Below are 288,358 nucleotides of genomic sequence, written 5' to 3'. Positions count from 1 at the left end.
CATTCACTGTTGCCAGGTAAAACTCTATAGGTCAAAAAATAAGCCATATCTAAACATGATCCAGAAGTGCAGGTGTTTCTCTCTGGGCCAAGGCTCATTTAAAATGGAGTGTGGCAAAATGTAAAACTGTTCTGTGGTCAGACGAATCAAAATTTGAAGTTCTTTTTGGAAAACTGGGACACCATGTCATCCGGACTAAAGAGGACAAGGACAACCCAAGTTGTTATCAGCGCTCAGTTCAGAAGCCTGCATCTCTGATGGTTTGGGGTTGCATGAGTGCGTGTAGCATGGGCAGCTTACACATCTGGAAAGGCACCATCAATGCTGAAAGGTATATCCTTCTAGAACAACATATGCTCCCATCCAGACGTCGTCTCAGTTAAACATTTGATATGTCATCTATGTTGTATTCTGAATAAAATATTGAAATTTTAAACTTCCACATCATTGCATTCTGTTTTTATTCACAATTTGTACAGTGTCCCAACTTCTTTGGAATCGGGTTTGTAATTTTAATGATTAAAGATGAGTTTCAAAAGATAAAATTGGCTTTAATGAATGCTTTGGAATACAGACCTAATGCTGGACTCTTTTTAAAGAAGACGATCTGCATTTTACAGTAGACTTAGAATCATTTCAAGATATGAAAGTATCAAAACATAATAGAAGTTTAAGTTTACTGTTAAGAAAATGCACTGTACAATTTTTTTATTGTAAATATTTTTCATAACAGGTTTTACTCTAAAACTGATATAAAATTAAAGCTTTATGTCTAAATAAATTATGTTCCAAATTTGAAGTTGAAAAAAAAAATATTAATGGAGGTTCCTGTGAGATTTTAATTATGGCGTTATACCACAAGCAGCCACCAGGTGACACACAAACTCCATTTAAATATTTTTTAATGAATTTGTTTTTCTATCACAAATATCTAAATTTCACTTTCAATATTACTTCTACCACCAAATATGGAATCTTGAGACCTTTCCAACGATATAAGTTTTTTGTCAATATTATAAAAAGTTTTGATTCTAAAATACCTTGATACATTTTATAATCTGACACTTGACACCACCCACTTAGGGGGAGGAGACCGTCAAAAGATTTTAAAGTTATATCTGATTTCAAAATGGTTATTGTAGGATGAATTTTGAGTTTTTAAGCTTTCAAATAAAATCTAATTTAGGGTGATTACTAATGTATTTGATAGAGTTAAAGGGCAATAAAATATGTAATAACTGTGGACCCACTGGTGGGCCAGTGACATTTATGAGGTTTTTAAGCATTTGCACAACTTTTGGAGTAATAATTATCTAGCAATATGCTAAATTAAAGCACAAACATCACCGAGGAAAACAGTAAAGAATATAAAGCATATTGAGTAAAAAAAAGTAATCTTTTGGAAAACATGCAGTGGCCTTGCCACACATAGTTTTATTCAAAGATACAGACTTTTTACAAAGTTTGATACAAAGATACAAAGTTTTTCTATAGACGACAAAATGTGACCTGCTCCATTATTTTGAGTCAATTTTTACCCAGAAACACATTATTGATGTTTATTCACTGAAGTAAAAAAGTTTCATAAGTTTCATAAATGAAGATGACGTTTTTGTAAGTGATTACTGAATAGGCAAAAATGACTGCTTTTTTAAAATTAATTCTTTTAAAGACATAAGAAAAAAAAACAAACAAACATAGAACTCGATATAACTGAAACTGAGCACACATGCATGTTCAGAGATGGTTGAGTGAATTTGTGTCCTCGTTTGCAGCATCAGTGGTGCAAATCTTTCAATGTTTCTATCAAATGCTATTTTTATTCTTTCCACCAATCACTAAACCACACACAGAGGATTGAGGGATATCATAGACAGAAAGGGATATACTGTATGGTTAAAGCTGCTGCAAAATGGATTTTTAAACATTCTCAGGGGGAAAAAAGCAGCCAGACAATACAGTTGTTGGTTCATCATTAACAAAACAACCCTCAAACAACCCCAAGATACACAGCTAAAACATTCATATTTTAATCTGTTTATTACTTACAACTGAAATGAGAATTCTAAATAATTGTGCAGCATTCATTTAAAAGTGTGAACTTTTAGAACTTAGAATGAAAAATCATTTATTTTAAACAGTTACTACTGCGGGCATATATATAATTTGCATTTGTTGGACATCAACTAAGACTAAAGTGAAATATTTAAAAAATGAAAATAAAAAATAAATAAATAAAATAATAATGAAAGCAGTCTTTTGAGTTTGTAGGATGTAACAGTTTTTTGATCTAGAGGACTCTGTTTTCCATCTTTGGTTCATATTGAGGTCATCAACTCAGTTTGGTTTCATAATGAAAACGGGGTAACTGAATCAAGATAAAAGTACAGTTCTGAGACTCACAAGTTATACTAAGTCAGCAAACAGCATGTCTGTGTGCTGGACTCCGGAAAGCAGAAAGAGTTAGAGAGAAGTAAGCAGATACTGGAACTATTCTTTATTTAGACTCTTACAGGGTTATTTCAGGTAATAATGAACAAATTTTGCAATTATGGTGTAAAGTCCCCTTGTACTCCAGCTCATGTCATGTCACCATGAAACCCATTATCAAAGTCGTCTACAGGAATAATTGGAAAATGACCCAATGACATCCTCCGCATGAAACACACATTTCATCTCATCAAATGTGTGAAGTCTGGCCGTAATCAACCTGTCATGTCTTTTCAAGTGGTCATATGCTCCCATGTCATGGTTACACTGAGCATGCACTGCATTGATATTACTTTTTTGGATGAACAATGGCCCATGGTGGCCCTCGCTGAAACATCAGTCTAGTTGTTCATAATGAGCATCTCTCTGTCCTTTATCATCTTCCTCTTATTTATTCATAAAACTGCACTTAATCCACCAGGACACCAATGACGCTCTTCAGAGAGGTCAACAACAGATCAGCATGAAGATTATTTATTTATTTGGTATTTTATAGAGAGGGACCGTCAGTAGACAGGAAAGAATGGGACCAGGAAATGGCATGAGCCAAAGTCAAATTTCAGAGTTTGAGGGCTGCCAACCCAATTGCTAGCGAATTTACTTTAAAATTTATTAGGGGTGGTGTTGGCGCAGTGGATAAGACACATGCCATTGGCGTGAGAGACCCGGGTTCGAATCCACTGTGAGACACCAATGTGTCCCTGAGCAAGACACTTAACCCCTAGTTGCTCCAGAGGCGTGTGACCTCTGACATATATAGCAATTGTAAGTCGCTTTGGATAAAAGCGTCAGCTAAATATGTAAATTTCTACTTTTTTTTTCTTTCTAAAAAAAGTGCTTCTTTGAAAGATTCTTTCCACAAAGTAACACTTATATTCAGAACTATATTGTCCTGAAGAACCATTATATGCTTTTTAAATCTGACACTGTCCAAAAAAATCCTTTCAAAGTGACCTCCTAACTGACTTTCAGGACCTCAGACTGTGAGGGTAAAAAAAATAAAGGTGCGAAGGCATGTTATAATGGCTCCCAGTAGCCAGGTCCCACATTAATAAGGATATATGACTGCACTGAACTCAATGATCTGCTGTCATTTGGCAGGTAATTGGGCAACACATAAAGGAGGAAAATATACTTAACTCTAATAAACAAACAACTAGCAATTGTAATGTGCTATTACACAAACAATGGCTTGGTTTTCACACAATACTCTACATCAGCAAACACATTACTCTGTCAGCAAACTATTGCAACCATGCAGCGATTAATGCTGAAAGAGCAACATTAAAACCCTCCAGCTTCTAGACATGAGATGGTTAGCTGTCAGTGTGTGTCTCAACAGTGTGCTCAACTAATATGACGAGATGAGATTACAATTCCAGCTAAGTCATGACTCATAAGCATTGAAACTACAGCGGCAGAGATCCTATTTCAGATGTACCCAGATCAAATCAACAAGCTGGAGCCCATTGTTCAAGTGGCATATAGAGTAACATAAATGCTGGGAAAGGATCATGCAAGCTTTTACATGAACTGAGCCAGTTGCAAAGAATTGCAAAAATGTACCTAGCAATGATTGCCACAGATTAATAACTTTAACAAACCATCATTGGTTATTTCTGAATGAGTACTGTATGGCTATCCATTCCTGCTACAGATAATGCAAATTTCCCTATATCAGCTCCAGAGATTGTCAAACCTGCTTGAATTTTTAGGCAAATATCAAACATCTTCCCACCAATAACACTGAGCCCATCCATGGAGCTCAAGAAAGAAAAAAAAAAATTACATTATGTATTTACATATACAGAGGATTCCTTAGAAAGCTTTATCAGCAGTGAAGAGCCCTGCACAACACATTTTTACTCCCATCTTATGTATGGATGCTTGGTCAGGACCCTTTAGCGTCACTTTAAAATACTGGGACTACAGCATATTTTTTTCAATGTGCAGACTAATTACTTTTCAGTTTGTTGCGTCAGATTCAGATGCAATTAATTCTTTGTATTCATTTGTAAAAAGTAGAAATTATTTTTATATACAGTACTGTGCAAAAGTCTTAGGCCGTTAGTATTTTCACCAACAAAAATGGTTTTAAGTCATTTATTTCTATATTTTTCTGTAGTGTGTCAGTAGTAAATATCAGTTTACATTTCCAAACATTAATTGTAATAATCCAGTGAGATTTTTGTTTGCACAAGGAGTCTGACAGCAGCCAGTGCTCCACACAGAGATCTGATCTCACCATCATCCAGGCTGTCTGGAATAACATGAAGAAACAGAACAAACTGAGACAGACTAAATCCAGAAGAACTGTGGTAATGTCTCCAAGAAACCTACCTGCAAAGCTACCTGAAAAGTTTTTTTTAACACATTGTGTGGTCACACCAAATGTTGATTTAATTTAGTTAAGTTAACAGAAGTTAATAAATAAAATCTATTTATGGCATTATTTTTAACAGCATCCTCACGTTACAGCATTTTTGCACAAGTTCCTGAAACTTTGCACAGAACTGTAGCTTTGCAGGTTTCTTGAAGTGTCTTGGAGACATTGCCACAGTTCTTCTTTATTTAGTCTGTCTCAGTTTGTTCTGTTTCTTCATGTTATTCCAGACAGACTGGATGATGGTGAGATCAGATCTCTGTGTGGAGCACTGGCTGCTGTCAGACTCCTTGTGCAAACAAAAATCTCACCTAATTATTACAATTAATGACAAAGAATGTTTGAAAATGTAAACTGATATTTCCTACTGACACACAACAGCAAAAGATAAAAAATAGCATTTTTTGTTGGTGGCAATACTAGCAGCCTAAGACTTTTGCACAGTACTGTATATTTGTACTTTCATATATATTTGTAGTACCTAACCTGTTACGATCCCCTTTCCCAGTCTAGGGTTGGGAGTGGGAGTAACAGGTTAACTAAAACTTATAAAGGAATAAATTAAAGAAAAACGTGGAGGAATCACCTCAGTCCTCTGCTCCAGAAAATGCAACCACCACTTAGTTTGACCATTTAAGTAATTTATTTATAAAGGGAAGCAATAAATGTCTTCAGGAGAGGGCCTGGCCAAAACAACAAACAAAACAGCAGCTGACTAGCAGGAGGAGTATTAAATAATCTATCCAAGTAAAAGAAAAAACAACAAAAACTTTCCTCAACTCCCTGACTAACCAAAAACAGGGATAAACAGGAGTACAAAATAAAATGGCACCCTCTCCCTACAGCTTCCAATACGAACCATAAATAAAGTGAGTTACAATACCTCTTAATACCTTAACAAAAAATAAAAATAGAAAATAAATGTGATACACTCTGTGGCTTCAACACACCACTTGTGCACAGGAATACAATTCACTTTCAGTTCTGATCACTTAACTATTTTAACCTTACACCATCAACAAGGAACACAATGCAGGTCTGGAGCAGGGGAGAAGTGAGCCTCTCCCAAGCAGTGTTCCCTCTGCTCTTTTGTAGCAGCACCGTCTGCAGCACATACTCGGATGAGTACCACCTGTGGGCAATTTGAACTGTCTATCAATCAGAGAGCGGTAGAGAGTGAGAGATAACACACAGGCAGAGGTGGAAAGTAACGAATTACATTTACTCGCGTTACTGTAATTGAGTAGCTTTTTTGTGTACTAATACTTTTTAAAGTAATTTTTTAAATCTGTAATTTTACTTTTACTTAAGTATATTTTGTTTGAATCATTGTACTTCGCTACATTTTAAAACGCATTAATTACTGAGTAAAAAAAAAATAAAAATAAAAAAAATAAATCGCTCCCTGGAAACTACGGCAGTAATGGGCAGGAGGGCAAACTGGCGCTAAAATCACAAGAAAGATGCAGACGGTCAAAACAGGCGTTAGTGGTGCAGACACCGCTGAAAACGAAACCCCGTCATATTCTGAAGTTGAACTTGAAGGAAATGAAGTGAACCCCGGGCCATATGTATGCTCTATTATGCAGTGTAAGCTGTACTTGCCTAGGAAGACCAAACTAGCAGCTTATAAAATCTCGACAAGACATCAACCCTTCGCAAGAATGTAGGTAAGCTAAATAATTGCATCGTTGCATTGGTGGTTAAAATGAAGCTTTGACATTTTAGCAAAAGGTTTTGCACAAATTAGCCAAAAAGACAGTGGTGAGGAGTGTGCTATTTTTGTTTTAATGATGTGCGCGCGCATTTATAGTGCGTTCTTTCACTGCGTGATTCAGTCTCCTAAAATGCATTTAGAATGATCACAAAATTGAAGATATAGGGGCAGAAAATTCACATATTTATATAATTTCATACATTAAATCAAAATCACACAAAGAATGCCGTCTTTTCCTCCAAAAATCATCATGAATATATACATACATATATATAACAGTTCAGTAAACAAGTTAATTAAGAGACTTGCGTTTTAGACACCATATTGCCTTTTTTAGCTCTATTTCTACAACAGAAAATAATTCCAAACACAGCCACCAAAGCACAGTTTTGCGTCTCTGAGCAACGTGACAGTGTTTAGTTCCTGAATGAATCAACCGTTTAAATGATTCGGTTCAATCGCAATGACTCACTTATTAACAGTGACTTGCTGACACATACTGGCCATTTTAATTTCACATTTAAAGTATCTTTTGATTGTTTTAAATAATTAATTTCTTATCATTTCAAATGAGTATTCAACATTTTATGTCTTGTATATCAAAACATTATTCATGCATTTGTAACTGCAGGTTAAATGCATTCTTGTCCTGCAATAAACAGTGTAATACATCTAAATGCCACTTCCAATGAATATTCTGCATTTCCTCTGCATTAAAAGATGAGTTTGTTGATACTGATTTGCCTGGTAACAGCCCAAATGTTTTATTATTCTAAATAACTGATTCCTTTAATTAAAAACAACTAGTTTGAGATTAATAGGCCTATCCCAGGGGTGTCAAACTCAGTTCCTGGAGGGCCGTAGCCCTGCAGAGTTTAGTTCTAACCCTGCTCCAGCACACATATCATGTAGTTTTCAAATAAACCTAAATGATTAGATTAGCTGGATCAGGTGTTTTTAATTAGGGTTATATCTAAACTGTGCAGGACTGTGGCCCTCCAGGAACTGAGTTTGACACCCTTGGCCTGTCCCATTTTTGACTCCCTCCCACTGTTAAAATGTAACTAAGTAATTTTTACTCTGAGTAAATTTTAAATGAGCTACTTTTTACTTTTACTTGAGTAGATTTTTAGACTGGTACTTTTACTTGTACATAAGTAAAATTTCATTATTGTAATAGTACTTTTACTTGAGTAGAATATTTTTGTACTCTTTCCACCTCTGCACACAGGATACATAACCACACCCCAAAGGGTGGGGAAACATACCTTAACAATTAATTAAAAAACATACATCCTAGGGATGTAACATAACCCCACTCTTATTCTAAAAATAACAACTTCTCAACAATATAAAACACTAAACAGTATAGTCACAGAGAATTATTGCAAAAAATAACCAGACAAATATAAAATTATATAAAAAAAACTTGTTTTGGATTCCATTTATTCTGAAGCTATATTATATCCCAATATGAGGACCAAAGTGAAAATAAAAGGTTTTATTGCTTAAAATTATCTGTTAACACATTCATATCTCATTCAAAAGATAAACATTAGCATGACGCAATTGATAACGAGACGCACAAGATCCAAATGTATTTCACAATCAAACTTGATGTAATGATTATTCATGCAGCAATTTTTGACTGAAGACTTGGAATGTTAATGCTTTTAGATAAAATTTTAACTGTAGTTCTACATGTCTGTCATATCCTTTGTTTGATAAATGGTTAGGTGTAGAGGTTAGGTTATGTGCTCGAAAATGTCTAAATAGTGTAATGTTGGTTCCCTTTCAGTCGGTCACGTGCGACGTTACGAATGGGATCTCGCCCGAGAACCCAGTCACCTTCAAGTGGTACAAAACGAGCCAATGGTACACAAAGTACCTTGGTCTGCGGGATTTGCATCGCGAGCTCCGCCCCGCAGAGCGGGTATAAAAGGAGCAATGCGAGCAACTCGCATTCAAGCTTTCACTTCGGAGCCGAGCACATCGCGTGCTGCTTTCACCGGAGTGCTACAAGCAAAGTCACTGGTGTTGGTGTGACAGCGCGATTCAGCGGATCGTCTGGGTTTCCTGCGACAGCTCTCCCGTTTTCCTGAGCGCTTCAACACCTCTGAAAGAGCAAATTTCTTTCACAAAAGAGATTGCGTCTATGCCATTTCGCCCGTGCGTTTCTGGGTGCGGTCGATACATCGCTCCTCGTGACGCCAACGATCGCTGTGTCACATGTCTGGGCATCAAGCACGCTGAGACTGCATTCGTGGATGGCTCATGTTCTAATTGCGGGGACATGACCATCTCAGCGTTGAGATTGAGACTCAATTACCTTAAAAGGTTTATAGTCCCCTCTGCCACACCCCGTTCTAGCTCTTCTCGTAAGAGGGCTACTTCGGCTGGTGGCCAGGGTGATCTGAGGGTTACTGTGTGGGCTTCCCCGACGAGCCAACCTCCTCGGGCCACACCCCCTCACATACGCCGCAGCCGGTTGAGTTTCCGGATGAGTTTGTTGGACCCTCTCAGGCTCCTGACATCTCATTCGGGGTTTGCGAAAAGGACCGTATGTCGATCGCCGCATTACAAGGTGGGCTTCAGTCCTCGGGAAATGAGGATTCGGCTGCGTTGCCTCCCTCGGGAATGCCAGCGTTGTCCGAGTCCTATTCCGAGCTGATGGCCGTGCTTTCCCGGACAGCAGAGAGCATCAGGCTCTAGTGGAATCCTCCGCCCTGTCCTGAGCGCTCGAGGCTGGATGATTGGTTCCTTTCTTCCTGGAAGTGCACCAGGAAGTAACCAGTTCATGGAAGGCACCTTTAACACCCCCCTGCGGCCTCCTCCACTCCCACTCGGCCACAGCAGCAGCCTTCACCCCGGCCACAGCGAGGAGATGGCCGCAGAAGGGTGGTGCAACCCGTCTCTGCCCCTAAGCCTGCCAAACGCCAGGCCAAGGCGTTCCTGAGACGGGCGTCATGGAGTTGGAGACGTCAGCTCATCAAGAGATGGTAGCAGGACCACTCCTTCCCCTGGAGGAGGGCCGGGGGAGAATCCTTTGTTCTCATTTTCTTTTTGTTCCGCCACTGGCCCTGCGGCCGGTGGTACCCAAACCTTCACTAAAAGAGCTGTTTCCTCTACCTCCGGGTCCCAAGAGGCCACGAACGATGGCGATGTGCTTCCTCACGGCTCTCGTTCTCCTCTCCCCTTGCCAGTTTCCATGCAAAGCCGGCTCGAGAACGCTTCGCCTTCTCATGCCCTCTTTGCTACTTGGAGTCAGACGAGTGCCCGCACTCCGCGCCCGCTAAGGGACTCTATGCCTCCCATGCCGGGGCTGTCTGCTCCACCACGCTGCGCCACCTGCTGGCGCGATAGAGCCGGTCCCTCCAGCCGACATTTACAGCCCTTACTTCATAGTACCCAAGAAGACAGGTGGGTTACGGCCAATCTTGACTTGCGTGCCTTGAACCGAGCTCTGCACAGACTCCCGTTCAAGATGTTAACGCCCAAGTGCATTTTCGAATGCATTTGTCCGATGGATTGGTTTGCAGCGATGGACCTGAAGGACGCATACTTTCATGTCTCCATTCTTCCTCGACACAGACCGTTTCTTCAGTTTGCTTTTGAGGGGCAGGCATATCAGTACAAGGTTCTCCCAGTCATGTTGGCCCTGTCTCCCTGCATCTTTACAAAGGTTGCGGAGGGAGCCCTGGCTCCTCTCAGGGAACAAGGTGTCCATATCTTCAACTACCTCGACGACTGGCTGATCCTAGCTCACTCTCGAGAGCGGTTGTGCAAGCACAGGGATCTGGTGCTCAGACACCTCCCCCGACTGGGTACTCCTCGCGACAGCCCCAACCTGGCCAATTCCTCTGAGGAAGGACATTCTTTCTCAGAGACGGGGAACCCTCTGGCACCCACGTCCCGATCTGTGGAACCTACATGTGTGGGTTCTGGATGGGTCATGGAAGGTTTAGGTACCTTCCAACCACAGGTGGTAGCTACCATCACTTCAGCTAGAGCCATGTCCACCAGACACGCCTATGCTTTGAAATGGAACCTCGTCGTCACTTGGTGTTCTTCACGGCGTGAGGACCCCTGGAAATGTCCGATTGGGTCAGTGCTTTCCTTTCTTCAGGAGGGGTTGGAACGAAGGCCGTCTCTTTCCACCCTCAAGGTCTATGTGGCCGCCATTTCGGCTCACCATGACCCTGTTGAAGGTAAGTCTCTTGGGAGGCACGATCTGATCATCAGGTTCCTGAGAGGAGCAAGGAGGCTCAATCCGCCTTGCCCTCAGCAAGTCCCCTCTTGGGACCTTGCAGTGGTTCTATCGAAACTGCAGAGAGCTCCCTTCGAACCCTTGTTCTAAGTAGAGCTAAAATTTTTATCTTTGAAAACTGCGCTCCTGACGGCTTTGGCTTAGGTGAAGAGGGTCGGGTACCTGCAGGCATTTTCAGTTGACGAAGCGTGCCTGGAATTCAGGCCGGCTAACTCTCACATTATCTTGGGTACGTGCCCAAAGTTCCCACCACTCCTTTTAGGGATCAGGTGGTGAACTTGCAAGCGCTGCCCCTGGAGAAGGCAAACCCAGCCCTGGCGCTGCTCTGTCCAGTACGTGCGCTCCGCACCTACGTGGACAGAACTCAGTGCCTTAGGACCTCAGACCAGCTCTTTGTCTCTTACGGAGGTCAGCAGAAGGGAAAGGTTGTCTCCAAGCAGAGGTTATCCCACTGGATAGTGGATGCTATTGTCCTGGCTTATCAGGCTCAAGACCTGCCATGCTCCCTAGGGGTGAGAGCTCACTCAACTAGGAGTGCAGCTTCCTCCTGGGCGCTGGCGCATGGCGCCTCGCTAACAGACATCTGTAGAGCTGCTGGCTGGGCGACACCTAACACATTCGCAAGATTTTATAATCTCTGTGTAGAGCCCGTGTCCTCCCGTGTATTCACACCTTCGGGCCAGTAAGGACCTGCTCGGTGTCAATCCGCTTGCTACGCCATTCCACTTCGCGGACTGGATGCGTGCGCTATTCCCCTCAGGTGAGTTCCTCAGTCAGAACCCTGGGTTCCTCCAGCACTGTTAATGTCCAACACTTGCGTACATGCCCTTTGGTCAGCCCTGTGTGGGACTAGGTGCCTCCATGTGTTGTGATTCCCCTTTTCTGGGCAATCCCACGTGTGTATGTCCACAGTAAGTCTCTCCGCAGCATGTGTCTTTCCCTTGGCAAGCCCCTTGCCAGCTCTGTCATTGAAACTTCCACCCTGCGGGCTGGGTACCTCAGAGTTCTTATGTATCACCATCTTGGTGTATACCTGCCTTCTGTAAGTCGTCCCACGGGCAGGCAGCCTGCTAGCATACGTCCAGTTGGAATATGCTACCCAGTGTATTCTGTGTGAGCTATAGGCCCTCACTCGTGCTGGCCTTACGACAGGGTGCTATCACTCACATGGGTCGCTGGACAGCCATGTGGTGTTTTGTAAGGGACCCCATTCGTAATGTCGAACGTGACCGACTGAAAGGGAACGTCTTGGTTACTTATGTAACCCTTGTTCCCTGAAGGAGGGAACGGAGACGTTAAATCCCCTTTCCACATTGCTGTTCCACTGAATGGCCGGGTCACTGGCTCGGCTCCTCAGCAAAGACTTGAATGCGAGTTGCTCACGTTGCTTCTTTTATACCCGCACTGCGGGCCGGAGCTCTCGATGCAAATCCCGCGGATCAAGGTACTTTGTGTACCATTGGCTTGTTTTGTACCACTCGAAGGTGATTTGGGCTCTCCATTCGTAACGTCTCCGTTCCCTCCTTCAGGGAACGAGGGTTACATATGTAACCAAGAAGTTTCGTACATGTAACTAAAATCATACTATATGTCATAATTTCAGTCACCATATATAACAAATCTTAACAAATCAATTTTTCATGGCAAAAGTTTCTCATTAAAGGCAATGGAATACCCTAAAGGTGTACACTAAAGGTTTGTCTAGTGATCCCTTGTGGCTCAACAATAAGGATGGCCATAGCAGCAGTTTTGTTGAAATCATAAATGGTAAAAACTGGCCTGACTGGGCAGCAGAAAAAAAGCCTTATTGGTGATCCTGGATACACTTTAAAGAGAAATCATAGCTGAGGATTTATGGACTGAAGTCATGTGAATTTGAATTTTATTATGGTTTTATATTCTGTTCTTTCACTTTTGGTGCTGCCATTTGGCAATCAGTGGTTGGTGAAATGCACTTTTTCAGAGATGAATTTGATAAAGCACAAACTGTGCTGAAGGATGAATGACATCCATCTGGACAATATCCTTTGCATTTGAACCAGTCAAAGGCATGAAATCTGCCATCATCATTTCAGGCTGGTCTTGGGCAATATATACTTGTTTAGACTTTGAAAATGTTAATTGTTCCATTAAAAGGATTACTGCCTGTGGAACGTTGCTTGACCAATCAAATTAGAGCTCCGGAACTAACTGCTAAGTAAATCATTATGTATCACTTCTCTTCCAATTCGATCTGCAATGGAGAGATGTGATATCTAAACTGTCATTTTCCATTTTTGAAAACAACTCTGATATTATTAATAATAAGTATGTTTCATTCTGTGGCTATTACTGTTTCAGAATTGTGCAATTCCCTGAAGAAAGGTTCCCACAAAGTGTGCTGTTTCTCAAAAATGTAATGTTTTTTAATGATGTCTGGACTCTACCTGCAGGGGTATGAGATTATACGTACAAATGGTTCAGTATACTGGTATCGAGTACTTTCTCTGAGGAGTAACATTTCATGTTTTCACTTCAAATGTCTCATTCTGAACTCTGGAATTGCTCTAATATCTTCTGCTGTGGTTCATAAGAGAAATAAGACAAAGGCTATTTCTTAATTTCTTATTTCCTTTTCGGACGCATGTGTATAAAAATATGCTTGACTTAATTATGTGCTATGCATTTTAAATACAATACAATGAAGTGCTCTCAGCTGTTTGAATGTAAAACAGTAATTCACTAGGATTTGAAATGCTATGCCAGACTGTTTTGGTGCCTCAAATATATGCATACATTTTGAAATCATTGGCTTGTTGGTTTTAAAAAATATTGTGATTTCAAAATATGTTATTAAAATATGTTATTAACATATATAGCACAAATGCGAATGTCATGATTATGTTTAATTAAGTAACTTGCACTGTGCTAGTTTAGCAGATTTCTTTTTTTTCCAGTAGAGCATTAATAAAGGGGTGAATTCAAGTTGGCTGGGGAGGATTTTTGCCTTGAATTTACACTATCGAACATACATAATTCTCGTATAACCTTTATCACTCATATGATCAGCTGTTATGAGTATTTGCTTTTAATTAATATCAAGATGAGAGAAAATGCAGAGGTTATTTTGTGACAATAACTGCCTCATAGTGCCAACAGCACTATTATTCATTGATATTCATATCATATATTTACTTAAAGCAGTTGTTTGCAAAGCATTTGAAATTCATTCAGGCCCAGTTACTGCCTGTCCATTGTTCAGTGGAACAGTAATTGAACCTGACACCGGTGACAAACTAAGCAATATCAGAGCCTCTGTCCCTTCTGAACTCCTCTCATAAGATCATAAAACTGCCTACAAACTCATTTAATGCTTGGGTTTGATATTTTATGACTTGCTGGTATAGCTTTATGTTAACAATAAAGTTTTGTTCTGAGATAAAATATGAAATGGTAGTGCTTGCAAGGCAGCGGTCTGTTGATATTCCTCAAATATTCTGGTTTAAAATTCATAGCCATTAAAGTCGATGTGAAATGCTGTTTGTGATCATTTTTACCTATGATGTATGTATATCCAATATTAATGCAAAGAAAATGTAGGGTAAAATTGGAATTTATCGGAAATAGAGTGGATTGAAAAGTGTGACTTTACTTTTGAAAATGGAGGCAGGTAGTTGTGGTGACTATCCTGAGCTGTGGCATGAAAGAAAGCAGACTGGTGCAAGTTAATTTCATGCTTCTACAAGAATATGGCAGTGGTGAATCATACATTGCAATATAATTAAATATTATATATATCTTGTTTGCAAAACAATGCTTTTTTTCAGAAAACACAGTTCATTTTGAGTGGTTGCCAATGAAGAAAGAAGAATTTTATAACCAGATGCTATAGACCTTATGTACCTCCGCCCCTTTGCAGCACTTGGTTTGTTGTCTTTCGTTTTCTATTTCCACAGTGCAAAGGTATAAATTTACGAACAAATCATTGTACAAATTTATGAATGATTCGATCATTTTAAAACCTTCCTGGTCTACTGACATTTCTTATGACCAAACATTACAATGCACATGATAACTTTTGTTAACTCTACAATAAGTAAATCCCCTTTACTAGCTAGTTACTCTTCATAAGTGATGTTATGTCACATTGCATCTAGCTGCAGTGTTTATGAGCAGGGTAACTTTCCACCAGTTAAGTATCATTTAGAAAGTATTACATTTTTAGATATAAAACAAATATGTTTGGGTGTAAAAAGACTGTAAAATGAAAATTGATTCTTGATTTATTACATTTTTTCTTTCTTTCATTCTTTAAAGATTGACTCCCACTGACAAGAACAAAATGAACATTTAAATGTATTTATTTTTCTCAATTCTAAATTTCAAAATAATCTGATAGTAGTTTTAAGTAAATCTGGCAAAATATACCCTTTAAATGAATTGTTTTCCACAAAATGAACATTGTAATTATTTTCTCATCTCCTTGCCATTTCAAGCAACCATAATTGTCCTTCCTCTGCCAAGTGCTATACATACAGGCACTTGCTACACAAAATGCGCAATTATCTAGCACATGGCTTTGAGAATGACTCAGCGCTGAGTTGATTTCACCAGCCTGCCTAATGTAAGATCTATTAGGCCAAACAGATCCATGATGATAACTCAACAATGGTTATACAACAAGCAGTGAATATGTTTGCCAAGAAGCACATTTGAAAAGGAGGTTGCAACACCTATGTACTGAACTATTTTTTATATTATTGCACCACAATCGGTGCCAATTCATCTTTCCATGTAATTTTGATAAATAACCAGCAAATTAATTTCATTAAGTCTTCAGTTAAATCTTACTGACCTTGAATTATGAGCACTTATTCCTTTAATTCCAATGTCAAAGGAATTTTGGACTCATAAAGCCTGCATTGAGCACTGTGGAAAATACCATTCGGCACCTCAATTTTCCCTGATGTAACATCCCATCTTGTGTAATGAGTCTTGAGTCTCCACTTTGGCATGCCATTAACTCTGTAATCAGACCACATATTGAGCTGGAGAGAGGGCAGAGATTGACAGTCAAGTCCTCACTGAACATGCTCAGTCTGGAAAGCTCTGCAGTAGTTGGAACCTTTTGTGTCCTTAAGCAGAATATGCTTGTCTGCATCTGCTTGCACACTAAAAAGCCCTCCAAACTCTAGTTTGCAAACAGTGGACTTGATCTTGTCATAGTTGTAGTAGCGTCAGCACAATTATTTTGCTGCAGGTAAGACAATGTGAGTGTGATTTGAAGCATAACTTGCATTGTTTGACACAAGTTACCTTTGCTTTAAAAAAAATCACATTGAACATTGTGTGTCTCAGAGCAACACAGAGTAATAGTGTCTCTTTCTTGAATCAGTCAGTGTTTCTGAATGAGTCAGCTGAGTGAATGATTCAGTCGCTGCATCCATAATTTCATACTTTCCCCTTTATATAGCAGTTGAAAAACAGTGTGACCATAGTAGTTTGTCCAAATTTGTTGTATTTGTAAAACAGTAGGTAAAAATGTCCTACTATTTCCAGTGAGATAGTGAAGTGCACATCCAGTGGATGAGGTGATGAGAAAAGGTTTGTGAATGGCAGTGAAGCAATGCAACTAATCCCTGTAGACCACATGACAATGGAGACATGACTAATGTTGTATGTCTGGATTACATTTATATTACACACATACAGAAAATGCTTTTTTAACAGCCATTAAATAATTACTTTTACAAACAAAGTACCTATTCAGACGATATGCAATTTTTTAGATGCAGCCATTGATCACTCACAAAAGACAATCTACAATCTACTGTACATTATTGATTACAAATAATTATTGCAGGTATCATTGTAGACTTCCTGTAATGCATGCGTTAAAAAAAACGTCTATATTTGGTTTAATGCACAGATTGTGTAAAGTTGTGTTTGAACTATAAATCAGCAGTTTGTCAATAAAAATACCCTATAAGTTTCTAAAGTTTCACCCAAATTGTTATTTAATTTAAATAGCTTGTATTTTAAAAAATACCAGTAGAACTTTCTTCTAGGAGCCAAGGAAAGAAAAAAAAGAGAGAGAGAGAAACTGACCAACAGTACAGACATTAAAAAAAAAAATACAGTATTACAAAATAAGAGACAATGAAGCAACACTATCAGATGGGGACACACAGTCTTTTGCCTATCTAGAACCCAATGAATTCTAATAGGGTTCTAGGATGTGCTTGTGTTTGATGAGGTGTAAAAGTTACACTAGAAGAGGTGCACATTTAGCCGGCTGATTTCATTGTCAGTGCTATAAAACCCATCTCTAATATTATATAAGTCCTCTGCAAATTGGTCAACCTTGTGAAAATGTATAAAATACTTACAAAGTAAAAACACATTCAGTCATATATTGATGCGTCCGAACCTAAATGAACAGGAAATGATGATTGAGGCGGTGTTTAGTGAGCACTCAGCAGGGTGAGATGAATTGCACAGCCATGCTGAGACCTTCCTGACACCTGCAGTGTTTACCAAGAACTTGATGACTAATGATCTGGAAAGGAAAAGGCAACTATTTATATTAACATTTGAAAAATATAGAAGACAATTTACTGATTTATTGTAGTTATTATATTAAGAAATTGTTTTAAAATTAGATTCATAGTTAGATTTGTTACTTTATTTTAATTCATAGTTTTTGTGTGTTTTTTTTTTTTTTTTGGAACATATATACACACAACAATAACATTATTGGAGTATATGTTTCTTGTTCATAAATTAAAAAATGACTCCTCATTTGCCAAAATAAGTGTGGAGTGTTCCATCTGCAAAGCCAAAGACATACATGTATACAGTATACAGTAAATGGCTTATTTTCACACAAGTGCTGATTTTACATTCAGGATCTGAATATTGATTCTGGCTGCTGCTTCTGGTATAATCAGTCATTGACTATTGGCAGTGCGAGCTCAGGCTAATGATGCCTTCCTCAAGCTTTTCTTGTATAGTCTGCTTAAAACGAAGCAGTAGACAGAAACATCTGTTGTACCAAATATGAAAACATTGAAAAGTGAGGTTTCTAAAAGCAGAAGTGAGGTTTCTAAAAGCAGAAAATCAATTCTCCAACAACTTCTTATATTTCTTCTGTGGAACACAACAGAAGGTATTTTAAAGAATGTTTTACATGTTTGTCAAAAAAACCTGAAAGATTTTTCACAAATATCTTGTGTGTGTGTGTGTGTGTGTGTGTGTGTGTGTGTGTGTGTGTGTGTGTGTGTGTGTGTGTGTGTGTGTGTGTGTGTACACCACAAGATAGTCTAAGGAAAGACATGAAGGTGAGTAAATAATTTTGAACTTTGCATTTAATTTGATTTAGAAAAAGTGTAGTTTAAATTCTGCCACATATTCACAATTCTTTTTTTATTTATTTTTTATTGTTGATTACCCGAAAGGGTTGGAAGCTGAATCTACCGTTCACATTTGGGGGTAGAAGAGTGTTTCATGAGTTTATTGTAGTAATCAGTTTTTTTAAAACAATTATTTTGCCATCACCATCACCTACCCATTTTAATCCAGAATGGTAAACATATTAATTAACAACAGCACATCAAAACAAATTATAGCCCAGACATGAAAATACACTTTCTTACCTAAAAACGGAAAGTATTTGATATGCCTTTTTAAATGTTTGAAATAATAGGTACACAGCAGTACAACCCACTGAACACATACACTGTATCCACCACAGTCTGGTTTTCATTCATGTCAAACTGAATATGCCATCTACCCTGAGGTTGCTTGCAGATCATAAGATCCAGTTCCTGTTCTGACAGTGCTGCGACCCTGGACTAACCTCTATTTGGAAGCTCACTGGATACCTCAGCTGATCGGTTTTGTCAGCTCAATCAGAGATCTGCCCTGGAAAACCCTCCCTGAGTCCAGTTTAGCCTGGAGCTAAGTGTCTCTCAGCAGGTGTGGACTGTGACAGCAACATGAGGCATGTCACACTCCTCTCAGCTGGTCTGGATAGATGGCTACATTGACAACACCAGAGGGCTGCTTTGTGACCAGTCTAACCAGCACATCCCTCACAGTGAATAAATAGAATTGATTTAATATGGTAAAAATTAAGCTCTTCTTTTAAAATGAACATTGTTAAAATTTGATTGAGTTATCGACAATCGAGTTAAATATCTCCCTTTTGTTGCCTTTCCTATCTTTTAGATGCTAATTACAGTAGATGCTTACACAGAGTGTGCTTTTGTTTTCCACATGAAACTTTAATTTATTCACTCTTAGGAAAAAAAGGTACAGAGCTGTCTCTGGGTTGGTACCCTTAGGTAAAAAAAAATTAAAGGTACATCTTCATTTTATATTTTCCTTTTTTTCCTGATAAGCACTACATTTTTGGAACTCTGAAAGCAAATAAATAAACAAATAGAACTAAATGTAATATGAAACTGATCCAGCTGTATATTCTAACAACAACAGAGAAAGAAAAACAAGTTCTGCGTAACAGGAATGACCAATCGTAAACCTCTGAACCTAAAAACATGTATTCTGCATTACTGTCTCCACTTCATGATTGCAAATTAGTCGCCTAAAACTCTGTTACCATGATGGGTCCAGAAGGGAATTAAATCTACTGCGGACCATCGGCTTCACAGAGGTATCTGCAGCCAGCAAGAGCCAATGACCATGAAATGGTTACACGGTAACAGCCTGACCCCAATTTTAGCTGTAAGGACTAAATTGCAGAGAGGGCTTAGAGGGTTTTAATTGGTCTATTACATGAGCAGAGGAATAGTGCAAGATAATGAACAGAGCTGCTGCACTTTCAAACCTTTTCATAACAGAGAAAAATGAGGCTGTGTGGATTATTATATTCAGGGAAGGCAATACAATTTTAAAACTCAGGCCTCACTTGATAAAAAGTTTTTCTGTGGTGCATCCTGAAATACTGAAGCACTGAAACCCAAAGTGAAACAAACAAACAGAGTCATCCTTAACTGACGTGGGGGGTCCCACTCGGTCAGCACCAGTTTCACTTCCCTAAGGACGGCCTTGCAAACAAACAAATAATAAAAGTCTCAGACCTCAGATGCCCATGATGAACCATCCAGAGTCCGATCACTGACCGTCTGATGCATATTGAACACATAATTAGCAAAAACAGAAGTACACTTTCCCATAAGCTACTTATTACATAAATAATTTAAGTGCAAACTAAAATTAAAATGCATTATAGTTAAATTAATATAGGCTAATTAGTTATAACCATAAGTGTAGGTTACAACACGGCACGGCAAAACAATATTTTAAATGTATCAAAGATTTTTTTCATAGACATTATATTATCTGCTAGAGATATGAAGTACACCACAAGAACACATTCAATACAAATAAAGATTTTTGTTTTTTGACTGACAGTGCAACTTCCTGTGTGTCGATCCATTTGTCAGTCCATCGCGAAAGGAAATAAACACTGGATTTGCCAAGTTTCCCAGGTTAGTGGTTTCTTTAAATATCTTTAAAAGAGATTAGTTGGAGAGAACTATTGGTGGGATATTTCTGTTATCAACCTTATTTTTCAACACGGAAATATTCTGCTTGTGAACATGCGAGACTTACGTTTCATTAGTCGCTGTATAGGGAAGTACGAGAAGAATATAAATTGTGCAGAAATCGGTAAAACTGTATACGTTACAAACCAGTGTGTATATGCAGACAGTACATTAAAATGATATGGTAAAAATACCAGTTTGTAGTTTCAAGCAGCATAACGAGTAGTTTTGCACAGCTAAAATAACTGGAATGACACATTACATTTTCACCTTATTAAAAATAAGGTGGATACAGCATTATGATAAACAAGATGAGAAACAAGAAGGTAATATTGAGTAACTTTCAGGGACAATATTGTCTGGTAATTTAGTCCAATATTGTCCAAAAATAGTTCCAAAGGAAGCTACACCAATATAGAAACCGGTGATTGTTTTGTTCCTGAATGAATAAGATCTTAATGAATTGTTTGGGGGAATGATTCATTAGCTGTGTTTTCATCACCCTGTTTTTTAGGCACGTTTTGAAGTACAGTATGCACTGTCAAAACGGTTATGTTCAAAACTGCAGCTTTTTGCGGTTTGGCCGTTCGTCCACAAGCAAACGCAGCACCAGGGTGCTTATTTCATCCTAAAAGTGTATGTAGGCAAAAAAGCTAGATTTTGCATATGCACAAAAGTTTTACAATTAATAAAACCATACATATGCCAGAACCTGCACAAAAATCTCTTTATAAATTCCAGTCTGGGGAAGATGTGCGTATGTCGAGTGGCAACCTCCCGCTGTCTCTCGTGAAGCCAACAAGGAAGTGACTAAAACTGTAATTCATCATCTGGCCGCTTGAGGCTGGCTGAAAAAGAGAGTCAGTCCCATAGACTCCCCATGTTAAAATGCCCAACTTTACAGCAGAAAAAAAAACATGTTTACAGCCTGGTTCATAAAATGATTTTGGTCTATATAGCTAATTTAGCCTATTTTCGATTGTCCGGGAGAGCCGTGCGGTGACGTGCTGCCAAGATGGCTACGCCGTGCCGGATCAAGAGATTTTTTCCTGTGGTTGCAAAGGGGTGGCATTAGGGTTCCAGGAGAGGGGCCATGGACAATTTTTCTCTAAACTCACTGCTAACTGCTTATCAACCTCTCTTCTCCGAGACACTGCGTACTTAAGACAGATGCACTGTGCAGCCTGCCCAGGTTGCCCTGCTGCCACTGACTGGTGAAATTTCTCGGGGGTCACTGCCATGCTGGTGATGGTTGAAACCATTGTGACTGTGAGGGGGAGGGGATTCTAAATCGGCGATTTCTGTTTGAGAGGAGTTTGGTGCGGGCCTCCTTGGCCTTCAACGTGTACGCTATGAACATAATATGTACTTAAAAAATATTATCTGATTTATAAATGGGGTGGCAACAGAGGTGGGACCCCATAGATCCGCCTCTGTGGCTACGGCCCGCTCTGCACACCTTAAGCTTCAAAAACGCTATTCAGGAGTCTACAGGTGACGTCACGGACACTACGTCCATGTTTTTATACAGTCTATGGCGTATGTGCATCTCCCCATCGACTCCTCCCCGAAATCACCATATATGGAGCGTACAACACCTAGTTTTACTGTGCATAATCTCATCTGTATATCATTTCCATGCAAATCCTCATGCATGTGACACCTTTTTAAACACAGACACATTAAGGAAATATGAGATATGGATTATAATGCCATTTGTGCCAGTATCCTTGTTATGTTTTATAATAAATATTTGAAAATATCCATAAAAATTAAATAGTTTAAATTAGTTCTCAGATATGTTTTAGTTGATGTCATTCTTTTACATTGGCCAAATAGTATTTAAATTTTTTTAAACAATTCAAAACAAATTACATTTATGCGGTTTTGCTGATAAGATGAACATCTATTTTTAGCTTTTTTTTTTTTGAGGACACATATATAGGCTCATATTTATTGCAGTGTATTGTCTGAATCAGCACGTCACTGGCAAAGTATTTTAAAAAGGAAACATGTCAATCTTATCCTTTTCTCCTAGTCATATTCGTCAAATATTGTGGTATTTTCCATAATGTTGTAGAGATGACTTCACACAACATTAACACCTCCGTGCAGCTGTGGTTTTACAGTAAGTTATTATCATTGCTCATATTCAAACCAGACAATGGAACGTTCAACCACCGAATCCAGCAGTGTCTGCCATAATATTGCAGTAAGTGCGCATCATCAATCATTGTTCCCGATAAAATATTGCTCTTATAACAGGTGATCATAGATTAATTATTGTGCACATATAGCACTCCTCAGTGTCATTAAAACATAACATGTCACAGGAAAATTATGTTTATTGTTAATGAAATTATGTAATTATGTTGTTTGTAAAATTATGTAATATCAGTGTTTATCTCCTTTTAAAGCAAGAGGAATGTTTAATGTAATTGTGTATCATGAAAACAGTTTAAAATCGTAGTTTACTTCAGAACTTTTCTCTCTCCATGAAAAATAGTTTTTTATGCATACACAACATTCATAACTGAACATTTTTGAAAACCCCTGCCAGGGTGAAGATTTTCAAAAACTCTGGTTGCAGTGTTGTCGTGTAGACAGCGAAACTGGAGTTTCTGGCTTGTGATGTTGGAGCATTAACTGTCCCAACTTGTTTGCCGGCGAGAGCTTCCGACGTCACTACCGGCGCAACTATAAACAAGCACCGGGAGAGCACATCATTCACTTCTTCATCTGAAGCTTGCATCCGAAGCATGGCAGGGAGCTAGAGGATGCAGTGTCTCGTTCCCTACTCAGGGAACTATGGTTACATTCGTGACCTGAGATAGTTCTCTTTCGAGGGAACCTTGAACTGCGTCCTCTAGGGGTCGCTTTGGGGAACAGTATACCCACGCCGCCATGCTGAGGGGAGTGCAGGCCAGAATCATGGTGAGCACTAAGTACCAACTCTACCATTTTCATGGGAGTTGCCCCTGGGACATTTAGACGGCTGTCTGTGACAGTACCCCTTATGGCCAAAAGGCCTAAGCTATATACCAAACTTAATTGTTAGGGCCTCGGCCCAGGGTAGAGCTGAAGGCTTGGAATCAGGAAAGATTCCTTTAAAGGGATACGGCTAAGAACCTAGCATTTCTACCAAGTCTTGACTGTCACACAGGGGCTACCACTAGCTTACACATAAGCTTGCTAAAAGAGCTGTCTCAACAGTTCTCTAGTAGCAACACCCTGTTTAGATAGGTATCCGAGGTATCCGTGTGTACTTAAATTTTCCTAAGCATCGCAGAGGAGCTGAATCGCACGGGAGAGGCAAGCTCAATTTTACAAACCTCGGGCGGGGGGAGCATCACCTGAGGCAGCATATACAAGATGACTTCTGTAACTGCCACCTCCATATCCCGCTAGATGCGACAGCACCACTAGGCGACCAGGAGACCCCTCAGGGTGACCTGGCCGGACATCCATGAAATTCCCTGCAGTGCTGTGCCAGGCCTGATGATCAAGGAGGCTCCCTCAGAAACCTGTGATCTCAGCCGCCTAATACCGGAACATGAAGTTGGATGGCTGGTGCTGGTGAGTGTTTTGTAAACACTGTAACTGAGCACTGCAAAGGAAACTCACAGAGTTTATTAGTAGACACGTAACCACCAGCAATTTAATACACATAAGTATAGAGAGGGTTACATTTACTCACCCACCCTCCTGAGCTGGAGCCCCGCTCAAGGGGTGCCTCCTTTTAGTCTGGACCATCAGTAGGGTGGTTACTATGAACATAGAACCATAAAAAACATATAGGTCCAGCATAGGAGACTGTTATGCGAGAGGTTTCCACCTAACCACGATCAGGTGAAGAGCTGGTGGTTACAGGGGAATTAGGAAGGGGAGGATAAAAGCAGAAGTTAACCCTCGTAAGTCGATTAATACGTATACACGTTATGAGGCATTTTCTCCTGATAACCTCTTAGACTCCAGAGGGTTAAAAGTCCCCAAAGGGAACGAGTAGATACCTTGGTATCACTCCGATTCAGACCAGAACGCTGCCTCATCTAGATCACACCCCTTAGGTTCTGCTTACCTCCCCATGACCCACGATTCCTCTAACCCCTGCCCGCAGGTGGGGGAGGAGCGTGAGTTGCGACACTAGCCTTCTATGCCCGTCTTTGATCCTCAGATCGAGACAGGCCAGGACCCCTATGTTGTTCGGGCTCAGACCTGGCCCTTCGTGGAACGAAGGATCTGAAAACAGCAGAGCGCACCTTCGTCTCCCCTGAACTTCTCAAATCGCCGTCTTAACGGAAGCATAGAGAAGAAAGCCTTTTCTTTCCTCCCCATGTCTGCCAGGTTCATCCACAGATGTCTCTCCGCTGCCACCATGGTCGCCCTAGTCCTGCCCATCGCGGAGGCGGCCTGCTTGCTAGCACTGAGAAAGATCCGTGGTTCAGCGCAGCTCAGCTACCTGATCAGAAAAAGGCCCCTGCCTTTATCCAGGTCTCTTAGCAGATCAGTCTGATATGCTTGAAGCACCAGCATCGTGTGTAATAAAGCCACAGCCTGACCTGCTACTGCATATGCCTTGCCATTTAAGCGATTTTCTGAAGGGGCTTAGATGGCAAGGATCGAGATTAAGAGAGGAAATAATTTTATTTTTAGCTCTTTCTACAGGGGGCATCCCCTCATAGCCACTTTCACACATCACCTCGATGTCGGCAGATTACTTTCATGCCGAAACCAATGGATGCCAGAAGAAAACGGCATCTTTCATTTCTTTTTGATCTCTGTATGGAGATCATGCAGAAATGGAAGGCTCACCTGAGCTGGAGGGCTATGATCAAAAAGCTAGATAACCTCCAACAGCTCTACATATGCAGGGCAGGAGGATTGAGAAGGCTAAGCCTCAGCTTCTTCACCACCCTCAAATATCTCCTGCTTTTTCTGGGTAAAAACCCAGCAGAACACTAACCTCAGTCTCAGAAAGTGTTAAAGATATAACATCATCCTCCTGAGGCTCTCTCTCGTCCGCCGCCATTACGAGCGTGAAAGGGAAAGTCCCTCTTTAAACCATTCAGACAGATCCACCTGTATTCTCACGAGCTCATTCTCCTCCGTGCCTCAGTAGCGACAGGTCCTGAACCGCGGGAAGCAGATGGCTGCCTTTTTTTTTTTCAGAAGAGAGACGAACGAGAGTGGAGCTTTTTCTATAGAAAAAACGCTCATAATGCACGCAGATTGCCTCCTCAAAGACATCGCGTGCGTGCTCTTCACCCAAACAGATGACGCATAGATCGCATGTGTAATCGGTTGTCAAATAACGCCGACACGGATGCACACATTGTCTAAACGCTTGCTAGTTGTCGCCATGATAAACAGAGAAAGATCGCTCTTACCGGTTTTTTCAGATGCACGCTTCAAACAAAACAGTTAGTGAAGATGAAGAAGATGAATTCCCAGAAAGGGAACTGTTATAAACGCCTATTGGAAACTTTTTCAGGCTTCTGATTGGCCAACATGGCTTTATGGTTGAGATTATATTGCCACCTGTTGGTTTGGCATGCTCTTGACATGCATTTGCGTTTTCATGTGGACAGAGATTTTTTTTAACTGAAGAAGGAAAAAATGATGGAAATGCACAATTTAGAAAGTAAATTTCTTAATTCGCAAAAAAACGTTTTTAGGTTCATTTGAGGTGCTTTTTGACCTGGTTAAAAAGGTTTAATGCTAATAATGGGAAATGGAAACACATTTTGTGAATAAATTCCACCATGTGCATCCAAAAAAGTCGTGACTTTGCACTATGGGACCGCATAACCTGACCAACCAGTGGACCAATCTCATTGCACAGCATCTGAAATGTTGATATGGTCATTCTTAAATGCCAGGGCAAAGTTTACCGACAAAGTGCTTGTATAATTGCCTCCCGGAACTGACGTACATGACTGTTTTCCCATCCACCTCTAAAAGCAATGGACGCATATATTGTGTTTTGTCTGCTTGTTTGATGCTCTTCTTTTCTTAGTGATATTTAGTGCCGGTTTATCAGGAAGTGGCTGTTTCTCTTTGACTTGTTGGATGGAAATGGTGTTTATTCACACATGTTTTATGCAATATTTCAATTTTGTGCACAAGTTAAACTCGCAACTTTAGATGGAAACCCGGCTAGTGACGCAGACAGTAATTTGCTGCCACCTATGTATGGGATTTAAATCCTGCCATGATTCAAAACTGAAAATAAAGTTCTGAAAGGTTGAAACTAATTGTTCGAAAACTCAAAATCTTACAAAAAAAGTTTTGCAAGATTGAAAAATATGATTTGCAAGCTTGCAAAATGTAAAAAAATTAAAAATATCTCTGCAAACATTATGTTGTTTTTGAGATTTCCTTCTTCAGAACTGTAAATTTTTTTTCAAATTTGTCAGTGTTCTCCCAGTGTATAGTTTGTTTTCAAGATTTGAAACCTTGTAAATAGTGATCTGAAAACTGGTGTGCGAATAGGTGAAAAAAAGTTTAGAAATTCTGAAAACTGAGGTTTGAAAGGGCGAAACTTATTACATTACATTACATTTGCACTCCTATTGCAGACAATTTTTTCAGAGCCGAGTTTACAACACCCACTTTGCGGAGATACGCGCTCACAGTTGCGTCATGTCTGTATTACATTTATTATATAAATGTATTTGCTTGTTTGCTATTATCAATATTAACGTGCAGTAATAACCCCTCTCACGCAGTTTACTCAGGTGCTCTCTCACAAACTTATTCTCTGCGCTCCTGTCAAGTCCCTCTCTCTCCCTCTCAACCTCTTAATTCTGTGCACGCTCAACTCTTGACACAAGCTCGCTCAACTTACAACAGCGTTACAAGTCTGCCACAAAATCAACCAATCTGAAAATTAAAGGTCAATTGTGATTGGCTGTTGGTCTCCAATCAAATCGCTAGTAGAACCAAAGCCCTATCATTTCCTATTTAGAATTCAATAACAAGAAATGAAAAAATGGCTCATTTATTTGTTTTTCTGTTTAGTTTAACAAACGGAAAATTCGTTTTTGGCTCTATATCTCACTTTGTCTTTTGGGGTTTACAAATCGGTTTATGGCTTCAATATTTCATGCGCACTTGTGCTGAAACGCTGCTTTCATCTGATTGGTCGAGTCGCTCCGCCTTCAGCACGTCTTTTCACTCTTTCGGCAGAATAAGAGTTAGTAGGAGTGTGGCACTGTAATGTCTGAAACCACCACTCACTGTTAATTAGAATGATATTTGAAACAGTTGTGGCTGGGCACATAATTCGTGCTGCTATGACTTGCAAGGGACCCCTTTAAATAATTTCTAGGTTATAGTATTGTATGAATATTGTCCCACTGTAAATACAGTGCAAATAGTTCTGTCTCCTTGGATAAAAGTGAAGTGGAAATCAAAATCAATAATAGACTGAACAGTTCCATGATAATATGTCTGTAACATTTATTACTTTCGTCTTTTAAGTCTAAAGGCACTAGGTTTGTGTGTGTGACATTAATAAATAATTGTGAAAATTAATATAGTTAAATTTATGAAATAAATTAGTAATATTAGTTTTATTACATGCTAAATTGAATGATGTTTCTCTTCTTAGTATTCTTTGTTGGGCTTGAGAAAGCCAACATATATTTAAACATTATTATTATTATTTATTATAAGAGTAATTGACACCGACTCTTCAGACTCGTCTGACTCGCGTTGCTGTATAACTGGTCAGACTTAACTTCCCAAAAAATCCTAGTGACTTTTGTTACCCGAGCAATGAAGGCCTTAACACTTAATGTCCACTATAGGGGACGACAGGCTTTCTGTTTACAATAGTTTAAGTGACAAATATATACATAAATTTCATGTGTACTGCCATGAATATTCCATATCTGTGTACAAGAATAAACTTCACACTTCAAGCTGTACAACTTTTTAAAACTTCCCAATCTGGCTTTTTCAACCTACCTCCAAATTTATTTTAAGATATAGTTTATTCACACTGGTTTCTGCATTTAATGTTTGTCCATCTGGAACTTTTATTTTTCATGAGCTGTATATTTTAAGATGTACTAGATGTTGATAAATTACATGCAAAGAATGTAAAGAGCTTTGAAATTAAAAAAAAAAAAAAAAAAAAAAATTCGTTATTGAATTCTAAATAGGAAATTAAATGATCAAAACGTATACGGACCAGACGGGCTTTGGTTCTACTAGCGATTTGATTGGAGACCAACAGCCAATCACAATTGACCTTTAATTTTCCGATTGGTTGATTTTGTGGCAGACTTGTAACGCTGTTGTAAGTTGAGCGAGCGTGTGTCAGGAGTTGAGCGCGCACAGAATTAAGAGGTTGAGAGAGAGAGAGGGACTTGACAGGAGCGCAGAGAATACGTTTGTGAGAGAGCACCTGAGTAAACTGCGTGAGAGGGATTATTACTGCACGTTAATATGGATAATAGCAAACAAGCAAATACATTTATTGAGCACGGAATAGTTTTTTCTTTGCTCAAGCTAATTTTTTTATTTTGCGATTGTTAATTTCTGTTCAAAATATAATGTAAAATATAATGTAATGTGCTTGCAAAATATAGTTCTCTGTGCTCAAAACGTACAATTACTTGCTCAGGATTGTGGCACAAAAATAACGCCAAAAAAAAGAAACTGAGTTGAGGAAAGTGAGTCATTCACTGTGAGGTGAGGTGAGTGTGTATACTGATGCACCGATGAAAGCTTCATTTTCACTCAGTCTGAGTTTCAGAGTTTCAGAGCAGAGTTGCATGTCAGCGCTGCCACAAATCACGTGAGTCGCAAGCTCGCAACTGTGTGGGCGTATCTCCGCAAAGTGGGTGTTGTAAACTCGGCTCTGAAAAAATTGTCTGCAATAGGAGTGCAAATGTAATGTAATGTAATAAGTTTCGCCCTTTTGAACCTCAGTTTTCAGAGTTTCAAAAAAAATTTCACACTTTCGCACACCAGTTTTCAGATCACCATTTACAAGGTTTCAAACCTGGAAAACAATCTAATACAGTGGGAGAACACTGACAAATTTGAAACTCTGAAAAATTCTTTGCGCAACATCGTAAAAAAATGTTGCAGTTCTGAAGAAGGAAATCTCAAAAACAACATAATGTTTGCAGAGATATTTTTATTTTTTTACATTTTGCAAGCTTGCAAATCTTATTTTTCGATCTTGCAAAACTTTTTTTTTTGTAAGATTTTGAATTTTTGAACACTTAGTTTCAACCTTTCAGAACTTTATTTTCAGTTTTGAATCATGGCAGGATTTAAATCCCATACCTATGGGCTTGTTTATTGAAATCAAAGCCATTTCAAGTCATGTTGAGGAAATTACTTCTGTTGTGCAGTCAAATGTGCATATGGCATGACACCATTGAAGAAAAAAATGAAAACTATATATTTTTTAAAAACTGATCAGAAGCTAACACAGACGTAGTGAATTACTTCATGCAAATCCACCTTGAACCTTGATATTCAAATCGCATAATTTCTTTTGTCCCTGTAAACCTTCAGCATGTTCACATGGTTGTTCATGTAATAATTCCCCTGGGTGTTATTTCTCGACTTGCTTGCTTGCCTGATCTTGGTCTTGAGAGGGCGGGGTTTTAAATAAGGTGTCGAGGTTGTTTTCCCAGACTGCAAATGTCACAGGAAAATGGAAAAGACAGATCTGCTCTTGGCTCAAGGGCTTAAGCTGCGGCTGTCAGATGAGAGTGACTGCTCTCTGATTCATTGGTAATGTTGTTTTATTTATGTCCAGCCAAGAAGCATGAATGATGAACATGGCCCGTAATGCTGGAAAGCAGTGACTTAATTTGGTATTCTGTGTTAACATTGTGTTCCTTGATGAAGCATGGTTTCCTGAAAACAAGTTATTAACCTGTCTGAACATCATTCATTCTGTGACAATCCCCAAACAACATGCGCTACATTGATCCAGACCTTTAATGGCTCAGAACTCATGACATTACTTTGATGAATGAAGACATCGGTTTCGGGGAACAAACAACAGCAAGGTGCCTGTGCATCCTCAACCCTGAAGACACAAAAACAAACACAACTGCTTTGGGTCTGTAAGAAGAAGAAGAAGAGAGAGAGAAAAAAATTGAATGTCCATTTTAGAATTAGAGTTAGAATTTACAAATGCTCATAATTTTCACATAAGGTATAGTGATTATTCTTAGTATTGTCGGTATGCCTTATATACTGTATTCCAGCTACCCTATATGAAAGCTTTAAATGACAAACTGAATAGTTTCTACAGAATATCTTGACCTTTCAGATTGGGGGTGTGGGGGCGGGGGTGGCCTTAGTTCCCAATACATGATAGCTTCTATAAAAAAGTTCTAAAAGCCAGTTGTCTGTGTGCTGGTTAAGGAAACAGGCTTTACTTTAAAACTATCGTAACGAGTGTTAATTGCAATGTTATCGGAAATCCATTTGGAAAAGCTTCTATTGGTAGATGTTACTGGGAGAATAGTTCTCTCCATGAGTGTAGATTGCTGCATTGAACTGTTTTATATTCACTGCCCAAAGAGGTATACAAACTCATCAATTTATCGCCACAATCCTTAATGAGTGAAGTTCCAGATGCCCAACTGCATATGCCTCTGTGCCCAACAGGCTATGGTTGCATGGAAAGGCTTTTCATTCCAATTGATTTCACCCTTTTCTTCTGTTTTAATTAAATAAGATCCCAGTCTGGGAGATTCTCTGCCTCCTTCTCTCATTTACTTTCCCTGGTGCTTTGAAGTGCAAATCACATCTTAGTGATGTATAATAGAATCTCTCAGATCAGGCTTAGGAGACCTTTAAAGCACAAAGGGCACTCACGAGGTTTGAAAAGTCAGGTGATGCTGTATTTTATTGAACTCGGAAGTCTGAAGGACTAATATAAGCCAAGAGGAAATTGACAGTACAGTAGATACTTTGACATGTTTTAGATATGTAAAATAATGCTTTTTTAAAGATTTAATTTGTGTGAGTGTATTATGCCCACCAAGGCTGCGTTGATTAACAGCAAAACAGTAATGTTGTGAAATATTACAATTTAAAATAACTGTTTTCTATTTTAATATAATTTAAAACATACTTTATTTCTGTGATGTAAAGCTGAATTTTCTTTCTGAATTGTCTTCAGTGTCACATGATTGTCACGTTCGGTGTTATGGAAAACACAGGAGAGAGAACCAATTGCGAGTATGTCTTTAATAAGGGGTAATCCAAAGAGAATACACAGTCCAGGCAGGGTCAAAACCGGTAAATCCAAACATAACATAAACAAGGCAAGGCAAGGCAAGGCAAGGCAAGGCAAGGCATTGACGGACATGAATTAACATTTAACATTAAACAAGGACTCCGTGACTAAGACTCAGACAGACCAGGTATAAATACACAAAAGGATGATGGGGAAACAGGAGACAGGTGGGAAACAATCAATTAACTAAACAAGGAGGAAGGTGACCAAATAAGGAGACAGGAAGTGATAAATGATAAACACTGTGGGAACTGAGGACACCTAGTGGAAACCCAGGGAACACAACCCAGACACTGTGACAGTACCCCCTTACTAAGGAGCGGCTCCCAGACGCTCCAAGACAGACACAAAACAGAGACCAGGAGGGAGGCGGACAGGTGGAGGCTCAGGGGGAGGGACGGAGGGCCAGACTAACAGAAAGGAACAGGGACCGACATTAACACAAAAACAAAAGGAGAAAAAAAAACAACATGAAGCCCCCCAGGGCGGAGCAGAAGACCACCACACCCTTGTGGTCAAGGCCAGAGTCCTCCAGGGCGGAGCGGAAGACCACCACGTCCGTGTGGTCAGAGCGGAAGCCCCCCTGGGCGGAGCGGAAGACCACCACACCCTTGTGGTCAAGGCCAGAGTCCTCCAGGGTGGAGCAGATGACCACCACGCCCCTGTGGTCGATGCCGGAGTCCAACAGGGCGGAGCAGCAGACCACCCAGTGACTTGACTTAACTCTAAAAGTTCAACGGTGACTGGCCCTGACTCTGGAGAGGTCACTGGCACCTGACTCGACTCTGGAGAGTTCACTGGCCCCTGACTCGCCTCTGGAGGGTCAACTGGAACCTGACTCGACTCTGGACTGCCTGTGGAGACTTGAGACGCCTCGGCTTCGGGCACCGCCTCTGGAACGGACTCGGGCACTGCCTCGGTCACGGCTTCGGGAGCGGCCTCGGGCACCGCATCGGGAGCGGCCTCCACCTCGGCATCGGGCACCGCCTCGGCCTCCGGAACAGCATCGGGCACCGCCTCGGCATCGGGTACCGCCTCGGCCTCCGGAACAGCATCGGGCACCGCCTCGGCCTCCGGAACAGCATCGGGCCCCGCCTCGGCCTCCGGAACAGCATCGGGCCCCGCCTCGGCCTCCGGAACAGCATCGGGCACCGCCTCGGCCTCCGGAACAGCATCGGGCACCGCCTCGGCCTCCGGAACAGCATCGGGCACCGCCTCGGCATCGGGTACCGCCTCGGCCTCCGGAACCGCATCGGGCACCGCCTCGGCCTCCGGAACAGCATCGGGCCCCGCCTCGGCCTCCGGAACAGCATCGGGCACCGCCTCGGCCTCCGGAACAGCATCGGGCCCCGCCTCGGCCTCCGGAACAGCATCGGGCCCCGCCTCGGCCTCCGGAACAGCATCGGGCACCGCCTCGGCCTCCGGAACAGCATCGGGCCCCGCCTCGGCCTCCGGAACAGCATCGGGCCCCGCCTCGGCCTCCGGAACAGCATCGGGCCCCGCCTCGGCCTCCGGAACAGCATCGGGCCCCGCCTCGGCCTCCGGAACAGCATCGGGTCCCGCCTCGGCATCGGGCCCCGCCTCGGCCTCCGGAACAGCATCGGGCCCCGCCTCGGCCTCCGGAACAGCATCGGGCACCGCCTCGGCCTCCGGAACCGCATCGGGCACCGCCTCGGCCTCCGGAACAGCATCGGGCCCCGCCTCGGCCTCCGGAACAGCATCGGGCACCGCCTCGGCCTCCGGAACCGCATCGGGCACCGCCTCGGCCTCCGGAACAGCATCGGGCCCCGCCTCGGCCTCCGGAACAGCATCGGGCACCGCCTCGGCCTCCGGAACAGCATCGGGCACCGCCTCGGCCTCCGGAACAGCATCGGGCCCCGCCTCGGCCTCCGGAACAGCATCGGGCCCCGCCTCGGCCTCCGGAACAGCATCGGGTCCCGCCTCGGCATCGGGCACCGCCTCGGCCTCCGGAACAGCATCGGGCACCGCCTCGGCCTCCGGAACAGCATCGGGCACCGCCTCGGCCTCCGGAACAGCATCGGGCACCGCCTCGGCATCGTGCGCCGCCTCGGCCTCCGGAACAGCATCGTGCACCGCCTCGGCCTCCGGAACAGCATCGTGCACCGCCTCGGCCTCCGGAACAGCATCGGGCACCGCCTCGGCCTCCGGAACAGCATCGGGCACCGCCTCGGCATCGGGCACCGCCTCGGCCTCCGGAACAGCATCGGGCACCGCCTCGGCCTCCGGAACAGCATCGGGCACCGCCTCGGCCTCCGGAACCGCATCGGGCACCGCCTCGGCCTCCGGAACCGCATCGGGCACCGCCTCGGCCTCCGGAACCGCATCGGGCACCGCCTCGGCTTCCGGAACAGCATCGGGCACCGCCTCGGCCTCCGGAACAGCATCGGGCACCGCCTCGGCCTCCGGAACAGCATCGGGCACCGCCTCGGGAACGTCCTCTGGGCTTTGAGGAACGGTAGACGCCTGTCTCCTCCTCCTCCGCCCTCTATTTTGGCGGGTCGGTGACACCTTGTCTGGAGACTCAGGCGTTGAGTCGGCCATCTTGTGCTGTGGTTGCAAGCTGGCGGCCATCTTGTGCTGTGGCGCTGGGCTGGCGGCCATCTTGTGCTGTGGCGCTGGGCTGGCGGCCATCTTGTGCTGTGGCGCTGGGCTGGCGGCCATCCTGTGCTGTGGCGCTGGGCTGGCGGCCATCCTGTGCTGTGGCGCTGGGCTGGCGGCCATCTTGTGCTGTGGCTCTGGGCTGGCGGCCATCTTGTGCTGTGGCTCTGGGCTGGCGGCCATCTTGTGCTGTGGCGCTGGCTCAGCAGCCATGACGTCAACCGTCTTGGGAATCTCTAGGATCTTGGACAGCGTAGCGAAATAGTCCAAGAATGAGTCAGCGGCCTTCTTGGGCGTTGGCGCTGAGCTGGCGGCCATCTTGCACCGTGGCGCTGGACTCGTGATCGCCTTGGGTTGTGGTGCTGTGTTGGCGTCCATCCTGCCTCGTGGCGCTGGACTAGCGGCCATCATGGGCAGTAACGCCACTGTGGCGGACGTGCGCTTCCTCTCTCCTCTCCGTCCGCCATGGTGAGACGGTGGCTCTACTCCATCCCACACGAGCCCCGGGTCGAAGGGCGGCCCTGGTTGAGAGCGGTGCTGAGTATCCTATCGACCACTCCCTCCTCGGCAACCTCCTCTGGTTCCCCGGAAAACCACCAGGCGAGTTCCTTCAAATCCACTCCTCTCCTGCACTGTGGCTGGGGAGGAGACATAAGCCGACATACCGCTGGCTCTTGCAGTGACGGAGTCCTTCTGTCACGTTCGGTGTTATGGAAAACACAGGAGAGAGAACCAATTGCGAGTATGTCTTTAATAAGGGGTAATCCAAAGAGAATACACAGTCCAGGCAGGGTCAAAACCGGTAAATCCAAACATAACATAAACAAGGCAAGGCAAGGCAAGGCAAGGCAAGGCAAGGCAAGGCAAGGCAAGGCAAGGCAAGGCAAGGCAAGGCAAGGCAAGGCAAGGCAAGGCATTGACGGACATGAATTAACATTTAACATTAAACAAGGACTCCGTGACTAAGACTCAGACAGACCAGGTATAAATACACAAAAGGATGATGGGGAAACAGGAGACAGGTGGGAAACAATCAATTAACTAAACAAGGAGGAAGGTGACCAAATAAGGAGACAGGAAGTGATAAATGATAAACACTGTGGGAACTGAGGACACCTAGTGGAAACCCAGGGAAAACAACCCAGACACTGTGACAATGATTCTTCAGAAATCAGTCTAATTTGATGAATTGGAGCTAGTTGTTTAATTATTAGTAATGTTTTTCATTACTATCAGTGTTGAAAACTTTTAACTGCTTGTTTTTCTTGCTTAATATTTTTTTTTTGTGGAAATTATAATTTTTTTTTTTCGGGATTCTTTGAGGAATAGAAAGTTAAAAAGAACAAAATTTATTAGAAACAGAAATCTTGTAGAACATTATAAATGTCTTTACTTCCAATTTAATGCATCCTTGATTAATAAAAGTAGGCTTAAAATTTTACCCAAAATGTGATTTATATATATATATATATATATATATATATATATATATATATATATATATATATATTTACCATTTCCAAAGTGATATTAAGCAGATACAACATTTCCAACATTGATGTTTATAAGAAAATTATTGAGTAGCAAATCAGAATAACAGACTGATTTCTGAAAATTCAGCTTTGCATCACAGGAATAAATTGCATTAGCAAGAAGGTCTTATTCACCTACACTGAAAAAAAGGCAATGGGCAGATTGTTCAATTTGCACAAATGCATTTCGTATTTCCTTCATGATTATTTTATGTTTCTCATCTAAACATATTTTAGTCTTGTGCCATTCATTTAATGCTGACGAATGTTCAACCTGTTAGAAATAATCGTGTTTAAATGATATAAATTAGTTGTGTTTTCTCTGGAAACTCCACCCCCTGCGAATACGCAAAGGAAAAACAGTTAACTTAACTGCTCCAGTTCGCCATTTTCTCTCTCGCTTTGGTGGAAGATGCAAGTTATCGTGGAACACTAAAGCCTGAAGGTAATTAATTTTACCTTCAATTTGAACTGAAATGCTATTGAGAATCAGTTAGTGGTCCATTTGAATGTATTTTCACTGAGGTAAACGTCTTTATGTAAGTTACCTTAACGTTACTGATTTTTAAGAAAAGGCAAAAGTTAGTGCGAATGTTTAACAGTAGTTAACGGTAACAGTTACCTGTTTAACATTATGACTTTTATTAACATTTTTCAAATTGTGTACATTCCTTAAGGCATATGTATTCGTATTTTATTCTGTGTATGACAACTAATTCTCTTTAGGGAGGGATGGCGCCAAATACTTTTGGGTGGGGGAGGGGATATACTTACAGAACGTTAGGGCCGTCTGGCTGTACTACTCAACTCAAATTTACTGTCATATTTCAAATCCGCACTAAAAATCTGATATGGTCTTGTGTTTTATGCCGGAAAATAGTGATTTCCGGTTCGCGAACAAATCATTACTTGATTCACCAAATCGAACTGAATCGTTTGAAACGGTTCGCATCTCCAGTAAGCATTAATCCACAAATTAATTAAGCTGTTAACTTTTTTAAGGTGGCTGACACTCACTCTGAGTCAAAATAAAAGAATATCCCAGAGTAATTCATTTACTCAAACAGTACACTGACTGAACTGCTGTGAAGAGAGAACTGAAGATGTACACGAGCTGAACCAGATGACAAACGAACACGCCCACTGCTGGAGCAGTTCTCTTTCTCAAGTCAAGAACCGGTTGCATTGGTTGTCGGATCACCAGTTAACTGAGCTGAGAATCAATTCTGTGAGACAAATGCTCTATAGAAGTGGTGAGTATTTCTGTAAATCTACTGCAAGTGTATTTGATTGCTTTTTTTCTATTTTCAGTATTCCTCTCTATTAGGGCTGGGTAAAAAAATATTGATTTCTCGATTTTAATCAATTCTCATTTTTATGAACCAATATTGATTCTTAAATACCAGGAATTGATTAGTCATCCTGTTTTCAGTTGATGAATGAATGGAACATTGTAGTGCACATCCCATCTAATACAACCCGAATTCCGGAAAAGTTGGGACGTTTATTAAATTTTAATAAAATGAAAACTAAAGGAATTTCAAATCACATGAGCCAATATTTTATTCACAATAGAACATAGATAACATAGCAAATGTTTAAACTGAGAAATTTTACACTTTTATCCACTTAATTAGCTCATTTAAAATGTAATGCCTGCTACAGGTCTCAAAAAAGTTGGCACGGGGGCAACAAATGGCTAAAAAAGCAAGCAGTTTTGAAAAGATTCAGCTGGGAGAACATCTAGTGATTAATTAAGTTAACTGATATCAGGTCTGTAACATGATTAGCTATAAAAGCTTTGTCTTAGAGAAGCAGAGTCTCTCAGAAGTAAAGATGGGCAGAGGCTCTCCAATCTGTGAAAGACTGCGTAAAAAATTTGTGGAAAACTTTAAAAACAATGTTCCTCAACGTCAAATTGCAAAGGCTTTGCAAATCTCATCATCTACAGTGCATAACATCATCAAAAGATTCAGAGAAACTGGAGAAATCTCTGTGCGTAAGGGACAAGGCCGGAGACCTTTATTGGATGCCCGTGGTCTTCGGGCTCTCAGACGACACTGCATCCCTCATCGGCATGATTGTGTCAATGACATTACTAAATGGGCCCAGGAATACTTTCAGAAACCACTGTCGGTAAACACAATCCGCCGTGCCATCAGCAGATGCCAACTAAAGCTCTATCATGCAAAAAGGAAGCCATATGTGAACATGGTCCAGAAGCGCCGTCGTGTCCTGTGGGCCAAGGCTCATTTGGTGGAATAGTGTTTTATGGTCAGACGAGTCCAAATTTGACATTCTTGTTGGAAATCATGGACGCCGTGTCCTCCGGGCTAAAGAGGAGGGAGACCTTCCAGCATGTTATCAGCGTTCAGTTCAAAAGCCAGCATCTGGTATGGTATGGGGGTGCATAAGTGCATACGGTATGGGCAGCTTGCATGTTTTGGAAGGCTCTGTGAATGCTGAAAGGTATATAAAGGTTTTAGAGCAACATATGCTTCCCTCCAAACAACGTCTATTTCAGGGAAGGGCCTTGTTTATTTCAGCAGGACAATGCAAAACCACATACTGCAGCTATAACAACAGCATGGCTTCGTCGTAGAAGAGTCCGGGTGCTAACCTGGCCTGCCTGCAGTCCAGATCTTTCACCTATAGAGAACATTTGGCGCATCATTAAACGAAAAATACGTCAAAGACGACCACGAACTCTTCAGCAGCTGGAAATCTATATAAGGCAAGAATGGGACCAAATTCCAACAGCAAAACTCCAGCAACTCATAGCCTCAATGCCCAGACGTCTTCAAACTGTTTTGAAAAGAAAAGGAGATGCTACACCATGGTAAACATGCCCGTCCCAACTATTTTGAGACCTGTAGCAGAAATCAAAATTGAAATGAGCTCATTTTGTGCATAAAATTGTAAACTTTCTCAGTTTAAACATTTGCTATGTTATATATGTTCTATTGTGAATAAAATATTGGCTCATGTGATTTGAAAGTCTTTTAGTTTTCATTTTATTACAATTTAAAAAACGTCCCAACTTTTCCGGAATTCGGGTTGTAACTCACAATATTCTTTGTGCTTTGTTATTATTGATATGAAACAAAGTCTCAGATTTCAAATTACGTCTGTTTTCTTATGAAATTCAAAAACATAAATACCATTTTATAGATGCACACAAAGCTTGCATTTCCAGATATGTCCCTCTTTGGCTGATTTATTTTCAAGATGGAGACTCAACATGGCTTCGGCCATTAGAACGATTCACTTGTATGTATTTTAAATGGCAACTTATACACTTACGAGAATACTTAATTAGTTGTTTGAAGTGTATAAACATTGATAACATATAATTTTGAAAGAACAAAGTGTTTTTGGCTTAAAAAATCAACTTGAACTATTACACAGTGTAGCTTTAATTACTCTCGTCTCGACTCCCTCTGCTATCGTATGCTACCACGACAAAGCACGTCGGTACATTATTATTGGTTTTAGTCTATTACTGAACTGATACCAAATCGTTCTTGTCTGCATCGCGATTCAACGTACAAACAATTAATTTTGACACCCCTATTGCATATGGACATATATTTTGAGATAATCATTCCACATCGTCACATACCATGTTTTAAGTTAGGTGAAAAAAATACTAATAAAGTTTCAGAAAGCACAGATCCAACAAATCATTCTTTAATTATCCATCTGCCTGCCGTAAGGTTGCTGACCACTATCTTTGATCTAAACTTGTAGGACTACCATCTACAATCCTAGAACTGAGGTCTAACAGTAATCTATAATCAATCATCTGTCTTTCTTGGTCTTGTCGGGTTCTCATTATATACAAGTTCACATTTTTCATGATATCTACATTATTACATGATTGAAATTGCATTTGTTTGATTATTCCCAGAGCAGTGTTCTGTCGAATCTCATTTTGTTTGTGCATTCTGCAGGATGATGACGAAGCCTTCATCCAAAAATCCAAAGAGGAGACCACAGTGGGAATCTACATTCTCAAATTCCGTGACAGATCAGATGACATCGGGATTGTTCTGGAAGGCCAGAACATCTTGCAAGGCTTGGACAACTTTGTGTTAGCTACGGCAATGCTTTTTGGTCTTATGTATGCCTTAAATCTCAACTACCCACCTGAAATGAAAAGTACATTAGAGGTACTGCAGAAGATAGTCATGGAGCTGGATGGCTCCACTCTGTCCAAGAAAGCACAAGTTCTCAGAAACAGACTCTATGAGTGAAAGGAAAGGACACTCTGATAGGAGCCAAGGTATGCTTTTGACTAATTGATACTGTTCATTTACTTCTGTAGCACATACATAAAAATTAGTTGTACTGTTAAGAAAAATGCATGAATTTGACTTCATATGATTTTAAAATTGAAAACAAAAATGTCAAGGTATGCTTTTGACAACTTGATACTGTTCACCTTTTCCTCTACACCTGTTTGACGGTGTATTTGTCTTAATGTTTGTTTTGTTGCAGTTACTGTATGAATGGTTATTACTGTTCACCTTTTCCACGACATGTTTGACTGTGCCTTGTCTTTTGCTTGAAGTGATGAGTAAATGAAATGAGTAAAGTGATATGAGTACTGATGTGCTGTCATTGTTCATTGACATTTGTTCATGGAATCTAAGATATTTTTAACTTCAAATATCCACACAGAAAGCTTACTTCTAATAGCACAAAATTTATTGTAACTTTAAAAAAGAATACCGCGATTTGATTCAAGAAATGTGTTTGCTTGTCTTACTGCTTTTAAAATGCAGTAATGTTGTTAATGTACTCAAAACTAGTGGATATAAAAAACATATATATTTTTTTATTAGTCAGCTTATAGTATTCTATCAGGTTGTATTTATTGAAACCTCAGCATATATGAATGCAAAATATAAAAATGTAATGTTAGTTTAACGAGCACAAATTATGTATCTTGAACATATATAAATCATGTTTATTTAACAAACAAATTATGTATTTTTAACATAAAAATCATTTTCGTTTAACAAGCAAAAATTATGTAGCTTTAACATGTGTAAATCATGTTGCGTATACCTAACTTTATTATGTGCAACCGTATTTTTTACATATTTTTATTTATGTTAATCCAACAGGTTTTTTTTTTCAGTGTAGTCAATGAATGAAATTCATTATGCTGAGGGACAACATAAATTATGCAAGACAAAACATGGCTCTTCATTGATGGCTGTGTATTCTGGGGAAAAAAAAAATATATATATATATATTCCAGACTGCATACTTCCAGGGCTGTATGTGTAATCTAAGCAAGTGACATTGAGATGAAAGGAAACACTATCGGATAGCTTTCTGCAAAATCAGATCTCCTTGATTTTTTTTGCGTAAAAAGACCACATTAGTATTGCTAATGGACGGAGACAAAGCAGATCATTCTCTAAAAAGAATTAAAAGCCATACTTGAGCATGACTTCACTTCCCATCACACATTTGTGTGGACTGAAACAAATTAAATATTCATGGTCACTTAACCTTTTCTAAAGACATATGCACTCATGCTTTCACTGGTAGAGCACTCTTTTGATTGACAGCAGAAACATGAAGATGTCATTGTCACAAATCAGTCGCACACCAAGCAGGAGAACTTTTTTTATTCCCTTTTTTTTTAGGATGACATGCCAGTACTCTTAAAATGTCATACCATAATAATTTCCAATAAAACACACACCTGCTGCTTTCCATCACTCACTGATTTGTTCTAGCTACAAATTAGCTAGCTTGTCCATTCTACCCACAGCAGGGGATTTACAGACCCCCTAAGAACAAAAATATTTTTTTAGCTTCAGTTTTGTTAATTAAGCCTTTTCTGCCTGAGTAGTGTCTCAATTTATGATCATTTTTATACTTAAATTACTATAATTATCTTAGAGTTAACCTTTGTGCTAAACAGTCACATTTACACCATAGCAGCAGGTATTTAGGTACATTAACAGTACCAAGTGCATAATTAGGTACAAGTGAAAATATCACAGAAAATGACGAGTCAATCGCTGCTTTGAGGTCAAGTTCATCCAGTCAGAGAAATCACTATGAAAAACTAGATTAAATTCCTGTAAAAAGACCTACACCCAAACAAGATTGCAAGTCATTTTGTGTACCACTGGAAAAAAAAAATCTGTATAACAACAGATAATGTCCTGCCAGAAAATTACCAGCATGTTTACAGACATTTACAAACTAAAACACAACACAATGCAATGTAATTTATAATTCATGTAAACTACCTGTGGAAAACAATACAGAAAATGCCTTTATATGAACATGGTACGTTGGGCAGTATTTTTACAGATTTTCTTAACAGTGGTTGTCATCTGGTTTTGCTAAGACCCAGAAGTGGCTGACTACAACACAATACCACAATTATTTATTGTGAAAATCTCTAGAAAATCAATTCAAATCAATTCTGAATTAGCGTGTTAGAGTGGCCCTGTTCTCCCGTCTCATATTAACTGCCTCTTTGACATCACTTCGTGACACCATAAGTGCCATAAAGAAGTCTTCTCCATTTAGGACTCAATTTCCTCTCCCCCAGGAGGATCATGACTTTCTTCTGAGCTATATTGTTTGGTGACCTCAGTTTTCACTGTTAATGTCAGATGTGCTCTCATCCTTTCATCACTGGTGCAGGTTTGGTCTTGGATACCAAATTAAACTGAACAATGTGAGGCAATAGGTTTGCTTGTACATCTATGAAACAATGATTTCTGTTTGTAGAATTTAGAATTTAGTAATGAGAAAAAAAATATCCCTTGTATTTCAGTTACATATTCAGCACATAGTTTTGAGATCTTTTAATTAAGATCATTCAAAATTTAAAGGGGTCATATAATGCAATGTCAGGTTTTCATTTCTCTTTGGAATGTTATAAGCTCTTGGTGTATAAAGAAGATCTGTAAAGCTGCAAAGACTAAAGTCTCAAACCCAAAGAGATATTCTTTATAAAAGTTAAGACTTGTCCATGCCCTCCTAAAACTCCTCATTCAAACACGCCCCCAGAACAGTTCAACCCAAATATTCGAGTGTGTGCAGCACATTTTATGGTGGACTGTTTCCTGTTCCTGGGAGTTGTTCTGACTCACAGTCTGTAAGTACGTTTACATATGTAAAGGATTTGCCACTGATGATTCAAACGCGAGTTATGAGCAGTGTAGAGCAGTGGTTCACAATTCCAGTCCTCGCACCCCCTGCTCTGCACATTTTGTATGTTTCACTAATGGCTTCAGACATTTGTTCTAGTCGAACGTATGTGCCCTGCAAAGTGGACATCACAAGATATTCTGTCATTATTCCAGTTTGAATCGAACATATATGTTCCATACAAAGTGCATAGAATTTTGCAGGTATATGAGGTATATGATTTCACACTTGTTCGTGTGTGAAGACGTTGTGCACGACAAATCCGTGTATGAATATTTGAAAGTGAAGTAAAGATTTCAACAGATTTCCCCTGCTCAGGGAGTAGGGAGCAATGAACACTGCGTAGGGTCCATTCATGCACGGATCTCACTTCTAATGAGCTGATTATCTGAATTAGGTGTATTAACAAAAAGAGACATGCAAAATATGCAGAGCTGGGGGGCGCGAGAGCTGACATGGTTTTATGTTTATGTGGAACGATGCAACGCAATGTAAAAACACAGTATAAGTCATTATAAAGCATAATTATGTGCCCACTGGATGCAACAAATGCCCTGTTTGTAAAGGGTTTTATTGTTATTGCCATATCTTAACTTTTATTGTTATTCTTATCAGACCAGTGTTCTGACCGGGACACACATCACAGTACGGCAACGGGCGTAACATTTCCGTCACACGCTTGAAACATTTGGCCAATCACAATGCACTGGATAGCTGGCCAATCAGAGCACACCTCGCTTTTCAGACCGATGAGCTTTGTACAGTATAATGTACAGTATGTGGATTTTTTTATTTTTTTTTTACCTTAAACGGCATAAACACATTTCATTACACCAAATACACAGAATAATGTTCTTTTTAGCAACATCATATGATTCCTATAAAGTGCTCCTATTATACCATTTTTAAGTTTCCCAATATTGGATATTTAAGTTTCCTCAACATATTTTCAAAAAATTCTCAAATGATTTGTTCAAGACATTTCCAAGATTCAGTCTCTCTAAACCCCTCCATTCTGTGAGCCTACTGTGTTCTGAATGGTCAGATGGACCAGTTTGTTGTGATTAGTCTACCATGTACAACACAAGTCAGAAACAATTCACCCATAACCATAGTTCCGTATTTTGAATGCTCTATAGAAAATATAAACATCAATTATTTATCATACTTATTTATCATCTTTCAAGAGCAAGCAGTTTGAGAATCCCACATTGAACTTCGAGATTAGAGAAGCAGTTGTCAGTAAAATTACCGGAACACAAAGAAGATTGGGGTTGTACTGCTGTGGTACAGTGGATTTTTTTTTTTTTTTTTTTTTTTTTATCAACCACTTTTGCATCCTTGTCTTTCGGAAGTGAAAATAAAACAAATTTGCTTTCACAGTGTAGGACACAGTGTCTTCTCAACATAATGTTTACCATACAAACAAGCTGCAGTGTCTGAGGGTTGTTCGCAGCTGGTCAACGTGGAACACAGGCAGGCATTATGCAAATGTGTTACCCAGTGACGTGTAGCTGTCATTGGGATTCGAATTACTGACAACTCGTTTACGCTGTTCAGAGTCGATTCTTTCTTTCGGGAGACAATAACTTAATTTATTGCGTACTTTAGACTTTACAACTTTGCAGATAGTTTACGTACACATACAGCTACATTACACACATTGTAATATAATGGCATAATAGGGGCACTTTAAACTACACAGTTTGACTTGTGGATGATAAAATCCCGCAGACTAATGTTGTAGCAGTGCCAAAGCCTTATCTTAGAAATCAAATATCCAAGATGAATTGGGCCAGTAAGCAGCGCAGAAATCATCTACCGCTGTGCTAATACCAATCAGAACACCTTAGCAACCCCATAACAGTGTCCTAGCAGCCACCCACAACACACTTGTTACACACATGTGCACACACATCACTTTGTATATTCAGATAATGTAAAAATGTAGTACCCTGAAATATTTCTGTTGCAAATGGGAACATTATATTCCATAGCTAGTGATGGAAACACTCTTGGTCAAAGAAAAAACAATATTCAAGCCTTTGGAAGGTCATTCTTCAGATGTTAATAATTCAGGGTGTCGCAGGAGTAGCAGGACTGCATTATTAAAGTATAGAGAGTCAGAACTGTAGTACCTGCCATTTGATTTTCTTTTTGTAACCTACAACAGCTACTTCTGGGCTTTGCTGCTCAGATCCTATTACATAATCTTAGAGCATCACGGTGTACTGTTCCATCCCACGACTTAAGGAAGTCATCATTAAGTCATTAAGTCATTATTTGATAGCTTTTGCCTTTAATTTGATTCACCTTAGCCTGCTAAAGCTAAAAAGAGATCTGCTTGTCGAGCGATCAGGGTTCTATCGCTCTGTGTTGTCTCTTTATTGGGTCAGGGAAGGATCCGGTTACCAAGACACATTAGTCAGCATGAACAGAAGGATCATTTACAGGTCAAACTATACAGCATGAGGTACAGTATCTGGAGACTCTGGACTTGTCAACAAATTCTAAAACTCATTAAAGGAGTAGTTGACACAAATGTTCTGTCATTATTTACTCACCCCCTAATGATGTATGAGTTTCTTTATGTCAGCTGTTGCTAACAATTCTTTCATTATATGGAATACAACTGTGCAAACATTCTCAAAACGGCTCCTTTTGTGGCCTTGAGTGCAGCAGCTGAGTTCCCAAACTTAAAAATCCCATTCATTTTCTACATAGGAAAACTGATTTGTAACAATAACTTAAAAACCTTTTACAAGGTTGTTAGTAAATGGTATGTACTTTAGTCAAAGACATCAGCCAGCATTATTTTAACTTATTTTTAATTAATCATGTTTAACAGAAATCCTGATGAGAAAAGTTGTATTTTTCTGTCTTGTTTTTAATTTTATGGTCATTTGAAATTATTCATTGGACTGTTGTTCTTTCCCTCATTGTAGCCTTTGTCTTTTTGTGAGGAAAAAAAAAAACTTTGTGCTTCAAATCAAAATTTGTTGTCTTGTGATTTATCTCATAGCTGGTAGGTTTGGTTCATGGCTTTTAAAGGCCCACTCACACCAATAAGGATATTTATAATGATAAAAATAAATATAAAAGTTTTAATAACTGTTTTAATTCCATGTGAATGGGAAAGTTCACATCACAGCTATACTGATAATCTCGTAGAGGAATGATATCACTGGAGTCATGTTCAAAGCAAATTTTTCCCAGATGATGAATGGTAAAAACATTGATGGTCGATCAGAATCCACCTGACTTGCATTTAAACATTTAAAATTGCAGATGAAATCTACATGGCAAAAACTACAGAAGGCATTTATAATAAACAGATTGTTATTTTGCATTGGTGTGCACACTAATATATCATTACAGCTATTGTTCTTGGTGAGATTGGGCCTTAATTGTTTAATGAAGACTTTTAAAAAATCCCTATGAATCGGAAAAATGCTTTTGGAAAAAGTGAACAAATACTAATGAGCTCCAATGCAATGCAATGCAATGCAAAAAAAGAAGAAGATTTGTTTGTTAAAAATCTCTGTATTTTTGCCACACTGTGTCATGTGCGAGATGCTGAAAATGACGAGATGCAAGCACAAGTCAACACTTGAACACGTCGCATTAATTTTCATCCCAGTAAGTATTCATAATTTTCATTTTATATCATGAATGAAATCCACAGCCTTTTCACATCTTTGTCTTCATATGGGAAATTATGGAGAAAAATATCTCTCATAAAGCAGCACTGAATATTGAAGAGCTCTCATAAATTAATAAAAGATATATAGCATTTTACAATGATGATATATGGACATTTCAATACACCTTTTCAAACTGAAATATGTTGTTTCATTTCTCTTTTCCCACATGATGTTTCTATTAACTGTGCCACTAGTTTTGCTACTTGATATTTACATTATCCATGGAAAGTGTGGAAAGAAAGCTAAATTTTGCTGCCAAAATATTATTTTGGACTCTTTTTTTTTCCCCATGGCAACTCATCGTTGTTCGGGGGCAGCATTTGCAAACTGAAATATAATCTAGCAATCAGTCACAGTTGCTTTTAGTCTCATGAATAAGTAGCAACATTTGATGAGTACCTGAAAAGAAACCAGAATAAATAATCCGTTCTGTTCTCCCTTGAGTATCCAGACAACGCCCCTGCTTCAAACAACCTCCAGAATCTCATTAATCCTGTTACATACCAAATTTCCTCTGACATCACAGATCATTCTGCTTAAATATTCATGTCGAGACATCAAAACTGTGAAGTTATTTCGTACGGATCTGCCTTCCAGAATAATTTATTGTAAATCCTTGCAATCACCACATCTGTTTGTTTGTGATCTCCCAAGAAGTGTAACAAGAGGATGCTAATGTACGACTCACTGATTTTCTCATAAGATCATTTCAGGGTTTCCACAGAAACAGAGGTTACAGAGCAGTATGACAGGTGCGCTGATTATTAAAGTGGCTCACAAATCCTCCTTAACCATGAAAATATGTAAATGCCAGTACGTTTTTAGACTCGGGGCATTTAATATGCATCACTCTACTGTAAGTATAGCCCATTTTTAACTGTATGCATTTTATATGGTTAGACATATAAAATCATTTGATTATCAATGCATAAATAATTGTTATTGTTATAATTGTAGGTTTATCTCTATGATAATATAGTTATGTTTAATATTATGTTTTATTGTGCACTTGCAGAGTTCACATATTCGTATAATCCCTCAGTGAGATGAAGGTAAATAAATTTGGGTCATTCTCCATGGTGAAGCGATTCAGCATGTGCTTTTGCTCAAGCTTTGAATTCCCCCCAGACTGCTTAATTAATAAAGTGATTAATATTATATATAATAGGATGCCAGAGGAATAGGATGTCACAGAAATGGAGATCAGTGGTCTTTATATTTTCCTGAATTGTGATACAATTAGAAGAGTATGTTACCTATTCCCAAACATTTATCTTTAACGCTCCTTATTACACGTTTTATTACATAATAATAATAATAAAAATAAATATATACATACTACATATATTTAAGATATATTCAATGGAGAAGGAAGCTTTTGGCGGCCAGACCATGTACACTATTAATAAGAAACGTTCCAAATGTATTCCAATGCATCCATTTTAATAATCTAAGGTTCTTCATGGAACCATATCTGCCAATAAAGAACATTGATTTTTAAGAGTGTGGTTACAACATCTACCATCATGGGCTAACAGGGCCATGCTAAACAGCCAACTACTAGTTAAATCCTGATCCTACGAGCAAAACCAGCTGAACAAAATATTTATATTTATATGCAGTCAAGGTTTTCATGGTCAGGACAGGAAGAAACAGCCCCAACTGTTTCAGCTTTTTCCATTGTATCTGTGTGTCCTCCAAAGACCAACAGGAAACATGCATGAAGCTTCTTAGCCTTACGGCTGCCTCGCAAATCTCTTTAAAGGTGTTAGGAAGGATTTGAAATGAATTTGTAACGTCTGCCTCATGCCTGTTCTGTAATCCCGCAACATACAGTCAGAGTAAACACAGCATCTGTTTCTGCCCTGCTAAGATCCTCCAGACAGTGATCCTCCATGATGCCATTAGCATGAAATGTTTATCACGACCTCTGATCTTGTGCTCTTGTGAGGATTTCCTGTAATGCAGACAAGGTTTGCAGAATATTGAATTTGATAAGGTATTGTTACTGTATTATTGTATTCATAATCCTTGTTTTAAATAATTTAATAAAACTCATAATATCTGTAATGCCACCAGATATTCCATTAATATATTTATCTAATTTGATGTTATAATGGTAAATAAATTACCGTTCATTTAGGGGATTCCAAATCAGTTTTGACAAGTTGCCATTGGATATGTATGTGAAGTATTTCTTTAACTTCACACACTTTTATATTCCAGGGGTTGATTTAAAATGGAAGATTTTTTTCCTCCCTTTATGTTATTTCTTAGAAACATTTTACAATGGCATCAACATTTATATTTGCTACTTTCCCATATACCCCATGTATACGTTTAATTATTTAACCCTTGACCTAGACTTTCAATCTTAAAGGTATAATTCATCCAAAAATATTCATTATAGTTCATTCATCCTCCAGTGAAAAAGTAATCCTGTCTGAATCAGGAGAGAAATGTGCACAGATCGAGCACTGTTTACAATAATAATAATAATAATAATAATAAAAACAGTACAAAACAGTTCTAAACAAATATATCAGTGTATTTTGATGTGAGAGAACAACAGGGGATGTACCGTTTCACTGGAGGAAGCATGGATTATAGACTCATATTTTGGCCATAAGCAATTTTTTAAGTTAAAACACCTTAATGATGGATTTTTTTATTTCTTACAAACACACAGCTTTTAACTTCACAATACATTAATTGATGGACTGTAGTTGTTTGAATTATTGTGATGTTTTTATCAACTGTTTGGACTCTCATTCTTACAGCACCCATTCACTGATCCATTGGTGAACAAGTGATAGTGATGGAGAAAATTTCTCCAAATTTGTTTGGATGGCCTGGGAATAAGTTAATTTTCAGCAAATTTCCATTTCTTATATTTATTTTTTTATTATATTAAGTGTACATTATTAGGATAATCTAACTATGATAGTCTAAACTGAATGAGTGTAATAATTGTTTTTATATTTACTTTGCGATAAAAAATACATAAAACTTTTTTTAAATGTGTTTTTTTTTTAGTTTAGTGCACTTGTATACCAAGGAGACAACAGTGTCAGTGATGAGCAAGTTTGATATGAAATATGACATGTCATGTGATGTTGGTAAATATCACGTGTAAACAGAATGCTACGTCTGTTGTAAATGCTGTTGTCCAGGTTGGTAGGTGGGAGCTTGGCGACGATGAGCATCAGCAGATAGCCGGTGGCGGGTTATTGCCTGTTGAAGGTGGTGGCATGCCTGATTCCAAACCCTTTCGCTGTCTTGCATCCAGGTATTTACGGCGGGGACTTCGGAGGGTTCACCGGACCAGAGGAACAGTGGGGTCTGATAGCCTAAGATACACTGGAACAGAGTCATGTTTGTGGATGCTTGCCGGAGGGAGTTCTGAGCGTATTCTGCCCAGACGAAGTAGCGGCTCCAGAGATTTTGCAGAACGTTCTGAGTAACTGGCTGACATCCTGATTCTTTCGCTCTGTTTGTCCGTTTGCCTGTTGGTGGTAACCAGAAGTTAAGCTAATTGTGACATTAAAGAGGGAGAAGGATGCCCGCCATACCTGAGAGATAAACTGGGGTCCTCTATCAGACACAATGTCTTCAGCGATGCCAAAATTGTGGAATACATCTTCAAAGCGAAACTTATCTGTGTCAAAGGCTGTAGGCAGGGCTTTCAGATGGATCAGTTTGCAGGCTTTGGAGAATCGGCTTGATGGCTACGAGTATACATGTGTTTCTATCTGAAACTGGAAGGTCAGTGACAAAGTCGATTCCGATGTGGGACCAGGGGCGGTGAGGGATGATTAAAGGGACTAGTTTTCCAGAGGGTAATTGGCGTGTTATCTTGCTTATGGCACAGAGTGTGCACCCCTGAATAAACATCTTGATATCGTTCAGCATTCCTGGCCACCAGTATTTTTGTTGAATTGTGGAGCATGTTTTGTTGACGCCGGGGTGACCTGTTCCAATGAAGGAGTGAGCGGAGGAGATGAGAGAAGTGTGGAGATCTTCAGGTACAAAGATCTTATTTGTGGGACATCTTGGAGAAATGGGCAAGTATTGTGATAGCTCACAGATCTGTTTGTCGAGGTCCCACTGGATGGAATTGACAAATAACTTGGTGGGTAAAATGGGCTCGGGTCTTTCCTTGGGAGCGTGGACAGAGTATCTCCTCTCGTGTTCTTTGATCCTGGATGGTAGGCTATCTGGAAATGAAATCAGGTGAAAAAAAGAGCCCATCGTGCTTGTCGAGGGTTAAGTCTCTTGGCTTCTTTCAAGTACTGGAGCTTCTTATGGTCAGTAAGGACGAGAAATGGATGTCTGGCCCCTTCCAACCAGTGTCTCCAATCTTCCAGGGTGAGTTTCACCGCTAAGAGTTCCCGATTGCCAATGTCGTAGTTTCTTTCAACGGGTGATAACTTTCGGGAAAAGAAGGCACAAGGCATGGGTTTGGATGAATTTTCAGGGTACTGTGACAGGATAGCCCCAACGCCTGTCGTTGAAGCTTCCACTTCTACAATGATTTTTTTCTCAGGATCTGGATGCTGAAGTAGCGGAGCAGTGATCAAGGCAGTTTTTGCATTTGGAAAGCATGTTCAGCTTCAGTTCCAGTGGAGGGTCTTCGGTTTCCCTTTCAGGAGTGATGTTAACGGGGCTGTTATCATGCTGTACTTGTTTATGAATCGACGGTAAAAGTTTTCAAAACCCAGGAATCTCTGTAAGTCTTTGATTGACTTGGGAGTGGGCCAGGAGGTAATGGCTTGGGTCTTATGGTCATCCATCCTGACTCCTTCCACACTGGGGTGGTAGCCTAAGAACTCGATGGAAGTATGGTGAAACACGCACTTTTCTGCTGCAGGAACAGGGAACATTTTCAGAGCCATTGGAGCACTTGCGAGACATGATGTTGATGTTCTGTTTGGTTATTGGAGAAGATGAGAATGTAATCACTGTATACAAGAACGAAGCGATTTAGGAACTCTCGTAGGACTTCATCCATGAAACTCTGGAATACAGCGGGGGTGTTTACTAGGCCGTACGGCATTACAAAGTATTCATAGTGACCTGCGGGGGTCATGAACGCCGTCTTCCATTCATCTCCTTCCTGTATTCTGATTAGATTGTATGCACTTCTGAGGTCCAGTTTGGTGAATATACGGGCTTTATGGAGTTGTTCACGGGAGGATGGAACTAGTGGGAGTGGGTAACTAAATTTTACAGTGATTTTATTTAGGGCTCTATAGTCTATGCAGGGTCGTAAACCCCCATCGTTCTTTGGAACAAAGAAAAAACTTGCGGCAGCTGGGGAGGTGGAAGTTCGGATGTACCCCTGTCTCAGTGCCTCTTTGATGTATTCTCGCATGGCAGTTTGTTCTGGTATGGACAACGAATAGATCCGACCCTTCAGAATGGTTTCACCTGGGACCAAGTCAATTGTACAATCCCAAGGTCGGTGTGGTGGTAACTTGGAGGCTACCGTAGGACTGAATACGTCTGCATAGGAAGAATAACATGGGGCAATGTTAATGGATAGATTTTCTTTGGGGCTTTCAATGGATGTGGAACTTACGGACACAGGTTCAGGTTGGGTGGAGGGTGTTAGGCTAGTGGTAAAGCAGTTGCAAGCCCCAGTTCAAAATTTTCCCAGTTTCCCAGCTTATCGTGGGTTGGTGTTGAATGAGCCAGGGACGGCCCAGAATTGCCTCGTCTTGGCTATTTTCAAGAATGAACGGGGCGAACAACTCTTTATGAATACTTTCAACACAGAGGGTGGTTGGTGTTATTTGAAAGGTTACATACCCCTTGTTGATGATTTCACCAGTCACTGCATGGCTTGGAGGTACGGGTTCTTTGTAGCCTGAGTGTTCTGACAAGGTTTCCTGAGATAAAGTTGCCTGCTGAACTGGAATCCATGATGGCCGTGGCTGCAACATTCAATTATCGAGACTTCAGATTTACTTTTACGGTTAAGAGGGTTGAAACAGAAGGGTGATGATGGACTGAACTCACCATTAATTGGGGAGGATGAGACAGGCAGATTTGTAAAAAATGGCCCTCGTTTCTGCAGTAGAGGCATAGGTTCAGAGGAATCACCTACAGGGCGTCCAAACACTTCCTTGAAATGACTTATGAAACTTTGTACGGATGAGGTCATTTCTGTTTCCTGGAACCACAGCACCTCGGCCCATAGTAACGCTGCCCCAGAAAGCTGCTGGATTATGAATGAGATCTTGGATCTTTCCGTGGGATATTGATGAGCGTGTTGTTCGAGGATGAGCGTGCATTGCAGAAGAAACCCGTTGCAGTCCTCCACCCGGCCAGAGAAGGGCGCTGGTCGAGAGACGGTGTTCGTGACATACACCAGCATGGGAGCAGGGTTTGCGGAAGCACTGTCTTCATACTGTGCCGGATTCATTGCTGTGTAGGTCAAGCCTTCTGTCAGGGCATAGACGAGAGCCAGAGGTAAGTGAATCAAATTCACAGTATTTTATTTACAAGATTGGAAGTGCAGGGTAAGTAGTCAGTGTTTTAGGTGCAGGTTCGGTGCAGATCACTTAGTGCGGGGTGAAAGCAGGTGAGTAAGTCTTTTGCAGATATGTCAAAGCCACTGTTAGGGGTTAGTGTTTCAAAGGTGAGTATATGTTACGTCATAGAATCTGCGGTGCATTGGTTGATCAAGCGACAGCATTCGATGGTCCGTTCCTGTTGGAGGCGTGACGCTGAACTGGGGCTGTGGTGAGTGATTTATACTGTTCTGTGATGAGGTTTCTGATGGTGAATAGGTGCGGGTGATTAGTATTCAGGTGAACGTGATCAGTGTGTGATGGATGGGACCGGACTTGTCTGGTCCCTGACAGCACAATACATTGATATTATTAAGTATCCATACCATACATGATCACTTTACATAACTTAAAATACAAATGAGATAACTGTGGCGGATGACACGCATTATTCTGCCTGCAATCTCTCTCTCTCTCTCTCTCTCTCTCTCTCTCTCTCTCTTACATCCTCTCCTAAGCATCAGGCAAATTCAATGAGAAGAAGGAAAAGCAAACTCCTTCCTGTAATACACCCTTCACTGCGGTTTACCCCATCCTGTCACAATTTTTATTCTTATGGGTCTGTGGGAACTTGGAGCACAGCCATAAAAATATCAATGTTACAGACACAGATAGTGGCAGAGGCAGATAGTGGCCAGATCAAAAATTCATTTGCATTTATTCTCATTAGACAAGAGAGGACATGCAATCTGTGTAATGTTTGTCAACTCATGAATTCAAACATGGGGCCCTGTTTTCATATAGTTTCATAAATTAATTAGTGTGTACAAGTTGTACACATTTTCTAATATTTAGCCATTAAGCTGGTGTGTGTTTTTGTGTAGATTAGTACTGCAGGCAGTAACATACTTTCTTCTATCCCTCCTAAAACTCTGCAGTTAAGTTAGTTGTCAAATTTTAAGTAAAACAAAACTCAAACTTGCAACTTGCAGTGATTGCCACATCTGTCATAAATGACATACATTGACTCTTTGTGAAATCTACAAACTATACTATAAACTAATCTAAAGTCACTAAACAAGCATCCAAAACACATAACATACTCATCCAGAATATTGCACTGTATAGCCTATCAAATAACAATGATCATGTGGCTCACAGGGGTTTCTGACTTTTTATGCACACAGCCATGAGGCATTAGGAAGTAATGGCCATCTGGCTTAGCATTTTAAGAAAAGAGCATGACAGAGAAAGATATTGGACACAATTTCAATTTCAGTCCACAAAATGAACGGCAGGGGCCTTTGACTATGCCATCTGTTCTTGTTTTGTTCTACTGCTTTCTGATAAAGATACATATGTCTTTGAGAAAGTAGTAGCTAACTGAAGCAAATTTTTATATTTTTAACAATAGCCCAAAAAACAGTATGGTTCAAAATTATCGATTTTTATTTTATGCCAAAAATCATTAGAATATTAGGAAAGATCATATTCCATGAAGATATTTTGTAAATTTCCTATATATATCATATATAATATATCAAAACTTAATATTTAATTTGTAATATGCATTGCTAAGAATTTATTTGGACAACTTTAAAGATGATTTTCTCAGTATTTCGATTTTTTTTGCACCCTCAGATTTCAGATCTCGGCCAAATATGGTCCTATCCTAATAAACCATACATCAATGGATTGGAAAACATATTTATTCATCTTTCAGATGATTTATAAATCTCAATGTTGAAAAATGGACACTTACTACTGGTTTTGTGGTCAATGGTCACAAATATATTTAATTTAGAACTCTGGATTTCATAAAGCAGTAGGATAATTTTAGCAAAGTTTAAAAAATAAAGTTTTTCCAAAGATTTGGGTTTAAACTGCACAGTACGTCTTAATTCCTCATGAAGAATCATAAGCCGACAGATACCAAAAATGCTTAAGGTTTGTTTCTTTTTTTCCCCCTGTGGTGTAAAATTTGACTTTCACATATTCACTGAAGTGCACTTGAGCAAAAACCTGATTATTTTAAAATCAATCTCTGGACATGAATCATTTGGCAGCCACTAGTAGCAATAATCTCTGTAAATTTGTAAAAGTCTGTCATGACTGGCATCCCCCACATATATCTTAATCAGAATAATAATAATAATAATAATAATAATAATAGCAATAATAAATAAATAAAAACCCCAAGGGTTATATAAGCCTCATCCTGAGGTTGTATGAAATTAACCAGAACATCCTCAGATTTCATTAAATCGATGTCCTAATTTAATAAAATCAGCTAAAACCCATATACACAGTAACTGTTACACATTTATCATTATATAAGACCTTCAAGTAATTTTACTTAAAATAAACTGCTGTTTGGAATCATATCTCTGCTGTGCCCCAGTTGTCACCCCCGCAGTGTAAATCAGTGAGCCATTGCAGTGGATGAGCCATCTTGCCACAAGGATTGAACTGACCCAGCTCGCATCGATCAACTAGTGTGAGTCATTCTCCCACACACTGCTGAGAGAGAAATCGAGATGGATGGACTGATAAGGCTGGTGGACATTTGTCTTCCTGAAAGTGGAGGTTGTGTTGAGAGGAGGGCTGGAGAGCGGTGATGGACACTTTATTTCACTTCAATAACCACCACCATAGATTTTCTCGTAATTCCAAGAACTGAAGTCGTTAGTTCATATACTTTGGTATACCAAAGTTTCATTACTGTAGCGATTTGTTATATTTGGGTAGTCGACGGCCATGGGTTAAAATCAATATTATGACTTTAAGTTCTAATTAAAATTATATGAATGAATAATATAATATTTATCACTATTAGATTTAAAAAAATATTAAACATTAAAAGCATTTTTGCAAAACCTAAAATACATACCTGCAGGTACTATTTACTTGGTGGATTTTGATGTGGAAGGACAACAGGAGATGGACTCTTTTCACTGGAGGAAGCGTTATTACAGTTTATGGACTGGTGTTTTGGCCAGAAGTTAAAAAGCTTTAATGGTGGATTTGTTTATAACACAAGACATTAATTGATGGACTGGAGTCGTGTGCATTACTTGTGGATTATTGTGATGTTTTTGTCAGCTGTTTGGTCTCTCATTTTGATGGCACCCATTCACTGCAGATCATACATTGCTGAGCAAGTGATGTGATAAATTTCTCAAAATCTGTTCCATTGAAATAAACAAACTCCCCTACGTCTTTGATGGCTTGAGGGTGAATACATTTTCAGCAAATTTAAATTTTTGGATAAAATTTAAGTAGCTCCTTTAAGTAGCTATTTCTACTCAATGAGGGGTTTTGTGGTGCATCCTGATGTATTTTTATTGATTCACTGGTGTTAAATAATATTTTGACTTATCTAGATAAATTAAAATTGATTAATCAATTAGCTTTTTCAATGTGTTTTTTTTTTTTTTTTACAGTGCATGCTCCACTGTCAGATCTATAAGAACACTTTAACAAAATGTTTGTATTGTGATATGATAGCTCACAAAAAAATAAAAAAAATAAAAATAAACCTGTCATCACACTCTATACACTATATTCCAAGTTGAAACCTATCATTACATACAAGGGAATACAGGTTATAGGCCACTAGTGGTCATTTCAGTTTGTACCTGCAGTAATGTATATCATATTTTGTGAAAATTTACATATCGTCAGGTTGCTAGTAGTGCATCTCTTTATTGTCCTTTATTTATTACAATTATATTGTAAAGGACAAAAACACAATCATTACAACTTCTGTGTTCCATAAAATAAAGCAACTTGTGTGGGTTTGAAAAAACACGAGGATGAAATAAAATTGTCATGTTTAGGTGGCCTGTTCCTTAATTCAGTGAGGTTTGTAGGATGAGGGCTTGTGGACACCCTGGAGAGAAATACAGTAAGAGGCCAGTCATGCTATAAATACATATGTTCATAATTCTTAAGCACAGCGGCAGAGAAAAGATTTCTCTTAATTAGGCTTATTTAATTCCGCACTGAGAATTTAACCAGCCTGCTGGGGCAACTCTTTCTTTTTACGTCTCTTCTTTTCCCCTCTGTAGCTCCACATTTTTCATTTTACTTTGGCATTCATCATATTTCTGGCCTCGCTGCTGTTACCTTTGTCTGAGGGTTTTGATGAAGAAGGGCCCATAAACCTCCCAGTGTCTCTCAAATGAGATTAGAAAGGCTTGGCTCACAGGGGAAACCCTCCGCTGCACATTGTGCTCGAGTTTCAATTTCTGCCCTACAGGAGATTGTGATGACAGGAAGCTGGAACTGTAAAAACAGATATTATGCTTGGAGTTGAATTAAACAAAAGGAGACACTGTATATAATAGGAATGACAAGTGATCCTGTCCATCTTTAAATAAGGGTGTGGTATAATGCTTGCTTGAATGGGCTTCTCGTGCTCAGGTTTCAGGTGTTTCTAAATAAGAAATAAAAAATGTCAAAATAGCTGCTATTTGGACCTCCTTCTGAATAAAATAGAAGAAAAAGTAATGTTCTGTTTCAATACAAGATCAAACAATGTGTGTACTGTAATACATTTGCATTGGAAGTCAATTTGCCTTAGTGCGGTCACATTTACTATTAAGTGAGTTTTTTTATGTCATAGGAATCCACATGATCTGAAGTTTCATGCAGCGATTAGATTCAAATTCTAATTCACTGCTTTGAGCAACAGAGATACGGAAAATCTGCTTTGTATGAACACAGTTCCTATGTGAACTTACTACATCACTACACAATTGACAATTTACATTTTTGTCTACAAATTTTCACAGAAATTACCTATAGTTTCAGAACACAATTTGTTCATCTGTGCGTTTGTGTTACTAACCGGTGAAGTTTTCAGGAATCAATCATTGAATCATTCACTTAACCAATTCTTTTAAAATCAGTGATTCAATCAAAAAAGTAATTTCTGCATGTTACTCGGCTAACAGCTAAACGACTAACAGCTAAAAGGGAATGTTCTCAGAACATTGGCAATTATTCTCTTTAAGCTATAAATAAATGTTCTTCCAGTAACATTAATAGAACGTTAAGTTATCTAGTCTTTAACAATGTTCTCAAAATACATCAGTCATGGAGCGTTTATTTTTACGTTTTATTTTTTTTTATGTTACTAGCTACTACTTGTTTTGGAACATTAAGGGAACATACAAAGGTTGCCATAATGTTTGCAAAATAATAAAATAGAATGTTTCCTTAATATTTTCTCTTAAAAAAATAAAAGATGTTTTGAACATTTTAAAAATAAAGTTTTCTTAACTTAATAGAAATGTTAGCAAAGCATTCTTAGAAAATTTGCTCGCTAGAAATCTGCTGCAAAATAGAGACATGTTAATATCAAACCTTAGTGGTTCTTGTGTGTCATACTAGATTTAATTTGGGCATGAATCATGATTCAATAAATGTTTTTTCTATTTTTTTTTTTTCATTTGATTAATATTCGCCCTGTCCATCATACAAAGTGATTATATTGCCACTAAAGTTGTATGGATTCTTTTTATGGTAACTCTATGTTCTCTGTGGAGCTTGAAATTCACACTGACCATTAATATACAGTATGGACAAAACCGCTTTCTCCATGAAACAATATGGGTGAGTAAATGATGAAACTGCACACCATCTACACTTGCAGCATGATCCCTCAAGCTGTGACAGACACGAGTTTAATCCTATTCAGCTATTTGAATATATTTTAAAATGCAACCTATTTATTTATGATATCAGCCAAGGGCATGATCTTCAGTAACAGTAAGCTGAATTCGTATAAGATCATGTTACAAAGTTAGCCTCATATGAATATTGTTTTTGGCTCATAACTACATGGTGGGTGTATATTTTTGAACACAACCAAGAAAAAAATGTTTTGTATTCCATACTCCATACATTTTTCATATAAGATCACAGAACTGACATGTTGATTTACCAGTCATGTAAATGGAGGCAGAGTTAAAGATTATAAATAGTGACACTGCTGAGTCTCTGACCCCCTTTAGGGCTTCTTGCATTAGAACATATATTTCAGGAGTGTTCTGTACATCACAGCACATTTACTGGCATCAGTCTTTTGTGTCACCCAATTCAAGGCTGTAGACAAGGCATGATGCTTGTTCTGCTCTAGTGGGGGAAACGCCAACACACATTAAACTGCTGCAGAATGTCACATATCAGCTGCAACACAAAGAAGGGGGAGATCAGTGTCACTCTGAATCAGACTGCAATGTTTCTGCCATAGAAAAAGCAATAATGAGCTTTTATGAAGACACTGTTCTCTGTGGCTTTCCTTTGTGAAAATAAAATGTGCTTAATAGTTAAATGTGCACTTGTTGTGTACTTGTAGTGTACTTCAAATCTTAAAAGTATATACAAACATACATATGCGCACACACACACACACACACACACACACACGTTTGTTTTTGTGAAAAGTGGGGACATCCCATAGGCGTAATGGCTTTTTATACTGTACAAACTGTATATTCTATCTCCCTTCACCAACCCTACACCTAACCCTAGTTGTAGAGTTGTGTCCTGATATGTCACAAAAACAAGAGCACACACACACACACACACACACACACACACACACACACACACACACACATACACACATATATATATATATATATATATATATATATATATATAATTATTTTGTCATTACATTTAAAGTTAATATATGTCAGTTGTACTAAACTGTAGGTTCATCTTTACAAATATGTAATAACAAAATCATGCACATTTTAGATTGCCGGACAAAAAAAAATTGTGTATGTGTTTGTGGTAGCCGTAATTTTGCCAAGTTAGACATATTCCTGGATCAACATCTTTTGTTGCTCCTGGATCATCATTAATGTCTAAAAATATAGACCTAATCCAATCCTTACCCCTAAACCTACCCATGATTTATTCATAACATCAGAGGGAAATAATAGGTGAATAACAAGGGTGTAGAAGCATGTAACCCTGATTGAAAGCCTAAAACTGAAATTTCTTGAAAATGTATCCCTCAGTTCTGATTGGTTGATTGGAATGTTGTTCCAGGATCAACAAGGATGTTGATCCAGGAACATGTTGTTCCAGGAACAAATCATGTTCACCTTGTACTTCACAGTTTGTTTCAATCTATTGTCCTTGTGAGAACTGACGAGCTCTAAGTGCTTAGGGATGAGCTTCTCAGTGTTGGTGTGATGGCACTGCAGCGGTGGTACCCCTGTGCCCTCCGGCACTAAAAAAAGCTATTTTCTCTAAAAGAGCAAATATGGTTGTGACATTGCGTCTTGCGTCTATAGATAAACAATAGTATTATGCAGTAAGCACTGAAACAAATTGCATGGAAAATGTAATTCTCAAATCTAAATAAGAGGCTACTGATATTAGCTTTTCTTTATTCAACTACATATACTGTTGCTTACAATCATGCATTGTATGTACTTGAGCTTGGCTTTTTGTATAAATAATGATTTCCTCCACCCCACTTCCTAAGAGCCAGAATCCTGTTTGTCACACAAGCAAGGACCCTCTGTTGTGCAATGTTGAGGTAAGTAACACTGTTTGTAATTATTTATTTGTGAAATATATAATCCCTTAGTACTGTTATTTAATTCCTGAACAAATCAGTGATTTATTTTAATGAACTGATGATGAGTGAACAATTGAGTGAGTTAGTCGTGATAAACTGGAGTAGTAAGGATGTAACCTGCAGAAAAAATCACTGAAAAATACAGTCGTGGCCAAAAGTTTTGAGAATTACATAAATATTAGTTTTCAAAATGTTTGCTGCTAAACTGATTTTAGATCTTTGTTTCAGTTGTTTCTGTGATGTACTGAAATATAATTACAAGCACTTCATACGTTTCAAGGGCTTTTATCGACAATTACATGACATTTATGCAAAGAGTCAGTATTTGCAGTGTTGGCCCTTCTTTTTCAGGACCTCTGCAATTCGACTGGGCATGCTCTCAATCAACTTCTGGGCCAAATCCTGACTGATAGCAACCCATTCTTTCATAATCACTTTTTGGAGTTTGTCAGAATTAGTGGGTTTTTGTTTGTCCACCCGCCTCTTGAGGATTGACCACAAGTTCTCAATGGGATTAAGATCTGGGGAGTTTCCAGGCCATGGACCCAAAATTTCAACATTCTGGTCCTCGAGCCACTTAGTTATCACTTTTGCCTTATGGCACGGTGCTCCATCGTGCTGGAAAATGCATTGTTCTTCACCAAACTGTTGTTGGATTGTTGGAAGAAGTTGCTGTTGGAGGGTGTTTTGGTACCATTCTTTATTCATGGCTGTGTTTTTGGGCAGAATTGTGAGTGAGCCCACTCCCTTGGATGAGAAGCAACCCAACACATGAATGGTGTCAGGATGCTTTACTGTTGGCATGACACAGAACTGATGGAGCATCACCCTCCTTTTAACATGTCAAGTCTGCCATTATAACCCAATCAGCCTGACATATTGATCTCCAGCCTTGTGCTCGTCAACATTCTCACCTGAGTTAACAAGACGATCACTGAAATGATCTCAGCAGGTCCTTTAATGACAGCAATGAAATGCAGTGGAAAGGTTTTTTTGGGATTAAGTTCATTTTCATGGCAAAGAAGGACTATGCAATTCATCTGATCACTCTTCATAACATTCTTGAGTATATGCAAATTGCTATTATAAAAACTTAAGCAGCAACTTTTCCAATTTCCAATATTTATGTAATTCTCAAAACTTTTGGCCACGACTGTACTCAACAATGCACAGACTGCAGGCCTGTTGACACCACCAGTGATTATGTGGCATGAAAATTAGTTTTGATCTTTGCATGTGATTTGTTTGTTCTGATCACTGCATAAAAATGGCCTTTACAGCATTCGTTCAAATGAAAATGTTTCCAAATTTACCAAATGATATGGTTAAAAGTGCTGCTGTACTAAATATCAGCCCTTATGAAAGGCCTGTTGTATGTAAATTTATATTCCATGCAATATTATAAATTATTAAAAAGTCTAATAAAACAAAAGATTCCAGGGCTTTACTGTTCACAGATACCAAACCTGAATTCTAGCACAATGCTACACTTTTTAAAAGGATAATTTACCCAAAAATGAAAATTCTGTCATTGGTAGCCATAGACATTTTTTTTTTCTCTTTCCATACTATGGGAATCAGTGGTTACTGTAAATATTTGGTTTCCAACATTCTTCAAAATATCTTCTAAAGAGTGCAAGGTAGGATGTAAGTATACTTGACAACTTTTATTTAATGACCATTATCTAGGGAGTGTATAGTAGTTTACATCACTATCTAATGATGCAGACTACTCTATTTTATGTATTTCACAAGTAACTGAATGTGACGAGACAACAAACATTTTGCCGTTTTGCATTGTCAACACATTAGGCAAATGAATAAGAATGAATGTGTGCATGTTTCAAAATAATAATAAACACTATTTGCAAATAATTAAAATTGCTTTACAAAAGTTCATATTCCTGTGTTTTGCCTGTACTTCTTTCTTTTCACGCATTCCATTAAATGCTTTAATCAGGCTATTTAATTCCTAAATAATAAAAGACCACCCGAAAAATACCTATGCAAATGATTGAACGTTATTATGAATGTTATAATTTACATTCAGTCTCATGAGGTCATTAATAAGGCACACAGTGATTTCCCTGGTCATTTCCAACTGGTTAAATCGACACTCTTCAATCTGCTCTGTTTAGCCTATTATTTGTATTAGAGTTTAGAATGCAATGATCTCTTTTATTTTGCTCGCTCAAGTCATGTTTGTTTTTATGAAAGTTATATATTTTTTATGAAACAATAGGAGTCTCTGGCATTATAAAGCACCTCCTTACTGTTACTGGATCATTGTGCAATTGGTCCTATAGATTCCAGCTCATCTCATTGGTCAGCAGGCTCAGGATCAAACCACACACATACTCGCGCACCTTCGCTCTCCTTCCGATAGCGCTGCTTGCCGCTGTAGATGGAGGACGAGGCAATTCGTGTTGGAACAAGACGATAGTTGCCCATTTCAAGTCGCTGGACTCTTTCAGAGCTGAACAGCCCATTAGCAGAATGAAGCGCGTACTGTAGTGTTTGCGTCAGGCGCGAGGACTGAACAAGCGCGCGATTCTCCATAGGAGCACATACAGAGTTTAGGACAGGCGCACTTGTCCGCTGTGGATCGTACTCTATATGGAGGGATGTCGGAATGGCTTGCACCAGGAGAACCAAAACTTTGGTGTCAACGTGTGTGATACTAAGTGGCATGACCAACATAGTGTGTCTTTTGTACGTCGGATGGGTCACTAATTACATCGCTAATGTGTACATCAAAGTGCCGATGCCTGTCCCAGCCAAAAAGTTGGAGGGCGACAGGAAAGGAGAAACTCTGCGGATTATAGAGCGACTGGATCGGCTGGAGAATGTAGTTAATCAGCACATACAAGGTAAGAAGAATGTCTGTTTAATAACTGTGCATACAACTGTGAAGTTTACTTTATAAAACTAAGATGAAAGAGCTGAAAACCAAAATCAGTTGTTATTCCAGTTTTCGCTAACATAATACAAAATGGACCATAAACGTATTTTTTTAAACTATGTTGAGTGGAAGGGGTGCTTAAATAAACATTAACATTAGAATGTACTAGATAGAAATTATAAATATTTTTTTATAGCCCTGGCTAGATAGTTGTGGAACATATAATAAATAGCCTAAATAGTAAACAAACAAACAAACAAAACGTTATTTTTTTACAATAACCTGGGTAACAGGGTTACATTTTTTGGTTTATTAGTGGAGTAAATAAATAAAATAAATAAATAAAATAAAAAATAAAAACTGGTCCAATAATTCAAGACCTCAGTGAGACAGGCCAACATGCTCATTGATTTTAAATTATTTTCATACTATTAAACACTATATGCCTTTTGTGAATTATTTTCTAAGAGAATGAAATACAGCCGAGAAACTCAGCAAACAATCACATTATGTAAGTCATGATATTTTATTGCTAATGCAGAGGCACACATTTCTGCATTTATATAGATGAAATTGTACATGCAACTAAATTACCACATTTACAACGACTTGCCATGGTAACCACAGTTACCTGGCAAATATATTTCAATTATTGGAGTAAAAAAGCAGCATTGATGTTTTAAACTATTTACTAGTGGGTTCGAGTCTCGGGCCGGCAATACCACGACTGAGGGGCCCTTGAGCAAGGCACCAAACCCCCAACTGCTCCCCGGGTGCCGCAGCATAAACAGCTGCCCACTGCTCTGGGAGTGTGTTCACGGTTTGTGTGTGTTCACTGCTGTGTGTGTGCACTTTGGATGGGTTAAATGCAGAGCACAAATTCTGAGTATGGGTCACCATACTTGGTTGTATGTCACTTTCACTTCACTTTTTAACCATAGTTTTCAACAAAATACTGTAGAAATGTTGTATTAACAGGAACTCCCATCACAAAAATAAACAAAATATTACAAATATAAGTACTGTATGTAGACATATACAGTAGTGAGTTATACTATGTTTATACTATGTTTACTATGGGATCTGTTGGTGCCCTAGGCGAGATTTTTTATAAATACTGATAATTATCAACATAAATGAGTAGTAAATAAATTGTGATAATAAATAAATGGAGATGTTGAAGCACCTTGAAGATATTTTATGAGTGAATCTTTTTGAAATCATAGTTTAAGAGCACATAAATGGCAAAACTATTTTAAATGCATGTGCCATGCATAATTAATGCATTATGATGACTTTATGTTTTGATCATAGATGGTTATGATGCAGAAAGTATTTAAATTAGTCTAACATGAAATATTGTCAAATCTTATGATTTTTCGTTGATGTCAATTTTGTTTTATTCTAACATAATTTTAATCAGTTTGATGATAGATCAGTACTGAAATCATGTTAACTGTCAGAAATTATTTTGCTTAATATGTCTTCTATGTGGTGACAATGGTCCATTTTTGTCTGCACTGTGAACAGACTTGACCTGGGGTGAGAGAAATAGCACTCCATTGTGAAGACTATATCTTCCACTCGGGTGCAAAACAGAAAAAGCTATAGAGTTTCATCATCATGACCTAAATACCATCTGTACATTTGTCATGTCGTGTTTAAATCAGGTTGATTGCACCTTGCCTAATTGTTAATGACACTTTTATGCATGTATGACCTCCACTTTGCGATCTGGCAGCTTCACAAACACCATTGATGATTGCTAACTCCTCTTCTTCTCTCTTTGGAGGCTCTTGTTTAATGAACTTTTCATTGGCTGACCTAATTATGAGAAGTCACTGATTGCCTTTGTCTGTACATGTAGTTTTTATCTTTCAGCACTTCTCAGCACACACCATTTCTGTTTTTTGTTGTTGTTTTTTTCCATCATAATTTATGCATTTGTTTGTTTGATACACTCTTTAAAAAAAATCATAATGATCATCAAACCTCCATGGAAACTTTCCATTGCACCAAAGTTTCTTTACATTATTTACATGTTCCTGGCCCTTATGAAATCCATTTTATGTTTTCCCAAATTCAGTTTGATTTTTTTCACAATTCTTTTTTTTGCTTGACTGTATTTTAATGGTTAAATTAAATTGTATTAATCAAAAATAGTCTAATTAATTGAAATTATGAAACTTACAGTATTTAACAGCAATTCATTAAAACTATTTTTATGGCCCTTTAAATTATTAAAACATTTTTCTCAAATAAAATTTTATTTAATTTTTTTTTACAAACTTCTGCACTTTCATGAATAATTAAATGTTTATAATAAAGAGCATCTATAATGAATTGATTATATTTAATATATATTATTAAATAACCTTCTCATTCAAAGAGTTTTCTTTATTTTCATGACTATGAAAATTGTAGAGTCACACTGAAGGCATCAAGGGCTATTTGACCAAGAAGGAGAGTGATGGGGTGCTGCGCCAGATGACCTGGCCTTCACTTCACATAAATAATTGTTCTGGTAAATATTCCTTTGAAAATAGTATTTTAATGATAATTTTAATATTAGTAGTAGTACTATCATTACATTAAGTAATATATTTCTGTCACAGTTTCTTCAAGTTAAACCAAACTTTTATTTTGATGGGTCGCTGTGAAGACCTTAGGTTTCTGTTTGTATATGATATGATGATAGTATTTCTCAAAATAAATGGTAAAATGCTCTCAGAGTAGTTCTAGAGATTATGTTTGTGTGTTCATGTACTCATATATTGAGTTAACAGAGTCTAAAAATGCTTCAGTATGTTTGTAGTAACCTGTGTTCCACAATTCAGTCTGCATTTTAATAGGGTCAATTAATAGTTTTTTTTTTTTATAACTTTATATAGAAATGCTTCTTCTGTGGCATTGCTGCCAAACCCCCCTTTGCGAACCTTTATTTATATTTAATGCATTTCAGTTATGTTTTTGAGGTCAGAATTTGGTTGATCGTGAATATACTGATTAATCTTTAAAATATTCATGTAAAAACTGAATGGTGGATTTTACCCCTTGTAATTAGTACAGCCTAGTCAACCTTCCCTGAATAGCATCTGCCAAACAGTATGCAGCCATGAAGCATTTGTGGTTTCTCACTGTTGTGCAAGCTTTATTCCGGGTTCGTTTTCAGCTTCTACGAAAAGCACTAATTTGTTGCAGAACTGAAAACACGAGCAATTTGCTGTTCTCTTTCTGGTTTATTAGTCTACAACAGCTTGCACAGCATGATTTGTCTGCTTCACTTAATATTTTAGGAATACAAATTTGGTGTTGCCCAAAAAAGTCTGTAATGCAATTTTATTAATGGACTCCTTTTGTGCTTTGTTTTAAAAGAAACACTTCATTGTAAGAGATATGATTCTGTCGTAGTTAATAACTGGATGTATGTTGATGTTGGGTTGCAGATAGCCAGTGTGGTGTTCAAACCAAATCCAGGGCACAAACAAACCTCACTGAGCTGAGAGGCAGCTACAGATGATTACTTGAGCAAACATTCCTGAGTTACAGCCGCAGACACGTTGTGCTGTTTGGCACCTTCTGTGGGGCTTCAGGAATGGGTTTGGAGAGTATGATAGGGAGCATGTTTTAGTAACAAAACATGACTTTTTTTATTGCATGGCAGGGATTGTTAAGGTCTGAAATTCCGTGATCTTTGTAGTTAATGATTTTTAATGAAATATTGTGGTTGAATACAATTTAATCTCAATTGACAGCATTTGCAATGTTGATTAGCTCAAAAGTAATTTTGATCTTTACTGGATCTTTACTGTACTTGAAAAACAGTTCTATGTAAATTGATATCCTATTTTCATTGCTACAACAACAGAACACCTAAAACCATAAAATTACTGTAAAAAAATGGTGCGGCTTTATAGCTCAAACAATAGATACATTTTAACAGAAGAATTAATGTTAATTTAATTAATGACCTCATTGGATTCCATTGTAAGTGCCTTGCTGTTTTCTTGAGTTTTAAAATTAATTCTGCTGGCACCCATTCACTGCAGAGGATCCATTGGCGAAATTTTTGGTGATCTGTTCCTTTAAATACATTCATTTTCACTTTTGAGTGGCAAAACTGTATCTTATGATACAGTGCTGACCACAAGGTTGTTCTTCATCATCGCAGACTTTACACTGCCTCTCTCTCTGTAGCATACAAGTGTTTTCCAGAATGAATGATTTATGTGGAAGAGGTACATGCCAGCTGTGGCTCTACCACCTGGTACAAACAGCCTGGAGGATGACCTGCCTGATCTCCCTGTCATCTTCAACTTGATGAAAATGCTACACTCCTCAGCAGCTCTTTAGCGCAGTAGTGGATTTTATGTTGAAAGCCAAAGAGAAAGAACAACAGAATCACTTAGTCCCTTTTTCAGTCGTGTAGTTACATTGTGTAGAGGAGCGAAGTGAAACAAACAGCTCATAACATTCTGTTCATCTGCTCGCATACCATTTGCATTTAGCTTTTATGCAAAGTGCTGCACTGTGTGGAAAAACAAATCAAGAAAATAGCATTTGATGGGAGCTCAAGAATAAGATTCAGCAGCAGAAGAAGCAGGAATAGGAATTTCTGTTGTGGAATAAGAATAAAAAAAAAATATTTTGATTCCACTACTGATTATGACAAACACTATTTTCTTTGAAATAGAGCAGAGAAGGATTTGTTTTCGAACTGTAATGTTGAAGTCAATATGTAATTTCATAATGCGTCATGCTTTGTGTAAACTGGATTTTCAATGAGGAAAAATGCAGAGCAAGACATGGATTTTATCTATTGGGAAATGATTAGATCGTAGATCACAGGTATTTTTTTATGTAATAAAATGATAATGATAGTAATAGTAATAATAATAATAATAATAATAATAATAATAATAATAATAATAATAATAATAATAATAAATAATTCCTTAAATTATACAATAATATTTGGGATTTAACTGGTTAATTCATGTGCTACAACATCAATAAATTTTTTGGGTCACTTGACATAACGTCATGTATTTACATTTCCAGCTTTTGTTCACATTGGGATGTAATAAAATATTTATATTATTAGTATTTATGACAGCACGCTTTATTAGTAATTATAACAATATCAACACCAAGAAAAATTCCTAGCATATTTGTACTTGGTGATCAAATGAACTTTTAAAGAAACTGAGGAAACATATACTATTATTTTGACATTTTGCTGATAAAAAAAATTACTTTGTTGCAACTGACACAAGTTCCAGCAGAAAAGCTGCAGGTCTCGATGGAACTTATTTGAGAAGTTGAGAAGTGCTGGTAATGGCAAGCAGCCTAGTGCTAGTCTTTATTCAAATTTGAAATATGAATATTTATGCAGCATGTATTACTATTCACGTTAATATAAACATGTGCTATAGAAATCTATAGATGCTTGGAATTTGACATTGCTCTCTATTGTTTATTATAGGGATGCATTCTATATCGGCCACCATATTGATATCGGCTGATATATGTAAATTTTTCTGTTATCGTTATTCAACCGATAAGAGAATTTGGCCGATATCTTAGAGCCGCTAAATAATGACACACTGCACTGTTCACCATGATGGTTTTTAATTGCTTGAAATATCTTTCCAAGGAAAAGTGCACTGCAACATGTGCAGGGCAAGTCTGTCATATTATAATGAGATTATTAACTACTGTAAAAATATGGAATGGAATCTTTGTTCACCCGTGTATTAGCGCATTGTTAAGGCAAGAGCGCATCCAAAAGGATCCATATGGCACAGTTAAGTTCGCTTGTGCATTTATAGTCTTTTGTGCAATTGTACATTGTAATATTCTGTTTATTTTATGCATATAAATCAGATTTTTCTTATATAGAATGTGTTTGGTTAAGCTATAGCCTATAGAGGGTTAATAGAGCGCTTCAGTTTGCCGGTGATCATCTTTAGCTTAGCGCACGCAGCTCAAACAGCAGCTTACAACATTAATAACTATGATTGAGATTGTCATATATATAACATTATAATGAGAACACTATTATAATAAAATGTTATGAATTAGTTTGGTTTGGTTTCCGCGTTTCAGGGTGTTGTTGCAGGAAGAGCCAAGAGCGCATCCACAATAGAAGGTACACATTATGATTAGCATGTAACTTAGTTCGAGTTCACTTTTTTGTATGTATATAAGTTATAATATTATATTTATGTTGTATAAATATCTGAATATATGATGTGTTTCCCTATGTTGAATAATCTGGCAGCACTTCGCTTTATCAGTGGTGTTCATTCAGCTCTTCAGCTTCACTGACGACGCACACATTAACAGCACGTATTCTCTCAGAGACAACAAGAGACCAATCTCCTAATATGTGGTATAAATAACTGTTTTAATTTATTTCTTTAATGTTTCTCTTGTGGCCCGAACACATTTAAAACAATGAGAAGAAACATTATTTGTGTTGAAGATTGTTTTTGAAAGTCGGTGCATAAAATAAGCTGCTCTTTTGCTTAATTGATTAAGTGTTACTGAAGTGTAACAATTTTATATAGGCTATAGACCTATGATTCATTGTAGGCTATAATAAACCTGTTTTAAAAGAGATTTTTAAAACATTTTCATTGAGGAGTAGCCTAAGCTAATAGCATAATTTTTTATTTTCCTCACAGGCTGCGAGTGAAGCAAATTTATTGTAATATTAATGTAATAATAAAAGTAACCTAATAATAACAGCCAAAAAATAACAGGTCTACATTAATTGGAAATGCCAAATACTCTTAATAATGACAATATTTAATGATTTTGACAATATCTCTGGCCATAGTCCTTACATGCTGGACCTCTTTCAACACACTCCATCGTCTTATCGCCTTATAGTTTTACACGTTAGTAATTTTGTCCAGTAACTTGTTTCCATTATTTAAGCATTATTTTATTTATTTGTAAGGCTGCTTTATGTTTGATTTATGTTGAAGTGTTTCATGCCTTTTAATGGTGAGACTCTTTTGCTAATCAGGCTCTCAAAAATTATGTAAAAATGTGGATTTAAATTTATTGTCCAACATATCGGTTATCGGCTTTCATATTTGAAGAATTATCGGCCAAAATGTATTATATTTTAGAGAATTACCTATTTATGAACATTACCTTACTGGTATGTAGGAATGTATGTTATGGAATATTTGGTTTGATGGCAGCATGATCTGATAAGAGTCAAACAGATGACACCGTCTCCGAGGACTGTCTTTTTGAGAAGCTCATTTCCTCTCATCCTCCGCTCCCTATGAGTCTCCTCTAATAAGCAGTGGGTTGGGGTTAATTACCTCAACAGAAAGGCATGGAATCACAGCCGAGATGTTGTACTTGGCACCCCTCTGAAGAGATTAGAACTTTTCAAGTTGCCCTTAACTGCCCTTTTGACTGACAGATGGCTGTGCGAGTGAGGAGCCTAGGCAGGGCTGATTTATGGCTGTGCTGGAGGGTTTATCCTGTGATGATCACAATGAGCTCTGTTAAACTAAGACACGGCAAAGCCTCTGATCCAGAAAGACAGGCTATTAATCAGTTCAGCTCACACACAACACCTAGGTGGAATTTGTAGTGCTTTAAATAACTTGGTATTTGAAAAAAACAGTAAAGGTAGTAACTGGATTTTAGATTATGGTCTCACAGGGTGTTTTGTATAAGTCGATGTCTTGTAACTTAGCATGAATACGTACCATGGTCTTATTTAGACTAATAATGTTGCTGTCCCTCAAGTTCAAGTCAAATTGTCATTCCTCTACATGTGTGGACATACATTGGAATGAAATGTTGTGCCTCACAGGACCACGGTGCTACATAAATACAGACATACAAAAATGAAGTAAAAAACTAACCTACTGACAGATTTTGACTATAAATATACTTTATATAAATGTTTATCTATACATAAGCTAACAAATACAGACTACACAAATGCTTTACACAATGGTAATACTAGACAAAACGTTCCCGGTTACTTAACTGTAACCTTGTTCCCTGACGAAGCGGAACGAGATGCTGCGCTGCTCAGCGCATTGGGAAACATCTTATTCATGACCAGCTGTGAATAATGTGTGTAACACGTCGATAGAATTGACCCGGTGGTAATATAGCCTCGGTTGATGACGTCATCGGGGCACGCGCCCACAACACGGGGTTATAAATAGATACGCCACAGGTGCATCAACAGGAATTTTTGTCTGAAGAGCAGTCCTGGGACATATTCAGTACAGCACAGCATCTCGTTCCACTTTCTCAGGGAACAAGGTTACAGTTAAGTAACCGGGAACGTTCCCTTTCGAAAGCTTCAGTCGATGCTGCGCTGCTCAGTGCATTGGGAACGAGAATACCTACGCCGCTATGCTTGAAAAATGTCTGGACCCCTAAGGTTGTGCAGGTGTGCTATCAAACCACAAGAAGGCCTCAGACATTAGCTTGTGATGTTGACTCAAGGACATGAGAGCCCAGAGTAGCATGGACATCCAAACTATAAAATTATGAATGTGTGCGGAAAGGACCAACCTGCCGCATCACAAACCTGTTGTAAGGGGGCACCCCTTATTGAAAAAACATTTTAGAGTCAGAAGTCTTATCAGACGCTGATTCTAAAGTTTCAAAGGGGGTTTCCAGCAGAACCTGACTCAGAGAGAAGTAGAGGGGACATTGCGCTGTCTGATGGGAGGTAAAGAGGTCCACCTCTGCTTCATAAATTTTTTTCCAAATCTGTTCCACTACCTCTGGATGGAATTTCCATTCCCCCATCGGTAGTGTCTTTTCAAACACCCTGGAATGTTACCTGGTGTTGTCCACCCGTACTAGGACATGACAGCCCCTCAAATGATGGAGGAACTATTTCAGAGCCAGAAATACGGCCATCACCTCGAGGCAATTGATGTGCCAATCGAGCTGATGACCCCCCCATTCCCCTCGAGCTGGGTGGCCTTCCAAGACCGCTCCCCAGCCCATCAGGGAGGCATCTGTCATTAGCAGTCTGCGACGACATGGTGCCCCTCGATGCCGAATTTGGGACACGACAGTCTTGATGGTTAACATATTTCACTTGAACGCTTTGACTGTATGGTTTAAGCCTCGAAGACCCAAGATTGGGCCCCCCCCCCACCCTTTTTGGGAACCAATAAGTATCTGCTGTTATAGCCCGACTCTCTCATTGGACGAGGAACATGTTCTATGGCCTCTTTGCCCAGAAGAGTCTGTAGCTCTCGAGACAGTACCTGCATCAGCTCCGGTTTCACGGAAGTGGAGACCACGCTGTTGAAATGTGGAGGCTGATGAATAAATTGGATCCTGTATCCTATCCGTACTGTGCTCAATACCCATGCAGAAATGCCTGCCAGAAGTTCCACGCTTCCAGATTCTCTGAGAGTGGTACCAATTTTAACACTTCCTTTTAAGGTGATGTTAGATATTCCGTGTCCTAAACGACGGCAGGAAACACTGGAACATCTAACATCTTGCTGGAAATCCACCGTCCCCCAAAGCACAAGAAGTGGCGGGGATGGAGGGGTTTTGTGAGGTTAACGGGAAGGGGTGAATGCTCCCTTGTGCGCCTAGAGCCACTAGCTCGGTGCCCTGAATCGGCAGACCAGCAGGGGAAGACCATACTAGCTGCTCTATAGACCTCCGTAGAGGTAGCTAGCCTCTAACTGACAGGGTTGGCAGAGCGATCTCCTGAAGGCACTGAGAAGAAACGAGCACTGTGTAATGCGGTGCTGATGGCCCCTCCCCTTGAGTGCGGCAAGGGAGGAAATGACGAATGCCTCTTCAATGCCCATCAAATTAAGCCACAGATGCCTCCCCATGTTGACTAAAGCTGACATAGAACAGCCGAAAGCACGGGCCGTTTGCCTAGTCGCACAGGGAGACAAATCTGTGGCTCGACGAAGCTCAGTGCGCCTACAGCCACTAGTTCGGTGCCCTGAAGCGGCAGACTGGCAGGGGACGACCGTACTTGCTGCTCTAGAGACGTCCGTAGAGGTATCGAGCCTCTTAGCACCGCTAGTTTCCAAACTGAGAGAAGCGCTTGCTGGAGATTGCTGCGCCCTGAAACACCAACAGGGTTGGCAGAACGATCTCCTGATTTTATCTAATACCTCGCTGGAAACCACCTCCCTCCGAATCACACAAAGTGGCGGGGATGGAGGAGTTTTGTGAGGGTAACGGGGCGGGGCGGGGCGGGGCGAAAAGCTCTCAAGCGCGCACCATCCCGTGTGGGACTACCCCCACCAGCAAGGGCACCAGAGCATCAGGACTTCCTCTTCTTATCAAGGACAATCCTGATGTCTTTCCTGGGAGGTTGCTGAGCACGGTGAACCTTTCCCCAATCCCTACGAGGGGGGGCATTGTTCGCCACGCTCTGTTTCTTAACCTCCCTGGACCAGGGCGAGGCTGGGTGGCTGACGGCCCCTCCCTTTGAGTGCGACGAGGAAGGAACTGAACGAATGCTTCTTCATGTTTCTTCACCTCCCTAAACCGGTTGACAACCGTATTAACCGAATCGCCAAACAGTCTAAAAGAAACAAATGTTCCCTCTCCTTAATGCCTGTCAAATTAAGCCACAGATGCCTCTCTGTGCTGACTAAAGCTGACATCGATCAGCCAATGGCACGAGCCGTCTGCTTGGTTTGGACTATCTGATTGTACCGCCCACACTCAAGTCCTTCAACAGGTCAGCCTGGTACACCTGTAACACTGCCATAGTGTGCAGCGCAGCACCAGCCTGAACTGCAGCTTGGTAAGCTTTATCCACTAGCGAGGATGTTATTTTACAAGGCTTAGTGGGTAGAGTAGGTTTCGTAACCAAGGATGCAGACTCGGGCGAGAGATATCTCGCAAGCGTCTCTTCAACCTGCGGCATCTCCGAATACCCCCGCGACTTCGCATCCACGATAGTTGAAAAAGTCAACGTTGATGGCACAAAGACACAGGAAGTATACGGTTTGCTCCATGACTTCGATAGCTCAGCATGGAGGTGCTCGAATAAGGGGAGAGACTGATGTTGTGGTCTCTCTCTCCTACCACCCGACAGAAACCTATCCTCCAGCTTACTACGTTTGGGGGTCTCTTGTTCACGTGGCCAGTCAAATTGCAACCTGTCCACCACGCGAGCAACCACCTCGAGCAGTTCCTCGACCAATTTCCTCTCGCAACAGGAACGATCAGAGGCGGACTGCTCATGGCCGGAACACCCAAGAGATATATCATCCTCCTCGTCAACCGAAGAAAGACCGGATCGCGCTTCGAGATCACGAGAGAGGATGCGTGGATCCGGTGACACCCGGTGATCCCGTCGTTCGTCCCTTTCCCAAATCCGCATGAGAGCCCTCCGATGAAAAGGTGGGTGCACTCTGAAAATAGTTCAGATGAGCACAAAGCATTTTCACTGAGAGCAGTACACAATGCTCGCACTCGCCCGTTTCTAAAGCCAGAACTGCGTGCTCTTCCCCCAAACAAACAAAACAGTAAACATGTGTATCCAGCTCATACATAAGATGAGAGCATGGAGTAACACAACACTTACCATTTCGTTGACTCATCCTAAGAAGGTCTGTAGCTGACGAGAAGAATCTTCCTGATGCACACATGCACAGAATGATCTGAAGACAAAAAACCTGTTGATGCACCTTTGGCATTTCTATTTATAGCCCCGTGTTGCAGGCGCATGCCCCGATGACATCATCAACCGAGGCTATATTACCACCCAGTCAATTCTATCAACATGTTACACACATTATTCACAGCTGGTCACGAATAAGACATTTCCCAATGCGCTGAGCAGCGCAGCATTGACTGAAGCTTTCTCAGGGAACTAACCTACTGACAGATTTTGACTTTAAATACATATATATATATATATATATATATATGTTAACCTATGCATAAACTAAAAACAAAATAAATACAAACTAACCTACATATTTTGAATATGAATATACTATATATAAATGTTTACCTATACATAGACTGAAAAGGAAAAATAAATAGACTATATGAATGCTTCCTATAATAATGTACATGTGCAAAGAGAATTATTCTAAGCCAAGCAGCTGGCTTGGGAATAGTGCAAGATGATTTGTAGTGTACAAGAATGTAAACACATATTTGAGTCTTTTGTGGGATTATGTACACACAGCTGTGTGTGTGAAAAGTGTCTACTGCGCATAGAGGAGAATTGCACAAGAAAAAGAAAAAAGTCATAATGGTTTGGTATACACAGCTGGCAATATCTTTGGCCTTTGTGCGTTATCTCATGCTATTTGAAAACAACATGTTTTGGCCCTACATGTTCCCCCTTGGATGTGGTGCCATTGGATGCATGTCCAAATGCCCTTATAGTAAATGATGCAAAATAGTTTCTTCTGAAATAACACCAAGTAGCATTATATTTTTTTAACTGAGGCTTATTGGTAGATATTGGATATTTAATTGTGCTGCTTTTCTCCTTATTATAAAGTTTTATTGTTATGTAATGTTGACTGAAAGTTAATCTTTAAAATTTAAAATAATTTATCAACACTCTTTACATCATGACATTGTAATCGGCCAGAAATAATATCAGTTCATTACTAATAAATAACACCTTAAGGCAAAACCATTTTTTTTTCATGCATTGGTCAATTTTTAGATTTTATTTTTGTAATAACATAAAAACTCCATAATCATCTGGAAGAAGGAGGCGGGAACCGGCGGACAATCAAATAAGACTTTAATGATAAAATAAATACAAAACAGCGCGACAGCCCCTCGCGAATAAAAAAACCAAACACTAACAGTAGCGTAGCCAGGAATCACAAAGTAGGTGGGCCCAGAGAAAATCAGGTGGGCACAGCCTAAAATGCATCTGTTATCAAAATAGGCCAACACAACTACAGTACACCTGCTTCTTGAATACACCACAGTTTAATGAGAGCACAAGCATGTATCATGTCATCATAAGCAGTGTTAAGAACATAACGATAAGCATTTCCACTGCACGCGGCCACACCACACACACACGCGCATCTGACAGATGCAAAAAACACCATCATTAAATCAGCAGGACAGTAGTGGACAGTGTGTAAAAACAATGCTTGGTCTGGCTCAGCGGCCACATAAACCACGTTATATAACAACATTAACTAGGCAACTAGTGTACATAGTAAACGTAGATTGGCTTACCTTTGATGCGCTTATAACAGGAGACGACGGGGCTTTGAGTTGAACACTGCAATGACTTCGTTATAGTCCAAGGATTCAGTCAATTCTCTCTCAAATGAGAGAAGGGACAAAGAGTTCAGTCTATGTGTCAACATTGTTGCTCTGATACTAGTTTTTATCCGATTTACAGTGGAAAAGAAACTTTAATAAGTTGCTCTGTTTCATTTTTCATACTTAGCTAAACTTCAGTGTCCCTCTGTGAAATGTGCACCATGTCGTTGTGAAGGGGGGATGGGCTGTTCGCAATATGTCGCGGGCATTTCATAATCACCATGACAACCAATCAAGAATCAAGAAACATTAAGATTTATTTTTATAGGTCAAGTATTGTGATAATTGCAACATAATTTACTCCTTCTGTTGCGATTATCACAATACTTGACCTATAAAAATAAATCTTAATGTTTCTTGATTCTTGTTTGGTTGTCATGGTGATGATGAAATGCCCGCATAGCGCATTTCGCAGTCAGATTGCGAACAGCCCATCCCCCCTTCACAACGACGAGCACATTTCACAGAGGGACACTGAAGTTTAGCTAAGTATGTTAAACTAAAATGAAACAGAGCAACTTACTAATGTTCGTGTCAAAAATACATTATTGTTGAATATTGTTAGGCTACATTGTGAGGCCAATGACTGGATGGGCCTGACTGACAGGTGGGTGGGCCCAGGCCCACCCAGGCCCACCCGTAGCTACGCGAGTGAACACTAAATAAAACCCAGGCCTGGTCCTCTCTCGTCCTTCACTGTCATCGCTCCTCTTTTGTATCCTTCCAATCTCCTCCGTGGGACTCGAGACAGGTGAGTGTCGCAGGTTTCGTTCATTTCCAATCACTCAACCGGCCTTGCTCCATTCCCACGGCTCTCGGCCCCGCCCCACTCGTCACAATTTTGCTTTCATAACTGGTGGGTAAAAAAATATTTTTAATTATTTTTTTTTCCAATTATTTATTTATATATTAACTATTATTATTTATTATTTATTTATATATTTTACTGCATCTATATGTTTCAATTAAAATAATTATTTTTAAAACTATATTAAAAATAATAATTATATTAAAAATATCTTTTAAAATCCTTAATTAATTAATTAATTAATTCAATCATATAATTTTATCATTCATTCTTACTTTATTTCTGAGTCAGAAATTTTGAATATTTAATTCTATAGTGCCTCAATTTGAATATTTAAACTTCAGAAATTTCAGAAATCAAAATAATTATCTTAATTTACTGTTATTAATCAGCTGTGGAAAGTATACTGATATGTAGTAGTTAAAATTGTACCCTATTCCATCTGTTGTGTTTTCCCTTTTATTATTTATTTCTATAAATTATAAATTGACTTGTATAAACTGTAACCTTTTTACATTTACATATATTGTTTGTTTGAAAAATGTAAATAATTTATGAATGTTGATGAAAAACAACAATAGCTGGTACTGTACATCGAATTTAATCAGAAATCATTCTTGAGTGTAATTGAGTGTTAGAGTGACACATTAAGACTTCATTAATGGAAATCTTCACTTCATTTCCTCTGCAAGTGTTGGTTGTCTTGAACTTTGCAGTAAAACAATTCAAACCAACCATTTTGTCTGGCTTATCTGTTCCCCTTTTAAAACAGGTCATTCAAGGCTATAAGCCTTACATGGGTTTCAATGCCTTAAATGTTGAGTATTGATTGTAAAATAAATCCTTTTAGCCTGTTGGTCTTCTTGATTGAGTTCTTTAAAGACACACTACAGTATATTCCTGGTATATTCGTACTGAGTGCACACTCATGCACAATGAAGGTTATGCTACAGTATCTTAAAAGTTTTTATGCTGAGATGATTTTAATAGGTTCGAATTTAAGCTGCATAATGCAAATACCTACTTGTTTTGTGCCGTGCATGTGATTTTCTTGGAATAAACAATTTGACCTAACTACAAAAAATAGGACAAGGTAATACCTTGATGTAACCAAATAAAAATTTGCATTAATTATAGCACTCTAAAGCAAGTGGATTTGCATGTCTGTTTAGCCCGACTGTTCAGTCGTGTGGACTAAAAAAATACCAGTTCATTAAATATTTATCCATGTGCAAAGACGGTATGCTTGAAAGGTTTAAAGAGGGTAAAAACTTAGTATCACCGAAGTCAACCTTATATTGCAATGTTGACTGAATCTCTAATAGAGAAAGTAACCTGCTGATATCAGGGTCTGTCACACTGTGAAAAGATGCAAATTTTCTCATTTAGGAATTTGTATCTGAACTCCCAAAGGAACAGGAGGAACATTTTGGCATGCTGGTGCAAATTGAGGTCATGTTTCACTGTATAGGACAGTCACCGCCTGCCATTGAGAGGGCTTTGAGGAAACAAATCATAACTATAAATATTTAGCTTGTCATGGCACTGGGACAAATTACTAAAGTTGGTTTATCAGAATCAAGCAGGCATAGTTTCGGTTCACTTGTCCCCTTAAAAGGAAGGTCACTGCAATTCGAGTTGTTCTGAGTGAAGTCTGCACTCTAAAAAAGTATTTGTTGAATATAAGCAGGGGATAAAAAAAAAAAAAAAAACAATAATAATAAATTAGTCTTCTTCAGTGTAAAAAAAGGACTGAATTAAAAAGAGACTCTTTTTACATTTCTTTTAAATAATTCTGAAAAAAAGTTGTTAATAAAGTAAAAAGTTAAAATTGTAATAATATTTTAGAATATTTAAATCAAATAAATGTAGCCATTTATGTAATAAGTGTCATATTTTAATGATTATATATATATATATATATATATATATATATATATATATATAAAATGCTGTTGTTGCTATTAGAAGTTGTGTATAGCTGTGACTTTACCAGGGCTTAGGGGTGTTCTCTTACGAGAGCTCTCTCGTACTGCGTCTTAGCTAAGACGCTACGGGAAAAGTCTCTTTTCACGAAATACTGAAGCAAAAAATTATCCTTAATTTTGTTTTTTTGTAAAGCGCATTTGCAGCAGTACACAGCAATAGGCGAGACGGCTCGTTCGCTCATTGGCTTGTTCTGCGGCAACTGCACAGCCTATCGAGCGCGGGCTGATGCAACATCAGACCAATAAGGGCGCTTCGCGCCCTTCTTGCCACTTCCCGCCGAAACGGGTGTGGCCCAACCTATAAAAGGAGCTCGAAAAGGCTGACTCACCTGATTTTTCATCTCTTCAGCGAAGCTCACGCATCGCTGGATCACGGAGGAAGCAAGCGCCGTCTGAGAAAGCACATCAGCAGGACGAGCCATTCTGAAGCTGCTGGCATCGCCGCCTTCCATTGCCGTTCCTGCTGCGCTATCCGGCGCCTATATCCTTTCAATCCTGTTATATACAAGCTGTTCTTTATGTGTGTGTGTGTGTTCGCCCTGCGACACACACTCGTAAAAGAGCTCGCGTCTTTTTTAAGATGCCTTCCTGCGGCTCGTCAGAACCCCACTCAGCGAGGGAGACCGGTACGTCATCTGTGTCTCCTGCCTGGGTGAAGATCATGCAGCGCTCGCTCGCTGACGGCGGATGCCCCCACTGCGAGCTGTTGCCATGGTGACTCTGAGGACTCGCCTGGCCTTTTTCTCTGAGCCTGCATTCTCCGCTGCGCTGAGGCGCCGTAAAAGCATCGCTTCCAGCGGATTCTGGAACCGTCTTCAGCTCAACCGAGCTCGCCGGTTCGCCCTGCTTCACCGGCCCCCCCTGCATCGCTTCCAGGTGGGCAGCGCCCGCTGTTTGCCGGCGCGTCGTCCGAGGAAGTCGATCTCAGGGCCGCGTCGGGGGAAGAGGACACGCGCTCTCTGCTAGCTTCGGGCAGTGAGGGCTGGGCGAGCTCCGAGGATCTCGCGCCTTCTGCTCAGAAGCCCAGCAGACGAGCTGACATCGAGAAGGAGCCGGGGCGAAGGCTCGTGTTGGCCGCGATGAGTCTCGGCCGCGAGTGGTTTGCACCAGCGCCCCCCCCCCTCTCGTTCCCGGCTGGATGGTATTTCCCTTTCGGATGAGCGTACTTCTCAAAGCCCGCCTCATTTCTTCCTGAGCTTCACGAAGAGGTGGCGAAGGCTTGGAACGCTCCATATTCAGCACGAACTCGTTCGTCTGTCTCACTAGCATTCTCCACACTGATGATGCTAAAAACAGGAACTACCACTCACTTCCGCCGGTGGAACAGGCGATAGCGACGCACCTTTGTCCGCCCTCTGCTGGACGGCGGCAAAAGCGGTGTTGCCATCTAAAGCCTCCTGTGTGACGCTGCGTCGGCACTACTAACGATGGCTGCTTCATCGAAGCGCAGGTGTACGAGTTCCGCTGTGGCCGAGCTCTCACCCAAGCGCACCGCTGTTTCAGTTCCAGGAATTGTGACTGTCTCAGCGTTTTCTGCAATGCGCAAGCCTGCACAGTTGCCCGCTTGCCTGCACACAAAAGCCGTTATCACAACAGCTTCAGCAACGCAGCTCGAGACCCCCGTTCTCGCTCTACTGGCCGTCGCCCCGCGCCGCGGGGACCGCGGCAGAGGATAACGGTGAGGCCGGGAGCCCCGAAGCCATCCTGGGAAAGCCATCTACGCATGCTGCATCACGCTGCGTCGGCACTACACACGATGGCTGCTTCATCGAAGCGCCGGTGTACGAGTTCCGCTGCGGCCGGGCTCTCACCTAAGCGCGCCGCTGTTTCAGTTTCCAGAGATTGTGACTGTTTCAGCGTTGTTTGCAATGCGCAAGCCTGTACGGTTGCCCGCTTGCCTGCACACGAAAACCATTATCACGGCTACCCAGATGTTTCCCGAAAAAGGTGTAATTCCTGGTGTCCCGGCCACGGCCGAAGGTGCTATAAATGTAGTGACGATGCCCACTGCTCAGTGCCCATCTCCGCATATAAGCACAGCCCTTCACACAGGGCTCACGCCTATAAAAGCGACTCAAGTCGATCACGCGCACTACATAGTAGACGTGCCCACTCCTCAGTGCCCACAATCACTATGTCACACGCGTCATGTGGTTTCTGTAAAAACGAAACCCGTGCACGTTCGTCCGGCCACGGCCGATGGTGCTATAAATGTAGTGACGATGCCCACTCCTCAGTGCCCATCTCCACATGTAAGCACAGCCCTGCACACAGGGCCTGCGCCCATAATGTCGACTCAAGTCGGTCGCGCACACTGCATAGTAAACGTGCCCACCCCTCAGTGCCCACAATTACTATGTCACACGCGTCATGTGGTTTCTGTAAAAACGAAACCCGTGCATGCTCGTCCGGCCACGGCCGATGGTGCTATAAATGCAGTGACGATGCCCACTACCCAGTGCCCATCTCCACATGTAAGCACAGCCCTGCACACAGGGCTAGCGCACATAAGATCGACACAGACCGGTCGAGCGCGCCGCATAGTAAACGTGCCCACTTCCCAGTGCCCACATACACTATGTCACATACGGCGCGGGGCTTCTGTAAAAACGAGGCCCGTGCACGTACATTCTGCACAGGCAGACAGCGAGTTGAAAGTGGTAAAAGTGCACACATGCAGCCCACGGTTACTCGCAGATATATCGAGTCCCACGGGACCCGCTCAGCCTCCCTCCAGTCGGTTAAGCGCCGGAACGGGGTCGAGGAAGAGCGATCTGCCCGCTGTGATCAGCGCGCTCCCCGCCTCAGATGCGCAGCACACTCGAGCGCCGCCGTTGCCCAGTCAACAGAGCGCGTTTCGCATCCAGCCCTTAGCCATTCATGCAGATGCATGGTCAGTGCTTCCAGGGGTTTCGGATTGGGTGCTAGGCATTATAAAGAGAGGCTACTCGCTACAGTTTTCTCGACGCCCACCGTGCTTTTCAGCGCGCGTCGAAACTACGGTCAAAACAGAAGTAGCACACATACTTCGGGCCGAAATATCAAAACTGTTGAGCAAAGGGGCTGTAGGGCCTGTGTCTCAAAGCGAGGGGGGGCTGTACAGCAGATACTTTCTGGTGCCCAAGAGAGACGGGGGTCTCCGGCCCATACTGGATCTAAGACAGCTGAACAGGCATTGATGAAACGCAGTTTCAAAATGCTCACGACCAGGAAGCTCCTCGCGCAGATTCGCAGAGGGGACTGGTTCATGTCAATAGATCTGAAGGACGCGTATTTTCAAATACAGATAGCGTCAAACCACAGGCGATATTTGAGATTCGCCTTCGAGGGCCAGGCATACCAGTTTGCAGTCCTGCCATTCGGCTTGTCCGTAGCTCCTCGTACGTTTACGAGGTGCATGGATGCAGCGCTCGCTCCTCTTAGACTCAGAGGCACACGAGTGCTGAATTATTTGGACGACTGGCTGGTTCTGGCCCGATCATGAGCGGAGCTCATGGACCGCAGAGCCGTTTTACTCGATCACCTCGAGAAGCTCGGCCTCAGTGTCAATTGGGTGAAGAGTTCGCTGAACCCCAGTCAGACGATCCTGTTTCTGGGTATAGTTCTGAACTCGTGTTCCATGACGGCGCGGCTGTCACCACAGCGCGCGATGGGCATTCAGCGTGCAGCGAGTTCTTTCTGCTGTGGCGCGACTGTGGCGCTCAAACACTGTCAAAAGATGCTGGGTTTCATGGCCTCAGCATCTCCGGTTCTGCGGCTGGGCCTGCTCCGCATGCGCCCCCTGCAGTTCTGGCTGAAGGCTCGGGTGCCGCGCAGAGCGTGGGCGTCTGGCCGGCTGCATTTCAAGGTCGATCAGAGCTGTGTTGCGGCTCTAGCACCTTGGACAGCGAACGGCTGGTACCGATCAGGTGTAAGCCTGGGGACTTCCCCGAGTGTGAAAATGGTGTCGACGGACGCCTCCACTTCGGGACGGGGAGCGCTGCTCGAAGGCAGACCGTCCTTTGGCCTATGGTCAGAACGGGAAAAGCTCCATCATATCAACTGCCTGGAAATGCTGGCAGTGGAGAACGCGCTGACGCGCTTTTGTCCCCATATCAAGGATCACCACGTCATAGTCCGTTCGGACAACATGTCCGTGGTGTCCTACATAAATCGCCAGGTCGGTCTCGGGTCCCGAAACCTGTGCAGGCTGACGGAACGCCTCCTGATTTGGGCTCAGCGCAACGTGCGCTCGCTGAGAGCAGTGCATGTGCCTGGACTGCAGAATCTGGGTCCAGACAGGCTGTCCAGAGGCAATGTTCCTACGGGCGAATGGTCTCTACACCCGCAAACAGTCCGGCTGTTGTGGGAGAGATTTGGCATGGCGGAGGTGGACCTCTTTGTGTGCCACGAAAACGCTCACTGCCCCGCGTTCTTTTCCAAGAACGAAAGCGCGCTGTCACGGAGATGGCCGTGCTGCCCGCTTTATGCGTTCCCTCCCGTCTCCCTCCTTCCGCAGGTGATAGAACGGGTGAGAGAAACGAGATGTTCAATACTGCTTGTAGCACCTCTTTGGAAGAACCAACCATGGTTCCCAGATTTGATGCAGTTAGCAGATGTCGCCCCGTGGCCGGTACCGTTGAGGAGAGACCTCCTCTCGCAGGCCAGGGGCTCGATTTGGCACCCTCAACCGGAGTTGTGGTCCCTCTATGTATGGGCACTCAATGGTTACCCGCTGATCTCGCAGTGGGAGTGCTAAATACCATCACTCAGGCTAGAGCTCCGTCGACACGACGTCTGTATGCCTCGAAGTGGTCGGTGTTCTCCAGCTGGTGCACAGCTCGAGGTTATTCACCCCTTAGTTGTGAGGTGACGGAGGTCCTCTCCTTCCTTCAGGAGCTGTTGGATAAGGGCAGAGCCCCATCCACGCTCAAAGTTTATGTGGCTGCCATCGCGGCGTTTTCTGAAACGGCGTCCGGTCAGTCAATAGGAAGGAATGATTTAGCCATCCGGTTCCTCAGAGGAGCTAGGAGGCTGAATCCTCCCAGACCTCCGTCAGTCCCTATGTGGGACCTCGCGGCGGTTTTGGAGGCCTTGAAAGGTCCCCCTTTCAAGCCTATCCAATCGATTAGCCTTCAGCATTTGTCGTTCAAGACAGTAATCTTGTTGGCTCTCGCTTCTGTGAAGCGTGTGGGTGATTTGCACGCGCTCTCGGTGAGCCAGTCGTGCTTGGAGTTTGGGCCCAATGACTTAAGAGTCATACTCAAACCTAGGCACGGTTATGTGCCGAAATCCCTCAACACACCGTTTCGGGCTCAGGTTATTGCCCTGTCTGCCCTGCCGGTGTCAGGGGAGGATGGAGACTCGAGTCTTCTTTGCCCTGTCAGGGTTTTAAGAGCTTATGTGTCTCGTTCGGTGGGCGTTCCAAGGGAATGGGTGTTTCGAGACAGACTCTATCCAGATGGATAGTTGACGCCATAGCGTTAGCTTACGCTTCCAGGGGCCTTCAGTGCCCGTTGGGCGTCAGAGCACACTCCACAAGAGGCATCGCCTCGTCGTGGGCGTGGTCTACTGGGATCTCCTTGCAGGATATATGTATGGCGGCAGGTTGGGCCTCGCCGTCTACATTTATCAGGTTCTATAACCTGGAGGTTCCCACCTTGCAAGCAAGGCTGCTGTCGGTATAGGCGAATCAGGGCCCTGAGGGGAATTCTGAGTTCACGAGCGCTATGCGCTGCCGACTGTTATATGGGCAGTATTGCGTAAGACCCGCATTGCCACATTGGTCAGGCCTTGCCTCGGCTGTGTGACGTCATATTGCCGCATCTACGGATGCTGCTAGATATGGGACGGAGGGCTTTTTCCCTTTTCTGTCCTGGACTCTCTGTGAGTCCCTCAGGTGGCTGTGCACTGTAAATCCTGGGCATTGCTTCAGGTTTATTGGTGTGTGATCCCTGCGCGCACGGCGTTTTACATTGGGTTCCCGTAGCGTCTTAGCTAAGACGCAGTACGAGAGAGCTCTCGTAAGAGAACGTACTCGGTTACTAAACGTAACCTCGGTTCTCTCTAGAAGAGCGAACGAGTACTGCGTTCTCTGCCGTGCGCACGATTCACTCTGGTTCGCTTCGGCGATGAAATAAATCAGGTGAGTCAGCCTTTTCGAGCTCCTTTTATAGGTTGGGCCACACCCGTTTCGGCGGGAAGTGGCAAGAAGGGCGCGAAGCGCACTTATTGGTCTGATGTTGCATCAGCCCGCGCTCGATAGGCTGTGCAGTTGCCGCAGAACAAGCCAATGAGCGAACGAGCCGTCTCGCCTATGGCTGTGTACTGCTGCAAATGCGCTTTACAAAAATACAAAATTAAGGATAATTTTTTGCTTCAGTATTTCGTGAAAAGAGACTTTTCCCGTAGCGTCTTAGCTAAGACGCAGTACTCGTTCGCTCTTCTAGAGAGAACCGAGGTTACGTTTAGTAACCGAGTACGTTTTTAGACATGACGCACGGTGGCTAAAACCGCCTTAACCTAAAAAAATATTGTAACATTTGGCCTTAAATGGCTTATTCCTTTATTTTATAATGTAAATAAACATATTAATTTCCAGTTCTATTATAATACCTTTGTATTGTTTTGTTTTTAATACATTTGTAGATCTACATTTGTGTTATGGGATTGTCAAAACAAGAAAAAGAAGATTAGCATGGAACATGTTTTATTATGATTTCTGTTTCTTAATTTAGCAAGAAATAATAAGAAAAGCGGCAGATTATTCCTGTGATGCAGACAGCCACAGACTTTCCGTCCTCACCACTCTTGAATTTGTGATTCTAATTAGAAGCAATGGGATGCAATTAGTCATTAATTAAGACAGAGCCAAGCGGAGCGCAGTATCTCTGAGTAAGCATAGCTAAAGGAAGTCAGTCACTCTCTGAACTTAAGAGACATACGGTTGGAATGAGCTCACTGTCTTTTCCACGGGCTCATGTGGCGCTATTCACCACTGTGCAGCTGGAAGGAAAGAAATGCACTTGATGCAGATATGCTTAATTATCAGCTTGTCTCATCTTTTTATTTTTAGTCAGGGATTTATGGATAATAGCTGATTACCACTGATCCATATGCCACCCAAATGCATTTTTTATCGCCTGCATATGCTCTGAAGTTTTATTATCACATTGCTAAAATAATACTGATGAATGCAGATAAGGGAGTCATCTTTATTCTATCTATCATCTATCTATGTATCTGTCTGTCTGATAATATTGATTATCAAAGATGAGTGGGACTTTAAGGGTCTTTAATAGTTTTTTCAGGGTTACCATACATAGACTGATATTCACAGAAGCCCTTGTTCATAGGACACTGTATAAAGTAATCATTAAGTCATCATTTACTCACACACATGATGTTTCACCTGTATTACTTTTTTTCTTATTTGTAAAACACAAGGAGAATGTACTGGCCTCTCTTTTCCATTTAAAAGCCAAGCTCTAAAATGACAACAAATGCATGTCTTTTACCATACTTTGCCTTTCTGTGTGGAACAGAAGGAAATACAAGTTATTGGCACAAATTCTTGCATTATCCCTTTCAAGCTCTCAATTCTTTCATTTATAGCTTTTGTGCTTTAACATTTACAACTGTATCTTGCATATTCCTCAGAGGCATATCACTTTATGGCTGTTTGACTTCATTTAAATGCCTTTAAATGAAAGTGAAGAGCAGTGCTGTCTTGTCTTTCTTCAAGAGGAAATATTATGAAAGCTGTAAATAGGCGTGATGATCACCCACAGGTTTACACTGTTTGATGACAATTGACCTGCTTGTTTTGAAATCATGGTGAAGGCGTTTAACTTCCTGAAGCATGAAATATACTCAAGTAGTCATTTCCAAAAGCCCACAGTACAGGATTTTGTGTTGCTTTTTTCTCCTGTTTGATTTAGTTCATGAAACAATAGAGGAATACTAAGTGCATTCATTTAAAAACAAATGTATTTCTCTCATTTAAAATCAACCTCTCATTCAGAATCTGTTGAATGATATTTGTGGATGATAACAGTTCCTCTATGAGTAAGGACTGGACAGACACCTGTACCTCTTAATGCTTTGCTGAATCTTGAATTTCCAGTCAAGCATCTAAAAAGACAAACAACCATTTTAAGCATGGGGACATTTACCTAAAGAGAATACAACATAATCACTTGAGATGTCTTATCTGGTTTTCCACAAGAATGATGCCAATCTCTCTTGAGCATCTCTTGTTTTGAGTCCAGGTGGGAATTGCTTCATGGAACGTTTTCCAACCTCATTATAGCTGTTTGTGATTAGATATCTAGGATGCTGTTGGTGCTGTGTTTTGGCCTAGAATCCCCACAACTGTTCTCATAGACTTCCATACAAATACTTTTTTTTTTTCAAACGGCAGGCACTGCAGTGCAATCTCTATGAGTTTTGGGAGGGTGAGCACTAATGTGCTTTCGTTATCATGCATAACCTTAACTTTTGCAGTGATTGGTGAGAACAAACACACCTCTATTATTAAGAAATATGAAGTCAAGACTAGTTTGTATGGGCTGAATAAAGGGAACCAGTATCTCACCAGTGAAATTTTAATGGCTGAAGATTGTGATGGAGGTAAAGTTGATTACAGTGGGTCCATTATTATTAGTGTGCAAATAAACACACCGTGTATGTGCACTCTGCGATAGTTGCTTGCACAAGCACATTTTAGTATGGTTGCATGTCTGGCAAGTGTTTTATAATGGACATGCTGAAGAAGTGTGTTTTTTTTCATAGGCGTTTGCAATGGTCAGTGCTGTTTATGTAGTCACTCAAATACAGACACGAATACTCATTCTGACAGAGAATCTGTTCACTGGTGATGTCAAGCCGCCTTCAGATTGCCATGCACATTTGACAAATTCAGAATGTTTTTATTTTTATGTTTTAATTTGTGTTTTTCTCTGTTTAATAATTCTGAATGGATCCGTATATACAGTCAGGTTAAGGCAACTGGTATAAAAATGCTCTAAACAAATGTAACATTTATTTTTTTCCTCACAGTTTTTGCTGTTGCACTGTAAACATAAATTGTGAATTATGGAAAAAAAAAAGTTTTAATTTATCTCGAAGAAAAAAAAAGCTTAACAATATAGTCAGACCGTTCTCATCCTAAGGCGTCATATACTGACCCTTTTGACATTTCGTCAACATCCTACGCACATGGCACCCTCTAGCGTCAATATTAGACGCAGATAAATATGGGCCAGAAGGCGCCTCCTAGCGGTCTAACCCTAACCCTAACCCTAACCCTAACCCTAACCCATAATCTGTGTCTCTTATTGACGCTAGAGGGTGCCATGTGCGTAGGATGTTGACGAAATGTCAAAAGGGTCAGTATATGACGCCTTGGGATGAGAATGCATTAATATAGTTTAGTGGGTATCATACTCAATCATGAACTTGGTAAAACAATTATCTTTATTTAAAATGTTTCAAGACAATAATTTTCTTTTTGTTATACTGGGATTAATCATATCGGGATGTATGCTAAATTGCTCTCTTTAACAGCAGACACAGAAATGAAGCAAATGACAACACTTAAAGTACTTAATACATAAAAAAGAGAAAAAAATGATTAGAATATAACTTTTTATTAAGTTGACACATCTTAAGAAATCAATCTTCCCAGTACTGTAATTGTTACATTGATGGCATATTTTAAAATACTGTACTTCTGTACTTATGCAGATTTCTTTATTCATTTACTTAATTTTAAATTTTTCCCCCCTGATTTGGAAGTGATTTTCATATGAAAACATTCTGTTATTCAGCAATGCAGAGGATTTGTCCAGCCTGGACACACTCAGAGTTAAGTGACAGATGTTGGCTTTGCAGGGAATGTTATCAAAAAAGGCAATTATTTAATACGCTTATAAGTATTAACCAAACTATTTAGAGAGGAGCTGATAAACAGCCCTTTGAAGCTACAACGTTTCACTTTAGTTGCATCAGTTCCACTTGGATTGCGAGCATGTTTGCATAATCACATTTAGAAGTGTAAAATATTGCACAATTGTTAAAGAGTCTTTCTGAAACTATTTGCTGAGAGCAGCTGAAAATACAACTCATGCCTATCAGATTTTAATTTCAACATATTTGGGTTGTATGATTCATTTCTCATATTATGATTGTGAATGAAATAGTGTTTACTATTAACTGTCTCCACATAGTGAGGGGTCAGTATATATCTTCCACTTCTGATGCTCTGTACTCCGTCATTTGAAACCACGTTGTTAATGATGTCATGTGCAAATGGGGGAGTAAAAAACTTCTGCAAATTAATCGATTTGAGATCTCCGAGATGCTGCTGTAACAAGCATGGCACCTGATGACCTGATGATGTACTTTACTGATATTTGTTCCATGTTCTTTTGCTTTATGGATGTTTGATTCATCTCAGGTTCCCTTTAACATTATTCGTCAGTGTTCTCTTGTGCATTTGAGCACATGCACACTCTTCAAAAACAGCACTAATTGTGGATAAACTGAAATATATAGATTGGAATGTATATTTAAATTGAGCTAACAATGTACTGCATGTTATCATGCTTATTGTTCCAAAATGCACAATCTATTTAGGTCCACATGGACAGCTAACAGCTAACAAGAAGCTATGCTTCTCACCACAGGTTGTGAGCTGTAGTTCTGCCCACATAAATTTGCAATGCTGTTTGCCAATGTTAGTTTAACAACTGAACTTGCGACTAGTGGTGCTTTTGGGAAATGCACCCCAGACCAGCTGAAATGTGCCTAAAACCCTTCTAAAATCAGTCTGGCTAGGGTTGCATTTCCAAAAGCATTGTTAGCCAACTACTGGATAGTTACAAGTTTCATCATTACCAACATAGCTCAGTGATTCTGTTTTTTCTCTAAACCATAGTTCCAGTTAACATTTGAAAACAAAGCATTGCAAACAAATTGCAAACTACAGCCCTCAACCTGTGTTTTGAATAAATGTTTTTTGTTAGTATTACATGTTAACTTTTACATGTAACTATTACGTTACATGCTCTTGATCTTGGGCACAATAAACAAGATAACATGGAGCACATTCTATATCTTTTACCATACTTATGTATGTATGTATGTATATATATATATATATATATATATATATATATATATATATATATATATTAGTGGTGGGCATAGATAAATTTTTTTAATCTAATCTCACTCTGATCTTGAAATTAATCTAGATTAATCTAGATTAAAATGGCTCATTCGAATTCTGCCGAAGGCATTCAGAATATGTGTGTTACCCAAATAAAATTGACAAACAGTAAGTATTTTATCAAGCTAGGTGGTGCATTAGAAAAGGGGCTCATCTCCTGTTTCCAAAATGCATCACAAAGTGCTTGAAAAAGCTGTAAACTAATTCCACATTGCACAAGGTGCAAACAACCTTACGCCTGTTTCACACATACTCCGTCTGCAGTGCGTATGCGTAGCATATTTTTTTACGCACCCATGTTAACGGATTCCAGTTGCGTTCCAGGAGCGTTGCGTCTGTCGCACTGCAGCGATCGTTTACGTACCGAGTAGCGAACTGCAAACGCATCCTGTGTGAAAGCACATCGAGTCCGTGCTGCACCACATACGTAACGCACACAGACTGCATACGCACTGCAGATGGAGTATGTGTGAAACAGGCGTGAGCAGCGCCGTAGCTGGGGTCAGCGGGGCCCCGGTGAAGGTTGTACCAGTGGGCCCTGTTTGAAATTGTTTAATTTTTATGTTCGTTTATTTTTATTTATTTGTGCTATTTACACAATGTTTAATTTTTTTTCAAGTTTGTAGGTGTCAAGGTACAGAAACCAAATAATTAAATGTAAAATAGCACTGGATAGTCTTCAATGTAAAAATTAAATATACAATCAAACTTACATTTATTCAGACACCTTCAACATTTCTCACATTATTACAGTTTTGCTATATATATCAAAAGTTATATCTGGTGTCTGAATCCTTTTTGGTTTGACTGTTAAAACTAAGTAATTCAGTCAAGAGCAGTGAGTGATTTTCATTTTCATTTTCTTTGATTAACATTACAGCAGCCAGTAGCTAAATAAGGCGCGGTCACTTTAAGAGACGATGAACACATCCAATATAATACACATCCAATTTTTTTCCTCAACTGTTTACTTTCACTTAAGGAATAACTGACAGTTTTTTCGAGCATAATTTCCAAGGTGGATATTTTGACATATTTTGTATGTATTTGTTGGCACAAGAGCAAAAATAAGCAAATTCGATGTTCAAGTGTTTTGAGAGACGCCTCTCTCTGCGTGAGCCCTGAACACCAGAACACCGCGAGTACTGAATTGAGTTTTTTCACATCATGTTCGTTCAGGTGCAGGAGGGACTTCGAGGAGAACTTCGCAGAAGAAAGCTCGGTTCAGTGTCGCTGTCCGTGATACGCGGCTCTCGATCTCTCTCGTGCGCACCGAACACAGCGCGCGAGTAACCGGCTACTCTGTTCAGCTTTTTTTCCGCTTCTTGTTTTTGGATGCTTTAATGTTTAAATCGACAAGCAGTGGCCTGTCAACTGTCCTGAGCTTTAGGCTGGCCTCAGCCAGTCGGTTATATGAAATATCAAGGTGAAAGTCATCATAGCTTGCGTAGTATAGACCCAGCTCCCAACCCAACTTTGAGAATAGATTAACGGCAATATTTTTTTTATCGCCCGATAAGAGTCTCACGCCGATAACGGCCCACCACTAATATATATATATATATATATATATATATATATATATATATATATATATATACACAGTACAGACCAAAAGTTTGGAAACATTACTATTTTTAAGGTTTTTGAAAGAAGATTCTTCTGCTCATCAAGCCTGCATTTATTTGATTAAAAATACAGAAAAAAATGTAATATTGTGATATATTATTACAATTTAAAATAATTGTTTTTAAATTTATTTTACTTTAAATTATCATTTATTTCTGTGATGCAAAGCTGAATTTTTTGGATCATTATCACATGATCCTTTTCAGAACATACTTTTTAGGATACTTTGATGAATAAAAAAAAAAAGAAGCTTTTAAGTTTTTAAAATATAAATATTTTGTAATAACAATATACACTACTGGTCAGTAATTTGGGGTCAGTAATTAGATTTTTTTCTTTCTTTTTTTAATAAAATCAATACTTTTATTCAGCAAGGATGTGTTAAATTGATAAAAAGTGATAGTAAAGAAAATATATTATTAGAGTATATATTATTAGATTTTTTTTTTTAAAATAAATGCAGTTCTTTTTAACCTTTTATTCATCAAATATATTAGACAGCAGAACTGTTTCCAACACTCATAATAAATCAGAATATTAGAATGATTCCTAAATGATCATGTGATAGACTGGATGTTACATGTAACACTGAAGGCTGGAGTAATGATGCTGAAAATTCAGCTTTGCATCACAGGAATAAATTAATTTTTTTAAGTATAATCAAATAGAAAACTATTATTTTAAGTTGTAATAATATTTCACAATATTACTGTTTTTTCTGTATTTTTGATCAAATAAATGCAGGCTTGATGAACAGAAGAAACTTCTTTCAAAAACATTAAAATAGTAATGTTTCCAAACTTTTGGTCTGTACATACATATATATATATATATATATATATGTTTGTCAACACTCGTTGATAACACTCGTTGTCATTTATGAAGAGTGTGCATAAACATGTAAGGGAACCTTAAAGATTGATGTAAGAGGAACCTGCAATGAATCAAACATTGGATAATACAAAGCATCAGGGAACAAAAACCTTAAAAGGCTGCAAAGTTCAGACCAAGTCTAAGCATGTAAATTGCATTTAAGTATTTCTTGTAACATTTGTATCGTTAGATGTTCGAGTTGAAACCTAATATGTACATTTAAAAGTGTAATCTGGCATTTTCTCTCAAAAAATAATCCTGTCATTGCCAGAGTGTAATGATTATTGGGATTGTTTAGGCCAGAAAATATCTATCTAGTGGCCTGGGAAATTAAGGACAGATATTTGAGGCCACATTTGCAGGAGCCTTTGAAATGTGTCAGCATTCGTTGCACTTGTGGTCTTCTGATGCAGCCCTTGAAGTATGCATCCTCTTTATTGGGACACAGCTCTTGTATTGCATTGTTAGCTTAGAAACATATGCTAACCGCAAACTAGCTATAAGTGTTGATTTTCTAATGAATATCATGTGAGTGTGTTGTTGAAAGCTTTTTAGATCAGTTTCTAATGAGGTTTTATTTCGTCTGAATGCTGCTTTGGTAAGCTGCCTGTGTAGACAGTAGATAGTGAGGCTGCTCATTTTTCAACAGTTTTGAAACACAGCCTAAATGTGTTTATGCAGCATAACATTTTGTAGGCAAACCGATACGCCCACAACATCATAGTCTTTTCTTACAATGTCCATTTTCTTTTTCTTTTCTTTTTTTTCCTCCCTCCTCTTTACTTTACTTTTGCATAGCCGATAGCTCTACTTTACACTCTGAATTGCCTTTGACTGCAGTAGAAGGCAGGCAGCAGCAGGTCCATGTGGAATCAGCGCCTCCACCAACACTCTCTGTCCTTAGAATGCAAATCTAAACATAAAAATAAACGTAATTTCATGTTTTCTGAAGCTGTGACTGGAGTTCATTAGATATTCATCCAAAAAATGCTTAAATGCTATTTGTTTTTGCACCACAGCACCTCCGCTGAAACACTGAGACCTCTAAAATAAACTGTTTTAGCATTGGGGATACTTTCAGTGCTTGCGTTTCTGTTGAAAAAATTGCCCTCATTTTTCATGCTATCAAATTTGAAGAAACAGCTGACATATCTTTACAGGAGTGACATGTGTGATGTATCTTTCATGCTTAATTACATCTGAACTCTGAACATCTAAACACTGAAGCCACCACCTCTATTCTTCAACAAAGCCATAAATCACCAGCGTACCTCACACAAAACTCTGCCTCGTAGCTGTAGCACTTGTCATTTATTTAGCTGGGGATTTATGAATATAATTGAAACATTACTGAAGAACTACAACATAAAACAAACTAGTATCGGATCTGACATGCTTATGTGATTTAACAAAGTATGACGTTTCTGGAAAAACATCCTTATTGGTTCCGGAAGCCCTATTATCCAGTTTTTATCTACAGGTTTAGGATTGGTCGGCCGGTAATTTTTTAAAATGGAGCAAAATTACCAATATACTGCTTTTTATGTGTGGCCTTACCCTAGATGATTACATAACAACAAATTTTTTCTTTTTTAAAAATCATGTTAATGTGAGTACAAATATTACATAAGGCTTTTGAGCAGTGTTTCTAAAATGTTTTCTGCCATTCCCCACTTTGGAGGCAGGGAAAAGTTCCGAGCCCCATCTGTCCCCAATCGCCTCGACAAAATGATAATAAACTAGGCCTTAAGTTTAACCATTCAAATCTATTCAAATTTATTTTATTAACATCACATTTTAAAAACATAACATCAAATAACAGCATTGAAAACTTTCAAATAGAGCATATAATTGCAATTATATTGTCACATATATATTTCATATAAAAATAAAATAAAATAAAGTCTGATAATTATTTCTTCAGGCTTTACAGGGATAAAATGTAAAGTTAATAAATACAGTTGCACAATGGTTACAATAGTGAATATAAAATCATGAATATCATGTATTTAAATGTAGCAAACTGGGCTTTGATTTAAAGTTGTTCTCTTGTGTGGATTCAATGAGACCAAAACCAGTTGTAGTTCATATGCCTAGATCTGCTGCTGTCAGTCTCACCCTTGGACATCACAAAATATTTAAGAAAACACAGGTTTTCTTCAGGCTAAGAGAGTGTGCTCTTCAGAGGAAGACCTCACTAGATGTGTACAAGTTTTATGGAATTAAATATTTGATAGATATTTAGGGTTTTTATTTAAATAAATTAAATCAGACACATTCTCATTTCTGATATTTTTTTTTAAAGACCATGTACAATAACTTTAATGGGCTAAATTTGAAAATACATGTTGATGATTTGAAAATCCCAAATATTGGTCAATTTATCAGCCCCACCAACATATCAGTTGATAATTTTCTAGGATATGGCTTACTTTACACTCCAGGTCGGGAACAGGGCTGGGTTGTGATTATTCAATAGGGTTGTTGTCTCTGGAATAACAAATGATGTTGTTATAGGAACACGTCCTACTTGGCTAAATCAAATTGTGCACAAAGCAGAGCGCATAGCAGAGCAAAAACAAGCTGGTAATTATGTTAAGGGAAGGACTTGCTTAAATGAATAGCTCTAGGCAGCCTGATCTCAAAATCAAAACGTACATATTTAGACGTAAATTAAAACTGTCCAATACATATGTACCTTTACGTATTTACAGTGTCATTTACGTATTATCTGGATGTAATTACAGGTTCGATACATATCTAAATTTACGTAAAAACAACCACAAATACGTACAGATAGAAAGTGTTCTCTGACCAGTCAGTTATCCATAGAAATTTGCTCATGAAGCATCTTTTCAAAGCGATTGAAAATCTGATTAATTTGTTTAATACTTATGTATATTTTCCCTTTTTATATATTTTTTGGAAAATGTTAGATCCCTAAACCCCAACCGAACCTAAACCTACCCATTTTATACAGAAAGTTAAAAGAATAAAACATAATGGACAGAAATTTGTAGGAAAATTACAATTTTAGTAAAAATATAACATTAAAACATTATTTTGAGCCACTAACGTTAATCCTACCCCTACCCATAACCATTTCTTAAAACTACATAATGTTACTGTTATAAATAAACAAATAACAGACAAACAAACATAACGTTAATCATTTATTTTTTGCGAAAATATCAAAAGTGGTACCAGAAGTAGTTCAAATGATAATGAGTTCCAGTCACAGTGCTCTCTGGAGGAAATAGTTTTTATAGCGTACAGAGCAGAATTTAATTTATTAATCCGTGAAATTATGAATCTGTCTTCTCTCCAAGAAGGCGCACTGGTGCAGTCTGATTTCAAATGTCAACTGAAACACGGCATGTCGCAATCTGTGACGAATTAGGTGAGAACCAATGAGCGTTCGATATCAGTGCCGTAAACCATGTAGTAACGTTTCTCGAGGGTGGCGCACTGGCGCTATTTTCAAATTCGAATCATAACGAACGCGGGCTTTGACTTTGACGGTCGCTGTTGCTGAGAATGAAGATGAAGATCGATTGAAAAAGGGCTGAATTTGGATATGTTCCTTGCAAGCATCTGGATTCTAAAGATATGGAGTACAGCAAACAAATAAAATGGATGTTATTTGTAATTTTATGCTGTTCTTTTGTGTATCTATGGTTGTATTGTCAGTCATTGGATAGGAGAAAATCGCACAGCAAAATATTACAAAATGGTTAAACAATTACATAAATTGTATTCATTTTAAGGTTTCAAAGTGTAGTCTTGTTTAACATTATATTATCCCCCGAAATGAGTTTGCAGCATGCACAGAAATTTTATTTCCTATTAAGTAGATGAGTAAACTGCTTTCAATAAATTCAATAAAAACATGTATTGATATGATATGAAATACAACAGATTTAAATCATTAAAGCCACAATTTTAATATGAATACATGGGAATTCATATACATTCATACACACTTTACGTTAGAATATTAAAGTTTTTTTAGCTGCTAACAGGTAAGTATTTGTACGTTTTACTGCTATAAATACGTCAATGTTGTACGTTTTTATGTGCATGAAAACGTAAGTAAATATACGTGTGGTAGAACCACGTTTAACGTAAAAATACACACGTAATCTCATGTGATCACAATGCTCTAGGACAAGCAGCACATTATTTTTCAAAGTACTAAAAGGATTCTCTCAGGATTTCATTCATAGAAACATAATGTATTGAGTCTGTGAGGCAATAGCGTGTGAGAAAGCAGAGCTTTGTAGGTGTGCAGTCACCAAGCAGGGTTTTTCTAACCTGGCAGTGCCTGGAAAGCAGTAGGATTATGGCTGTGTTACATGTGCTTTGTGATTGGCTGAATACCTCAAGTGTACGATGGAAATTTTACACCCCTTAACACACTGTGATGGCATCTCCCGGCATGACCAGACAAAACCAATAAAAACCCATTACAAACGAGGCATTTGTTGCATCCAGTGGGGAGATAATTACTGAGTATAATGACTTTTACTGTGTTTTTATGCGTTGCTTTGTGTATTGCACCACTTAAAAATAAAACCACATCTGCGTTTGTGATTGGAGAAATGACAAACAAGCGCTATCCTACACTGCTCAAAACTCGCATTTGAATCATCAGTGGCAAATTCTTTAAATATAAGAAACTTACTTACAGGCTGTGAGTCAGAAGCGGCAGACTGTCCTTGCAAAGTTGGAACTGAGGAACGGCCAGCAGAATGATTGAGAGGCGGCTGGTGGGCTTGAGAACAGCGCAGCTGGCAGATTCGACGAAGGAGTGGCCAGCGGGCAACCACATGTGAACCCGGGCTGGACTCTGCTTTTTCCATGGTGAAAGCCGGTCTGGTGATTCACAGTGCAAAGTTTATGCATTTCCTCAGTGACCAGCACAGATCCGCTCTAGGCAAGATGAAGTGGATATCGTCCTCTTTCGAATCTCTGAGAAAAGTTGATTGCTACTGTAGTTGGAAAATTATTTTATACTACCAATTAACAAAAGTAAAAAGTAAAAGTGCCTTGCTCCTGATTTTCTTTGCAGAACAAACAGAAAACAGGACAACTTCTTAATCTACTCTAACTTATTTTAGCCATATTTCTGTGAGTGTAAAACTTTTTTTAATCTGTGAACATTTACTATTATTTAGCCTTGTCAGCCGTGACACAAGGATACGTCTTCTACTTGTATTTATGCTTTTATTTAAGTGCATCATAGCAGCGTGGCTGACACATAAGAGAGTACGCTGCTTGCGTTAAGTGTATATTCTTTAAAATGGTGCTATGGTGATTCAGAGAGACAGAAAGGAGACAAATTGTTGAATAAAGTTGTTATTTTTGTTTACTAAGCATCCAAAAAGTATTCTTGTCGCTTCATAATGTTACGGTTGAGCCACAGATGGCAGATGGACTATTCTGATGATTTCTTTCATACTTTTGTGTATTTTACTTGGCAGTTAATGGAACAGTCACAAGCCTCACGGTTTTCATAAAAAATTTCTTAAATTGTGTTCTGAAGACGAACAAAACTTTTACATGTTTGTAACAACATGGGGGTACGTGATTAATGACACAATTTTCATTTTGGGGTGGAGTACCCCTTTAAGATTAATAATGACAGACAGCAGCAGGCAAATTAGACTGCCGTCCCTTTAAGGCCAATTACACAGCTCCAAATACATATCCGGTTTTCACCCAGCTATTTAAGTTTATTTATCACATAACTGACTGTGTTTGCTTGAATACTCCACACAACAGGCATTTTGACATTTGACCATTCAAGCATCACATGCTGTCTGAGAGAGGCACTTTCAGTGTGCACGCTTTACTGTGTGTCACTGCTTATTGCACTTAATAATTCTATCAAGTGCATACCACTGTTTATTTTTTCTTTCATGCATGTTTCTTTATCACTCAAAGGTGTATATAACTTTTTAATAGTACTGTTACGCAGATTTGCATACTGCGGAATACAAAATATAGCAAAATCTCTAACGTTTGACATTTTATTCCGACATTATTTATTCCCAGCCCTACTCTCAGGCCATTACAGATGTAGAAGAGTTTGTTTCTTCATTAAAACAGATTTGGAAAAATTCAGCATTGCATTACTTGCTCACCAATGGATCCCCTGCAGTGAATGGGTGTAATCAGAATAAGAGTCCAAACAACTGATAAAACCATCACAATAATCCACAAGTAATCCATAATCCATAATATTGCTTTTTCCAGTGAAAAAGTAATCTCATCTGAATAAAGAAAGACATATGCACAGATCAAGCACCCTTTACAAGTGAAAACAGGCAAGAAAATAATTGATGGGCTGGAGTGGTGTGATTTTTTTGATATTTTTATTAGCTGATTGGACTCTCATCCTTATGACACCCATTCACTGCAGAGGATCCATTGGTGATTAAGTGACATAATGCTAAATTACTTTACATCTGTTCCAATGAAAAAAAAAACACATCTTAGATGGCCTGTTGGTAATTCATTTTTCAGCAAAATTTCATTTTTGGTGAACTGTTCTTTATTTATTTGTATATTTTAAAACATCTCTCTTTTTTTGCTAAGATGCATGCTGCAGTTTGCTGATGCTAAATCTGTGAGCCATGTAATGGTTATGGTTTGGTGTGTGTGTGTGTGTGTGTGTGTGTGTGTGTGTGTGTGTGTGTGTGTGTGTGTGTGTGTGTGTGTGTGTGTGTGTGTGTGTGTGTGTGTGTGTGTGTGTGTATGTGTGTGTGTGTATGTGTGGACATCTCCTGACTGTTCAAGCAAGGAAAAGCATATGAGGTTCTGCCACATAGCGCATGCTTGGTGAGGTCTGCATTATGCTTTGGTAATGCCCATCTTTAACAACTCTTCATCCCACTGTCACTGGCCACTGAGTTAATGGCCTCTCAGAGTTCAGATACTGGACTCATTGAGGAAAGCAGGAGGCTTCATCTGGGAAAATGGAAGTGCTCATGGGCCCTCCCAGGGGAGCATTCACAGCCACCCAAGTGTTTCCTTCAAACTCAATGTGACATTGGGAGGAGGGTAGAAAGCTCATTTATAGGGCTAAGATTTCCCACTCCCTTCAAGAACCATTTGGTAGACTTAGATAGCCATTCAGGTCTCAAGCCGAGGAATTAGATTTACTCGATTGCAAATTTCTTACCTATTCAAGGTTATTTTGTTCCTGTACTTTGGAAAAGGAAGCACAAATATTCAACATGAGTGGATTTTTCATTCTTGTGGTAAATACGGTTAATCAGTGAAATTCATCCATATAAAATGGCCTTCTAGTTGTCATCAGTGTTCAATTCTAAAGAGGAATTAATGCAAAACCCTTAGATAAAGAAATAAAAAGCTGGTTTTGCTGCAACCTTCTGCAGGAAAAGGTTCAACAGTATGTCATCTCCACTGCTCACCAATGGATCCTCTGCAGTGAATGGGTGCCATCAGAATGAGAGGCTAAACAGCTGATAAAATCATCACAAGTAATCCACAATTAATCTACACCACACTAGTCCATCAGCTGACATCATGTGAAGCAAAAAGCTGCTTGTTTGTAAGAAACAAAAAAACAAAAAGGCGTTTTTAACTTAAAACCATTGCTTTTCGGTAAATACGAGTCCTCTATATATAATACTGCTTTCTTCAGTGAACAATCATCTTGTCTGAATCAGGATAGAAATATGTGTTTTATTATTATTATTTGTTATTATTTTTTTAAGTAGGGAGTGATCTAAGATTTCCCATTTGCTTTAAGATCCAACTGGTAGACTTAGAAAAGGTTATTTTAGAGGGCCTCTTTGTTCCTTTACTTTGGAAAAAGGAAGCTCAAAGATTAAATGAGTGGATTTTTTGTGGTAAATACGGTTAATCAGTGCAATTCATCCATATAAAATTGTTTTCCAAGTGGCATCAGTGCTCAATTCTAAGGACGAAATAAAGCAAAACCCTTAAGTAGATAAAGAAATAGATGGTTTTGCTGCAACCTTCTACAGGAGGTCATTCAAGAGTATGGCATGCCATCTCCTCATTTAATGCATTTGAGGTAATTCATGTCTAAGGGCCCATTGCACAGTGAGAGGCTTATTTCATACATGTGACACTCGCTTCTTGAGCTGCGCCCGACCTGCAGAATTTCACCAGCTCTCTGCCTCATAAAGGTTGAAACTGTCTCTACTCGTGAATTATTTATGGGAAGCAGTACCAGTTGAAATAACTTCTCAGTGATGATCTTTCACATTCTTTCCACATCCATCCAGTTTTTCAGTTCTGAAGGACACTGGATGTCCACATACAGTTCAACAGGTTTATACTATATGAATGAAAAAAGAAAAAAAAAAAACTACAGGTATTTAAATCGACTTGTCTGTGGTTTGTAGTCTTCTGTTGTCAGACTGCTTGTGTATTCAACAATCTCACTAGATTATTATTAAAATAAATGGCAAAGTGAATGTTTGGAAATGTAAACTGTTATTTCCTACTGACACAGTACAGCAAAATATATAAATGACTGGCTTAAAACCCTTTTTTGGGGTGAAAATACTAATGTGCCTAAGACTGTACTTTACAAACGACATTGATGCTACTTTATAAAGAATGAGCATACAGTCATTCACAGAACTGATGAAAGACAGTGACAGACAGCACTAATTTTAACTAAATATCAGAGTGATTGACAGAAATACAGTAGAAACATTATGTGTGGTTTTGTATTAAATAATGACCCAGATCGTGGAATACATTTTTTTTAGCCTTAGAGTAAGGGAATCTTGGGAAATGAGAGCATCAAAAGAGTGTGTGAATGCTATGGATTTATTTTAAATCTTTTTAATGTTCTTTAATTTTATTCTTTTTGGGCTTTTTTATTTATTTATTTATTTATTATTATAGAAGTATCGATTCAGGCACCGTTTAGGCACCAGTACCGTTTTAAAAGTATCGAAATGGCACCAGTATCGGATAAAACCCAATCGATACTCAACCCTAACATCTGTGTGTGGTGGATCTTGATGCCTTGACCCAAGCCTCAGTCCATTCCTTGTGAAGTTCACTCATATTCTTGAATCAATTTTGCTTGACAATCCTCATAAGGCTGTGGTTCTCTCAGTTGGTTTTTCAAACTTTTTCTTCCACACTTTTTCCTTCCACTCAAATTTCTGTTAACGTGCTTGGATACAGCACTCTGTGAACAGCCAGCCAGCTTTTTTGGCAATGAATGTTTGTGGCTTACCCTCCTTGTGAAGGGTGTCAATGATTGTCTTCTGGACAACTGTCAGATCAGCAGTCTTCCCCATGATTGTGTAGCCTAGTGAACCAAACTGAGAGACCATTTTGAAGGCTCAGGAAACCTTTGCAGGTGTTTTGAGTTGATTAGCTGATTGGCATGTCACCATATTCTAATTTGATGAGATAGTGAATTGGTGGGTTTTTGTTAAATGTGAGCCAAAATCATCACAATTAAAAGGACCAAAGACTTAAACTACTTCAGTCTGTGTGCACTGAATTTATTTAATACACAAGTTTCACAATTTGAGTTGAATTACTGAAATAAATGAACTTTTCCAAGACATTCTAATTTATTAAGATGCACCTGCATTTACTACTGAATTTATTTTCTAATTATTTCCAAGACTTTTTAATGGAGGTAGTCTGTGACTATGACAGTGGATGTGTCAAAGATGAGTAGGCTTGATGAAAGCTGAACTCAGTCAATATGAATTAGTTCGCCTAAAATTAAAAATGTGTCATCATTTACTAATGTAACCAAACCATCATTGTTCAGAATAACTTATTTTGTGATCATCAAAAGAAATAAACTTATACTGTAGTTTGGAACAACTTCAGGGTGAACAATCAAAAAACAGGCCTTAGACAGTCAAAACATATGTGACCATGGACCACAAAACCAGTCTTATGTGTCAAATTGTTTTTTAATTTAAGATTTATACATCATCTAAAAAGCTGAATAAACATGCTTTCCATTGATAGGATTTGACAATATTTGGCCAAGATACAGCTATTTTAACATCTGGAATCTGAGGGTGAAAAAAAATCTAAATACTACGCCTATAAAATCGCCTATAGACGGTTTCATCAGGCGCACGCGCCTAGCCTAAGTTAACTTCTGGTCTGTCTTGTGTATATCGGTCTGGCTGCGGTGCCTTCTACAAACACAGTTAAAGTCAAGGTGATGAGTAAACTGAAGTTAGGCTCAGGTGGTTGTGTTGTGGGATGTGTTTCCAATACATTTATTTATTTTTGGAGACTCGCCATGATTTTAAAACTGATTGATTTTCAAAAAGGCTTCGTTGAATAAACATGAGTAACGTTACGTACTGCACGTTTAATAATAATAATAATAATAATAATAATTCCTTACATTTATATGTTTAAATATCAAAACGAGGCACGGGTGTTTTTATATCACTATTTCTGAAGGAAGACTTGCATGTTTTATGCCTGATAACGCAGCGTTTGTGAGCGTAGCTCTGCTTTGTTTACAGCTTTTGCTTTGTTAATTAATTTGCATTTTCATTAAGTCCACCTGATTTACACAGCAAACATATTTTGTTTGTCATCAAAAAATATATCTACTCTAGAGGGACTTGGCTGTTGTTATTGATTCTATTTGGAAGTCTACTGGAAGTTAAGTTAGGGCCACAAAAGCGCGCATGTGCAGTTGGGCTGTAGCTATCGAATATTTTAGTTATCGAGTATTCTACCAAAAATTCCATCGAGTAATCGGATAAAATGTGTTTTTGCTTAAAGAGCCAGTAAGATGAAAATTCTAAGCTTCCTATCACTGTTTATAAGTCCTGTACAACAGGTTTAAATCCATGCAAGGTTAAAAAACATTGTCATTTTGTCAAAATATCATTTTAAAATTACCTTAGTTCTCAGAGATCCCCAAATGGTTCGCGCAAAGCTGTTCAAAAGATTCAGGTCCTTAAACCCCACCTTTCGGTAGCATACTGTGTTCTGATTGGTCAACTGACATAGTCAGTTTTGATTGGTTGTTCCTCATGTACGTGTTGTAAAACGAAACGTAAGGGAAAAACATCATATCTACACGTCTTTTATCATTCATCCTAGTAATAAAAACGATGACACACACTAACATTTTCATACTCATGTAAGCACGTACATAACCAAACTGAGCACACAACTTCACGGTAAACAATGCGTTAGCATTAACATATAGTGCTAGCGCGACATACTGATAAGATGCTTGGGAGAAAACAAACACCTTACTTCATAATCATACTTACAGGTTGTGATTTGGAGATGCTTGTTGGTCCAAATAAAGTTGGTAATGAACCCTCTTTTATGGCCAAACGCTTTGAAAATCCCGCCTTGAACTCACCGAGATTAGAAAAGTAGTCATCAGTGAAATGTTGTGGACACAACAAAAGGGATTTGTTGTACTGCTCTGGTATTGTGGTAAAAATGAATTTTAGCCACTGGTTCTTCTGATCTTCATTCTTTGGCAGTGAAAATAAAACAAACTTGCCTTTGCAATTAAAAACACACTGTCTCCTCGACATGATGCTATCACACCAACTACTAACCAGAGCGTCTGTGTGGGGGGTAGGGCAGGTCAGAGTTTTGTTTCTCCCAAGACGGTAGGCGGAGATTATTATGCAAAGTGTTCTCGTTACGTACAAAGAGATGGGCAAAAGATTTGAAATCTATAACGACTCGTTTCAGCGATTCAGAGTCGACTCCTTACTTTAGAAGCCAATAACTTTATAAATCGTGTACTTTTTGGTTTAATTACTTTGCACATTGTTTACACTGATAGACAGCTACATCATACACTGTAATACAGGTAATTTTTTATTTCCCATCTGTGTGGCTCTTTAATTAAAGTGCAATATTAATTATGCAAGAGAAAATAAGACTCCTGGGTCTTGTGACGGTCACGGAGGGACCACACGTTCAACATGGACGTTAATACGCACACATACATTTACATTTATTCATTTAGCTGACGCTTTTATCCAAAGCGACTTACAATTGCTATATATGTAAGAGGTCGCACACCTCTGGAGCAACTAGGGGTTAAGTGTCTTGCTCAGGGACACACTGGCATTTCACAGTGGATTCGAACCCAGGTCTCTCACACCACAGGTATGCGTCTTATCCACTGCGCTAACACCACCCCATACGCACAAACACACACCGAGACTGTTTGCTGATACAAGAGTTTATTGTAATTATTGTTCCCGTGTAGCATTTGTCCAGTGATTTTTAGAGTCCTGGTAAGAAACAATGGCAGGAATTATTGGTTCCGCTTAGGGTGGGAATCTACCATGTATTAATTGAGCGTGGGGGATTCAGGGGCAACGTGGCCGAGTTGTTGCTGTTATTTCCTGTTTAATGTGAACAAATTAATAACATCAAAGTAGATTTATTAAGTAGAACATCATGCCAATATGTTTCTTTCAGACTCTGTATATTTAAGGGTACATGTGTAAAGTGTTTTCTGTGAGTTTTTGTAATGGAAGGTAGTCTGTGTTTGTTTCTGCAGTGGAGAGTGTTGCCTGAGGGTTGCAGGTATTTTATTCACTCTCTGATCAATAATTACAATAAACTCTTGTATCACCAAACAGTCTCGGTGTGTGTTTGTGCGTATTAACGTCTATGTTGAACGTGCGTTCCCTCCATGACCGTCACAGGTCTCTTAAAATGAGCTAAGTTTCCTTTTTTAGAAAAAAAATATTTTTATTTTTTTAAATACATAGAATGCAATGCATACATCAAAAATAAACATTTAATTATTACCCATTGTTTCTCTGTATGTACTTGTACTGTGAACACTGACAAGAAAGTTGACAGATGAATTAAGTGCATTTACGTGCCATTCAGTTGGGGTTTAAAATAAAGCATTTTCTGAGATGCACATTAAACTTTAAACACATAAAACATTCATTTAATTTATCTTTTAATTATTGATTATTAACTTAACTTTTTGGTAAGCAAAGGGGATTTACTATTAAATATAAAACATGGAAGAAATGTTGTGTGAATAAACCTTAAAAAAAGTTATGTTTGATTTTTTTTTTTTTTGTAGTAGGATATGTACATTCTGCTGAACAATAGTCTTTAACCGGACTTTTATTTTGACGGGTTGACGTACCTTTACAGTTCTATGTATGTGATGTGACGCTAGTTTTACTCAAATCAAACTGTCAAATGCTCATGAAGTGACTGTCAGAGCAGTTGTTCATGTGTTCACGTCTTATTTAGTGAGACAGCAGACTCTGAAATTACCGCGAGCGTCACGCGCGCTTCAGTGTGTGTAATAAAGGAAGATGCGCTTCTGCTCCATTCATGGAGGATTCATATTTATGATATGGAGGATTCATATTTGGAGGATTCATATTTAAATAGACTGTTCCGGCTTAATATTTGCAGATATTAGTCCATATCGTGATTTGATGTAAGTGCAATGACCTATTTTTGATTAATTCATTCAAAATTTGGCAAATCCCGTGCCATTCCGTGTTTAACTGTAAATTCCGTTTTTATGACTGGTTTCCACGATTCCCTCCGCGTTTTCTGCATCGCGGAAATCATAAGGCCCTAGTTGTGGTATGCCAGCTCTATCTTGCAATGGACACACGCCACTACGTTCTCTTTACGTTTGCCCGTGCCCTCAAATCAAAACACTGCTGACTCCTTGCAGTATGCGATTTCGGACGCAGCGCTTGTGTCTCCTTCCGCTTTGTGGGTGACATAAATGCGTTGTGTCACATTAAAAAAATCATTGCGAAAGAACCTGACGTGAGATTTAAAATAAATTAAAAGAGGCTTCGAGGCAGAGGAATTTGCCTCGATCATTTTTTGTAATCGAGGTACTCGAGGAATCGTTTCAGCCCTAATGCGCAGTAACGTTTGTTTATGTTGTTGCCGTTGAAACCGTCTATAACGTTGTCCAAACAAATTCTTAGCAATACATAATCTATTACTAATCAAAAATTACGTTTTGATATATTTAATGTTGGAAATTTACAAAATATTTTCATGGAACATGATCTTTACTTAATATCCTAATGATTTTTGGCATTGTTGTTTACCATCTACATAAATGATATTTGTACAAATGTAGATGTAGCTGCACATCTCTAAGCGGATGATACTATTATATACAGTACTGCTAGATCTCCGTATGAGGCATTAAATAAATTGCAGGATGCTTTTACAGTTTTACAAAAAAAACTACTTAAACTAAAATTGGTACTAAACTCTAAAAAGACCAAATTTATGTTATTTACTCATTCTAGGAATGTACAGGATTTGCCTCAAATTATTACTCTATATGACCAGAAAATTGAAAGGGTGTCGTGTTATAATTACCTGGGTTTTTTATTAGATGAAAAGCTCACTTTTAATCCCCATGTAGATAAATTGGTAAAAAAGCTGAGAGTTAAATTAAGATTTTATTATGGAAATAAGGCTTGTTTTAATTTAAAGGCAAGAAAGGAACTTGTTGCTGCTACCTTTTTATCTGTTGTAGACTATGGAGATATTCTGTACATGCATGCAGCAAAGTCTGTTTTACATGCATTGGATTCTGTATAGATATATACCTTGAACTGTCACCTTATCGTGGTGGAGAGGTTTGAGTACCCGAATGATCCTGGGAGCTATGTTGTCTGGGGCTATATGCTCCTGGTAGGGTCTCCCAAGGCAAACAGGTCCTTGGTGATGGGCCAGACTAAAAACAGTTCACAAACCCCTTATGTCAGCATTTAAATCAAGGACCGTGACGTCGCCAGGCATGGCGCAGCCGGGGCCCCACCCTGGAGCCAGGCCCGGGGTTGGGGCTCGTATGCGAGCGCCTGGTGGCCAGGCCTTCCCCCATGGGGTCCGGCCGGGCTCAGCCCGAAGGAGTGACGTGGGGCCGCCCTCCTGTGGGCTCACCACCTGCAGGAGGGAGTGTAAGGGGCCGGTGCATAGTGGATCGGGCGACAGTCGTATGCGAGATCCCCGACGACCCGATCTCTGGACACGGAATCTGGCTTTAGGGACGTGGAATGTCACCTCGTTGGCGGGGAAGGAGCCTGAGCTTGTGCGGGAGGTCGAGAGGTACCGACTAGAGATAGTCGGGCTCACCTCCACGCACAGCTTGGGCTCTGGAACCACACTTCTTGAGAGAGGCTGGACTCTCTACCACTCTGGAGTTGCCCATGGTGAGAGGCGGAGGGCTGGAGTGGGTTTGTTAATAGCCCCCCAGCTCAGCCGTCATGTGTTGGAGTTCACCCCGGTGAACGAGAGGGTCGCTTCCCTGCGCCTTCGAGTCGGGGGTAGGTCTCTCACTGTCGATTGTGCCTACGGGCCGAACGGCAGTGCGGACTACCCGGCCCTCTTGGAGTCTCTGGGAGGGGTGCTGGAAAGTGCTCCGACTGGAGACTCCGTCGTTCTACTGGGGGACTTCAACGCTCACGTGGGCAGTGACAGGTACACCTGGAGGGGCGTGATTGGGAGGAACGGCCCTCCTGACCTGAACCCGAGCGGTGTTCTGTTATTGGATTTCTGTGCTAACCACGGTTTGTCCATAACGAACACCATGTTCAAGCATAAGGGTGTCCATCAGTGCACGTGGCACCAGGACACCCTAGGCCGGAGGTCGATGATCGACTTTGTGGTCGTGTCATCAGACCTTCGGCCATATGTCTTGGACACTCGGGTGAAGAGAGGGGCAGAGCTGTCAACTGATCACCACCTGGTGGTGAGTTGGATCCGATGGCGGGGGAGGAAGCTGGACAGACTCGGCAGACCCAAACGTACTGTGAGGGTCTGTTGGGAACGTTTGGCCGAGCCCCCTGTCAGAGAGATCTTCAACTCCATCCTCCGGCAGAGCTTCGACCGGATCCTGAGGGAGTCTGGAGATATTGAGTCCGAGTGGACCATGTTCTCCACCTCCATTGTCGCTGCGGCTGCTCGGAGCTGTGGCCGTAAGGTCTCCGGTGCCTGTCGAGGCGGCAATCCCCGAACACGGTGGTGTACACCGGAAGTTAGGGATGCTGTCAAGCTGAAGAAGGAGTCCTATCAGTCCTGGATGGCTTGTGGGACTCCGGAGGCAGCTGACAGGTACCAACAGGCCAAGCGGACTGCAGCCCGGGTAGTCGTGGAGGCAAAAAATCGGGCCTGGGAGGAGTTCGGTGAGGCCATGGAGAAAGACTATCGGTTGGCCTCGAAGAGATTCTAGCAAACTGTTCGACGCCTCAGGATGGGGAAGCAGTGCCCTACCAACACTGTTTACAGTAGAGATGGGCACCTGTTGACCTCAACTGGGGATATCGTCGGGCGGTGGAAGGAATACTTCGAGGATCTCCTCAATCCCACCGACTTGTGTTCCGTTGAGGAAGCAGTGGCTGGGGACTCGGAGGAGCACTCGTCCATCACCCGGGCTGAAGTCATCGAGGTAGTTAAAAAGCTCCTCGGTGGCAAGGCACCGGGGGTGGATGAGATCCGCCCCAAGTACCTCAAGTCTCTGGATGTTGTGGGGCTGTCTTGGCTGACACGCCTCTGCAACATCGCATGACGGTTGGGGACAGTACCTCTGGACTGGCAGACCGAGGTGGTGGTCCCTCTTTTCAAGAAGGGGGACCGGAGAGTGTGTTCCAACTATAGGGGGATCACACTTCTCAGCCTCCCCGGGGAAAGTCTATGCCAGGGTACTGGAGAGGAGAATTCGGCCGATAATGGAACCTCGGAGGAACAGTGTGGTTTTCGTCCCGGTCGTGGAACACTGGACAAGCTCTATACCCTTTCCAGGGTGCTGGAGGGTTCATGGGAGTTTGCCCAACCAGTCCACATGTGTTTTGTGGATTTGGAGAAGGCATTCGACCATGTTCCTCGCGACATCCTGTGGAGGGTGCTCTGGGAGTATGGGGTCGGCGGCCCCCTACTTAGGGCTGTTCGATCCCTGTACGACCGGAGCAAGAGCTTGGTTCGCATTGCCGGCAGTAAGTCAGACCTGCTCCCGGTGCATGTTGGACTCCGGCAGGGCTTCCCTTTGTCACCGGTTCTGTTCATAACTTTTATGGACAGAATTTCTAGGCGCAGCCAAGGGCTGGAGAGTGTCCGGTTAGGGGACCATACGATTTCGTCGCTGCTTATTGCGGATGATGTTGTCGTGTTGGCCTCCTCAGACCAGGACCTTCAGCGTGCACTGAGACGGTTTGCAGCCGAGTGTGAATCGGCTGGGATGAGAATCAGCACTTCCAAGTCCGAGGCCATGGTTCTCAGTCGGAAAAGGGTGGATTGCCCACTTCAGGTTGGTGGAGAGTTCCTGCCTCAAGTGGAGGAGTTCAGGTATCTTGGGGTCTTGTTCACGAGTGAGGGAAGGATGGAACGTGAGATTGACAGACGGATCTGTGCAGCTTCTGCAGTAATGCGGTCGCTGTACCGGTCTGTCGTGGTGAAGAAGGAGCTGAGCTGTAAGGCAAAGCTCTCGATTTACCGGTCAATCTACGTACCTACTCTCACCTATGGTCATGAGCTGTGGGTTATGACCTAAAGGACAAGATCCCGGATACAGGCGGCCGAAATGAGCTTTCTCCGTCGGGTGGCTGGGCGCTCCTTTAGAGATAGGGTGAGAAGCACAGTCACTCGGGAGGAGCTCAGAGTAGAGCCGTTGCTCCTCCACATCGAGAGGAGCCAGCTGAGGTGGCTCGGGCATCTATTTCGGATGCCTCCTGGACGCCTTCCCAGGGAGGTGTTCCAGGCACGTCTCACCGGGAGGAGGCCCCGGGGAAGACCTAGGACACGCTGGAGGGACTATGTCTCCCGGCTGGCCTGGGAACGCCTCGGGCTGGAAGAAGTGGCTAGGGAGAGGGAAGTCTGGGCATCTCTGCTTAGACTGTTGCCCCCGCGACCCGGCCCCGGATAAGCGGAAGATGATGGATGGATGGATGGATGGATTCTGTATACCATTCTGCTCTACGCTTTGTCACTAAAGCAGGCTATTTTACACATCATTGTAGTTTGTATAGCTTATCAGGTTGACCTCCACTCTCAATTCGTAGACAGCATCACTGGCTTATTTTTATTTATAAGGCGGTGTTAGGACTGTTGCCTTCTTATTTATCAGTTTTCTCTTTTGTAGAAAACAATAAATACAATCTTAGGTCTAATAATAGCATTCTTTTTACTACACCTGCTGTAAAATCTGAATTTGGTAAAATCGCCTTCCGTTACAATGCTCCTTCAACATGGAATGCTTTGCAGAAACAGTTGAAGATAAGCACTATTATCCCACTTAATGATTTTAAATTATATGTCACAGAAACCTTCAGCTATAAGTGTGATTGTATATAGGCTGCTGTCCTGTTTTGATTCTTGTATGGAGCTTCATGTAGCTGTCATACTGCGTGTAGTAGGATGTCTTGGTTATTTTGTTATTGTGTTATATTTTGTTTGTTGTTGTGTCTGACCTTTGTCTTTGTTATGTGTTGTGGTATGGTTTATGTGGTGTTGATATGTTATTGTGTAATTTGGTATAATTTGTTTGATGTAGATGAGGTTTATATATTTTTTTTATTTTATTTTATTTTCTTCTTCTTTTTACATCTTTCGTCTGCCTTTGCTAAGCAACCATGACGTGCTCTCTCCTTGAAGACGCGGAAATTTCAGCAAAATGGATTTGCAGCTCTAAAAATCGCTTGTAGCTCTGCTACTAAATTTATTTCAAAATGCAAATCCATATACAGCTATGATCAGCTGTTCCTTCATCTTGGCTGAGCTTTTAACGTTGTTACGGGAAAGGATGAAGCTGATTATTTAGTTCTTGTCACATGACACGCGGAGCGCTTGCGGCATTCTGAAAAGTTGAAATGTTTTAACTCGATGCGGTGCGGTGTTGGAAATAACGAACTTGAGCGCGCAAAAGTCGCGATATGTGAACGGCCCATTAAACAGTTCAGTAGTGCAGAGTTTACAGGTTACTCTTCTTTTTTGAAGGCTCAAAGTAAAGTACTCCCACATCCCGCTGACTGCTGCAGAGACGCTGTTCGGGAAGCACGTGACATAAAACGAGGCCAGCTATTGGCTATTCGCTACTTCTCCTGCTGTACTGGCTGAGTAAAACCTCCGGTGGCTCATTACTGCCACACTTTGGTCACCGCAGATTTGAAATATGCCCGAAATGAGCCGCTTACAGCAAATAAGTTATTTAGCAACGAATCGATGACTAAATTAGTTGACAACTATTTTAATAATCGATTTTAATCGATTAAATCGATTCGTTGTTTCAGCTCTACTGAACAGGCTACAATAGTGCAAAAATAATCACTTATTCTAAATGAACCATAGTAATTTGGGATAAGACAAAAAGGTGGTCTGGTACAGTAGATGAATTTATGACGTACACACTCATTATATACATTTTGCAAATTTTTAACACAGAAAAAGCTACATAATGTTGCTTTAAACTTTATCTCAAAATTATATTTTTTGATTGTTTTTGTTTTTTACACTGAGAAGAGCTGCAAAATTATTATTATTATTATTATTATTATTATTATTAATTTTTTCAAATGATTCACATTTCTGAAAAAATGTGATATGTGCCACTTTGCATATGCATAATGAAGATTGGCATTTGAGATCTTATGCAATATTACATTTTCAGTATTAAAGAAACTAAAAAAAGCTAAAGAGACCTAAAGCTCACTCAAAGCTACTTCAGAAGATAAACTAGTCATAAAGACTGTTTATAATGTTTATTTGTCCTCTTCGGAGCTCGACAACCATGGTCACTATGAACAAAGAATGCAATTAAACTGAAAAGAGCATGAAGATTTTTCAAAAGAGGAAAAAATTAAGGAAAACTGCATTTGGGATTGGAACAATATAAAGGTGAAGTTATAATGACATAAATGTAATTTTTGGTGAACTTACCTTTTGCAAATGACATACTCTCAGTAGAAGCAGGAAATGCTTTTGAAAATAGAGAAACAGGGATGGACCTCAAGTCTCATATTTTCAGAGAAAGAAAATCAGAAGTGGATACATTTGGGTGTAACACTCCATCTTCCTCTTTAAAAGAATAAAATCGGTGTCTTCAAAGGTAAGATCTCACAATGCAATTCCTTTGCTCTCTATATATAGTTCGGTCAGTTTGGGCAAAAAGAAAAAAAAATAGTGCAAAGCAAAGCAAAGGTGCGGATATGGGTGGTTTTCAAGGTCTATTTTCCCTCTGTCCAGAGGCAAACCACCTACTTCAATTCAGGTTTTGTTCTGATACTCAGTTACAGATTTTCTTCACCATGGACAATTGTTTTTCAAAGAACCTTTAAAGCCGAGTTCCCTTTAAATGCTGTAATCGCTTACAGCTCATGTAAGGGGCAAACTCTGTGGTAGATTCTTAAAAGGTTGCCGTTTTCAGAATTTTTTCTTTCTTTCCAATGTATGCATTTTCATTTGGGGCTTCTGATGTCTTTGTAAGCAGGGCCAAAGATATGGTCAGTTTATGAGTGAGAGATAAATCAAAACATTGAAGCAGCACCCTGGAGGGAAACTTTCCTCTCTTTCCTCTCAGTTTCGCTGACAAGACATCACACGATCACCTCATTAGCTCAGAGAGAAACTTTACAGAGAGAAAATCTCTCATCTCATCTGCATGGTCAAAATCTGACAAACATGATCATAATGCTATTAAACCCATTCATTAGAACAGTTCGAATGAAAGCAATGAGCCAGATCAAAAGAGTAATATTAAACAGCATACAGTATTTTACTGCACTTGCCTAGCATGGTAGTTTTTAATAATTTAATGTCATTCCGGGATGGGCTGTATGCAATGGAACAGAACGGAGTGGTATTGAGTTGCATCTTAAAAGACGACACTCTCGGTGGGATGTTTGAAAAACAGCGCATTATGTGACGGCTACTAGCTACAGACATCTGTCTCAGTAGAGCATACTGTATGACAGTGGTGCTTCAAAGTTGCTGAATTTAAAGATGCAACTTTTCTGAGAGTATTGTTAACTGAATAATGTACTGAATAATGTCTAACACAGTCAGAATCTCCCGTTACTCAAGGCACTTGAGGATGCTGCAGATTCCAAAAAGATTGGAAACTTAAAGACATTAGATTCACTTCAGTCAATCTTCAAATATTTGTATCCACAATTTTGGATGGAAAAGCTAATATGTGACCCTGGACCACAAAGCCAGTCTTAAGTCACTGGGGTATATTTAAGTAATAGCCAAAAAAACATTGTATGGGTCAAAATTATCGATTTTTCTTTTATTATTATTATTATTATTCCTTTATTTAACCAGGGGAAATCATATTGAGACGATAGTCTCTTTTTCAAATGGTCCCTGGCCAAGAAAGGCAGCACTTAAAAAGTGAGCTTTATAAAATACTCCTTTCATTTTCTTTGCTCTTTAGTAAAGATAATGCTGCACTAGAAGGGCATATAGACAGTTGTACAAATGAGTTTCTGGGTAACTATACACTAATTCCACCAGGGGGTGGTAAAAGTTTAAAAGAGTTAAAGATTCTCAGCCAGTTTGGTTACATCACTTAATTAGACTGTTACGAACCTATATTTAAAGTTTGATACATAAACATAAATCACTGGAGTGGTTGCATAACCTGTGAAGTCATTGTCTCAATGTCTCCAAAATTTCTACATCGATCTTAATTGACTCTTCTGATCTGTTTTTTTTTTCTGCTGTAATTCCATCTAGAGATGCAGTTGTCATGGTAACAGTGGCTGCAATTACTATTTTAGAGGTTTTCATTAACTTTACTGGCAGTCTGTCATATAGAGGAGAAACAACACATGGAAAACATCTTAGTGATATTATTAGAATTTCATTTTATGTCTATAGTTTTTCCCCCCAACCATTTTATAGTTCACCTGCCAAAAATTCCTAATCTGTCCACAACAAGCCACACAATCTATAGCCTCAGTGGCGCTTCTGCCCGAGCGCTTTGGAAAGAAGGAGAAAGCGGCGCGCCTAGCGTTTTCCACGCGTTTTTAGGCGCGATTTGTGAACGGCCCCTAAGACTTTCATTTGTGCAGTTTCTCCAGTACAATGTTGTTTGCAAATGTTTAGTTGTAAAAGCTGATAACATTGCTTTTTAACAGTTAACATTTAAAGCTTTACAAACATGTTCTGAGATCAGTTTGTCGTTTACCAGTTCATAATTCAGTCTTGCAGCTTAATTATGACTGAATGAGAGAGGTAAATGTTTAAAGATATTTAAAATGCACTTTTTTTTCTAAGTATTCACTGCTCTTTTTCACAAAGCAGGTTTTTTTGTGTGTCCAATTTTTTTTTTTCTGGACAACCTTCTGATGGATTTTAATTTAAATTGTGAGTTCCATTCAGGTTTCATGCCATTGGCACTTTATTCGAAGGATTGTTTACAATTTCACAGCATAAGCTATAAAGCTGTTTCCCAGAAATTTGCTAGAGTATGGGTCAGTGTTCTGATTGCAGAAGAGTTCGACAAAGGATTACTAACACAATAAAACAACTCCAGGTATATTTTTGATGAGGATATGACAATGCAAAATGGTTAAAATCTCTTAAAAATCTATGGTGAATGATAAAGACCCTTTATTTATAATTTACTTGGGGGGGAAAAATTAAAAAAACTAAAATATAAGTACATAAACCGATTAATCGATTAATCGTAAAAATAATCGGCAGATTAATCGATTATCAAAATAATCGTTAGTTGCAGCCCTACTGTTCAGGTCATCACAGCTGCGGACTAACACATACCTGCGTGAATCGCCATAGACATAAACTTGGAGAAGTAGCTCCGGTTAGAAGGTTCTTCCCCGGGATGCATGCAGTTCTGTTTATTAATTGCTATAGTGTTGCTTTAAGAAATAAATAATATCATGTTTTAAGACATAAAAGACACATTTTCAAAAATTCACAATTGTGAACATTTTTATGTTATCATAACTTACTGGGAATGTTAGCAAAACGTTTTTTAGAATATATTCTTGTGGAGACAGTCAAAATGTGAGACATATTCACACTGTGAGTTATGAAGTCGCAATTAAAAAACAAAAACAAAAACAAAAACGCTTATATAGTCACAAATGCTGGATGGAAAAGCTAAGGTGCATATAAATTTGAAACGTGCATAAAAATGTATGCGCTCAATTCAGTTGGATTTATTTATTTATTTATTATCTGGTAAGAAGATGTGCATACTGTACAATGGAAACATGCCATTTGCCAGAAAAAAAGTGCAAGTTTCATAGTCAGAAAGAAATTTCTGAAACAACTTACATGTTTCAGTGACATAAGGGTGATTAAATAACTGAATTACATTTTTGGGTGAACTGTTCCTTTAAAAAATGCACTAGCACTATCTCTAAGTGCTTGGCCTCTAAGTAAATGAATGCATACCGTCAGTCCTTGCAACACACTAATTACCTCTTTACTGTTACATAGCGTTAGCTGCCATGTATATGTTTGCAGTCACGCAGCAACCCCATACTTAGAAATGATAAGTAATGATCAGCCGCTATGGGTATGTAACCAAGAATAACAATGTGCAGTAAATGGTGAAACTACTTGCACAGCAAACAGTGTGTTTAGGATTAAGATAAAACATTTATATAATAGGATAACAAATACTAAATTGTAACATCAAGCAGCATAACAGACTGTTGTTTTACAACCAAAATAACTTGAAATGACTGAGTCCTGAAGGTTCACATGTTCAAGATAAAAAAGGTTTGATATCAGATGGGTATATATTGGGCATCACAAGAGTGAGAGCAAGGGAAGGACATTTAGAAAGGCGGATAGAGTCAGAGAGAGTTAGGGGTGGGCTTGGATTCTTCTCATTCACCTCTGTGAGCAGGTCTGATAAACGTGTTGAAACACAGACGAATGCCTTTGATTTGCAGCGCATTAAAAAATGCTCTCTGCACAACAGATGTTATTAATATGCCTGTGTGGGAAGTGATCTGGCAGAATGCTTTGTGTGCACTCATTGGTTACATGCAGCTGGTCACATGTTCTTGCAGTGTACACGGTTCAATAAGACCTGCAGTCATGATATGCATCTGCCTGTAACATCCCTGTAACAACCTAGAAACTGCATGTCCAGAGCTGTCTGCTTCTGTGAAACATTCATAATGCCACAGGCAGAACTAAAAGTCCATGCACTTTCCATGCACTGGTACAAATGTTCATTCTCTAATTGTATTTTTCTTTCCCACTGGTAGTTTAATGCTTTAGAGTGATGCATTTGCACTGTTCACTGATACATTGGAGAGGGAAAAGTAACAATTATTAGTAATGCCCTGATATGAACATTTTGGCTCATACGATATGCCAATAAGCTTATAATTCATCACAAAATGGCTGATATTAAAATTATATACTATTGCTCTATAATGAGCCAGTCACACTACACTTTTCATTCCATTGACTTCCATTGATATGCATGTGAATGCTAAAGACCATGAACGTAAGCTCATGTGAAGATGTTTCACATTTCACTGTGTTCCAGATAGGCATGGGCTAAATGGCAAAAAAAAAAAAAAAAAAAAAAAAAAAAATTATATATATATATATATATATATATATATATATATATATATATATATATATATATATATATATATATATATATATATATATATATATATATATATATATAACCATTTTTTCAGAAAATTCACGATTTTATCGGGATTCTTTTTTAAACACGCCTCCTTACAAGGTAACACAATATAAAATAAAAAATGATATTTAGGCCGAAGTGGGTGAAGATAAAAATCGTATTCAACAAATGCAAATTACAAATACGCATAATGTACAAAGAAAACAAACAGTGCTTTATTTTTCGTGTACAGTAGGTGTAGCAGTAGCATTCAAGAAATGAATTAACAAATAAAAAATAAAACACTATATAGATGTCAATTTATAAGTTATACATAGATTTGTATTAAAGCAATTGTATTCAGCTTTTTTTAGTCAAGTGCAATGAGTGATTTGTCTCTTTGTGTTTTATTTTTTATTAACATTAAAGGTATAGTTCAACCAAAAATTCTGTTAGCATTTACTCACTTTTAAGTTGTTTTAAACCTGAATGAGTTTCTTTCTTCTGTTGAACATAAAATTTAATTTGAAGAATGTGGGTAACCTAACAGTTGCTGGTCTTCTTTTGTGTTCAGCACAATAAAGAAATGATTACAGGTTTGGGACGACATGAGAGTAAATAAATAGTAAATTATTGGGTGAACCATCCTTTTAAAGGGATACTCCACCCCAAAATTAAATTCTAGTCAGTAATCACTTACCCCCTTGCAGTTCCAAACCCGTAAAAGATTTGTTCGTCTTCGGAACACAATTAAAGATATTTTGGCTGAAATCAGGGAGGCTTGTGACTTTTCCATTAACTGCCAAGTTAATTAAACTGTCAAGAAAAGTATGAAAATCATTGTCAGAATAGTCCATCTACCATCAGTGGTTCAACCGTAAATTAATGAAGTGACGAGAATACTTTTTGTACGTAAAGAAATAAAAAATAATGACTTTATTCAATAATTTGTCTCCTCTGTGTCTCTCCACATCAGCGTAGCGCTGATTTTGGAGAATATCCACTAAACGCAAGCAGCGTACACTCTTCTGTGTTGGCCGCGACATAAGGAAACGTTTTTTTAACGTGTATTTATGTTTTAATTTGAATGAAAAAAGCGCATCTGTGCAGCACAGCTGAAACAGAAGAGGATATCCGTTTAGTGGATATTCTCCAAAATGGCGCTATGGTTATTGTTATTTTGGCCCGCCTAAGGCACACCTTTGCAATAATCATGCTGTCTAATCAGCATCTTGATATGCCACACCTGTGAGGTGGATGGATTATCTCAGCAAAGGAGAAGTCAAGTCAAGTCATCTTTATTTATATAGCGCTTTAAACCAAATACATTGCGTTAAAGCAACTGAACAACATTCATTAGGAAAACAGTGTGTCAATAATGCAAAATGATAGTTAAAGGCAGTTCATCATTGAATTCAGTGATGTCATCTCTGTTCAGTTAAATAGTGTCTGTGCATTTATTTGCAATCAAGTCAGTGAAATCGCTGTAGATGAAGTGACCCCAACTAAGCAAGCCAGAGGCGACAGCGGCAAGGAACCGAAACTCCATCGGTGACAGAATGGAGAAAAAAAACCTTGGGAGAAACCAGGATCAGTTAGGGGGCCAGTTCTCCTCTGACCAGACGAAACCAGTCGTTCAATTCCAGGCTGCAGCAAAGTCAGATTGTGCAGAAGAATCATCTGTTTCCTGTGGTCTTGTCCTGGTGGTCCTCTGAGACAAGGTCTTTAAAGGGGATCTGTATCTGGGGCTCTAGTTGTCCTGGTCTCCGCTGTCTTTCAGGGATGTAGAGGTCCTTTCTGGGTGCTGATCCACCATCTTGTCTGGATACGTACTGGATACGGGTGACTGCAGTGACCCTCTGATCTGGACACAGACTGGATCTGGTGGCTACGGTGACCTCGGAATAAAAGAGACACAGACAAATATTAGCGTAGATGCCATTCTTCTAATGATGTAGCAAGTACATAGGGTGTTATGGGAAGTGTTCCCGGTTCCGGTTTACCTAATTAATGCAGCCTAAAAATCCTTTAACGGATTTGGATAATAAAAGCATATTAGTATGTTATGTGTATGCCAGGTTAAAGAGATGGGTCTTTAATCTAGATTTAAACTGCAAGAGTGTGTCAGCCTCCCGAACAATGTTAGGTAGGTTATTCCAGAGTTTAGGCGCCAAATAGGAAAAGGATCTGCCGCCTGCAGTTGATTTTGATATTCTAGATATTATCAAATTGCCTGAGTTTTGAGAACGTAGCGGACGTAGAGGATTATAATGTAAAAGGAGCTCATTCAAATACTGAGGTGCTAAACCATTCAGGGCTTTATAAGTAATAAGCAATATTTTAAAATCTATATCATGTTTGATAGGGAGCCAGTGCAGTGTTGACAGGACCGGTCTAATATGGTCATACTTCCTGGTTCTAGTAAGAACTCTTGCTGCTGCATTTTGGACTAGCTGTAGTATGTTTACTAAGTGTGTAGAACAACCACCCAATAAAGCATTACAATAATTTAACCTTGAGGTCATAAATGCATGGATTAACATTTCTGCATTTGACATTGAGAGCATAGGCTGTAATTTAGATATATTTTTTTGAGATGGAAAAATGCAGTTTTACAAATGCTAGAAACGTGCCTTTCTAAGGAAAGATTGCGATCGAATAGCACACCTAGGTTCCTAACTGATGACGAAGAATTGACAGAGCAACCATCAAGTCTTAAACAGTTTTCTAGGTTATTACAAGCAGAGTTTTTAGGTCCTATAATTAACACCTCTGTTTTTTCAAAATTTAGCAGTAAGAAATTAGAAATTACTCGTCATCCAGTTTTTTATATCGACTATGCATTCCATTAGTGAGAAGTGCTCACTAACACAGATTTAGACAGATTTGTTAACAATATTTGAGAGAAATAAGCCTTTAGTGTACATAGAAACAGTCTTAGATCTTTGAGTTCAGCTTGTGAAAAATGGGGGCAAAAAAAGCGTTGCGTTTATAATTTTGTTCGGTGTAGTTATTAAAGAAAAAAAAAATGCACGGAGCACACACACATTTTCTATATGTATATATATATATATATATATATTTTTTTTTTTAAGACTTATTTTTTAAACATAAAACATATATAATATGTTTTAGTGATTTACTTGAAGATGCTCTCTATAACTTATAAGAAAGTCCATAAATCTTGTTTTGCAACTATGTCAGAGCTGTATGAATCCAATCAGTTCTTGTCAATATGAAATCATATCCAACATTTATGTTCAGGTTTTCAAAAAGTCACATTATTGAAATAAAATTAATGTGAATGTTGTTTCATGTTGATTTCAGGATTACTATGAAGTAAAAATCTCTAAATACACACAGTGTTTAATACAGTTCATGTATGATTTATTATATTTAGGTGTGGAAAATGATTTTTTGTTGTTTTATGTGATTACATTAGCTGTGTGCATTGCCAAATCAGTGTGGACACCTCATTTATCAGACTCGTCTCTTAATGCAGTTGGCCTTTTGTAGAAGTCCATCCTGTTTCAGCCCACCTGACTGTGTTTGATAATGTTCCTCACAGAGAGCATGTGATTAGAGCCGCCAGGGTTTAACAACCTGCTAGAACAAGTCGAGTCATCAGCCTGGAAGTCTGATTGACACAGCAGAGTCACAGGAGCTCAGATGAAATATGAACTGCTTCTTCAGTGTGCTGTAATTTCATCCTGTAGCAATTATCCACAATCTACAATATCTATAAATCCTGTTTATTTAGTCATTTTCCCTGTCCCTTTTTTTATGTCTTACACAGTTTCTTCCTGGTTCTGTGGAACTGTTCTCATTGTATCCATATGAAGTCACTTTAATTTCTTTCAATGCCTGTGTTTGCCAGCCCACCAACTTCAGAAAGGGCTGGGCTCTGTTTATGTGAGTGCAAGTATGTTTTTGGTGGGTGGTACATGGCATGACCAAAATCTTATATAGCTGTATGAGTAATTTTTGAGCCACTTTTTATAAAGTATCTTGAAATAATAAATACTAAATAAAGACAAATAATAGAAAGTTACAGTAATTTTATCAGCATATATAAAGATATCTTCATATTTTAGGATTATTGTCACAACATTATATACAGTACTTTTGTTGCGTTGGGAATAGACTGAAATATATGCTATGTATCTTATTCACTAATAATCTTCATTCAGTCAGTGAGTTTTTTAAGGAATAGTTCACCCATTAATGAAATTAATGTCATTACTCACCTTCATATTGTTTCAAACCCATAAGACTTTTTTCCATGCAATTCAAATTTAAATGCTTTAGAAAGTTCATAAAGGCATGTAAATGTTGTCCTTAAGATGTAATCTTCTAAGCAGGAACAATATCTGTTTATGATAAAAAGATTTTATTTAAGCTTTTATTTACCATATTTGATGTGCTATATGCATGTGCATTAATCAGTGTTTTAGTGTGAATAAAAGACTTGGATTAGACTTGAACTGTTTGATTCATATGGTTTTTACAAGCTCTTTATGAAAGTTTTTAAAGCGTAACAGTTTTGGTTCTGGGGACTTTCAATGGAGGGACAAAAATCTCTCAGGTGATCTATTCCTTTAGGGAAATTATATACACTGGCCAAGACTGCATTTATTTGAACAAAAATACAGTAAAAACTGTAATATTGCAAAATATTAAAACAATAGTTTTCTATTTTAATTCAGTGTCACATGTCCCTTCAGAAATCATTTAAATATGCTAATTTGGTGCTCAAGAAATATTTCTTATTAATTCTTAACAGTTGGGCTGCTTCATATTACACAATAGTATTCAGTTGTTTAATAGTGTACAATACTATTCATAAAAAATACTTTTGTTCACCAGGGAAACATATTGATAAAAAGTGTCAGTAAAGACATTTATAATGTTACAAAATATTTAAGTTTTAAATAATTGCTGTTCTTCTGAACTTCCCATTCATCAAAGAATCGTTAAAAAATACAATGGTTTCCTCAAACATATTAAGCATCAAAAATGTTTTATATAACTATTATTAATAGTTAAGCACTAATGTTAACTGATAATAACTGAACACCAAATCAGCATAGAATGATTATTGAAGGATCATGTGACACTGAAGACTGGAGTATTGATGCTGAAAATTCAGTTTTTCCACCACAGGAAAAATTACATTTCGTCCCCTTGGAATTATAAGGTTCTATATGCATTCTGAGTAGTTTTGAGATATTGAAACTACTTTAAAGTTTTTGTGTTCCATTCGACTGTGTAGATATAACCTTATTGTTTTTTTAAATAAAAAGTCCCATAATGTACAAAACATTAAAAAAAAAAAAATCTATCACATAATATAAATACATTGAGACAGAATAAGAAAATGTGAATAACTCAATTTTGACAAAAATGTCAGATAGAACCTTATAATTCCAAGGGGACAATTTGAAATATATTTAAGTAGAAAACAATTCTTTGAAATTGTAATATGTCAAAATATTAGTGTTTTTACTGTTTTTACAGCCTTTGTGGTCAGAAGAGACTTCTTATTACATTTTGACCGGTAATGTAGGTTGATTTTAGCTTGTAGAATAAATGCCAATAGTGACCTCAGTAATAAGTTTCACTTATTAAAATAGCAGATGGTTGCTGCTGGGACATACTCTGAAAACAACATGTGTCATTTGGGTTAAAAACGTATAAATATTCAGTACATATCAAACGGTCTGGAACAGACATTGCAATATTGGTAAAAGCACATTTAATCACACTTATGTGTTGTGACATTACTATATCGATCCACTCTAATGTTAGTCAGACTCAATGTTTGGTCTCTCTGAAAAGCCTGCAAATCATACTGGCTTGTTTAAAAATGAATCTGTAGCAAAGTAAAGCAAACAAACAAACAGCGTTTCACTGACAACGTTCAAGAAAGACTATTTTTCACAATTTATAATCTTGTAATGTCATCTGTATGGTTCTGTTGATGGAGTAATCCTGTGTTTGCGTCTTTCTAGCATTTCCTCGCCTCCTACTACAAGCGCTTATCAGAGGGTGGGGCTAAAGAGGCAGTGATGTAGAAATCAGGCACTGATCTTCTCCTGTGGAGGCGGTGCTTAGCCACACTATTACGTCATAAAGCGGCACATTACAAAACTAGTTGTTTTCTGAACTTGTTTTCAATAGAAGCTGTTTTTAAACTAACGAGAAAGTTTTGAATTTTAAAACTTGAAGGGTGTTTTTATAGTATGTTGACCTGTTATATGTCAAAAAAGGGATTTGATTTCTCGGTTCATGACCCCTTTGATGCTAGTTAATATTAATGTAATCAATTTTGTGGCAATATAAGCAAGTAATGAACATAAACCCTAACCCACAGCCTGTCCCATATCAGTAAAAGATCCAGTTACACACAGAAATACATCATATCTTAAAGTAAAATGGCTTGTCAAAGCCATTTAATGTTGATTTTATCCTAAAGAGAGCATCGCTGTCATGCAGCATATTGGCCACGGTAGAGCTCCTGAACTTTCATGTATACTTGCTGTGATGCACTCAGCACACACTGATGTGGGGTCATTCTCTAACTGCTTATGAAATTCTGCTATTTCTCATAGCTGTGTTTAATGGCTGTGAAAGGACCTCTATTACTTGAAGCCCTGTGTCTCTTTTGTTGAGTTGAAAGGCTCTGATAGCTGGCCTGTATGCTTGCGGAATGAATTCCTCAGTCAACAAAGATCCTTTGGGACAACATGCTGAGCAGACCGAGCCACTAGATGTTGCCTAGGTTACCAAGTCTACAAAAGCCACCCCTGGCCGCACCAGCGTGGTTTCTTATCTCTTCTGAAGGAGGAGACTAATTAATAGGCAGACATACTGTCACATCACTGACCCTCAAGCATATATAATGGGGTTTTAGGATGTGTGCACTTATGATCATGTCAGAATTAAAATAATGTGTGATGCATTCATGTTGTGTCTTTAGAAAAATTCTCTATGCAACATGATTTGATGTGGCAGTATCATATATTTGTAGATTTGTAGTTTACCTAGACTATTTTAACACCATGCCAGTTTATTTTGGTTTAGTATTGCAAATGTCACTGCCTTATGACATGAAAAGCAGAAAAAAGTGATCATTTTATGCTTTTAGGAGTTTTCAGAAAGAACCAGGCATTGGTGAAACATACACTATGCAATGAAATAGCAGTGGTATACTATGTGTTGCCTGCAAAAACAACGTAAAGTCAACTGAAGGCACCTTTTTATATAGCGCTTGATATAATAGTGAGCAGCTTCACAGTGAAGTAACAGAATCAATGATGCAAACATAATGAAATATGAAGCAAATCCAAATTCTGCTGTACAATCGTGTCATTATTCAGCTCAAGTCAGTTGAGTGTTGATTCAGTTCAGTTCATAACTGTGTAAAGATAATCTATTATGAAACATATTCAGCGATAAGCAGCTCAACTGAAGACAGTAGTGTCGTTATTCGGTATAATTATAAACTGTGTTAATTTTGAATGGATGTCAATGGAGAAAGATTTTTAGCAGCAGGGCTAACTAGTACATGGTAATCAGTTAAAGTTACCAAGAGAAGTCATACTTAGCTGGTCATTTGATCTCAACATGGGTGGCCCATGAGGTGACGCTCTCTATGTGGAATAAAACATCTTTTATTAGACTACTGATTTGATTTGACATATAAAAATATTTTTATTTAATATTGATATGTTTTTTGAATTTATAATACTTTACTAAACTGGTTAATTTGCATGAGACTGAAATCCCATAAAAAGCAGGTGAGAGTGGAAAGTTCTATGGCTGATTTACTGACAGTGTGCAAATGAAAGAACACAGATATAGCTGAATCATTTCCACAATGACCTTATCAATGGGTTAAGACACGTTTTTATTTTTTTGGTGGTGGTGGTGGGGGGGGGGGTATTAAATATTTGTGCAAAAATAAGTAAATTGACTTCTGCAAGTCTTAGTAAATCACATTGCATAATTATTTAAATACTCTCTTTAAATACATATGCAATAAAGTCATGTGCAAAAATAACTGTCCATGACTTTTCATCACTTGTTTCACTGCATGCCATAATTAAATCCTGACAGTAATTTTTAACGCCAAAAGAGGGTTTGCGCAGGCCAGACTGTAAATGTGAATGTGTAATTTTGCACAAATTACAGAATTCAATTTGTATTACCGGATGGGTTATATCTTGCATTAAGGCAAGTGCTATCTATCTCATGTATTAAACCCTACAGATTAAGCATATTTCTTTAAACAAGGACAGTCATGTATTATTTTGGTTGTCAAAGTAATTACTCCACTGTGAGTATAATGCATAAATAGCCATACAATTGTACATTTGCCAAATGACATATAATCATAAATCAGATATTTAGCTATTTGTCTCCTATTGAGCAAATATGTTGATGTATACACTACTTCTTTATTATTCCCTAATGGATTTACCAATCTGATTTGTTGACACACACATCATGTCTTACAAAGCAGTTATAGTAGTATTGTGGAAAAGGTCTGTTGATGATAGGGTTATTGTAAAATAAACAGTCAAACTAATAAAAAACCACAACAAAATTAATTTTTAAAAAGTATGTAAAACTACAGTGCTTCTCAAAAGTCTGAGACTACACTGAAATTCAGATTTCCAATGTTTTTAAAAAGCACATACTAAAAGTAGTATGACTGTCCAAATCACAACTTTAGCAATGTTATTTCCTAGGTGCATGCAGGAGATTTTTAAGCGGGGTCAATAAGTCAATAAAAAATAAAATAAAAAATAACTTAAAAAATGAACGAATGAAAGATTGAATGAATGAATAAATGAATGAGTGAGTGAATAACTGAAATAAGAACAAAAAATCAAAAAAAAAAAAAAAGGTTTAATAATCAAAATATTAATACAAACTTTAGCCTAATACCATCTTAGTAGTACTAAAATAACACTGGTTCATGCATCAATAACTTCAACTCCACCGATAACTTTATGTAGTTCATGTAATTCATGGTTGTAAAACCAGTTGTATTTGTTCAGAACACAGCAGCCCCAGGTCATTTGATTTTGGGAAGTTTTTTGCAATGTCTTAAGAGATTTTTATCAGAAGGCTGTAATATGGGAAACTATAAAAGTGAAGTACAAAAAGCATTCACATAAAATAGAATTCGTTTTCTACTAGCAAGTAGAAATACAGTATATTGATGTTTAATCTCTGCAGTCAGATGTTGTGTGTTTGTGAACTGGGTCCAATAAATTACTTTTCTGCGCCAGTGCTTAAAGCACGCTTGTTAGCAGCATGGCTCCAGTGTTTATTCAGAGCTGCCATTTGGGTGGGTGTTCGTGCTCTCTGTAGCCAGTATCCAACAGAGCCGTATTTGATTCCGTCAGTGATCCAGACTGACCCCCTCAGTATCAGTTTTCTGACTGAGCACTCTGTAGTCATGTTTTCACACAGGTCCAGGTTGCAATACTCTGGCTCACAACAATGCAACTTCCTTATTCTGTGTATTCGGTTCCCATAGCCTGAAATATTGTAGATATCAAGGGTACAGCTATAAAAATTACTGTTTTGAAAGGAATAGTTCCCCAGACATGAAAATTATCTGAAAATGTACTCAGCTTTGGGCCATTCAAGATGTAGACAAGTTAGTTTTTTCGTCAGAACAGATTTGGAAAAGATTTAGCATTACATCACTTGCTCACCAATGTATACTCTGCAGTGAATGGGTGCCATACATTTGAATGGCCTGAATGTGAGGATATATTGATTGAATGATTGATTGATTAATTGATTGATTGCAGAATACCAATGGGAAAATATATTACTGTTTAAGGGTAGCTTTTTGAGTTCTCAGGAGATGTTGAAAGAGGCTATTTACACTAACTCCGCCCACCAAAGTGTAATTAGGCTAGACAACATTACAAACGACAGTTGACAGACATCAGCTCCAGTGATGCAGATGGTAAAACGTGTCATACTCATTCTGACGCAATCGACCCAGGTTTGAATCTGACTTTTGGCTAACTTTTTTCACCCTTTTCAAATTACAAATCACATCAGAAAAGCATTTATTTTCGAGTACATTTGTGCTTTTCTACTGTATTTTAGTCGACACTTAAAAAAGAAGTGTACTTCTTAAAAAGCACTCCAGAAGATTATTAAAACTTACTTTGATGTACTTTTAAGGTAAAATGTAGTTTTAAGGAAAACATTTAAATTGACATTATTAGAAAGTGTTTTAAGAAACAATCATGAAAGGATAATGTTGTTCAGTACAGTTTTATAAAATATTTCAATACAATTAAGCACAGATCTTTTTCACAAGTGTTTACCTGATAATAGAACACCAGAGAAGGCATTTAATCATGAGTTGTAGCATCAAGTTCAATCAAACAGATGAAAATTTGCCTGAATGACTAAATCTGGCACATTTACATAGTAGACTTGTTTACTCATGTTAATTAATGTTTATTGTCCCTTTAAAAAAAACAAAATACTAATACAATTGGTGTAAGATTGTGCATTTAAATGCATTCAGTGTCATTTTCCTTTTGTAGACTTTGTCCTTTGACACGTTTCATCATCAGGGGAATGCCAACATCTCTCTGTTTGACCCTCATAGAGTCCCCGCTGAAAGGAGATGACAATCAGCTAGATCGATCTTTTTCTGACTCGTCCTTGTTCAACCACTGGGGCCAGGATCTGGGGCCAGAGAGCCGTAGAGCGGCCCTCAAGATGTTTCAGTATTATGGTTACAACGGTTACCTCAGCGACCGCCTCTCCATGGACAGACCCATCCCAGACTACAGACCTGAAGGGTGAGTGGCTGGCAGTCTAGCCCTAAGATTGTCTGTCTGTCTGTCTGTCTGTCCTTTATTCACTGTCACAGTGATGCCTGAGTGAACTAATGTGATGATTGAGCACAAATCCATGTTAGCAGTCAGCAGATGCACTGTGTTCATTTCTCACTGAAATATGATGGTACAAAGGAGTTCCTTTCAAAAAGGTACTGCCCCATTGACAACTTCTGTACCTTTTTTTCTGAAAGTGTAAAATGATTACCATATTCATGTACAATGGAATAATATATTCTACCACAAAGTACACTACTTTGTTTACATGTTGAAAGACATTTCTTATGCTTAACAAGGCTACATTTATTTGATGAAAAATACAGTCAAATAGTATTACAAATGAACATTTTCTATTTTAATATATGTAAAATGTAATTTATTGCTGATTTGGTGCTCAAGAAACATTTCTTTTTCTTCTTCTTCTTCATCTTATTATTATTATTATCAATATTGAAAAAGTTTCTGCTGCTTAATGTCCACTTACCGTCAAATGATTTCTGAAGGATCATGTGACACTGAAGACTGGAGTAATGATGTTGAAAATTCATCTTTGTCATCACTGAAATAAATAGCATTTTAAAATATATTCAAATAGAAAAAAGTTATTTTAATTTTTACAAATATTTGACAACATTACCATATTTCATGTATTTTTTTAATCAGATAAACGAAGTGTGAGTGAGAATAACAAACATATTTCCCAAACAAACAAGCAAACAAACAAACAAGCAAAACATGTAATTATTAAAAAAGATATATATATTGACCAGTATACTGCTGAAAATTTGTGTAATGTAAACCCCAGTACTGCTTCAGTAAGTGAACTGTAAATTAAAAAGTTTAGTTTTTTTTTTTGTCTGTTATGGGTTGAAAGCATGGCATTTTACACCATCCATCTCTATTTTGACAGGCTTTGAAAGAGGTGTGTGTGTGGAGAAACATAATTACTCCATAGCCTGTAATCACTGGATGTGTTTTACTGGCAGCAACAAAAAGAACTCCTTCACATCTGATCACATGTTCTTTTCTCACCGTGAAGCCAAATTGCTATTGAGAACCTGGGTCTGAAAACTTTCAAAACCCACTTGTTATAAACTCCAGTCTGCCAAGAACATCAAGACATTACCTGTCATTGTAAAGACCCCCATATTTCCCAAAAAGATCCTGTTTGTCAAATTGCCATTTTGTCTTTTGTTAGATTTCTCAGTGATTTCCAAATAAAGGAAACAGAATAGGGCCTGAAACTTAAGATGAAGTCATTTTATAATAAATTATCAAAAGAAGTTGGCTAACCTTATGAAAATGCTGATTGTAAACCTCAGGAGGTCAAACTAAATATATGAGCTGTTTTATTTACTATAAATTCTGCATGAGGTTTGCAGTTTTGCAACTCTGTTACAAAAATTTAGGACAATTTTGGGTCTAAATAAAGTCTAAAACTCAGATTTGTGGGATCTTATGTTATGTTAACAACAATTATTCAATGAACATTAATTAAATAGAAAACATTTATCAAATTTAAGAAGTACCACCACCTCGGGTGAAGTATCCATTCTCCGGGCCTCGGCCCCTGTCTCGACAGCATGTCTGCTCCCACATTCAATCTCCCAGGAATATATACTGCTCTTAACGAGAGGAGTTTGCCCTGGGACCACAGGAGGATCTGGTATACCAGCTTGTATAAGGGGCGTGAACGCAGACCTCCCTGGTGATTGATATAAGAGACCACCGATGTGTTGTCGGTGCGCACCAACACATGACGGCCTCTCAGGTCTCGGAGGAAATATTTCAATGCTCGATACACTGCTAGCATTTCTAGACAATTGATGTGCCATGTCAGATGGCGACCACTCCACAGACCGCGGGCAGGGTGGCCACTCATGACGGCACCCCAACCAGTGAGAGACGCGTCTGTCGCTAGCGTTACACGGCGACCAAGAGCTCCCAACAACGACTGTCGGTGTAACCCCATTGAACCTCGGCGGTGGACGGCCCAACTGAATACAATATCCTCTTTCTACTGTGTGCAGGACCCATTGAGATACATTTGGCAGTAGTTTCCACACTGCTAAATAATGTACTAAGGGAATCAGTCTCTCTGATCTTTGGTGTAAGAGGCCCCCGAAGGGGTGGCGAGCTTCCCAGCTCTGCTACGCTCGCGGGCGGACATAACTGGGAGTGACACTCGCGGGAGACCGCTGAGCCCTGAAACACTGGCAGGGTTGGCAGACCGGCCTCCAGAGGGCACTGGGGTGAGACGGGCACCGTATAATGAGGTGGACACCGCTCTACTCCAGTAGGGGCTACCCTCAGGGTCACTGCGCCTCTGGCGTCAGGACCTCTTTGTCGAGGACTTCCTAGCTTCGATAATTGTACGAAGATCTGATTTCACTTTGGAAGTCCCCGACTCAGAGTTTGTGAGCCTCGCAGGTCAGCAGGTCAGCTTGATATGCCTGGAGGACGGCCATAGTGTGAACGCACGCCCCCACCTGACCTGCTGCCACATAGCCCTTGCCCATTAACATAGATGTTGTTTTTAACGGTTTTGTGGGCAAGGCCGGAGCCTTCAGAGACTACGCCGAACCAGGTGACAGATAGCTCAGACAGATGCGTCTGCTCTACCCAGGGCATCGCTCTGTACCCTCGCTCATTGTGCCCCGCGACATTGCCGTAATATTGAGAGTCTGGGCCGAAGAGACGGGTCGAGTGAGGAAGGAGATAAGGACTGGCCCGTCTCCATACCCTCCGCCAGATCCACCTGTGAACCCCACGAGTGCAGCAGCCGCTCTGCCTCGGCAGAAGCGGGGCCAGCACCGCGGGGAATGCTGGTGAAGGCTCCCTCGAGAGCCGACTCAGCGTGCTTCGATCCCAGGCAAACCACGCATAAATCGTGTGTATCCCCACCCGTGATGTAGCGTGGGCAGGGAGGAACACACAATTTATAGCGCGATCTGGATTCGCCCTTCATATGTCCGGTCTTAGCTTTGCTCTTAGGCATTATGTTGCTTTATTGGGACAGACAACAATAAATAAGACTCACAAGACAGACTTTTTGACATGTACACACAGAGCGCTTGCTGAAAGACGCGAAGCTGAAGCCAGCTGCGTTGCACGTGCCCCGCCTGTGACGTCACGCTCTTCCATTGGACAGATTGCACACGATATTCAGAGTTGATCTTGCCAAAGGCGTTTCCCCAAAGGGCTCGACGCAGCGTCTCGTTCCTGAAGAGAAATAACAGTTCTCAGCCCTCCTCGCTGTTAATCTATGAATTTATAATATTATTAATATTAATCAGAATTCCTTCAAATAAGTTGGTTAACAGTTTTGAATGGTTAAGCATTTATGATTAAACTAGATTATTTAATTGATTTTGAAACCAACATAATCTCAAAATTCTGATTATAATTTATTTTAGTTGTTGTATACATTCAAGAAAGTCAAGACCTCATTGTAAGCTGATGTGTTAAAAACGAGCTACTTTGCATACTTGAATTTAGTAATGCTTTAACAAATCATACATGGGTTTTGTGTGTTAGAAAGTAAAAGGACATCAATTTGTACTCTATTCTTGGAAATCCATCTACACATTAACATGTGTGTTCCTTTGTTTCATCTGTCTCTGCAGGTGCAAAAACATGTCTTACCCGTCCAACCTTCCGCAGGTTAGTATAGTCTTCATCTTTGTGAACGAGGCGCTCTCAGTCATTCTGCGCTCCATCCATTCGGTCATGAACAGAACCCCGCGCCACCTGCTCAAAGAGATCATACTTGTAGATGACAACAGCAATAACGGTAGGTTTACAAACAGCGCAATGTACTTAATATGTTTGTTTCGATTGTGAAATGTTTGTCTCACAAGCTCTAAGTAGTGAGTGCCATTAATGTGAAGCATTGGCGTAACTACTTCCTGAGAGACTCAAAAAAAGCAACAGCAACCTCATGCATTTCTTTTTATGCTCTCTTGTGTTGGACTTGCTAATTCTCAGTGTGAGGCTTATAGTCTTAATAATTACTGCTGTTTGGCTTCTCAATATTCTGTCTTCTGTCGAACCCTTCAGTCTGCTTAATTAGCTGCTCTGCTCATAAGTGACTAGTGATGGAATACCAATCAGCTGAAAACTGAGAAATATTTACCCCAGAAAGCTTAAACCTAAGAAACATGATGAATTACTCTGTTTCTCCAACATCATGCACCTCATGTTCTGGACTATTGTTGCATGTAGTGAGTTTGTCTGCTGGCCTTTTTGCTCATTATTACTTTAATTTCCAACAATTTGGTGCTGCAATAAGTGCATTAATTTGACAGACTGATGAATCTCCTGTTATATCTATTTATTTTAAGAAATGATAGAACAAAAGGTTGGGATGGTACATTATCTTGGATTTCAGCTATTTTGTGATTATTGCATTTATTATCAAATTGTCTACATTGAGAACAAAAAGAAGTTGATTATTTTTTTTCTGAATTATTCTGTTACTATTTTGTGAAACAAATGTTAATTTAATTCTAGTGTACACGTAATTTCCCAATTTATAAATAAATGTATTATTATATTGCATTTTATATATTTAAATTATATTGACCTTATCTTCCAGACATTTCTGAATGTTGGTAACAGCAGTTGGTAGCCATTGAACTTGAATTTTTATTTATTTTTTATATTGTGGAAGTCATACTTTTAATTTGATATTATTACAAAATGCACATTTTAAAATTTTACTTAATTGTCAAGGAACAGTTGTGAAAGTATAGTCTTAGTACACATAAGTGTCCTTTTATTTTATTTATTATCTACAAGAACAGATATTGTTTTTATATACTTTTAAGATTTGGAGACTACAATTAAGCACACTTAATTTTTTTACTAGGGATCACAGGATCCCAACAATTATAAAGATTAATGTAGAAGACGCCTAAACATTTCATCTTGAAAAATACCACAAAACCTAATAAGCTTCACAGAATCATCTGCAAAGATGTTAAAACTGCTCTGCAGAAATGTCATGGTTGTGCATAGACAAATGCTGCTGAGTCATGCAAAGTTTCTTCTAGATTTTTATCATATTTTTTTTTGAATGAATGTCTTACCCCCGTCCCCCCCCAAACATAAATAAATAAATAAATAAACAAACAACAACAACAATAAACACAAAAACATGCCGTCTTTGACATTTTGCTAGTGTCATTCCATCCTTTGTGTCAGTGCATAGTGTGTCATCTGACGCTGATTTACTTTTGTCATTACGGCTAGAATTATTAGTTAATGAATTAGATTCATCAGCACTAACTGTTGTCAACCCGTGGCTCTATGGAAGCTGACAGGTCCTTTCAATTGTGAGTATTATCTCTCGACATCAATCCTGAGAGCCACTTCTGGGTTCAGCTTACACTTTATTCTACTGCGGCAGACACCATGACCAACATGAAGAGAAAGAGGGTGAAGTGACCCAGATGATTCCGCACTAATTGGACCATTTCAAGGACCAGCGGCCCGCAGCTGGCATAATCTTGTGATTCCTGACAACTTTATCTTTACATTCATAGATGAAGGTTGTGAAGCGGCCACTCAACATGAGACTTTATGTCAACAGTGGGACCGATAGAGAATCTGTCAACCTTCAGTGAAGGCCAAAGAAAATTAAATCTCGCTCTCCTCAAAATCTGAGAATGAACTGGCAATTTTTTATTAATGTTTTTCGCTGCAGTGGACAAATGATGAATAATCACCTTATCATCAGAGAGAGAGGGAGAGAGAGAGAGAGAGAGAGATGACTTGAATTGCAAAAAAATAAATAAAATGTATATATATATATATATATATATATATATATATATATACATATATATATATATATATATATATACATATATATATATATATATATATATATATATATATATATATATATATATATATACATATATATATATATACATATATATATATATATATATATACATATATATACATATATATATATATATATATATATATATACATATATATATATTCCCTAGCATTTTTGTCAGCAGAAATATCTAAACAGAAAAATTGCAAAAGAAAAATAGCTTAAATTGGACTTATTTTCAGAAAATATATCTTCAGTTAATAAAAACAAATAAAAAATAAAAACAAAAAAAACAACAACCTTAGAAGCAGAATTGCATGCAATATAACACTTGTTTTCAGATAATCCATAATGACCAGTTACTCAAACATGAAAATGTGCTGTAAATTATTCACCCATAGGCCATCCAAGATACACATGATTTTTTTTTTCTTACTTGGAAACTATTTTGAGAAATATAGCATCACATCACTTGAACGAATCCTCTGCAGTAAATGGGTGCCATCAGAATGAGAGTTCAAACATGCAGCCAAAGGAGCCACAGTACTTTTTGTAGAGCTGTCTTGGCTGGCCATTGTAGGTTTTGAGCTGTTAGATGGAGTGATTAATTATATTGGATGATATTGGTTGAGAGCTTCACATTCAGATCAATACAGCTTAGCTGTCCCAGCTCCTGGAGTCCATATTGATGTACACAAAGATTGAATTACTGTCTTTTTTTTATAACCAGGGATAATAAGGACATCTTCCAGCAGGCAAACCAGGCTTCCTCACAGAACTTGAGCAAACTTCATTGGGTCTCTATAAGATTGACAGAGAAGACAGAGAAGGCAGATTGTCTACAAATCATCGGGCCTCTATAAGATAAACTGAGAAGACTGATTGTCCTAAGACATGATGGAATTACATTTGGTTCAATAATAATGAACGTATCTTTATAAAACTGAACGTAACTTTTTCAGAAACTATCAAAAATATGCCATTACAAAAGAAGAAAAACAAAATGAAAATGAAAAAAATGTACTCAGTCACACAAATTTAACAGGCTCTTCAAATATGCTTCATTCTTTTTTTCGTTTTCGCTGATCATGGATTCTTCTCGTGGGGGCGGGCTAAACAGTGATCTACTCTGATTGGATAGTGAGCTTTTGATGGACAGGTGCTCTCTGACCGCGAAGTACAGACGCCACTCAGTGGCGCGCAAATTGGAAAGTTCTCGCGCTGATTTGTTTTACTAAATATGTAAATAATATTTGACCTTCGATCGTCTCAGTCTGTAAAGATGAGCTCTTGTCCTTTAAGGCATGTTGAAGTAAGCTTCGGTTACTGAATGACAATAATAACCTGCAACAAACTGTTGCAAACTGTAACATAATAAAACTTGTATCGATGTTATTGGTTGCTTCAGTAACACAAGCTTACTTCAAGCTGCCTTGAAGGACAAGCGGAGGAGGAAGATATCCTAGTTTAAGTCTAAGTTTAACATCATGGACTTAATCAGAATGTCTCCTGAAATGCTTTGACACCCAGTAAGATTGCTTAGAGACCTTCAGCTTGTCAGTCTTCTTTTATATTATAATATTATAATGGCTAACAGTAGATTCAGTCAAGCTTAATGTTTGGTTTTGAGCAAGACAAGTAAACAAGAAAAAAGAAGTGCACTTCTGATAATGGTGATGAAAGATTGATGCTTTCAGTCATAAGCAGCTCTGAGATAATGGACCTGCTATCCTTTGTTTTATTATGATAGTATCTTCACTAGTTCTTCCAATCAATTGCTATTTGTTCCCGTATGTTAATCAGATTTTGGTGAGGTTGAGGATAGAGGGATTTTCGCTGTCAAATAAAATCAGAAGACAGATTTCATTTAGTGTCTCCCGGTTCAATCATAAAACTCATATTTGCAGGTGGGGGTAAAGCATTAGAGCAATTTGTAGAGCCACAAGCTGTTCATATCCAATGTTCTCTGACTTTTGAAAGTCATACTCTTCACGTTCACTTGTGCAATTCCACAATCTCAGTGATCGATGAGAGACGCAGTTCGCTCAAGGATAAACTCAAAAGGCATAAGCCTGGCTAAGCACAACATCTCACTCAATGGCAAGGTGAATTACAAAGTGACCTTTAGCTTCTGTCATACCTGTGACCAGTGTCAGGATCATTAACGGCAGGGAAATAGAGAAAAACAACTGTCAGATAACAATCGCTGTGATTGGTCCATATTACAAGTTCAGTCAATCATCACTGGAATAATTCTCTCTGAAGAATATACTTCATATCATCATTTCTTTCTAATAGAGATTTCTTTTTTCACATACATTGAAATCTTGTTTTTTTTTTCAAAATTGTCAGATAAACACTATTGTAGTATGTTTTACAAGATAAAACTATTGTGAACTTTTAGAGGAATGTGGAAACCATTGTTTACTGGTTGGTAAAATCCACCCGTGTAAACCCTGGTTTTGTATATGTGTTATTTGTGTTGGTTTTGGCAAAGAATCAAAAACATATGATTGCATATGTAAGCAGATGCATATATAAATAATGCAATCATAAAACATTAAACAGCATATAAATCAAAACTGCCTAATGGAGAGTTTCAGGTATTACGTGTTGGCATACTGGTGCCCCCCAATCTCAGAAATTGCTAGTAAATTTCACAAAAAATTACTTAGTCACTAATAATTACAAACCAACAGCAAGTAACACATGGAATTTATAGAATTTAAAGAATAGAAAGACTGCAGCATACTCCAATCCATAACTGGAAAACTTGAAAAGTCATATTTGCAGTGTAAAACTCGTTTGAAACTCAGATGCTGGTAAACAGGCACAGCAGGAGTGATGGTACAACTTGAAATACTCACAAATGAAGGGTTTGAAGGACTGCACCAAGAAAAAAAAATCCTTCAATTGTGCACAAAATAATTTGCGGTTCAAAGAGTTGATGAGCCATTTCACTATATTACGCTGTTAAGTGGTTTTTAAAAACCTTTGTGTACCGCTGGGCCTTGTCTGGATGAGTTTTATTTTTTTATTCATTATGATCATTTATTTGTTTTAACAGCAACAGATAATTGAGTTGGCGGAATTAATTCTCTCCCTGTCCCTCGGCTACACCATCTGCGAAATCATCAAACATGTTTGTAATGCAAACCTAATAGAAAATCAATTTAGTCCCAGCAAACAGGGAATAAGACGATTAGGCCCTCAATTGAGTAAACTGCACAAACGCTTACCAAAAAAAAAAATAACATGGTGTTACCATGATTCAGTCATGCTTTCAGAAGAATTATCATGCTTTTTTGACATATAGCACGATACTAAATGATAACCATATCCACATATTCATCCATTTTTCCACAAACATGGCATAACCACTGTAGCAGTCCCCCACAAAAAAATTAATAAATACAAATAATGATAATAAAAATTAGTTTGAGATCTCAAGAATGTTCTAAAAGAATACATGTTGATCCATTTCAGTCTTTACACCAGCCTTTTATGAAATATACTAATGAATATGTTGTATGGATGATGGAATCATGTCTGTCTTTATCCTTTTCACATCAACATCCACTGTCTCTTCAAGATCTTACAGTCCCTCTAACCAGTTTCTTCTCTGAAAGGTAGACATTGAGGTAAAATTTAAAATAAATCATAAGAATTAAATTTAACAGTGAGGCATAACACATGAAGGTCCCAAATGAAAACTTAATGACACTTTTTCTTGGTTTGCATTTTATATTCATGTGAGGCACCTTCATTTTGACTTGTTGCCAGATTGTTAAAGTTTTAACGATATTGTAGATCTTAGATCAATGTTGAAAATTGTTTACTGCTTAATATTGATATAGTAACTGTGATACACTACCATTCAAAAGTTTGGGGTTAGTAAGATAACAAATAAATGCAAAAAAAAAAATATATATATATATTAAGCAGCAGAAACTGTTTTAACATCGATAAAAATAGGAATCTTTATTAATAATTGAGCAAATCACATTAGTATTAGTATTATTATTGTTATTATAGTATGTTATAGATAGACACCTTTGTACATACAGTATCAGTATATAGTTTAGTGAGAGCACACCGTATCACTCAAGCAGTGCATGCAGTTCCACATCCTGGTTTGGTATGGCTTCTCTGTTAAAGTGAACACGATTGACAGGCCCAAGAGCGCGTATTCGCAGACACACACACACACACACACACACACACACACACACACATACACACACACACACACACACACACTGTAACAACAACATCCTCTTTGCTGTGACCAGGAATAATAAGGACATTTCTCCAGGAGGCATTGTAATGTTACAGCTCTTCCTCTCTCTCTTTGTCTCTCTCTTCCTCCCAGATGAGTTAAAGGAGAAATTACAAGACTTTGTCAAGGAGACCAACATCAAGCAGCCCGGTTTCATTAAAATGGTTCGGCACAGTAAGCAGGAGGGGCTGATCCGCTCACGTGTGAGTGGCTGGAGAGCTGCGTCTGCCCCTGTGGTGGCCCTGTTTGACGCCCACGTAGAGTTCAACATTGGCTGGTGGGTGATAAAAAAAATTCTGGCTTATCCTAGCAGTTCATAGCCAGATTGTAATTATGGCTTCCTTCAATTGAAATAGTCTAAAGGATCAGTGCTCTTGTTCAAGCACTGACAGGAACTGAGGGGATTTTATTTTCCTGAAAATATCTGAAGAAAAAAGAAAAGAAAAAAGCAGCCTAATCTGGCTCATTGCTTAATTTTTTCTCTCATTTTCATGTTGCTCCAAACCCATATTTTTTTTCCTCCATGAAACATAAGAGTGATTTTTTTAAGTGCACACACTCCTCTTTTCCATAGTGCAAAAGACAAAAAAATGCACCTTAAAAGTAGTTCTACCAGAAAGACTCGGAGAAGATATTGTAACAATTCATCCATTTATTTATGACCCAGCAAGCTATATATAAATATATGGTAGTATTTGAAGAACATCCTGCGGTGGTATGGAAGATGGAGAGAAGAAGCTTTGTTATTGGTGAGGGAGGAAACCATCTTGGTGGTGGAGGGGTGGGTGGTGGTGAGTGAAGCGTTCAGCATCTGCAAACTCAGACAAGTATAAGCACAGGTTCTTTATACTTCTATTATTAGAACATGATTGGACAATTGAGAAGGTAATAGGTGACGCTAACAATTTTGTCTTCCTGGCAGAACTTATGCTAAAGCTTTCATTTCTACCAGAAAGATTCGGAGAAGATATTGTAACAATTCATCCATTTATTTATGACCCAGCAAGCTATATATATATCTATATATATATATATATATATATATATATATATGGTAGTATTTGGCGCCATCTGTAAATAGCAGTCCGAGGGTACGGATTCAGTATTTCCTGCCTGAAGATGAAGGCAGGGGCGCAGCCAAGCCCCAAGAACTAGTGGAAGAATAATTCCATTGGAATGGAGCCTACCCCCAGAAGTGGAAATTAATATACTTGCCGGCCGTCTATCTTGACGTACCTAAAATAGAAAGAAGAAATAAATAGCCACACATAGACGAGGCCACGCTGAGCCATACATGACTAGGCCACACTGAGCCACACATAGACAAGGCCACGCTGAGCCACACGTAGACGAGGCCGCGCAGAGCCATACGTAGACGAGGCCGCGCTGAGCCACACAGAGACGAGGCCATGCTGAGCCACACATGACTAGGCCGCGCTGAGCCACACATGACTAGGCCCCGCTGAGCCACACATGACGAGGCCGCGAATATTTGCGAGTTGCGATGCCGATGGCATTAATCCAAAAGGAGAAAAAGGAGGAGAAGTGAAGGGGCCTATAACATATCCTTTATTGACCTCTTTGTCGAAAAGAACTGAAACCACATCAGGTTCGTGTCTAGCAGATTACAAATTTTTTGCAACAAAAATAGGCAGAAAGAGGAGAAAGGATACCCACCCGAAACCCTTGGGACAAACCGTTGATTAAATAATCAACAAATACCGGATCGGGGTGAGAAGAGAGGTAGTTTGAAAGGTTGGGAATATTAATAGGAGTAGATGGGTGTTTTATTCAACATTTTTTCCGAATTGGGGCTTTCCCTCGGGGTGCAGGTTTGTACTGGCGTGGACAAACAGATTTCAGGTGTGGATCCTTGCAAACACTACAAATATGAGCAAATTTGCAATTAGGGAAAGAACAAACGGCCTCATTAAATTGAAAACAAAGAGGTATGCTATTGAATTCAGCCGCAGTAGAGCGACCTCTGGAGTTTGAAGAGAGTCTTACATTTTTAAGGACCGTGGACAGCGGCTGGATCGTTACTAGCAAACGCTTTAGGGCAAAATGAAGCCTTGTGACCGTGAGCGCTGCAAATGGCGCAAGCTAAGCTTTATTGGCCTCCCAAATGGCGGACGAGCAGTTCGGTGTCGGTAACTGACCAGTCTAGTCTTAAATTAAAAAGTGAGATAAAGGAGGCAGATTTCGCTGAGGACTTGTGGTACTCGTAAAATAGAGTTCCCCCGTATCTTTACCTGAAGTCCGCCATCATTGATAGATAAAGATCTAGCTCTTCCCTTCTCTCGGGGTAGGTTTGACACAGAATGTCTCTGTAAATACTGAATGCAATGACGAATTCGCCAAACGAGAGATTGCGTTGTAAACAGGGATCGGAAGTTTTAAGAAGAACTGCCACGTCACCACAGTCAACCATTTTCCTGTCGGCAGCAGGCGAAGGAAGCAGTAAGGTAGCAAGATTAATATCCTTACCTTGGATGATATTGTTTCTTAAATGGTTAGACACTGTTGCGGCGGCTGGCGGGACAAAACGCCTGCCGAATGCTTGTGCTGGAGTTGCTGTGGAGAGGTTGAAGTTTGAGGAAGCCAGTGAAGCGGAGACATTTTGAAAAGGCGTTTGGATAGTAAGCTGAGAAGGTGGCGAGGAAGCTGAAGTCGATGGCATGCTCTGATCGTTACTAAATCCAGAAGGAGGAGGACAAGACTGTGGAATAGCTGAGGAGTGTATTGCTGGATCTGCGCTTGAGTGGGAACTGGTAAAAGAATGTTCGAGGTTAGTCATTTTTGATTGTAGGTCTTTGACTGTTTTAGATAGACTTTGAACAGCGGAGATGAGAAGGAAATTCGTATCGGTGGATTCAATGAATTGAGGTGAAGATGGTGCTCTGGCAAGTTATGATGTTCTTTTTGCGGGAACGGGTGAAGATGATTTAGCCGTTCTTTTCCTTCCAGTCTGTTTTGTCTGTGTTGTTGATGTTGATGCTTTTGGAATCGTTTGGGTAGAAACAGGGGGATTGTCCAGCGTGTTATGAGCGAGAGAAAGTAGATCTTCTCTTGAGAGACCTTGGCTTATTGGTATGCCGGCGTCTTCGAGAGCTTTGGATATACTTTCCGAAGACCACTGAGCCCACGGAGAAGTCCGGCACTGTAAACGCGAACTTCGGCGAGCGGTAATAGGAGATGGCAGGACTATATCGTCGTCAGAATCGGAATAATCGCAAATATATTGCAAGTCTTGAGACATGTTTGGTCGGCAACTGAACGCAAGCAACTGAGTAAAGCGTTCAGCATCTGCAAACTCAGACAAGTGTAAGCACAGGTTCTTTATACTTCTATTATTAGAATGTGATTGGACAATTGAGGTAATAGGTGACGCTAACAATTGAGTCTTCCTGGCAGAACTTATGCTAAAGCTTTCATTTCAAATTACTTCTTTACTATATTCATTTTTTTTAATCCATATGAAGGCTTAATGTGCATCAAATGCTAAAAAACATGCCTTTTATGCAAAGATCCAAAAACTTACCTACAGTATATCTACAATTAACTTCAGTTTCCATCTGAAATGAACACCAGAATCAGTAAAACACCAACATCTTATATATATATATATATATATATATATATATATATGTGTGTGTGTGTAATGTTATTTTCAGACATGACAGAGCATTACCCTTTTAGTGTGACTCGCTGTATATTTCTGAACTGCCACCATATGTACATCAACCAACATAATAAAACATTGCCAGATTCACATATATATATATATATATATATATATATATATATATATATATATATATACATATATATATATATATATATATATATATATATATATACATACATATATATATATATATATATATATATATATATATATATATATATATATATATATTTATATATATATATATATATATATATATATATATATATATATATATATATTTATATATATATATATATATATATATATATATATATATATATATATTTATTTATATAAATATATATCTAACTGATTATTTTAGTGTCACTCACTGGATTTCATGGTGTTGATAAATTTGTACCACAATGTTGCCACATGTGCATTTTTTCCAGTGAGCCTGAGTTATTCATAATGTGAGGAGCAGACTGAAACTTAAGTTATTATGCACTCAGAATCTTCCATATTTCATTCACACTTCATTTTTAAACTTAGCAACACATCAGGTTCATTCTTGGATGAACTATTCCTTTAACCTAGTCCTGTATGAACATAGATTACATAGATGCCCTTCATCATCAAAAGAAGTTCTGGATCTTAGAGTTGGCTCACCATGGTTTCTCTCATAGCAATCTGACCCAGATATGTCAGTGAAATTTGAATAACACCCAGAATTTTCTGCCTTTAATCAGCTTTGATGTGATTTTAAAGCCATGCTGTATTGCTCAATTTACATCTCTCTAGAAGAATCAGTCCTAAAATAGTACTGAGGATGAGCTGACTGAATAGGCACTGTTATTTAATCATGTTGAGAATGCACTGTTTGTTCATCCTCAGGTTTCATACTCAAAAAATGACTTTTTATATTTTTGGAACAAAGCATGTTCACTGGGTGGTAAATGATTTTATTTTTGTGTTTATAGGGCTGAGCCTATTCTCCAAAGGATCAAAGAAGACAGAACCAGAATTATATCTCCATCTTTTGACAACATCAAATACGACACATTTGAGATTGAGGAGTACCCACTCTCCGCTCAGGGCTTTGACTGGGAACTGTGGTGCCGGTATCTGAATCCACCAAAATCCTGGTGGAACTTGAACAACAGCTCTGCTCCAATCAGGTATTTTGTTACATTTATTAGTTTGGGAATTAATGATTATTTATTTATTTAGATGATATTAAAATTTATATATATTCAGTTAATGTTATTATACAATGTAAATCTCTAGGAGTCCAGCCCTGATTGGCTGCTTTGTGGTGGACAGGGAGTACTTCGCAGAGATCGGTCTGCTGGATGAAGGGATGGAGATTTACGGAGGAGAGAATGTGGAGCTGGGTGTGAGGGTGAGAAACTAATCATTCTGAGCAGGCTATGGGGTAATGAGGATAATGGATTCACTCTTGAAGGATTAATGACTCTAATGGCCCTCCTTTTTTGGCAGGATAGTTCAAGTTGGCACCATTTACTGTATCTCTTGTCAAAATGCATTCTTTTGATCTGGTTGTAATTGTAATGCACTTTAAAAATGAGACATAGCTTTTTTCAACATCAGTGTGAGTGGGGTAATTAAAACTACATCCTTAATATAATGTTTTACATATTTTGAGATGAAGCAGAGCAAGACAAGACACTTTTGAATTTAGGGCTGCTACTAAAATGTTTTATTGATTATTTTTCCAATTAGTTAATTGGAACTTAGTTGATTAATTAATCCCATCCAGGAACCAGACATGAAGCTTTCATAGGTCTGGCTGCGGGTGCCACAGGGTGCCTCATCTTTGAGTCACTAGTATGAGCCAGTCGTCGAGGTAGTTGAGAATGCGAATGCCCTTTTATCTCAGGGAAACAAGGCTTGCCTCTGCAACTTTCATGAAAGACATGGGGCAACGGGGATAGCCCCCGCAAGTGCAGGACCTTGTACTGATATGCTCATCCTTCGAACACAAAACGCAGGAAAGGTCTGTTGTGCAGAAGGATCGATACATGAAAGTACGCGTCCTTCAGGTCAATCGCCGCAGATTTCTTGGGTACAGTGAAGTAAGGGCTGTAAAACCCTGTCCTCATATTGGCTAGACCGGAGGCATCTGCAGCCTTCACCAAAGTGAAGTGGATGCCCCTGAACTTGGGAGGATGCCGGGCGAACTGAATCGCATAGCTGAGTCTGATGTCTGAAGGAGCCAGCAAGATGGGCTGGGCAGCGCTAGCCAGGCTCCCAGATACTGTACAAATGGCACCAACGGAACCACTGACGCGTAGGTCCAGGTTTGTGGAGGAAACGTTTGCGATTATAGATATTATACCCGTCGTCGCCTTCTGTATATTTAATTTTTCACCTCAAGAGTTGTCTTTTTTTTCTGTTATTGACCAAAAAGTAAGTATCAGATAAAAAAAAACTTAAAACAGAAATATCAGATCATTGTCCATATGACTGTTTATATTACACAACCAAGGCAACGACTGACGCATTTGTATTACATTCCATAAGCGCCAATGGAAAGTGAAACCATATCCGTGCTGACTATCCCGGATTGGCATTGAATGGAATGGTTCAGCAAAGAGAACCATTCAGCTCGATATTGGAAAAGCGGCTTATGAATCGCCCATGAGTGAATATCATGAATGTCATGATTCAGTTAATCTGGAAGAGAAGACAAAAATGCAGAAGACCTCAACTGTGTGGGAGCACTTTAAATTAAGTGAGGACAAGACAAAGGCAGTGTGCCAAATAAGCGCAAATATTTGAACTTGGTCTGCCACAACAGCACATCAAGTTTGAAAAATAATTTCTCCAAGTAGTAAAGTATAGTATTTCACAAGTTCACACTTACATATAATTAGCTGAATTATTATAATGCATATTTGTCGTGCTGTCCAGGGAAGGGCTCCAAACTCGGGAATGGCCCGAACCTAGAGTACCCCTTCCCCATATAAAAGTGTAAAATTAACTCTAAGAGGAGGAGATGGGGTGGAGGGGGGATGCTGATATGGATAGAGGTAAGTCAGCTGTATTTATACCTTAGTGTTGATTATCTTATATGTGCTCCACATGTGTTAATTAGAGTAACTGACGTGCTCCTCCCGAACCTTGTTAATAAAACATCATTGTTGGTGTAAAAAAACAAGCTCCTTTTATCCTCCATGTTAATCAGTAATTTTACACATGATAAAAATGTGCACTTAATTTGCTAGAAAAATACTTGCGAATATGGTATCAATAAAAAAATAAAAAAAACAAAATAAAAAAAACGCAAAGTAGCCCAGCTATATTAAAAGTATTGCTCTTAATAAACCTGTGTGTTTTATATCACGAGAGCAGTGTTTGTTCTTGGAGAATATAAGCCTTCCCTGTGTGAGGCGCCCCACTTCCGGCTCGTTCTGTTCTGTAGTTTATAAAAAATTAATTCATTTTGAACATGCCGCATGTCCATATTGCACCAAAATGCAACACTGTACTCCCTTGGGCCCAGCAACACACCCGCCACGCATGAAGTCGATTGGATGAACGGTTCTTGACACCATAAGAATGTAAACAGACAGACAGACACAGAGATTCCTGCCTTTGTTAGAGAGAAGAATATGTTCAGCCCCTCCCTCCGAAGCTTCGAATATTCTGTGTTGATTACTATCGAAGCTCAAAAAATTGTATTCGGATCAGCCCTAGTGGAAAGGTATCTTTAAAAAGATGACCTTTTGGAAGTATTTATTTACAAAACCTATTTAATCTATAATAACATTAATCTTATTTTATATTTTCTCCAAACCTTCTTGAATATCAAGACAGGCACCCCACAATTCTGGCCAAATTACAGATACACTGTGTGAAATTACACATTGTAATTTTTTTTTTTTTTTTACCTTGTCAATTCTATGTTTCTAACTTTATTAAATGTATGTCTTAATTTTAACTTTATTAAATTTAGCATAATATAAAAAATAAAAAAATCTATATTTATAAACTTTTTACACAAATTTGAATTAAAAAATAAATTAAACTAAAATAATAAGATTAAATTAGTCAAATGAAATCAGCATCAACATTTCATCTTTGCACTAGGAAGTGGCACAGAAGAACACAAATGTGGCATTAAGGAATATTTACAGACTGATTAATGGGGCTCAGAGGTGGCATGAATTCCATCAAATTCATAATAAAATTATGTAATATTAATGTTTTAAATAAAACTTTTTGAATATAGACATATTAAAAGATTTAAATAACTCTATTTATACTTAAAAAAAAGAAAGAAACTAAAACTGCCAGTAGGACTTTGTCATTGAGACATTCATTCAGTCAGTTTGTTGTCTTTATTGATAGGTCAATTAATCACTGACTTGCTAGATTTGTTCAAAAAATGCAGATTCATTCAGAAATAAAACCACTGTGTTTGCTTTAAGATGCGCAGTGGCGGAGCTGGGACTTTTTTGGGACTTGTTTGCAACTATTTTCATTGACGAAATAGATCAGAAAACAGTGTTCCTAAAATGTAAGTCACTTAATATGAACTTTTATATAAAATCAAAAATGTATAAAACTATTGAATTAATTCAGTATAGCATTTGCAAACTCACTTTATTATAATTAAAAAGCTGTCACTCGTCTTAGTTTATTGCGATCTCAAAAATATCCGCATAATTAATGAAGCTCTCTAGTACAGTGGTTCCCAAACTTTTCCATTCCACGACCCACCTAGACAAGTGTAATATATTTCACGACCCACCAAAATATAAAAAAAAAAAAAAAAACAACGAGTGAAATTACTTTAAACCTAATCTTACTTAAAATTTTTATGACAGAAATTAAGTATTTAAGAAAAATAACCATTTTATTTTAGAGTACAACTGAAAATTTCACTACAAATTTACAAGTTTTAATTTTTGTTTACTGGCGTTAAAATATGTAGTGTCCATAAAAACGTGAAGCAGGCTCACTCCAGTGAAGTGTGATCTGCGCTGCTGTGTTTTGTTGCATTCATGATCCTTCCGTGTGTGTCGGCGAGAACGGAGCACAATCCAACACTTTTTTAGAAAAGCATAAGAAGCAAAGCAGAACTATCTAAAACAGTTTGGAGATTAAAATAATTGTGAAATAGGTAAAAAAAGACCGATTGAACCTTTTAATGACATTGCTCTGAGACCTTCAAAACACGCAACGCACACGGACTTAATTGCAATTTGAAAATCACACTAAGGATATTGCAGTTCATTATTAATGTTGGTGGGCTATATCGTTGTGATGAGTGGGTTCCCAGTTCCCGCCTCCTTCTTCCTGTGATTGTGAAGATTTTAATGTTTTACACTGGTGCCGAAGCCAGGGAGGAAGGAGGGGCGCGCTGCCGAAGATCCTTCGCCGCTGGGGTGAATCCGCAGTGCCATCGAGCAGGGCGAAGGAGTCTGCCGCCGAGGGTGCTCGATGTGGTGGGCTGGAGTGAGTTGCCGGGGGGGGGGGGGGGGCGAACTCACTCCAGCCCACCGCCTCGATGACTCCTTCGTGGAAAGAGGTGGGAACCGGCGGACAATCAAACAAAGTTTTAATAACCAAATAAACACAAAACAGCGCGACAGCCCCTCTCGGATGACTGCCGTGCACAAATAAAAAACAAACACAAAATAAAACCCAGGCCTGGTCCTCTCTCGTCCTTCACTGTCATCGCTCCTCTTTTGTATCTTTCCGATCTCCTCCGTGGTTCTTGAGACCGGTGAGTGTTGCTCATTTCCCAATCACTCCACCGGCCTAGCTCTGTTCCCATGGCACTAGGCCCCGCCCCACTCGTCACATTCGTGCAGCCCTAGACTGAACTGTGTTAGTGTCTGTGTGTCATTGAAACGCAAAATTAGCTGCAGCCAAGTGACTTTGTGCGACCCACCTTGTTCCATTCCGTGACCCACGAGTGGGTCGCGACCCACAGTTTGAAAACCCCTGCTCTAGTATACTGCACACTGAATCTACAGATATACAGAAGTATTCAGGTATTATGGCCAGTCACAAAAAACAGCTTTGGGCAGCTAACCATAGACACAAATAAACATCCCGCTACATTTTAGTATAGTAGGCCATTGAATGTATTACATATAGAAATCACTGTAATTTTTGTTGGAACTGGAATGTCAACCTACCTTGAAATTCTCTCCTCGGACTCCATCCCCCCATGTGCCCCCCTAGCCCCCCCCCAATTTCCAGCCCTGCATATAAGTCACCTCAAATATATGCCAAAGGGCTAAATGTCTTAATTTGAATATGTATCCTTTATAACACTGTTTTCTTTTACCAGTAAATTACTAGATTTAGCTTTGCAAAGCCTTTTTGGTTCATGCTGCATATGCAGCCAATGAACTTACTGCCTTGCATGTATATGGCTGGCTAGTATTCACTAGAGACTCCTGCAGTGCGCTTTCAAAGTTTCTCTGAAACCCTCCACCTTCCCCAGCTCCACCTGTATTGTTCTGCTACGGGTTATTTTGTATGCTATTTGTGCAGCAGCAGTATGTCTTAAATACTCATGCCACCATTTCGCCATATGCATTGGCAGTAGCAAGTTCCTCTACTTGCTTGAAGCAGCAGCAATAATCTACAACTACAGCAATTATCAACAGCAGCAATTTAGCAGCAGCCTAGCAGATCTATTCTGCCAAGACCAAATACATTAACATTGTCATATCCATCGCCATGCTAAAATCTTCAGAGAGTTGTCGTGATTGAACTACCACTTTCGCCGAAGGTATGGTGTTTTTTTAAGTGTTAGATTTGAGCAGTGTTAGATTTGCACCACACATTTGCTTCACATATTTATTTTTCTGTGCCACCTTCCCCTACAGGCCGGTGTTAAACAGGTGTCCTTTTCAGATCTCTCAAAGCGAACATAGTCCTTTATGTGGCTGCTCTCACATGTCTCCTTCTGTTTGTGCAAGGATTGTGCAACATTTTCAATGCAACGTATGGATGGTTTGAAATAACATTGCCTGCTGGGACACATAAAATAATCAGATATTTTACTTAATTTCTAACTTCATAGAATGTCTCTTTAGTATTCATTTCTCATAGTGTATGCCCTTCAGACTCACAACCTGAATCATGAGTCATTATGAGCAGTAAACCCCAATGTCCTATATGTTTGTTTGTTTTTTGTTTTTTTTAAGAAAATGTGGTGGTTTTTGATTCACAAGTGAATGTTTGAGAATTTAGTTTTAATCTGTGGGACACAGGGGCTGGATACATATTTCAGTTAAATTTCATAAATAATATTTTGTAGCATAAAATAGTATCTCTTTAATTTTCAGTTTCAGTGCTAGTTATAAAAATATATTTGACAGCAGAATGTCTATGTAGGGATTGTAATTAAGTAATATTGCTTAAGTCTGAATATTTAGGAGGTGAGAGTATACTACCAGTCAAAAGTTGGAAATAATTAAAGTCTCTCATGCTCACCAAGGACTGTAATACCATTTTGCATATGACTGGTTTTATTGTATTTTTGATCAAATAAATGCAGCCTTGGTGAGCCAAAGATACTGTACTTCTTTCAAAAACATTAGAAAAACGTAACTATTCAAAACTTCTGACTGGTAGCGTTTTATGTAGGCTGGAAGATGGTCAGTTAAAGATGGTTTAGTTAGAGAACAGGTCACACATCATGACCTTCCACCATTATAAATAATCTCATAAAATCCTTTGCTCGCTGAGAGGATATTAGCCTTCAATAGAACTAAAATATTCAGTAACCCTTATGTCAGTTGCACTTCAGACCCTGTTTGCTTTCCCTTCCGTGTATATTGCAGTTTATTTGCCGGTTTATTTGTACATGTCTTTGCCACTGTCCCAGCACAGTCTTAATAAATGTGCTGTACCTGAGCAGAGAGCCATTATAATCCCTAAAGGAAGCCAATAATAATCTTCAAGAACACTGTGACCCCAAAAAGTATTAAGACACTTCAAAGAATAGTTCATGCAAAATTTTTAATTTGGCCAACCAATATGTTCATGTACAAGATGTTCACCAGAACAGATTTAGAGAAATTTAGCATTACATCACTTGATCACCTGCAGAGAAATGGATGCCATCAGAATGGATGTCTAAATAGCTGTTTAAAACATTACAATAATTCACAAGTAATCTGCATGAGTCCAGTCCATAAATTAACATATTGTGAAATAAAAAGCTGCATGTTTGTAATAAATCCCTCATTAAGACGATTTAACTTTAAACCATCTCTTCTGAGCAAAATATCACAAGTCCATAATCCATGTAGCAAACTGGGTCTACAGCTTATACTAAACCACTGTTTAATTTAGTTAAATGTACAATACTTGCATTGCCTTGAATTTCAATCACATTCTTCCTGGTTTGAAGAGTGACAAACTCCAAAGATGTTATTATGACTCAATAGTGTTTGGGAGAGTTTGGGAGATTTAAAAATACATCTAAAAGTCATATTCATATTCAAAATCACCATGATGTAGCCACTAGATGCTAGTTAATTTAATTCTAATAAATCACAAATTTATATCACATCATTATTAGCTGAGAATATACCCCTCAAAAGATAATTTAAAAAACATTGTGTTAGATGACCAAAGCATTGAATAGTCATTACAAAAGAAGCTTCAGAAATAAATATTTTAATTCTATATAGCATAAATAATGATAATAAATGGGCATTAATGGGTTTAAAAAATGAATACTGAAAGGTTTTTTTTTTTGGTGATGATATCATCGTTTTACAAAATATATGGACAGGCTATAAATATGAAAATGCAAGGATTTCGTTTTCAGATTTATTCACTCTGGGACCAGGTTTAAAAAAATAGAGGTTTCATGCTCCCAAAATGCTGGATCCATCTGGCCGATATGGCGATACGATACAAAAGTCTTACATATACAGGTGCATCTCAAAAAATTAGAATACCATAGAAAAGTTGTTTATTTTTTATAATTTAATTTAAGTTCAGATCAGGTGATTTGGCTGGCTAATCAAGCACAGTAATATCATGGTCATCAAACCACTTGAAAGTGGTTTTGGCACTGTGGGCAGATGCTAAAGACCTGCTGGAAAAGGAAATCAAAATCTCCATAAAGCTTGTCATCAGATGGAAGCATAAAGTGCAGCAAAATCTCCTGGTAGATGGCTGCATTGACTTTGAACTTGAAAAAACACAAAAGAGTAACACAAGTAGACGTCACGGCACCCCAACTCATCAGAAACTTCACACTGGACTGGATTCTGTGCATCTCCAGTCTTCCTCCAGACCTTGATTTCCAAATGAAATGCTTAATTTACTTTCATCTGAAAAGACAACTGTGGACCACTGAGCAACAGTCCAGTTATGTTTCTCCTTACAGGTGAAATGCTTCTGACCTGTTTTCTGGTTCAGGAGTGGCTTGGTTCTAGGAATGTGACAGCTCTAGCCCTTTTCCTGAAGACGTCTGAGTGTCATGACTCTTGATGCGCTGACTCTGGCTTCAGTCCACTCCTTGTGAAGCTCTCCCAAGTTCTTGAATCTGCTTTTCCTGACAATCTTCCAAAGGCTGTGGTCATCCCTGTTGCTTGTGCACACAGGGATGACCACACTTTCCTTCCACACTTTTTCCTTCCAGTCAACGTTCTATGAATATATGTTGATACAGCACTCTGTGAACAGCCAGCTCTTTCAAGCAAGGACTTTCTGTGGGTTACCCTTGTGGATGGTGTTGATGATTGTCTTCTGGACCATTGCCAAGTCAGTAGTCTTTCCCATAATCGTGGTTCTAAACTAGCCCAAGAGGTACCCAGTATTTATACTTGATATTAACCAAGCTAATCAAGATCAAGATGGAATATTCACATTTTTTTGAGATACTGAATTTTTTATTTTCCTAAGCTGAAAGTCATAACCATCACAATAAAAAAAATACATACAAATAAAAACTCTTGGCATATTTCAGTTTGTGTGCAATGAATCTAGAATATAAAAAAGTTAGCTTTTTTTAATTCAATTACAAAAAAAAAGACTTTTTCCATGATATTCTAATTTTTTTAGATGCACCTGTACAGCTAAATGTCTCTCTGTGTAAATGGACCCTAAGAGATGCACAAAAGATCTGCTGTGGCTTTGTTTGAACTATTTTAATTTGCATAATTGAGCTAAACAGACAATATTGTTTCTAAAATTTCACATTATATGAACTTAATTTAACTATTGTAAAAAAAAAATATATCACATTTGTAATTGTGCAGATATTCAGGAAAAAAAACAGCACATGTGATATTGCCAAACTATATCATATATAAACCCATACACATAATTTTTTCCATAATTAATCGTACGAATTAAAATTTTAAATATACAGTAAATAGACATAATTACTTGTATTTGGTGTTGCATCTGAATAAACGTTTAGAGATTATTATAATGTGTATATGAAGTGTCAGTTTTTACATTATGATTAGTCAAACCTGAACACACACACACACACTAATACAATAAGAGAGAGAATAGCCTTAACGTTACCTGTGTGTGTTACGAAAAGACTGATAAACGTCATGCTCGGTTTAAGGCTAGAATTTCATTTATGTTTTTAACAGGACACACAGCAGTATTCTGAGTTAATGTTAATGACCTTTGTGGATGCGTTCTAAGATTTGATGCCGTCATTCCGATATCTTTAATTGTTTTCCCACATTCACTGCATCTAGCTGATCTTCATGATCCTGATTCTGACACACTATTAAAACCAAATGTAAGAAAATATGACATTGTGGTTCCCGCCATATTTCATAACCTTCTGACATTTCGGAAAGCATGGACATACGTCATCAAATACTATGATAAGAATCCCACCTACATCAACATACAGGGAAATACATGGTACAGATATTGTAAAAGCATAAGTAAATTCGAATTTCTTTCTTTACGAGATCAGTAGTTATGGATAAAAGACTTGAGTAAAAGACTCAAATCTGAAGTCATTTCAAGTCAATTCTGAAGTCAGGTCTGAAGTCTATTAAAATGAGACTGGAGTCTGAGTCATTAACTCAAGGTCCCGTCTCTGGCTAACAATGTTTTATCAGTGCATATTTTTCTCCTGATTCAGATTAAATGACTTTTCACTGAGAAAGCAATATTTTGGATAGATGACTCTCTATCGATTTTGGCTGGAAATAACATTCTGAGATTAAAAGCATCATAAAAATTGATTAATTGATGAACTTGTGGATTATTGTAATGTGTATATCAACTACTTGGACTCTCATTTTGATGGCACCCATTCACTGCAGAGGATCCATTAGTGAGCGAGTGATGTAATGCTAGATTTCACCAAATCTTTTCCAATTAAAAGAACAAGCATATCTACATCTGGGATGGCTAGAGGGTGAGTACATTTTCATTTCTGGCTGAACTACTCTGTTAAGCAATGCATAAAAACATATGAATGACATTGGGCATTGCTGATGAAGAAAAAAAAATACTAATTCATACTGAGTGTGTATAATATATAAAATTCACAGACTAGAGGGCAAACTTGCTGTCCCTGTCTGTCCTCTCCATGAGTCAGCACAACCCTAAAATGGCTTGACTTTCAAAGCTGTGACCACTCTCCAAGCACAGTAAAATATAATCATCAATCATGCTAAAGGAGAGAGTAGGGTGGCATTTCCCTCCCTGGTAATTTTCCCTCAGTGAATGGCATGCTTTTAAGATTTTTATGCTTGATAATGGCCACTGATTGCTCTTCTCTGAAAGCATGCACAATTTTCTCAGAGACATACTTTTTCACTGTCCCTAGCTGGTTTGTGGATAAATGGAAATTGAATTGTTCTTATTGCACAAGAAGGCACACAGAAACACAGTGTGCTAGATTTGTTCATGTCTCTGTTTATTCCGGATTATGGTAAAAGCAATGAAAAGACAGGTTGCTGAGAGAAGGCAGAGGTGCTTTAGTCAGATTAGAGGCACTACTACCTTTGACCTCATTTTACCCACAATTCCCAATGGGTTTTATCTGTCTGCATTATATTATGGCAGCACTATGTCAACAATGAGATGGTGAGTTATGTGTGTGAAGATTAAGGTATCTGAGAGAAAGGCAATATATCTCATATTTCTCTCATATGATAAGCAATAATATTAGCAGCGAGAGCAATATCACACAAGTGCTGTTTTTGTTTTTGCTGTTAATTGCACAACAGCTCAGTAAATAAAAAGGTAATATTGTGTTGTATATATTATATATGCATTTGCAACCTTTGACCACTGAGTGGCGCTTTGACCACAAGTTATCAAACAAGCGCATCAAAGCACATTTTCGCTAATAGACGTCAGTTTTGCCTCACTGATGTGTTAGATTTGATGGCTTCAGTCAGGGAAAATTAAAGAAAAACACTGTAGTTAAAATATTTGATATTTAATATCCACAGACGAAAGTTTGGTACTTATGAAGTTATGTCCATTTCTTAGAACGAATTCAAGCAGGATAAATGTCAAGCCTGTGCCTGAACCTGTGATTATATTTTTTCTAATCTACATGGTATTAAACCATATTTTAGATTTGACACATTTAAAGGTGTGCAGTATTATTTATATTATATTAATTATGTGTTATTTTATTCAAAAGAAATTGTGGTTTACTTTGCATCGGAGCATTAAAAGTGTTAGCCTATTTTAGGGGGGTTGGCTACATGGATTAATATGCAAAATGTCAATATTTTCATATATTATGCCAATATTTTAATTTATATTTTCAATATAAATATATTTTTTCCTTTAATAAAACAACATGCATTTTTGTTATTCGTTACCTGTCCTTTAACTTATTGGGGAAAAAACATTTGTCTGTAAACTGATTAAGAGACAAAGTTCTCAAGTTGTCTCATTATAATCAACAAAATACACACGATGTAAAAAAGAGCTTCATTAACTGACAACATAAGTGATTTTAAAGGGAGCCTTCTTTACTTGCTTTTAGTGCTGGGCGATAGCATATGCAGACATCCCAACCTGCAAAAAGTCATTTCAGGGAGGTACCCCCCCCCCCCCCCCCCCCAAAAAAGGAAGGAAATACATCTCTGCTGTAGTCACCTTCTCAGTGAGACTTTGCTGAATGGGAGAACTGAGATATATTGGAGCAGCCTTCCCTGTGCTTAGCCTCCCTAACATGTTGTGGTCCCTAGCAGATATAAAAGCATAACATATTATTTCTATAAGCTATAGGCCTATGTAATTATTCGTTAATTATGTTTAAATATGTAGATTACTTTTACTATTTATATAATCTGCTTATACAATTTATGTAAACTGCTTTCATTTATTTTCCATTGCAACTTTAAACAGGTCTACGGAGTTTGTTGTTTTCATGTAGCCTTGGCAACTAACCTGAATAATATGCAGATAAAATTAAAGTTGTCAACTCTCACCTCAACATGCCTTTTGCAATATAACCCACCATGGGCAATGCTTGAGCAAGACTGTCATTATGATTGACACCTATAAGACAGGGGTACATTTTCGTGTAGTCTGCCGTAAAATGTGTCTTATACTTTTTTTGTTTTGTGGCACTTGCCCTCTGCCATGGTGCTCCTGTTTCTAGATAGACATAACTGATTAATTTTGTTCGGGAGAAGAGATAAAAAGCCCGCCCACACTGACAATTGATTGGTTGATTTGCAGAAACAGGCCAATCAGGATGCTCTCTGTCTTACATGCGCTTCGCATACACGCACATTAGCACACACTCGCAAGGTCTCACACTCCCTCTCCCTCTTTGCCGTGCGTGCGCTACATGGTTTGAAATACAGTATCTGTTTCGCATGTGCGCTTTTGCTCGCTCGGTCTAGATTACGGGAGATTTTAACTAATTTGCGGGTCTCAGGGAGACGCTTTCAATATGCGGGAGACTCCCGGAACTTCCGGGAGACTTGGGATGTCTGCATATGGCCTAAAAAAAAAAGTAAATCGATTTTAAAATCAATATTAAAATGACAAAGACATTTTTCAAAACAAGCTTTAATATAGTTATAAACTTATAACTGAGACAAGATGATAAAACAACTGTGATGTTATTACCTTAATGCTGGAAAGACCTTTATTTTATTTTATTATTATTATTTATTATATATTATTTTTTATTATTATTATTTTTTTGTTAATACTAGCCCATCAGCTGTGCAAATTTTGTTTGTGAGGAAAATAACAGTACATTTTTGTCAGTTATTTTATCTAAACAGATCGATTAATTTCTTCAAGATTTCAAAATCAAATAGCCTACTGATAATGTAGTAGCACTGTAAGATTACATTTGTTTGAATGCATTATTGCTAAAGCGATTGCGTGTGAATGTGCTTTATCTGTTTAAATCATGCTTTAACCCGAAAATAATCAGTAAAAGAAACAGACAAACTCATATAGCCTTTAACATCCCGCTTTATCACCCAGCCCTACTTGCTTTCATATTATTTAATGAAAAAAAAGCAGCTGCATTTAAATGCAGGTGTGTAAAATATGTGCAAGATTTGCACTGCAGGTGTGATGGTAGATGTGCAGCTTTTATTCTTATTTATTTTATCTTCATTACAAATCTTGTTTGGTTTCATTTTGGATAATTGCATGTAAAAATAATTAATTATTATTCATGTTCATATTAATATTCATATGCAAGTATTTGTGCAAAAATTATTAATTCGCATTAATGACAGGGCGCATTAATATTCAACATTCAACAATCTGTGAATGTTGCATTTCTCTGTCGGAGAGAGCCAGCACTGTGAATTTCATCTTGCAGCAGACAAAAAAACATTTGTTTATTAGTAAATAAAATGTCTCATTTTTCACAAATATTAGGCTACTTCATGTACTTTGTGGGAAACTTAATGGATGTGCTTGAGCGCGGAATATATTAAGATTTGATTATGTAAATTTTATATAAACCTCTGATTAGTTGAATATAACAAATGAACGACTAGAACTAGAAAAATCTTACTTGGGGACAGACCATTTTTTTGTCTAACCAAAACAACAGTCCTATATAAACCGGTTCAGCAACTTTGAAAGCCTCATAAGACACTGTCCATATGAAAGAGCAATTCACACCTTTATCTCGACCCCCACAAGCCACACATAACTAACCCCAAAAACCCAACCCCCTCCAGCTGTCCTCGAGGGAGCATTGTCAACTACGAGGAGTGGGTGCTAGTTTCCTGTCGATCAGCCTTCACCAGCCCCACTCCAGACCCAGTGCCCAGCCAGTCACCACCACGCTGCATGTAGTGTCTGCCTGAGCCCACCGCAGACAGATAGCCAGAGCCCACAATGATGGAAAAACCATTGCAAGAAGTGACTGAGTCTGCCATTGACCTGGAGCCTGAGCCGATTACAGTGTCTGACCAGGTGTGTGAGCTTGCAACACCGCACGTGCTGGAGGGAAATCTCGTGGAATTCGAGGGTATGGATGCGAGCGCCATCTACCCTCCTGCCACTGAGAGTGTTTTCTGGACTTGGATACTGTTTTTTAGTTTGGAGAGTTCGAGACCTTGCTTCTCCTAAGCCTGCCTAATTCTGTTCATCTGTGTGATTCGCTGGTCCTTCCAGCATCCATCTTCCGCCTCCTCTCCAAGATGCTTTAAAATACTTTTTTATGTTTGTTTTGATTTGGAAATGGTGCATTTCTTCATTCCCCTCAGTCCTCAGCCACTCCTGCTGTCCAGTCATCTTTGTCACCCATCAGTACCTCTGTTTCACCTCCTACAGTGGTGGGGCTCCATCTCAGGCCTGCGGGGAATCTTTGTCTACCTGACCACAGGAGCCTGTAGTCCTAAATTCCAGTATTTTCCATCTGCCATTCGGCTTTGCCAGGCTCCCTCGGTCAGTTGGCTCCACTAGGTTCAGACCTCTGTTGTGGACTTGCAAGCCATCCACTTCTCTCCGGCCTTGCACCCATTCGGCTATGGCAATACTGTATATTATATAACAGTTAGTTCCAGTCATCTAATTTAATTGGTCAAGCGGCTGATAATTAGTGTATCATAACTGTATTTATTTTTTTTTTGTGTGTGTACTTTTGCTTTTCCGTGTTCACAGCATTGATACAACTATTTGCTTGCTAAACCAACTCAAACTCCTTCTATGCATTCACCCTTTTAGAGAACCTTTCTGTAATTGCAATGTAAACTTAAAGCATGCTTAGTATATAATCTCCTTTGGAAGGCCATTGAGATAAAGGATAAACGAGAGCGTGTTGCAGGTATTTTTGCAGTAGGCCAAGGTCTGAAGGGCTTCAAACAGCATTGTGTGAGGGCTTTTTTGTCCTTCTGTATCCTAAGGGAATGAGGCTTTGCTGATGGAGCACCTAAGAAGTTGAAACAGATTACATTTTCTAGTCTGAAATAAAAAATAGCTACCGTTAGCTACAATAGAAAGTAATGTCAGCACACACTGCTTTCTTAAGTGACTTTCTAGGACTACTAGAGCATAATTGATTAATGTGATTTTACAATATTCTTATTTCTTATTTAAATAGGTTTTACTCGAACAGTGAATCAGATTATCAGATTTGGATTGTTGACTTGCTATGCAGTTAGTTAGCTACATAGCAAGGTGACAGAAATTCCAAAGTAGGGTTTGCAGGGTTGCAAATTAGATACAGAAATACTTAGTGCAAATAGCACATCACAGTATTTTGGTGTTAACTTCAGCATTGATGCCAGATTTCTTTGCACTCTCTATGAACTGACAGACAGACATTACTATTTCTTTAGGAACCAGCATGCACAATCTTAAGAAAAACCATAATTTGGGCTCAAAACCCTTTTTAGAAGGTCCCTTAAAGAAAAATGTTTTGAAAGTACTGCAGAATAGAGAGAGAGAGAGAGAGAGAAATTGTGCTCTAACAAGTTATTTGCTAAATACATTGCTAAATGGTAATTGACATTGAACATGAATATATATATATATATATATATATATATATATATATATATATATATATATATAAAATCTTTAATTATGAATGAGGGTCCAGTAAAATATCTTTACAATCCTTTATGGTGTCTTTACATTCCATCATTTTATGAGTATTTTGGTGTAATTGAGCACCAGTTTCTATCTTCAGATGATGAGTTTGTTAGGTTTGACAGCATCTGTCTAGATTTGGAATAGGTAACGTTGGTCCTGGAGTGTCAATGTCCTGAAGAGACTCCAACCCTGAAAAAAAATAAACCCACCTGCCTGAAGCTGTCAGGGATAGTGTTGGATATATATAAGCACATGACAAAGAAGCTAGTTTAAACAGTCCTTTTAAAAGTAATCCACAGGAGAACAGGTATACCAACACACAGCATGGGCAAACATGAACCAACAATGGATATAACTAAAGAGGGAGCATAAATAATGAGATTAATGAAGGGAAGACAGCTGCATGTGGTAAACAACTAAGGGAACACATGAGGAACTGGTATATAACTGTGACAGTAGCCTTACGTTGCATTCCAAATGGGCTATATCCCCCTCCGAAGGGCACTTCGAAGTGAAAACAATCATGGTCGCCATACTGAAGGGTCGTTTTAAACCGAAGTGCTCAAAACTGGCCACTTCAAATGGCCCTTCGGAATGAAGGATTTTGAAGGGTACAACTGATGGACACTTCAGGCAGCCCATGATCCTTTGTACAATTGTTTGGTATCACAGAGTTTGACTTGTCCTATAAATGTATGTATAGTATTTTTTTCTATACTACTGTAATATTTATATGAGTTAGATTTGTTACATTATTATGTTCAAAACGACATTGTACTTCAACAAAAATAATTTATCAGTCCATTCAAATGTTTCAAATACATAGACACAATATATATTAGAAATACATGTTATATTACATATACAAGTGTTCATTATATTTGATTAATATTATATTGGAAGATAAAATGTATAGACATTTTAAGAATATATATATATAAAGTACCTGTTGAGAGTGTATTGACAGTCAGTGTATAACATATGAATGTTCTATGCATATACTCAAACTACCCACTACTTTTGCCAAAATGTATACAAAAGTATGTATACAGTTTCCCACAATCCACTGCAGCCAAACTGACTTTCTATTTTCAGAAATACACATGAACCATTGATTTTCAATCACCACAGTAAAATATTTTATGTATAATGAACATTAACATGTTTAATTTATATTGACATCTGCAGACATCCCAAGTCTCCCGGAAGTTCCGGGAGTCTCTCGCATATTGAAAGCGGCTCCCTGAGACCCGTAAATTAGTTAAAATCTCTCGGAATCTAGACCGAGCGAGCAAAAGCGCGCATGCAAAACAGATACTGTGTTTCAAACCGTGTAGCGCACGCACGGCAGAGAGGGTGAGGGAGCGAGAGACCTTGCGTGTGTGTGCTAATGTGCTTGTGTGCGAAGCGCATGTAAGACAGAGAGCATCCTGATTGGCCTGTTTCTGCAAATCAACCAATCAATTGTCAGTGTGGGCGGGCTTTTATCTCTTGTCCCGAACAAAATTAATCAGTTATGTCTATCTAGAAACAGGAGCACCATTGCAGAGGGAGAGTGCCACAAAACACAAAAGTATAAGACACATTTTACGGCAGACTACACGAAAGTGTACTCCTGTCTTATAGGTGTCAAACATAATGACAGTCTTGCTCAAGCATTGCCCATGGAGGGTTATATGATTGCAAAAGGCATGTTGAGATGAGTTGACAAGTTTAATTTCATCTGCATATTATTCAGGTTAGTTGCCAAGGCTACATGAAAACAACCAACTCCTTAGACCTGTTTAAAGTTGCAATGGAAAATAAATAAAAGCAGTTTACATGGATTGTATAAGCAGATTATATAAATAGTAAAAGTAATCTACATATTTAAACATAATTAACGAATAATTACATAGGCCTATAGCTTATAGAAATAATATTTTATGCTTTTATATCTGTTAGGGACCACAACATGTTAGGGAGGCTAAGCACAGGGAAGGCTGCTCCAATATATCTCCGTTCTCCCATTCAGATAGGCAAAGTCTCACTAAGCAGGTGACTACAGCTGAGATGTATTTCCTTCCCTTTTTTTTGGGGGGGGGGGGGGGGGTGGATTACATCCCTGAAATGACTTTTTGCAGGTTGGGATGTCTGCATCTGTGCTAGTTTAGTGTATCTCATGTGACTCCACAATTCCTTTTCTCTCAAATAATAAATCAGTATTTCATGCCCACTTATTTATGTCCTTGGAAAGTAGCTATATAATAAGAAGGATAATGTACAGTTAGAAAGTCATAATTTAAAAATAAAACATGAAGCTGAGGTGCTGAACAGTCATTACATGCTAGTTTCACATACAATTATTATTATTTTTTAATAGCGCCAATATTCAGTGTGTACACTTTACATTCTATTTTAGACATATCCATCGTTTCACTAGCAGTTGGTTTTTCCACTCTTGCTTTCCCAAACATCTCTCTTTGATATGAGTGCACTCCACTGAAATGGGGCACCCTTGAACAAATGTTTGCACCAGGAAATGAATGACATTTCGGTTCATTTGAGCCAGTGTACTCTCCAATCAGTGTCATCACGGCATAACAAATGAAAACATTTCGATGATCATTTGAGAGTAAATGTTAGCACTCCGGAGAAAAAAACAGAGAGAAAAAAGTTAATACTGTCGAATGGCAGGGCTGTTCTAGTTTCGGGAAACCGTGAGTGTCCGTAGGAGGATTGGCAGGCAGAAAAGAGGGATAAAAGCAGGCAGTCACACATTCACACATACATACACACATACTTGAGACTTTTTAAAACCACCCACTACTCATTTCAGTGCGCATGTTACTCACGGTAGAGCAGCCACTGTCAAACATTGAGTCTGACAAGGGTAAATTATACAGGAGTAAATATCAGGGCAGTGTGATTGCTAATGCATGCCATGGTCAGCAATGACAATAAACTGTGATAACAGCAATTCCTCTCATGCAGAAAATTTTGGTTCGCCTCTTTTTTTTTAACAACTGCCACTTAAGTATATAGTAGTAAGTGCTTTTAATTGCACCGTTCTGATCTGGGAAACCATCCAAGCTGGTTGGCCTTGGTTGTCCTTTTTATTTCAGACATCTTCAGGGGAGTGAGTTTTATGTGTCGCGTGCTGTTTCCAAGTCTGCATGTCATTGGTGTGCCATTGTCATAGAAACTGCCGATCTTATTGAAGGGTTACTCAGAATTGACTCAAAACAAGGCCTAATTGTATTCCTGCTTATAACTGTAGCCTGGTGCAATTTTAGATTTAAACTGATTGACTCTTTTCCTCCCATTCAAGCACCTCATAGAGCCACTTACCGAAACGTGACTGGTGTGTGTGCTTGACCAGATCTCTTGTTCACTTAACTGTGTGTTCAGACTGACAGCAATTAAATAACTCAAGGTCACTGAGTGGAGGCTAGTAGGCGTTCAAACTTGATCGCTGTATCTGGCAGCGGATCGCTTTCGACACTCTGCAATCTGTTGATTTGCTGCAATGTGACTGCTCATTTGCATACATTGTCTGTAAAAAAGGTTTGAAATATGATTTTATGCTTAAAAAAATAATAATAATGTTAAATATTACTACCATTTAAAATAAAAGTTTTATATTTGTTATATTGCAAATTATAATTTATTCCTGTTGTGACGAGTGGGGCAGGGAGTGATTGGAGATGAGCGACACCTGCGACACTCGCCGGTCTCGAGTCCCACGGAGGTGATGGAGGGATATAAAACCAGAGGGTCGACAGTGACGGACGAGAGAGGACCAGGCCTGGGTTTTAGTTTGTGTTTTGATTTTTATTTGTGCGCGTCAGTCGTCCGTGAGGGGCTGATGCGCTGTTTTGTCTTTATTTTAATTATTAAAGTTTCATTGGATTGTTTGCCGGTTCCCGCCTCCTTCTTGCCGATGATTACGAAGGTTATATCGTGACAGTGGTGCCGAAACCTGGGAGAAGGAGGGACGCGCTGCTGAAGATCCCTTGCCGCTGTGGTGAATCCGCGGTGCCATCGAGCAGGCGAGGGAGTGTGCCGCCATGGCAGGTGGTGGGTTGAAGTGAGTTGCCGGGGACGGGCGAGCTCACTGCCGGCCGCCCGTGATGTGGAGGGGCGGCTGCCATCCGTGAGGGAGCGGAGGAGTCGGCGCCGTTTGCCAGGGGGCCGGAGCCTGCTGCCTCCGTGAAGGAATCCGGAGGAGCAGGGAACGGGGGACTCCTGCCGGCTGCCCAAAACCGGAGGAGCCGGTTGGGTACATATAGTAGTTGGGTACATATATTATTGTAAGAGCTTTTTGTTTTATGTAAAATTAAAATAATAATAATAAAAATACAGCATAGCTTTTTACCTATGCACTCTTATGTTTTGGACAAATCCTTAGATTAGGATACTGCTGTGCTGTGATGTTGTCCCCAACATAGTTTTTAAAGGCAGGGTAGGTTGTTTGGTTTAAAAAAAAATTTTGTTATGCACATTCTAATAGCAATCACTACATTAAGTTTTTTTGTTTGGGTTTTTATTTTATTTTTTCAGCAGGACATACTGTACAAAGTAAGCTCAATTTCAAGACTTACCTGGCACCTCCATGAGCCATCATAAATATGTGACCTGCTCAGTGACAGATAAATCCAAATTGGTTGGTAAACTGAGAGAAATGTCTATTATTAAAAGTAAATAAATAAATAAAATAAAATAAAATGCAGATTTTATATAGAGATTATATAGATTTTTAGATTATATAGATATTTGAAGTACATTTTAAATCTTGATTTTTTTTTAATAATATTTTGTCATGCAAAAATATAGCCCATGTAAAGTATATTTTTAAGTGTAGTTGTTTTATATCCAATATTAAAGTTAATGTATCTCGAATGTAGTAAATTGCAACTGCATCATTACAATTTGTAGTAACAAATATATAACAGATATATTAAATGCATGACATACAAGTTTCAACAGAAAAAAAAATGAAGTATGTTAAGTTTAAAATAAATGCGTGTCAACACATTCAACAGTACACTAGCTATATTTCAGAGATGTAATTAATTAATTACTAACTAAATATGCTTATTACTTAAGTGTTACTTAAGATGTAAGTTGTACTTTTAAGTTTTACTTAAGTGGGTCAAAAATCACTCTATTTAAACCACAATACATTTTAATTTAATTGCACCTAAGCGTATTCTTTCAGGAATAAGTGCTCTTTTTAAAGGTTGGCTAAACTGTGCCTACTTTTTTTTTTTTTTTTTTACAAAGGTATAATGAATTAAATATTATGAACTATTTAAAAAAAATAGTTTGTTGTGTATTTGTTTGTGTGCTCTGAATTGTGTCGGATTGTGACTTTTTTAACCAAGTCAGTGTTTACATTCCTGGGTACATTTATTATCTTATCCTTATTTTAAACTTATGTACTGCACAGGCCACATATATTAAATTCCCTTTCAGACTTTATAGGGTCTCATGTTTGGGTGTTTTTAAGAGGTTCAGATAAGCTTTAGTTGTAGAGACACAAGTGTTATGAAAGATCTTCATACAAACTTCTGCACTTCATCTGCTCCTCAGTCTGGTTGAGCGTGTAGATCTGTCTTGCCAAGAATTGGGCCTTTTTTATTTCTTAGCATGAAAATGTTTTTTTTTTTTTTTATGTTCTTTATGTGTATGTGTAGGTGTGGCAGTGTGGAGGAAGTGTGGAGGTGTTGCCCTGTGCCCGTATCGCCCATATTGAGCGCGCCCACAAACCCTACACTGAAGATCTCACTGCCCACGTGCGCAGAAATGCTCTAAGAGTGGCTGAAGTGTGGATGGATGAGTTTAAAAGCCACGTCTACATGGCCTGGAACATTCCACAAGAGGTGAGTTCTATTATGTCAGCTACTGTACATACTGCTGGAAAATCATGTTGACATTTACATTCACATAAGTAGCAGTTGCTTTTATCCAACATGTCTTATAAATGAGGAATGCAAAACAAAATTTATCCAAAAGAGACAAAGGAGAAAATGTGCAATTCAAGATTTAGGGGTTAAGATTCATAGGAGTATTGTTTATATTGTAATTAATTTGTGTCAATAATCAAACACGCATGGAAGAGTTGTCTATTTAGATGTTTTAGTGGTCTATTTAGTGGTCACACTACAATTTTTATTCCATTGACTTTCATATATAGAGTGAAAAGTTTATCATTTGCATGTTTTTAAGTCCTGTCAGTTTAACAGGGCAGAGAGAGAGAGAGAGAGAGAGAGAGCGTGAGAGAGAGAGTGTGCGCGCGAGAGAGAGAACGCGCGAAAGAAAGAGCGCGCGAGAGAGAGAGAAAGAGAGAGAGAAAGAGAGAGCACAGAGACAGAGGGAGAGAGAGAGAGAGAGAGCAAGCGAGCGAGCCCCGGCCGCACGCTCATCGTTTTCAAACAACACGAGCGTTGTCTTGCTCTCTCTCCCTCGCGCATATTAATCAATTGACACGATGGAGTCAATGTTTAAATCATTTAAAATGAGAATGTAAGTGTGCTCACCCCATTTTTGTTTGTAAGAAAAAAATTTGATTAGATTCCATATCGCAATATATATCACAGAAAAATAAAATATTGCAATGTAATTTTTTCCCAATATCGTGCAGCCCTAATATATATATATACATACAGGTGCTGGTTATATAATTAGAATATAATCAAAAAGTTTATTTATTTCACTAATTCCATTCAAAAGTGAAAGTTGTATATTATATTCATTGATTACATACAGACTGATATATTTCAAATGTTTATTTATTTTAATTTTGATGATTATAACGGACAACTAAGGAAAATATCGAAATTAGTATATCAGAAAATTTGAATATTGTGAAATTGTTCAATATTGAAGACACCTGGTGCCACACTCTAATCAGCTAATTAACTCAAAACACCTGCAAAAGCCTTTAAATGGTCTCTCAGTCTAGTTCTGTAAGCTACACAATCATGGGGAAGACTGCTGACTTGACAGTTGTCCAAAAGACGACCATTGACACCTTGCACAAGGAGGGCAAGACACAAAAGGTCATTGCAAAAGAGGCTAGCTGTTCACAGAGCTCTGTGTCCAAGCACATTAATAGAGAGGCGAAGGGAAGGAAAATATGTGGTAGAAAAAAGTGTACAAGCAATAGGGATAACCGCACCCTGGAGAGGATTGTGAAACAAAACCCATTCAAAAATGTGGGGGAGATTCACAAAGAGTGGACTGCAGCTGAAGTCAGTGCTTCAAGAACGACTATGCGAAGACGTATGCAAGACATGGGTTTCAGCTGTCGCATTCCTTGTGTCAGGCCACTCTTGAACAACAGACAGCGTCAGAAGCATCTAAAGACAAAAAGGACTGGACTGCAGCTGAGTGGTCCAAAGTTATTTTCTCTGATGAAAGTAAATTTTGCATTTCCTTTGGAAATCAGGGTCCCAGACTCTGGAGGAAGAGAGGAGAGGCACACAATCCACGTTGCTTGAGGTCAAGTGTAAAGTTTCCACAGTCAGTGATGGTTTGGGGTGCCATGTAGGAAGTCGTGGCCTAATGGTTAGAGAGTTGGACTCCCAATCGAAAGGTTGTGAGTTCGAGTCCCGGGCCGGCAGGAATTGTGGGTGGGGGGAGTGCATGTACAGTTCTCTCTCCACCTTCAATACCACGACTTAGGTGCCCTTGAGCAAGGCATCGAACCCTCAACTGCTCCCCGGGCGCCGCAGCATAACTGGCTGCCCACTGCTCCGGGTGTGTGTTCACAGTGTGTGTGTGTGTTCACTGCTCTGTGTGTGTGCACTTCGGATGGGATAAATGCAGAGCACAAATTCTGAGTATGGGTCACCATACTTGGCTGAATGTCACTTCACATCTGCTGGTGTTGGTCCACTGTGTTTTGTGAGGTCCAACACAGTCAACACAGTCAACACAGCCGTATACCAGCTAGTTTTAGAGCACTTCATGCTTCCTGCTGCTGTCCAACTTTATGGAGATGCAGATTTCATTTTCCAACAGGACTTGGCACCTGCACTTGACATATTGGGTATTGTGAAGAGGAAGAGGGCTCTCATAACACCTGAGCAGTGCCACAGACTGATCGACATCATGCCGCATTGCTGCAGTAATTCAGGCAAAAGGAGCCCCAACTAAGTATTGAGTGCTGTACATGCTCAAACTTTTCATGTTCATACTTTTCATTTTGCCAAAATTTCTAAAAAAACCTTTATTCGTATTGGTCTTCAGTAATATTCTAATTTTCTGAGATACTGAATTTGGGATTTTCCTTAGTTGTCAGTTATAATCATCAAAATTAAAAGACATAAACATTTGAAATATATCATTGAATAAATGTAATATACAAGTTTCACTTTTTAAATGGAATTAGTGAAATCAACTTTTTGATGATATTCTAATTATATGACCAGCACCTGTATATATGAAGGGGACTGGAGATGCAAACTCATGCGAATTTTGTTGCATGTGAAAGCTCAAATTTGGTGAATTCTGCCTTGTGACTGATATGTGACTGACTGATATGTCATGGTGTGACATTTTAGGCAAAAAAACAAACAAACAAAAACAAAAAAAAAACAAAAAAAATCTGCAGTTTTGCAGTAAAGTGGAGTAGATTGTATATTTTTACATTCTGGGTCTATTATTTGCTGAAATACGCTTTGTAATGGACTGGCCATGACAATGAGGTTGTAGATTCAAGTGCAAGCTTTATTAAACTGATCGTAGTCAAGACCCAGCAGGGTGTAACATAATAATATATGGCTGTTGCAGTGTTTGTAGGTAATTAATGTGTCAGGTTTATGGTCTCATCAGCTTCCAGCTATTTATTTTTAGCTGTACAAAGCAGCCTACTTCTGCACTAAAAAAATATAAGGTGGATATGATTGTTCTGGTGACATTTGCAGTATTCCACCATCAAGGAACAGTGAACGTGAATGTTCTGAAAAGTGCCTCATTGTGATAATAGCACAAGCTCCGCTCATTCAAAGACCCCAGCAGTCTCAGAGGAAGCATAGACATATGAAAGTGAGTGTGTGTAGGAGGGTGCAGATTTTACACAAAGGTGTGAAGGGAGCGCTTTTGGGTTCAGTGAAGACTGGGTATGCTGCAGTATTCTGGATTATTATAGGTCTTTTTACGACATGCTGGAAGGTCAGGCAATGAGTTTACCTTTACCTTTTTTTCACTTATATATCCTTATTAATTAATAATTTATGATAATTGTAAAAATAGCATGAGTTATTATTTGAAATGTTTAATTGATTATTGGTTAATCTCCTTACTTATGCTACCCGTAAGATAATTTTTCTTAAATGGATCTATGATAAACTGTCAACCATTTCAGAAAGGCATATGGTGATATATGATTTTCTTTCACTGGAATATATTATATATTATCAGACATGGAACTTACAGTATTTATGATTCTAAAATAGATGCAAGTATGAGGATTTTATTTTAAGTATTTATTTTATGTATTTATTTATTTAGGGTATATGTATGTGTTGGAATGCACTTTTTGTGATCTGTAGTCATTGTTCTTTTGCTTTGTTAAAATAAAGAATAAAAAAAAATGTGTGCTGACATCTACTCACATACATATATGTTGTAAGAAAATTCAGTTATTAATTGTACTTTTATTTGTAACACATTAAATAAAAAAATAATAATAATAATTACATTGATATTTCCTGATTTCCTGTTTCCATTGTTGGAAATAAAAATAAGAATAAGGATTGTGCACCACAGTCAGTACTGTCCAGTAATACAGTATAAAACAGTCATAAAAAGCTAATTTGATTATAAAAACTGTAGAAAAGTGATTAGAATGCATAGAGAAATACAGTTGTTATTGTCTGCAGTCATTACCTCATTTATAGTTCTCCAGCCCTCAGCTCTGCCTCCAACCATATGTTACAGCTTTGGCCCTGCTTGTGCATTTATCAGTGAGACAGCAATTAAGATCTGGTGAAAGCGGAAGGCGTTGTGAGATTGCAACAGATTCATAGACCCAAGCTGAATATTGAGAGGAGGGAAAGGGAGAAAGGGAAGTGACTGTTGAAGCAGGAACAAAGACGTGCTGAGCAACATGAACTGAGATGTTCTTTTTTATTTCAAATCCAGTGGTATGGAGCTCAATGCTGTATTTAAATCACTGATATAATATGGCAATTCAGCCTGATTTTATATCTCCAGTCCAGTCTCCAGTAATCTCTTCCTTCCTTGTGAGGAGGAAAGTTTGTACAATATTATGATTATCGTTACGACTAAAGGTCATTGGTAGTTAAAACATAGCAGTGAAAATAAAATCAATTCTGTCATAATTAACTCACCCTTATGTAATTACAAACCTGTGTGCATTTATTCCTTCTGCTGAACAAAAAAGAAGATATTTTGAAGAATGTTAAGAGCCATATTTTTGGCCCTACAGTAGAAGTCAATTGGAACCAAACCACAGTTTAGTTAGCAACATTCTTCAAAATATCTTATTCCATTTTGAGTGGAATATCCCTTTAAGAAACTGGCAAAAGACTGGAAATTATATTAAGGACATTGGAAAATCCTATAAATGTATTATAGTTAAAACTTATTTTGTTTGAAACATCTCAGTTTTAGAAAGGAAACTAAATAACAGGCAATTTGTGTGGCTCAATCATTAATAAAATGAAAAACGGTCTCTATCTTTTTGCATTTGTTTGTGTGTTATCAGGACTCAGGGATAGACATCGGTGACATCACGGAACGGAAAGCACTGAGGAAAAAACTGCAGTGCAAGACCTTCCGCTGGTACCTAGTGAACATTTATCCTGAGATGAGGATGTATACAGACACCATTGCATATGGAGTGGTGAGTATTTGTATTAAACCCAATGAAACGGAAGCAGGCATAAATGCACAGCACATGAAAAGAGCAAATAAAGAGTTCAGATACTGTGCAAATAACTGTATATCTTGTCAGATAGATTCATTTCCCAGCAGTGCAGTGTTATATGGAATCAAATTGTGTTGTAATATAACCCTGCATGTGAAAAGATTAGGCCAGTCAGAGCAGTGGCAGATGCAAGACAGTTTCTCTCCACATGGCTAATGCTTCAACCGTGGCTCCTGTGAGTGCTGAATAAGCTACAGCTCATATTGAATGCCCAGATATTGTACCATTGAGGCTGGATTTGAGAGCAGCACTCGCCACATGTGACACCCACTCTCCGTTTCATCCAAGGCGCCTGAAAAGGATTTTCCAGTTTGCTTGACAAAAGCCATCTAGCCATCGAAGCGCGACTCACCTGTACTGTTTACATTAGCCATGCAAGTCAAGTCCTAACAATTCATTCACTTTTTATTCCCTACTAGACTAAATAATAATGAACTTGACTCTTCAGTATTGATGCAGAAACTGATGCAGGCTGTTCATTCTGTGCTTGATTTCATCATATGTGTTTTCATAGTTGCAATTTAAAAGGAAGAAACTGAGGAAAATAGGTCAGCCTTATTTAAATGAATTCTGGGAGTAAAGAGCTCAAAAATAGCTCTCGCCCTTATTACTTTACTCTGAGTGACTGCATTTGATGAGGCTGTCAATCATGTTGGCTGGAAATTCAGCACGCAGTGATAAAAGGCACAGCAGTTATTCAGCTGAATCCAACGGAAAATGCCAAAACAGAGATATGATCCATTGAAGTCCTCCGCAAGGAATTCGGTTGTCACCAATACAGCCATGTGTTTAAACATTATTTTCATTAGACGTAACAGTTGCAATACACTTTGAAGTCTATGGAGAAAAGTAGTTTTTGAGGCTCTGTATGAAATGGTTTTACTAATAGAGTGTTTATACTCTGTAGGTAGAATCAGGTAAACAGAAAAGCAGCGAGTTTGAATTATTTGTGGAAGGCTTGACAGTATGGCTCTTTTACTTCACCAAGGACTTTGGCTGGAATATAATTTAGATGATTCATGAGTATGCAGTTGTAACAGTTGGGTACACTTATGAAAGTTAATTTTATAATTAGAACCTGTAATTAGGGAAGAGAATTGAACCGCATTACGATGCAAGTAAGAAACACTGTTGAGTTTTATCTGCTGTATGCTATTTGTGAAAGAGCAAAAAATGACATGCAGTTCATTGACTACTTAATTCTGCTGATGCTAAACCGTCAGTTTTATTTTTCACTCAGCTGAGAAACTCTCTGAAGACTGACTTGTGTCTCGACCAAGGGCCAGAAACTGACAACATTCCCATCCTTTACCTTTGTCACGGGATGACACCTCAGGTGAGTTGCCTGTCTTGCTCTGTTCACCTGCATCAGTGCAGTGACTGTGACATTGGTTCTCTTCTCTGTTGGTGTTTTATTGGGGCTGTCCATTAAATGCATCAGTGTGGTTAATTCTAAACAAAATGGCATAGTAAAAATTTACACAATTATGACCCCTGACCTGTATATACACACACACACTGAAGAGCCATTACAATATGACCAATACTCTGTAGTACCTCCTTTGGCCCAGCAGCCTCGCGGCAAGGCATTGATTCGACAAGGTGGCAATAGATCTCCTGGGGTACCTGGTACCATAATTTCAACAGAAGGTCCTCTACTTCCCATACATTGTGGAGTGATGGTGATGTAACGTGAACCCACTTTTCAAAGTCAAACTTCAAATGTTCGACTGGGTGAATTTGGAGGAAAAGGCATTAATGGAAATTCACCATCATGTTCCTCAGACCACTCCTTGACATTCCTGGCATTATGGCATGGCACCTCACCCTGTTGGTAACAGCCATCACCGGCAGGGAACACAGCTGCCATTAATGGGTGCACTTGGTCCTTAATGTTTAGATACCTGACAACTGTCAGGAATTGTGCTATTGCAATAATGTGGCCTAAAGTGTCCCAAGAAAACATCGTCCACAGCATAACCGGCCTGTTTCTGCCCAACAGTGCATCCAGGTACCACAGCCTCTGTTGGTAATTGGCATATCCACACTTGGCCTTCGACGTGATGTACCAAGAATCTCGATTCATCAGACCAGGCAATATTCTTCCAGTCATCCACAGTGCAATCTCAATGATCTTGGGCCCATTTCATGCATTGTTGCCGATGACATACACAGAAGGCTGCAATGAACTGTGAGCTGTGACACACTGCCCTGGTCACCACTGTTGTGGCTGCCGGTGATTTGTCACACTGTGGCCCTGCAGTCACTGTGAACAATGTGTACGCACTATACACTACAATACGTGCACACTACACTGCACACTACACACTACAATACATACACACTACAGCAACATGTGAACAACCCACAAGACATGTTGCTTCTGATACTGAAGTTCTGAGGTGCCATGCCATCACAATTTGTCTGATAAATCAGCAGCTTTTCCCATTCTGACACTGAACACTCTACTGACCGAAAGCCAGTCCTCGGGTGGTACTGTATTTATACTGCTCTGTGAACTGCACCTGCAGCACCATTTGGCTGCCCGGTGCAGTCATTGCTCTGGGGGCTGGGGGTGATCATAATGTAATGACTCATGTACACAATTACGACCCCTGTCCTGTACATACACACTGTACAAGCCTACTACTGTATACTGTATGTATGCTTGTAGTCGGACATACTTATATATTTCACTTTATATAAACAGTTGGGTGAGAATATAGTTGCATTTTGTGCAGAGTTGAGATTTGCTATGAAGTACATGTCGAATGAATGTTAAAATTCCTTTTTTCGGCTCTGGTGCACAAAATACATCACACATTTGTTACACATTTGTGAAAAGTCTCTTTGGTATAGTCATCGTTGACCCGATGAGGAAGACAGTGTTCTTTAATGTTCTTCTTTAATGTTCAGTGGAGTTCGGGTTATCTTGACATGGCCATCTTGTTTCAAAAATGCCCTGCAAAAAACCCTTTTAGTAGCTTCTTTCAGGAGAAAATTATGTCGTTGATCAAATAAACTCTCTTGATCTCCAAAATTAACTGAATATTATGGTCAAATTAATAAAAGATAACTTAGATGATGTAATATTTAGAAAGGAAGGAAACTGAATGGTTTCAGGTGTGACATGGAAGGATCTGTAGTGCACTCATATCCTCAGAGAGAGTCAGAGAGCAGCACTAGAGCTGAAGAAGCCACTCATCATGGTAAAGGACAAGAAAAGGGTGAACAATAAGTCATAGAAGGTGCTGCAACACCTGATCCAGCAGAGAAGGGGCTGAATAAGACAGGAAAGAGGTTATGGAAGCATGATTCCCAGAACACAACAAGCAGAAAAGAAAGAGTTTGCTTGCAGCTAAATTAACATATAAAATTCACAGGTGAGAAATGAGTTTTTCAATACTGATGAATTGTTTGGCTCACAAATCACCAGGGAATTTTCAGCAGATCATTTAGAACAGCTGAGGTGGTTTCAACAGCTTACTAAAAGGAAAGAGAAACGTTTTGTTTGCTGTTTTCTTCTGGTTTGATCATTTTTATTAATTCCGTTTTCTGTTAAACAGTTACGTGCCAATACAACAGATAATTATGGATCACAACAATAGCAATCTGATTTAGTGTCTGTGCCCTTAGAAATGAATGAGATCTCTTTAGTATCTGAACTGTTTCTCCCGGGCAAGGAATGAGATTAAATAGAGAGAAAATAGATCTTTTTCTTCTCTGGTATTTTATAAATATCTGAGATGAAATGAGAAATAACTGAGAACTTCGAAAAATCTCTAGAGCTATAATGGAGCAACCTCAGAAATGAAAATATTCTTCTTGGTGGTTAATACTTTATGTTGTCTGTATTAAAACCTCATCCATGAATGAAAGAGTTTGAAGTAGTGAAACTGCATGTTGCCTTTACATGAGAAACAGACAGTACATGGTCAGACACAATAGAGCGGCAGAAAGAGTGGGCTTGATGATAGTCATAAGTGTTTTTTGTGCAGGGGTGGCTGTTTTTCCAGAGCTTTCTGCCAATATCTTTGAGACTCTGGGGGTTGCCGGAGGAGGCCTAAACTTCACAGCAAAATATGGAAATATATCAATGGTGTTTATTAATGTCTGAGTGACAGCATTACAGATCTTTTAGCTGAATCTATAGCTGAAATTAATTTGGATGGCTTTGTATGTTGCCAGTTCACAACTCCAAAAAATGCATAAATATGTAAGCCTAAATTTAGGATTTATGCATTTAAATATAAAACATCCATTAATTTGGATTACAGTTTTAACATGAACTAAACTTATATCATAGATAAATGAAACTGGTAAGAAATAGTTGGCAAATGTTATTATTAACTATTTGCATCAGTTTGCTTTTATTTAAATAAACATTTTCAAAATGCATTAGAAAAAATGGCTAGCTGTGAAACAAGCTATATTCAGGTAGATAAACTGAATGATACTCAAACAAATTGAATTAATTGATGATAGAAAATCAAATATGGTTATTGTGTATGTAAAACACATTCAGTTTAATAGTACTAAGTGTGTAAATTTAAAACATTGTGGAAACACTGATCTATAATATTATCAACAGAGATCTGTAAAAGTCTGTAGTGAATTATAATGTATGATTGTGCAAGCTTTTTGAATTTTGCATTACTTATTGTAATTTTATCATTTTATACATATGATGTTTGGATTAGCTGACGGAGAATTAGTGTTACGTTTTTAACTTGATTTTTATGATGTTATGAATTACCAAATGCCTGACCCAGAAGTTTCCCATGTGTAGTTGAAGGCAGCATGATTTGAAATTGACAAAGGTATTAATTATCACTGTTAGAGCATGGATAATATAGCATGCATATTTTTTAATACATAAACAGTCCATCAAAATTATGGATCATAATTATTTGTAGCACAACTACAATAGATGTGTAAAGGTGTCTACTTCATACTGACCAATTGGATGGCTCACCATGACAAAATTGTTTACACTTGCAATTACAATTATTTTAAAATCTAGTTAACCAGTGTGAATATTAGCCAATGCAATATGCAATTGTATGATAACAGTGTTGTCAATTATTTAGTTTCAGGTATGAATCCGGACTTACAATTTAAGTGTAAATTTTATACTCAGAGGACATTTCTTTAATTGTTTCATTATTTATGTTTAAAAATCGAGACTTCTGCTTTTGCATAGGTTCAAAATATAATAAAACTAGAGGAAGAAGCTATGAAATTTTCACTAAGCCCAGGCAAAAATAGCAGTTTGTCTGAGAAGGCAGCATAAGATCTATTTTGGGTTATATATATATCATATATATATATCATCTCTAGGTTATGTATGTAACCCTAGTTCCTCGAGGCAACGAGACACTTCGTCGAACAACACTTTGGGGAACATGCTTAGCGTGAGCAACTCTGAATATCGTGTGTAATCAGTCCAAAGGAAGAGCGTGATGTCACAGGCGGGGTGACGTAAGCTATAAAAGCACGTGCCGTGCAGCTGCCGTCAGCTTCGAGTACCAGCAAGCAAGCAGGAAACGTGTCACTAAGGGGTGTCTTCTCAAAGACTGGCCATCGAGAAGGGCGTGGTAGGCCGCTATGGCCGCCACGTAAACCTTCAACGTGGAGTGGGTCAACCCTGCAGAGAGCCTAACCTGTAGGAACTCCAGAACTGTACCAACTGGGCAGTTTGCTGGGTCTAGCTGGCAGTCTCTGCACCATGAGGTGAAGAGTTTCCACCTCAAGGCGTACAGTTTCCTCGTTGGGGGAGCTCTGGATTGGAGGAGGGTCTCAACAACCTCGGTTGAGAGACCAGCTGCTAATAGTTGTGCCCCCTCAGGGGCCACACCTACAGCTTCCACAACTCCGGGCGAGGGTGAATTATCGTGCCCTGCGCCTGTGAGAGTAGGTCTGTCCTGATCAGTATCTCCCATGGAGAGCCGTCGAGGAGCAAGACAAGGTCTGCGAACCATACTCGGCCCAGCCAGAACAGGGCTACTAATAACAGACGGACCCCGTCCCGACGTACTCTCGCCAGAACTCCCGGGAGCAGAGCAATAGGAGGAAAGGCATACAGACGAAGCCTTGGCCAGGTCTGTACCATAGCGTCCAGTCCCAGAGGAGCTGGATGAACTAGACAGAACCAAAGGGGACATTGTGATTTCTCTTGAGTATCAAAAAGGTCTACTTGAGCCCTGCCAAAAACTCTCCAAATCTGCTTCACCACCTCGGGGTGAAGCCTCCAGTCCCCGGGCCTTAGCCCCTGCCTCGACAGTATGTCTGCTCCCATATTTAGTTTCCCAGGAACATATACGGCTCTTAACGAGAGGAGTTTGCTCTGGGACCACACAAGGATCTGGTGCGCCAGCTTGTACAAGGGGCGCGAATGCAGACCTCCCTGGTGGTTGATGTAAGAGACCACTGATGTGTTGGCGGTGCGCACCAACACATGGTGACCCCTTAGGTCTGGGAGGAAGTGCTTCAGTGCACAATAAACTGCTAGCATTTCTAGACAATTGATATGCCATGTCAGATGGCGACCACTCAACAGACCACGGGCAGGGTGGCCACTAATGACTGCACCCCAGCCAGTGAGGGATGCATCCGTCGCTAGTATTACATGGCGACAAGGAGCTCCCAGCAGCGGGCCCTGAATCAAGAACCAAGGTTTCTTCCACATGTCTAAGGCACGGAGGCAGCGCCGCGTGACCTTGATAGTTCAAAGTGGATTGCCCCTCGGGGGAAAATCCCTTGGTCTTGAGCCAGCACTGTAGGGGTCTCATGTACAGCAGGCCAAGAGGTATCACGTTGGACGCAGCTGCCATCAGACCCAACATTCTTTGAAATTGTTTGACAGTGAGTGACTGGCCTTCTCTCACTCTCTTGACTGAGATGAGGATCGACTCGATATGAGCAGGGGACAATCGTGCCTGCATCGTGGTCGAATCCCATACTACGCCTAGATAGGTGGTTCTCTGAACGGGAGAAAGTACACTCTTCTTGGCGTTCAGTCTCAAACCCAGCTCCCCCATATGTGCGAGAACGACATCTCAATGCCGAGCCGCAACCTGCTCTAACTGAGCTAAAATCAACCAATCGTTGATATAGTTGAGAATGCGGATGCCCTGCATGCGCAGGGGAACCAGAGCCGCGTCTACACATTTTGTGACCGTGCGGGGTGAGAGTACAAGGCCGAAGGGAAGTACTCGATATTGGTAAGCTTCGCCCCTGAAAGCGAACCTCAGAAACTTCCTGTGTTGTGGAAGGATGGATATGTGGAAGTATGCATCTTTGAGATCTATTGTGACAAACCAGTCCTCGGACCTGATCTGAGCTACAACATGCTTGATCGTGAGCTTTTTGAAATATTATAACTGAACGATTTAAGACCCGCAGGTCTATAATCGGACGCAACCCCCCCATCCTTCTTTGGAACTATGAAATACCGGCTGTAGAACCCGTACTCCCTGTCTTGAGGAGGGACCACCTCGATGGCCTCCTTCTCTAATAGGGTTTTCACTTCCTGTTCCATAACCAGACCCTGCCTGGGGCTGACTATCGTAGGAATGACCCCATTGAATATCGGTGGTGCAGAGCCGAACTGAATACAGTAGCCTTTTTCTACTGTGTGCAGGAGCCATTGAGATACATTTGGAACACCGCCGCTTGTTTGCGGGCCTCCTGAAACCTGTCATCGACAGATCTGACTGCGTCGCCGAACAGGCCAGAAGGCTGAATTGGGGCTTCCATGAGGCAGACCCTGTCCCGCTCTTTCATCTCGGACAGGGTCAACCATAAGTGCCTCTCCCCGGCCACCATCGCTGCCATGGACCACTCGGGCGGTCTCCTTGGTGGCGCGGAGGGAGAGATCAGCGGTCCTTCTTAGTTCTGAAATATCGTGGGACTTGATCTCCCTCATCTACCGCTTTCACCAGGTCGGCTTGGTACGCCTGTAACACCGCCATGGTGTGCAGACACGCACAGATCCCTCTCCCTGGGTGGAAGGAACCGCAGAGCGTGCTTCCAACTCCAGAGATTGGGCGCCGGATCTGGCGGAAGTGGAAGGAGATAGGGACTCGCCCGTCTCCATACTCTCCGCCAAATCCACTTGCTAAGCCCGCCTCGCTTACGTCACCCCGCCTGTGACGTCACGCTCTTCCATTGGACTGATTACACACGATATTCAGTTGCTCATGCTGAGCGTGTTCCCCCAAGCGTTGTTCAACGCAGCTCGAGTTTCTGAAGAGGAAATAAATATATATAAAATTAGTATTCTGAATTGTTGACAGAACATTGTATAGGATGAATAATAGGATATTGCGCTTTGTTGATGTGTGGAATATGCAATTATTTGTGTGTTAGGTTGGTGATTTTAAGCAATAATTCAGTCATATTTTTTCCTCTCTCTTTCTGTTCTGCTCCTGTCACATTCAAATTGTCTTTGGCCCAATCCCAATTCTATTTTATACCCCTTCCCCTTCCCCTACCCCTCCGCCTACCCCTTCCCCTTGTCCCTTGAAACAGAGTGTCAAGGGGTAGGGGAGAAAATATTCCCCTAAGGATTGGGACACCACTACCATGACGTCACACGCCATCATTCGTCGTCTAGCTCTTACAATACACACATATACTGGTGTGCATTAGAGCCTTTAATTATCGTTCTGTATTAATGAGCTGCTGCTTACTGACACACACACACATATCGGAAATCGCTCTGATCAGATATGCTGTGGCACTATCATGCAGTCTGTAATGATATAACGTTAGCAAATATTAGCGATTTTTTGCAAACATTTCTTTGAGTAACATGACCATTAATATGAACTCACAATTGAATGTTACATAAAACAAATGATTACTTTTCGTTAAAATCTTTATTTATGCCAAAAAGGCTTACATTTATGTGTCTTTTTGTTCGCTGTAGCAGCCATGTTGCCGAGATAATTCATACCCCTTAGTTTTAAGTGTGGTCCCGAAAAATCTTCGTTTGAAGGGCTATCTGGCCCTTCCCCTTACCCCTTCCGCTACAACCAAAAGAGAATCGAGACACCCCTACCCCTCCACGTGAACGCACGAAACGGAGGGGTAGGGGAAAGGGGAAGGGCTAAGGGGTAGAATTGGGATTGGGCCTTTGTCTTTCCTATGACAAGGCCCCTGTTTATAATCAGAATTTATAATCAGGACTTTTATCATGGCAGTTATTTTAAGGAGATTTTACAAAAATGTGTTCACATCAGCAGATTACATTTTAAGGATACAAAATAAAATAGCCAAATATACTTTTGATGCTAATGACAGAGATATGATGGCCCTTCAACAACAACAACAACTTATTTCCGTTTGGTCAACATCTCAATGCTCGGTGTTCAATTATTCTGTCCAAAGGTGTTTACTTTCCTAACATTTGAAGCATGTGCAAAATGCATACTATACAGGCAGACTTGTTTTTCTTTCCAAATGCCAGGAATGGGGATTTTTGACAGTAGAGCTCATATAAAAATAGGAAGTTCTTGGCAAACGTTTAAAACCTGTGCACACATGAACACACTATTGCTTAATTTGAGAATACTACCTCAGCAGCCATTTATTAGCACTGTTTATTCATATTAAATATTTAAGCTAAACATTTTCAAACTTACAGTTTACACTACAGTCTCCATGCTCACAGCATCCCAAACACAAATCCATTTTATATTTATTTATTTATTTATATTTATATTTTCATTGTCTTGCTATCTGGGACTTTGGCATGGAAACATTGTGAGTGTATATTAGCACCTTATGTTGTTTTCTCGTGGTATCTGATAGAGCATTTGGTCATGGAAGCGGTGACGCGTGATGTCAGATGTAACAAGTGGATAGTGCACTGTTCAGGAAAGATTTGTGAAACAACAGTGCTAGGTGACAGCTAGTGCTCACCTTAAGTCATTGAGTAATGAGACCAAGATCCAGGCCAATGCCGGTTTTATGTGATCATATGAGGTCTCAAGACCAAGACCACAAGATCAAGACTCCAAATCTAACACTATAATATTCTATGACAGCTATATTTGATTATAATGGGAATGAACATCAATTTACCACACAAAAAAAGTATAATACTGAATGTTAAAATTAATAATTGCAATTACAAAACCAAAGGAAAGAGTCATCAATTATAATTTTCACTACAATAATGCAGCACTTACATCTGAAATGATGGATTGAAAATGTGAGTCATCATAAGGATGTGAGGTGGTCAGCGCAGTTTCCCTTTGAGGTGCAGTTCTATTAACAGTTCCAACCAGCATGATAATTGCTATGAAATTGCAATGGCTTGCTGTCCTTGTTTTTCTCTGAATGTTGTAGATCATGGCAGGGTTTTTACAGAAATGGCAGTCCTTTTCATTAAAGGACTAGGTCGCCCAAAAATAAAAATTAGGCCATAAATTACTCACCCTAAAGGCATCCTAGGTGTATATGAATTTCTTCTTTCAGACGAATCCATTCGGAGTTATATTAAAAATTGTCTTTGATCTTCCAAGCTGTTTAATGGCACTCAGCGGGTGTTGCGGTGCTTCAGTCCAAAAGAAGTTAAATAAAAAGTGCCCATTCTTAATGAAAAATGTCTCATAGGCTCCGGGGGGTGAACAAAGGCCTCCTGTAGTGAATTGATGCATTTTTGTAAGAAAAATTATCATATTTAAAATGTAATAATCAATTTAATCTAGCTTGCACTCACCATTGTTCATGGAAGCAGTTCCGGGCAGATGACGTATGAGGTTCTGCTACCTTTTTTCCATTATGACCAGGTTAATTTTGAATCAGCAAAACAACACCATACCATTAAGCTATTTTCTTTATATCCATTTATTTTGAGAATGTAGTACCAACCTGGGACTATTCTAAAAGCCTAAATCTTGTTCTCAACCCAAATGTCATCAAGATAACGAGTTTTATGTTTCAACACTTTGGTCATATTATCCTTTGAAACTGAAGCTTGCTAGGGACTCTCTGAACTTTGAACAAGAGAAAATCCTTCATGAGGGAAACACACCTGCCTTTCAGTCAGCTGCTCAGTGTTCTCTACAAACTTAAGGAGCAACAAATGGAGTGCTCCACACTTTACTACTGCATTTTCGCTTCAAAGCTTCCATTATAATGACACTTTTAAAGAATTAATTCATAAGTGAATACTTTTTTATGCATGAGACAACATGCAATGCCAAGTTTGTGACTTAAGAAGCGATTTACCTCGGCCAGAATGGCTCTTGAGAGACTAGTCTGACATGCCTGCCAGATGTCCCTTAGCCCCTTAGCTGCTCCCCTTATGCTCAGCTTCTCTCTACACAGGTTCAGTCACACAGAAACATACACTACACACACTAACGGCTTCGAAGCTTCTTAATCCTACATGTCACTGAAGGTTTAAACTCCTGCAGGCCTTTTGGAGTGAGTGCCGGTGATTTTTCAGACAGATGCCACTGGTGTTTCTGGCTCACATATTGACACGCCTTCCATCACAGGAAATTACATCAACAACACAATTAGCAGTGCTTCCTTTTGAATCTTTAAGATGTTTGGCACGCCCTCAGTGACACAATAGTCATTTCCTGTCCCATCAAATCCAACAACCATCCCATTAGTTCACATTTCATTGCACTTTTAAAGTTAAATACCTAGTGATTGGCACTAAATGGTGAGATAGATTTTCTCAGAATCTGTTAGATTTGATTGTGGCAATGTTTTATTTGTATCTATCACAGCAAACTGATACGGTGAATACTGCCTCTACACAAAACCCTAACCAAAATAATAACAAAAGTAAATGTGAAATAAAACACATTTGTTAAAGAAGCCATGCCATTTTAGCTTCCTTTTACGATGCTTTGAGCTCTTTTGTTGAGTGTCGTAACTTGTGTTTCACTGGACTCACGCCCAAGTGCTTTAAATCGCAAGTGCAGTACTGTACCAGGTGCACTACCGAGCAAGTTTACTACAACAGAAGAGACAAATATATGCAGCTGGTTATGTGATACAAACATCAAAATTTATTAGTGTACAAATCATGCACTATGGTAAAAGTGTTTTGAGAAATGCCGCAAAAGTGTTTATTTATTGTCTATTTGCCCCATTATCAGTTGTGTTAAAAGTTGTTGCTGTTTTACTGCCTTCATTGTTCATTGAACTGAAAACGACAACAAAATGTATGTATAGGTATGCTATAGCTAAAATAAATACTAGATGCAGTAAAACAGTTTTGCAAAAATGAAGGAAGAGTCACGTATTTCCAGTGTGCCTAGTTGCAAAAATAGCCTTTTTATTTCTAAGGGTCAGACAGATGGTGGAAGACGGTCATAAAAAAACATATCATGACTTTCGTGCTGCATAAAACTGGACTAACATTGTAAGTGGATCACATGGAAAAAATACACTGATAAATATGTATGATATGACCCCTTCAATACAATGCTTATAAAGGTGTTTTTCTCTGCAAAAGTACAGGCATGTTTGGTAGAGGCTAAATGTGACCATCTTTTCTGAAGTGTTAATGCACTGAGATTCGGTATGAGTGTGTGTAATGCAGAATGCTAGCCCTCACTTGTATACCATGAATAATAAATTGCTTAGTCAACAAGTCAACAAAGAGAATTATACTAGTATGGCAAATCAAAAAAAAAAAAGACAGAAAGAAAGAAAGAAAAAAATCCTGCCACTTGACGAGTGGAATAGGTTTATTAGCATATACCCAAACTTTATTCAATAATAATTATTTATATTTAAAGCATCCACATATGAAACATCAAAATGTTAACATATCAAATAAATGCTTTGTAAATTGTGGGTGAAGAGAGAAAATGTGAATTATTAAAGTCCTATAGTAGAGTACATAAAGAATGTCTCAGACATGTGACTCATAAGCATGGAATATTTTTAATAATAGTTGGGGAAAATAATAAGTTCATATTTTATAACTTGTTATAATAGTTCATATTTATTTATTCATTCATTCATTTAAATTACCCCTTACTTAAATGGGTCGCATGAGTCATTCTTTATGCGCGCTGTAATTTCGTGTGCTGCCTTTTTTTCCTTTAGTTTCAGAGTATACCAGAATTCTTCATAATATGTTTTAAATCATTAAAATGTGCCCTCCATCTTGAGTTGATTTGAAATCTCACCTTTAGCTTATGTGTTTTCATGGTCTGCTGCATGGAGATGTCTCATGACATGAGATATAGACATTTATTAAACAGTTCAATTGCCTGCCCTTGTAATCTTCCACAGTAGCTTATAAATGTGAAGTGACTGTTTGCTGCCAGACGTTTACTCTGTAGCCTGGTTTTATTAACAAGTCTGCTCTGTCATTGCAGAATGTATACTACACCAGCACTCAGCAGTTATTCATGGGCATCTTGAGCCCCACTATTGACGATGATGACAACAAGTGCCTGGTGGATGTGAACGGTCGGCCACGGCTCATTGAGTGCAGCTATGCTGTGGCTAAACGCATGAAGCTCCACTGGCGTTTTACTCAGGTAATGCACACCTGCTGCACCGTCTGCGTTCAGCTTTCTTATTCCCAAGGTGTTGAATGCTGACACTTTCGTAAACTGCATTCAGTTTTTATATCTTCATAAAGTGACTGGCTCATCTCAAAGAAAAAATTGCTGAAAATGTACTCACCCTTTGATCATCCAAGATGCATATTAGTTTGTTTCTTCATCAAAACAGATTTGGAGAAATGTAACATTACATCAATTGGTCACCAATGGATCCTCTGCAGTGAATGGGTGCCGTCAGAATGAGAGTCCAAACAACAGATAAAAACATCACAATAATCAACAAGTATTTCATATGACTCCAGTCCAACAATTAACATCTTCTGAGGCAAAAAGCTTTGTTTATAATTAACAAATTCAGCATTAAGATGCTACTTCCAGCTAAAATACGAGTTTTTCATCCATAATGTTGCTGTCTCCAAGTGAAACGGTCATCTCATGTGAATAAGGAAATTTATATAGCCACAGATCAAGCACCCATTACATGCAAAAACAGTCTAGAATAGTTCTAAATTGATATGTTGGTTGATTTTGATGTGAGCGGACAACAGAGGATGGACTTTTTCTCTGGAGGGCTTTTATATTTCCCAGTGACGGTTTAAAGTTAAAACACCTCAAAGATGTAGTTATATCTTACAAACATGCAGCTTTTTACGTTTTGTTTAGACATTAATTCATGGACTGAAGTGGTGTGGATTATTGTGATGTTTTTATCAACTGTTTGAACTCTCATTCTGACGACACCTATTCACTGCAGAGGATCCACTGGTGACCGAGAGACATAATAAAACATTTCTCAATATCTGTTTAGATGAAGATATCTCATCTATATCTTGAATGGCCTGAGAATCAAAATTTTCATCTTTGGGTAAAATATTCTGTTAATTTCTTACAATATCCTGCTTGTAATTCCAGACTGTTAGTTATATGTATCTGAAAAAGTAGGGGTGATATATTGGGCTGCATATTTTTAAGCTGATGTTTTTGTAGTTCTGCTCCACGTGAAGTTTTATGTTTTGTCAGGGACAGGGTTTAAGGGCCCTATTTTAACGATCTAAACGCAAAGTGTAAAGTGCACGGCGCAAGTGCACTCAGGGCGTGTCCAAATCCACTTTTGCTAATTTAACGACAGAAAAAGTGGTTGGCATGCCCGGGCACATTGTCTAAACGGGTTGTCCCTATTCTCTTAATGAGTAATGGGTGTTTTTTGGGCGTAACGTGCAATAAACCAATTAGAGTCTCATCTTCCATTCCCTTTAAGAGCCAGTTGCGCTCGTGCCATGACGGATTTGCTATTTACATGGCGGAATTTGGCAAGCGCAAAGACAGAACGCGTCTGCTCGTGTGCGAGCAAATAGATAGCCTAATTCTGATACATGCAATGACTATCCATTATGACATGTAGTCATTTATATATATATAGTGTTCCTTTAGCTCAATTGGTAGAGCATTACACTATCAAGCGCAAGGTTGGGGGTTCGATTCCCCGGGAACACATAATAGGTAAAAATTGATAGCCTGAATGCACTGTAAGTCGCTTTGGATAAAAGCGTCTGCTAAATGCATAAATTTTATTTTTAATTCAATTTAATTTAATTTAATATATATTTAACTAGCCTACAAACAATTATTATGCATTGCAATCCTTAAATTTTTTATATTTGGCATGTTTGTGTGCTGCTGTGCGTCCCTGTGTTTCATAAGCAGCGTGTACGCTTGTTGTGGACCCGCCTATACTAACACACTCTTTAAATAACAAAGAAAAAACATTGTGCCTAACTCTAGACCAGGTTTGAGTTGGTCTATGGCGCAGTCTATTTTCAGCCCCTTAAAATAAGCAATGCACCTGAACACACCTCTTTTTAGACCAGCATGCCCATGGGCGCACAAATGAGCGCAAATGCATTTGCTAATTAAACGATGTGGCGCTGGACGGGAAAATGCGAACGGCACTGGACTGAAACTAGCAAACACACTCCTTGCGTCGCTGGGTGTCTGATAGGGCCCTAAGAGTGACTGCCATGATGAAAGTTGATGTTGATGAAGTTCACGTTTTAGTCATCCAACTAAAAAAGAAAATGCTAACAAAACACAATACTTCAGTAGAGCAGAGTTCCTTGAGAAGACAAGAGATTGAAATATTAATCACTACAAACTAATTAATATTGCTGAATCAAAATGAAAAATTAATTTTGATGCCCTTTGCAAAAGTGTAATAAAGGCAAAGGTTTCTCAATGAAAACAAACCTGCATGACCCTAAAGACGCTAGGAGGCACATCTACATTTTGACATATAGAGCTCTTTGCCCTAGTACTTACTGTTTTTATCTCGGTACCTCAGGAGTGAGAACATTTTATAATACAAGAGAGAAGCCTGTAAATAAGTAAGATTAAATATATTTTTTTAAGAAGTCTTTTGTGGAGGAGTATTTGGTCATTAGTTCTCTTCTGGACCTCTAATTAGAGCTACAAAGGTCAGATGGAGTAATACATTCCTCAGCTCCTTTCAAATGTAAAGCTCAAACGCATCATCAACTCTATTATTCCCCTAAATCCTGTGAGTTCAAATAATGAAGATAAGCCATGAGTGTAATGGTAAACAGTTTAGATTTGCTCTTTGGTTGCTGGATAAGGAAACCAGCTGATTAAATATAGCCTTAAAGTTGTGTTTTCAAAGCCTCCCAAACCTCGTCTGAGATCCAGAGACAAAAGGACTTTCATATTTTATAACATGACAGGTGCTATTTCATAAGTAAATACAATTTTTATAGTAACTGGGGCAATTTATTGTCAAATCTTTATTAATTATGTATATACTGAAAAATGCTGCCTTTGCACTTACTGAATAAAGGTAAGCAGCAGGGCTGTTATTGCTGAAACTAAAACATCAAGTTATTATTATTATTATTTTTTTATTATTATTATTATTTTTATTGAAATAAAATATAAAAAAATGGCATGGTGGAGATAAATAAAACCTACAATTAAACAAAAACTAAAAAAAAAAAAAAATAGTAATATTTTACCTAAAATAAACCCTAATATAAAATTAAATGTACTTCAGCGTTTTTATGAAAACTATATTAATATAATAATACTAAAATGACACTGGTAAGAAAGAAGCAAGGTATATCCTAATATCCCAGATTTTTTTTTTTTTTTACCAGAAAATAAAGCAGTGTAGAAAATAAAGATTTGCTCCGTTATCTCTAAAGCTCATTTGAATTTGTTCTAGATCATTAAACATGATGTTATGGAGCCTTGGATGCCTGTCTGACAGATGTTTACTTAAGAGGTATTTTCATACACTGATGCTGTCTGTTTAGTCACTGACTGACAAGGCAGTGAGGCAGCAAGGGAACTGCCTGAGGTTTTTCAGACGCAGCCATCATCTTCCTGCAGAAGGAATATAGTCACAGCTGAAGGGGTCCCCTTTAGACATCCCTATATTAATAATATAGAGCCTTTTGTAACTATATTTCTATATATACAGTAAATAATATTACAAATATTTAATACTGTATTTGTACATATTATATTATATTATATATGGGGGAAGTCGTGGCCTAGTGGTTAGAGAGCTTGACTCCTAAAATTAAATTAAAATTAAATTTATGCATTTAGCAGAAGCTTTTATCCAAAGCGACTTACAGTGCATTCAGGCTATCAATTTTTACCTATCATGTGTTCCCCAACCTTAGGCTTGATAGCGCAGTGCTCTACCAATTGAGCTACAGGAACACTTGACTCCTAGCCCTAGGGTTGTGGGTTCGAATCTCTGGCCGGCAATAACACGACTTAGGTGCCCTTGAGCAAGGCATCAAACCACCAACTGCTCCCCGGGCTCCGCTGCATTAATGGCTGCCCACTGCTCCGGGTGTGTGTTCACAGTGTGTGTGTGTGTGTGTTCACTGCTCTGTGTGTGTGTGCACTTTGGATGGGTTAAATGCAGAGCACAGATTCTGAGTATGGGTCACCATACTTGGCTGAATGTCACTTTCACTTTTATTATATTATATTATATTATATTATATTATATTATATTATATTATATTATATTATATTTTTTCATCATTGTAACATGTTTATTTTTTTCCATTTCATCCAAAGTATATTTTGCCATATACTTTAGAGTTTTTCTTCCATTTTTAATCATTAATCATTTATAATCATTAATCATTAATTAATCATTAATTAATTTTGTACTGTATGTGAGCCTCTACTGTATTTATTGGAGTTATTTTTGTTCTTTTTAGGAAAGAGGATGATGTTATTCACTGAAATATGTGCCGGTTACTCTCATTAATTAGTTTGTCTTATTGCTTGCCATTTGTAACTTCGGCTGCCTCGCTGACAGCCTTTTGTGTCTGTGTATGTATCTCACATTAGCTATGGCTGAAGGTAATGCTCCAGTCTAACCTCAATCTCACACTCACATGCACACATCATCACTAAAATAGACTGGATCAATATTAAATTCCCATGTTGGTTCACTTCTTAGACCTTATTTAAGAAAACAAGGCAATTCTTATAACAGCTAGTTGACCAATTATTTATAGCGAATTGATGAGAATGTGAGAGATCCTTCATGTCGACATCAGTCAATGATGCACAACAATTCAAGTTATGGGCTGATTTAGAGTTGCCCTTCGTATTTGCCCTATGCCTACAGCTGGATGAACACCGCCATGTTAGATTCCCCATGCTTGAATGAATCACTTTAAAGACTTTGGAAACCTGTAACCTTTAACACACTTCTTATGCATCATTATGAGTGGAACATTTGTGCTCTAGGTAGCTGAAGCAGACGTACTAAAACAAGTGCCACAAGTGTGTGACAAATAAGGGTGAAATTAGGATACTCTTTTCAGAGAACAAACAATGGGCAAAAAACAATACAAACTTCACCTTGTTTTGTTCTGATTTCATTAGCTTCAAAGAAAAACCTTGGCTAAGAATGTTTCTTTAAATGTCATTGAAGCTGTTTTTGTTCTCTCTGTATTTGTCAAGAAAAAAAAATATGTGAGCTTAATTTTTAAAAACAATGAAGTAACCTTCGGATGTTGAAATAAGCCTCAGAAATAACCCTTAATGATGAAAAAAACGTTCAGTTCCTCAATAAGTTTAATTATTCAAGCTCAAAGTTGAGCATAATTCTTTGAAATCAATGACTTTCAAAACTTTTAGCTGCTCAAGAACTGTCAGCAGTATCAATAAAATGACAGTGAACAGCGTTACTTATTATGGTTCAAGGCTTCTTGCCAAGTTTTGCTAAATTTTAACCAAAAGTATAAGGACTTTAAAGACTGTCATGTCAGAAGAAAGCATCATGAGTTACACTAAAATTGCATCTTGCATTTTGTCTAGTTTTATCTTTGACTTACAGGTGTTCATCGTAGTTTAAAACAATGATATAATTGGACAAATGTAAGAAAGTAAGAAGAATTTTGATCTTGAAAGGAAAAACTGGGAAAGAGAAAACCACATCAGTACTTCAAAAAGACATTGAGTTTAGTACTTAAAGGGATAGTTTACCCAAATAGCAAAATTATGTCATTAATAACTTACCCTCGTGTTGTTCCAAACCCGTAAGACCTCCTTTTAACTTTGGAACACAGTTTAAGATATTTAAGATTTAGTCCGAGAGCTCTCAGTCCCTCCATTGGAGCTGTGTGAACGGTATACTGTCCATGTCCAGAAAGGTAAGAAAAACATCATCAAAGTAGTCCATGTGACATCAGAGGGTCAGTTAGAATTTTTTGAAGCATCGAAAATACATTTTAGTCCAAAAATAGCAAAAACTATGACTTTATTCAGCATTGTCTTCTCTTCCGTGTCTGTTGTGTGAGAGAGTTCAAAACAAAGCAGTTTGTGATATCCGGTTTGCGAACGAATCATTTGATGCAACCGGATCTTTTTGAACCAGTTCACCAAATCGAACTGAATTGTTTTAAACGGTTTGCATCTCCAATACGCATTAATCCACAAATGACTTAAGCTGGTCAATTTTTTAATGTGGCTGACACTCCCTCTGAGTTCAAACAAACCAATATCCCGGAGTAATTCATGTACTCAAACTGAAGATGAACACCGAGCCGAGCGCAGTTCAGTTGGGCTCGGGTGCGGTACTCATGTAGTGAGTGGAGTGTGGAACGTATGATACGTGCAGCATAATTGCGTGAACATTTCTGTGTGGCAAGAGTGATAGATCTGTAAAGTAATATATTGTAAGAGAGCCATGTGTGTTACCGTGTTCCAAACGACTCAAAATAATAAACCACAGAGTTAACAAAACGATGCACTCCACTGTGTTGAGCGAGAGTGCTTCTCTGCTGCCTTCAAGCGCATATCGGAAACTTCCTGTTTCCCACTTATGAAGTCGTGAGCGTTTCATGTAAGCACTGTGCTGCTGCAGTCTTAGGCCCACCACAAATGCTCTCATTGGTTGAGATGCGTGATGACACCCATCCCAAGCCAGTGCTGATTAACATCTCACCCCTCCTGAGACCCATGGTTTATCTCTATGTGTATTCAGAGCCAGTGAGCAATGGACTTTCAGAATAATAAAAAACTGCATTAACGTGCAATAAAATAATTGTCTGCGTTAATCAATTAATGCGTTAATATGCTAATTCGATAATGTGTTAACTTGCACAGCCCTAATATAAAGTGATAACATTGTTCACCCAGCTCTACAAGAAAGTGGCATTTCTGTTGTTCATACAAAAAAAAAAAAAACCTTAAAAATTACTTGAAATAAACAACTTTTGTCATTTTCATAAATAACTTTAATAAAAACTATATAGACATTTATTTAAATAAATAAATACGTAAGTAGATACAAAATGAAATCTAATTCAAAATATTGACTGTAACAGTCTAGTAACAATCATGTTAAATAACACTGGTTGGAGCGTCATAGAGTCACAGTGTTTACATTCTTCTAGGAAGTCAACACTAGGAATGCCTTGATCCACAGCTATATCTTCTAGAAGCACAGACACTATTGACCTGCTAAACTGTAATGCTTGTAGCTGTATGACTTATTGTTCTCGTAAACTTAGAGGCAGCGGAGTGCACATGATAGGCTTCAGATAACACCCTTCATAAGGAAACAGTTAGAGACTGATCTGCAGACCTCCTGACACACAGCTGTGTGGGACTCCTTGAACCCCTCTCAAAGAGCAAGAGGGAGTCTGCGGTACTGAGACCAAATAAAGCCGGTTCTTAAGGAAACAGGCGTTCTCTTCTGTGAAAAGCAAGCTAAAATGAATGCTGGTAGTGAGAAATGCGGCCACCCTATCTCAGTCCTGCACTCCCATCTTTCCCGGCTTGAGATCAGTGCGGATGCTTCCCTCTAGCTCTTAGCTTGCTCTCTCATTTCTAAGCCTACAGTGCTGCTGTTTCCTCTCAGATGCACCAGCTGTAACTCTATCAAGCGCTTTCAGAAGAGAAGACAAAAGATGAAGATGAATTTGATGTGCCTGATGTCTTTAAAGTGTTTATGTCTTGACCCAAACTTTCCACCTCCTCATGTTATTCTCTTTATGGGCCTCAAAATCTTTGAAGATTATGATTGTGTGGCATTTCATCCCATAATAATAATAATATTAATAGGAATTGAATTGTATAAATATAAAAATCAGTATTTGTATGTAAAGCAGTAGCACAAATACATTTTAGTATGATGACGTGGATACTTAAATTTACATAATTAATATACAGTGTCAACAGCATCTAAAAAGCATATCACTAATTTACAACTTTAGAGATGTGACAATGTTATTATTAAAATACTTTTTAGTTCATAGAATATTGATTTGGTAGAATTTATAGGCTGATTTTATTGATTTATAGAAAAGACAGATATGTTCAGTGTGATCACGTTTATTCAAATCCAAAATCAAATTCAAATCATGGCTTGATTTGATTTTGAAATTTTCCTCTTCAGTTGTTACTCCACAGATTTGAGGTCAAAGACATCAAGTGCATTGGCTCTGGCATGTATTGTGACCAACTGTTAAATGCCAGCTTTTGACACTGTGGTATTTGAATCTTTTTCAATATGACGACCTTGATGGACAGATCTGGGGACAGTTTTCAGCAAATTACAGTTTTAATTTCACTTTAAAAATCTGTAATTAAGCTCATTGCTACTATACATTTGTCTGTTTTTGTGTAGTTGAAAAGTGGTAAGGTTTAAGGTAGGCTTGAGGTTAAGGGCTCAAGAATATAATACATGATTATAAAACCTGCCTATAGAAATATATTTATGATATAAAGGATTTGTAAAGATTTCTAAAGATCTGTAAATACATTTACCCTTTAAAGGAATAGTTTATCCACAAATGAAAATCTGCTAAACATTTACTCACCCTCAGGCCATCTAAGATATAGATGTTTGTTTGTTCATCAGAACAGATTCGGAGAAATCAAGCATTGCTTGCTCACGAGTGGATCCTCTGCAGTGAATGGGTGCCGTTAGAATGTGTCCAAAGTGTCTAAACAGCTGAAAAAACATCACAATAATTCACAAGTAATCCACGACTCCACTGAAGCAAAAAACTTTGTGTTTGTAATAAATTCCTATATTCATAATATTGCTTTCTCCAGTGAAAAAGTCATTTTGTCTGAATCAGGAGAGAATTATGGACAGATCAAACACTGTTTACAAAGTAAGGGGGCATTTACACAACACTGATTTCCACTAAAACTGGAAAACTTTATGTATTTTGGCGTTCATTTACACAACAGCGGCATGGGGGCCTGAAAAAGCTAACTTTTGAAAATGGGTTTCAAAGTGCAAGTTTCAGAAAATTATACCATTATGGTGTCAGTGTAAATTACAAAAGCATTCATTTGTGAAAACAGTGAAGTAGGTATGTGCACAGGCATGTCTATATCCATCTACTGGCCTGGCATGTATAATACAGCAAATTTTTGTTGTTTGCAAGGACCCAGGGAACAGTGATCGTTTTGACAACATTGTCGTCTGTATTGCCTTAATAAGATATTTGTTTCTTACAAACAAACAGATTTTTGCATCACAATATGTTAATTGATGGATTGGAGTGGTGTGGATTAATTATGGAATATTATGATGCTTATTAGCTGTTTGGACTCTCATTCTGACGGCACCCATTCACTGCAGAAGATCCATTGGTGAGCAAGTGATGTAATGCTAAATTTCTTGATGTCTGTTCTGATAAAGAAACAAACTCCTCTACATCTTGAATGGCCTGGGCATGTTTACATTTTCAGTTATTGTTTTCTTTTTTGGGTGAATTATTCCTTTAAATTCTTTATTTCAGTATCTATCCAAAATGCTTATGTTATGTATGAATAACTGCATTTTCTCTCACAAATCAGGCTGTGATGCCAGATGAGATTTTTCTGAACATTAAGTGTGAAAGGTTATCCACAGTGAAAGGGAATTTTGTGGGAAGATGGATGAAACCCTGACAGTTCCAACTACACTGAAACATGCCTGGGCACAGACAGGGAACTCTGTAATGAAATATATCTATTTTCTTTCTCTTTTCTTCAGGGAGGCTCCATCCAGAATACAAAGTCAAAGCGATGCCTTGAACTTTTGGAGAACAATGACAATGAGTTTGGATATCAGCTTATGCTGCAAAAATGCACTGGCCAGAACTGGATCATTACCAATATGTTGCCTGGTAGCACCTTATGATGTTACCGTCAAGACTGAAGAATATTTGGATCTGGGTGGACTGCAATGAAGAATGATGACAAGCTAAAGCACCTGGATGTCTCTGACTTTGACATTATATGATAAATGTTAAAAATTTTTCCTAGCTACTATACTTGGGCATACCGATAAGCCACATTTGGCAGAAATTGCATTGTGTATTTATGAGGTTCTACACTGTACTGAGATTTATCTTGTGCAAGGTATACTTGGTTTTGTCTTGACTTGAAGGTTGTACCAGCTCAAATGCACACAATGAAGCCATAATTGCTACTATGTAGTAAGGCTTTGGCAACGTTCTTGCTGTATTTCTTTCTAGTGTCTCAGGTTTGTAGGTTGAGATTATTTTGAAATAACTCTGTAAATTTTTGGGACATGCCAATATGTTGGAACATATCTAGATTCAATCAACTTTATCAATTTTATATCTACATGTATAGTAAATATTCTCAGTATTTATAATTAATGGCAGTAAAAAGAACAAATGCTAAGACGATTTGTGAGTTCTGCTGATCTACATTTTTCTACACAAGAATTTGTACCACCATTCCTATAAACAGACAGAGCTGTAGATTTTATGACAGATTAGGTAATTCCTCACAGCATCAGTGGTTTAAGTATCCCAGACAGCAATATAGTGTTGGCCCAGATCCGGCCCACAACTGGCCCGCGTGAAATCCATTCGGGCCGGATCTGGGCCGACACCGCTTGCTGTCTGGGATTTATTTATTTTCCGACACCAAATACCATAAAGACGTTAACCTCTATGTTATTGTAGCTATTGCATAGTCCTGTCATCATAAAAATTCAGTTTGTTTCAGTTAGCCTAACCAAAGTCCCGTGATGGCACCACGGACCCCAACAACCTTGTGGCACAACCCAGATTTTAATTCTGACTATAGCCAAGTGATCAATATGTGTTTAAAACGCCATCAAACTGGAGTCTATGATGACAGGACAAGACAAAATGTCAAGTTAATTACATGCCATTGCAACACACTCGACATAAAGCTTTTAAGTTTCTAATCAAGCCAGCAACATTACAACCTCCAGTGAGTGAGGTCAGGTTGTTGAGGTCCGTGGTGCCATCACGGGACTTTGGTTAGGCTAACTGAAACAAATATAATTTTTATGATGACAGAACAATGCAATTGCTACAATAACTGTCAGGTTAACGTCATTATGGCATTTGATGTTGGAAAAGAAACAAATACTTCAAATGTTGCGTTTCAAAATGAGACAGCACATCCGTTGAGCGAGTTCTGTACTCCGTCATTGAAACGGGTATACGTGTGTGGACCACGGAAGGTCAGTGTCACTGACTTGCTTTGGAGCTATATCCGTGGCCACGTCACAGAATTTGGGGCAATTCCGTGATGGCTTCACGGATTTTGAGTTAAGGACCCGTGGACATTTCACGGAATCCTGTGAGACCAGGTTGCAGTGGTTTGGTTGAACACCGGCTCTCGCTCAGTGTTTGTTTCTTCAGATACATGGGATGCACTTGCTGCATTCACCAAAACATTCTGTCAAGATCACAATATATGTATTTTACAGTAGTGGTTCATAACTGGTGGATCACAAGCCAAAATTAGGTTATATTTTTGTTCGGGATAGCAGAGGAAACCCTGCTACAATACAATAATTATAACTATCCCATAGATAACAATAACAAACAAATGTCTCTCAGTTTTACAGTTGATGTCAGGCCTGTGTGCCCAATCAAATTCGGCAGACCGCTCACGGAGACCTGCGGGAACCTGGGGGTAGGACAGACGAGGTGAGAGAAAAGGAGATTGTACGGTGGCCGAGATAGCTCAACGCGCTGCAATTTAAGAAAACACATGCAAATTGAAAAAACACCAGCAAATAAATAACACATTTGCATGTGTTGTGAACTTGTGATGATTTGCAGCTCGTTTCGTTATATGCATGTGTTGTGTTGATTTGCAACACTAGTGTTGTCAAACTGATGAAGATGATTTCTTCATTTGCTGATGTTTTTTCAATTTGCATGTGTTTTCTTAAGTTGCAGCGTGTTGATCTTTCTCGGCCACCGTAAGATTTAAGGATGAGGAGCGACAGAGATGAGAGAGGGGAGAGAGGAGAAAAAAATAATAATAATTTGTTCCGGATCGCAGACGCACTTCCACTCAGCCCTCCACCAGCTGGGTGAACTCCTCCGTGGTGCCTGGCGGTGGCACTGGACGGCCCTTGGCGGACGGCACAACACTCCTCCGCCGCCCGGTGGATGCTGACGGCTCCTCCGGTTTTGGGCAGCCGGAAGGAGTCCCCCGTTCCCTGCTCAAGTCAAGTCAAGTCACCTTTATTTATATAGCGCTTTAAACAAAATACATTGCGTCAAAGCAACTGAACAACATTCATTAGGAAAACAGTGTGTCAATAATGCAGAATGACAGTTTAAGGCAGTTCATCATTGAATTCAGTGATGTCATCTCTGTTCAGTTTAAATAGTGTCTGTGGATATCGCAGAGTAGATGAAGTGACCCCAACTAAGCAAGCCAGAGGCGATGGCGGCAAGGAACCGAAACTCCATCGGTGACAGAATGTAAAAAAAAAACCTTGGGAGAAACCAGGATCAGTTGGGGGGCCAGTTCTCCTCTGACCAGACGAAACCAGCAGTTCAATTCCAGGCTGCAGCAAAGTCAGATTGTGCAGAAGAATCATCAGTTTCTTGTGGTCTTGTCCTGGTGATCGTCTGAGACAAAGTCTTTAAAGGGGATCTGTATCTGGGGCTCTAGTTGTCCTGGTCTCCGCTGTCTTTCAGGGATGTAGAGGTCCTTTCTAGGTGCTGATCCACCATCTGGTCTGGATACGTACTGGATCCGGGTGACTGCATTGACCCTCTGATCTGGATACAGACTGGATCTGGTGGCTACGGTGACCTCGGAATAAGAGAGAAACAGAGTAATATTAGGGTAAATGCCATTCTTCTAATGATTTAGCAAGTACATCGGGTGTTATGGGACGTGTTCCCAGTTCCGACTTACCTAATTAATGCAGTCTAAAAATCATTTAACGGATTTGGATATTAAAAGCATATTAGTATGTTATGTGTAAGCCAGGTTAAAGAGATGGGTCTTTAATCTAGATTTAAACTGCAAGAGTGTGTCTGCCTCCCGAACAATGTTAGGTAGGTTATTCCAGAGTTTAGACGCCAAATAGGAAAAGAATCTGCCGCCTGCAGTTGATTTTGATATTCTAGGTATTATCAAATTGCCTGAGTTTTGAGAACGTAATGGACGTAGAGGATTATAATGTAAAAGGAGATCCTTCAAATACTGAGCTGCTAAACCATTCAGGGCTTTATACCCTTATGAAAATTAACCATGGTTTTACTACAAATAAAACCAAAAAACAATGGTTACTATAGTTAAACCATGGTAACCACAAATTAACCATGGTTTTGCTAAATTAACCATAGTTTAACCATGGTATTTGTAGTAAATCTGTGGTTATACAAATGGTAGTAAACACGCCAAAAAAAACATGGGTTACTACAGTTTTACTATAATAAAACCATGGTTATTTTTCGTAAGGGTAGGTAATAAGCAATATTTTAAAATCTATACGATGTTTGATAGGGCGCCAGTGCAGTGTTGACCGGACCGGGCTAATATGGTCATACTTCCTGGTTCTACTAAGAACTCTTGCTGCTGCATTTTGGACTAGCTGTAGTTTGTTTACTAAGAATGCCCAATAAACAACCACCCAATAATCCATTACAATTATCTAACCTTGAGGTCATAAATGCATGGATTAACATTTCTGCATTTGACATTGAGAGCATAGGCCGTAATTTAGATATATGTTTTTAGATGGAAAAATGCAGTTTTACAAATGCTAGAAACTTGGCTTTCTAAGGAAAGATTGCGATCAAATAGCACACCTAGGTTCCTAACTGATGATGAAGAATTGACAGAGCAGCCATCAAGTCTTAGACAGTGTTCTAGGTTATTACATGCAGAGTTTTTAGGTCCTATAATTAAGTTTTTTATATCGACTATGCATTCCATTAGTTTTTCAAATTGGTGTGTTTCACCGGGCCGCGAAGAAATATAGAGCTGAGTATCATCAGCATAACAGTGAAAGCTAACACCATGTTTCACGTAGCGTGAAGAGTAGCGGCCCTAGTACTGAGCCTCGAGGTACTCCGTACTGCAGTTGTGACCAATATGATACCTCTTCATTCACTGCTACGAACTGATGGTGGTCATATAAGTACGATTTAAACCATGCTAATGCACTTCCATTAATGCCAACAAAGTGTTTAAGTCTATGCAAAAGAATGTTGTGGTCAAGATCCAATAGAACTAATAGAGAGATACAACCACGATCAGATGATAAGAGCACGTCATTTGTAACTCTAAGGAGGGCAGTCTCGGTACTATGATACGGTCTAAATCCTGACTGGAAATCTTCACATGTACCATTTTTCTCTAAGAAGGAATATAAAAACCACAAAAAATTGTGGTTTTTTGATGAGAGGCTTAATAACAGCCAGTTTTTGGGGACATATCCTAATGACGATGAGGAATTAATAATAGTCAGAAGAGGATGGAAGCACCTCTTTTAGGAGCTTTGATGGTTTAGGGTCTAACATACATGTTGTTGGTTTAGATGATTTAACAAGTTTATACAATTCTTCCTCTCCTATGGTAGAGAATGAGTGGAACTGTTCCTCAGGGCGTCTATAGTGCACTGTCTGATGCGATACTGTAGCTGACGGCTGAATGGTTACAATTTTATCTCTAATAGTATCATGGCGGATGGCAGCAGGATCTGGCCCCCTGGCGAATGGCGCAGACTCCTCCGTTCCCTCACGCATGGCAGCCGCCCCTCCACATCGCGGGCAGCCGGCAGCGAGTTCGTCCAACCCCGGCAACTCACTCCAGCCCACCGCCTCGAGCTTCCATGGCGGCACACTCCCTCTCCCTGCTTGATGGCACCGCGTATTCTTCGCGATCTTCGGCAGAGCGTCCCTCCTTCTCCCAGGTTTCGGCACCAGTGTAACAATATACAACTTCATAATCACAGGAAGAAGGAGGCGGGAACCGGTGGACATTCAAAATTAAATTTTAAGAAACAAAATAACCACAAACAGCGCGACAGCCCCTCACAAACAAAAACCAAACACAAGATAAAGCCCAGGCCTGGTCTTCTCTCGTCCTTCACTGTCGTCGCTCCTCTTTTGTATCCTTCTGACCACATCCGTGGGACGCAAGACGGGTGAGTAGAGCAGGTGACGGTCATTTCCAAATCACTCCACCGGCCTTGCTCCATTCCCACGCTCTCGGCCCCGCCCCACTCGTCACAATGTGCTTTATAAGTAGTAATAAACAGCCAATATGCTAATAATATACATGCTAATAAATACTGAATAGTGAGAATTGGTCCCTAAACAAAAGTGTTACCTCAGATACTATAATATTTTGGTGCAAATGTATCTGTAACTTCGTGAACGCTAGGCAAATAAGATAGATGCTGACATGGACAGGTTGCATGACATCATCAGAAAACTATATGTACAAAAAAAAAAAATTGAGGAACAATAGAGTATGTGGTTCTGACTGCATTCAAAACTGGTATAATCAAGGTTTATGCCAACATTTGAAGTGTTTCAAAACCTTGTCCTAAGTTGTCCTAAAACCTAAAACCAAAATGTGTTCTTGTCTTAGGACAGCTTTGATGAAAGAACTTGATCCACTTCAAATGTTGACTAATGTGTAGTATTGTCCTCAACAAGCCAAACAATGTGAGGCCTCATTCATGGGTTTACGATAGTGGATTTTCAAATCTGTCCCATCCCACTCCCACAAAAAAAAATCCCGTCCCGTCCCAATTCTACGAAAAAACTGGGGGAAAAATAAAAATGTTAAATATATATATATATATATATATATATATATATATATATATATATATATATATATATATATATATTTTTTTTTTTATATAATTATTATTAACTGAAAGCCATCTTAAACGATGCACAATGTGCATTGCACACACATTCAATTTCATGTAAATCATCCATGCTAACCTGGGTCATGCTCAAGTTCACATGACCCAGACGGCAGAAACTGCATCTTGTTTTAATTATTTTACAGAAGCAGTTTCGTTGTTATTCGGAGTGCACACAAATAAACATTTTATTTTAACAACAAATTCCCTCTGCTCCAAGCATTTAATAATCACGTATCCGCGCGATGATACCAGAAACACCGCTCCGCCTTCACACCGTGGATAAAGTATTTCAGTGTATTTCAATGTTATGTTCATAACGTAGCCTATATTAAAATAAAAAATAAAAAAAATCTAATTTACAATTTCACATATTCAGGACTGGCACATCAGGGCAATCAATGGCTTTGGCGCCACTGATATCAAACCAGGCATTATGTGTTTTGATGTGCCACATCTGAATTTGAATGCAAATCCTTGTGGTGTTTACTATGGTGTTTTTGGTGCACCTGATCACTGTATGCATTGTATGGAAAGTTGCTGCCTTAGACATTTTCCAAGGTAAAAATAATGTTAAATTGTTTGAAATCATGTCAGACATATTACAGAAATGTCATTTTTAGATGAGTTACCCCTTTTAAAGACTCCATTGATACTGTTATTCCTTGCATGGTGGTAAATAGCTTTGCCGTTCATATGTTCTTATTATCAAAAGAATCGGATCCTCCCTGTAGCGGGAGTTGTGTGCATCGAGAGATGTTTTCTTTAAACTTTCTTCCCCTTTATTCCTCTGGTGGGTTTCAAGGGAAGAGACAAGTGGCACTTTCTGTATTCAACTTGCCAGTCCTCATTAGCATCTACAGTCCTGCTGGGTCAAAGGGAGTTTTGCCATTAAATATGCATGCACATCCACTTATACCACCTTCACAATGTCACAAAAGTCTAGGAAATATTTGCATTTGCAATGGCCTTATGCATATAGTTAAAATATAACTCAAAAGGTTTACTACTTGCATATCAAACCATAGACAAAACCACACAAGCCACTTCAAGAATGTCAGCTGATATCCATTAGTGCACCCAAAGGCGGCCTGCCAAAAAAGATTTTCTAAACAATTGTAAGGTTTAATTTCATTTTAAATGCTGGGCAGCAAACTCAAGGTCAACACGTCTCTCTTATCTAATGATTTAATAGGAGTAACTTAGATCAATATTCCATTCAGACTTTCAGTTGGCAGTGTCCTCAATGTGTTCTTCTCCCACCCAAACATGATCAAAGCCAAACCCTTTTGGGGGTTCAGAAAGGCAATGACGCTACCTCAACCTAGGTATGCAAAGCCGCTGTGAAGAACTGATACTTATTTTAGTACTGCATTGCAGAACTAATTCTGAAATTCTATTATATCATTCCTCAAAGCATTGAACTCCATTGAGCTCAAAGTTCAAGCAATTTCAACATAACAAACATTTTATAGGATGTAGGATGTATCATGATCAAACTGGTTGTTGTCCAGACTGAAATAAAACTGGTTTATTCATTATTATCTAAATTAATTTATAGATAGATAGATAGATAGATAGATAGATAGATAGATAGATAGATAGATAGATAGATAGATAGATAGATAGATAGATAGATAGATAATGTATTAGTAAATGTTGAAATTAACATTAAGTTGTATGAGTTCAAGTCTTTTTCATTGTTAGTTTATCATTAGCAATTTTCCCAAATAATTACAAATAACAGCAAGTAACACTGAATTAAATGTGCAATTTGGAAGTAGAAATACTGAAATAGTAGTTTCTTGTAAAACATACTCCAAAAATCAAGTTATTTACAAATTTTTTATTATTATTATTATTATTATTATTATTATTAATATTTTATATATACAGCCTAGATGCAGAAATTCAATATGTGATCTCTAAATTCACCAAGAACATCCCAAGACAGTGTCACCAACCTACATTCAGTGTAAAGTCTTTCTTTTTCTTAATGTGATTTTTTTTTTTCCCTAAAACCAATCAACCTTCCGCTGTGTTACATGCAGGTCAAAACAGAGTATGAATTTGTTGACAAGCGTGTTGTGCCCTGACACAAATCATACCCCCAGGAGATGAGTCAAAGGAAAGATGAACCATATCTGTGGATTTTCTAGATGTAGAGTTAGTGTGTGTATAGGTCACAGTCAGTTGATATTATTAATTATTTATATTTTGAACTCATGGGAGGTCCAGTATACTTACATTTCTCAGAGGTTGTGTGGGTTTTTCTATAAGGATTCATGTGCTGCTGGCTTCTTGTTTCTGCAGAGGGAAACAGATGCAATAAACTGTATGAAGTGCTGTTGTTCCTCCCTGCAAGTAGATGACAGTTTTTCTGCCCTTGCCCATGTCTATTATTCAGGTATCTTTTTTGGGGGGGATGGGGCCAGTGAAACTGTGGATGTCTATAATCAAACACACACACACACACACACACACACACACACACACACACACACACACACACACACACACTCAGCAGCAGCTTTGCTCCTGATACAGCACCAGTTAAAAAAAAAAAACTGACAAGGTATTCCTGCCACAAAGTAAGCACAATATGACGATGGGGAACAGGAAGGCTCAGGTTAGCACATTGAGAGAATCAAGATATAATCTGAGTTGAGAATGGACATGATTCCCAGTGGAATCCAAAGCCGTGGGGGCAGAACAGAGGCTCTCTTTGTTTTCCATTCGGCAGGTATGTTACAGGTGATGATGGGGGAAGGAGGGTGTTTTGTAGAGCAGTCAAATGCACCGGAGACTCCAGCCCTAAGCATGTAAAAATATGCTTGGTGGAAAATAGTGCAATTACTGAAGTTTTGACAGCCCTGTGCTTGAATTCTAATTCTACTTATATATGCATGTGTGTGTGTGTGTATAAATCAAATTGTGTTGCTTTGCAGCCTGAAATAAAGATGGACACAGTTTTATCCAGCTGTATTTCCTCAGTGCAACTTATAACATTCAAATGAAATATATAACACCAACATGTAAACTAAATAAATAAATAAACAGAATCACTGAGTTGGAAAAATGATCACCCCCTTGTGTGAGTATTTTGTTGAACCACCTTTTGCTTTAATTGCAGACTTTAGTCTGTTGAGATTTGTCTCTACAAACTTTACATATCTAGACTTTGCAATGTTTGTGCACTCTTCTTTGCAGAACTGCTTAAGTTCAGTTCAATTTGATGGTGAGTGTTTGTGGACTGTAGTCTTCAAGTCATTCCACAGATTTTCAGTGGTGTTTAAGTCTGGGCTCGGATGAGACCACGCAAGGACATTCACCCTTTTCTCCTTCAACCACTGTGTGTCAGTTTTGCTGTGTGCTTTGGGTCATTGTCATGTTGGAAGGTAAACCTTCTTCCCATTGACAACTTTCTGGTTGAGGGCAGCAGATTTTCTTCAAGAATTTGACTGTACTTTGTCCCATTCCATTTTTCCTTCTATTCTGACAAGTGCTCCAGTCCCTGCTTTAGAGAAACACCCCCAGAACAGGATATTACCACCTCCATGCTTTACTGTAGGAATGCCGTTATTTAGATAGTGAGCTGTATTGGATTTCCACAAGACATATCGTTTGGTGTTGAGGCCAAATAATTACATTTTAGTCTAATATGCCTCAGAATCTGAAGTTGCATTTTGGCAAAACTCACTCACCACTGCATGTGGCCTTTCTTGAGGAGTGTGTTTTTTTCTTGCAACCCTTCATACAAGCCACATTTGTGTAGAATTAGTGATTGTTTTCACATGCACACAATGATCACTCTTTATATCTATCTACTTTATATACTCTAATATATCTAAATTACAAACTATGCTCTCAATGACAAATGCAGAAAAGTTAATTCATGTGTTCATGACCTCAAGGTTAGATTATTGTAATGCTTTATTGGGTGGTTGCTCTGTGCGGTTAAAAAACAATCTACAGCTGGTCCAAAATGCACCAGCTAGAGATCTTACTAGAACCAGGAATTATGACCATATCAGCCCAGTTATGTGTACTCTGCACTGGCTCCCTACTGAACAATGAATACATTTTAAAATCTTGCTAATTACTTATAAAGCCCTGAATGGTTTAGCTCCTCAGTACTTGAGTGAGCTGAAATCACATTACAGTCCTTCATGTCTGCTGCAGTCTCAAAACTCTGGCCATTTGATAATACCTAGAATATTAAAATCAATTGCTGGTGGCAGATCTTTTTCCTATTTAGTGTCCAACTCTGGAACAAGCTATAGTGTTTTCCGGGTGGCAGACACACTCTGTCATTTAGATCTAGATTTAAGACCCATGTCTTTAACCTGGCATACACATAATACAGAATCACATTTCTAAAATTCAAATTCTTTAAGTGTTGTTAGGTTGCATTAATTAGGTCAACCAGAACCAGGAACACTTCCCAAAACACCCAATGTACAGTCGTGGCCAAAAGTTTTGAGAATTACATAAATATTGGAAATTGGAAAAGTTGCTGCTTAAGTTTTTATAATAGCAATTTGCATATACTCCAGAATGTTATGAAGAGTGATCAGATGAATTGCATAGTCCTTCGTTGCCATGAAAATAAACTTAATCCCTAAAAAACCTTTCCACTGCATTTCATTGCTGTCATTAAAGGACCTGCTGAGATCATTTCAGTAATCGTCTTGTTAACTCAGGTGAGAATGTTGACGAGCACAAGGCTGGAGATCATTATGTCAGGCTGATTGGGTTAGAATGGCAGACTTGACATGTTAAAAGGAGGGTGATGCTTGAAATCATTGTTCTTCCATAGTTAACCATGGTGACCTGCAAAGAAACACGTGCAGCCATCATTGCGTTGCATAAAAATGGCTTCACAGGCAAGGATATTGTGGCTACTAAGATTGCACCTAAATCAACAATTTATAGGATCATCAAGAACGTCAAGGAAAGAGGTTCAATTCTTGTAAAGAAGGCTTCAGGGGGTCCAAGAAAGTCCAGCAAGCGCCAGGATCGTCTCCTAAAGAGGATTCAGCTGCGGGATCGGAGTGCCACCGGTGCAGAGCTTGCTCAGGAATGGCAGCAGGCAGGTGTGAGCGCATCTGCACGCACAGTGAGGCCAAGACTTTTGGAAGATGGCCTGGTGTCAAGAAGGGCAGCAAAGAAGCCACTTCTCTCCAAAAAAAACATCAGGGACAGATTGATCTTCTGCAGAAAGCATAGTGAATGGACTGCTGAGGAGTTGGGCAAAGTCATATTCTCCGATGAAGCCCCTTTCCGATTGTTTGGAAAAAGGCTTGTCCGGAGAAGAAAAGGTGAGCGCTACCATCAGTCCTGTGTCATGCCAACAGTAAAGCATCCTGACACCATTCATGTGTGGGGTTGCTTCTCATCCAAGGGACTGGGCTCACTCACAATTCTGCCCAAAAACACAGCCATGAATAAATAATGGTACCAAAACACCCTCCAACAGCAACTTCTTCCAACAATCCAACAACAGTTTGGTGAAGAACAATGCATTTTTCAGCACGATGGAGCACCCTGCCATAAGGCAAAAGTGATAACTAAGTGGCTCGGGGACCAGAATGTTGAAATTTTGGGTCCATGGCCTGGAAACTCCCCAGATCCTAATCCCATTGAGAACTTGTGGTCAATCCTCAAGAGGCGGGTGGACAAACAAAAACCCACTAATTCTGACAAACTCCAAGAAGTGATTATGAAAGAATGGGTTGCTATCAGTCAGGATTTGGCCCCAGAAGTTGATTGAGAGCATGCCCAGTCGAATTGCAGAGGTCCTGAAAAAGAAGGGCCAACACTGCAAATACTGAATCTTTGCATAAATGTCATGTAATTGTCGATAAAAGCCTTTGAAACGAATGAAGTGCTTGTAATTATATTTCAGTACATCACAGAAACAACTGAAACAAAGATCTAAAAGCAGTTTAGCAGCAAACTTTTTGAAAACTAATATTTATGTAATTCTCAAAACTTTTGGCCACGACTGTACTTGCTACATTGCAAGAAGAATGCCATCTACGCTAATATTAGTCTCTTTCTAATTAATTCCGAGGTCACCGTAGCTATACGAATCTAGTCTGTATCCAGTCCAAATGGTGTATCATTACCTAGAGATGACCTCTACAGCCCTGAATGTCAGCGGAGACAATGTCAACTAGATGCACCCCAGAGACAGATCCAATGTCAAGACTTCTTCACCTCGACGACTACACAAGACTACAGGAACCAGAAGAATCCTCTGCACAATCTAACCTGTATTGCAGCCTGGAATTAAACTATGCCATGCTGGTTTCATCTGGCAAGAAGAGAACTGTTAGCTACAGTTAGAAAAAACCAGTGAGGTTTATACTGATTTTGAAGGGAAATGTTTTCATGAGGTTGATCCATAATGACTTTAATCTGTAGGAATGGCTGATCAGTGACCTTTGTCTGTAGAAATTGTGATTTAACTATATTTTATATACTATATACTATAATTATTATTTTTATTCCTTTTTTCTTTTTTGGAATGCGCATGTTTCCATGTTTACTTAGATTTTGCATTAGTTTGATAGGCATTCAACATTTTTTTACTTAAAGGAAAAGTGTTTTGCGGATGGATGGATGTATTTGAGTTGACTTAAAAAGCTATCCTTTTATTTGTTATTACTTGTTCTACAGTGATCATTATTTTATGTTTTATTTTTTATAAATATATCCCTGTGCTTTCATTTGCTTTCCATTGTTGATTATGTAAAGAGAACTGTATGAATTATTGCCCTCATGTTCTGCAGTACTTAAAAATATTAAATAATTGAGTGCTCTGGTATTTAAATGTAAAGCATATGCATATCTTTCTTTGGAAAGGTTGCAAGCTGGAATCAAACTTGAGTCAGTATTGTGGCTGCTGCTGCTAGGCCATGGCATCAAACATTCCTGATCTATAGTAAAACTGCTCCTATATTTGTGTACTACAGACCTGATTAAATCGTATTAATCATTGTTATTTTAGAGGTAAGCTTCATTATCATCATTAGGTACTAATTAAACAGCATTACAAGTTTAGTCTGAGTGGAGAGTCTTGCCAAATGTGCTCTAGAGAGATAAGACATTTAAACTTGAGTGGCATATTAATCTTACTTTCCCTCAGTAATTCAGAAGTCCTCCCCTCAAACTGACATTGGAGGACTTTTTGGCAGCATTTCCTCAATCAGCTGAGTTGATCTTGTGCACAGGGGGATGTGTGTCCTACCTAGACATAGGAAACACACTTTAGACTAAAGAGATCCTTTTTCTTTTAATAAAACAAACAGCTTTAACCTCATGGGACCCAGGAATAGACTTTAATCTTCTGCATTGGACATTATATTTTAGTGAACTTCTCTGAGAACTTGCATGTCAAAGTTTTTGTCTGAATGTCCTGTACAGAGCACATTTGGGAGCACATCCCGTTTAAGATGGCGCCGCCGAGTCCGGTCGCCGTCCAGGTCGCTCCGCTTAGATTATGTTTTTATTTACTTTTTTACCTACTTTTGCTGTCTCTTTTTACACACACCATACCTTTGCACTGATCATATACGACAAAGAAACACTTTTGGACATTGGACACCGCTTAACTGACCTGTTTCAGGACATTTTATCCTCCAACCCATCGTGGCCATCTGAGATTCTCCGGAACGCCGAGATGAACAATGGCCACCTGAATAACCACCCGAGACGACGGATCAAGAAACACCGCGGGAAACATGCTGGGATTCGCAACAGACTGAGGAAAAGAGCACACAGCCCTCCTTTACCGAGCATTCTGCACGCCAATGTCCAGTCTCTGGAGAATAAGATGGACGATCTTAGAGCCAGGATAAGTTTCCAACGGGACATTAGGGACTGTAACATCCTTTGTTTGTCTGAAACGTGGCTCACGCCCTTGGTCCCGGACGCTGCTGTAACGCCGTCTGAAAACTTCTCTGTTTTACGGATGGACAGGACAGCCGAGGCCGGCAAATCCAAAGGCGGAGGAGTGTGTTTCATGATTAAAAAGAAATGGTGTGACCCGAGGAATATCTCCACACTGTCGCGCTCCTGCTCGCCTCATTTGGAACATTTAACCATTATTTGCCGCCCATTCTATCTGCCTCGGGAGTTTTCATCGATCATCATAACTGCTGTTTACATCCCACCACAAGCAGACACCGGTTTGGCTTTGTCTGAGCTTCACGATGCACTCAGCGGCTACATCAACAAACATCCTGACACTGCTATTATCATTGCTGGGGACTTTAACAAAGCCAAACTCAGGCAAGTTATGCCTAATTTTTATCAACATGTATCCTGTCCAACCAGAGGACCGAATACACTGGATCATTGCTACACTCAGTTTAAGAATGCCTACAAAGCTCGCTCACTACCGGCTTTCGGCAGATCGGACCATGCCGTCATTTTCCTCACACCGGAATATAAACAACGGCTCGTTCAAGATCCCCCGGTGCAGAGGGTGGTGACGCGATGGTCCGCCCAATCAGAAGCAACGTTACAGGCGGCTCTTGATGACGTAGACTGGGACATGTTTCGTGCAAGTTCATCTGACGTCAGCGAGTTCACGGATGTAGCGTTAAGCTTTGTAAACATGCAGGCCGAACAAGCCACGGATACAATAACTACAAGGACATTCTCAAATCAGAAACCGTGGGTGGACAGATCAATCCGTGCAGAAGTAAACAAACGAACTGCTGCTTACAACGCCGGTTTTCTGTCAGGAAACATGAGCGAGTACAAAGCATCGTGCTATGCTCTCCGGCGCGCAGTAAGAGCCGCCAAACACAGATACAGGGAACGCATAGAGTCACATTTCCAGCTAAATGACTCCCGACGCATGTGGCAAGGACTAAGGACCATCTGTGACTTTGGAAATAAATCCTCTGCAGAGGTGAGAGCAGATCCGTCGCTGGCTGACGAGCTAAACACTTTCTTCGGCCGCTTTGAAAACAATCTAAGCAGTGTGAGTCTGCCGATCAGCGTGTCAGGAAGCAGCAGTCATATCAGCGATCATCATGCGATCACCGTGTCGGAGGACGAGGTTCGGAGGGCACTAAAGTGAGTGAATGTAAGGAAAGCAGCCGGACCTGATGGGATTTCTGGCCGTGTTCTGCGGTCCTGCGCTGATCAGCTCGCTGGTTTGTTTACATCCATTTTTAATGAGTCTCTTGCTACATCGGTGGTTCCCACCTCATTCAAAAAATCGGTCATCATCCCTGTGCCTAAAAACAATAAACCCTCTTGTCTGAATGACTATCGTCCAGTTGCCCTCACATCAATAGTCATGAAGGTCTTTGAGGGACTGGTTAAAAACGTCATCTGCTCCTCCATACCGGATACTTTGGACCCTCTTCAGTTTGCCTATCGCTTAAACAGATCCACTGATGATGCCATCTCTCACATCCTGCACTCTTCTCTCACACACATTGACAGCAATAACAGGAACTATGTAAGGCTGCTATTTATTGACTATAGCTCAGCTTTTAATACTATAGTCCCCATAAAAGTAGCTTCTAAACTCATAGACCTCGGCCTGAATTTTCACTCTGCAACTGGACTCTTGATTTCCTCACCGGCAGACCTCAAGTGGTGAAACTAGGCCAGTACACCTCCAGCTCCATCACCCTGAACATAGGAGCCCCACAGGGCTGTGTCCTGAGTCCCCTGCTCTACTCTCTCTACACACATGACTGAGTGTCTTCGCACAGCTCCACATCCATTATCAAATTTGCTGATGATACTGTGATTCTGGGCCTCATTCACAACAATAATGAGACCGCATACTTGGATGAGGTAGAGAAATTAACATCATGGTGCCAGGACAACTGTCTCTTTCTGAATGTGAGCAACACTTGTTAAAATTACAAATGACCTGCTCCTTGCGTCAGATCAAGGCTGCATCTCATTTCTAGTCTTACTTGATCTTAGTGCTGCGTTCGACACCATAGATCATGACATATTCATAGATCGATTACAAAACTATACAGGTATTCAAGGGCAGGCTCTAAGATGGTTTAGATCCTACCTGTCCGATCGCTACCATTTTGTTTACTTAAATGGGGTGTCATCTCATTTATCATCAGTAAAATATGGAGTGCCACAAGGATCCGTCCTAGGTCCCCTTCTATTTTCAATATACATGTTGCCCCTTGGTAATATTATTAGAAAATACGGAATTAGCTTCCACTGTTATGCTGATGATACTCAGCTATATATCTCAACGAGACCAGATGAAACTTCCCAATTATCTAAGCTAACAAGAGTGTGTTAAAAATTTAAAAGATTGGATGACAAATAATTTTCTCCAATTAAATTCGGATAAGACAGAGATATTAATTATTGGACCAAAAAACACCACACAGAATCTTGTAGATTACAATCTGCAGCTAGACGGATGTACTGTTACTTCCTCTACAATCAGAAATCTGGGTGTTATATTGGACAGCAAATTGTCTTTTGAAAATCATATTTCCAATGTTACAAAAACTGCATTCTTCCATCTTAGAAACATTGCCAAGCTACGAAACATGTTATCTCTTTCTGATGCAGAAAAGCTAGTTCATGCATTTATGACCTCTAGACTGGACTATTGTAATGCACTTCTAGGTGGTTGTCCTGCTTCGTCAATAAACAAGCTACAGGTAGTCCAAAATGCAGCAGCTAGAGTCCTTACGAGGTCAAGAAAATATGATCATATTACCCCAATTTTACAGTCTCTGCACTGGCTACCTATTAAGTTCCGTATCAGTTACAAATTATCATTACTTACATATAAGGCCCTAAATGGTTTAGCTCCTGCGTACCTAACTAGCCTTCTACCACGCTACAACCCATCATGCACCCTAAGGTCACAAAACGCTGGACTTTTGGTAGTTCCTAGGATAGCAAAGTCCACTAAAGGAGGTAGAGCTTTTTCACATTTGGCTCCCAAACTCTGGAATAGCCTTCCTGATAATGTTCGGGGTTCAGACACACTCTCTCTGTTTAAATCTAGATTAAAAACGCATCTCTTTCGCCAAGCATTCGAATAATGTATCTCTTAAATTGTGAGTGTAGTTGCATCTGCATTTTTATTCTTTAGCTTATTCTTAAACTATTTTTCCTTTGTTGGATCAGCAGCTATGCTAATGATGTCTCTATTTTGTTTCTATGTTTTGCCACGGGATTTACATCCCGTGGTAACTAGGATTTACACAAGCTCCAGTCTGGATCCAGAACACCTGAGAAGAGATGATGCTGACCCTCAGAGGACCCCAGATGATCCTAACCTTGAATCAACAAACAGAACTAACAATTATTGCTACAAGTGTGACTGCATCATATAATTACTATTAATTAATAATATTGATAGTTAATCGTCTAGCTGACTGCGTCTTGTATTGTTATTATTATTTTTTATTTTTTCTAAAATCCTGTCAAACGTGCACAAACTACTAGCTACTACTAAATATTGTAGAAACATAATTTTCTGTAAAGTTGCTTTGTAACGATTTGTATTGTAAAAAGCGCTATACAAATAAACTTGAATTGAATTGAATTGAATAAAGAGCTGATTGTGGACTTCAGGAAGAAACTGCAGCAGCCCTATACTCCTCTTATGATCAGCGGGACCCCTGTGGAGAGGGTGAGCAGCTTCAAGTACCTTGGTGTAAACATCTCCGAGGACCTGACTTGGACTACTCACATTCAAACACAGGTTAATAAAGCCAGGCAAAGACTGTACCATCTGCGACAGCTGAGGAAATTCTGGGTCTCACCAGCAATCCTGAAAACTTTCTATTCTGGGGCTATAGAAAGTGTATTGACTCAGTGCATCTCAGTGTGGTATGGGAACAGCTCCATTCAAGACTGCAAAGCCCTGCAGAGAGTTGTGCGCTTAGCTGAGCGCATCTCAGGGTCTGCTCTCCCCTCTCTACAGGACATCTACCTCAAATGCTGCAGAAGTAGAGCTACTTAAATCATCAAGGACTCCATCCACCCTAGTAACCATATTTTCACTTTGCTGCCATCTGGTAAGCGCTACCGTTGCCTGATGGCAAAAACCGAGAGACTCAGGAGGAGTTTCTTCCCCCAGGCCATCAGGCTCCTAAACTCTTAACCAGCCCCTTAACATCCTCATGCCTCCACTTAATGTTCACTTTATCTTTTTCACTTTATTCACTACCTCACATAGACACACTGACAGTGTCACCGTGTTTGCACATTTGTTTTTTGTACATTCCTGTGTATCTTAATATTTAAGACCTCAGTAAAATGCATATATGCACATTGTACATCCCTGTACATCTTAATATTTAAGACTACAGTTTACGTTCATGCACATTATTTTGCGTTCTATATTTAATTCTACAATATACATCTGTTTTATATTTTATTCTTATATTTTTATTGTTTACTTTTATTTCATTCTTACATAGCTATATTTATGTATATTTTCATCTGTGTTGTTTTCTTTAATAATTGCACTGTCAATGGAGCGGAACTGACTCACATTTCACTGCTGGTTATGTATGCTATATATAATTTTGTATGTGACGAATAAAAATCTTGAATCTTGAATCTTGAGAAGAGCAACTTTGACTGAAATAACCACTCGTTACAACCGAGGTATGCAGCAAAGCATTTGTGAAGCCCCAACACGCACAACCTTGAGGCGGATGGGCTACAAATAGTGTGGATTTGTAGGCCGCTGGTCACGCACGTTTCCATCTTGGAAGTTAGTCCAGGATTAGTGGTGGTGTTGCAGGTAATTTGAGGTTTTTTATAGTGTTTGTAAGTGTCTTGGTTTTATTTTCGAACAAGATTAAAGAAATGCGTTTTGCGGTTATTTTTGTGTATTAATTTGTATTGTTAATGTTTTTGTTTTTGTATTAGGTTTAGTTGATCGCTGTTCTTCTTGAGTTTGTTTTGTTTTGATTTTCCCATCTAGCCAGTACCGATAGGTGTGCGCTGTATGCCCCCAGCGCTATGTGTATAGATGTTGTGAATCGTACTGGCTATTGGGGTGTTTCCTCTTTTTATTTTTTTTCTTGTTTGAACCTCACTTCCCAGCCTCGTGTTGCCAGCCAACTCTTGTACTCTTTGTACTATATTGATGCTTTGAATCACACCATCCAGATAAAAGCATATGCTAAATGATTTAGTAAATTATATATATATATATATATATATATATATATATACACACACACACACACACCCACACACACACATTGTACATATGTGTGTGTGTATATATACATATATATATATATATATATATATATATATATATATATATATATATATAACGTATTTTCCGGACTGTAAGTCGCACTTTTTTTCATAGTTTGGCTGGTCCTGCGACTTATAGTCAGGTGTGACTTATTTATCAAGATAAATTTGACATGAACCAAGAGAAATGAACTAAGAGACATGAACCAAGAGAAAACATTACCGTCTACAGCCTCGAGAGGGCGCTCTATGTTGCTCAGTAGTGATGCGCGGGTCGTCTCATAACCCGCGGGCCCCGCAGGTCGGGTTGGGGACGGGTTAAGAAATAGGGCACTTTATTGCGGGGCGGGTTCGTTCACCAAAATGATTAATTGACTGATTCGTTCAGTGACCATTTCTTCATATTACACAAATACGCCAGCAGTTGGCGAAAAAGAGTTTCTTATGTGTTGTCTTAAGTCAATGAACGTATTTACTTGTGACAAAAACTGATTTGGCTTTATTAGTGTGTGCATAATCGCATTAAATAAATAGTCTAAATAAAGTGTTCATATTAACAAAGCACGAGGTTTTATCGGGGATTAAACGTGGAGTTATGTTCTGTATTCCAAATATGAAAACAAGCGTATGTGCACCTATAACTGCGCTTTGTATCTGCTGATTGCTGATCGAGATTTACATGCTTGGCTCAATGACCCTGTATACTCTCATCATTTCATTAACGAACGAGATGTATCAGTTCATTCAACCCTTTCACCTACGAGAAGATCGTATTCGTTCCTTACATTCAACAAGTCACATGCTCCGTCACATCTTGAGTAACTCTTTTTGACAGGATGAAACAGTTCACAGAGCTGTTCACGAGCTGGGCATGCGCTGCTAATAGCGCCGCGCTAGCGCGCTGCTGTGGGAAGAACTTCATTGAATGAGAAATGAGTCTTTTACTGTCTATGGTCAGTGGATTATGTAAACGGGAACGACTCGTTCACCTAAAAGATTTGTTCACGAACGAACCATCATAGTGCAATTACCTATAGCCTATATTGAAAAGGTTATTATACGAAGTTCTAAGTAGCAACGTAACTTCTGTGATGTCTCCGATGTGCGGGGCAGGTCGGGTCAAGAAAAGTAACTTTATTTGCGAGGCGGGCTGGGGCGGGCCAAATAAGTGGGAAACCGCGGGTTGGAAAAAACCTGACCCGCGCATCCCTACTGCTCAGTGCTCCTGTTAATAAATCTAAATAGATTTATAATAGATAAATAGATAGATTATAATAGATAGATTAATAAATCTAAATAGATCTAAATAAATGTGACTTATAGTCCAGTGCGACTTATATATGTTTTTTTCCTCATCATGACGTATTTTTGGACTGATGCAACTTATTCTCAGGTGCGACTTATAGTCCGAAAAATACGGTGTGTGTATATATATATATATATATATACATATAATTTATTAAATCATTTAGCATATGATTTTATCTGGAGCGACTTACAAATGAATATATATACATATGTCAAAGTTCAGTGGAATCCCACTGCAAGTCATTTGTTACAGAAATATACACGGGACACAGAGAAACGGTAAGCAGGAGTTTATTGACCACAACAGAGCTCAGAAGGTAACCTGGAGGATAAATTTGTAATAGTACTTGAGTTAAGAGGATGTGAGGTAATATGAAGCCTCTATTTTACAGGACCAGAAGATCGGCAAGGAGTTGAAGACCAGAGGCACAGAGACGATGGAGGACTGGGACAAGAAGAACATACTGGGGAGACACAGGAGGTGAGTTCAGGTACAGACACTTTATTAGTGCGCTTGGCAACGAAGCTACTGGCATTTAGTCCTTTATGTGTAAACAAGACCTGTTGCTGTGTTGAGGTGCTGAGTGTGTTTATAAAGCCAGTTTGATGAGCGTGCAGATGGATGGCAGGTGCGTGTGATTATTACTCAGGTGAGGGAGTCCTGATGAGGCTGATGAGGAGACCGAGGCCCGTTTCACTAAGGAGGTTCAACCAACTCTGAGTTTAAACTTGAACTCTGAGTTGACTCACTCTGAGATGGGAAACTTTGAGTTTTCGGTTACAGAACAGCTTAAATGAATCAGAATCAGAATCAGAATGAGCTTTATTGCCAGGTATGTTCACACATACGAGGAATTTGTTTTCGTGACAGAGCTCCGCAGTGCAACATAACAGCGACAGAACAAAAAATCCAATAAGGAATAAAAAATACAAAAAAATACAAATAGGTGGGTAAGGATTGACAATATACAAATTGACAATGTATGGCAGGTATATTAAAAAGAGCATTTATGTATGTACATGTATATTATGTGGAAAAATTGTAACTGTACGCTAAGTATGTGTGTTTGGATAAATAAGTGTATGTGTATATAAATATAAATATAAGTAGTATAGTGTGTTCCATGTATGTACATGTATATTATGTGCAAAAGATTTACGTGTACGCTAAGTATGTGTGTTGGATAAAAAGTGTAGTGTATATAAATATAAATAGTGTAGTGTATCCCACAGTTATTATCAGCTGTTCATAAGATGGATTGCCTGAGGGAAGAAACTGTTCCTGTGTCTGGTCGTTCTGGTGCTCAGTGCTCTGTAGCGTCGACCAGATGGCAACAGTTCAAAGAGGGAGTGTGCTGGATGTGAGGGGTCCAGAGTGATTTTAACAGCCCTTTTGCTCACTCTGGATAAGTACAGTTCTTGAATAGATGGGAGGGTTGTACCGATAATTCGCTCAGCAGTCCGGACTACCCTCTGTAGTCTTCTGAGGTCCGATTTAGAAGCTGAGCTGAACCAGACAGTTACTGAAGTGCAGAGGATGGATTCGATGATGGTGGAGTAGAACTGTTTCAGCAGATCCTGTGGCAGGTTAAACTTCCTCAGCTGGCGAAGGAAGTACAACCTCTGCTGGGCCTTTTTCACAATGGAGTCAATGTGAATGTCCCACTTCAGGTCCTGAGAGATAGTGGTGCCCAGGAACCTGAATGACTCCACTGCAGTCACAGTGCTGTTCATGATGGTGAGTTCGGGGGAGTGCAGGGGGGTTTCTCCTGAAGTCCACGATCATCTCCACTGTTTTGAGCGTGTTAAGCTCCAGGTTGTTGAGACTGCACCAGACAGCCAGCTCTTTAACCTCCTGTCTGTAAGCAGACTCGTCACCGTCCTGAATGAGGCCGATGAGTGTGGTGTCATCTGCAAACTTCAGGAGCTTGACAGAGGGGTCCTTAGATGTGCAGTCATTAGTGTACAGGGAGAAGAGCAGTAGGGAGAGAACACAGCCCTGGGGAGCTCCGGTGCTGATTGTACGGGTGCTGGATGTGTATTTTCCCAGCCTCACTAGCTGCTGCCTGTCTGTCAGGAAGCTGTTGATCCACTGACAGACGGAGGTGGGCACGGAGAGCTGAGTTAGTTTGGGCAGGAGGAGGTTTGGGATGATCGTGTTGAAGGCAGAGCTGAAGTCCACTAACAGGATCCTCACATAGGTCCCCGGTCTGTCTAGGTGTTGCAGAACATAATGCAGTCCGATGTTTACTGCATCGTCCACAGACCTGTTTGCTCTGTAGGCAAACTGAAGAGGATCCAGCAAGGGTCCAGTGATGTCCTTCAGGTGGGCCAGCACCAGTTTTTCAAATGACTTCATGACTACAGACGTTAGAGCCACAGGCCTGTAGTCATTTAGTCCTGTAATTTTGGATTTCTTTGGGATGGGGATGATGGTGGAGCGTTTGAAGCATGAAGGGACTTCGCACAGCTCCAGCGATCTGTTGAAGATCTTTGTGAAGATGGGGGCCAGCTGGTCAGCACAGGATTTCAGACAGGCTGGTGTAACACAATCTGGGCCTGGTGCTTTTTTCCTTTTCTGCTTCCTGAAGACCTGGCGCACCGCATCCTCGCTGATCTGTATTGCAGGTGTGGGGGAGAGGGGGGATGCAGGAGGTGTGAATGGTGAGAGCGCTTGATTGGAGAGGTGTTCAGGGTGGGTTGCAGGAGTTGTGAGTGGTGTGAACAGTTGTTTGGAGAGGCATTCAGGGTTGGTTGCAGGAGTTGTGAATGGTGAGAGCGGTTGATTGGAGAGGTGATCAGGATGGGTTGCAGGAGCTGTTAATGGTGTGAACGGTTGTGTGGAGAGGCATTCAGGGTTGGTTGCAGGAGCTGTGAATGGTGTGAACGTTTGTTTGGAGAGGCATTCAGGGTTGGTTGCAGGAGTTGTTATTGGTGTGAACGGTTGTGTGGAGAGGTGTTCAGGGCAGGTGATGGGTGTTCTTTCAAACCTGCAGTAAAACTCGTTCAGATCGTCTGCCAGTCGTTGATTTTCCACAGTGCTGGGGGGTGGTGTCTTGTAATTGGTGATCTTCTTTAGGCTTTTCCACACTGATGCGGAGTCGTTCGAAGTGAACTGAGTCCTTATTTTTTCAGAATAATTCCTCTTTGCCACTTTGATCTCCTTTTCCAGTGTGTATTTAGCCTGTTTATACAAGACATTGTCCCCCTACACGTAAGCATCTTCTTTGGCCTGACGGAGCTGTCCCCAAGAATGATTAAAACAGAGTCTGGGTGTTGTTGTTCTGTCTCTGTGATCTGCTCAGCGAGTTTCTGTAAAGCTGAGCTCACGTGCGCTTGAGGAGGGATGTAAACACTAACCAGAATGAACGAATGAAACTCCCGCGGCGAATAGAACGGCTTGCAGTTAATGAAGAGTGTTTCGAGATTTGAGCAGCACGTCTTCTTTAAAACAGTTACATCTGTACACCACCGTTCATTGATGTAAAAGCATGTCCCGCCGCCGCGCGATTTCCCCGTTGATTCTGCGTCGCGATCCGCTCTAAACAGCTGAAAGTCCGGCAGATGGAGCGCGCTGTCCGGTATGGTGTCATTCAGCCAAGTTTCCGTGAAACACAGAGCAGCAGAGTGGGAGAAATCTTTATTTGTCCGAGAGAGCAGAAGCAGTTCGTCCGTTTTGTTGGGTAGAGAGCGGAGATTTGCCAGATGGATGCTAGGCAACGGCCAAATGAGTTGGTATAAACCAAATGAGTTGGTTTAATCACCTCTATATTGACTGACTCTGAGTTAAGCGCGTGCACCACAACTATAAAAAGCCATTTTCAATGGAGCACAGATATTACGACTCACCATGGCAACAGCTCCCACCAAAATGCTGTTTGCATACTTCAGACTCAATACAAATGTAATTCTTACCAGTGTTATAATATCACAGGTGAAAACTGGCAGAACGTTAGATTAATGAACTAACAGCTAATCATATAATAATAATATTTTAAGTGCATTTTTCTTATTTTACAAATTATCTGCCAATAGAGTAAGGATAATACGGCAGTGGCTATTTACACTGTGGAATTAAGTGGAATTAACATACTTTCTTAGCGATAGATCCTATTTACAGTAGGCTAAGTGCAAGTAGCTCTAGATGCTATTTACAGAAAAAATGTACAGTGAAAATTGTGATATATCCTATTTACCATATAAAAGTAGCAGTTCTTTGCAAAAGGCTAAGTGTAATTAATAATTAGATGCTAGTTATACACTTTATACTGGAAGATACATTTGCACCCCAGTATTGTTATACATTAACAGGATGCAATAATAACAAATTGTAAATGATTCTATTTATTACAATTATAAATAGTTGTATCATTATTAAACACTCGTTAGGCACTTTACTTCCACTTTTAGAACATTTTGTTTATTGTTATTGAAAATAAATTCTAATGTGACATGTGATGGCAAAAGTTATTTTTTTTTTTTTTATATATTTGTACTTGGGGAAAAAAGAAGAAGAAAAAAAACACTTAGTAAGAAGAGCATTTTTTCCAGCGTGCATCAATGAAGTGTTTAAAAAGGGGGAGGAGACCGAAAGAAACGTAGTCGGTTACTAACGTAGCCTCGGTTCTCTCTAGAAGAGGGAACGAGTACTGCGTCTTAGCTAAGACGCTGCGGGAAAAGTCTCTTTTCACGATACACTGAAGCAAAAAAATTATCCTTAATTTTGAAATATTGTAAAGCGCATTTGCAGCAGCATACAGCCATAGGCAAGACGGCTCGCTCGCTCATTGGCTGCTCTGCGGCAACTGCATAAGCCTATCGAGCGCAGGCTGATGCAACATCAGACCAATGAGGGCGCTTCGCGCCCTCCATGCCACTTCCCGCCGAAACGGCTGTGGCCTAGCCCTATAAAGGGAGCTCGAAAAGGCTGACTCACCTGATTTATTTCATCACCGAAGCGAACCAGAGTGAATCGTACGCACGCATGACATCACATCACATCACATATTCAAGGCAAGGCCTGACTAATGTGGGAATGTGGGTCTTACGCAATACTGCCCATATAACAGTCGGCAGCGCATCGCGCTTGCGATCTCAGAGTTCCAATCAGGACACTGATTAAACTATACCGACAACAGCTTTGCTTGCAGAGCGGGAACCTCTAGGTTATAAAACCTGATAAATGTAGACGGCGAGGCCCATCCTGCCGCCATACATATATCCTGTAAGGAAATCCCACTAGACCAAGTGGAGTGCGCTCTGACACCCAGTGGGCACTGAAGGCCCCTGGAAGTGTAAGCTAACACTATGGCGTCAACTATCCATCTGGATAGGCTCTGTTTCAAAACAGCCATTCTCTTGGAACGTCCACTGAACGAGACAAACAGCTGCTCAGTCTGTCTGAAGACAGCAGAGCGAGACACATAAGCTCTTAAAACCCTAACGGGGCAAAGAAGACTTGAGTCTCCATCCTCTTCTGACACCGACAGGGCAGACAGGGAAATAACCTGAGCCCGAAACGGTGTATTGAGGGATTTCGGCACAGAACCGTGCCTAGGTTTGAGTATGACTCTTGAGTCGGGCTCACCGAGAGCGCGTGCAGGTGACCCACACGCTTCACTGAAGCGAGAGCCAACAAGAACACTGTCTTGAATGACAGATGTTTGAGGCTAATCGTTTGGATAGGCTCGAAAGGGGAACCTTTCATGGCCTCCAAAACCGTCGAGAGGTCCCATACAGGGACTGACGGAGGTCTGGGAGGATTCAGCCTCCTAGCTCCTCTAAGGAAGCGGATGACCAAATCGTTCCTTCCTATTGACTGACCGAGCGTTGTATCAGAAAACGCTGCGATAGCCGCCACGTAAACTTTGAGTATGGAGGGGGCTCTGCCCTTATCCAACAGCTCCTGTAGGAAGGAGAGAACCTCCGTCACCTCACAATTAAGGGGTGAACGTCCCCGAGCTGTGCACCAGCTGGAGAATACTGACCACTTCGAGGCATATAGCCGTCGAGTCGACGGAGCTCTAGCCTGAGTGATAGTATTTAGCACTCCCACTGAGAGATCAGCAGGTAACCGTTGAGCGCCCACACATGGAGGGACCACAACTCCGGTTGAGGGTGCCAAATCGAGCCCGTGGCCTGCGAGAGGAGGTCCCTCCTCAACGGCACTGGCCACGGGGCAGTGTCTGCTAACTGCATCAAATCTGGAAACCATGGTTGGTTCTTCCAAAGTGGTGCTACAAGCAATACTGAGCATCTTGTTTCCCTCACCCGTTCTATCACCTGCGGAAGGAGGGAGACGGGGGGAAAAGCATAGAGCGGGCAGCACGGCCACCTTTGTGACAGCGCGCTTTCGTTCTTGGAAAAGAACGCGGGGCAGTGAGCGTTTTCGTGGGACGCGAAGAGGTCCACTTCCGCCCTGCCAAATCTCTCCCACAGCAGCTGGACTGTCTGTGGGTGTAGAGACCATTCGCCCGTGGGAATGTTGTTTCTGGTCAGTCTGTCTGGACCCAAATTCTGTAGCCCAGGTACATGAACTGCTCTCAGCGAGCGCAAGTTGTGCTGAGCCCAAACCAGGAGGCGTTCCGCCAACTTGTACAGGTTTCAGGACCTTAGACCGCCCTGGCACTTTCAGCCAGAACTGCAAGTGGCGCATGCGGAGCAGGCCCAACTGAAGAACTGGTGATGCTGAGGCCATGAGAGCTAGCATCTTCTGAAATTCTCTGAGCGAGAAGGTCGCGCCGCAGCGGAGAGAGCTCGCTGCGCGTTGAATGCCCAACGCGCGCTGTGGCGACAGCCGCGCCGTCATGGAGTGTGAGTCCAGAGCTATACCCAAAAACAGTATCGTCTGACTGGGGTTCAGCGAACTCTTCGTTCAGTTGACACTGAGACCGAGTTTCTCGAGGTGATTGAGTAAAATGGCCCTGTGTTCCAGGAGCTCTGATCGTGATTGAGCCAGAATCAGCCAGTCGTCCAAATAGTTCAGCACTCGCATGCCTCTGAGTCTGAGAGGAGCGAGCGCTGCGTCCATGCACCTCGTAAATGTACGAGGAGCCAGGGACAAGCCGAACGGCAGGACTGTATACTGGTATGTCTGGGCCTCGAAGGTAAATCTCAAGTATCGCCTGTGACGTGACGCTATCTGTATTTGAAAATATGCGTCCTTCAGATCTATCGACATGAACCAGTCTCCTCTGAGAATATGTGCGAGGAGTTTCCTGGTTGTAAGCATTTTGAAACTGCGTTTCGCCAATGCTTTGTTCAGCTGTCTTAGATCCATTATGGGACTGAAACCCCCTTCTTTCTTGGGCACTAGAAAGTATCTGCTGTACAGCCCCCCTTCGCTTTGAGCTTGAGATACAGGCTCCACAGCCCCTTTGCTCAACAGTTTTGATATTTCGGCTCGAAGTAAGTGTGCTACTTCTGTTTTAACCGTAGTTTCGACGTGCGCTAAAAAGCGCGGAGGGCGTCGAAAAAACTGTAGCGAGTAGCCTCTCTTTATAATGTCTAGCACCCAATCCGAAACCCCTGGAAGCGCTGACCATGCGTCTGCATGAATGGCTAAGGGTTGGATGCGAAGCGCGCTCTGTTGGCTGGGCAACGGCAGTGCTTCGATGTGCTGTAACATGGGCGATATGCCTGTGACATTTGAGGCGGGGAGCGCGCTGATCACAGCTGGCAAATCGCTCGTCCTCGACCCCGCCACGGTGCTTAACCGAGTGAGGGAGGGCTGAGCGAGTCCCGTGGGACTCGTGCTGTCTGTGAGTAATTGTGGGCTGTAAGCATGCACATTTACTGCTTTTGACTGCTTTCCTAGGAGTGCTAGGATGACTTCGGGGCTTCCGGTCTTACCGCAATCCTCTGCCGTGGTCCCTGCGGCGTGGGGCGACGGCCGGTAGAGCGAGAGCGGGGTCTTGAGCTGCGTTGCTGTCGCTGTTGTGATGAAGCAGCAGGAGGGGGGGGGTGTGGCTGAGAGCTTTGCGGGGCCGGTCTAGCACGACTCGCTGCAGAACCGGAGCGCTTCGGGAGGAAGTGCTTAAAAGCTTGAGACGATTTCTGAACCTCGACGAATCTCTCAATGAACTCGTTGACAGAGGATCCGAAGAGGCCAGCGGAAGTCAGCGGGGCGTCGAGGAACGCGGTGCGTTCAGACTCTGCTATGTCTGAAAGCGTCAGCCAGAGATGCCTCTCAGCCACAGTAGCGGACGCCATAACTCGTCCCATAGCCTGTGCAGCGGACTTAGCAGCACGAAGAGAAAGATCCGAAGCGCTCCTCACATCCACGAGACAGATAGCCTCAGATCCCATCTCGTCCAGCTTACGGAGGAGATCACCCTGGAATATCTGCAGCGTGGCCATGGTGTGTAATGCAGACGCAGCCTGCCCAGCAGCAGAGAAGATCCGCGCGAGCAGAGATGACGTCATGCGGCAGGCTTTAGATGGGAACACCGCTTTCGTCCGCCGTCCAGCAGAAGGCAGGCAAAGGTGCGTCGCTATTGCCTGTTCCACCGGCGGAAGTGACTGGTAGCCTCTGTTTTTAGCATCGTCCAGTGTGGAGAATGCTGGTGAGACAGACGAACGAGTTTGTGCTGAATAGGGAGCGTTCCAAGCCTTTGCCACCTCTTCGTGAAGCTCAGGAAGAAATGGAGTGGGCTTTGAATTCGGAGAAGTACGCTCACCCGGAAGATAGCTACCATCTATCCGGGAACGAGAGGGGAGCGCTGGTGCAGACCACTCGAAGCCGAGGCACGCCGCGGCCAGTGTGAGCACTCGCATCAACTCCTTCTCGATGTCAGCTCGTCTGCTGGGCTTCTGAGCAGAAAGCGCGAGATCCCCGGAGCTCGCCCAGCCTTTGCTGGACTTTATAGGGCTAGGCCACACCCGTTTCGGCGGGAAGTGGCATGGAGGGCGCGAAGCGCCTCATTGGTCTGATGTTGCATCAGCCTGCGCTCGATAGGCTTATGCAGTTGCCGCAGAGCAGCCAATGAGCGAGCGAGCCGTCTCGCCTCTGGCTGTATGCTGCTGCAAATGAGCTTTACAATATTTCAAAATTAAGGATAATTTTTTTGCTTCAGTTTATCGTGAAAAGAGACTTTTCCCGCAGCGTCTTAGCTAAGACGCAGTACGAGAGAACTCTCGTAAGAGAACTCTGGGTTTACCGAAGAAAACCTGCTCCTGACCCAGGTTAGGTTTGTAGAGTAAGTTACCATGGTAACTGACTCTGAGTATAAGTTACCTCTCTTTCAGAAACGGGCTTGACTTACCCTGCTTTCTCAGGTTTGACAAACCTCCCATTCTGAAACAGAAAACCTAGAGTTTCCCTCATTTCAGGGTTAACATACTCTGAGTTTTCAATTAACCTCCTTTGTGAAACAGGCCCCTGGCTGATTAGGGACATCATTGAAGCTACATTGTTTGGTGTTTATGTAAAAGCTAATTTAATAAACATGTTCGTAAGTTTACATATTCTGTTTTTGAAAAAAATGTGAAGTTTGAAACAGTTTTAAGTTTAAAGTTGTTTTATAAGCTCAAAGTTTTAAGTCTTACAGCCAGATTATAGGGTGCATTATAAACCAATTAATTACAATTACTGCATTATATTTCAGACAGTGCAGATTGGTGGCGTATCGTGTGGTAAACAGTAAACAATGAGTGACTTACACGTGCGAGAGATAACTTCCGGCACTTTCTGCACTTGCGCAGACTATGCCAGAATGCAGGCACACGTCACACACCAGGAAGCACACGCGCCCTCAGATCACTTGGATGTGGTTATGTACAAGAGGTAAAAACAATATAAATACTGTTTGTTTTCTTACACAAACTGCTCATTTCCTGTCTTACGTCATCAATGTGTACTTACGATGGGGAATTGTTTAATTTGGACTTCTCTGTGCATGCTCTTTGAGGTGGTGACCATAGACCTGCATTATGTGAGTCACAGACAAGAACCTAAAAATATCGACATGGAAACTACTGCGGAAACAAAGACACCTACATCTTGGATGCCCTTGAGGTAAGCTAAAACGTACCAAAATTTAATTAGCAAGTGAACTATCCCTTTAATCAACCGAGAGTTCAGGGTTTAGTTCATGGTAAGTTAACCCTGCTTTCTGGAATACACCCCAGGACTTTTTTTTTATATTTTGAGAAATGTCTTACAATAACAGCTTCACAGGGCTCCCATGTGGCTTTAAAACTGTCCCACTGGGTCGAATGAAGCTTGCCATTAAAGGTATAAATGTCCCATCTTCAGCAAGTGTGGAAGAGACCAGTCATTCATGTACATGTACTGTAATATTTCAAGAATATCCTCATAAATACTCAACAACAATGAGCCTTGGACTAGTCAATGTCAGGCTTCATCTCCATCACACATCTCAAACCTAATTAAGGTCTCCGAGGGTAATTGGAGCATAAAATGATGAATGTATCAGGAAGCACATGTCTGCTCTTATCGTAGGTAATAATATGATCATGCTAATCGGAGGGTGATTGGAGCACTGCAGAATTAACCTCCCTGGCTAGTGCTTAACACAGCGCTCTAGTGTGTTTGCGTGAATCTTAATTTGGAAGCCAGCTATGCAAGTGTCCATCAAGCTGGACCTGTCCCACCTCACAATGAACTATAATCACTGAAATTAAATATGGTCACTGGTATCCCTGCGCTGCGACTCTGTAATATTAAGATAGAATAGAAAAGAGGAAAGTGTTACCTAGTGCCTGCATTGCAGCTCTTATCATCCTCTCGCCTGTGATGCCATGAGGCTTCGGGAGGAGTTACAATGCCTCCGGATATGTCTCAGCTAGAATTGTTCTTTCTAACAACTATAACTGTATAGTAAATATAACTTTACAGTTACATATAACTAATATATAAGATAGGAGATATATGAGATATTCATTGTTTTTCTTTTCTTTTTTTCACAGTTTTGTTTTCTGAGTGTTGATATTTGTGCATGTCTGGATAACAACCACTTCACCACAATAGTATTAGCAAAAATTCCCTCTTTTTGTAAATATTATTTCTTATTATATAACATTAAATACTGACTATATGGAGTCAATAACAATTAGAAATTAAAGGTGTTTTGTTTTTTCGTTTCGTCTTATCTGCCACTGTTAGTTCTGGGATATCATATGTCAGAAGATACATTTTTTGATGTCAGAAGTTTAATGTTATTGAAAGAAGTAAAAAAAAAGGTAATTCATTTCTGTGCAGCAAAGCTAAATTTTCAGCATCGTTACTCCAGTCTCCAGTGTCACATGGTTCTTTAGAAATCATTCTAATATACTGATTTGGTGCTCAAGAAACATTTCTTATTATAAAATTTTTTTTTAAAACTGCTTTGTTGCTTAATATTTGTGATAAATTCTACGAAGAAGAGAAAGTTATTTGATCAAAAGTACAGAACAGTAGTGCACTTGGATACTTTGTGATTTTTTTTTTTTTGTAGATGCACAGCTAGCTGCTGGTCCAAACTGGATGAAAGCTACAGGTTGTCCATTGTCCAATGATGTCTCATTCTGAAACTGTATTCCGAATCACTTTCATTACTGAGCAACATAAACTTGCAAGTTTAGCTTTTGGGTCACCAGAAAGATTTAAACAAAACAAGTTAAATCAAGATACTATAAAGTTTCCAATTGGCAAGTCCAAGTAAGTCCCAGCCAGGTTTATAATAATATATCTGATCTAACAATGTCATAGACTGGAAAGTTTATCAATCTAACAGGCTTGAAAGTTAACTAGTGTACATAATTCTTATTTAAAGAAGAGTTAAATACTATTTAGTCACTCATAAAATCGGGAATATTTGACACTTTGAGGGTTATTTTACATAAAAAAATTGCTGCTGTATGATACGTATATTTATTTTGTGATATAACTGCAACAGAGAGAAGGCCACAGATAAATAAACAGACAGACAAAGCTAAAACAGATAAACAGAGCTTCACCTGTACATATTTCTGTCCTGAGTCAGATGATACAGCTTTTTGTCACTTCCTCTCTGCAGCCATGAGCCTTCTGCGATGTTCATGGACAGCCAGAATTAACCTCCCTGGCTAGTGCTTAACACAGCGCTCTAGTGTGTTTGCGTGAATCTTAATTTGGAAGCCAGCTATGCAAGTGTCCATCAAGCTGGACCTGTCCCACCTCACAATGAACTATAATCACTGAAATTAAATATGGTCACTGGTATCCCTGCGCTGCGACTCTGTAATATTAAGATAGAATAGAAAAGAGGAAAGTGTTACCTAGTGCCTGCATTGCAGCTCTTATCATCCTCTCGCCTGTGATGCCATGAGGCTTCGGGAGGAGTTACAATGCCTCCGGATATGTCTCAGCTAGAATTGTTCTTTCTAACAACTATAACTGTATAGTAAATATAACTTTACAGTTACATATAACTAATATATAAGATAGGAGGTATATGAGATATTCAGTGTTTTTCTTTTCTTTTTTTCACAGTTTTGTTTTCTGAGTGTTGATATTTGTGCATGTCTGGATAACAACCACTTCACCACAATAGTATTAGCAAAAATTTTGCAATGCAGGCACTAGGTAACACTTTCCTCTTTTCTATTCTATCTTAATATTACAGAGTCGCAGCGCAGGGATACCAGTGACCATATTTAATTTCAGTGATTATAGTTCATTGTGAGGTGGGACAGGTCCAGCTTGATGGACACTTGCATAGCTGGCTTCCAAATTAAGATTCACGCAAACACACTAGAGCGCTGTGTTAAGCACTAGCCAGGGAGGTTAATTCTGGCTGTCCATGAACATCGCAGAAGGCTCATGGCTGCAGAGAGGAAGTGACAAAAAGCTGTATCATCTGACTCAGGACAGAAATATGTACAGGTGAAGCTCTGTTTATCTGTTTTAGCTTTGTCTGTCTGTTTATTTATCTGTGGCCTTCTCTCTGTTGCAGTTATATCACAAAATATCACAGGGGTCAGAAGGGGTGGTGCATGCTGGGCTGGATGAAAGTGGGCAAAATTGTCTAAACAAGATGTTAGAGTGGAGCAAAGAGTGTCCAGTGCTGAAAACTGAGAGGGTTGAGGAAGTGAGAATGAAACCATAGAGGAAAGGTGAGAAAGAGAGAGAGTGAGCGTATAGGTTACACCGAAAGGTGACCTACGGAGGAGTGTGTGTTCTGTCAAGGGTCAATTTGAGTCTAAGAGTGATGACGGAGTGGTCTGAGGTGTGCAACTGAGTAATTAATGTGTTGTCAGTAGAGCAGTAGCATGTGTAGATAAGGTCCAATCTGTTACCTGATTTGTTAGTAACTGTAATAGACATTCACCTGAGGTCAAATGAGGCAAGCAAGCTATTGAAGTCAGCAGCCTGGGGTATTTCTAGGTGGATGTTGATGTCAATGAGTAGTACCAGAGGAGGAAAAGTTCTCAGGGAAGTTTCAGAGACCAGTTGGAATAGTGAGTAAAGTAATAGAGGACATAGGGACAGTACAGAGATTTTTAGGATTGCACTGCCTCCAACGTAAAGTGCACAAGTGTTATAACAAGCTGTGAAAAAAATTAAGGAAAGGGGAGAAAATCAATACTCAAGTGCCTTGTAAGTGTCCTTGCTCAGTGGAGTCGCTAGCCTTTGTACCCATCGGTCTTCACACAAGGACTGCCGTTGTTCTGACAATTTGTGCTACCCTGTCTGATTTTGCTGCCTCCCATTAACAGTAACAGTAGGTAGCATATTTCGACAGCGAAAAATGCTACCTCGCATATTGTGCTTCCAGCATGATATTAAAAGGATAGTTCACCCAAAATTTTTTATTCTGTCATTAATTACTTAGCCTCATTTCGTTTCAAACCCATAAGCAGGGTTTGGCAAAGATACATCAATATCTATTTTAAAATAAAATACCAAATACCTTAATTTTAAGTGTATTAAAATAAAATACAAAATACAGCAGACACATCATGTATCAAAATAAACTACTGTATTTTAAAAAAATCAAAAAAATAAAGGGGAGCATGAAATTTCTTCGCAAACCTTCCATCAACTGCTCTATTTGATCTATCGCTTCACTATTACACTGGCTTAGCTAATGAATTTAACAATATTTGATAGCACCAGCATTTCTCTGCCCGAGTTGTGCAATAAATCTGACATATGCAGCAAATTAACAGATCAAATATTCACATATCCCTGTGATCTCCCAGATGAAGGTTAGTTTTAAAGTAAACAACTGTTTAATGTTTAACAGTTTGCAAATGACTCATAATTTTATCCTAATTTAGTTACTTGGTGTTTGGTAATGAAGGGCCTACTTTGCATCAGCAACACTGACTCAATAAGAAACAATGATGGCAAACTGAACAAAGTGATGGCACCTGAATTCATAGTAACATGTTTCTAACTAATTAATCATTTGAATGTTAATCATAAATATTATAATGTATTATGTGTCAGGTTTGCAATGGTTTGCAAAATCATGATCCTAACAAATAACTACTTCAATTAAAGTACAATATTCAGCAATCAAACATTTATTTATTAATCATTGGACACCTATTTGGAAGTTGAAAACAAACATTTTAGCTATTAAATTATTAAATAATCAATATGTTTTGCTTTTAAAGGGGTCATATGATGCTGCTAAAAAGAACATTATTTTGTGTATTTGATGTAATGCAATGTGTTTATGCAGTTCTCCTCTATGCTCCACCTTCTGAAACACATACATTTTTATAAAGCTCATCGGTCTGAAAAGCGAGGAGTGCTCGGATTGGCCAGCTATTCAGTGCATTGTAATTGGCCGAATGCCTCAAGTGTGTGACGGAAATGTTACGCCCCTATGCCGACTCACAGGTCCGCAGCACGAAACTCAGTCCAGCTGCTCTGCTCCTGAACATCCCATCATCGCTTACTTTTAGCAGTTCAGTCAATGTAAGGAGTAACTGAATAATGTGTCAGAGGGAGTATAAGGCACGTTTATAAACTGAACAACTTAAGTTATTCTTGATTAGTGTGTACTGGAAACAAACCGTTTCAAACGATTCAGATAGATTTGGTGAACTGGTACGACTGGTTTACTAAGAAGATCCGATTAAATAGAAAGATTTGTTCGCAATCCGGAAATCACTAGATAAGACAAAACAAATAAAACCCATTACAAATGAGGCATTTGTTGCATCCAGTGGGGAAATAATTACTGATTATGATGACTAATTTTTTTACAAGTTGCATTGATTATCGTGCTGTGTAAACATAAAACCATGTCTGCATTTGTGATCTGAGAAACAACAAACAACAAGCCTTCTCTACACTGCTTAAATATCGCGCTTGAATCATCAGTGGCAAATTATTTAAATATATAAAAAATTTTACCTAAAGGCTTTGAGTCAGAAGTGCCAGACTGTCTTTGCAAAGTTTGAACTGCCCAACTTTATAGAAACAGCCGCTGTGCCACAGACGCATTGCAGGCTACTGGTTCAGGAAACTGTACCCATCCTCCATAAAATGCGCAGCACATGTCTGAATATTTGGGTTGGACTGTTCTGGAACAGTGTTGAAATACAACTTAACCACTGATTTCTAGTCATGTCATCTTTTGGAATCCAAACAAAGTTTCACTTCAATGAAACACAGAGGGACTCCACAACATGGCAACTGCGGCAACAGAGAGAATAAACATTATGCCTTTTTTCTTTGCGTGAACATTTGGGTGGCGTTATGCAAATCTTCTTACATAGTGACCTAGACATGTGGAGGCGTGTTAGAGCGAGCCGTTTTAGGGGGTGTGGTTGACCCTTAACTTTTATAAAGAATATCTCTTTGGATTTGAGACTTTAGTGTTTGCATCTTTACATATATTCTTTATGCACCAAGAGCTTGTAACACTTCAAAGAGAAATCGCATCATATAACCCCTTTGAATAGCCAGAAACGTAATCAGAAAGTAGCAACAGAATATTTACTTTTAATCCAAAAGAGAATACTACATGGCAGGTATTCCAAGATATTTGAAACATTCAAACAGAAACAATCAAACTTATGTGTGAAATTGGGTGAGAAAGTAAGTTTGTGTTTATGTGTGTGTGTGTGTGAGAGAGAGAGAGAGAGAGAGAGAGAAAGAGAGAGATAGTATTGAATGAGTGTGGTAAACAAATACTACACTGAAGTATTTTGATACAAAATATGAAGCCATTTTCATCAACCATATCAAATACTAACCAATTATATACTCAATTATATACTCACTTGATACCTCGTTATTGAATTCAGCAGGTCATGCCTTACTACTTAGCAGAGATGTATAGTAACGAAGTAGAACTACTTCACTACTGTACTTAAGTACTAAAAGGCGGTATCTGTACTTTACTAGAGTATTATTTTTTTCTCCTACTTTCACTTTTACTTCAGTACATATTTTCGATGAGTTTAATACTTTAACTCCGATATTTTTTTTATGTGCTGCATCGTTACTCGTTACAATTATAAAAATGTTACGAATCATTCAATTACAAACAGAACTGTAGATGGCAGGTTTGATGAAGCTGGCACATTATTGAGCGAATCAAGCGATTAAGAAGACTGCGCGTGCTGACTGAACTGCTGTGAAGAGAGAGATGAACACCGAGCCGAGCCAGATAATGACTCGTTCACAAGTCAAGAACAGGTTGCATCAGTTTTCGGATCACCAGTAGTTCTTTCTGACAGTTCGATTCAATAAACCAGTTGAAGAAAACAGTTCACCGGTTCTTTTGCACTCGACGTAATGGCGTCATTGGCGATGACTGCAAGCCTTCGGTTTACCCGCGCTCATAACATTAGCACAGAATCAGTTCAAAATCAATCACCAAAAGAATCATTTCGGTTCAGACGCTCTGTGTGTCGGTTTGCTTTCACGCTGAATCACACATGCGCAGTATCATCAGCTCCTCGGTTCTCGAATCGGACACGTCTGACAGAAACGGTTCTTGACCACTGATCTATAATATAAGTTATATATATAGATCAGTGTTCTTGACTCGTGAACGAGTCAGTCTGTTGTTCGTTATCTGGCTCGGCTCGGTGTTCTTCTTCAGTTCTCTCTTCACAATAGTTCAGTCAGTGTACTGTTTGAGTAAATGAATTACTCCGGGATATTGGTTTGTTTTAACTCAGAGGGAGTGTCAGCCACATTAAAAAAGTTAACAGCTTAAGTCATTTGTGGATTATTGCGTATTGGAGACGTGAACCGTTTAAAACGATTCAGTTCGAATTGGTGAACTGTTTCAAAAAGATCCGGTTACATCGAATGATTCGTTCGCGAACCGGATATCACAAACTGCTTTGTTTTGAACTGTCTTACAACAGACACGGAAGAGAAGACAATGCTGAATAAAGTCATAGTTTTTGCTATTTTTGGACCAAAATGTATTTTCGATGCTTCAAAATATTCTAATTGACCCTCTGATGTCACATGGACTACTTTGATGATGTTTTTCTTACCTTTCTGGACATGGACAGTAGACCGTACACACAGCTTCAATGGAGGGACTGAGAGCTCTCGGACTAAATCTAAAATATCTTAAACTGTGTTCCAAAAATAAACGAAGGTCTTACGGGTTTGAAACAACATGAGGGTAAGTTATTAATGACATAATTTTGCAAATTGGGCGAAGTAACCCTTAATCTGTTTTTTGTTTACAAAAAGTTACAGTCAAAGGAATTGTGATTGTCCTTTAGGTTAATCATTTGAAATAGTAAAAACAATATGTTCAAACTTTTGACTACTTTCTTTAATAACTACATAACACAATACTTGTACTTTTACTTTCAGTACTTGAGTAGTAAATTTTCAAATAGACTACTTGCAATACTTAAGTACAAAAAATGTTGAATACTTTAGTACTTCTACTTAAGTGTGGTGCTTAAAGAGCACTTCAACTTCTACTCAAGTCATTTTTTTGATAGAGCACTTGGACTTTTACTCAAGTCTGGGTCTCTAGTACTTTATACATCTCTGCTACTTAGCAAACCAAAACTAATAAGCCACAGGATATGCACAAGAACAAATGCGACTTCAGCACGCATTTACAACTGTAAACAGAGTAAGCAAAACAATGTTTCCTAGCAATGACAGCCGCGGTGAAATCTAATGAGAAAAGAAACAAAACACTTACAATCTGCTTTCCTCTGTTGCTCGACTGCTTATTCAAGCAGTACACTTAAAGTGTTTAGTGACACTCGTCTGGTCAGAGGAGAACTGGCCCCCCAACTGAGCCTGGTTTTCTCCCAAGGTTTTTTTCTCCATTCTGTCACCGATGGAGTTTCGCTTCCTTGCCGCTGTCGCCTCTGGCTTGCTTAGTTGGGGTAACTTCATCTACAGCGATATCGTTGACTTGATTGCAAATAAATGCACAGACACTATTTAAACTGAACAGAGATGACATCACTGAATTCAATGATGAACTGCCTTTAACTATCATTTTGCATTATTGACACACTGTTTTCCTAATGAATGTTGTTCAGTTGCTTTGACGCAATGTATTGTGTTTAAAGCACTATATAAATAAAGGTGACTTGACTTGACTTGAATAGTGCAATTTAAACATGGTGAATATTCTTCCAGTTGAGATTGGTTGGAGATTGTCTTTTCTATTCATAGTGAAATGGGTTTGTGAATAGGTTCTTTAGAGGTAACCTCATTTCGCAAGTATGTTTATATGTGAATGTATGCATGTGTGTATTGGAGAGTCTTATTGGGGTATGTGTCTGCTGTGGAAGTAGAGGTAGTGAATAGCAGTTGTTCACCAGCCCGTACAAACTGTTTCTCAGTGTGAAAAGTCTGTGATGTGAGTAACTAATATCTTTGATGATACTGATGACGATTCTGGTCTGGTAAAGGCTGTCCAGTGCTGGTAAGGCAGTTCAAGTGTTAACTTGGGCTGTAGGGCATTATGATCCTGTACTGTGCATCATCCAAACCATACCATGATGGAGCTGGTGAGGACACTCTCAATTGCACACCTATAGAAGTTGTTGAGGATTTGTCGTAACATGCAAAATTTCCTAAGCTTCTTCATAAAGTGTCTTGACCAGCTCTGTAATATTGTGAGACCAGGTAAGATCATCAGTGATGTGAACTAGTGATGCGCGGGTCGTCTCATAACCCGCGGGCCCCGCGGGGCGGGTTGGGGCGGGTTAAGAAATTGGCATTTTATTGCGGGGCGGGTTGGGGCGGGTCACTAAAAACAAAATTTTTTAAAATCCATTTATGTTTCATGGAATTTAGTGGTGGAAATTTAGATTCTTTCAAGAGATTCGTTGATTTTCAGTTCGTTCACCAAAATTATTAATTCACTGATTCGTTCAGTGACCATTTCTTCATATTACACAAATACGCCAGCAGTTGGCGAAAAAGAGTTTCTTATGTGTTATGTCTTAAGTCAACGAACGTAATTACTTGTGACAAAAACTGATCTGGCTTTATTAGTGTGTGCATAATCGCATTAAATAAATAGTCTAAATAAATTGTACATATTAACAAAGCACAAGGTTTTATCGGGGATTAAACGTGGAGTTATGTTCTGTATTCCAAATATGAAAACAAGCGTATGTGCACCTATAACTGCGCTTTGTATCTGCTGATTTTTGATTGAGATTTACATGCTTGGCTCAATGACCCTGTATACTCTCATCATTTCATTCACAAACGAGATGTATCAGTTCATTCAACCCTTTCACCTACGAGAAGATCGTATTCGTTCCTTACATTCAACAAGTCACATGCTCCGTCACATCTTGAGTAACTCTTTTTGACAGGATGAAACAGTTCACAGTTGGCTTTATTAGTGTGTGCATAATCGCATTAAATAAATAGTCTAAATAAATTGTACATATTAACAAAGCACAAGGTTTTATGGGGGATTAAACGTGGAGTTATGTTCTGTATTCCAAATATGAAAACAAGAGAACGATTCGTTCACCTAAAAGATTTGTTCACGAATGAACCATCATAGTGCAATTACCTATAATTACCTAAAATTAATTAGGTAAACCGGAACCGGAAACACTTCCCATAACACCCTATGTACTTGCTACATCATTAGAAGAATGGCATCTACGCTAATATTTGTCTGTTTCTCTCTTGTTCCGAGGTCAACGTGGCCACCAGATCCAGCCTGTGTCCAGATCAGAGGGTCACTGCAGTCACCCGGATCCAGTACGTATCCAGACCAGATGCTGGATCAGCACCTAGAAAGCACCTCTACATCCCTGAAAGACAGCGGAGACCAGGACAACTAGAGCCCCAGATACAGATCCCCTGTAAAGACCTTGTCTCAGAGGAGCACCAGGACAAGACCACAGGAAACAGATGATTCTTCTGCACAATCTGACTTTGCTGCAGCCTGGAATTGAACTACTGGTTTCGTCTGGTCAGAGGAGAATTGGCCCCCCAACTGAGCCTGGTTTCTCCCAAGGTTTTTTTCTCCATTCTGTCACCGATGGAGTTTCGGTTTCTTGCCGCTGTCGCCTCTGACTTGCTTAGTTGGGGACACTTCATCTACAGCGATATCGTTGACTTGATTGCAAATAAATGCACAGACACTATTTAACTGAACAGAGATGACATAACTGAATCCAATGATAAACTGCCTTTAACTATCATTTTTGCATTATTGACACTGTTTTCCTAATGAATGTTGTTCAGTTGCTTTGACGCAATGTATTTTGTTTAAAGCGCTATATAAATAAAGGTGACATTGACATTGACATATAGCCTATATTGATAAGGTTACGATACGAAGGTCTAAGTAGCAACGTAACTTCCGTGATGTATCCGCTGCATGGGGCGGGTCAAGAAATTTTACTTTATTTGCGGGGCTGGCCAAATAATTTAATAAAAGCGGGACCCGTGGGTTGGAAAAAACCCTGAACGTCATGTCACTGAGTCAGGCACATCAAAATCCACTGAAATATTTGTTTAGAACTGTGCTTGATCTGTGCATATTTCTCTCCTGATTCAGACAAGACTACCTTTTCACTGGGGTAAGCAATACTATTGATAGAGGACTCATATTTTAGCCAGAAGCAATGGGTTGAAGTTAAAAAACGTCTCACTGGAATTTTTGGCTTTTTCACTTCACAATATAGGAACAGATGGACTGGAGTCATGTGGATTACTCGTGAATGAATGTCATTTTTTGGTGAACTATTTTTTAATACATTTCAATGTGGCATGGGCAATGAAACTTTTAACTAATTTTTCTCGAATTAGTTAACGTAACTTTTCTCGATTTAACTTCAGGCTTTGATTGAGGTGAGCATAATGTTGTAATTTTATTTAACCCAATTTTGTTTCATTAGAAATTTAACATCAAACAATTACTGTACCTGGCAGTATCGCTGTGGAGCATTCGTTTTAACTTATCAGTTTGGAGCCCTAAAATCTAGGAGATAATTAGCATTTTTGAGTCATGATTTCCCACTGGAATTTCTAGTGGGTTTAGAATAATAGCTTTCAATTTATGGGTAAAATGAGTAAAAGGTCTCTGATAAACATTTCATATTTTGTATTACAACATATTGTAAATTACATACCACACGTTTTTAACAAATTTAATAAATAAATAAAACATGCATTTTTCAACAGCTTTGAATGTGGCTCATCCCACCAGAATTTTGAAATGGAACTACACATTTTACATTTATATCATTTTTATTTTTGTGCCAAAAGAAAGTGAACTGAGTGAAAGTGACTTTAATAGGAACCCATCCCAGTGCCTTGAGCCATGACCAAAAAAATGACCAGTGTCTGTGAAAACACATCACAATTTACAGTGCCATCCATCAAAATGTCAATTTCTGCCAAGATGTCAAATATCTTCTCATCTGTCTCCAAATCTGTCATAACACTTTTGAGAAACTATAGACTGACCCAAATAACATCAAATATTAAGGGGAAGTGTCTGATGATGTCTCAAAGGAGAACCCCAGCAGATCAGTCCATTTGAAGTGCTAATCATATCAGTCAGAAGTGCGGAAGAAATCATGGTACAAATGGAAAGTTAAATAATATTATTTCCGACACATAATCATATAAAATTGTGTTGCATTTTTGTTTTCTTTCTTTATTTTCTCTTCGTGCTTTCTCTGAAATGCTTCTGGCAGTATTATAGCATTCAAGGTTTTGATTGGCATTGTTGGCCTTGCCCTCGTGTGCTGTCTATATTGTCGAAAACAGTCAGAGATCCCAATGGAGCTCTCTGGCCTCACACTCTTCCTGTCTGTCTGTGGTATCAAAGCACAAAAGAGACAACCTTAGTATTAGGCTCATCATGAAGCATGACATGTCGGTATGGAAGCACATGGGTAGCGATATTCAATTTGGAATGTAATATGCAAAATGACAATGCAATATATAAAATGACAATGCATTTCTGTATTTACATTTTCATTTTCCAATACATTTGTGCAACGTTTGGTGCAAAATGAAAATTAAATTACATAATTTTAATTTGCCATTTCATACACCAGTTTTAATATGTAAAATGAAAACTAATTTTAACGCTTTATAAGTTGCAAAATTAAAATGAAAATGTATTACAGAAATGATTAGATATGTATAACATGTTCAAGCAAAAACTGTGGCAAAATTATCATTTAAATGCTATTTTTCTTAAATGCATTAACACTCACAGTCAAGACACTTACGATTGCATTTTCATTCAGTGTCCCGCAATGAATGTAGCAAAATTCAATGTGCACATTGAAAATGCATTCTGAGCCGATCACGTGTCCGCCCCCTCGCGCCATGTCAATCACTACGTGAACAAGGCGGGGCTTGTAGAAGGTCAGAGACTCAAATCTCAAGAAGAGGATTCAAGTGAGAGAACATGGACAAGACCGTTGGTCCGTGTACGTTTTGATCATTTTGGTTTATGGCTTCAATATTTCATTCGCACTTGTGGGCGGGGCTGAAACGCTGCTTTCATCTGATTGGTCGAATCGCTCAACCTTCAGCTCGGTCTTTTCTTTCTTTCAGGCAGAATAAGAAGCACCGCTCACTGTTAATTAGCATAATATTTGAATCAGATGTAGCTGGGCACATAATTCGTGCTGCTGAGACCTGCAAATTATTTCTAGGTTGTAGTATTGTATGAATATTGTCCCACTGATAAATACAGTGCAAATAGTTCTCTCTCTTTGGATAAAAGTGAAGTGGACATTCCATGTCTGTAACATTTACCACTCTCATCTTTTAAGTCATAAGGCACTAGGTATGTGTTTGTGACATTAATAAATAATTGTAAAAATTAATATTGTTACATTTCTGAAATAAAAATAGTAAAATTAGCTCTATGCTGCTCAGTGCTCCTGTAGCCTACCCCAGAGCGCCCTCTCGCGGCTGTAGACGGTAATGTTTTCTCTTGGTTCTGAATAAATGCGACTTATATATGTTTTTTTTTCCTCGTCATGACGTATTTTTGGACTGATGCAACTTATACCGAAAAATGCGGGTAACATTATTATTATTATTTATTATGAGAGTTATTGACACAGACTAGAACTTTAATGTTTCACCAAATTCAGCTCAGATCTTCAGACTCGTCTGACTCGTGTTGCTGTATAACTGGCCAGACTTACCTTCCCAAAAAATCCTATTTAATTTTATTTCATATTTCCACTTCACTGTTATCCAAGGAGACAGAACTATTTGCACTGTTTTTATCAGTGGGACAATATTAATACAATACTATAACCTAGAAATAATTTAATTTAACTGGCCAGACTTACCTTCCCAAGAAATCCTATTTTATTTTATTTCATAAATTTAACTATATTTATTTCCACTTCACTGTTATCCAAGGAGACAGAACTATTTGCACTGTTTTTTATCAGTGGGACAATATTTATACAATACTATAACCTAGAAATAATTTAACGGGGTCTCTTGCAAGTCGCAGCAGCACGAATTATGTGGCCAGCATCATCTGATTCAAATATTATGCTAATTAACAACAGTAAATGTAGTTTCAGACATTACAGTGCTTCACTGGCGCTGACTCTTATTCTGCCTGAAAGAATGGAAAGACCGAGCTGAAGGTTGAGCGATTCGACCAATCAGATGAAAGCAGCGTTTCAGCCCCGCCCATAAGTGCGAATGAAATATTGAAGCCATAAACCGAAATGATCAAAACGTACACGGACCAACGGTCTTGTCCATGTTCTCTCACTTGAATCCTCTTCTTGAGATTTGAGTCTCTGACCTTCTACAAGCCCCGCCTTGTTCACGCAGTGATTGACATGGCGCGAGGGGGCGGACACGTGATCGGCTCAGAATGAATTTTGCTACATTCATTGCGGGACACTGAATGAAAATGCAATCGTAAGTGTCTTGACTGTGAGTGTTAATGCATTTAAGAAAAATAGCATTTAAATGATAATTTTGCCACAGTTTTTGCTTGAACATGTTATACATATCTAATCATTTCTGTAATACATTTTCATTTTAATTTTGCAACTTATAAAGCGTTAAAATTTGTATTCGTTTTACATATTAAAACTGGTGTATGAAATGCCAAATGAAAATTATGTAATTTAATTTTCATTTTCATTTTGCACCAAACGTTGCACAAATGTATTGGAAAATGTAAATGTAAATACAGAAATGCATTGCCATTTTACATATTGCATTGTCATTTTGCATATTACATTGCAAATTGAATATCGCTACCCATGTGCTTCCATAATGTCGGTGACTGAGTCACAGAATGTGGGGGTATTTTGAGGGCATATGGAGGAGCATTTGGTGAAATCAACTATTCATTAATTTTAATAGAAATTATATTACCTGTACACACACAGTATCCTTAAATGTCAGGTTGAGTGTCAATCATCTGCTTTATTTCCAGGTAAATATTAATCTTTAACATGTTACAATACCACTTGTAATAAAACACATTCAGAAAGTGTAGACCGTGTGCTGCAAACTTGTCGTGGTGGAGAGGCTTGCGTGCTTCTATGATCCTGAGAGCTATGCTGGAGGGAGCCTATGGCTCCTGGTAGGTTCAACCATACCAGATTGTTCTTGGGTGAGGAGTGAGACGAAAGGCAGCACCTGGCCCTCCAGGTTGGGGGTTGGGCGTGCGCTAACAATGCCACCCTGTAAAAAACCTACTGTTACAGAAACTACAATGAGCAATACTACTTACATCAGGCCCATAGTAGACCCTGGTCACCCAAACTCTTCGGATGGCAGTATGACCACCCCTGATGAAATCTGAAGGGAAGTCAGGAGTGCGAAAGAGGGTCTACTAGGACCTAAAACCAAGATCCGCATTGGAACATGGAACGTCCGTACCATGTGGGAGACCACCAAGACAGCACAAGTCCTCAGTGAGATGAAAAGGTACCACCTGGACATCTTGGGGATAAGTGAGAGTCACTGGATTAGCTCTGGTTGTCAAGTCCTGCATGAAGGGTCTGTTATCCTCCATTCTGGTCACGAGAACACCCATACACATGCTGTAGCCATTCTAATCTCCAAGGAGAAGGCCAAAACCCTGCTAGAGTGGGAACCAGTAAGTGAAAGACTGATCTGAATACGCCTCAACTCAAAGTTCTGTAAACTCACCATCTTACAGTGCTATGCACCAACCAACGAGGCTGAAGAGGAGGTCAAAAAAGACTGATATGAACAACTGCAAATGGCGGTTTCCAAAGTACCCCAACACGACGTTCTTCTCCTAACTGGCGACATGAATGCCAAAGTGGGAACCAACAACTTCAACAACGAGAGAGCAATGGGTAGACATGGATGTGGCGACAGAAACAACAATGGTGAACGCCTTGTTGATTTCTGCATGAGTAACAACCTGGTCATCGGCGGCACCATCTTCCCACACAAAAAAATCCATAAACTCACATGGCAGTCAACTGATGGTAGGACCATCAACCAAATCGACCACATCATCATTAACGGTAAATGGCGCAGGTCACTGCAAGATGTTACAGCCTACTGAGGTGCAGATGCCTATAGCGACCACTACCTAATCGCTGCCACCATTAAACTCAAATTGAAGAAGTTAATCCCACAAGGCCATCGGCAGAAGAAACTGGACATTGCAAAACTCCAACATCCAAAGAAAAACAAGGAGTTTGCGTTGGAACTCAGAAACCGCTTCAGCACGCTAGAGGCTTCCTGTGAAATAGAAGAAGAACCCAGCAAATGGAATGCTATCAAAACCATATACTCTGAAACAGCACAAAAAGTCTTGGGCTTCAAACAGAAAGGGGCCAAAGAATGGATATCCGCTAACACTTGGCTGAAAATCGAAGAGAGGAAAGAGCTGAAGGCAAAGATGCTGAACACAAAGTCCCAAAAACTCCTCGAGAAAACCAAGATGTCCTATAAAAACAAGGACAGAGAGGTGAAGAGGAGTGCTAGAAAAGACAAAAGGGTCTTTGTTGAACACCTGGCAAGTGAAGCTGAGAGAGCTGCAGTCTATGGAAATCTGGGCACAGTGTACAAAATCACAAAGTGATTCTGCGGCAGATGCACAAACCAAACTACCCCTGTTATGGACAAGAATGGCAACATCTGTACATCAGAGAGTGAACAAGCAGCCAGATGGGTTCAACACTTCCAGGAAGTACTCAACCTCCCTGAGCCTGAACAACCAGCCAACATCACAACAACAGAGGATATCCTGGAAATCAACACCAACCCCCCTGACTCTGCTGAAGTTAAAGCTGCCATCCAAACCCTGAAAAGTGGCAAGGCATGTGGCATAGATGCTATTCATGTCGAGATGCTTAAGGTTGACATTCTAACATCAACAAGAGTTCTGACGGACCTATTCCAAAACATTTGGAACAGTAACACCATTCCTGAAGATTGGTCCAAAGACCTCATTGTCAAAGTCCCCAAGAAAGGGAACATTAAGAACTGTGACAACTGGTGTGGAATTATTCTTCTGTCTATCCCAAGCAAGGTGTTCTGCAGAGTCCTTCTCATTCGCATGGAGACAGCCATTGACACCAGAATTAGACAGGAGCAAGCAGGCTTCAGGAAGGGAACAGGATGTATGGACCAGATATTTGCTTTGCGTAACATCAGCAGTGCTTGGAATGGAATACACCCCTCTACATCAACTTCGTGGACTTCAGGAAGGCCTTCGACAGTGTCCATCGACACACCCTCTGGAAGATACTGCAATCCTATGGAATACCATCAAAGACCATCTCAATCACAAAAACATTCTATGAACATTTTAAGTGTAGTGTCATTATGGGAAATCACCTTTTCTGAGTGGTTTCCTGTGCAGTCCGGAGTGAGACAAGGGTGCATCATCTCCCCTATCCTCTTCCTGGTCGCCATAGACTGGATCACAACCAACACCATAGCAGACAGACCCAGAGGCATCCAGTGGACTCTGCTCTCCCAGCTGGAAGATCTTGACTTCGCTGATGATCTTGCTCTCCTATCAACCAACCAGTACAACTTGCAGGCTAAAACTGATAGGCTGAACAACTTTGCCAGACAAGTTGGGCTCAGTATTAACACCTCCAAAACACAAGTGATGTGTGTCAACTCCATTCCCACAGCACCCATCCTTGTTAATGAGGAACCACTTGAGTTTGTGGAAAATTTCACCTATCTGGGCAGTCTCATCAGTAAGGACAGTGGGGCATCTAAAGATATTAAAGCAAGGCTGGGAAAGGCTCAGGTTGCCTTCTCCCAACTCCGTTCTATATGGAGATCAAAACAATACAGCCTTAAAACCAAGATGATCCTATATAACTGTAATGTAAAGTCTGTTCTTCTGTACAGTTCAGAGAGCTGGCCAGTTATCAAAACTGACATGAGGAGAATGGAAGTGTTCCATAATGGATGCCTCCGACGAATATGCCAGATATTTTGGCATAATAAGATCTCCAACAATGACTTGTACAAGAAAACGGGAAGCTGGAGTATCACCAAGGAGATTACACAAAGACGCTTGAGATGGCTAGGACACGTGTTAAGGATGGAGCAGGACAGCATCACAAAAGTCGCCCTAAGATGGACACCACCTAGTAAAAGAAAACCAGGGAGACCCAAAACAACCTGGCGCAGAACTGTGACACAAGAGCTGGAACAGATGAACCTGTCATGGGGAGAGGACCAACATGCTGCCAGGGACCGAGTACAATGGAGAGTGCTCATTGAAGCCTTATGTCCCATAGGGGATGAAGAGAAATGATGATGATGAATTACATAACAACACTTTTCTTCTGTTGTGATGGATTTCATAATGAGTTGGGAGAAGTTGCACTATTTAAGAAAAAAGGCCTAATCTGCTGTTAATTGTCTCCTGGAGCAAAGACACAGCTATATAAATTATACAGTGACTGCACAAAGGGATGTAAAAAAAAGAAAGACTAGTCACTGGAGGGATGGAGTAAAGAAACTTTCCAAACTTTTAAAAATGGCTCATCAACCTTTAATCACTGAAATAAATTCAATAGGTAACAGCCTAGATGCCTTTAAGGCTTGCCTTATTATCTGGAAAATATGTCACACCTGAATAAAAGCAACATGTGCTTCAAAATTGCTGCAGATCGATAACGGATAGATTTTGTGGTAATACAGTACAACCCGAATTCCGGAAAAGTTGGGACATTTTTTAAATTTTAATAAAATGAAAACTAAAAGACTTTCAAATCACATGAGACAATATTTAATTCACAATAGAACATAGATAACATAGCAAATGTTTAAACTGAGAAAGTTTACAATTTTATGCACAAAATGAGCTCATTTCAATTTTGATTTCTGCTACAGGTCTCAAAATAGTTGGGACGGGGTATGTTTACAATGGTGTAGCATCTCCTTTTCTTTTCAAAACAGTTTGAAGACGTCTGGGCATTGAGGCTATGAGTTGCTGGAGTTTTGCTGTTGGAATTTGGTCCCATTCTTGCCTTATATAGATTTCCAGCTGCTGAAGAGTTCGTGGTCGTCTTTGACGTATTTTTCGTTTAATGATGCGCCAAATGTTCTCTATAGGTGAAGGATCTGGACTGCAGGCAGGCCAGGTTAGCACCCGGACTCTTCTACGACGAAGCCATGCTGTTGTTATAGCTGCAGTATGTGTTTTTGCATTGTCCTGCTGAAATAAACAAGGCCTTCCCTGAAATAGACGTTGTTTGGAGGGAAGCATATGTTGCTCTAAAACCTTTATATACCTTTCAGCATTCACAGAGCCTTCCAAAACATACAAGCTGCCCATACCGTATGCACCTTATGCACCCTCATACCATCAGAGATGCTGGCTTTTGAACTGAACGCTGATAACATGCTGGAAGGTCTCCCTCCTCTTTAGCCCGGAGGACACGGCGTCCGTGATTTCCAACAAGAATGTCAAATTTGGACTCGTCTGACCATAAAACACTATTCCACTTTGAAATAGTCCATTTTAAATGAGCCTTGGCCCACAGGACACGACGGCGCTTCTGGACCATATTCACATATGGCTTCCTTTTTGCATGATAGAGCTTTAGTTGGCATCTGCTGATGGCACGGCGGATTGTGTTTACCGACAGTGGTTTCTGAAAGTATTCCTGGGCCCATTTAGTAATGTCATTGACACAATCATGCCGATGAGTGATGCAGTGTCATCTGAGAGCCCGAAGACCACGGGCATCCAATAAAGGTCTCCGGCCTTGTCCCTTACGCACAGAGATTTCTCCAGTTTCTCTGAATCTTTTGATGATGTTATCACTGTAGATGATGAGATTTGCAAAGCCTTTGCAATTTGACGTTGAGGAACATTGTTTTTAAAGTTTTCCACAATTTTTTTTACGCAGTCTTTCACAGATTGGAGAGCCTCTGCCCATCTTTACTTCTGAGAGACTCTGCTTCTCTAAGACAAAGCTTTTATAGCTAATCATGTTACAGACCTGATATCAATTAACTTAATTAATCACTAGATGTTCTCCCAGCTGAATCTTTTCAAAACTGCTTGCTTTTTTAGCCATTTGTTGCCCCCGTGCCAACTTTTTTGAGACCTGTAGCAGGCATTAAATTTTAAATGAGCTAATTAAGTGGATAAAAGTGTAAAATTTATCAGTTTAAACATTTGCTACGTTATCTATGTTCTATTGTGAATAAAATATTGGCTCATGTGATTTGAAATTCCTTTAGTTTTCATTTTATTAAAATTTAAAAAACGTTCCAACTTTTCCGGAATTCGGGTTGTACATCCAAACGTTTTCCTATCATTCATTGACCTCAAATATACGGCTTATCATCTAAAATATGTAAGTAGTAGCAACTTTACATGGCTACTCAATCTAATGTAAACCTAGAAAAATGTGCACTATTCAAGTGTCTGTGCTGAGTGTGAAAGCTGAACAGCTGCGCGCTCACAGCATGACAGATGGAGGCACTGGCGCAGTCAATTGCTCTTAAAATACTCAATCATTTTGGTCATACAGATAAGAGTAATACATCTTTCGAATCTGTAAAGCCTCTAAATTTATTTGTGTGCGCTCCATATAACAACACAATATTGTGCTTTTGTAAAATAATGAAAGCAAACAGGATGCACTTTCTGCTATCATGGCCTCTGTGAACATCAGAGCAAAACTCTGTGTATGCTTGCCTTACAGACATTAAAACTATATCTATAGAGAGTGAAATGTCTACTTTCAAATGAAGCAATTAAAATCTGAAAAAAAAAAAAAATATTCTTAAATATAAATGGTGGGATGGACAGACAGAAGAGAGAATCGGAAAAGGAGATGGTCCACATGAATAAACTTGGTTATTTTTCTCCAGGAAACGCATAGCACTATGAAAGATAAAGTTGAGAGGGACATATTTTGGTGTGGTAAATATTTATTTATTTATTTTAATCATGGAAGTAATGTAAGTGGAGGGGTGGCTGTGCTTTTCTCTAACAGTTTACAAGTGAAGATTTAAAATTCTTGAATGTTGATAACCCCGAAAAGAACTTAAATTACACTTTCAGTTTTGATCGTACAGATAAGAGCAATTCATCAATCGAATCTGTAAAGGGTCACTTTTTTTGCATACAGACATAATAACAACAAAACTTTGTGCATTAATAAAAAAAAAGATAACAAACAAGGTGCGCTGTCTGCAGCCTTTGTCTGCACTGATCTTCATTTACAAACGCGTCATTAAAATGAACTGTAACTCAGTGAATACTCAACGAAGAGACATGAGAGGAATATCTAGAGAAAGCTTGACATGGCTACTTTTAAACTAAACAAGTGCTGCCTAAAACAAATATTCTGTGATCAAGTAATCTATATGAAAACAATGCGATGTCCGTTTTTCACGTCTCCCTTCATTATCTTCTAATGCGACCACGCCCCCGCGCTGAACGCGCTATTCAGATTCTAATGTTTCACTGAAGCGCCCGGCTTGAATACACCCACACAACAGAAGACAATGCAGTGAGACTGTTCTTCAAGTTTTTATTTTACTGTTTGCTTCACGATGAGAGGAATAAGACACAATTCACCCTAAAAGATGTGATGTGGTTGAGGATTTGAGATTTGGATTTCCTCAGAAAAAAAGAATGAAGCACTTTATTCAGCAGAGATCATAAACATGAGTAAGTCTCTTTTTATTTATTTATATACTTGTACTAGTATTCACGTAACGTGTAAACATTTTACTAGTTTGGACTTCTTCCAAAGACTTTTTCCAAACTATAATTCCTGACTAAATGTATAATCAAGTGAAACATTATGAAGTTTCAATAAAAATATACACTACTATACCATTCAAAAGCTTGATGTAAATGATATGAATGTAACAAATAAATGTAACTGAAACAAATGTAACAAACAATGCTGTTCTTTCAATTTATAACCCCCCCCCAAAAAAAAAGAAAAACCTGAAAAAATATTCTCAGTTCTTATCAACATTATTAACAATAATAATAATAATAATAAAGGATTTTTTTTTTTTTTGTGGAGAAAATCAGATTGTTAAAAGGATTTCTGAAGGATTTTGTGACTGGAGTATTGATGTAAAATATTTAGTTTGAAAGTCAGCTTTGATTGTTCCTGATAAACTGTTTAACTGCACTCCCAAGTGGATATTAAATTATGTTGTGGGATAATTAAATATATTCTAAATAAACTACAAACATAAAATTATATACATTTATTTTGTCCTCACATTCTTTATTGTAACTCCTCCCTCTCAGTGACACAGCTGACAGAACGACTCATTATGCAGCTCATTATGCGGGCCTTTGTCTTCTCAGGTGTAAATCACCAGTGGTGTCAAAAGTATTGACATTCATTACTCAAGTAGAAGTATATATACTAGGGTTTAAAAAGACGTTTGTACAAGTTGAAGTATCAACTCAAGCTTTTTACTCAAGTAAAAGTGTAAAAGTACCGGTTTAAAAATTTACTTAAAATATAAAAGTAAAAGTAATGTAAGGAAAAAAAATGCCATTAAGAACAAAAGCTTAGGCCACGCCACAGGGGCCTATTGTGCACTACCCCACCTCCTCAAAAAAACATTTTTCTAAAGGCCATAGGCCATAATGACTATAATGTTATATTAAAATGTTCATGTTGAAAAATTTGGGATGCACTAGGCTACCTATTTCAACAGCTATATGCCCATTGAAAATGAACGCACTTTAGTACAATGCAAATACATTAAAGGACTAGAGATATGATGACTAGTTGCCTATAAGTATTGTAATGGTGCAAAAGTCAAACTTCAGAGGCATGTCATCAATAACCTTTAATGGAATGTAAATGTACACCCAAGCTTAGCTGCAGGAATCTGCGAGGGCAATGGACAAGAACATTGGTGCACCCTTAGTAACAATTACACTTCTATGGTTGTCTATATACAATAAACATTATAGTGCTGTCAAAATGAATGATTAATCCAAGTGATTAATCAAAAACTAAAAATGAAAAATAACTCATACTCCTGATACCTTCATGATTGATAGCTTCCTGTATTTGCTACATATGTCTGCTATGTCCAGTAACAAGTAACAAGGGGGGGTAACAAGTTTCAAAGTTAGTATAGCCTACTTATCACAATATTGTCAATCGCGTCGTCAATCGCAAATGATAATTTCTTAAAACGTCTCGCTACCGAACTACCTACAGTAGCTTAATTTGTGGAGGATGAAGAGAAAGCACCCATTTGGCAAATGAGCCAGTGAGAAATATCGTAATTCCTCAAATAAAAGACGGGGCCTTTATTTACCTGAACTGCAGAAGGTAACAGGCTTTTATTTGAAGCAGGCTTTTAATAGAGGCAGGCCTTTATTTCTAATTCTATCTGTTTGATAAGTAATTGTTTTAAATAACCCGTTTTAAATTAAAAGCAATAGCGTTCCATTGGACAGAGATCATAACATTCATTATTTCCCAAGTTGTGCTTCCCTTAATCTAAGGCTAATAAATGTATTTCACAATCTGGGTCATTATTTAATACAAAACCACACGTAATGTTTCTACTGTATCTCTATCAATCACTCTGATATTTAGTTACGATGAGGGCTGTCTGTCACTGTCTTTAATCAGTCCTGTGAATTACTGTATGCTCATTCTTTATAAAGTAGCAACAATGTTGTTTTTAAAATACAGTACTGTGCAAAATTCTTAGGCACATTAGTATTTTCACCCCAAAAAAGGGTTTAAAGCCAGTTATTTATATCTTTTGCTGTAGTGTGTCAGTAGGAAATATCAGTGTGCCATTAATTTTAATAATAATCTAGTGCGATTTTGAATGCACAAGCAGTCTGACAATGGCAAAATGAATGTTTTGAAATTTAATCTGATATTTTCTACTGACACACTTCAGCAAAATATATACCGTATTTTTCAGACTATTAGTCGCATCAGTCCAAAAACACGTCAAGACGAGGAAAAAAACACATATAAGTCGCACCGGACTATAAGTCGCATTTATTTAGACCCAAGAACCAAGAGAAAACATTACCGTCTACAGCCGCAAGAGGGCGCTATATGCTGCTTAGTGTAGACTACAGGAGCACTGTGCAGCATCTCTGGCAGCATAGAGCGCCCTCTCGTGGCTGTAGACGGTAATGTTTTCTGTTAGTTCATTTCTCTTGGTTCATGTCAAATTAATTTTGATAAATAAGTCGCAACTGACTATAAGTCGCAGGACCAGCCAAACTATGAAAAGAAGTGCGACTTATAGTCCGGAAAATACGGTAAATAACTGGCCGAACACCATTCTTTTGGGTGAAAATACTAACGTGCCTAAGACTTTTGCACAGTAGTGTATGTATAAAGTACGTATGATTAAATTAAGTATATTTAAATAAGTGTAATTAAAGTATGTGTTCGTTCATTTTGTATGTGTTAAGGGCTAAAGTTAGATTGTCGCTGGAGGAAACTGCTGTGGTGTGATGAGCGGTGACAAGCGAAAACGTAACAGTAAATGAGAAACCGACTGCTCCCTCGTGACCTTTGGTAAACTGTATTTATGACAAAGAACTGCACAGATACGGATATTCTAACAATCTATCGATAAACACATACCTTGTGTCCTCTATTTGTGTTTAAGTGCGCTTGCGCTGCTCCGCCGCGGTCTGTGGATTGAAGAGCTCGCAGAAAAACTGAGAGGAGACCGGTCTGACGCCGGTTTCATATGAAATTTAAGGGGACTGACTGTGAGGCGATCAGATACCGGTTCCATACCCAACCCTACTTTTAAGAAATATATGTTTTGATAAACGAACCCAAAACTGGCTGTGTCCTTGCTGGAGTGTGATGTGATTTGCATTTGTGTCATGTGCAGGTGCGATGGATCGCGTACAAACCAATAGGATGTCTGAATGGTACATGTTTATACTTCTCATCCAACCACAATCAAATTCACTCCATTCGGATGGCGCGATTTATCTGGATAGGTTTTTTTTTTTTTTTTTTCAATGATGACAAGCCGGAATGAAATAGCAGTAACAAAGCTATTTTTAAAATGTAAGGAGTAGAAAGTACAGATATTTGCAAGAAAATGTAAGGAGTACAAGTAAAAAGTCGGCTGAAAAATAAAAAGCTCCAGTTCTCAAAAGTCCCGGGAACCAATGTTCTGTATGTGTTTCATGGCCTTATTCAATGATTTAACATCTTTAGTTTTTCTCTAACCACACATAACAATTTTTTTCTCAAAAACACAATCATGTACATACATGCTGCTCACATATTATTATAGCCCAGTTTGTGGGTTGATAGGAGGATCTGGTTGTTAACCGTGTCAAAAAACGTGTCTTAAATACAGCACGTGTTCAGTTCTCAGCTTTCAAATACACACACAGCAGTCCAAATGTCTTTCGTGTAGAATATCGCACGTAAATACAGTTATGGATTAAGTGAATTTGAACAGGTGGGTGAAAACTTAAAGTGTGTCAGTATTCCATGCATGCCTTCCGTCTTAAAGGGACAGCAGTCATAATTAAGTAACCTATCCGTGTCGTTATAATGCTAACCAACAAAAGATGTTAAATATTAAAAGTTAACCTACTGTATCTGAAAATCTAGTTTAATTTGTATCTCTTTTGTATTTGTAAGTATTCAAAAATGATAAATTATTAAATTTATTATATATGAACAACTATATTTTTTATAAGTTGCTCCCTTTTCACTATAATATTAAAGGGATAGTCCCCCCCCCCCCCCCCAAAAAGAAAGTTGTCAGATTATTCCAGATTTTCAAAATTCAAATCTTGATTAAAATGTCTTTATAAGCTTAATTGATTTGGTCAAAAGAGAGAAGAATTAATGATTCTTTTAGTTTGAAGACTACATTGAAAATAGCTAGCAAAATAAATGTTGGTAACTGCAGCTTGACTAAAAGTAATGACTAAAAGTTGACAAAAATGCAATGACTTTTCGTTGATTATAACTATATAAGACTCAAATGACTAAAATGTGACTAAGATTATTAAGCATTTTCATGTCAAGATAAAGACTAACACTAAATCAAAAATCCCTGTCAAAATCAACACTGCCTATTACATCAGTTTTAGACATTTTATTATGAATATTAGCATGCATTAGTATGTGAAGCTCAACCACAATGATGAGTTCTTCCTCTTAAACCATCTTAGTTGTGAGAAACACATTTCTATTGAGATTATGGAAGCATGTCCAATCACCAGAGGCAGTTGTCACCATGGGCATCTGCCAAAACAGAGGGGTGCGAGAGATATTAAAAGTCTCATTACTGATTCATCTAAACTGGCCTCCTACAGAGTGACATTAGGGAAATCACAAGGAAACATTTAAACAAAATTGTCATCTACTGACAATCATCTGTATTAACATTAGTTGAATATAAACTGAACTATTGGGTTGTTTGGATCATCTTCACCATTTCATGTCATGCACTTTTGGTACTATTGTGACAGAACCTGATGTATAGAAGGCGAATGTAATGGAAAACCAAAGTCCTCCATCTATTCCACCCACAGATGTAAAGTGAAAACCCTTCAAGTTTTTTTAAATAAAAAGAAATAAAAAAGATCACTTAACAGCAAACAGATCTGACAGTTTATGCTGCTATTTTAGTCCAAACATTTTATTTTCCATTATTGTAATTTCTACCATAAAACACTAATAAATCCTGTGTATAATTTGAGATATTTTAAAAGAAACTAACGAGAAATTGTGCAATTAAGTTTCTAAAAGTCCACAGGTCCAAAATTGTTATTGTTTCATTCATAGTTTTGGCACATAACCCGCCAATTGAATTTATACTGTAAGTTCACCACTACCAGGAAACATTTTCCACATATTATCTGCAGTTTTTTTTTTATTATTATTATTATTATTATTAACAATTTATGCATGGGGCTTACAAAGCTAAACCACTTTAAAATAATACAAAAGTTTCTTCGAGATGTGAATCTTCTGCCATTGTCTTTTTAGCTGTGGTTCAGCATGTGTGAAACAGACTTGACTAGACTAATGTGCAGGAGGCAAATCCTGCAAGGTTGCAGTCAGCAGGCTGACTGATTGAGTCTGGTGTCAGCTGTGAGCCTGATGTCTTCTGACAGACTACAGGAGTGGGCCAAGCCTCTGCTTCGGTAACAGACAGAAAAATTACACAAGGTTACTTCTCCCATTCAGAACACAGATGGTCGGGAACTCGGTTGCATTTGGCAAAACTGACTGGTGTGGTCAAGATCTGGAGTGATTCTTTCCAGCTGCTTTTCACTACAGAATGCAGCTTGTGTTTCTGCTTATGCTCAGTGACATGTGTCAGTACAAGCAGCAGACTTCAGAAACAAACCTCAAATACCTGTAGCGTGGGCGCTGGTGTCAATGTGCTAAGCTTTTCAGAGAGATGACAGCAGTGAGAAACAAGGAAAAGTAGACATTGTCACACAAACTCCACAACACACACTGCAGACTCTTCTACAGCCCTTTACATGGTGATACATGAGGTGAAGGTCATTTTATGAGTTCACAAAGAAAGTGTGACATTATTAGTGAAGAAGTTCGGAATGATTAATTGCACACAGACTGCTGGTTACATAAAGGGGGACTGAGTCTTGTCAGCCTGCCCACTTACTGCCTGCATCCTTTGTTTATCCAACTGTCTTAAAGCATTTTAACCTTTCATACTCTTTTGAATACACACTGTCATGAATTTGCATAAAAGTAACAACACTTCGTATGTCATTTGCTTCCATTTATTATATCTGTACAAATACAGTGCATTTTGCTGCTTGACGTTGCAAATGGTATTTGTTATCATATTATTTTAATTAATTATCATAGTCATAAACACAATGGTTTGTAGAGCAAATAGTTTTAGCATTTACTGCACTTTGTTCTTCAAGTTATTTTTAAGTATATATAGTGGCTAATGAATCTGAATTTTAAAGAATTTAGTTGAAACACATTTAAAGAAAATTGTTTATTTCTGTGTTGGAAATTAAGGTGGGAAGGCTAAGTCAGACAGCTAATCAACTGTATGTATTCTAAGCTAAATTATCTAAATAAACCAACACAAATAATTAGAAATACCATATACTATTGATGTTATATTAATGGTTGTAATAACATAGTTCAGACTACTGTACATATTTCAGTCACTGAATGGAATACCAATTCTTTTAGCCAGTGGAGTTGGATTTGAAACAATTGGTGGACCCTGTTGTTCATTGTAAATGTAAATATATATTTTGACCATCTTACACATCCATTTTTGTTGTTTCCTCTTTTTTGTCTTCTGTTGTTTTTATTGTGGTTTTCCATCTACAAACCTGATTCCAAAAAAGTTGGGACACTGTACAGATTGTGAGTAAAAAAAAAAGGAACGGAATAATTTACAAATGTCATAAACTTATATTTTATTCAAAATATAATATATATAACATATCAAATGTTGAAAGTGAGACATTTTGAAATGTCATGCCAAATATTGGCTCATTTTGGATTTCATGAGAGCTACACATTCCAAAAAAGTTGGGACAGGTAGCAATAAGAGGCTGGAAAAGTTAAATGTGCATATAAGGAACAGCTGGAGGACCAATTTGCAATTTATTAGGTCAATTGGCAACACGATTGGATATAAAAAGAGCCTCTCAGAGTGGCAGGGTCTCTCAGAAGTCAAGCTGGGCAGAGGATCACCAATTCCTCCAATGCTGTGGCGAAAAATAGTGGAGCAATATCAGAATTGCAAAAATTACAAAGAGTTTGAAGTTATAATCATCTACAGTGCATAATATCATCCAAAGATTCAGAGAATCTGGAACAATCTCTGTGCATCAGGGTCAAGTACAGAAAACCATACTGGATGCCCGTGATCTTCGGGCCCTTAGACGGTACTGCATCACAAACAGGAATGCTACTGTAATTGAAATCACAACATGGGCTCAGGAATACTTCCAGAAAACATTGTCGGTGAACACAATCCAGTGTGCCATTCACCGTTTCCGGCTAAATCTAAAATAGGTAAAAAAATAAGCCATTTCTAAACATGATCCAGAAGCGCAGCCGTTTTCTCTGGGCCAATGGTCATTTAAAATGGACTGTGGCAAAGTGGAAAACTGTTCTGTGGTCAGACAAATTAAAATTTGAAGTTCTTTTTGGAAAACTGGGATGCCATGTCATCCAGACTAAAGAGTAGTTCTAGAACAACATATGCTCCCATCCAGACGTCGTCTCTTTCAGGGAAGACCTTGCATTTTCCAACATGACAATGCCAGAACACATACTGCATCAATTACAACATCATGGCTGCATAGAAGAAGGTTCCGGGTACTGAAATAGCCAGCCTGCAGTCCAGATCTTTCACCCATAGAAAACATTTGGCACATCATAAAGAGGAAGATGCGACAAAAAAGACCTAAGACAGTTGAGCAGCTAGAAGCCTGTATTAGACAAGAATGGGATAACATTTCTATTCCTAAACGTGAGCAACTTGTCTCCTCAGTCCCCAGACGTTTGCAGACTGTTATAAAAAGAAGAGGGGATGCCACACAGTTGTAAACATGGTGTGACGATCGTGCACCAGAGAGACACAGGGAGAGCGAGAGATCCAATAGCAGGTATTTTAATATAGGGTAATCCAAATCGTTGTCGAATACAGCCAAGGTCAAAACCAAAAAGACAGTCCAAACAAAACAAACAAAGGAAAGGAACAGGAAAAGGGAACTCGGAATGCGAGATGACTCGGAGGACGAGCAGACAGGAAGAATCTCGGGGGACGAGAAAGCTGGACACACGAAGGGTAAGGACTCCATACAAACAACAGGGAAAGACTGGTATTTATTGGGAGGCTAATGACAATAAAGTGACTGCACCTGGTGCAATTAACAGGAGTGCAATTACTGTGAAGACAGGACCAGACTAGAGGAATTCTAGTGCCTACGGTGAAGTGCCTAAGGGGAAGTGAGCCCACTAGCAGCTGCCAGATGCTCCACCCGAACCCAAGGGAAAACCAAAAACACAAAGAGACCAGGAGGGAGGTGGAGCGGTGGAGGACTAGGGGGAGGGATGGAGGGCCAGGTAAAATGGGGAAAACAGAGACAAGAGGACCAGGTAGAATGGGGAAAACAGAAACAAGAGGACCAGGTAGAATGGGGAAACAGAGACGAGACGACCGGGTGAAATGGGAAAACAGAGACAAGAGAAGTGCAACACAAAACAAGGAGTCCAGGAGGGTGGTGGACCGGCGGAGGATCAGGGGGAGGGATGGAGGGCCAGGTCCTTAGAGGGAAACAGAACGAAAGACACAGACAAGAAACCCAGGAGGGAGGTGGACTGGCGGAGGATCAGGGGGAGGGACGGAGGGCCAGGTCCATAAGAGGAAACAGAAAGAAAGACACAGACAAAAGAACAAAAAAATAAATAAACAAAAACACAAGTCCAAGAAGGACATCAAGTGACGGCCACCAGGGCGGAGCAGAAGACCACCACAACCGTGTGGTCGAGGCAGAAGCCCCCCAGGGCGGAGCAGAAGACCACCACAACTGTGTGGTCGGGACGGACACCCCCCACGGCGGAGCAGAAGACCACCACAACCGTGTGGTCGGGACGGACGCCCCCCAGGGCGGAGCAGAAGACCACCACGTCCTTGTGGTCGAGACCGGAGTCCCCCAGGGTGGAGCAGAAGACCACCACATCCTTGTGGTCGAGGCAGAAGGCCCCCAGGGCAGAGCAGAAGACCACCACAAACGTGTGGTTGGGGCGGAAGCCCCCCAGGGCGGAGCAGAAGACCACCACAACCGTGTGGAAGGACAAACAGGAGGACAAGTCTGGTTGGGCAAGTCTGAAACATAGAACATGAACATGTTAAGGGTAGCCTCCGTGGCCAAAACAGGATCAGTCGGGTGCTCAGAGAGTTCGACTGAGAGGTGACGAGACTCTGGAAGTTCTGCAGAGGTGAGGAGAGACTCTGGTAGTTCAGCAGAGACGTGGAACGGTTCTGGTAGTTCATCAGAGACGTGGAGAGGCTCTGATAGTTCCACAGAGAAGTGACGAGACTCTGGTAATCCCATGGTGTTTATACTGGATTCCAGAAGATCAATGCTGACTTGACTCTGCTCAAGAAGATTATTGGTGACTTGCGTTTGTTCATGAAGATCACTGGTGACTTGTATTTGTTCATGAAGATCAATGATGACTTGCCTTTGTCCATGAAGATCACTGGTGACTTGAATTCTCCCATGAAGAACCCCGGTGACTTGACTCTGTCCTTGAAGATCATCGGTGACTTGACTCTGTCCTTGAAGATCACCAGTGACTTGACTCTGTCCTTGAAGATCACTAGTGACCTGACTTGACTCTGGAAGGTTAACGGTAACTAGTCCAGACTCTGGAAGGTCAACGGTGACTAGCCCGGACTCTGGAAGGTCAATGGTGACTAACCCTGACTCTGGAGGGTCCACGAGCACCTGACTTGACTCTGGAGGGCCCACGAGCACCTGACTCAACTCTGGAAGGTCAACAGGAATCTGACTTGATTCTGGAGGATCAACTGGAATGTAACTTGACTCTGGATGGTCAACAGGAACCTGACTCGACTCTGGATAGTCAACTGGAACCTGACTCAACTCTGGAGGGTCAACTGGAACCTGACTCAACTCTGGAGGGTCAACTGGAACCTGATTCAACTCTGGAGGGTCAACGGGAATATGACTCGATTCTAGAGGGTCAACCGGAACCTGACTCAATTCTGGAGAGTCAACGGGAACCTGACTCAACTCAGGAAAGCCCACTGTAGCTGCCATCCTCTGCAGTGGCTCCGGGCTGGCGGCCATCTTGCATCGTGGCGCTGGGCTGGTGACCACTTTGTACTGTGGCTCTGTGCTGGCATCCATCTTAACTCGTGGTGCTAGGCTGACGGCCATCTTGTGCAGTGTCGCTGGACCTGCGGCCATCCTGGGCAGTGGTGCTGGGCCGGCGGCCATTCTGCGCAGTGGCTCTGGGCTGGCGGCCATCTTGTGCTGTGGCGCTGGGCTGGCGTCCATCTTGCCTCGTGGCGCTGAGCTGGCGGCCATCTTGTACTGTGGTGTTGGGCTGGCTTCCATCTTGCCTCGTGGTGCTGGGTTGGCGGCCATCCTGTGCAATGGTGCTGGGTCGGCGGCCATTCTGCGCAGCGGCGCTGAGCTGGCGGCCATCTTGTGCTGCTGCGCTGGCTCGGCAGACTTGCGCTTCCTTTCCCCTCTCCGTCCACAATGGTGAGACGGCGGCTCCCATCCGAACTCAGGGTCGACGGGGGGCCATATTGGAGAGTGATGCCGGACCTCCCCCCAACCACTCACTCCTGAGCGTCCTCCCCTGGTCCCACGAAACACGACCAGGCGAGTACCCTCGAAACCATTCCTCACCCGCTCGGTGACTGGGGAGGAAATATGAATAGACATACCGCTGGATCTCTTTTGGATGGAGTCCTTCTGTGACGATCGTGCACCAGAGAGACACATGGAGAGCGAGAGATCCAATAGCAGGTATTTTAATATATGGTAATCCAAATCGTTGTCAAATACAGCAAGGTCAAAACCAAAAAGACAGTCCAAACAAAGGAAAGGGACAGGAAAAGGGAACTCAGAATGCGAGATGACTCGGAGGACGAGCAGACAGGAAGAATCTCGGGGGATGAGAAAGCTGGACACACGAAGGGTAAGGACTCCATACAAACAACAGGGAAAGACTGGTATTTATAGGGAGGATAATGACAATAAAGTGACTGCACCTGGTGCAATTAACAGGAGTGCAATTACTGTGAAGACAGGACCAGACTAGAGGAATTCTAGTGCCTACGGTGAAGTGCCTAAGGGGAAGTGAGCCCACTAGTGGAAACCCAGGGAAACAGAGACTAGACAGCATGACACATGGCCTTGTCCCAACTTTTTTGAGATGTGTTGATGCCATGAAATTTAAAATCAACTTATTTTTCCCAGTGTCCCAAGTTTTTTGGAATCGGGTTTGTACTTCTTCAATTCATTTTTAAGGACCACTGGCTACGGAGAGTGCTTCCACCTAGTGGATCTCCACCAGTTAGTACAGTCAACTCCACAACCCAGGCTCACTGGAAAAATGTTTTTTGCAAAATATTATGTTGCTTCTTGGAGGTTTCAAAGCACTTTCAAATGATTGGCACAAAAAGCAATTAAGTTTTATTCAAAACATTAGCATGAATCTGACAACATTAGCATGAACGTAACATAAAAACACATTTGCTTAATCAACCATTTTAACTTGATTCTACAAGTTAGTGAGTTCTTTAGTGCTGTATCAGATTAGCTACCAAGCAAGTTTACTACGGCAGAAAGTCCAAAACAGCTTAAAGGTACAGGTTGTAGGACCTGCCATGAGAGGGCGCACTACCAAAACAATAACAATCACGTGGAATGATGACGCTAAGAAGGAGCGTGGAACGATGGGATTTGTTGTCTTCTACCCAACCGCTGACGGCCATCGATTAGACGGAAATATAAATCAAGGATTTAACGGATGAGGTAAAATTTTTATAAATGTTGTGCTTGGTGTCATAATTTTCAAATGCGAGTTCAATGATTTGTGCGAGTAGATTACATACAAAGTCAATGCAAAGACGTGCTCAGACTATGGATAAGACGCATCCTCGCGCGGGTCTAGAGACGCGATACCCGGTACGGAGCACTCACACTAGTCAAACGAACCGCGCTTTGGTGGTCAAACGCACTCGGGCACGGTTCAAACTGGCTAGTGTGAGTACACCCTTAACATTAACCCCCCAGAACCATCAGCTTAGAAATACATGACAATTAAGACTCTTAGTAATGTCTTTAAAGCAAACAGTGATAATCATGTAGATGTGGCAATGGGACGTCTATCCTGTAGCCTGGTTATGAAGATGAGTGTCTCTCAGCAGTGAGGTCCATGCCAGCTAAGATTTGAAAGCCTTAGTGATCTGAAACAAAGAAGACGACAACCAGAAGGTGCACAGTAATATGCTCATGCTTATAATGGGGAGGGAGGGAGGGTTGCGAGCCGTTGAGCATACTTACTGAGCAGTGGTGCCATGTATATATTTCCCATTTCTAATAGGAGAGTAGTAGTGATTGGAGCGATTTGACAGCTGACCGCATTAGCTGGTCACCTCCGTGGCCTGACTGAACTAACGATGAGCTCGATTTCAGACAGGAACCACTTTGGCAAGTTTACTTGAGTTTATTAAACACTATTTATCTTTGGCGGTATGGTTCCTTATGGGGGTTCTTGCTCCCAGAATAACTGAACATACAAAAGCTTTAACATTAACCCCCAAAACATAATGAGAGGTATTACTGCCTGAAGAAGAATCCCCCAAACCAACCTTTTTCCATTCCTGTAAAGAGAAAAGACAGTGTTATTGAGATATCCTTAATATAGCCTACTGGCTAGCGAAGGGGTATTCTCCCCTCTAAGGAGGCAGAGAATAGCGGGCCTCTCTTTAATTAAAGTAGCTGGTAATAGCAGCAAAGGGTATTCTCTCCAGCGGGAGAACCACAAGAACAAGCAGCATGTCCCTGGGATTAGTATGAGCATTAGGAGAGTAGCATGAAGACCCCCCCCCCCCCCCCGAAGTTGTAGTAAACAGAAAACAGAGAAAAAAGCAGCCCCTTTTTTTCTTTTTTTCTTTTTTTCACATAGCAGCAAGGGTGTTCTCTCCAGCTAAAGAAAACAGCAGTCCCTTTTCCTTTTTTGATTGGTGTTTGTCCCTCACTTGAGGGATAGAACAGCAGTCCCCTGTAGTTAAAGCAGCAAGGGTTATATATATATATATATATATATATATATATATATATATATATATATATATATATATATTTCTGCTCATTCTCCTTCTCATACAACTTCTCACTCTTCTCCATCTCCATCTTCTACATCTCCTTTTTATTCTACCTCTCCATCTTCTACATCTTCTCCTTCTCATTCTTCATCTCCTTCTTCTCATCCTCCATTTCCTTCTTCTCATACTCCTCCTCATTTTTCTCCTCCTCCTCCTCATTCTTCTCATTCTCCATCTCCTTCTCCATTTCCTTCTCCTCATCCTCCTCATTCTTCTCATCCTCCTCCTCCTCATTCTTCTCATTCTCCATCTCCTTCTCCATTTCCTTCTCATCCTTCTCTTCATTCTTCTCATCCTCCTCCTTATTCTTCTCATCCTCCTTGCGGTCAGTGTCATATTATTTTACTTATTTATTTATTAAATGTACGTTGTACGAAATATCCATTGGTTATAACCAACACTTCTATATTTAGCTGTAGATCATGCTGTAGATCATTACTCTGCCTCAGAAGCCTGTTCAAAATCGGTTCATGAGGAGAAAACAGACATGTCGACTGATGATCATGTCCACTGCATCTCGCAGACTACGCCACAATTCATTCTTGTTTACGTTGTTTCCGCTGTTATGATGACGATGCTCGAGAGAGTCCAGTCCAGTGAACGCATGATCTGAACATGACTGTAGCATTCAACACTGTGTGTGATTATTTATAATGCCAATAATACCTACCCTGATGCTGGGGAACCCTGCATAAGATTGTATGCATGCAGTCTTAGAATGTAGTTTAACTGAGCAGGGAATTTGTTTACCTAATATGCTCAAAGTGCACGCTCTCCTGTGGAAAACAAACCAAGCAGACTTTTCTCTTTTATCGGAGGGCTCGCGTTAATAGAGCACTCTACAGCCACAAGCGCAGACTCAAGCACAGCTGCTTATGATAAAACCATGGTTACCCATTCAGTAAAGAAGAAATTATTAACCCAGTGTACACATTTCTAGGCACTTATTTAAATCCAAGCATGTTTAATTAACCTTGAAAACATTAAATTCCCAGCATTTTCGAGGATTCGAACACCCATATGAACCTGTACGACGGAGAATGTGACGAGTATAAAGCCTTAACCATTTGATCAGGTGTGCGCTCAGTCAGTGGAGGCTTGCAGTGGAGCCAGCGAAAGCATAAATCCCTCCTATGCAACGGCAGGACTAGCACGTGATGCTGGACAATAGATAAACCTCACAAGCAAGCAGTACCATATCTGATAGCTTTAGCAAAGACCTTCTTAAGTGTGTGGAGTGGGGCGGGATCACCTACGGAAATAGGAGTAGCGAAGGGTACTCTTTTAAACAGCTAAAAGATCAGCATGCACCTGTTAAGCAGTATGCCATATGGTCAGACCTCTAATTTAGGCAACAGCATTAGTCCTTGTCGGATAATGTTTTAGCATTGATACGAGCAAAATTTAAGATCTTTATATTTAGTATCAAGCACTTGATCGATACACTAGAGCAACAGCAGATCACTGATTAAACCCAGTGTATTGGAGTAGTCGGATAAGTTTGATGAAAGCATCCCCAATAGATGAGCCTGAGCAGCAGCCCATTGATATCGACAGCCTTGACCACGGATCAACGAGGCTTGTGGGTATATTTAACTAGTAATGTTGCCGGTGTTGTAATATGATAGCATGCCTCGCAACATAACTGAACAATTAGCTTTGTACAATGTCTGAACCATGTTCGCCAAAATAGCACTAGGCAATAAAATGAAAGAACTTTACTTAGCTTCGTGAAGATGTCCAGAGATTAATTTAAGGAATTAATCTCTTGAATTGCCAATTGTTCGAGGATGTTGAATATCTAGCTTCTTCCAGTGTGGAAGCAGATCTCATGTAAAGTTGTGAGTCGGTCGTATTAGTACAACTTTGGCAATGAACTGCGGGCGAAGTATCTATATCAAGTGCTCGCTCATATCAATTCAGTCTATTGCTTTACAACAATGCGGCAAATTTGCTTAAAGGGTTAGTTCACCCAAAAATGAAAATTATGTCATTAATGACCCTCATGTCGTTCCAAACCTGTAAGACCTCCGTTCATCTTCAGAACACTGTTTAAGATATTTTAGATTTAGTCCGAGAGCATTCTGTCCGATGCAACCGGTTCTTGAATCGAGAATAGTCAATCTTTCATTCATTATCTGGCTCGGCTGGTTCATCTTCAGTTCTCTCTTCAGAGAAATTCAGTCAGTGTACTGTTTGAGTAAATGAATTACTCCGGGATATTGGTTTACTTCAACTCAGAAGGAGTGTCAGCCACATTAAAAAAGTTAACAGTTTAAGTAATTTGTGGATTAATGCTTATTGGAGACGCAAACCGTTTCAAATGATGCTGTACGATTTGGTGAATTGGTTCAAGAAAAAACGGTTAAATCGAACGATTTGTTCGCGAACCGGACATTACTACACTGCAGTGTTGTGAACATGCTCACAACAGACCCAGAAGAGAAGACAATGTTGAATAAAGTTGTAGTTTTTGTTATTTTTTGACCAAAATGTATTTTCGATTTTTAAACAAATTCTAACTGACCCTCTGATGTCACATGGACTACTTTGATGATGTTTTTATTACCTTTCTGGACATGGACAGTATACCGTACATAGATTTTCAATGGAGGGACAGAAAGCTCTTGGACTAAATCTAAAATATCTTAAACTGTGTTCCGAAGATGAACGGAGCTCTTACGGGTTTGGAATGACATGAGGGTGAGTCATTAATGACATAATTTTCATTTTTGGGTGAACTAAACCTTTAAGTTCACATCTTGAAATCTGGTGAGATACTCTGTGGGAATCCTGCCAAATCCTGATTTTAAATCTTCCTATGGAGATAGATTCGCCGTCTGATAGTTCCTGAGTGAGGGATAGCTCTCGCGAGCAGTTTGAGCCTTGCAAGCCGTTGAGCATACTTACCGAGCAGTGGTACAACGTATATATGTCCTGTGTCTAATAGGAGAGTGGCAGTGATTGGAGCGATTTGACAGCTGACCACATCAGCTGGTCACAGCCTATGCCTCCGTGGCCTGACTGAACTAACGCTGCACTCAATAAAAACAGCCATACATATGCAAATGTATTAGTTTGTAATGCAAGCAATATGGGTAAAATTGTTTTGATGTTATAACATACTATTAGACAGTAATCTGACCCAGAATACCAAAAACAACTTGTTAGAAAAGGTATGTGTTGCTTTTCTAAAGCCTCTAATGTTAATTTCGGCTGAAAATGAAGAGGCACATTTTACAGTGAGACTCTGGTGTAATTCCAGGCACATACCAAGGCAGCACGATTAAATGTTCAGATATGCTTGAGGCTACAACATTTGGTCTTCACAGTCACGCAGGGTCCACGCAGACCCTTTATACACATTCTGCAGAAGATGTAGCGGCAAATAGGCAACTGATGCATACTTCAACTTGACACAGCAGAATTTAAGAAAAGAGATGCATCAAGTATATGGTTAAAACCTAAAAAAGTAAAAGCAAAGCTTGGTAGCACAAAGCTTAATCTAGGTTGTAGTCAAAACGTCAGTCTTAAGTATCAGTAGTCTAGGAACTAGAGAATGATTGCAATCACACTCTTGCTGTACCACTATTATGCCCTTAAGCATAGCTTGCTTACTCCATGGTGCCTCTCCTTGGAGTTTAATTTTGAAGGAGGGTTTGAAATGATTGTAGTTGATGGTGCAGGGCGATGTTTATTTTTCCATTTTCAAAGAAGCTGGCCATCAAAAATGCAGAATGAGTACATAAGTCAGAAATTTGGGACATAGACACACTTGGAGGGGGGGATAATTTGCCAAGGAGGGTGTCAGAGGCAGAAAAGATAACTAACATGGGATCGATTACAGGTTAAAAACTACAGAGCAATATAGATTGGTTCAGCTTGAGTTTCCCTAAGCCTCAGTACAAATATAATCGGTGGGAAACAGGGAACATCTCACTTTTCCTCTGGAGAAACAGTGCTGATTGATTTGCTTCTGGGGACATATCTGATTCCCCTCAGAATCCTTCATCTTCAAGAAGAATAAATCAGTAGTGTGTTCAGTACAAACAAGGATGAATAAGGAAAGTGTGGGCTGCTCTCATAAGTATTACAGTGCTGCATTGACACAGAGATGACTGTGATAATTAACCAACTTTAAATTAGTGCCTCCCCAGAGCAAAATTATTCATTACAATATAATGACTGCTTAACAAAGCTCATTTGCACATTACCATCTAACAGCACCGTTAGCTGTGTGACAAAGTGTGAGCAGTGGCTTTGGAAACACCTGCTGGCTGGTTAACTGGCTTGAGCATGTACCACTGTTTCATTATCACCCTGTCAACTTTTTGTTGAATGGTTATGGTTTCTAGCTTGTTATGTATAAATTACAAAGCATGGAGAGAATTGTGTATATTGCATACATGCCTAGCGCAAGAGAGAGAACTTTACTGGATTGTGGTAAGAGGACCCAGTTGTGAATTTAAATTAGGGCTATTTATTGTTATTTCAAACTAAATGTGTCTACCTGCTCAACTGGGAGCCCAAACTATTAAGTCGAAAGAGTTTTTGCATTCCAAACCTGTTTTGTTTTAGCTATTAATCTGACTGCACTTGATAACACACCTAAGGGAATAATAGCCTAAAGCAATAACAATTTATTACAAAACATTTAGAAGGAGACTTCTATTTCCTGCCTTGCTTTGTTCTTGGAAAACTGGCAGGTTGTACTGGATTAGTATTTTGCTGCTGTTCCCAAAGAGTGAATTTGACAAATGGCTTCATTATGCTCCTGCTGTTTTGGAAGGGTATGATAGCACAGTCCAAATCAGCTTGTCTATCCTTATAACAGACCTGAAAACCTGGGTCAGAGAGAACACTGTCAGGTGAACTGAAATGTTTGATTTCACTTGCTCACAGACTGAAACAGTAGCTCTGTTCTAATACCTGAGCTGCCAACCTAGACAGTATTTTAAGGTATTTTAGCCCCAAACATAAGGTTGTTGCAAACTTCTAAGGTACCTCATTTGGTTGTATTCAAGTGAATTACAAGTTGGCCCAATAATTGTACTGTGTATTTGTTTAGTTTTATTTGCCTATTATAGTATCACGTCATTTTATTAGCAACATGCTAATAACATTTGCCTCAACAAACTCCCAGCTTTCTGCTTATTAATAAGTTGTTAAGTTTAGGTATCTGGTGGGGTTGAGGTATCTAAGGCTACGTTCACACTGCAGGGCTTAATGCTCAATTCCGATTTTTTGAAAAAATTAGATTTTTTTTTGCAAGGCCGTTCACATTTCCAATTAAATGCGACCTTTTGTGATCTCCTGTGTGAACGTGAAATGACCCAGAAGTGATCCGCATGCGCAGAAGAGTACTCAACGGCCAACGACGTCACTCGTTGTTTGAGAAAGTGGCTAAACATGGATGTCATAACAACAGTGTAAACAACAGCAGAGCTCGTTTAGCAATATTAAAGTTAGCAGCATCGTCCGCCATGGTTGTTGTTTATCTTCTCATTCCCGCCTCCTTCAACGCAGAATTATGATGTTTGTAGCGTATCAATGACGTACGGGTCAGATACATGTGACCTGGCCATTCAGACGGAGGTCGCATTTCAAAAGATTGGATACGTATCGGATTTAGGACCACATACCCAAGTGGCCTGGGTCGCATTTGAAAAGATCGGATCTGTGTCGATCAGACTGTCATAAAAAGATCAGATACGGGTCGCATAGGGGCAAAAAAATCGGAATTGGGTCGTTTCAGCCTGCAGTGTGAACGTAGCCTAAAATATGTTCATGGAGAAAATTGAATTAAAGGGGTCATTGGATGGTACATGCACTTTTAAAGTTGTTTGAACTGAAATGTGTGTTGGCAGCATTGAGACGATCTCAGATGCCTGTCTGTATGACATCACAAAAACAGGCCCCTCCCACGATAGTTTGATTGACAGTAGCTTTTCAGCACACACTGGATTGGCATTTTATCTTAGACCTGCCCTGAGTGATCTGTCATCAGTCCGCTATTGTTTCACCGCCGGAGCAGATGTACACAAAAATGACTCCTAAGCGACTGAGGTGTTCTGTTGTGGGATGTAATAATGAACATAGCAGTCTTCATTTACTCCTGACATCTGAGCCACTGAAGACGCAGTGGATTACGTTTGTTTTTAAAGGGAATTCGCCCCTGATCTACCTAAATGTGTCTATGTTTGCTTGAATCATTTGTGATCCAGCTTCACCTACAGCAGGGAGTATTGTTTTTTTTTAATGAATCTTTGCAAATTGCCTTTCCTAATAATGTGCTAATTTGCAAGTTTCAAAATTAATGTGGATAAAGTAAACAGTGCCTTCAGAGAGCGGCTCAGAAGAGAGAGGCAGGTTCAGCAGAGCTCATTAAAATTTAAAGGAAAATGCAACAAAACGACTTGCTCTGAAAAAGGGCTGTTTTTGACAGGGTAAAAAAATAATCATATCAGCTTGTGGAAAATGGGCATCTGATTCCCCCTTTAAAATGTGCTTGATACATGCTAAAACACACACACACACACACACACACACACACACATTCTCTAACTAATATGCGTGGTAATAAGCAGTTAATGGTGAAAACTGGTCCCTAATCTAACTTGTTACTAATCAAACTCTAGTGCAGGGTTATTTGAATCTTGCCCTAGAGAGCCCGTGCACTGCAGAGTTTAGCTCCAATCCTGATCAAACCCACATACCTGTGATTTTCTAATGATCCCAAAGACATTGATTAACAGGCTCAGGTGTGTTTAATTAGGGTTGGAGCTAAACTCTGCAATGCACTGGCCCTCCAGGGCAAGATTTGAATAACCCTGCTCTAGTGGAATCATCTGTGAGTCTTTTGCAGGCTTTCCAACTGAGACTCATTGGAAAAATTTACAACTTTCAACATTCCTGCAAAATGATATTATGTTGCGTCTTTTGCTGCACAGATGAATATAATTATTGCAACATTTTATTACATTGCTTGTTGTATGTATCACAATAGTTTGGAAATTTACTAATTAATTAAGGTTAATGCTCTATTGCATTTGAAAATAACATACCACCTACATTAAACCCATACCATAAACCTAAACGATAATGTTAACAAAAGCAAAGGTAAGACAAAAATGCATTTGGTAAAGAAGCCATGCCTTTTCAGTTAGGTTCTACGAGTATTTGCACTTTTATATTAAGTGTCATGCCCCATGTTTAACGGTATTCATACCCTCTGCATGACAAGTGCAGTGCTGCACCAGGTGAGCTATCAAGCAAGTTTACCATATCAGAGAAGCTATACACCTGGAACTGGTTGTGTGATACAAATATAAAAATCACAAATCATGTGCAGTGTGATTGCACTAAACTAAGTCTTGATTGATTAATAATCTACCCCTATAACCATATCAGGAATACTATTATATGGTGCAAAATTGCCCATGTAGAGTGTTTCAAGGTTTGATCTTGTTTAGTGTGCTGCTTTTAAAGGAGAAATTAAGGCAGATTGATAGGTTTTAGAGCTAAGCTATTGTGTCATTTCTTCTTTATTTTCTTTATACAAGTATTTGTATTTTTTTCACAGGTTCTCTATAAATATGTAAAAAAGTGATCAAATGCCCTTTATGGTCTACCTCAGTCTTGCCGAAGTATTGATGTAAACAGTCGGTTATGTTTGAAGTAATTGGACAAAAAAATAGGTCTGTGTCAAAATATTGAATCTTTACATTAGACCTTGCAGTGTAAATGCAGACTAATAGACATTCTGCATCTATTATGTCAGTAATATTAATTTATTATTTCTTTATCACTGTTTACTTGAATAATTACTTAAAGAGCCTGAAGCAACGTTGCATAATTAAGGACAGCTTGAAGACTACATGTTATTGTTACAATGTATTATTTTTTATTTTATTTTATTTTATTTTTTTGCAATGTTTACAATAATATTTCATAATTTAATACAAAAAAAAATTAATGACAGCCCTATACTAGACAGATTTACCATTAGAAAGAGATAAGGAACTAAAATTCCTCAGCTCTTGTAGATAATGCGCTTTGATATTTGGTTTGGTAAATGTTTGCACTGTGGTCCAGCTCTTCTAGAGTCAATATTATTAATTTAACTGTGAGGTCGGTACACAAATCACTTTTATCATAAGAACACCCATGAATAAAGATGAGGAAAATCACTCATTGGGTCACCCTCTGTTCTGGATTTCGTTGTGGGTTGTGTTGCCAGGTGAGGCCTTTGAAGACTACTTGAAGGAACACAGAGCACAGCTACTATTGATTATAATGCCATTTAAAAGTCTGATGGTATGTCAGATGAGAGTTGTGCTTTATGTACTGTGTTCGCTCTGCAGAATAAGTCTCCCATATTCCTACGCTCTCTATAAACACACTGCTCATTATTAATCATAGACTTCTGGGTGACAGGACTGAATGTGACCTTTATGCTTCAGCTTCACAGGGACAAAATGTTACTTTTGCATATTAAGTTTGGCAAGTCAGTCAGCCTCAATGAATTTAGTTAATGGGTCTCATTCACTAATAATGGGGTACAAGTTGTGTGCTTAAGTGTAGTCAATAAAAATTTTATTCAGTAATTGATGCACATAAACATTGTTTGCCATTCACGTCTATTCACAAATATGCAAATGTGACAGAGTTATTCAATTAAATAGTATAAGAATATTACAAAATAAAAATATATTTACACCTAAAAAGGAAAATAATTTCATTTAAAAAAAAGTTTACATTTCAAATTAAGAAATTAAATTTCATTAACATTCAATGTTTCTTGTTGTTGTTTAAAATATTTAGATTTTTGCTTATGTGTGGTAAATTCAGATTTTAATATAATTTTACTTAAGTGAAAACCTATTGATGCTAGCACAAATACATTAAGCAAATATGCATTAGTGAACAAGATAAGTGAGTGTCTTAAAAAAAAAATGTCTGAAATAATGTTGTTGATATAAGCTTGCATAATTAGACTATTTCAACAGCATAGCACATCAAAAAAATGAAAAAAGGATTTTAACTTATCAAGAATTTACGTACTGATGTAGCTCAAAAAATCTATCAAGTTGAAGGGATGTTGCCAGGAGAGAGCCAATCACTGAGAGTATGTATGCATATGCAATACACCGCAGTGCCCAGCAATGACTTAAATGGTCCCAGATCCCCCACCCAATTTATTTAGCCCACTAAATGCTGTTCAGCCATATCCCTTTTCTGCTGACTGAATGTTAAACAGCGATTTAGTGCGCAGGTCACAACCTCATACAGAAACAGAGCTCTAAAGCTTGATGGATTCTGTCTTCATCTCCACATACCTCTTTTGTATCTTTCTTTGCATGTTTGTTGTGTGGATTCATTCAGAAATGAAACACCACTGTATGTTGCTCGGACATGCTCAACAGTTCTGCTGTGGCTTTATATGTAATATCTTCTTTGGCAAAATTGAGCAAAACAGACAATATTGTGTCTAAAATATAACAGTATTAAGTTGTTATTTACTGAACTCTTGTTTAATATCAGTATCACTTTTGCACTTGTGCTATTTGGGATAAAAAACAGCAATTGTGTGATACAGGTGCTTCTCAGTAAATTAGAATGTCAAGGAAAAGTTCATTTCAGTAATTCAACTCAAATTGTGAAACTCATATATTAAATTCAATCCACACAGACTGAAGTAGTCTAAGCCTTTGGTTCTTTTAATTGTAATGATTTTGGCTCACATTTAACAAAAACCCACCAATTCACGATCTCAGCAAATTAGAATATGACGACATGCCAATCAGCTAATCAACTCAAAACACCTGCAAAGGTTTCCTGAGCCTTCAAAATGATCTCTGACAATCATTGACACCCTTCACAAGGAGTGTAAGTCACAAAAATGTAATGCCAATAAGCTGGCTGTTCACAGAGTGCTGTATCCAAGCATGATTACAGAAAGTTGAGTGGAACGAAAAAGTGTGGAAGAAAAAGATGCACAACCAGCCAAGAGAACCGCAGCCTTTAAGGATTGTCAAGCAAACTGGATCAAACAAGTTGAGTGAACTTCACAAGGAATGGACTGATGCTGGGGTCAAGGCATCAAGAGCCTCCATACACAGACGTGTCAAGGAATTTGACTACAGTTGTCGTATTCCTCTTGTTAAGCCACCCATGTACCACAGACAACAAAGGCATCTTACCTGGGCTAAGGAGAAGAAGAACTGGACTGTAGCCCAGTGGTCCAAAGTCCTTTTTTCAGATGAGAGCAAGTTTTGTATTTCATTTGGAAACCAAGGTCCTAGAGTCTGGAGGAAGGGTGGAGAAGCTCATAGCCCAAGTTGCTTGAAGTCCAGTGTTAAGTTTCCACAGTCTCTGATGATTTGGGGTGCAATGTCATCTGCTGGTGTTTATCCATTGTGTTTTTTTGAAAACCAAAGTCACTGCACCTGTTTACCAAGAAATTTTGGAGCACTTCATGCTTCCTTCTGACCAGCTTTTTGAAGATGCTGATTTTATTTTCCAGCAGGATTTGTCACCTGCCCACACTGCCAAAAGCACCAAAAATTACTGAAATAAATTAACTTTTCCTCGACATTCTAATTTATTGAGAAGCACCTGTATTGCTTAAAGCTGCAGTCCGCAACTTTTTTTGGTTAAAAATGATCCAAAATCAATATTTGAGCAAGTAAATAACCAGCCAGTGTTTGAAACTATCACCTTCCTTTAGCCCGATTCACAACAGTTAATTTATAATAAATGTATTCTAATTTGAGTGGTTCAGGTATATTTTCACGGAAAATTCAAGCAAGGCACTTCATCAGTAGGCCTGTGTCATGTCTGTAAACATAAAAAAGTTTTCCGGCTATAGGCTATCGCATGTGAGGATCCTGCAAGTGTCGGATCGTTTAATTATAGCCTATTCCCACAGCAGATGGAATAATTAAATGTCAAAATTCATTTTGATGGCGGATTGTAGTCAAGAAAGATTATACGAAACACATGTGAATTAAATTAAATTATATTCCAGTTATAAATGTGCTTCTGATTAGAGATAGCCGGGGTTTACACAAGATGTGTATTTTAAAGACAACCAGTTCGATAATTTGCTTTTTGGGTTAAAATAATTTCTTAATATGAAATTCAAATGATGTGACAGTTAGAGATTAGACTGTACAGAAATTGAAAACTACATGTTAATACACACTATACTTATAGTCACGCAATGCTGATGTTGTTAACATTAATTTGATTTTAAAGTATAACAATAGTAATAATTTGCAGGTTTTGACGTGATATGAGCTAATCAATCGTTAGATTAAATCACAATTGGCAGCGTGATTTATTGTAATGCTTTTTTCCTCAGTTGGTCAGAACAAAGTGTGGCTGACTTGTTACTTCCTTGTTCAGATGACATATGTGGTGAAAATTCTTATTTGGGTCATATATTCCAAGACGTAGGCTAGAATCTGTGATTGCTAAGTACAGTGAATATCCAGGACAGCTACACATTCACCTCAAAACAGATTCATCCGTGCTGGATCACCACCCATGCATGGAATATAATTCTGCAAGGAACTGCAATTCCAGGTTTTCAAACATAGATGGTGACAAAGAGGCAAAACTTACAGACTGCAGCTTTAACTATATCATATGATGTAAATAGGAGACAAATACTCATGCAGGTATATATATATATATATATATACATATATATATATATATATATATATATATATATATATATACACAGTACAGACCAAAAGTTTGGAAACATTACTATTTTTAATGTTTTTGAAAGAAGTTTCTTCTGCTCATCAAGCCTGCATTTATTTGATCAAAAATACAGAAAAAAATGTAATATTGTGATTTATTATTACAATTTAAAATAATTGTTTTTAAATTTATTATACTTTAAATTATCATTTATTTATGTGATGCAAAGCTGAATTTTTAGGATTATTATCGCATGATCCTTTAGAAATCATTCTAATATGACGATTCATTATCAAAGTTGGAAACAGTTCTGCTGCATTATATTTTTTCAGAACATGTGATACTTTTTTAGGACACTTTGATGAATAAAAAGTAAAAAAAAAAAAAAAGGCTATGTTTTTAAAATATAAATATTTTGTAATAACAATATACACTACTGGTCAGTAATTTGGGGTCAGTAATTAGATTTTTTTCTTTCTTTTTTTAATAAAATCAATACTTTTATTCAGCAAGGATGTGTTAAATTGATAAAAAGTGATAGTAAAGAAAATATATTATTAGAGTATATATTATTAGATTTTTTTTTTCTTTGAATAAATGCAGTTCTTTTTAACCGTTTATTCATCAAATATATTAGACAGCAGAACTGTTTCCAACACTCATAATTAAATCAGAATATTAGAATGATTTCTAAATGATCATGTGATAGACTGGATGTTACATGTAACACTGAAGGTTGGAGTAATGATGCTGAAAATTCAGCTTTGCATCACAGGAATTTTTTTTTTTTAAGTATATTAAAAAAGAAAACTATTATTTTAAGTTGTAATAATATTTCACAATATTACTGTTTTTTCTGTATTTTTGATCAAATAAATGCAGGCTTGATGAGCAGAAGAAACTTCTTTCAAAAACATTAAAAATAGTAATGTTTCCAAACTTGTGGTCTGTACTATATATATATATATATATATATATATATATATATATATATATATATATATTATATCTTTTAAATTAGTTAAAATAAGATAGACAGAAAAAACTGTAAGTTGGTCCAAAGTATATTTTATTCATTGTAGACTCTTTAAAGAGCTATAGTTCTCATAGTTGAAAAGTTTCCATATAATGACTTTAATAGGCTCTCTAAAGAATCTTATCAATTAATTAGGTATCTAGTCATGGGGTCAGTCAGATCACTGAATGCTAATTGCCCATTGCGCTGATAAGACGTCTGGCAATGACCCTCTTAAAGCCTAACATTCTGGAGGCATGTCTTACCTGTAAGTCCATTAAGGTTTATTTTAAACAAACCTAATCCTGCATGAGTGAATATTCAAATCATCTTGAGCAATTAAGTGAAGTGGGGGCGGAGGTTCGATTCCAAGTTATGTGAAGTGTTTAGTGAAATAGAACAGTAGAGCATAGAGGAATAACAGAGTATTTATGAAAAGCTGAGGACATTTCAGTCCGAATGATTTTGCTTTATCACTGGAGATCAGGGACAGGTTTATTTTGGTTCAGCAATCTAATAGGAATGAATTATTCAAGTCAGCTAACCTTTGCACCAACTCTAATTTATTTTATTCAGGCTGCAGGTTTTCTCAATTATATTTGCATTCTAATGATTTCTTTCTATCCCTTTTTAGTATGCTTTGCTTATAGATTTAAATCACTGCTCCCAAACATCTGTTGGTATGCCCATGTTTTGTGCACTTGTGTATACATTTGCATTAATGTACAGGTGTCTGTGAGTATGTTATCTGAATCATCACTTAGCAATGTTAGGTTTCAGTTCTGAGACCTTACCGCCTAAAAAGAAAAACAGCATGTATTCACTTCAAATCCATGACTGCCCATTACTGCACAGATGGCCCATTGCTCCCAGGGTATGCTGTTAGTCAGACTGTCCATCACTCAGATTTTTGAAAGGTATAATCCTGGTTTGAAACGTGTTAGTCCCTACTCGCTCTATCTGGACTAACTGGATGCGGCTTGGCTCAATGCATGGAAACATCCTGCAGGTACATGCTCACAAGAGAATTGTTTATTTCTGTAAAGAGAGCTTGCCTCGATGTTTTTCCTCTTACGCTACTCTTGTTTGTTCTCTGAATTTCTCAAAGGATTATTTGAGAGGCTTTGGAAAACTGTTGCTTAGGATATCAAATTGTGCTGTGTGTTGTGTCATTACACAGATGTTTATAAGAACTTATAAGATTTTCGAAAGTAAAGCCAATTAGTTTTCTACATCATTACCTAAGTGATATAAACCTTTAGAAATACATTTATGTTCTACATTGTGCTAAAAGTTAAATTTTTAGAGTTGCTTTGTATTTCTATTTTCATTTAACCCTATAAATCCTAATCATATTTGATTAATTGTAATTGACTACATATTTTTACAGCTACCCTACATACAGTACAAACATACGGAGTAGAAGAAGAGGAAGAAGAAGAAGAAGAAGAAGATAGTTCTTCTGATAGTTTAGTCTTTTTAAGCAAGTAAATGCTATATTTTCAAGACGAACATCTACTGGACTGAAGCAACTTAGGTTTACTTGTTTATCCATACATCATTTTTAGAAAAATCATGCTAAAATGTATCAGTTTTGATATGCAGGCTTTTAAGGAATGTTCAAAAAATCATTTAAGTAATATTTGAATATTGATTTTTCATAATCTATCAGAATTTCATCATCTTTTTAGCCTTATAATATCAGCATATCTACCAAATATATATGTGACCTTGAACCACAAAATCAGTCTTAAGACACTGGGGTATATTTCTATCAATAGCCACAAAAAAAATTTCAAAATTTAATTTTTTTGTTATTCCAAAAATCAATAGGATATTAAGTAAATAGTCATGTTCCATAAAGGTTTTTTGTACATTTCATACTGTAAATATATTAAAACTTATTTTTTATTAGTGATATGCACTGCTAAGAACTTCATGTGGACAATTTTAAAGGCAGTTTTCTCAGTATTTAGATTCTTTTTTTTTTTTTGCACCCTTAGATTCTAGATTTTCAAATAGTTGTATCTCAGTAAAATATTGTCCTGTCCTAACAAACCATACATCAATGGAAAGCTTATTTAGTCCCTTTTCAGATTATATAAATCTCACATCGTTTTTTTCTTTGTTTCTCAGCACATCTGTCTGCAAACAGAAGGAGACAACACAGGTAAATGATGGTCTCAAAGAGCTTTATTACAGGCTTTTATTACAGAAGAGGAGCAAGCAAGTTAAAAGTCTTTAGTAAAGAGTTAGCTTAACAGTAACTGTGGTTACTTTGCAGGGTTAGGCTGAGACAAAGTGCTTGGAGGAACACAGAAGATCATGGGTTTGACAAACAGGTACAGGTACTGTAGCGCAGATAAGTGGCCAGGTAAATGAATGAACAACAAGACCGGACGATGGTGACGGGAAGGTGGCTTTATACTATGACTTGATTAGGGTTGACGGGTGAAGTGCATCAGAATTCGTGTGATTGTGATTGGGTGGGTGGAGCAGGAGGATCTGGTGTTGCTCGTGACTCTGTGACAACTACCGTATATCATACTAAATGAGCTATAAAAGCCTGATGTATAAAATGTGAAAGTCAACAAGTGAAGTGTAGGGACAAAGGCAGAGCGTTTCTCAGTTCAGTTTATATAATATAATATAATATTATACACTATTATTTAATATCTCAGTCAGGCATCAACTTTATTTTCTCCTAAAATTCCTAGAAAAAGGACAAATAAGCAAATTGTTGACATACCGTAAGAGTATACAGATATATAATCATTCTGTACTGAAGATACAATTATTTGGTCTAGGGAGAATTGTATGAGAAATGTTTGGGTATGTTAATATCTCTGACTTTTGATTGTGTAAGTCTCAGTTTGTGAACTTGTTGAGATCACGTCTGAAAGAGGAGATGTGTGAGAGTACCAGAAGCAGGAGGCTTTAGCCAAATGTAGTCTCACTATGTGGTCTCACTTGTAATTTTTCTTTTCTATATATAGTCTTGTAATTAACCCATCCATTTTGTTCAAACAACTGCATAAGCTAAAGAAGTCAAGGCACTGTTAAAAATATCTTGTTAACTGAATATAAGTAATCAAAGCTGTGATAGTACAACTGGTTGGAAGGCAAGAAATGATCAATTATCATGTGACACATTGGAAAGCAGCAGTTAAATAACCCTCAGAATTAAATAAATAGCTTTAAAGAGCTAAAGTGACATCTTTTGGAAGGGAGATGAAGCTACACCATTTGGGAAATAGTGTCAGGCTTGTTCATCTTACACAGAGGAAAAGACTGTTTTCTGACTATAAAGGCTATCAGAGCCACATTTCAGATGACTGGTTTACTGTGTTTACTGTGTCCTTGATCCAGGAGCAGAGGTTAAACTGCCCCACGTTATCAGCATATTTTTCTCCTGATTCAGATGGAAGAAATGATTTGCAGTTAAATTTAAATTAAATTTATGCATTTAGCAGACACTTTTATCCAAAGCGACTTACAGTGCATTCAGGCTATCAATTTTTACCTATCATGTGTTCCTGGGGAATCAAACCCCCAACCTAGCGTTGATAGCGCAATGCTCTACCAGTTGAGCTACAGGAACACTAAAAGCTAAAGTTAAAAACGTCTTAATGATGGGTTTGTTTATTACAAACACACAGCTTTCACTTTACAAGATGTTATATGTTGGACTGGGGTTGTGTGGATTATTGTGTTTTTTTATCAGCCGTGGACTCTCATTCTGACGGCACCCATTCACTGCAGAAGATGCAGAAGAGGGTAAGCCAAATCTTAGCACATTTTCATTTAATTTAAGGCATAACTATTCCTTTAAGGTAGTATATGTAGATCACGGAACAACCCTGGAGAAGTTGGAACCTACAACCGACAATCAAAACATAATTTCTTCTGCTTCATGGTACTCCATAAAACATACAAGCTTAATTTCAATTAGAACTACAGTACAAGATTAATTCTGCAATAGCCATCTTTTGATGGTGTAATCTTGTGTGTGGGAAGGTCTTTACGCCAATGTGATGTAGTACAACACATAAGGTGCTGATTAAGGAGGCCTGTCACATCAGACTGCAGCGTGTAAACTTCACAAGATCTGTGAGGAAGAGTAACCTCACAGTCTCATAAAGGCAGTGTTATGTTTATATTCTTTTTTGGGGGGCAAAAATTAACCTATAAATATTCTAATTTCTGTTCATAGAAAATTAAAATAAGGAACTAACAGGTTCTGGGAACAGATTGAAGCTATGATAATGATTTATTTGTACCTTCAGCCCCTTCAGTGAGCAATTTCCTGGATTCTGACAGAAATCATGCTGAATTTGATTAAATCAGCGAATGATGGAACATGCTGTCCTGGTGCCATGGTGATGATTAGGCAGTGACACAGGACAGTCGGGATGCGTTGAGATGCTTGCAAATACTGACACCCCCAGAGAGGAAATTAGAGGTCATGCATTGCAGGAAATCTGTTGTTGGTTTGCTCAAACTGAAGCAGAAACATCCATTTGAAGTTTCCACAGAAGGAGGCCGGGTGCATGTAGGGACAAAGGCAGAGCGTTTCTCAGTGAATTCTTCATTAATTTCCTTCATGTGCTTTAATTTTGGGTGTGACAGCATTACAAATTTAACATATGGTGACTGTTTGCTCATTTAAATCTAATTTAACCTATCAATCAAACACTGACTATAATAAATGTCTTGGGTATAAAAGCAGGCTTGACAGCAAATAAGATCGATTAGAGAATTTTGGGTAATGTCTATTGGTTCTTTGATACTCATTTTCATATGAATGTACAGTACAGACCAAAAGTTTGGACACACCTTCTCATTCAAAGAGTTTTCTTTATTTTCATGACTATGAAAATTGTAGAGTCACACTGAAGGCATCAAGGGCTATTTGACCAAGAAGGAGAGTGACGGGGTGCTGCGCCAGATGACCTGGCCTCCACAATCACCGGACCTGAACCCAATCGAGATGGTTTAGGGGTGAGCTGGACCGCAGACAGAAGGCAAAAGGGCCAACAAGTGCTAAGCATCTCTCTGAGAACTCCTTCAAGACTGTTGGAAGACCATTTCAGGTGACTACCTCTTGAAGCTCATCAAGAGAATGCCAAGAGTGTGCAAAGCAGTAATCAAAGCAAAAGGTGGCTACTTTGAAGAACCTAGAATATGACATATTTTCAGTTGTTTCACACTATTTTGTTATGTATATAATTTCATATATAATTCCACATGTGTTAATTCATAGTTTTGATGCCTTCAGTGTGAATCTACAATTTTCATAGTCATGAAAATAAAGAAAACTCTTTGAATGAGAAGGTGTGTCCAAACTTTTGGTCTGTACTGTATATGTTTCTTTAGTTTGAACCGGTAAGCCATCTCAGAAGTCCTCCCACGGGCATGGAAAACCTTTAATGGGAAACGGGAGAAAGATATTTTTTAAAAACTTGTTTGGGTGAGTTAAAGGTGCATTTATTATATATATATATATATATATATATATTCCTAATTAAAAACTAAAAGCAGACAAATTATGCTTACGGGGCAAATAACCAATAAATAACAACTTGTTTTCACGCAGTTCATGCACGATACTTTATTATGGCCTTGATACCCCAAAGTGCATAATTTGTAAACTTATACATTTTGATGTTTGTATCACATAACCAGCTCCATATGTTGGGGTGAATTCTTGTTAATTGGGATACTTTTTGCTAATTAAAAGACTGACAAGACACGAGTCAGGACTCTACAAAACAGTTCAAAGCATCAGAGAAAGAAGCTAAAATGGCATGTTTGTTAAACAAATTTTTGTTAACTATTGGTTAGGTTTAGTTAAGTGTGTACATTAATTTCTCATGTTTAAAATGTTAATGACAAATAAGCAAGCCCAGCCAAGATGAAATTAATGCAAATGTGAAGTAATGCATTACTAATTACTAAAATAAAATAAAAATAAAAAAGGATTCAAAATACCCTCTTCTGTATTCCACATAGAAGAAAGAAAGTCATACAAGATTGGAACATGAATGAGGGTGAGTAAATGATGACAGATCTCTCTCTCTCTCTCTCTCTCTCTCTCTCTCTCTCTCTCTCTCTCTTTAAAATTATCCCTTAAAGATTAGCTTTTTAATAATCAGTAAAAAAAAAAAAGTGTTAACATTTTCCCTTGTCTCGCCTACCTGAAATTACATGATAACTTTAGTCTCCATTTTCCCATAATCCATTTAATTTCTGCACAGCATCATGGCACTGTACACTGCATTAATTGCTCACTGCAGGTTGCCAAGTAATGATCGTCCCATCTGATCTCATATAAGTGAGAGCGATTCCTCTCTTTAAATGTTTCCTGCAGCCTAAGAGACATAATGTTTGATGAGTTAGTTTGCTTCTTAATCTCTTTACTGAATTACTATCTATAACAACAATAAATTAGCTTAACGCTCTGATTGAAGCACACTACCTGTGGCTTTGCAGCCCTCATGGAGCTACATTTATAGGTACATTTCAATTCATGTACTCCTTCCATAAAGGATTTTATATCTTTTACACTCCACTCGGTCACCATATCATATTCTTTCAACCAAGAGTCTGGCTCACATAAGAGAGAAAATTAAAGTAGTAATTAATTAAAGTAATTAATTTACTTTTCTGTTACTGATATTGCATTGTAAGACATTAAAAAAAAAGATAAAAAATGATCTTATTATTTTAGGTATTTTATTTTATTGTTTTATTAGATTTTTATATGGACCTAATGGAGTTCTCAACCTGTTTTTTTTAAATAAATCTCCCATCGATGTCTTTTTTATTTTATTTTATTGATTTATTGAAGCAATGGAAGTTTACAACTATGACAGCTGCTAATGTAACAAACTGCAGCAAACTTAAATTATAATTTTGTTATCTTAAATTTACTTTTTTATTTTTACATTTATATTAAAATTTTACATGTGCTTTAGTTAGTCAACACATCAAAATAAGTGTATAAGTTTGTATAAAGCACAAGAAAAGATTGTTGAAACAAAATGATTTAAAGCACATTATTTTACATTACAAAGCACACTTTTTAAAAGTGTACTTAAATGTATTTTTTCATTCAATTATTTTATTTTGTTGATTTAATGGATCTCACAAATATTATTAAGTATCAACATGTATGAAGTCTTAGATGTTTATCTAAAATAACGTACACAAGTTGAAACAAATGTGACAGTTGTTGAGATCAATTACATAAGTTGGTCCTGAAATAATTTGATGAGAAATGTTTGAGATCATGTTGAATTCTCTGACTTTTCTGCTGGGGTCTTTTTATTTAAGGAGAAAAAAAATGTGAAAGCCAAAGACTTGGATGCAGAAGTGTCCATTTAACTGCTGTCTGGGAGAAACTATTTTGTTTGTGATTTTGCTTTCCTATGGGTTGATATAAAGCTGATAAAATCAGAGGAAGTAAGAGCTCAGTGCGATCTAGCATGAATGACATAATGGGCTTCAAAAGAATGAAAACAATGAGTTTTCCCAACTATTAAAAACTCTCAACTGTGAGAGGGAATGAAATAGTGGCTCATTGCTGTCAATGCGGCCACAATGTTGGCTCATTAAACACACTTTCTTTTGTTATCCATTGACTATTTAGAGTCACTTTAAGTGTATCACTTCACGTTATTACAACCCACCACCAAAAAATAAAAATAAAAATACTAATGAGGACTTGTTCTTGGCTGTTTTTACTAATACATGTGAGATGTGAGAATACATGTAAAATGTGAGAACTCTCAGGGCTTGTTATATTCATTGTAATTATTCACAGATCTCACTAAATCATAGCACTGGATTCTTACCCTGGATGTAATTGAGAATAAGCCCGCTTTCTGACAGCTGGGTATACAAATAACACGCACACACCAGACATGTACACAAGTCTTTCATCTGAAGTCTGAGTCCGAAGTCAAGTCTCAACAAGTGCGTGTCAGTGGGCGGGGCTAAATTGGCAGTGATGTAGAAGCAGTCGTTGATCTTCTCTTGTGGAGGCGGTGCTTAGCCACACTATTACATCATAAAGCGGCACATTCCTAAATTTTCTGAGCTTGGTTTCAATAAGAGATGTTTTTAAACTAATAAGAAAGTTTTGAGTTTTGCAACTTACAGGATGTTTTTATTGTGAATTGGCCTATGTCAAAAGATCAAGGAAAATTTGTGAGTCATTGAGTCATTTAGATTTTACTGACTCCTTCAAACAGATGATTAATTCAGAAACGAGGTAAGTGACTGTCTTTATGAATTGGTCACTGAATTATTGACTTGATTAGTTCAGGATTCAGGAATGAAACACCACTGTGTTTCTAAGAGACACACAACAGTTCTGCAGTTGTGGCTAGAAGGGATACAGCTATTGCCCGAAGTTAACAATAAAATAAATTTTCTGACTATTAAAGTTTTATTTACGTCTACACCTACCCCAACCCTAAAACTACCCTTATAAAAATGCAAAATACATTAATTATTGTTGTTCAGTGTGAAAACAATTCCGCTATATTGATGTGCGCATGCCCAGTAGATGCAGCTGTATCAATTCTAGCCTGAACCCAGTTCTACAGTGGCTTTGTTTGAACTATTTTGATTAGTGAAATTGAGCAAAACAAATACAGATTTCACATATTAACTTCTTGTTTATTGAACTATTATATAAAATCTATATTAAATTTGCAATTGAGCAGATATTCGGGGGAAAAACAACACTCTTGTTCATGTGATATTGCTAAACTATATCATACAGTATATCGTTTTTATCATATATAAACCCATACGCATTATTACTTTTTCTTTCCATAATTAATCACAACAATTAAAACATTAAATAGACAGTAAGTAGACATAATTACTTTTATTAGTTGTTGCATCTGAATGAATGTTTAGATGTACTGATCTCTGTGGATGTGTTCTAAGTTTTATGCTGTCATTCCATTATTTTTAATTGTTTTCCCACATTGACTGCATCTAGCTGATCTTCATGATCCTGATTCTAACACATTAATATAACCAAATGTAAGAACATATGACATCATGGCTCCTACCATGTTTCATACCCTCCTGACATTTCAGAATGTACATTTATTACGCAGACATACGTCAGTGCATACTATGATAAGAGTCCAGTCAACATATGGGGAAATACGTGACGCAGATATTGTAAACGCATATAACCAAATTACAACTTTCTTTCTGATGTACAACCCGAATTCCGGAAAAGTTGGGACGTTTTTTAAATTTTAATAAAATGAAAACTAAAGGAATTTCAAATCACATGAGCCAATATTTTATTCACAATAGAACATAGATAACGTAGCAAATGTTTAAACTGAGAAATTTTACACTTTTATCCACTTAATTAGCTCATTTAAAATTTAATGCCTGCTACAGGTCTCAAAAAAGTTGGCACGGGGGCAACAAATGGCTAAAAAAGCAAGCAGTTTTGAAAAGATTCAGCTGGGAGAACATCTAGTGATTAATTAAGTTAATTGATATCAGGTCTGTAACATGATTAGCTATAAAAGCTTTGTCTTAGAGAAGCAGAGTCTCTCAGAAGTAAAGATGGGCAGAGGCTCTCCAATCTGTGAAAGACTGCGTAAAAAAATTGTGGAAAACTTTAAAAACAATGTTCCTCAACGTCAAATTGCAAAGGCTTTGCAAATCTCATCATCTACAGTGCATATCATCATCAAAAGATTCAGAGAAACTGGAGAAATCTCTGTGCGTAAGGGACAAGGCCGGAGACCTTTATTGGATGCCCGTGGTCTTCGGGCCTTAGATGGCACTGCATCACTCATCGGCATGATTGTGTCAATGACATTACTAAATGGGCCCAGGAATACTTTCAGAAACCACTGTCGGTAAACACAATCCGCCGTGCCATCAGCAGATGCCAACTAAAGCTCTATCATGCAAAAAGGAAGCCATATGTGAACATGGTCCAGAAGCGCCGTCGTGTCCTGTGGGCCAAGGCTCATTTAAAATGGACTATTTCAAAGTGGAATAGTGTTTTATGGTCAGACGAGTCCAAATTTGACATTCTTGTTGGAAATCACAGACGCCGTGTCCTCCGGGCTAAAGAGGAGGGAGACCTTCCAGCATGTTATCAGCGTTCAGTTCAAAAGCCAGCATCTCTGATGGTATGGGGGTGCATAAGTGCATACGGTATGGGCAGCTTGCATGTTTTGGAAGGCTCTGTGAATGCTGAAAGGTATATAAAGGTTTTAGAGCAACATATGCTTCCCTCCAAACAACGTCTATTTCAGGGAAGGCCTTGTTTATTTCAGCAGGACAATGCAAAACCACATACTGCAGCTATAACAACAGCATGGCTTCGTCGTAGAAGAGTCCGGGTGCTAACCTGGCCTGCCTGGAGTCCAGATCTTTCACCTATAGAGAACATTTGGCGCATCATTAAACGAAAAATACGTCAAAGACGACCACAAACTCTTCAGCAGCTGGAAATCTATATAAGGCAAGAATGGGACCAAATTCCAACAGCAAAACTCCAGCAACTCATAGCCCCAATGCCCAGACGTCTTCAAACTGTTTTGAAAAGAAAAGGAGATGCTACACCATGGTAAACATGCCCCGTCCCAAGTATTTTGAGACCTGTAGCAGAAATCAAAATAGAAATGAGCTCATTTTGTGCATAAAATTGTAAACTTTCTCAGTTTAAACATTTGCTATGTTATCTATGTTCTATTGTGAATAAAATATTGGCTCATGTGATTTGAAAGTCTTTTAGTTTTCATTTTATTAAAATTTAAAAAACGTCACAACTTTTCCGGAATTCGGGTTGTAGTTAAAGGAATATAGATTCGAGTTGTATTTAAAATATTCATGAGTCCTTCTTGCCGAGTCAAGTCTGAAGTCTATTAAAATGAGACTCGAGTTACCAACTAGATTGCCCATCTCTGGCACACACAAACACAAAACAGTCTACATTTAAAATTAGTTTCATGAGAGTTAACAAAAAAAAAACACTGAGGGCAGCTGTAATGAATAGACGGGAGCTCTGTCTAATTGGTAATGTGTATGTACTGTATGACCTGTGTCTAATACATGGGACATGAGTTTTGCTCTCCTTTAATCATAGCTGCTCCATCTTGATCTGAGTGGCACTGACAGCATTGAATATAATTCAATTACAGTGGCCACAAATAATATTTATTTTTATTTTTTATTTTTTGTTCTAAAATCCAAGCATTAAGTTGCAGATTTTGATAGGGTGTAGTTGGGATTAGCAGACTTAGTGTCAGGATGGTTATCTACTGTCTCAGGAATCTGCTTAATACCTTATACATGGACACTGCCCAGCTTTGTCATGCCCAGAACAGGTCATGCTCAATCGCCAGAAAAATGTAACTGGAAGACTTTGTGATACAGAGTCTGAGAGAATTCTGTTAGGATGAAAGACGATGGACTTGAATTTTTGACTCGACGCTTCTGTCTTTCTCTATTCAACACAGGCGTACGTTCAAGTAATGCTAAAACAAAAGAAAACTAACTTCGATGTATAATGAATAAAAAGAAGTACAGTTTATCATACTTCACCTCACCAAATTATAACATATTATATACTTAAAGATTAATTGCATGTTAATTGCAATTAAATGGTAATGTATAAGAATATAAATGTATATTAAATACAGTTATCTGATGTACTTTCATAATGACTTAACTACCTTTGAAATATGGTTAAAGTGTACTGCTGAATGTACTGACAAGCATTTATGGTAACTAAAATTGTCACAGGCTGCTACGGTGCGGGAGCACGGAGCAAGGAACAAGGAGACCAGTACAAAACCAAGGAGTTTAATTATCTCTTGGGGAATCACACATAGCACAGGAAGTAGATATCAACAATACCGGACAAAGAAACATGGAACTGAACACTCTTAACAATAAATTTCAGTTTGCGATCTCTAAACCAGAACATAACCTGCCCTGGAGCAGGTTAGCCGTGGAGTCAAAGTTACTATGGCGATAAACACAGCTAAAAGCCAAGCCACTTTCATGGTACCTAAAACTCAGGATTGGTGCAAAACTGAAATTTACCTGGCTAGCCAGCTAATCCAGCTTCATGATACAGGCCCCAGGATTTAATTAAAACAAACGGGGAACACCTGGAATGAAATCAAAGCACGGGAGACAGAAACTGGGTAACAGAGCACATGGGGAAAAAACACAACCAATACATGGAACAGAGTCTATCAAAAATATATCTTAATGTCATCCCTATTGAAACTTACCAAGGATAGTTAATCCAAAAATAAAAATTACCCTATGGCTCTTCCAAGATTTAAAATTTGAGATAAATAAATACATACATAAATAAATATACAATTAAATGTAAAAATGCATATATATATATATATATATATATATATATATATATATATATATATATTAGTGGTGGGCCGTTATCGGCGTGAGACTCTTATCGGGCGATAAAAAAAGTATAGCCGTTAATCTATTCTCAAAGTTGGGTTGGGAGCTGGGTCTATACTACGCGAGCTATGATGACTTTCACCTTGATATTTTAGCGCGGATGTATACCTAGCCAAATCTGTAGGGGGCGAGAACGAGTCTTTAAACCTGTGTGTATGCCTATTACCACATCAAACGTGACGTGCTAACATGGATGTAGCTGAAGCCACCGGGTTTGCTTCAGGGAATTTTTCTTATTTTTTTTTAAAGAAGCTTCCCAATGGAAACCTCGACAAGACTCACGCCTGTTTCACACATACTCCTTCTGCAGAGCGTATGCAGTCCGTGTGCGTTTCGTATGTGGTGCAGAAGCAGCACGGACTCATACTCATTGTGCTTTCACACAGGACGCGTTTGCAGTCCGCTACTCGGTGCGTGAAAGATTGCTGCACTGCTGCAGACGCACCGCTCCTGGAATGCACTGTCCGCAACCGTGTGAATGCTGGAATCTATTAACATGGGTGCGTAAAAAATACACAACACATACGCACTGCAGACGGAGTATGTGTGAAACAAGCGTAAGGTTGTTTGCACCTTGAGCAATGTGGAATTCGTTTATAGCTTTCTCAAGCAGTTTGTGATGTATTTTGGAAACAGGAGAAGAGCCCCTGGTCTAATGCACCACCTGGCTTGAGAAACCCGTTCTCAAAGACTTATTTTAGTCATTATTTTATTTCACTGTAAAACCCGACAAGTTAACTTAACTCAAACCGTTTGAGTAAACCGATTGCCTTGACTGTAATACCCGACAAGTAAACTTAACTCAAACGGTTTGAGTAAACAGATTGCCTTAAACCGTTTAAGTTGAAAAAACTCACAGTTATGAGTACTCTGAACTTAATTCAGTTGAGTTCACTGAAAGAAGATATACATTGCAATTAAGTAATTAAGTGATTAATTGAGTGATAATTGAGTTTAGTGATGAACATCTGCTGTTAACAAACAGAATTACTGAAGAAAAGAGAGAAAGGAAATACAGCTGACTTCAGACACAGCCTCACTCAAACCTGACAAGTTATGTTAACTCAAACCGTTTGAGGCAACCGATTGCCTTAAACCATTTAAGTTGAAAAAACTAACAGTTATGAGTACTCTGAACTTAATTCAGTTGAGTTCACTGAAAGAAGATGTACATTGCAATTAAGATTAACTAAGTGCTGATTGTTAATTAGTGATGAACAGCTGCTGTTAACAAACAGAATCACTGAAGAAAAGAGAAACACAAGAACTACTACAACTGACTTCAGACACAGCCTTAGATGAAATCAACTGAAATAAAATACATGAAATCTCTCAAGATCTGATTAAACAACCCCACAAACAGCATCACTAGCTCCACTTATTAATAACCAGACTGACTTTATTTCTGTCAGACGTCTACAGAAGATCTTATTGAGAATGAACTAAGGTTTAGATGTTGATTTATTGTTTCATTTGAAGTAACCATGTTAGAGATCAGTGTTTGCTTTAGTTGGGCCCTTGACCCTTTACTTCTGTCTTAGTCTTTTCTCTGGCTGTTATAACCATGTGTTTCTAAAACACATTTGTTGTAACTCAAAATCCCAGAAAAAATGCCATCAGGTGTTAACCTGTACCTAGGTGTAGGTTGTTATACTTTATATTGGGATGATAATTATTCATTATTATTCACAATTATTGAGCCGTACGGAGTCTAATCTTTGATGAAGTAGGTGTAGTGTAATTTGTAGAAGTGGTTCTAGTAAAACATGACACTAAGAGCCAGTAGTTCTGTGATAATCAGTTAATATAAAAATGACTTTCTAAACATTTTGTACACATACATTTTTCTTCTATGCCAGTAGTTGGTCAAACACAGACATTAATAATCAGAATATGAACCTCTACAATGGTGACGAAAAAAAAACATGCTGCAATGCACGCTGGGTACTATTGTATTACAAAACTCATCCATGGCTCCCAGCATGCTCTGCAGCATTTTTTTTATGGTCACCATTGTTGAGGTTCATATTCTGATTATTGATGTCTGTGTGTGACTAATTGACACCATAGAAGTCCAAACTGTTTGGAAAGTCTTTGTATTATCTGATTATCACAGAACCACTGGCTCTTAGCATCCATTTACTATAATCAATCAAATTACACAACACCTATTTCATCGGAGATTAGACTCAGTACAGTTCAATAATTGATGATTATCATCACCAATATAAAGTATAACAACCTACACCTAGGTACAGGTTAGCACCTGATGGCATTTCTTCTGGGCTTTTGAATTACAACAAATGTGTTTTAGAAACACACGGTTATAACAGCCAGAGAAAACACAAAGACAGAAGTAAAGGGTTAAGAGACCAACTAAAGCAAACACTGATCTCTAACATGGTTACTTCAAATGAAACAATAAATCAACATCTAAACCTAAACCATTCTCAATAAGATCTTCTGTAGACGGCTGACAGAAATAAAGTCAGTCTGGTTATTAATAAGTGGAGCTGGTGATGCTGTTTGTGGGGTTGTTTAATCAGATCTTGAGAGATTTCATGTATTTTATTTCAGTTGATTTCATCTAAGGCTGTGTCTGAAGTCAGTTGTAGTAGTTCTTGTGTTTCTCTTTTCTTCAGTGATTCTGTTTGTTAACAGCAGCTGTTCATCACTAATTCTCAATCAGCACTTAGTTAATCACTTAATTACTTGAATGCAAAGTTTCAAAACTTACATGGTTTAAATCAAGGCAATCTGTTTACTCAAACGGTTTGAGTTAAGTTAACTTGTCGGGTTTTACAGTGTAGCACACATATTCTGAATGCCTTCACCAGAATTCAAATGAGCCATTTTAATCTAGATTAATTCCAAGATTACAGTGAGATTAATCTAGATTAAAAATATTAATCTATGTCCACCACTAATATATATATATATATATATATATATATATATATATATATATATATATATATATATATATATATATATATATATATATATATATATATATTTATACACACACACACAAACACACAAAGAAAAGTCTATACTAGTCTATCTATACTTATATATTATTTCCTTATGTATATTTTTTCCACATTTGTTTTTCTAATTGTATCAGGTTTGGCATTCCATATTTAAGTCTACTTTTATTTTAAATGATTTGCAAGTACAGTTACATATATAAAATATATAAAGCTATAAATATATATAAACTATGAAAAAAAATATCTTTAAGATTTTAAGTACATGTACACTACAAATGCACATTCAGTACCGTTAAGCACAATTCTATTTCACATACACATCACTAGAAACTAAAGATGATCATTTCATTGTTTACGTCAGCACTGCATTCATTTGCATACGAACTGTTGACTGGTTGACTTGTTTCATTAATCCATTTATCAATAAGTGGGATTAATTTAAGCATCAGCATTTTTACATATTATCATACTGACACCTTGTGGACATCTTACATATAATTTATTTGTTTTTATATTTTTTTGCAAGTCATCATAATAAATTCTGAAATATTGTGGCACATGAGTTGTGAATGAAATAACTGCATGAGTAAAAGTGAGAAGTTTGACTTATATTTGAAATATAGATGCAGTAATACATGGTTAGAAATACATCTCAATTGTATGTGATT

General features: G+C 39.1%; 1 protein-coding gene across 1 annotated transcript; it reads left to right on the top strand.

The window, feature by feature from the left end:
* Window positions 1-63,206: 63,206 nt before the first annotated feature.
* Window positions 63,207-194,612, top strand: LOC132110478 (polypeptide N-acetylgalactosaminyltransferase 18-like). Its single transcript, XM_059517119.1, has 11 exons — window positions 63,207-63,723; window positions 128,853-129,048; window positions 132,711-132,877; window positions 139,308-139,491; window positions 143,865-144,062; window positions 144,172-144,286; window positions 165,600-165,785; window positions 170,639-170,776; window positions 172,101-172,196; window positions 184,222-184,386; window positions 193,958-194,612. Exons 1-11 carry the CDS (start codon window positions 63,486-63,488, stop codon window positions 194,102-194,104), a joined length of 1,830 nt encoding a protein of 609 aa, XP_059373102.1. The 5' UTR covers window positions 63,207-63,485; the 3' UTR covers window positions 194,105-194,612.
* The last annotated feature ends 93,746 nt before the right edge of the window (window positions 194,613-288,358 follow it).

The sequence above is a fragment of the Carassius carassius genome, chromosome 2 (assembly GCF_963082965.1).
Source record: "Carassius carassius chromosome 2, fCarCar2.1, whole genome shotgun sequence".
NCBI lineage: Eukaryota > Metazoa > Chordata > Actinopteri > Cypriniformes > Cyprinidae > Carassius > Carassius carassius.
The sequence above is the reverse complement of the archived record's forward strand: the minus strand, read 5'-3'. Positions and strand labels throughout refer to the sequence as shown.

What these genes read in the sequence shown, in the direction of transcription:
- LOC132110478 (XM_059517119.1), top strand. Translation starts at nt 63,486, where the DNA reads ATGGCTTGCACCAGGAGAACCAAAACTTTGGTGTCAACGTGTGTGATA. An exon ending in AACAGCTCTGCTCCAATCAG is followed by an intron (nt 144,063 to 144,171) that starts GTATTTTGTTAC and finishes GTAAATCTCTAG; the next exon opens with GAGTCCAGCCCTGATTGGCT. An exon ending in TCCACTGGCGTTTTACTCAG is followed by an intron (nt 184,387 to 193,957) that starts GTAATGCACACC and finishes TCTTTTCTTCAG; the next exon opens with GGAGGCTCCATCCAGAATAC.